Below are 284,900 nucleotides of genomic sequence, written 5' to 3'. Positions count from 1 at the left end.
ATAATATTGCATCCGCCGATCACAACCTAACCAACGCAACGATTGCCACCTCAACATGCTTCACCTCAGACTATGTCCAGAGACTTCACGTGTGGAATGACAACCCTTCAGCTTCATTACTCGGGTGAGACCTTTCCTTTTATAGTACACTCTAATTTCATCTCAGGTGGTTCACTTTCTAACAAACTCCCATAACCTAGATATACACCAGTTTCTGTGAGAGAGAGCATATGTTCACACGTATCCATAAACTACTGCAAAATATATACCTGAAAGCAGAAGTACACTAGAGTTTGCAGTGAGTACCTCCCTAACACTTCCTCTCCACTATTCCAAGCTTTGGGTCCATGATTGCTCAACAATTTGTTTGGCTTCCTATGTTAACTCTCTTTTCAATCACCAGGTTCCAGATGCCACCAGGATGCTGGCCAGGCTTCCCTGGATTGAAGACCCCACCCATGTGTCCTGGAGCTCAGCTTCCCCAGAGACACACCCTACTAGGGAAAGAGAGAGGCAGAATGGGAGTATGGACCGACCAGTCAACGCCCATGTTCAGTGGAGAAGCAATTACAGAAGCCAGACCTTCTACCTTCTGCATGCTCCCAGAGGGATAGAGAATGGGAAAGCTATCAGGGGAGGGGGTGGGTTATGGAGATTGGGTGGTGGGAATTGTGCGGAGTTGTACCCCTCCTACCTTATGGTTTTGTTAATTAATCCTTTCTTAAAGAAAAAAAAAAAAGAAAAATCAATAAACATCTCAAAAAAAAAAAAGAAAGTGCTTCCGTGGGGGTGGGAGACAGCTCGTTCGGTAAAGTGCCTATTTTACCAGATGTGAAGAGGGGATTCAAGTCCTCAGCGACCACGTGGACGCACCATGCAAAAGGGAAGCTTCACATGTGGTAGAGCAGTGTCACAGCCTGGCCAAGCCACCCGCTCACCTCTCCCGAGGGCTCCTGGCAGCTACACCACCAGCCCTGAAGACAGTCACCTCAAGTCACACACCGTGCTGGCATGTGAAAGGCTTCACTTCACTTAGTTCTTACAACTGGGGTCCTGTGAGGCAGGACCCACAGACATTCCTATTTTATAAGTGACCTACTATTATTATTAAATTTCTTTATTTTTTTTAAAGAATTTATTCATTTATTCATGAGAAAGACAGGAGAGAGAGAAAGAACCAGACATCACTCTGGTACATGTGCTGCCAGGGATTGAACTCAGGACCTCATGCTTGAAAGTCCAATGCTTTATCCGCGCCACCTCCCAGACCACTTTAATTTCTTTATTTAGCATAGTCTGGGGTACAGCAAAATAGAAATTTTTCATAATGATAGCAGATAGCATGGTATCTATGGTAGCTCAGTGGATAAATTGTCGGACCCTCAAGCACAAGGGTCTGAGTTGGATCCCCAGCACTACATGCACCAGAGTGATGCTCTGGCTCTCACTCTCAAATAAATAAACCTTTTATTATTTTTTTTTCTTTTATTGCCACCAGGTTTATGAGTGGGGCTTAGTGCCTGAATAAAGAACCCACCTCTCCTGGCAGCCATTTTTTCTTTTTAATATCTATTTTTAATTTGATACGACAGAGAGAAATTGAGAGTGGTTGCATGGGGCCCAGGTGGTGGCGCAGCGGGTTAAGTACACATGGTGCAAAGTGCAAGAACCAGTGTAAGGACCCTGGTTCGAGCCCCTGGCTTCTCACCTGCAGGGAGGTTGCTTCACAAGCAGTGAAGCAGGTCTGCAGGTGTCTGTCTTTCTTTCCCCCTCTCCCCCTCTCTGTCTTCCCTCCTCTCTCCATTTCTCTCTGTCCTGTCCAAGAGCAATGACCACAATAACAATGACAATGACAACAACAACAAAATGGAAAAAATGGCCTTCAGAAGGAGTGGGTTTGTATTGCAGGCACTGAGCCCCAGCAATAACCCTGAAGGCAAAAAAAAAAAAGAGAGAGAGAAAGAAAGAAATTGAGAATGGTGGGGTAGATAGGGAGAGAGACGAGAGACACCTGCAGAGTTGCTACACTGCTCATGAAGCTCCCCCACCCTGTAGGTGGGAAGTGGGGACTCAAACCTGGGTACTTGAACATGATAACAGGTATGCTCAACTGGGTATGTCACCGCCTGGCCCCCTTTAAACATGTTTTTAAATAATAACAGTAACAGGCCAGGAAATAGCTTGCCCAGCAGAACATACACTTTACCACTCATGCTCAAAGACCTGAGAGTTTGAGCTCCTGAAGGCCACATGGAAGGAGCTGCACGTGAACGGTGTCCCTCCTTGTCTCTCATCCTCACTGAAAATAATAAAGGAGAGTTCAACAGAAATAGTGAAATCAAGCAGGTGTCCCATCAGTAATCCTGGCAGCAAAAGAATAAAATGAAAAAGACAAATCTCCTTTTGGTAAAATCTGTGTCTCCTAATTTTACATTGCTGTAACTTTTATTGGCTATATTCTATAATTTATTATACCTCACCATTTTTTTTTTTTTTGTCTCCAGGGTTATTGCTGGACTCAGTGCCTGCACTATGAATCCACAGTTCCTGGAGGCCATTTTTTGACCCTTTTGTTGCCCTTGTTACCCTTTTTGTTGTCATTATCACTGTTGTCATTGCTGTTGTTGCTGGATAGGACAGAGAGAAATCAAGAGAGGAGGAGAGACAAAGGGGGAAGAGAAAGACAGACACCTGCAGACCTGCTTCACCGCCTGTGAAGCGACTCCTCTGCAGGTGGGGAGCCAGGGGCTGGAACCAGGGGCTGGAACCAGGATCCGTACGCCGGTCCTTGCTCTGAACCTGCTACGCTACCGCCCCCACCCCACCTCACCATTTTATTTAAGGCACCTCACAATGTTTCAAGCAGCTGTGCTTAAGTTTATGTTGTGTTTGTCCCTGCAGTCTCAGCTGAGCACCAAAACCCAGAGGTAGTGACTTGCTCCAGGACCTGACCTGTCTGCAAAGCGGCAGAGCTGGCACGGCAGCCGCAACCCCCAGGACCAGCCCCACGACAGCAAATCAACAAGACGGTCATGGCAGGTGAGGCCTGGCCTGCCTGGGCCCTCAGAGGGAGGCCTGCACGCAAGTGAGTACCTTCAGCTGGCAGCACACGGTGGCTCTGCAGTACTGCATCCAGTCCAGCACGGCCACCGCCCCCAGGCCCAGGCTCAGCAGCACACTGAGGTCGTCCACCAGCAGCACCGGGCACCTCCATGCAGCTTCCCCGTCATCCCCGGGAGTCAGGGCCGTCCGCACAAACTCATACAGAGGCTGCAGGTTGCCAGCCTTGGCTTCCCTGGGACACAAAGTAAAGACACCAGAGGGCTTATTCTCTATCAGTGTCGTGCTGGTAGTGAACAACATCACAGCAGAGGCCTGCAGGGAGGCTAAAACCACAGCTGTCGACCACAGTCCTGAAGACCGAGGCGTCACAGTCTGACTGCAGAGACACTCCTCGGGGCCTACCACATGCCAGAAACCTAGGGTGGGGAGCGCACAAAGATGACAGTTCTGGGTTCCTTTTGTTTTTTTAATATATATTTATTTACTCATTCCCTTTTGTTGCCCTTGTTGTTGTCGTTGTTGGATAGGACAGAGAGAAATCAAGAGAGGAGGGGAGACAGAGGGAGAGAGAAAGGAAGACACCTGCAGACCTGCTTCACCGCCTGTGAGGTGACTCCCCTGCAGGTGGGGAGCCAGGGGCTCGAACCGGGATCCTTACGCTGGTCCCTGTGCTTTGCACCACATGCGCTTAACCCGTTGCGTTACCACCCGACTCCCGCTGAGTTCTGGATTCTTAAGAGATACGAGTCTCAGAGAAGAGTATGAGGCACCTGAAGATGAGTTGGGTTGGGGATACAAAGAAGCCTTTCCAGGAGGCCGTAGCTGGGTAGAAAAAGCAAAACAGGAATCTAGGTGTCTTAGTGGTGCAGAGAAACAGCCTTAAATACCTATGTATGTACTAGATTCAACTTGTTTGTTTAAAAATATTATCATCATCATTATTTTATTCTTACCAGAGCACTGTTCGGCTCTGGCTAATGGCAGTGTGGGGGACTGAATCTGGGACTTTGGAATCTCAGGCATGAGAGTCTGTTTGCACAACCATTATGCAGTCTCCCCGACCCTGTGTTTATTATTTATTATATATATTTTGTTAATTATATTATTAATACTATATGTTAATATTATGAAATGTCGAATATATTTAATTTCTGAAATAAAGACGTAAATATAAAATGAATAAAATTTAAAAGTAGAAACAGCGGGGGGCCAGGTGGTAATGAATCTGGTTAAGTGCACATATTACAGTGTGTAAGGACCCAGGTTCAAGTCCCTGGTCCCCACCTGTGGGGAATAGCTTCAGGAGTGGTGAAGCAGGGCTGTAGGTGTCTCTTTCCCTCTCTGGCCTCCTCTCAATTTCTCTGTCTCTATCCAATAAGAATAACAAGGAGGAGAAACAAACTGTCTCTAAGACTTTGTGAGGACTACGGTGGCTAGCACTGGGAGGGTGGGGACACAGAGCTCTGGTGGTGGGTGAGGTGTGGAGCTATTTCCTGTAACCCCAAGTCTTGTAACCTACTATTGATCACACACATGCAAATTACATATACATACATGCATGTCAATGGGAGACAGCCGAAGAGAGAGAACCAGACCATCATACTGGCACACACGATGCCGGAGACTGAACACAGGGCTTTATGCTTGAGAGTCTGACACCTTGTGCTCTGTGCCGCCTCCCAGGCCACTCACTCTGTTTCTGACTCGAGCTAGGCCAGTCACCTGGTCCCCCCAGTGCTGTGCACAGCAGCAGCCTGCCATCATGTCAGGTGGGGGCTCATAAAGCCCAGGAGTGCAGGGTCTGGCAGGTGCCACACTAGAACTGGGCCCCATGAGCAACGCGGCAACTCCCCACAACCTGGGCTGAGGGGCCACAGCCCCATCAGTCAGATGGAGCCATCAGGTTCGACGATGTTAGATCCATCTGCGAGGGCACACACAGGGCGGGCAGGTACCGAGCTCTGTTACCCACACTGCCACCAACCACTGCATGCGGCAGTCAGAGAGACAGGTCGTAGGAAAAGGGCCAGTGTGGAGTCCTCCCTGGTGGGGGAAGCCAGCAGCGGGCATCTGCACAGAGCTGTCTGTCTGTGACTGGCACTCAGCAGAGACAGGAATCGAGACAATCAATTTCACGATACCACACTAGCCGCTGGCCGCTTTTATCTCATGGGCCAATACTGACTACTGTTCACGGTTTGCAGGACACATGGTCTCTGTGGTCTGCACTGCTGAACCCTGCTCGGAGCAGGCACACATCCTCTGGTGACAGTTAGTCATGGGCTGGCTCCTGAGTTGGCTCTAGCCTAGCACTAACTGGAGAGAAGGAATCACATAGCAACCCTGGGGGCTGAGAGACAGAGAGAGGACAAGTGTGCGCTGTGTGTGTAGGGCGTGCAGTCTGCCTGTCACGTGGAGGGCACTTTTAGCCCCAGCACCACAAGGGAATGCCATGGCACCAAGGGAAGCCCCGCGCTGTGGCATCTTTCTCTCTCTCTCTTTCTCTCCCTCTCTGAAAGTCCAAGAATGGTGAAATGGCACACGTACGAGCCTTTGGCTCCCAAACATGCACACACAGACACAGCTACACACACACCTCCCCACCTGGCTTGGCTCTACCAGGTTTGCACATCTGGGCTGTGCTGCAGGCTGACTGACCTGAGAAACTGCAGAGGGTGTGGTTCCTCCGGAGTCTGGAAGAAGACCTCCACCGAGGACTTGAGACCCTCAAGAAACACGAGCTGTCCCCGGTCCCGCGCTGCGGTCAGGCTGACACCCTAAACACAACAAAGAGTGACCGTGCGTGGCAGGGGAACCCCCACCTGAGCAGCAAGACCCTGACCCGCGAGGGTGCACACGGCGCACTGGACGGTGGGTGCTGCCCACTGCTCAGGCCTAAGTCTCCCCGCCACAGCCCATTCTGTTTCAGATATGTGCTGACAACTGTCATACTACTTACTTGTTACCTTTATTTGCAGCCAGGGCTTTGCTGGGGCTTCACATCTGCACAATCCCTCTGCCCTCAGCAGAGACAATTTTTCCCCCAGATAGATGCTGAGAGATAGGGAGAGAGCAGAAGAAAAGACACCACAGCACCACTACACCATCGGTGAAGCTCCCTGCCATGTTGCTCCCAGACAATACCCAGGGGTGTGTACTCTACCCAGATGAGCTATCTCTTGGCCCCTGCAATCGTCACATTATTTAAAAACATACATGCTTGGGGCGAGGTGGTGGCACACATACACACTGCTATAGGCAAGAACCCAGGTTCAAGTCTCCACCACGGGGCGGGGGGTGGGGGAGCTTCAATAGTGGCCAAGCAGGGCTGCAGGTGTCACTCGCTCTATCTCTCCCTCAACTCTCAATTTCTCTCTGTCCTATCAAATTACAAAAAAAAAAAAACCCACAACTTTTAAATAAAAGGGAAAATGGTGGCTAGGAGCAGTGGATCTGCCGTGCAGGCATCAAGCCCCCAGAAATAAGCCTGGTGGCAATAAAGGCACTTTTGTTTGTCTACTCAATTTTCTAGGGTCCTAGGTCTTGTGATATACAATAGTACTGTGCGTTTCCTTTCTTCTATTTTTGTCACCACCAGCAGTTCACCATTCTGGAGCAACTTTTTCAGATAGAAAGAGAAAGACAGGGCCAGGCGGGGGCACACATTACCATGCATAAAGACTCGGTCCAGGCTCCCGCACCCACCTGCAGGGCGGAAGCAGGTCTGGGGAGGGGAGGGAAAGGTGAAGAAAGGGGGGGAGTCAGACAGGCAGCAACCAGAGAAATGGCTCAGCTGATAGAGCACTGGGCTTGCAAGTCTGAGGTTCCTGGTTCAATTCCCAATACTCACTTGGGCTTCCTTCTCTTCACAGTGGTGAAGCAGTGCTACAAGTATCTCTCTCTCTTTCTCTCTATCTCTCCCTTCCTTCCTCTTAATTTCTCTGCCCCCATTTAAAAAAAAAATTTAAAAAGGAAGGAAAGAAAAGGACTGTAATCGAAGGGCTAACAACAGAGAAAGTTTACAGTTATCCAAAAAAGCATTTCATGTCTGAGGTTCTGAGCTCCACCAGCATCACCATAAGCAATAGGGAATGCAGCCCAGGGTCTGGGAGGTAGCTCAGTGGGTAGAGCAGACACTACACCACACTCAAGGACTTGAGCTCATGCCTTCCACCGCCACATGGAAGCATCACACAGGGGAAAGCGTCACAAGTGGCAGGGTAGTGCTACAGTGTCTCTCTCTCTCTCTCTCTCTCTCTCTCCCTGTCAGGTCACTGGTAATGGTCCAGACTAGAGCAGGGTCTCACCAGCCTTTTGTCCATCTTATTCTGCCTACTGCATCTGAGGAGATCGGGGCAAGCGAGAATAAGGCAAGAGCTAGTGGCAAAAGTGTCTCTCCCTACCTTTGGGTCCCAACCCAAACTCCGGTAAACATGATGGGAGGCACCCAGCCTGGTAGCAGACCAAGCGTGACCTTGAAGCCAAACGGGTCAAGATCAAAGCCCAGAGTGAGAAAGAGGAAACGTATCCAGTTCATAATCAGCGGGTGGGAATCGACTGATGTGCATCAGATCTGATCAATAAAGCAGGAAGAGTGTTGCCTTGGCTCCGCAGGTCACAGCCTGAGGATCGCCGTGCTTTCCAGAGTCCTGCCTCTGCTGACCCTCTGCTGACCCACACGGGGAAGCCACACACTCAGGATCTCATAACACAGACGAAGAGTATTTATCATGGCTGGGGAGGTGGCTCAGTGGGCAGAGTGCAGGGTTTGCATGTGTGAGGCCCTGGGTTCAAACCCCAGCACTGTCTAAGCACAGCTCTTTCAGGCTTGTACTTATTTCAGGCTTGTACAATAAGTAGGAGACGGTGCAGCGGGCATGTTGTGGGACTCACAGGCTTGAGGCTCAGAGCTTGATCCGCACAGAGCCTTGTGCGTGGTACGGGGAGCACCTGCCACTTCCTTCATCCTTCCTTTGCTAAGCTCTCCACCCTCACAGGGCAGTTCCATCTCAGACCACGCTCACACACGTGTGGCGCACTCTCACACACACACACACACACACACACACACACACACTCAGGTAAGCTACCTCCCAGTCCCAAATAAACATGAGAAAACTATTAAGATATTTACCAGTTTCTGTGCCACGATATTGTAATGACTGAAGGACTGGATGAGGGCCACAAAGCAGACTTTACAGTTAGCTGGAAAACAAAGCAAATGCGTTTCAAAACCACTCCTGCGTGCAACTAATGTCAGGTCTCCCACAGCCCTAAGAACAAAAGCTCTGAACCAGGTTTAGAGGTGCAAAGGCCTTGCAAGACAACATACCCACTTTGAGTCTCAGATGCACTTTTTCATATCCGGTTTAACTTTTTTATTTATGAAAGAGGGAGAGGGAGAAAGACTCAGGATAACATTCTGGCATATGTGATGCCGGGGATCAAACTTGGGACTCCTGCTTGAGAGTGTCACTCCAGGTGGTGGCGGGCCTTGCAGAGCACACACATCACACTGCACCAAGGACCCAGGCTCAGGCTTCCTGTCTCCCCTGCGGCAGGGAAGCTTCATGTGTCATGAAGCAGTGCTGTAGGTGTCTTTCTCTCCCTCCCCTCAAATTTGTCATACCCAAAATAACTAAAATGTAAACGTGGTATAGTGGGGAGGGGGATAATGTTTGACCTGCCGTACCACCTCCCAGTGCACTTTCTTTCTTTCCCAGCTTGGCCCCCATCCTTTGGGGATGTAGTTTCCCTTTCTTTTTTTTTTTTTTTCTTCCCTCCAGGGTTATTGCTGGGGCTCAGTGCCTGCATCATGAATCCACCGCTCCTGGAGGCCATTTTTTCTCCCTTTTTGTCGCCCTTGTTGTTGTAGCCTCGTTGTGGTTATAATTATTGCCATTGTTGATGTTGTTCGTTGTTGGATAGGACAGAGAGAAATGGAGAGAGGAGGGGAAGACAGAGAGGGGGAGAGAAAGACAGACACCTGCAGACCTGCTTCACCGCCTGGGAAGCGACTCCCCTGCAGGTGGGGAGCCAGGGCTCGAACTAGGATCCTTACGCTGGTCCCTGCGCTTTGCGCCACCTGCGCTTAACCGCCCGACCCCCATACTTTCCCTTTCTTTTCAGTTCTCTTCTCTTCCCCTGAATTTACCCAATAAGCCAGTTGTACCTCATTTCGCTGACTCTGAGATGTGCTTCTGTTAGCTGTAGCACTAGGTACCTCATTTTATTCTAGTTAAATAAATTGGATTAAGACAATAAAAAAATAAACTGTACAGTTTTCCCAAATTGTGTTTTTCTGGTACTAGTATATATAAACACTTTTATTTTTTATTTTCTTTTTTTCTGGTTGTTTTTCTTTTCTTTTAAAAATATTTATTTATTCCCTTTTGTTGCTTTTGTTGTTTTATTGTTGTAGTTACTGATGTCGTCATTGTTGGATAGGACAGAGAGAAATGGAGAGAGGAGGGGAAGACACAGAGGGGGAGAGAAAGACAGACACCTGCAGACCTGCTTCACCGCCTGTGAAGCGACTCCCCAGCAGGTGGGGAGCTGGGGGCTTGAACCGGGATCCTTATGCTGGACCTTGCACTTTGCATCACCTGTACTTAACCCGCTGCGCTACTGCCCGACTCCCACTTTTTTCTTTATTCTTTATTTCTTTCTTGCTGTTTTATTGCCACTAGAACTAGAGTCACTACTGGGGCTTGGTGCCTACACCGTGAATTTGCTGCTCCCAGTGGCTTTTTTTCTTTAAATTTAATTTTTTTTACAGGACAGAGAGAAACTGAGAGGTGAGGGGAGAGGAGATAGGCAGAAAGAGACACCTGCAGCACTGCTTCACTGCTCATGAGGCTTCTCCCCTACAGGTGGGGCTGGGGATTAAACTCAGGTCCTTGTGCAGAGTAACACGGAGGCACAAGATTCTTCTCAGGATGTGTGTGAAGCCAGCGTCTCACACCTGTCTGATATCACTGCTCCCAGAGTGCTTCTTCATTCAGATGGGGCCAGAAAGAGACCACAGCATAAGCTTCCCGGGCGCTGTGCCACACCCATGTGGGTTAGGGCTTGCACCTGGGTCCCATGCATGGCAAGGCTCCTACCCTACCCAGTGAGCTCTCTCTCTAGCCCACTGATGACGATGATGATTTTTACCAGAGCACTGTTCATCTCTGGCTCATGGTGGTGCAGGGGACTGAACCAGGGATTTCAGAGTCTGAGGCATGAGAGTCTCTTTGCATAACCATTATGCTATCTACCCCTTCCCTCCATTAATTTTTGTATATCCAAAAGTATATTGAGGAAGCACAAAGATGCAGTAGGCATCCTACTGGGCATATTGATACTATTAAAGACTCTCTTGCTCACCCTATGTTGGAAATCACAGCATCTCAAAACAGACAGGAACTAACTTTCTTTCTTTCTTTCTTTCTTTCTTTCAAGATTTTATTTATTTATGAGAAAGACAAAAGGAGAGAGAAAGAACCAGATATCACTCTGGCACATGTGCTGCCAGGGATTGAACTCGGGACCTCATGCTTGAGAGACCAAGGCTTTATCACTGTGCCACCTCCCAAACCACTGGCAGTAACTTTCAAAGCTGTAAATCACTGGAACTGATGAGTGCTAAGGGCCTCCTCAGCACCCTGGTCTGGCTCAGCAAGTGTCAAAAACAATCTGAGTAGTTTTTCAGTTGGCTATTTTCGTCCACAGGGATACTGTAGAGGACATGCTGTTTTTCTTCCTTTCTTTAACCAGAGCACTGCTCAGCTCTGACTTATTGTGGTGCAGGGCACTGAACTTGAGACTCTAGAGCCTCAGGCATGAGAATATCTTTGCATAACCATTATGCTATCTACTCCCACAACTTCCCTGTGTTCTTTAGAAAGCATCTTTGGGGGGTGGGGGTGGGGGACTTGGCAGATGGTAGTATACCTGGTAGAGTGCACATGTCACAATGTGCAAGGACTCAGGTTCAAGACCCGAGGCCCCGCCTGCAGGGGGAAAGTTTTGTAAGCGGTGAAGCAGCACTGTAGGTTTCTGTCTCTCTCCCCCTTCCCTCTAGATTTCTGGCTATCTCTATCCAATAAATAAAGATTTAAAAAAAGATTCACAGAAAGAAAGAAGGAAAGAGGGAGTCGGGTGGTAGCACAGCAGGTTAAGCGCACGTGGCGCAAAGCGCAAGGACTGGTGTAAGGGTCCCAGTTCGAGCCCCCAGCTCCCCACCTGCAGGGGAGTCGATTCACAGGCGGTGAAGCAGGTCTGCAGGTATCTATCTTTCTCTCCCCCTCTCTGCCTTCCCCCCTCTTCATTCCTCCCTCCATTTCTCTCTGTTCTATCCAACAACAACGGCACCAATAACAACAACAATAATAACTACAACAATAAAACAACAATAGCAACAAAAGGAAATAAACATTAAAAAAAGGGAGGGAGTCGGGCGGTGGCACAGTGGGTTAAGCACACGTGGCGCAATGCGCAGGACTGGTTTAAGGATCCTGGTTCGAGGCCCCGGCTCCCCACCTGCTGGGGAGTCGCTTCACAGGCGGTGAAGCAGGTCTGCAGGTGTCTGTCTTTCTCTCCCCCTCTCTGTCTTCCCCTCCTCTCTCCATTTCTCTCTGTCCTATCTAACAACAACAACATCAACAATAACAACTACAACAACAATGAAAAACAACAAGGGCAACAAAAAAAATAAATTAATTAAGTGTAAAAAAACTAAAAAAAAAAGAAATTACTTCTTAAAAAAAAAAGAAGAAGAAAGGAAAGAAAGAGAGAGACACAGAAAGAAAGAGAGAAAGAAGGAGTCTATTGGGAGGGCAACATCTCAATGGGTCATGTGCCCAGAGACCTCAAGACATGCATGCAAGAATTGAGGAGTAACTAGATCAGGAGGCTACACATTATTGGGGGGGGGGGGGGCAAGGGACGACTAAGACACACATACAGTGAGCGCATGGCACTCCTCGGCTAAGACACACATACATACAGTGAGTGCATGGCACTCCTCGGCTAAGACACACATACAGTGAGCGCATGGCACTCCTCGGCTAAGACACACATACAGTGAGCGCATGGCACTCCTCGGCAGAGCAGGAACAACAAGACAGTCCAGTAACCTCTGACCTAAATGAATAGTCACTGGCCACCCAAATACCAATTAACCAGTTGATTAATATTATCCCCACTACTTTCTCAAATGGGTTCTTTCTCTCTTTTTTAAAAATTATTTATTATCTTTATTTATTTATTGGATTGAGACAGCCAGAAATCAAGAGGGGGTGCAGGGGCAGATAGCATAATGGTTCTGCAAAGAGACTCATGCCAGAGGCTCCAAAATCTCAGGTTCAATCTCCCACACCACCATAAGCCAGAGCTGAGCAGTGCCCTGGTAAAAAAGAAAGAAAAGAAAAGAAAAGAAAAGAAAAGAAAAGAAAAGAAAAGAAAAGAAAAGAAAAGAAAAGACAAAGAGTGGTTTGTGGTTTAGGGGGTGGTGCAGTGGATAAAGCATTGAGCTTTCCAGTGTGAGGTCCTGAGTTCAATCCCCAGCAGCACATGTGCCACAGTGATGATTCTCTCTCTCTTCCTTTCTCTCTCTATCATTTTTCATGAATAAATAAATTAAATATTTTGAAAAAGAAAGGAAAATGAAATTGAGATGGGAAGGGGGAGATAGAGAGAGATACCTGCAGCACTATCTCACCACCACTGGTGGGAACCGGGGGCTTGAACCCATGTCCTTACACTGTAACACGTGCACTCAACCAGGTGCCCCACCACGTGCCCCCCTTTCCTTCTTCCCCTCCCCACACCTTAAGTTTCCTCTCCAGACCATCAGCAGGCCCCATACCTCTGAGGTAGAAGGAGAGAAAGTGATGTACAAGGAAACTGCCATCAGTCCTGGCATCACAGAGTAGAGTCAATCTCCCCTGAAAATTAAAAGGAACAGGAAAAGTTGAGTTACACTCCCTAGAGAGGTCAGCTGAATGTATTTACACACCCAAACCCAAACACTTCAAGAGTATATTTTTTATTTATTTTCTCCCCCATATGACTTAGGACAACAGAGTACATTTTTTAAAGAATTATTTATGTCTTGAACAGAGGAGATAGGGTAACAGTTATAAAAAAAAATTAAAAAAAAAGACTTTAAAGCCTGAGGCACCAAAGATTCCAACATCACAAGTCAGAGCTGAGAAGTACTGAAAAAAAAATTTTTAATTTTTTTTCAGTTTTAAAATACATTCTTTCCCCCCCCTTTGGCTTTAACATTTTTTATTAGTGATCTACAAAATCATAACATAATAGGGATCTAATTCCACACTGTTCCCACCAGCAGAGCTCTGCACTCCCATTCCCTCCACTGGAAACTGCAGTGGTTCTCCCTAAGTCACAGATATGGGGTACTGTTTCTATAAATATATATATATATATATGTGTGTGTGTGTGTGTGTGTGTGTGTGTGTGTGTGTGTATTTGCCCTTTTTTAATATGGTCCTGCCTTCTCTTTCTTTCTAAATCACACCTATACCTATTTCTACTTAAAAATTTTTAAAGGATTTACTTATTTATTTGTTTTCCCTTTTGTTGCCCTTGTTTTTCATCGTTGTTGTGGTTATTATTGTTGTTATTGATGTCATCATTGTTAGACAGAACAGAGAGAAATGGAGAGAGGAGGGGAAGACGGAGAGGGGGAGAGAAAGACAGACACCTGCAGACCTGCTTCACCGCCTGGGAAGCGACTCCCCTGCAGGTGGGGAGCCGGGGGCTCGAACCGGGACCCTTACTCCCGCCCTTGCGCGAAAGGAAAACACGTTTGCAGTAGCCCTGACTACTTTCTTCAGGCAGAGCCCCGCAAAGACCTTCAAAGATGGTGTCGGAGGTGCCTGACTTCCCTGCTCCCACCATCTCGGGGTCTTTGTCCGCAACAGAAGGTCAGGAGCGAGCGGTGTCAGGCTGCGCGCCGCTGTGGCCTTCCCCGCGCTATCAGACTTGGGATTTTCCCTCCAGTGCTGCCGTTTCCTTTTCTCTCTCTCCTTCTCTTCTCTCCCTTCCTTCTTTCCATTCTTCCTTTCCTTCCCTTTCTTTGAGCCAGGCCAGCACATGTGTGATTTCACCACCCCAGGCTGCTCCCCCCCGCCCGCCCCCCGGCCAGGCAGAGAGAGGAAGCGCCACGCCACACCACCTCCCGGGAGTTCAAACCTGGGAACAGGAGTGACAAGAAAGAAGCCTGCACTGCGAGCTCTCTCTCTGATGCCGCCCAGTTCTCTGTGGCGCTGGGGCTGCTGCTGTCACTCCGGGCCGCTGCCCTAGTGTCGATGCTCTTCCCTCCCTCGGCCCTGGCAGACAACTGTGGAGAGACCTCAAGGAGCGGATCCGGCAGCCGGCGCCATGCAGAGGATGGGCCAGAGCGGCTGGGCAACCGAGACACCCTCCCTCCAGCACTCTATCTGCTGACAGCCCCTGCGAAGGTTTCACCAGCACAGCAGCGGCAAGGCTCCTTCACCACTCCATTAGGAAAACGGACGTTACAAAATAAGCCAAATACTTTCCTGGGTGAATTTTTTTTTTTTCTTTTCCCTCCAGGGTTATCACTGGGGCTCAGTGCCTGCACTGGAGGCCATTTTCCCCACTGCTTTTTGTTGTTGCCCTTGTTGTATTTATTGTTATTGTTGTCATGGCTGTTGTTGGATAGGACAGGGAGAAATGGAGAGAGGAGGGGAAGACAGAGATGGGGAGAGAAAGACAGACACCTGCAGACCTGCTTCACCGCCTGGGAAGTGACTCCCCTGCAGGCGGGGAGCTGGGGGCTCGAACTGGGATCCTTGTGCCACGTGCGCTTAACCCGCTGCGCTACCTACCGCCCGACTCCCCTCCTTGGTGAAATTTTAAGGTAGCCCAGGATGTGAGAAAGAGGACGGAGGAGACAGAATGGCAGGACTGGTGTCACGGTCACTGCACCTGCCTGGATGCTTCAGGGCCAAAGGGAGATGAACCAACGGTTAGTCCAGGGAGGTGACCGTGGATCAAGTTTTGGACTCTCAAGCATGAGGTCCTTGAGATCAGTCCCTGGCATCACATGTAGCAGAGTGAGGTCTGGTTCTCACTCATGCTCATTTTTTCTCTCTGTCTACATACACACACACACACACACACACACACACACACATACACACACACACACACATACACACACACACATACACACACACACACACACATACACACACACACATACACACACACACACACACACACACATACACACACACACATACACACACACACACACACACACATACACACACACACACACACACACACACACACACGAGCACTGCTCAGCTCTGGCTTAGGGTGATACTGGGGATTGAACCTGGAACCTTTGGTGCCTCAGTCAGGAAAGACTTTCAGCATAAGCATTATAGTGTTTCTCCAGCCGAATACATGAATAGTTTTTAAAAAGAAAGGAGACAAAGCTAGTGGGCTCAACTCTCCGGCCTCAGGACCGCACGTGACCCAGTGAGCTGGCACCCGGGGACACCCACGTGCCCACTCTGGCTCCTGGGTCCTTAAAGGGCACATGTGGCCTCCGCGGAATGAATATGGGGTCAGGAGAGGGCGTACCTGGTCAAGCGCTCACATGACAGCGCACAAGGCCCCGGGTTCAAGCCCCTGGTCCCCACCTGCAGGGGGGAAAGCTTCACAAGTGAAGCAGGGCTGCAGGTGTCTCTGTCTCTCTCCCTATCTCCCCCTCTCTATTTGTCTCTATCCAATAATAAATATGAGATAAATACATCTAGAAGGGGAAAAATACATGTTTTAAAAAATGCGACTGGGCCGCCCCGAGAACTACAATTCCCAGGAGCCCGCGGGCCCGTGACGTCACACGCGCGTTGCGCGCGTTTCACCACGGCTGTGGCCTTCCGCCGAGCTCCCGGAACCCGCCCGCTGCCCGGCCAGGCGACATCTTACCTGCTCCGCCTTGTCAGGAGCGGTGTTGAGAAGGTTGTTGAGTTCCGGGAACATTCTGAGATCAGGGAACAAGGGCCCGGGCCCGGATGGAGACGTGCTAGAGACAACGGAAGCTGAGGAGCAACACAACTCCAGTGCGCGCGAAAAGGAAGCACGCGCAAAGTCAGCCGACGGCAGCCAATCAGGCCGCGCCGGCGCCGCAAGCATGCGCAGACCAACCGAACTGTAGCCAATCAGGCCGCGCCGGCGCCGGAACGCATGCGCAGAACACCCGCGGAGATTGGAAATGGGCGGCCACGATTGTAGCCTTCCGTCCAACCAGAGCCCGAGATTTCAACCCCTCGCGAGATCTCTCCCTCCCCTCCCCCTCACTGTGCTCCGCCGGGCGCCCTGGCAGTACACGTGTGCGCGGAGCCGCCGGGCTGCGGGTCTCCGTCCGGAGCAGCAACAGCCGGTGTAGTGCTCGAGTTTCCACCGAGAAGATTCGGGTTCGAACTTCCGACCCCCACCTACATGGGGCAGTGGTGGAGCAGGGCTGCAGGTGTCTCTCTTTGCCAGGGGTAGTGGATAAGGTGTTTAAATATTTCTTATTTATTTATTGTGGTATAGAGACAGAGACATTGAGAGGGCAGGAGGAGAGAGACAGAGACACCTGCGGCCCTGCTTCACTTGTGAAGCTTTCCCCCTGCAGGTGGGGACCAGGGGCTTGAACCCGGGGCCTTGTGCGCTGTCATGTGAGCGCTTGACCAGGTGCGCCCCGCCTGGCCCCTTAATTTTTTTTTTTTTCACCAGAGCACTGTTCAAACTCTGGCTTATGGCAGTGTGGGGGATTGAACCTGGGACTTGAGAGCTTCAGGCATGAAAGTCTCTTTCCATAAGCATTATGCGATACCCCCACCCGACCCCTAAATTTTTTTAAAAAATATTTGTTTGAGCAGGTGGCGCAAAGCACAAGGACCGGCGTGAGGATCCCGGTTCGAACCCCGGCTCCCCACCTGCAGGGGCGTCGCTTCACAGGCGGTGAAGCAGGTCTGCAGGTGTCTGTCTTTCTCTCCCCCTCTCTGTCTTCCCCTCCTCTCTCCATGTCTCTCTGTCCTATCCAACAACGACAATAATAATAACTACAACAAGGGCAATAAAAGGGAATAAATAATTTTTTTTTTAAAAAAAGGGCGTCGCTTCACAGGCAGTGAAGCAGGTCTGCAGGTGTCTTTCTCTCTCTCTCTCTCTCTGTCTTCCCCTCCTCTCTCCATTTCTCTCTGTCCTATCCAACAACGAACGACATCAACAATAACAATAATAACCACAACAAGGCTACAACAACAACAAGGGCAGCAGAAGGGTGAAAATGGCCTCCAGGAGCAGTGGATTCATGGTGCAGGCACTGAGCCCAGCAATAACCCTGGAGGGGAAGAAAAAAAAAAGTGTGCATGTGTGTGTGTGTGTGTGTGTGCGTGCGTGTGCATGCGTGTGCGTGTGTGCGCGCGCTGCACCAAAGTCAAGGACTCTGGTGTGGGGAGGGGAGGGTTCAGGTCCTGGAACAGGATGGCAGAGGAGGACCTAGTGGGGGTTGTATTGTTCTGTGGAAAACTGGGAGATGTCATGAATGTACAAGCTATTTACCGTTGACTGTAAAGCATTAATTCCCCCAAGTAATAAAGCGGTTGTATAACAATATATATGGCCACCAGTGTTACTGATGAGGCCTGGTGTTTGCTTGCAGTGATCCCTGTTTTTAAGGGACAGAGAGAAACGGATAAGGGGGAGAGCAGACATCTGCGTCCTGCTGCCACTGGCAAAGCTCCCCCTGCAGGTGGGGACTAGAGGCTTAAGCCCAGACCCTGCAGTGTATTCGCTCATCACGGTGCCCTGATCCGACCCCTCGGCGTTTGCTCTCTTATATTTAAATGATTTCCTCCAGGTTTGCTTGGCTGCTTCAAGAGAAATAGCCCAGAGTTAAGAGTGAGCCCCCAACACTGAAACCAGGTTTGGGTAGTCCCGTAGGCATCCAGCAGAGGGCAGCAAACGCCATCTAAAGCTGCCGGTCACCAAGCCCCTCGGGTTCTTAACCTGCATTGGCAGGCATTCAGTTAGACCTGGTCTCATCCTGACATGCCGAGGGGTTAAAATCTGCAGCGTGGGGTCAGGTGGTGGTGCGCCTGGTTAAGCTCACACACTACAGTGCACAAGGACCCGGGTTCAAGCCCCTGGCCCCCACCTGTGTGTGTGGGGGGAATTGCACTAGTGCAGTAGGGCTGCATCTCCCACTCCCCTCTCAATTGCTGTCTTTATGTAATAAATTAATCTTTTAAAAATCTGTAGCTTGTGGGAGTTGGGCGGTAGTGCAGCGGGTTAAACGCACGTAGCGCAAAGGATCCTGGTTTGAGCCCCCAGCTCCCCACCTGCAGGGGCGTCGCTTCACAGGTGGTGAAGCAGGTCTGCAGGTTGCCAGGCTGGCGTGAGGGTGTTTCTTTCTGGGCGAGCTCTCTGGGTTGGAGAGAACTCGAACGGAGCCAACCTGGGCTGCTGCTTACTCAGCGACCGGGAGAGAGACCAGGAACTCGTGGCGGATTAGGATCGCAATGTGTCTTTACTGATCAGAGGCAACGCTTTTATAGGAAAAGGACATGGCTAGGAAAGGGGGTGGAGAAAAGGAAAGCAGGAAGATAGCTTCCATAGCAGCTGTTGTGAAGGTTTTAACGGGTGGGATTAATTAATACCCTGCAGGCAGGGCAGGTCTCAGGAAAAACAATGATTATGTAAATAGACCACAGTATCAGCAATGGAGGATGGAGGGGCGGGGGGCTGGCTTAAGGCCCAACAGTAGGTGTCTGTCTTTCTCTCCCCCTCTCCATTTCTCTCTGTCCTATCTAACAACAATGACATCAATAACAACAGTAACTACAACAACCATAAAAACCAACAAGGGCAACAAAAAGGAAAATTAATTAATTAATTAAAATTAAAAAATCTTCCTCAGCAGCCTCTCCTCCCCACTGCCCCTGTCCCAGCCCACACTTAGTTCCTGTCATCCCTGCCTCTCCCCTGAGGAAGCCCCGTGTGGACTCCACACTGCAGTCCTGCTATGCTTCTCCCTCCCTGGAAATCACACCATGCCCCCTGCATGGCTCTCCTGGAGCGCAGAGGTGAAGCCAGACTCTCCCATCTGGCCCCTGCTGCTCTGAGTTCTGATGACCGCTTGTTCCCACCTCTTGCTGCTTCTGGAGGCCTCAGTGGTAACCACTCTCAGCATCTTTGTGCTTTCGGTCTGTCTGCTGGACACTTCCTCCCCCAGTCCAGGGAGATCACATCTCCAGCACTGTTTGAACTACCTCCATTCTTAGCTCCAGATTGGTGTGGCCAAGAACTCAGGGTTCCTTCTATTGCAGTTACCAGTTAGAGGACTACCTTTTTTTTTTTTTTTTTTGACACCTGCAGACCTGCTTCACTGCCTGTGAAGCGACCCTCCTGCAGGTGGGGAGCCAGGGGCTCGAACCGGGACCTTTACTCCGGTCCTTGCGCTTTGTGCCATGTGCACTTCACCGCTGTGCTACCATCCGACTCCCGGAGGACTATCTTCTTGAGAGGGGCGAGGAAACCAACATTTCTCACTGTCCCCAGTGTGTCCCCTGCTGAAGCCACATTCTGAGTGTGTGACTGTGGGGGTGGCTCTTGCAGGCTGCCCAGGATGCACTCAGCTTGGGCTGTCACTGAGAAAACCAGGACCCTGGCTCTGGAGGCGGAGAGAAGGCCGGCAGCGCTGAAGCCACAGCCCCCTCCATGCCATGACATGCAACTCCTAGAGCACACAGAGGCCACTCAGATGCATCCTGAGAGGCCACTGCTCAGATTTTGCTGGGGCAAGGAGAAGGCAGAGAGCTCCAAATTTCTTCCCAAAAGAATTGATCTCATCTGCAACAGAGTTTGAAGTTCACATCATAGGAAGTTCTCCAAACAGTGGTTGTGGTGGTGTTGGCTACTTTAGCAGAAGAGCGAGAGAAGCAGGAAACGCTACAACTAAGGAGAGTTAACCTGGGGTCAGGGCAGGTCTCGACCTGATTTAAGAGCTGTCCCTGCAAAGGAGTCCGGATTTAACCAGATGATCCGTGAAGTAATTTCCACCCTTGGGGGGATCAAAACTAGCAGCCAGCTAACACGAAGTAGGGCTGCACGGCTGGTTGGACGTCAATAGAGGGAGAGACAGAGAACATTGTGAAATGTGTTGGGCATAGACTTAGGAGTGGCGCAGCTAAGTCATGGTGATCGATGTCTACCTTTCTGAGAAACTGCCAAGCTGTGCTCACCGTGCCTCTACCTTTCATTCATCTATTGCCACTAGGGCTGCCGCTGCTATTGCTGTGGCTCAGTGCCCACGCTATGAACCCACTGCCCCGGTGGCATTCCCCTCCTTTTTTTCTTCTTCTTTGTATTTTATTTCTATTTGACAGGACAGAGACATTTAGAGGGAAGGGGAGATACAGCGGGAGAGAAAAAGCCAGACACCTGCAGACCTGTTTTACCATTTGTGAAGCGGACCCCCTGCAGGTGGGGTGTGCCTATGTCATTTTGTGTTTGTGTGTTTATTATACCAGAGTACTGCTCAGGTCTAACTTATGATGGTGCTGGGGCCTGACCTGACTGGCTATGTTCTCACCAGGACTATCTGAAGTTTCTGGCTCTCCATGTTCTCCACAGCAACACTGTCTTCCATTTATTTATTTATTTATTTATTTATTTAATGGAGCCAGGACCTCACACGTCCATGATTTCACTGCTTCTGGGTCACTTTTTCATTCAGATAGAGGCAGAGAGAGAAAGAAGGATGGAGACATACCACAGAACCAGAGCTGCTCCCCACTCCCCATTGCCACAACAAGTCCCATGCGATGCTGGGGCTCAAACGCAGGCTGCACCTGACAAGACATGCACCCTACCTGGTGAGCTATGTCTTCATCCCAAGACATATATTTTGAGACAGAGAGTTAGTTTAGAGCACCAGTCTGCTTTGGCTTATGTAGTGCTAAGTATCAAAACCAAGGTCCCAGGTATATACTCCACTGACTAAGTCACTTCCCCAGCAGCAAGACAGGACGTCTGCATGGCTGCATTTACAGGAAGCCAGAGCAGGCGAGGGGAGCCACCGGTGGAGGGCTGTCAGCCTCAAGCCTCCTGTAGGACAGAGCCCCTCTCCCTGGTTCACATCCTAAATCCAGCACGAGGCTCCCATCGTGAGTGGGCCTGGACAAGCCATGACCCCTGGCCCTCAGTTGTCCCCCCCTGCAGATGTCTGTGGAGCCAGACTCCTATTCTGACATGCCAGGAGCCCGTGGTTCCCTCAGGAACCTCCACCTCCACTTCCCACCCCGTGCCAGCCTACAGGCCAGGATGTCCCCAAGTTCGGGGGGGGGCTTCTCAGGCAGAGCTGAGTAGGACTTTGTGCCAGGCACCCACCAAGCTCCCTGTGCACCCCCAAATCAGAGTGCAGCACACAAAGGCTCTGACAGTCTCTCCTCACCTTTTTGTATCTCTCTCTGGGGCTTTGCAAGCCAATGAAAATGCCATCGGGAGAATAAAAGCCCCTTGTCCAGAATTCTGAGCCCTAATCCTCTTACGTGTCACCAGCGGAAACTTGGAGTCGGTGGCAGAAGGGATACTCTGACTCTCCTGCCAGCCTGGAGCCTCACAAAGAGTTAGTACCCCAGCCAGCTAAGCACACAGCTGAATGAAATGGCCACTCGGGACTCTGATGACGGAGTGATTAGACTATGGAGCTGGGCAGAGCTGGAAAACCTGGGCGCGTCAGAGCTGTGCGCTGGCTCACTGGGCTGCCCCACGCTGGGAATCTAGACTTTCACTGGCATGACAAGGGAGCCTCAAGTAGTCATGGGGTGTCTCTGACCTCACTGGTGCTTCCAAAAGCATAGACGGGGCCAGCAAGTGACACACCAGGCAGAGTGCACACAATACCGTAGGCAAGTGCCCTGGTTCAAGACCTCAGTCCCTACCTGTACGTGGGGTGGGAGTTCATGTGTGGTGAGGCGGGCCTTTAGGAAGCCAGGGGGCAGACTGGAGTAAGTCTGACTTAAATATTTAGTGAGGAGAGAAAACAAGATGTAAGTGTGATAAAATAAATGCTTTAAAAATTAAAACGGGTGGTCTGGGAGGTGGTGCAGTGGATAAAGCATTGGACTCTCAAGCATGAGGTCCTGAGTTCAATCCCCAGCGGCGCATGTATCAGAGTGATGTCTGGTTCTTTCTCATGAATGAATAAATAAATAAATTCTTTTAAAAATTAAAACAGGGCCCAGAGGTGGCACGGTGAGTAGGGTTCTGAACTTGGAAGCCTGAAGTCCTGAGTTTGCTCCTCAGCATCCCGTATACAATGCTCTCTCTCTCTCCCTCTCGCACCACCGAATCTTGTGTTAATAAAGAAGTAAGACCAGGGACTGGGCAGTGGTGCACCTGGTTGAGTATACATGTTACAGTTCACAAGGACTCAGGTTCAAGCCCCCAACCCCCACCTGCAGGGGGAAAGCTTTGTGAGTGGTGAAGCAGGGCTGCGGGTGTCTCTCTGTCTCTTTTCCTCTCTATCTCCCTCTTCCATCTCTATTTCTGGCTATCTCTATCCAATAAGTAAAGGTGATAATGTTTTAATAGGAAAAATGTACATTAAAAAAATGTGGGGGTCAGGTGGTAGCGCAGCGGGTTAAGTGTACATGGCGCAAAGCACAAGGACCGGCAGAAGGATCCCAGCTCCCCACCTGCAGGGGAGTCGCTGAAGCAGGTCTGCAGGTGTCTACCTTTCTCTCCCCCTCTCTGTCTTCCCCTCTTCTCTCAATTTCTCTCTGGCCTATCCAACAACAAACGACATCGACCACAACAATAATAGCTACAACAAGGCTACAACAACAAGGGCAACAAAAGGGAAAAAAAAAAAAAAAAAGAATGCAAAGGTAAGTCTCAATGGCAATGGGAGGAGGAAAAGAAAAGAAGTCAAACCAGGGTTGCGGCCCACGTGGAGGCTTGTGGCGGGGAGTCTGCAGACCCAGAGCCCTGGTGGTTTATACCTGGGGTGGGTTTATACCTCTGCTTACATGTAATTTTGTAAAGCAGTATTAAATCATTAATAAAATTTTTGAAAAACAGGGCTGGGTGGAGGTGCACCTGACTGAGTGCACATGTCGCAATGCACAAGGCTCAGGTTCAAGCCCCGGTCCCCACCTATGGGGGAGCGTTACAAGCAGTCAGAAAGTGCTGTCAGCCTCTCTCTTCCTCGTTGTCTCCCCTTCCCTCTTAATTTGTCACTATCCAATAAATAAATATTAAAAAGACATGTAAATAAAAAAAGAATACTTTAGTTATTTTGTTTGTTTTTTACCAGGACACTGTTCAGCTCGGGCTTATGGTGGTACAGGGCCTCACAGGACCTCACAGCTTCAGACAGACTTTTTGCAGAACCATTAAGCTATCTCTCCCACCCAAATAAATATAATCTTTCTAATAAATAAATAAATAAATAAAGGGGCCAAGCAGTGGTGCACCTTGTAGAATGCTCAATAACCTGGGTTCAAGTCCTCAGCCTCACCTGCTGGGGGACAGCTTCCCTAGCAGTGAAGCAGTGCTGTAGGTGTCTCTTTTTCTCTTTCCATCTCTCTCTCTCTTTCTTTAATTTTATTTATTATGTTTATTCATGAGAAATGAGAGGAGAGAGAGAAAGAACCAGGTATCACTCTGGTACATGTGCTGCCGGGGAACGAACTAGCGACCTCATGCTTGAGAGTCCAGTGCCTTATCCACTGCACCACCTCTCAGAACACTCTCTCTTTCTTTTCAATTTCTTTCTATCTTACCAAATAAAAGTAAAATAAAATAAAAACGAAGGGGAGGACACAAATGGCCATATATGCACAGAACACCAGAATAATCATGGTGGCATGTTGGATAGTATGCCAGCTCCCCCTGGCTTCTGCTTAACCATATGCCTATATAGGGATAGATTTAATCCCATTCAAAGCTTTGGTCTATTTACATAAATCACTTTTACATTTACATAAAGCACTCCAGGGCATTGGTGGTTCAGTGATAAGATTCTCACCTGCTCTGCCCCCTCCTTGTCACACTCTGATTGTCACCAGTCACTTTTCTCTCCATCCTCTCTGCATCACATCCTGTTTCCATCCTACTTGGCAAGTATATATAAAGACAGCATTGTGAGTTTTACAGTACCTTGAGTTTAGCTTAGCTCCTCTTAGATTGTGCTGCGTCCTGCATGAATAAAGAGATACTGCCTACAGCTCAACCATGAGTCCCTGGTCGTCTGTTACCCGCCCGTGAAGCCAGCCCGGCGAAAACAACCTAGCCCGGCGAAAACAACAGTGGCAGTAAAATAAACGAATAAAAATTTAAATGAACACAGACAAGAAGTAAAATGCAGGACTCGCATGAACCTTAGAAGTGACCGGAAAAGGGGGCTGGGCGTAGCACAGTGGGTTAAGCACACATGGCACAAAGCACACTGACAAGCATAAAGATCCCGGTTGGAGCCCCAGTGAAGCAGGTCTGCAGGTGTCTGTCTTTCTCTCCTCCTCTCTGTCTTCCCCGCCTCTCTCTCTCCATTTCTCTCTGTCCTATCCAACAACAACAGCAGCAATGGCAGTGATCACAATAACAAACAACAAGGGCAACAAAATGGCAGGAGCGGTGGATTCATAGTGCCGGCACCAAGCCCCAGCGATAACCCTGGAGGCAAAAAGAAAGAAATGAATGGAAAAGACTTCAAAGAAGGTTGTGTTTGCGCAGACGCTCTAACTCACTGGTGATCCGGGCCGCTGCTCTGCACAGTGCTTGCCAAGCGCAGCCATCAGGCTGGCCTCGCACCCAGCCCGGTGCAGCATGGAGTCAGGAGCCAGTTAGCTGTTTATACGGAGATCGTCCCAGAGCAGGGCTAGCTACAGGAAGCAACAAGGGGACCTAGCCAGGCAGGAAGGCACAAGCACCGCCTTTACACGAGGAATGTACTTAACGGTCAGATCCTGAATCAGCAGAAAAACTATGATTTGATTTAAATGTTTTGAGACAACTGGCTAGCAATTTGAAGACACAAAGTTAGGGGGGTCGGGTGGTAGAGCAGCGAGCTAAGCGCACGTGGTACAAAGCGCAAAGACCGGCGTAAGGATCCCGGTTCCAGCCCCCGGCTCCCCACCTGCAGGGGAGTCGCTTCACAGGCGGTGAAGCAGGTCTGCAGGTGTCTGTCTTTCTCTCCCCCTCTCTGTCTTCCCCTCCTCTCTCCATTTCTCTCTGTCCTATCCAACAGCAATGACATCAACAACAATAATAACTACAACAATAATGGAAACAACAAGGGCAAAAAAGGAAATAAATAAATAAATCTTTTTTAAAAAAGGAATTTAAAAATATTTACTTTTAAAGAGTTATTTATTTTTAAGTAACTTTTTTTTCAAGATTTTTTTTTTATTTATTAGAAAGGCTATATATACACCAGTTTCTGTGAGAGAGAGAGCATATGTTCACACGTATCCATAAACTACTGCAAAATATATACCTGAAAACAGAAGTACACTAGAGTTTGCAGTGAGTACCCCCCTAACACTTCATCTCCACTATTCCAAGCTTTGGGTCTATGATTGCTCTACAATTTGTTTGGCTTCGTATGTTAACTCTCTTTTCAGTCACCAGGTTCCAGATGTCATCAGGATGCTGGCCAGGCTTCCCTGGACTGAAGACCCCACCAATGTGTCCTGGAGCTCCGCTTCCCCAGAGACCCACCCTACTAGGGAAAGAGAGAGGCAGACTGGGAGTATGGACCGACCAGTCAAAGCCCATGTTCAGCGGGGAAGCAATTACAGAAGCCAGACCTTCCACCTTCTGCAATCCTCAATGACCCTGGGTCCATGCTTCCAGAGGGATAGAGAATGGGAAAGCTATCAGGGGAGGGGGTGGGATATGGAGATTGGGGGGTGGGAATTGTGTGGAATTGTACCCCTCCTACCCTATGGTTTTGTTAATTAATCCTTTCTTAAATAAAAAAAAAAAAAGAAAGAAAGGCATAGGAGAGAGAGAGAGAACCAGACATCATCTGGTACTTGTGTCACCAGGGATCGAACTCAGGACCTTAAGCTTGAGAGTCCAGTGCCTAATCCACTGTGCCACTTCCCGGACCACATTATTAATTTTAATTAGAGAGGTAGAGAGAGAAAAATACAGAGAAAGAGAGACCAGAGCACTGCTCAACTCTGGTTTATGGTGGTGCTGGGGACTGAACCTGGGACTTCAGAGCCTCAAGCATGAAAGTCTTCTGCAGAACCATTATGCTATCTCTCCAGGTCTCTCCTGGGCCCACTCTAATCACGTTTCTGTACCCACTGCTTGCCAGGTGGTGGTCACGTCAAGGTCACCGGAGAGTCCTATCTGGTGAGCCTTCGGCCAAAGCTCAGGATCATCTTTTGACCTGAGAACCAACAGCACTCACACAGCGAGTTGCTTCTCATCACAAGTCCTCACCTGGCTGGCCCCCCACATGGCCGACTGCTTCTCCTCTGTCTCCTTCATACACTCTTCCTCTCTACTCAAATTACTCACCTGGTAAAGTTCAGGACTTAGGCCTGGGGCCCACTGGGGCATAGAATCCTTTGAAAACAATCATCACCAGGGTCAGCAAGACAGCTCACCGGGACAGCTCAGTGGGCCTGCTCTGTCATGTGCACAACCCAGGCTCAAGTCTGGCTCCCTCCACTGTGGAGAAAGCCTCAGTGTTGTGCTGTCTTCCCTCCTGTCTCTCTGTCTTTCTCTTTCTTTTCTTCTTGCTTACAGGCTCATCACTGGGGCTCAGCACCAGCTCTGCTAATCTGTCGCTCCTGGCAGCAACCTTTTTGGTTTTTTTCCCTTCATTTTCCCTTCTTCTTATTCTTTTTTTTAAAAAAAAATTATTTATTCCCTTTTGTTGTCTTTGTTTTATTGTTGTAGATGTTGTTATTGATGTCATTGTTGGATAGGACAGAGAGAAATGGAGAGAGGAGGGGAAGACAGAGAGGGTGAGAGAAAGATAGACACCTGCAGACCTGCTTCACCGCCTGGGAAGCAACTCTCCTGCAGGTGGGGAGCTGGGGGCTCGAACCGGGATCCTTACACCGGTCCTTGGGCTTTGTGCCACCTGCACTTAACACACTGTGCTACCACCCGACTCCCTTTCTCTCTCTCTTTTTCTTCCTCCAGGGTTATCGCTGGGGCTCAGTGCCTGCACCATGAATACACTGCTCCTGGAGAGCCATTTATCCCCCCCCCCTTTTGTTGCCCTTGTTGTAGCCTTGTTGTGGTTATTATTGTTGTTGTTGATGTAGTTCATTGTGGGACAGGACAGAGAAATAGACAGAGGAAGGGAAGACAGAGAGGGAGAGAGAAAGACAGACACCTGCAGACCTGCTTCACCACCTGTGAAGTGACTCCCCTGCAGGTGGGGAGCTGGGGGCTAGAACCAGGATCCTTATGCTGGTCCTTGCGCTTTGCGCCACGTGTGCATCACTGTGCTACCTCCTGACCCCCCTTTTTCTCTTCTTCTCTCTTATTGGATAGGACAGAGAGATATTGAGATGGGAGGGAAATACAAACACACCTGCAGACCTGCTGCACTGCCTGTCTTGTGAAGCGTCCCCACTGCAGGTGAGAAATGGAGACTCGCGCCGGGTCCTTGCACAAGCCCCTGTGCATAGTACTGTGTGTGCTTAACTAGGTGCACCACTGGCCGGCTCTCTGTCTTTCTTCTTCTACCTGAAAAAATTAACTCAAAGTGGTGATGCCCTGGTGATGACCAAAAAAAAAAAAAAAAAGAAGTTATAATGCTTCTTGCCAATGTTAGCAGCTCTCTGCTAGCTATCAGTAAAACAGTCTCCTCTTTCTGCCTCGAAGTGTCGGCCCACCGCTTGTGAAGCGACCGCCCTGCAGGTAGGAAGCCAGAGGCTTGAACCGGGATCCTTATGCCAGTCCTTGTGCTTCGTGTCATGTGCCCTTAACCCACTGTGCTACCGCCTGCCCCCACATTTTTATTCTTATTATTTATTTATTTATTTATTTATTTATCTATCTATCTGGCCTCCAGGGTTATCACTGGGGCTCGGTGCCTGCACAATGAATCCACTGCTCTGGAAGCCATTTTTCCCACTTTGTTGCCCTTGTTGTTTATCTTTGTTGTAGTTATTATTATTGTTGTTATTGCCGGCGTCGTTGTTGGGTAGGACAGAGAGAAATAGAGAGAGGAGGGGAAGACAGAGAGGGGGAGAGAAAGACAGACACCTGCAGACCTGCTTCACCGCCTGTGAAGTGACCCCCTGCAGGTAGGGAGCCGGGGGCTCGAACCGGGTTCCTTATGCCAGTCCTTGCGCTTCGTGCCATGTGCGCTTAAACCCGCTGCGCTATTGCCCCCCTCCCCGTTTTTATTTTTTAAAGGCCATTTTATTTCTAGAGACAAAGTTTAAAATAGTTCTCTCAAGATTTCTCACTGTAGGTAACATTTGTCACACACTGTCACATACCTGATATGTGATATCACAGCACATCACAGACCTGCTGGTTCATTCACATTGAGTTCATTGTCCCACAACACTCATTAATCCCACAAGGATTCATTTTTCCTGGGCTTCGAGGGAAACACTGTGAGGAAGATAACACCACCAAAAGCCAGAGCTGAGCAGTGCTCTGGTAAGTCTGTCTATCTGTCTGTCTATCTATCTATCTATCTATCTATCTATCTATCTATCATCTATCATCTTTCTTTCTTTCTCTCTGTATCTGTCATTAAAATGAACAAATAAAATAAAGCACATTAGATTTAAAGAGACTACTTTCCTGAGAAAACAGAAAGTGAGCACTACTCCCAAAGAATGGAGTTCTGAAATAGAAATGTAAAAAAAAAAAAAAAGAAAGAGGGAGTCGGGCTGTAGCGCAGCGGGCTAAGCGCAGGTGGCGCAAAGCACAAGGACCGGCATAAGGATCCCGGTTCGAACCCCGGCTCCCCACCTGCAGCAGAGTCGCTTCACAGGCGGTGAAGCAGGTCTGCAGGTGTCTGTCTTTCTCTCCCCCTCTCTGTCTTCCCCTCCTCTCTCCATTTCTCTCTGTCCTATCCAACAACAACAACAATAATAACTACAACAATAAAACAACAAGGGCAACAAAAGGGAAAAAATAAATAAAATAAATTTTAAAAAAAGAAAAGAAAAAAAGAAAGAAATAGAAATGTTAAAATGTCCCTCCCTAAAATGTTAATGAAAACATAAAGATTCTATCTAGGTAAAAATATTTGAATGACAAAAAGAGTATTGAGGGGCCGGGGAGCGGCGCACCTGCTTAAGCGCACATAGTAGGGAGCACAGTGAGCTGGGCAAGAAGCCGCTCCCCACCTGCAGGGGGACGTTTCACAAGCAGTGAAGCAGGTCTGCAGGTATCTGTCTTTCTCTCCCCCTTCTTCTCATCCTCTCTCAATTTCTTTCCTTTCCTTTTCTGACTTTCTTTTTTTTAAGATTTTACCTATTTATTAATGAGAAAGAGGAGGAGAGAGAAAGAGCCAGACATCACTCTGGTACATGTGCAGCCAGGGATTGAACTTGAGACCTCTTGCTTGAGAGTTCAATTCTTTATTCATTGTGTCACTTCTTGGACCACTCCTCTCTCAATTTCTCTCTGTCCTTCCAATAAAATGGAAAAAATGGCCACCAGGAGCAATGGATTCACAGTGCCAGCACTGAGCCCCCGTGATAACCCTGGAGGCAAAAAAACAAACAAACAAAATATATATATATATATATGCACACATACTTAGAGATAGAAACATCAGCTTTTTAAAATTGTATTTATTTATTAGACAGAGACACCCGAAAATCAAGATGGAATTCAAGATAGAGAGCGAGAGAGACAGAGAGACACCTGCAGCCCTGCTTCATCACTCATGAAACTTTCCACCTGCAAGTGGGGACCAAGGGCTTGAACTCAGGACCTTGTGCACTGTAATGTGTGCACTTAACTAGGTGAGCCACCAGAAATATCAGTTTTAAGAACTGTAGATGGATGTGAGGGCGATCTGGCTGCGACATCTGTCACCCCATTGATCACCAGGGTTGATTCGGCTGATCTGGCTGGCTAGGCGGGGGTCCCCTTCCTCCCTCACTGCTCTACGTGCATCCCTCCCAAAGCTGCGCGCTCGGTCGAAGAGGACGGCCTTCCCAAAATAGAGACGGACCGGTCTTTGGTCAAGGGTATACGAGTAGCTGCGCTCCCCTGCTAGAACCTCCCCAAACAAGCTCTCGAGAACTGTAGAAATATCTATTAAATATTGCATACTCGCAAGGACCGACTTAAGGATCCTGGTTCGAGCCCCCGGCTCCCCACCTGCAGGGGAGTCGCTTCACATGCGGTGAAGCAGGTCTGCAGGTGTCTGTCTTTCTCTCCTCCTCTCTGTCTTCTCCTCCTCTCTCCATTTCTCTCTATCCTATCCAACAACATCAATAACAACAATAACAACTACAACAACAATAAAAAAGGGCAACAAAAGGGAAAATATATAAACTTCTTTTAAAAAGTCTTAAAATATATAGAATTCAAGACAGTGGATGGCCAGGAGCTAGCTCACCTGGTAGAGCATACACTTCGCCACGCACCACGGCCTGGGCTCAAGCCCCGGACCACCATATGGGAGTATCTTGCTCACAAGCTGTGGAGCAGTGCTGTGCTGTCTCTCTCTGTGTTTGTCATCCACCGTCTCCTGTCCTTTATATAATGGGGGGGGGCAGTGGAATCACACAGGCACAAAGCCCCACAGAAAACCCTGGTGGCAAAACAACAAGAATAATAATTAATAATAAAATGCCACTTGCAGGTGGAGAGCTTCACAGTGATGAAGCAGTGCTGCAAGTGTCTCCCTGCCTCCCCATCCCTCGATTTCTCTGTCTTTATCAAAATTAAAATAATATAATAATAATAATAAAATAAATAAAAGGCGATGTTTAGGTGCTGGGCAATGGTACAGTCAGTTAAGTGTACATAATACTAAGCACAAGGGCTCGCACAAGGACCTGGTTCAAGTCTCCTGTTCCTCACCTGCGGGGGGGAGGGGTGTTATTCACAAAGTGAAGAAGGTCTGCAGGTGGCTCTCTCCCTCTCCCTCTCTATCTCTCTTCCCCTCTCTCTGTCCTGTCAAATAAAGGGTGTGTGTGTGGGGGGAGAATGGCCGCCAAGAGCAGTGGATTCATAGTATAAGCACTGAGCCCCAGCAATAACCCTTGAGGTAAAAAAAAAAAAAAAAAAATATATATATATATATATATATATATATATATTATAATGGAGTCGGGCGTCGGGCGGTAGCGCAGTGGTTTAAGCACAGGTGGCACAAAGCGCAAGGACCAGCGCAAGGATCCCGGTTCAAGCCCCCGGCTCCCCACCTGCAGGGGAGTCAATTCACAGGCAGTGAAGCAGGTCTGCAGGTGTCTGTCTTTCTTTTTTAGCTTTTTTTTTTTTTTTTTTTTTTTACCAGAGCACTGCTCAGCTCTGGTATATGGTGGTACAGCGGTTTGAACCTGGGACTTTGGAGCCTCTGGCTTGAGAGTCTCTTTGCATAACCATTATGCTATCTACCACTGCCCATGGTGTCTGTCTCTCCCCCTCTCAATCTTCCCCTCCTCTCTCCATTACTCTCTGTCCTGTCCAAGAACGACGACATCAGTAACAACAACAATAATAACTAGAACAACAAGAAGACCACAAGGGCAACAAAAGAGAATAAATAAATAAATATTAAAAAATAACATATGTGCAAGACCCAGGTTTGAGCTCCCGATCACCATCTGCAGGGTGTCTGCTTCAGAAGTGGTGAGGCAGGTCTGTAGGTGTCTCTCTTTCTCTCCCTTTCTCTATCTCCCCTTTCGAAAAAAAAAAAAAAAAAAAAAAGGCCACCAGAAGTGGTGGATCCGTGGATCTGTAGTGCGGCACCAAGCCCCAGCCACTGGAAGAAAAAAAAGGTCATGCTTGTGTCCATCTGGGGGCTGCCATGAGGACTGAATGAAATGATGCCGTCACGACCCGGCCTGCCATGTGGCCTGCTGACAGCTCTCACTGCACTTATTAACCACAGTTCAATAAACCGGAGGCATCAAGGTTACTTTGAAGAAATGCCCTGGTCATTCAAGGGTTAAGCAGAAGCCTTCCAAGTGTCCTCACTCAGGCTCTGTCACCTTCCAGTCTACAACCATGCCTGGGATGTCTGCTCAGTGTGCCTCCTCAGGTCAGGGCAGTCGAGCTACTGTGCCATCAGGTGGGCAGCCCTGGGCAGAGGAGGTCAACCTTTCACCCTCCAGGCTCACTCCTCAGTTGTAGGTCACCTAGGAAGGGAAAGCTGGCTGCGTAGACAGCTCACTGCGCTGCTTCCTCTGGCAGTCTGAGCCTGGCATCTTAGACATACCACAGAGGTGGGCATAAGGCTGGAGGTGGGCTGGGAGGACCGTCAGATCTAGGTCAGAGGGAAGGGAGATGCTGAGATGACAGAAACAAAACCGCTGGGCGCCCAGCCTGCGGTTGGACCCTGAGCCAGTTGAAGCTGGGCGGAGGGGGGTAGGCCATGTGAGCCCAGTCACATCCCCTAGTGCTGTCCTGGCAGCCCGCCCCTAAATCCTTGCTAATGAGCTCAGAATGTCAATTAGCAACCCCGGAAACAGTGCGTGAGCCAAGGCACCACAATTTCAAAGCATAGTTCCAGGTTCCTGCTCCCCAGCTTCCCCCTCTACCATTAGCTGGCTGTCAGCACCACAAAGCCTGCACCCTGAGACCAGAAAACCCAGAGGGGCGACCTGACGCTGGCACACTCAGCGAACGTGCAGATGGTGGAGGGCAGAGCGTCAGCTCCTGCATGTTTCTAGAGGTAGAGCTGCGAAACTGAGTTTTCATCCCTCGGCAGCACATGGACCACCTGAAGAAACCAACCTGAACATTTATCTTCCTCAAAGACTCTAGGGGCTGCCTGACAGCACCTCAGGATGGTACAGCCAGGATGTCTGATGCTGCCAGAAGAACGAGGCCATCAGCCCTGGCCAAGAAGAGCCCTGACTCCTCTCATAGGTTATCATGTCCTTGGGGCCAAAAATGTTCTTAGCAACAAGGGCAACAGAATGGGGGAAATGTGGGGCCGGGCGGTAGCGCAGCAGGTTGGGCGCTGAGCTAAAGATCCCAGTTTGGGCCCTGGCTCCCCATGCTGCAGGGGAGTCACTTCACAGGCGGTGAAGCAGGTCTGCAGGTGTCTGTCTTTCTCTCCCCTCTTCTGTCTTCTTTATCAATTTCTCTCTGTTCTGTCCAACAGTGACAACAACAATATTAACAACAACAACGATAGACAACAAGGACAACAAAAGGGAAAAAATGGCCTCCAGGAGCAGTGGATTGGCACCGAGCCCCAGTGATAACCCTGGAGGCAAAACAACAACAACAATAACAAAAAGAATGGGGGGAAATGGCCTCCAGGAGCAGTGGATTCATAGTGCAGGCACTGAGCCCCAGCCATCACCCTGGAGGCAACAAGAACAAAAAAAGTGCCTTATTCAGAGATTGTATTTCCCCCTTTCAAGTCACACTTGGTGCCTGGCACCCCAGACTGTCTTGCCCATGTGGCCTTAAACCTGCTTCCCTGCCCTCTTCCTTGGGGAGCTGGGAGGCCAGCTGGCATGAACAAAACTGGGACATGTGTTCTCAGGATGTTTCCTTTCCTTTCCTTTCCTTTTCTTTTACCTTCTCCTTCCTTCCCTCCTTTCTTTTTAAGGTTCTATTTATTACTGGTACATGTGCTGCCAGGGATTGAACTCGGGACCTCATGCTTGTGAGTCTGATGCTTTATCCGCTGTGCCACCTCCTGGACCGCTCCATGTGTGTTTCTGAACTAAGTCAATTTGAAGGTGAAGCCAGGGGTGCAAGGGGAGGGGACGAGGCAGGGTAGCACAATTCTGGAACAGAATTTTTGAGCCCAAAATTCCACACTCAACTTAGCCTCCCTCCCAGGCTGTTGGGAAGGTTAGTGCAGAGTTTTGCCTACTGAAGCTCTCACTTGAATCACGACTTGTAAATTTTCAGACATGGAATGTTTAGTCAGGAGACGAGAAGGTGGCGATGCACCCGGTTGAGAGCACACATTACCATGTGCAAGGACCACAGTTCAAGCTCTGGGTCTCTCCCTGCAGGGGGGAAGCTTCAGGAGCAGCAAAGCAGTGCCACAGGTGTCTCTGTCTCCCTTGCTCTATACCCCACTCCCTACTTAATTTCTCTCAGTTCTCTGTTTAAAATATTTTGTTAATTTTATTGAGAGACACACAGAGAGACAGAGACAGAGACCAGAGCACTGCTCAACTCTGGCTTATGGTGGGGCTGGGGGTCAAACCTGGGGCCTCAGAGCCTCAGGCATGAGAGTCTTTTGCCTAACCATTATGCTGTGTCCCCAGGCCCCATCTCTCAGTTCTATCAAATAAAATAAAAAGGAAAAAAAATGGCCACCAGGAGCAAAACACGGAGGCACCAAGCCCCACCAATAACCCTGGTGGCAATAAAAATGAAATAATAAAACATAAAGGAGAAAAGAAGGCTCAGTATTTTGATTGTTTTTTTGAGTCCGAAAAGGCCATTGAAGAGAAAGAGAAACTTATTAATTCATTCTAACATCCCAGAGAGTAGAACAGGGACTGAGTGAGGGAGTAAGTCTCAATAGAAACAGGAGCCACTTAACAAGAAGGTGGGGAAATGGGAGGGCCAGAAAGAGAGATCCAGGGCCATGCGAGATGGAGAGAGAGCCTCTTGCCAAGTGAAAGTCATCTGACCTGGGCCTGAGATCTCTAGGAGTTTCTAGAGGTGACTGGAACCTGAGCGATGAGACATGACAGCTAATGATTAAACATTTCTCTGATGTGAGAGTCTCTCTGAGCCAGAATGGCAAAAGGCATGTTATCACCTCCTCAATGGCCAGACCTCCCAAGGTCCTGCTATCACACCTCTGAAAACACTGGGTGGGGGAGACAGCATAATGGTTAAACAAAAAGACTTTCAGGCCTGAGGCACCAAAGGTTCAGTCCAAAGCACCATAAGCATAAGCCTGAGTTAAGCACTGCTATAGTAAAGAAAGAGGGCTGAGGTGGTCAGGGAGGTGGCACCGTGGATGTGGATCCGGCGTTGGACGGGGCTTGGATAGGGGATGAGGTCCTGAGTTCATCAATCCCCAGCAGCACACGTACCAGAGTGACGTCTGGTTCTTTCTCTCTCAATGATCATTTCTCATGAATCGATAAATAAAATCTTAAAAAAAAAAAAAGAAAGAAAGAGGGAGTTAGGCGGTAGTGCAGTGGGTTAAGTGCACATGGCGCAAAGCGCAAGGACCGGCGTGAGGATCCCAGTTCAAGCCCCCGGCTCCCCACCTGCAGGGGAGTCACTTCACAGGCAGTGAAACAGGTCTGCAGGTGTCTGTCTTTCTCTCCCCCTCTCTGTCTTCCCCTCTGCTCTCCATTTCTCTGTCCTATCCAACAACAACAACATCAATAATAACTACAACAATGAAAAAAAAAGGGCAACAAAAAGAAATTTAAAAAAAAAGAAAGAAAGAAAGAAAGGAAGGAAGGAAGAAAGAAAGAAAGGAAGGGGGTTGAGGAGACAGCATAATGGTTAGGTGAAAAGATTTTCATGCTGAGGCACCAAAGGTCTCCAGTTCAGTCCCCAGCACCACCATAAACCAGAGCTGAGCAGTGCTCTGGTCTCTCTCTTATTAAAAAATTTTAAGTTGAAAGAAAGACCAGAAGGTGGTGCAGTGCTTAAAGCATTGGACTCTCAAGTATGAGGTCCCGAGTTCAGTCCCTGGCAGCACATGTACCAGAGTCTCTCTCTCCTCCTATCTTTCTCATTAATAAGTAAATAAAATCTTAAAATAATAAAGAAGGAAAGAAATACAAAAGAGAAAAGAAAAAACAACAACAACAAAGCAACTAGTCTTCACTTTCCAGGAAGGGCAAATGGAGGCCCAGAGTAGGGAGGCAACAGCACAGCTCTGCAGCCCAGCTCCCAATGGGCTTCAGCAGGTACCGGGTGGGTGGGGGTGACGGTTCTCACTGCAAACAGCTTCATGGGTGCCAGGAGCCACAGTCCTGAGTCAGGTGCTTGGCAGGGTCTGGACAGCCATAGGAGCTGGAGAGAGATGTTTTTTCCCTTCTTGTGGGAACTCATTCCAGTTGCCAACAGAGCCACGTCACTTGGGCTTAGTGGCAGTTACTCCGGGCAACATTGTTTGGCCTGGTTGTGGTCCATAGCAGGGACCGTCTATCCGCGGGTTTCTGGTACTCTGTCTGGGGAACAAGGACAAGCTTCTGCCCTGGCTGGCTGCAGAGCCAGTGGGACCGGCGAGCATGCTGTCCTCCTCGAGTGGGCAAGGCAGCAGCCAGCGTCAAGACAAGAGAGAAGCAGGATCTGCCACCTCCCCAGGGAGACCCAATTAGGGCAGCGAGCAGTTCCCAGAGAGGGCCTGGCCCAGCCTCAAAGCGGCCGCGTGGGCCCGCAGCAGCGGGCCGTGTGATTAACGATGGCAGCTCGGCCGCCCACTGGGCCTGGCCTCAGGAACCTCAAGTGAACACATGCAGGGCCAAGGGGGAAGCGGGCCAGCTCCCTTTCTTCTACAGGGAAGGCATGAGAAGGAGCCAGTGTTCAAGCACCCAGCAACAAGAGGGCAGAGACAATCAAAGGGCCACTGGGCCCTCTGCAAATATTGCTGCTGGGGGCCCCACAATGGTGTGTCACCAGGATACAGAAATGGGCTCACTCCACAGGTTCCCATCAACATTCCCGGAGAAAGCTTTAGTCCAATCCTGGGCTCAGGCCAGGGATGTGAATAAAAAACTGCCCTGTTCTCAGGAAACTAATCATTCATTCGTTCATTCGTTCATTCATTCATTCATTCATTCATATTCCTCCATTCAACAAAGACTGTCATCTACCTATCTACCTCTTGCCTGGTACCACATAGCAAACAGTTAGGATCCTGGCTCTCAAAAATCTATATTCTATGGAAGTCAGACAGGGAAAAAAGTAACTAGCCAACTGTGGAAACTTAGAAATGCAACTCAGTGACTCAACCCATGCAGCTTCACTTCTGCTGGGATAGCCTGAGGGTGCTTCTTCCTGAGCAAGTGCTCTCTGGGTTGTAGAGAACATGACTGGAGCCAACCTAGGCTGCTGCATGGGAGAGGGATCAGGAACTCGTGCCGGGCTAGTGTCACAGGAGAGAGACTCTGAGACTCATGGAGCCGGAAGGCAACCCCATGTGTGTTTAATCAGAAGAGCAGCTGTATTTATACTCGCCAAGAAGGAAATAGTAGGGTGGAAAACAGGGTGTGACGTAGAGAGGGTGGAGCTAAAAGAGAGCAAACTAGTGGTGGAAAACAGGGTGTGACTAGGAGAGGGGGCGGAGCAAAAAGAGTGCGAACCAGTGGGATTAAACCAGTGCCCTGCAGGCAGGGTGGTTCTCAGGTAAAACAGTGATTATGTAAATAGACCACAGTGTTAAGCAGGGGGGAGCTGGCGTACTGCCCAACACACTTCCTCCTCTGAAAAGTGCAAGAAATAACAGTAGCTATTGTCAGAAGAAATACATGGACTCATACTTGTCAAACAGCTCAAACTGTATCTGGCTTATAAGGCATACTATATCAATGTTAAATGAAAGCTCAGTGTCCAGAAGTGATAGATGTTCTTAGGACTCTAGTGAGTAGGCCAGGAGGTGTGTGTACAGGGGCCTTGGAGAAGGCAAAAGCTGAAATGCTTTTGGCTTCAGGTACCAAGAAACCTAGAGACTGGGCAGCTTCAGAACTGCTCGTTCAGGTGCTCCCTGGGTTCTGTGACCTTCCCATTTCTCTCAGGCCAGTCATCCTCATTATCTCAAGGTAGACACTGCAGTGTCAGGCGTTGCACACATTTTACGCTACGGACTTGTTCACTAAACAGATTGTCTCCTCCTGGAGATAGGAAATTTTCCTCAGAAATTCTTCCAGTAAATTTCCCGCCACACTTCATTTACCAGAGTAGTAGCATCACATCACATGCTCAATCTTTTTTTTTTTTTTTAATATTTATTCCCTATTTTTTGCCCTTGTTGTTTTTATTATTGTTGTTGTTATTGATGTCATCGTTGTTGGATAGGACAGAGAGAAATGGAGAGAAGAGGGGAAGACAGAGAGGGGGAGAGAAAGATAGACACCTGCAGACCTGCTTCACCACCTGTGAAATGACTCCCCTGCAGGTGGGGAGCCAGGGGCTCAAACTGGGATCCTGATGCCAGTCCCTACACTTTGCGCCACGTGCACTTAACCCGCTGTGCTACTGCCCGACTCCCAATCTTTTTTTTTTTTAATCACCAGGTCTTCACTGCTCAAGTTTGATTTTTTTTTTAATTTTTTTTTATTATTATTATCTTTATTTATTGGATAGAGACAGTCAGAAATCAAGAGGGTAGGGCAGATAGAGAGGGAGAGAGACAGAGAGACACCTGCAGCCCTGCTTCACCACTTGCAAAGCTTTCCATCTGCAGGTGGGGACCGGGGGCTCAAACCCGGGTCCTTGTGCACTGCAACATGTGCGCTCAACGAGGTGCGCCACCACCCGGCCCCTAGTTTGATTTTTTTAGATAGAAAGAAGAAAAAAAATAAGAGGAAGACAAAGAAGGAGGAGGAGGAGGAGAAGAAGAATGGGAAAAAAAAGCTAGAGAGAGATGGAGACTATAGCAGCAGTGTCCCTTAGTGTGGTGGAGTCCTGACTGGAATCTGGCTCACCTCTTAGCAAAGCAAGTGCCTGCCCAGGTGATCAATCTTGCCAGCCCTACATGCCCAGTCTTAAAGGCAAGTACTAGCAAATGGACAGAGTCACCTTGTTTGGTAAGCCAGCTATGAAGCACACAATCTCTTAGAAAAGGCATGGTGATAAAAAGAGGGCCTCAAGTTCAGCCTCAAGCATGAGGTCTCAAGTTTAATCCCTGATATTGCCAGAATGATGTTCTGAGGGGACTGAATGGTGGAGGGAGCCTAGGCAGTGGTGCGCTCTGTAGAGTGCATATTTTTCCAGGTGCAAGGACCTTGGTTCAAGCCCCAGGTCCCCACCTGCGGGGGGGAAGCTTCATAAAAGTTGAACTAGTGCTGCAGGTCTCTCCCTCTCTTATTTTCCTTCTCTCTCTCTCTGCCATCAAACAATACAGAAAGAGAGAGAGAGATAGAGAAAATATGGCCACTGGGATCAGTGGATTCACGGTGCAGTCACTAATCCCCAGCAACAAGCCTGGTGGCAAAAAGCAAAGAAACCAACAGACAACCAACAGATTCTCTCTTCTCCCTTCTCTCTCATAAATAAACAAATCTTTAAAAAAAGGAAAGAGCTGAGCTGTACAACATGGACACCAACAAACCCCCAAGTGGGTGTATAAATTTAAATTAGGTAAAATTAAACACAATTTAAAATTCAGTTTCTCAGTAGTATTAGTTATATCTTGAATATTTAGTAGATGCTTGTAGCTGGTAGTTACTACATTGGGAAAGCAGAAATACAGAACATTTTAATTCATTACAGAATGGAAAATTGGTCAGAATAGTTCTAGAGAAAACAGTAAATGAATAGGAAAAGAGTGAACAGCTTTCAAATGAATAGTGGCAAAACAGAATGATAAATAATTTCTTGTTCTGTAAGCTGGGTAATTGTAATGAGTAAAAATTTTAAGATCAAATTTAAGAGAGCATTCAAAGGAAATTTTTAAAAAAGATTTAATTAGGTATTTGATAGAAGTCTAGAGTGTTTTGATGCAAAACATTAAAACTAGACATTGGAAAGAGCAATATACGATATAGTGATATGTGCTCCCCAGGGAAGTCCATGGATGGTGGAGCAGTGTCTTAATGTCTTTCCCTTTCTGTCTCCCTCTTTGTCTTCTAAAAATATAGAATGAGGATGGGGAGACAGAATACCTTTTATACAAAAGGCTTTCATGCCATGTCGGGAAATTGTGAGGATGTGGTAGAGCCTGAGCAGTGTGTCTTTCCTGTCAGTCTCTCTCTCTACAGAGAGGTTGAGCAAGAAGGGGCAGGAGTAACGCCAAAGGTGTGCCCCATCTTATCAGACTCCCTGCCTCACAAAGCACCCTGCATTCCTGATACTATGGCCATTAGATAAAAAGAAATGGAGATATGTCGGGAAATTGTGAGGAGCCTCACAAAGCACCCTGCATTTTTCTGCCTCCAGGAGCCTGGCATTCCTTAAAACATTAAGCCAGCTCCCCCTGCTCCACCCTGCATTCCTGATACTACGGCCTATCTACATAATCATTGTTTTGCCTGAAAGATCCCCACCCATTCCATTCCTTCCATCTATCTTCTTTCTACCCTCAAGACCCTCCCTGCCTCCAGGGTATTATTAATCCCACCAGTTAAAACCCTCGCAACAGTTGCTAAGGAAGTCCCTACCTTTCCAGCCCCTCTTGCCTTTCTCCGCCCCTTTCCTAACCATTTCCGTTCCCAACTTGCCACTTCCGGGTCTTCCCTTTAAAATCCTTGGCTTTCTGATCAATAAATATATTGCATTGCCTCGCCGCCACATGCTTCGTTCCTGAGTCATCTCCCTCACGTCGCTTGAGTGAGTAGCAGCCCAGGCTGGCTCTGGTTGAGTTCTCTCCAACCCAGAGAGTACACACCTGGGAAGAGGCAACCCCACGCTAGCCTGGCAACACTACAGATGCCTGACCTCCACATATTCAGAGAGATACCACAGTGACATTGCCACAGACTTATATGCCTGTGGCTCTGAGGTTCCAGGTTCAACCTCTGGCACTACTATAAAGCAGAGTTGAGCAGTGGTCTGGTAAAAATTCATAAAGTTAATAAAAATATAGACTGAAAACCAGGCTGAGGAAGCAGCTCAGTGGTGTCACACTTGTGTAAGGCTATGAATACATTACCAGCAACACACACAGAAAGGATAACAAGAAAAAAAAAAAGCACATAGTAGAAGTGGAAGGTTTAAATCCAAATTTACCAATAACATTTTTGAATAGACACAGAGACACTGAGAGGGAAGAGGAGAAAGAGAAAGAGACACATACAGGGTTTGGGAGATTGCATAAAAAGTGCAAAAAATTAAAAAACAAACAAATACTTGTCAACCAATGGATGGATAAACAAAATATGATAGAGCCATACAATAGAATAACATGTGGTCAAAACAATAAAAGAATGCAGTACTGACAAAAGGTACAGCATGGATATGGACCTTGAAAGCATGCTAAGTCAAAGGAGTGACGAGTGTGAAGAGAGCTGACCTTTGTCTAGCCGTGCGCACAGCCTGGGTCAAAGCCACAGCACCACAGGTACTGCTGTGGGGTCTCTAGCTCTATCTGAAATAATAATAAAAAAAAGAATGTGGGGTCGGGCGGTAGCGCAGCGGGTTAAGCAGAGGTGGCGAAAAGCACAAGGACCAGAGTAAGGATCCCAGTTCGAGCCCCCGGCTCCCCACCTGCAGGGGAGTCGCTTCACAGGTGGTGAAGCAGGTCTGCAGGTGTGTTGTTATCACCGGGCTATGTTGTTTTCGCCAGGCTGGCTTCACGGGCGGGTAACAGACGACCAGGGACTCATGGTTGAGCTGTAGGCAGTATCTCTTTATTCATGCAGGACACAGCCCAATCTAAGCCGAGCTAAGCTAAACTCAAGGTACCGTCAAACTCACAATGCTGTCTTTATATATATTTGCAAAGTAGGGTGGAAACAGGATGTGACATAGAGAGGGTGGAGAGAAAAGTGACTGGTGAAAATCAGAGTGTGACAAGGAGGGGGCGGAGCAGGCGAGAATCCTATCACTGAACCACCAATGCCCTGGAGGGAGGGTGGTGCTTGTTAACAGTGGTTATGTAAATAGAATAGTGTTAAGCAGGGGGGATTTAAACCAAATGAAACAGAAGGGGTCTCATGCATACCAACAATTCCCCCTTTCTTTTTAACTAATGGTCATAGTATCAGGATTGTGGGGTGAACAGAAACCTATATCATACAGGCGTTTTCAAAAGAACTGGCATAAGACATGGAAAACAAAATAGGCGAGCAGCAGTAACCAGTGTGATGCCAAGGGGAACGTTTCTTGCCTCAAAGGGCAAGGCCTAGCAGGCGAAAGGACATTTCTTGCCTCTGGGAGCGCTTCATGCCTCTGGGGGCATCTCTTGCCTCAAAGGGCATTTCCTGCCTCTGTGGGCATCTCTTGCCTTTTGGGGCGCTTCATGCCTCTGTGGGCATAACCTAATAAGGAGGGGGAGTTTTCTGCCTCTGTGGCAGAGCCTGCAGGCAAGGGGACATGGTCTATAAAGTCTCAAGGCAATTGGCTGAAGTTAGTCTTTGAGAAACACAGCAGCGTGTACCAGTAAGTCCAATGGAGGTGTCAGTCCAAAGTAGCTGACCACAGAAGAAAATGCCAGAGGATGAAACGCTGCACGTCTGTCTCGATGGGGAATGTCAGCCAACAGAATTCTGCTTTTCTGTAGAGAGTGAGCTTTGGAGTCTGAATCTGTTTCTTCAGGTCATGCCAGGTCACATCATTGGTTTCCGGGGGTGTGTTGTAGTCATTCCATCTTGTGGGCGATGTCAGAGAACAGGGGTCCAAATGGATTTCTGGGAATTCCATTTGAGTAGATGCTTTTTCATGTGAAGACTGACAGCTGAAATTCACTTACTTGTCAAACAAAACTTGTAGCAGATTAGAAGTTTACTATAATTGATAACTCCATTATAATTGGAAGTCCTTTCTAGTATGATTTTAAGGTTGTTTAAACAGTTTAAACTCAATAAAATGTGGAAAGGTAAACAGAAGAACCACGGTAGAAGCCTCAGGCATGAGAATAATTAACATAATCATTACACTATCTGCCCCACCCATAACTCATACCGTTTCAGGATTAAACGTTTCAGATTTATGCCAAGACGTAAAAACAGAAATCAAGGGAGGAAAAAACAATTTTTTTATTGTTTCTGGATGTCTCTAGAAATCATGGCTGCGTCCAGCATTTTTTTTTAAGTCAAAGTCATACAAAAATTCAGTCATTCAAATCCTTCTCTTATGAAACACAACTTGAACCAGATTATCAAGATCTCACCATGTAGTATTAAGAGTCCCTGGAGGGCGTCCTAGTCCAAAAAGCTCCTCGAAATTCCATTTAGGGTGCTTCTGACTGTTCCTGCTAGATTGCTTCAGGCACCCATTTTTAAAAGCGTCTTCCCATCGATGAAAGAATCCAATCAGGAGAGTAGAACTAACCACGTGTCTCCATTCTTGGGGACTGCCAGGGTACTGGAGAACACTCCTCAAATTAGAGTAGTCCTTCTCAGTGGGAAACATGTGAGAAGAAGTCCAGAAACTACCAGTGGAAATCCCCATGCATATCCCAAGGTCTACGACAGTCATAAAGAACCAAATTGTGGCCCAGAGCAAAATGTAGTCCTTTTCCTCAGGAAACATGGGAGAGGGAATCCAGAAAGTCCAAGGAGAAATCTCCATGCATCTCCCAAGCTCTATGATCCCGGTCATAAGAAACCAAAGTTCCTGGTCAGGGAACCGAAGTGTGGCCCAGAGTAAAATGTTCCAGAGACAGAGAAACTGTCTCATAATGAAACAGTAGAGGCTTTGGCAAACCTCTTCATAAGTAGAAGACCATAGTGCATAGGTAGGCAAAGTCTTCAGTTATCTGGGAGTTGCGCAGGTCCAGCCCCACGCTGGGCGCCATATGTTGTTTTCGCCGGGCTATGTTGTTTTCGCCAGGCTGGCTTCACGGGTGGGTAACAGACGACCAGGGACTCATGGTTAAGCTGTAGGCAGTATATCTTTATTCATGCAGGACACAGCCCAATCTAAGCCGAGCTAAGCTAAACTCAAGGTACCGTCAAACTCACAATGCTGTCTTTATATATATTTGCAAAGTAGGGTGGAAACAGGATGTGACATAGAGAGGGTGGAGAGAAAAGTGACTGGTGAAAATCAGAGTGTGACAAGGAGGGGGCGGAGCAGGCGAGAATCCTATCACTGAACCACCAATGCCCTGGAGGGAGGGTGGTGCTTGTTAACAGTGGTTATGTAAATAGAATAGTGTTAAGCAGGGGGGATTTAAACCAAATGAAACAGAAGGGGTCTCATGCATACCAACACAGGTGTCTGTCTTTCTCTCCCCCTCTATCTTCTCCTCCTCTCTCCATTTCTCTCTGTCCTATCCAACAATAAAGGACATCAACAATGACAATAATAATGACAACAAGGGCAACAAAAAAGGGGGGAAAATGGCCTCCAGGAGCAGTGGATTCATGGTGCAGGCACTGAACCCCAGCAATAACCCTGGAGTCCAAAACAAAAAACAGAATTGTGGCCCCAGAAACTACACCGTGGACAAAGTAAAGGGCTCTCAGGCGTGAGCTCCCAAGTTCTGGTGCTCCAAACTGCATGTGTAAGAGTCCTCTTTGGGTCCCCTCTCTGTCTATCCCTCTTTCTTTTAAATAAATAAAGATCTTTTGAAAATGAATGGAAAAGTTTATCTGGCCCAAGCAATTACAAACAACAAACAAACAAGAAATAAAACAAAGGAGTTTGTCATACCCCCCCACCCCTCATATCATATGAATCATTCATATGAAAGGACCAGGACAAGTCAATCATAGACAGGAAGTCAGTGAATGGTTGCTTGGGACTGGTGGGCAAGAAAAAGGGGCTTGCATGGGGCTTCTTCTGGGAATAATTAAAATGATTTTGAAATTGATTGTAGTTTTTTTAAATTGATCGGAGTTGTCTGTGCGACTCTGCCACTACATTAAAAATCACTGTGTCAGCATGGCAAGGGGCTCCCCTGGGAAGTGCCTGCTTTGCCACGTGCACCATCCAGTTTTGGACCTGGACTCTGTCACCCCGAGGGAAGCCTGGGAGCTATAGAGCCTTTTTCTCTCCCCCTCTGTGTCTCTTTCAATCTGAAAGTCTGCCCAGAGTGGTGAAGCCCCACCAGTGAAAAGCAAACCAGTGTATTGTCAAAGGTCTAAATGTACCCGACAGTAAATTCTTTCCTGTGCATTTCAAACCCGAGACCTCATGGGAGGTATAAGAGGACCGAGGAAAGCTCTGGTGCTGTGGCATCTGTCTGCTTGCCTGTCTTTCTCTCTCTCTCTCTCTCTCTTCTTCTCTCTCTCTTCTTTCCTTTCTTCCTTCCTTTCTTTCTTTCTTTTTTTCTCTCTTTCTTTCTTTCTTTTTTTTTTACCAGAGCACTGCTTAGCTCTGGCTTAGGGTGGTACAGGAGATTGAACCTGGGACTTTGGAGCCTCAGGCAGTAGACTCTCTACCCCTGCCCCTCTCCCCCTTTAAAATTTTTTTTTTAATATTTATTTATTTTCCCTTTTGTTGTCCTTGTTTTTTGTTGTTGTTGTAGCTAATATTGTTGTTGTTATTTATATGTTGTTATTAGATAGGGCAGAGAGAAATGGAGAGAGGAGGGGAGGCAGAGAGGGGGAGAGAAAGACAGACACCTGCAGACCTGCTTCACTGCCTGTGAAGTGACTCCCCTGCAGGTGGGGAGCCGGGGGCTCGAACTGGGATCCTTACTCTGGTCCTTGCGCTTTGTGCCACCTGTGCTTAACCCACTACGCCACCACCCGACTCCCTCCCCCTCTCATTTTAACCAGAGCACTGATCAGCTCTGGCCTATGATGGTGTGGGGGATTGAACCTGGGACTTCAGGCATCAAAGCCTCTTTGCATAACCATTATGCTATCTACCCTTGCCCTTGCCCATCTCTCTCTGAATGTAAAGGCAGTGCTATCATGGTAAAGCAGGCCTTGCATGGATGAGACCTGGGCTCTGCAAAAACAAACAAGAATAAAAACTAGCCCAGGGTTGGGGACATATGGTATCACCAGTAGAGTAACAAAACACTTTCATGCCTGTGCTACCTGGTCTGTTCCATGGCATTACCTGAGCGCATCAGGAACATCATTAATGCTGGCCAAGTGCTCTGCTGTCTCTCCTCTCTCTCTCTCTCCTCCAAGTATTTCGTCTTTTAAAAAATGAACTGGGGGAGTCGGGCGGTAGTGCAGCGGGTTAAGCACACGTGGTGCAAAGCCAAGGACCGGAGTAAGGATCCGGGTTCAAGCCCCCAGCTCCCCACCTGCAGGGGAGTCACTTCATAGGCAGTGAAGCATGTCTGCAGGTATCTTTTCTCCTCCTCTCTGTCTTTCCCTCCTCTCTCCATTTCTCTCTGTCCTATCTAACAACAACGACAACAATAATACTACAACATAAAACAAGGGCAATGGATAAAGTAGTGAACTCTCAAACCTGAAGTCCTGAGTTCAATTCCCGGCAGCACATGTACCAGAGTGGTGTCTGGTTCTTTCTCTCTCTCCTCCTATTTCTCTCATTAATAAATAAATAAAATATTTTTTTAAAGTAAACAAAACAAAAAAGACAACCTTTAAATAAAAAATAACAAAACTTAGCACAGCTATATACAAGATACTGGGTACTGTACAGCAAACCCTAACAAAAGGACTTTTCAAAGTTAACCCAATTACTAATTAATGTGATGATAACATTAACTATCGATTGTCTTTTTGAACCCTAAGACAGCAGGAACCTCACATCTCCACTATAGAGCCTCTACTTCCCCCAGTCCTGGAACCCTTGGATAGGGCCCACTTTCCCGTATGCCTCTCCCAATCCATATCAAATAATATTGCATCCGCCGATCACAACCTAACCAACGCAACGATTGCCACCTCAACATGCTTCAGCTCAGACTGTGTCCAGAGACTTCACATGTGGAATGACAACCCTTCAGCTTCATTACTTGGGTGAGACCTTTCCTTTCATAGTACACTCTAATTCCATCCCAGGTGGTTCACTTTCTAACAAAGTCCCAAAACCTAGATATACACCAGTTTCTGTGAGAGAGAGCATATGTTCACATGTATCCGTAAACTACTGCAAAATATATACCTGAAAGCAGAAGTACACTAGAGTTTGCAGTGAGTACCTCCCTAACACTTCCTCTCCACTACTCCAAGCTTTGGGTCCATGATTGCTTAACAATTTGTTTGGCTTCGTATGTTAACTCTCTTTTCATCTTTTCAGTCACCAGGTTCCAGATGTCATCAGGACGCCGGCCAGGCTTCCCTGGACTGAAGACCCCACCAATGTGTCCTGGAGCTCAGCTTCCCCAGAGACCCACCCTCCTAGGAAAAGAGAGAGGCAGACTGGGAGTATGGACCGACCAGTCAACGTCCATGTTCAGCGGGGAAGCAATTACAAAAGCCAGACCTTCTACCTTCTGCAAACCACAACGACCCTGGGTCCATGCTCCCAGAGGGATAGAGAGTGGGAAAGCTATCAGGAGAGGGGGTGGGATATGGAGATTGGGTGGTGGGAACTGTGTGGAGTTGTACCCCTCCAACCCTATGGTTTGGTTAATTAATCCTTTCTTAAATACAAAAGAAAAAAAACTAACAGAACTGAGAATCAGAGAGACAGGTCGGTCAGTCTGCTCGAGAGACAGGTCGGTCCGTCTGCTCGAGAGACAGGTCGGTCGGTCTGCTCGAGCACCAGACTGGCAGGTCTTATTCCACAAAAGACACCACATGTGCCTGAGCTCAATGATGCTACCATCTCTTCCTCTCATGAGAAGAAATGACAAATCCTTAAAAATAGACAAAGGACAGCTGTGCGGGGTTGGGGCTGGGAGGTGCGCTCGGTAGGGCACGCCCAGTATCCTGCACACTCTGAGGTTTGAGTAACAACAAACTGTGAAGCTCATGGATGGTGCAAGTGTCATGCTCTCCCCCTCTCCGTCTCTTTCTCCTTTTATTTTCTTTTCCTTTTAATGTTAGTTACTTGTTTACTCTTAGAGACAGAAAGAAATTGAGAGGGAAGAGGAAGACAGAGAGGGAGAGAGACAGAGAGACACCTGCAGCCCTGCTTCACCACTTGTGAAGTTTTCCTTCTGCAGGTGGGGCCCAGGGGCTTGAACCGGGTCCTTGTGTACGTGATGTGTGCGCTTAACCAGGTGTGCCACCGCCTGGCCACCTCTTTCTCCTTTTCTGTCTCTCTTAAGCTGAAACAAGAAGAATGAGAAACCCAGCTCAGGAGCAGTGGAGAGACTAGGAAGTGGCGCATCAGGTTGAGTGCATGTGTCACCATACGCAAGGACCCGGGTTCAAACCCCTGGTCCCCACCCGCAGGGGGAAAGCTTCATGAGTGGTGAAGCGGATCTGCAGGTGCCTCTCTCTCTTACTCTTACTTTCTCTATCTTCCCCTCTGCTCTTGATTTCTGGTTTTTGTTTTTTTTGGCCCCCAGGGTTACCACTGGGGCTCGGTGCCATCACTATAAACCACTGCCTCCCAATGGCCATCTTTCCTTTTCTTTCCTTTTTTTGTTTCATTGGATAGAGACAAAGAGAAATTGAGAGAGGAGGGGAAAATAGAGAGGGAGAGAGAAAGACACCTGCAGACCTGTTTTACCGCTTGTGAAGTGTCCCGCCTGCATGTGGGGTGTGGGGGAGGGCTTGACTCAAGTCCTTGCACAGGTCCTTGTCCTTAGTACTACGTGTGCCTTACCTGGTGCACCACCACCCAGTCTCCTTGATTTCTCTATCTAATAAGTGAATAAATGAAGTGTTTTAAAAAAGTAATAGAAGGGGAGTCGGGCGGTGGCGCAGTGGGTTAAGCGCACATGGCGCAAAGCGCAGGGACCGGCGTAAGGATCCCGGTTCGAGCCCCCGGCTCCCCACCTGCAGGGGAGTCGCTTCACGGGCGGTGAAGCAGGTCTGCAGGTGTCTGTCTTTCTCTCCCCTCTCTCTCTGTCTTCCCCTCCTCTCTCCATTTCTCTCTGTCCTATCCAACAACAAAGCAACGTCAACAATGGCAATAATAACCGCAACGAGGCTGCAACAACTAGGGCAACAAAAAGGGGGAAAAATGGCCTCCAGAAGCGGTGGATTCATGGTGCAGGCACCGAGCCCAGCAATAACCCTGGAGGAAAAAAAAAAAAAAGTAATAGAAGAATCATGTATACACAAAATTCTGGCAACAGAAAAAAAAATTCTTAGTAAAGCAAAACAGAGAAAAGTTTATAGTCCTAATTTGTCTATATTCAATGAAGAAAGACTGAAAAATAACAAGTCAAGGATTCATATATAGACTAGCACAAGAACAGCAAAATTAACCCAAAATTTAAATAATGGGAATAATTAATAGCAAAGGAAATAATGAGATAGAAAACAAATATAGGGAGTCGGGCAGTAGCACAGCAGGTTAAGTGCACATGGCGCAAAAGTGCAAGGACAGGCTTAAGGATCCCGGTTCAAGCCCCCGGCTCCCTACCTGTAGGGGGTCACTTCCCAGGCGGTGAAGCAGGTCTGCAGGTGTCTTGTCTTTCTCTCCTCCTCTCTGTCCTCCCCTCCTCTCTCCATTTCTCTCTGTCCTATCCAAGAACGCCGACATGAATAACAACAATAATAACTACAACAATAAAACAACAAGGGCAACAAAAGGGAATAAAAAAATATATATGGGGTGGGGGCAGTCACAGAACCTTGGTGGTAGGATATAGTGTGAAACTATACCCCTGATATCTTATAGCTTTGCAAATCATTATTAAATCACTCATAAAAATAATATTTAAAGTATTATTATTATTATTTGCCTCCAGGGTTACTGCTGGGGCTCGGTGCCAGCACTACAAATCAACTGCTCCCAGTGGCTATTTTTTCCTTTTTTTCTTCTTTTATTGAATAGGACAGAGAGAAAATGGGGGGGGAGATAGAGAGAAAGAGAAACACCTTGCAGACCCATTTCAGTGCTTCTCAAGTGACTCTGCTGCAGTTGGGGAGTGTGGCTCAAACCCTGATCCTGGTGCTTAAGCGGTGCACCACTGCATGGCCTGCTAAAAATAACATTTGTAGGGAGTCGGGCAGTAGCACAGTGGGTTAAGTGCTCGTGGCGTGAAGCGCAAGGACCGGCATAAGGATCCCGGTTCGAGTCCCCGGCTCCCCACCTGCAGGGGAGTCGCTTCACACGTGGTGAAGCAGGTCTGCAGGTGTCTGTCTTTCTCTCCCTCTCTCTGTCTTCCCCTCATCTCTCCATTTCTCTCTGTCCTATCCAATGAAAACAACAAAATAATAATAATAATAACCACAACAATGATAAAAAATCAACAAGGGCAACAAAAGGGGAAAAAATGGTCTCCAGGAGCAGTGGATTCGTGGTGCAGGCACCGAGTCCTGGCAATAACCCTGGAGGCAAAATAATAATAATAATAATAAAAACATTTGTAAAACAAACACACAACAGACATAGACAACAAAAAAAGTCAAGAAACTGATAATTTGAAAGGACTAAGACAATGAGAGGAACTAATTAAGAAAAAGGAGGCTCACAGCCAGTACTCAGGATATAAGGAGACAACTGGAAGTTCTGTAGACTCTAAGTTTGCAAGAGGACAACAATGACAACAATGCCATGCACACAATTGTCACTTTAGATGAGATGCACATGGCTCTAAGGAAAATAAGGCTTATCAAAAGTGACACAGAAATATCAAACCTTTATAATCTGCTGACTGCTAAGAAAGTCAAGTCTACCATTAGGAAAACTCCAGGCCCAGATGGCCTCACCAGTATGTTCTACCAAACCTTCAAGGAGGAAATGAGGCCAGTACTACACACTCTTGCAGAGAATAGAAAAAGACGGTACCGAATCCGTTCTCTGATGCTGACATAACCGTGCTACCAAATGCTTTAACTAAGATAGTGCCAGGGAGGAAAGCTGCAGACCACTCTCACTCACGAATGCATATGCAAAAAAAAAAAAATCTAAAAATACACGTTAGCAAATTTAGCCTAGCAATAAACTGAAAGGTTAATGCATTACTCTAAGTTATATTTATCCTAAAATTGCTAGATTGGTTTAACATTTGAGAAAAATTAATGTAATTTTATGTATTAAGAGATTAAAAGAGGAAAGTTACGATTCCCTCAATAGATGAAGAAAGGTTGTTTTTTTTTTAATTTCTTTATTGGGGAATTAATGTTTTATGTCCGACAGTAAATACAGTAGTTTGTACATGCATAACATTTCCCAGTTTTCCACATAACAATACAACCCCCACAAGGTCCTCTGTCATCCTTCTTGGACCTGTACTCTCCCCCTCCACCCACCCCAGAGTCTTTTACTTTGGTGCAATATGCCAATTCCAGTTCAGGTTCTACTTGTGTTTTCTCTTCTGATCTTGTTGAAGAGAGGTTTTTGATAAAATGTGACATCCATCCAATGTGCAAGCTCTTAGAAAACTATAGATGGAAGGAAACTTCTTTAATTTGATGAACAATATCTGAAACAAGTCTATAGCAAACATTATTTTTGTGTGTTGCTGGATTCTTCTCCATGTGCTTCACAGTGGAGCCACATCTCTGGTCCAGTTTCGTGTGTGTGTGTGTGTGTGTGTGTGTGTGTTCGCGCGTGTGCATGTGTGTGTGCGTATTTTACCAGAGCACTGCTCAGCTCTGGCTTGTGCTGGTGCTGAGGACTGAACCTGGGGCCTCAGAGCCTAGGGAGTAAATGTCATTTTGCATCCCCATTGTACTGTCTCCCCACTCTAATTTCAGTATTTTTGTTTTTATGAGATATGCTAAAGCTCGCCACCATCCAGTGTTCCATTAGCCTCTGTTTGCTGCTGTCATGTGATGCTGAGGGTTCTTCCTTTATTTTTTTTTTTTGGGGGGGCCTTGGGTTTCAAGGCAAGGTCGCCACAAGCTTGATCACTTAATCATATCCTCCCCCCCCACCCTGCCACGCCACCAAGTCTTAGGGTTTGGGTTTTGTTGCTATATAATTTCTCCAGGGGCAGGCTGCAGGTGAGGCCTGAGGTGATGAATGTCTCTGCATTCCTGCTTCTGTCAGGCCTGTATGGCTGAACCTCAAAGGAGGAGGGTCTGTCTCTTCAGGCTTTTTACCATTGAACTGTTGTTGCTTGTGGGTCAGAGGGAGCCCTTCTCTGGGGGTCGCTGCACAGGTACTGAGCTTCAAGGCGGGCCTGCACTCTGCCTTCATGGGCTAGTTCACACTCGACGCCTCCTTCTGTGCTTTCACTGTGCTGCTCTCCTCCTGGGTTCTTCCAGGGACACAGCTAATCGATCTGCCCCTGATGGTGTCTGTCACCCTTTGGGATCCAGTTAATCTGGCCACCTTGTGAACTCCGCTTCTTGCTGGGCTTAAGCAGCTGTTACTGCAAAGGTCATATGACTCTTTTACTGCTGTTAGGGCACATGTGATGCGATGCCATGCTCCCATATGACACTTAGCACACTAGCCCATGAGTTTATGACCATAAAAGAAGACCAATACATTTTTTTATATTTATTTTCCCTTTTGTTGCCCTTGTTTTTATTGTTGTTGTAGTTATTTGTTGTTGTCATTGATGTTGTCGTCATTAGCTAGGACAGAGAGAAATGGAGAGAGGAAGGGAAGACAGAGAGGGACAGAGAGAGAGACACCTGCAGACCTGCTTCACTGCCTGTGAAGCGACTCCCCTGCAGGTGGGGAGCCGGAGGCTCAAACCGGGATCCTTATGCCAGTCCTTGTGCTTTGTGCCACCTGCGCTTAACCCACTGCGCTACCGCTGGACTCCCTAAGACCAATAAATTTAACTGCAGGGGCAGGTGGTGGTGCACCTGGTTGAGCGCACATGTTACAATGCACAAGGACCCCAATTCAAATCACCAGTCCCCACTGGCAGGGGGAAAGCTTCACAAGTGGTGAAGCAGGGCTTTAGGTGTCTCTCTGTCTCTCTCACTATCTCTCCCTTCCTCTCATCTTCTCGCTGTTTCCATCCAATAAATAAGTAAAGATTTTTTTAAAAAAGAATATGAGTTGGGCCAAGTGGTCATGCACCTGACTGAATGCATATGCTACAGTGCACAAGGACCCAGGTTCAAGCCCCCAGTCCTCACTTGCAGGTGGAAAGCTTCACAAGTGGTTAAGCAGGGCTGCCAATGTCTGCCTGTCTGACTCTTCCTCTCTTTTAAAATATTTTATTTATTTGTGAAGAAGATAGGCAGGGGAGTCGGGCGGTGGCGCAGCGGGTTAGGCGCACGTGGCGCAAATCGCCAGGACCTGCGTAAGGATCCCAGTTCGAGCCCCCGGCTCCCCACCTGCAGGGGAGTCGCTTCACAAGCGGTGAAGCAGGTCTGCAGGTGTCTGTCTTTCTCTCTTCCTCTCTGTCTTCCCCTCCTCTCTCCATTTCTCTCTGTCCTATCCAACAACAACGACATTAATAACCACAACAATGTTAAACAACAAGGGCAACAAAAAGGAAAATAAATAAATAAATAAATAAATAATTAAAAAATAAAAAAAGAAGATAGGCAGAGAGAAAGAGAATCAGCACATCATATACGCTGCCAGGGATTGAACTTGGGACCTGATTGAAGGTCCTGTACTTTATCCACTGCGCCACCTCCTGCACCACTTTTTTTTTTCTGCCTCCAGGGTTATTGTTGAGACCCTGTGCCAGCACTATGAATCCACTGCTCCTGAAGGCTATTTTTCCCATTTTTGTTGCCCTTGTTGTGGTTGTTATTGTTATTGTTCTTATAGTTGTTGTTATTGGACAGGACAGAGAGAAATAGAGAGAGGAGGGGAAAAGAGAGGGGGAGAGAATAATAGACAACTGCAGGGAGTCAGGTGGTAGCGCAGCGGGTTAAGCACACATGGCAAAGCACAAGGACCGGAGTAAGGATCCCAGTTTGAGCCCCCGGACCCCCACCTGCAGGGGGGAGCCTTCACAGGTAGTGAAGCAGGTCTGCAGGTGTCTGTCTTTCTCTCCCCCTCTCTGTCTTCCCCTCCTCTCTCCATGTCTCTCTGTCCTATCTAACAACAATGACATCAGTAACAACAGCAATAATAACTACAACAAAAAACAAGGGTAACAAAAAAGGAATACATAAATATTAAAAAAAAAAAGCTATCTGTAGACCTGCTTCACTGCTTGTGAAGCGACCCCCCTGCAGGTGGGGAGCTGGGGGCTCAAATTACATTTGGCTTTTTTATTTCATTTTTATCCCCCCCCCAAAGCCTTGCTCAGCTCTGGCTTATGGTGGTGCGGGGGACTGAACCTGGGACCTGAGAGTGTGTTTGCAGAGCCTTCATGCTACCTACCCCACCTGCATCGTGGCTGTAGGAGGCACTGTGCTGGTCTGGGCTGGCTTCTTTTTTAGGGTCTCTCTCTGGCGGGGTGGTCTCCAGGGGAAAGGTAACGGACTGGTTCTTTCTCGCTCACGACAGGGGTGACATGAAGTAAAAGACACCAGGGAGCTCCTCACGTGTTCAGGACTCAGAACTCAGAGCTCATTTATTAGCAAGGTGGACATGAGTTAAATAGAAAACCAAACGAAGGGAAGATTACTGAAATATGTCAGAAATTACAGGTTTCTTAATGGTTGGCATACCCCTAAGGTAGGGGGCTGGTATGACAGGAATTGATGAGATACAAGACAGTTATTCTCCATGACACAAGCAACTTAATTATCCAAAGGTATTTGAGAGAAGCATAGGGGTTAAACCCGTAGGGTGAGATAGAGAGAAGATGGATATCAAAAGGCCATATAGTTTGGAATTTCTCTTTTCTGGGGTCTGAGGTGTGTGATGAAGTGTGTGATAAGGTGTGTTCTTCTGTGATCAGAAGGTGACTTTGAATAAGTGAATCTGCGGCCATGTGGCCTGCAGTTAATGGAGGGAAGTACTGGGGTATCTGTGGGCCTGAGAGTCAAGAAGGAAAGAACCAAGTCTGAGTTTCCCCCCTTATGCTCACCTCGGTTGAGAGAGACTTACCAAGAGGTTATCTTCTCAGACCTCCATCCAAAGATGGGGGTGGTTCTATCAGGCTTATACATGGTCCCAACACTTCTTCATACTTCAGGTGAGAAACAGAGACAGAGGAAGAAAGGGGGCCACACCAAGGTGCTGAAGCGTCCCCAGTGAGGTGAGGCCGGGCTCGAGCAGCGGTCCTTGCAGGAAAGCTTCCCGCTGGCCCCATGGTTGCCTGTTCCTCAACAAGAAAGACACAGGATGGGTCACGGAAAAAGCTACAGGAGAAAGCATAACGAAGGCACCAGCGGAACCACTCATCTGAAAGCGCTCTGGGGCCGCAGGGAGGTGTGTGAGGCGCTAGGCACTACCTGGGCACACGTGCAGGCTGACAGGCCCGCTCTGCCAGTGGAGCACTCTGGCAGGAAGGACGGCCGGCCCAGATAGACATCACTCTCTCCTATTCCAGCACTTGAGCCGTTCTCGGTCACAGACTTGTGGAATTAGCTGGTAGCTCTATCCATCAGGCCTCCTTTGAACCGTTTCCCTTCAGATGGGCCTTTCTTGTCAGCACTGGGAAGGTGGGTCACAGCCAAGGGGTCTGATCTGCAATGCGAACAAGCTCTACACCTAGATGGGACTGAGAATTTAAAACCTGCTTTCATCTACAACCCCTCTCATTGTTTTTGAAGTTTTCTTTTATTTATTTGTTTTTGGATAGAGACAGAGAGAGAAGAGGGAGATAGAGAGGAAGAGAGACAGAGGGACACCTGCAGATCTGCTTCACTGACTGTGAAGCAACTCCCCTGGAGGTGGGGAGCCTGGGGCTCGAACCTGGATCCTAACGGGTCCTTGCGCTTTGCGCCACATGCATTTAACCCACTGTGCTACCGCCCGACTCCCCCCTACAGTCTCTCTTATTGGGCCTTGTGAAAGAAGCCAGCAGTGCCACTAGAGATTCCTCCCCTAATTTGGAGTCTGGGAAAGTCCTGATCAGAACCATGTTAGTCCCAGTAAGGGCCAGGGTAGGAAACTATAATATTCACAGGCTACAACCCAACACCCCCATATGTAGTCTTATATAAAACAAGGGCCGATTGTACTACATGCCACACAGTCTCCATTAAAAAATTTTGTGTGTGTGTGTGACCACATAAGTGCTCTGTTAAAAAAAAAAGTGTGTTAAAAAAAAAGTGTGTGGGGGGGGGAAGAGATAAAGTCAAAGAGTATTAAGTAGTCCTTTTTTATGTTCAAAGATTTTTAAAAATCTTATTTATTACTGGATAGATACAGAGAGAAATTGAGAGGGGAAGGAGAGACAGATAGAGAAAGAGACAGAGAGACACCTGCAGCCCGCCTTCACCACTCGTGAAGTTTTATCCCTGTATGTGGAGACCAGGGGCTTGAACCTGGGTCCTTGCACATTGTAATGTGAGCACTTAATCAGGTGCATCACTCCTTGGTCCCTGTTCAAGGATTTATTATTGCTATAGTTTATACCTATTACTAAATGACTTGCATTTCTCTGAAAGACAACTAGCAGATAGTTTAGCTCATATGTGCAATATAAAGAACTGAAACACATGAACTTAAAAAAAAAGTTGGGAGTCGTGCGGTAGCTCAGTGGGTTAAACTCAGGTGGCGCAAAGTGCAAGGACCAGCTAAAGGATCCCGGTTCGAGTTCCCAGGTCTGCAGGTGTCTGTCTTTCTCTCCCCTGTCTTCCCCTCCACTCTCCATTTCTCTCTGTCCTATCCAACAATAACAATAATAACTATAACAATAAAACAAGTAGGGCAACAAAAGATAATAAATAAATAAATAAATAAATAAATAAAATATTTAGAAAAAAAAGTCACCAAATTGTCTCTAAGACTTTGTGAAGGGAGTCGGGCTGTAGTGCGGCGGGTTAAGCGCACGTGGCGCAAAGCGCAAAGACCGGTGTAAGGATCCCGGTTCGAGACCTGGCTCCCCACCTGCAGGGGAGTCGCTTCACAGGCGGTGAAGCAGGTCTGCAGGTGTCTTTCTCTTCCCCTCTCTGTCTTCCCCGCTTCTGTTGTTTTCGACGGGTTATGTTGTTTTCGCCGGGCTGGCTTCACAGGCGGGTAACAGACACGACCGGGGACTCATGGTTGAGCTGTAGGCAGTATCTCTTTATTCATGCAGGACGCAGCACAATCTATACCAAGCTAAGCTAAACTCAAGGTAAAGTACTGTAAAACTCACAATGCTGTCTTTATATATACTTGCCATGTAAGGTGGAAACAGGATGTGACATAGAGAGGGTGGAGAGAAAAGTGACTGGTGAAAATCAGAGTGTGACAAAGAGGGGGCAGATTAGGCGAGAATCCTATCACTGAACCACAAATGCCCTGGAGGGAGGGTGGAACTTGTTAACAGTGGTTATGTAAATAGAATGAAGTGGTTATGTAAATAGAATAGTGTTAAGCAGGGGGGATTTAAACCAAATGAAACAGAAGGGGTCTCATGCATACCAACAGCTTCCATTTCTCTTTGTGCTATCCAACAACGATGACAATAATAATAACTACAACAATAAAACAAGTGCAACAAAAGGGAATAAATAAAATAAATATTAAAAAAATAAATAAAAGACTTTGTGAAAACTTTGGGTGGGGAATGGTTAGTGTGGAGCTATACCATGTAATCTTATGAACTTGTAAGCCATTATTAAATCACTAATAGAAATACATTTGAAAATAAAAGGCAAAGGCGGCCTGCGCTCATGACCCTGCTGGATTAATGGCATCTGGGTCAGAGTCGCAAGCTGCAAACACAGGACTTCTGTTGTTAGCAGAAGGAGCTGAGGTGAATGACCCAAATTTCCCACTAAGGACAACCAAAAGGTGGCATAAACATCTGGGACACAGCAACGAGCTAGCAAGATAGCAGAGTCCAGGTAGGCGAGTCTGGCTTCCAAGGTCACTTCTCTGGAGGTCGTTTGTCTATTGGGAAGACTTGACTATGAGAACAGGTTGTGTTTCTGAAAGTCTTGCAGGAGGACTCAGAGGGGAAGGAGACTGGAGTACAGGGCCCAGCAAAGGTGGGACAAGGGAGAAACTGTTTGGGCTGTGACCCCAGGGATAAGGATAAACCCAAAGCAATGCAGCCCTTGCACAGCTCTGTGACCGGCGTCAGTGGGAGAAACTGTTGGGGCTGTGACCCCAGGGATAAGGATAAACCCAAAGCAATGCAGCCCTTGCACAGCTCTGTGACCGGCGTCAGTGGCCCAGAAAATCTGTGACCTTGCATCTGGAATAGTATGAACCCAGAATTCTAGCTCCCCCCACCCTGGGTACCTGACATAATCAAATAAAATTTTTTAATAAACTAAATTTAAAATACAATGCCTGGGACAAAATAAAAATTTAGTAGGTACATACAAAGAAATCAGGGAGAAACAGAAAAGATTTGGTAACAGAAACAGACATCTAAGGATTCCTTCTAGTTACTGGAAGCAATACAGATAGAATACAGGCAAAAAGTCGTGGAAAATGCTCTCAGGGAAGCCAGGCTATGGCATACTGGGTTAAACGCACATAGTATAGTTTGAAGTGCAAGGATCCCGACTGGAGCCCTGGGCTTCCCACCTGCAGGGCGGTCACTTTGCAAGTGGTGAAGCAAGCTCCTCCCTGTCTTCCCTTCCTCTCTTGATTACTCTCTGTCCTATCCAAAAAATAAAATAAAATAAAAATGTCTGCAGGAGCAGTAGATTTGTAGTGCCGGCACTGAGCCCCAGCAATAAACCCAGAGGCCAAAAAAAAAAAAGTTCTCTGTAATTCTGGCTGCTTGAACTCTGTTCTGTCCTCACTTGTCGCCTGGACTGCTATGACCCGTCTTGTCTGCCTTCACCATGGCGGTGTCCTCTTAGCTCGGCTCTGGGTCAGTGGCTCTTTTCTAATTTGTGCTAAATCGCCCTTTCCCGTTTCATCACCCAGTACCACTCCCTCATGTGTATCCTCTCTGTCTCTAAAGCCTTATCTGTATCATTCTCAAAAATGCCTCCTTGTCTTTCAAAGTTCAAGTTCAACCTTCTCTCCTTGAAACCTTTCTGAACCCTTTTATCTCTCACAGTGTTTTTAACCTATTTCTTCCTTTCTTTGCCTCCAGGGTTATTGCCGTGCACCATAAATCCACTGCTCCTGGAGACAATTTTTACCATTTTGTTGCCATTGTTGTTGTTTTGTTATTGCTGTTGTTGTTGTCAGATAGGACAGAGAAATTAAGAGAGGAGGGGAAGACAGAAAAGGGGAGAGAAAGAGAAGAAAGAGAAAGCAGACCCGCTTTACCACTTGTGAAGCGACTCCACCTGCAGGAGGGGAGCCGGGGGCTGGAACCAGGATCCTTAAGCTGGTCCTTGTGCTTTGTCATATGTGCTTAACCCGCTGCGCTACTGCCAGGCCCCCATATTTCTTTCTTCATTGAATAGAGACAGAGGGGAGCCAGGTGGTGGTGCACCTGGTTAAGTATAGTACTAAGTGCAAGGACCTGCGCAAGGATCCAGGTTTGAACCCCCAACTCCCCACCTGCAGGGAGACACTTCACAAACAGTAAAGCAGGTCTTCTCTTGCCTCCAGGGTTATCACTGGGGCTTGGTGCTGGCACTAGGAATCCACTGCTAATCCAGCGGGTCCTTTCGCTTTGTACTATGTGCACTTAACCCAGTGTGCAACCACCCACCTCCCTTGTCTCTCTCCCTCTATATCTCCCCTCCTCTCCCAATTTCTCTGTCATAGCCAAAAAAAAAAAAAAAAAAAAAAAAAGGCTGCTGAGAGGGAATCAGGTGGTAGAGTGGTAGCGCAGCGGGTTAAGCACACGTGGCGCAAAGCGCAGGCACCGGCACAAGGATCCTGGTTTGAGCCCCCCGCTCCCCACCTGCAGGGGAGTCGCTTCACAGGTGATGAAGCAGGTCTGTAGGTGTCTGTCTTTCTCTCCCCCTCTCTGTCTTCCCCTCCTCTCTCCAGTTCTCTCTGTCCTATCCAACAACAACTACAACAATAAAACAAGGGCAACAAAAGGGAATAAATACTTAAATAAATTAAAAAAAAAAAGGCTGCTGGGAGCAGCACCGAGCCCCAGCGATAACCCTGGAGGCAAAAAGAAAAAGTGAGAGAGATATAAAGAGGGGAGAGACAGCACAGCATCAGTGTACTGTTCATGAAATCTCCGCGTGTTTCGGGAGCCTAAACCTAGATTCTCGTGAACGCCAGAATCTGTGCTCTATTGGGTCTCCTGGCTCCCCCAGCAACTTCTGGAAGTTAGGGTCTTAGTCATCTGGAGTTACTGGTCCCATGCTGCCTGGTTGTGTACATGTTGAATAAATGTTTACTTCATCTATATTCATTTATTGGATAGAGACAGACAGAAATCGAAGGGAAGGGGGAGGGAGAGAGTGATCTGGGAGGTGATGCAGTGGATGAAGCGCTGGACTCTGAAGCAGGTCCCTAGTTCAATCCCCAGCAGCACATGTACCAGAGTGAGGTCTGGTTCTTTCACTCTCCTAGCTTTCTCATTAATAATATAAATAGAATATTTTTATATTTATTTATTCCCTTTTGTTGCCGTGGTTATTTTATTGTTGTAGTTATTGATGTTGTCGTTGTTGGATAGGACAGAGAAAAATGGAGAGGAGGGGAAGACAGAGAGGGGGAGAGAAAAAGAGAGACACCTGCAGACCTGCTTCACCGCTTTGTGAAGTGACTCCCTTGCAGGCTGAGAGCAGGGGCTTGAACCCAGATCCTACGCCAGTTCTTGCGCTTTGCATTACCTGTGCTTAATGCGCTGTGCTACTGCCTGACTCCCAAATAAATAAAATCTTCGGGGAGAGAGAGAGAGAGAGAGACCTGCAGTCCTGCTCCACCACTCACTAAGTTTTCCCCCTTCAGGTTGGGACAAACTCTGGTCTTTGCACATTATAACATGTGCACTCAACCAGGTGCACCACCACTGGACCCACAAATGTTTTATGAAAGAATCAATGAATATTCTTGATAATAGACACTAGCAAGTTGTTTGGGCCTGACTGTCCTCTCCCACACTCACACAATTCCCAAGTCATATGCTGAAGCGCAACACCTAGTGTGATGCTGGCTGAGGCTACTACAGGGGTTGGTCAAGGTTAAATGAGCTCAGTGGAGTGGGGCCTAATCCAAACAACTTGGTGTCCTTATAAGAGAGGCAGCGGGGGGGGGGGGGGGATACTTGGTTGTGTGCACACATCACCATGCCAAAGAACTCAAGTCCCTGGACCCTATCTGCAGGGGGGAAGCTGTCTCTGTTTCTCATTCTTCCTCTCCCCTCTTCAGTTTCTCTGTCCTATCAAATAAAATTAACAAAAGAGAGAGCAGAGATTTTCTCCTACTATTTGCGCAGAAAAGGCCATATGAGGACACAAGCAAGATGGCTATTTGCAGAACAAGAAAGGCGGCTTCAACAGAAACCAACCCTTTCAGTACCTTGATCTTAAATTTCTAGCTTCTAGAACTGTAGAAATAAAATTAGGAGGCCAGGTGGTGGTGCACCTGTTACCATGTTCAAGGACCCGAGTTCAAATCCTGTCTCCACCTGCAGGGGAAAAACTTCTTGAAGGTAGAGCAGGACTGCAGATTTCTGGCTCTCTCTTTTTATTTTTACCAGAGCACTGCTCAGCTCTGGCTTATAGTGGTGTGGGGGATTGAACTTGGGACTTTGGACCCTCAGGCACAAAAGTCTCTTTGCATCACCATTATACTATCTACTCCCACCTGTCTCTCTTCCTCTCCATTTCCCCCTTCCTTCTCAATTTATGGCTCTGGCTATCCAATAAATAAATAAAGCCAGTAAAAAATTTTTTTAAATATTTATTTTATTTATTTATTCCCTTTTGCTGCCCTTGTTTTATTGTTGTAGTTATTATTGTTGTTGTTGTTGTTGGGTAGGACAGAGAGAAATGGAGAGAGGAGGGGAAGACAGAGAGGAGGAGAGAAAGATAAGACACCTGCAGACCTGCTTCACCGCCTGTGAAGCGACTCCCCTGCAGGTGGGGTAGTAAAAAATTTTTAAGAAAGATCTTTTTAGAAAGCAAGTCACAGTGGCCAAGAGCTTGGCGCAGTGGCTAGAGAGCAGGACCCGCCTGCCTGAGGCCCCGTGTCTAACTCCCAGCACCGCCCTGGTACCTACTGCATGTGCTGCATGGCACGTTGGGTTCTCTCATCAACTGGGTAAAATAAACCTCAAGAATAGTTTGTTTTGGGAGTCGGGCGGTAGCACAGCAGGTCGAGTACACATGGCGCAAAGCGCAAAGACCAGCATAAGGATCCCGGTTCGAGCCCCCGGCTCCCCAATTGCAGGGGAGTCGCTTCACAGGCGGTGAAGCAAGTCTGCAGGTGTCTGTCTTTCTCTCCCCCCCTTTTTTTTCTCTCCCCCTCTACATTTCTCTGTCCTATCCAACAACAATGATGACATCAATAATAATAATGATTATAACAGTAAAACAAGGGCAACGAAAAGGAATAAATAAATATTAAAAAAAAAAGAATAGTTTGTTTTTTCTTCCAGGGTTATTGCTGGAGCTTGGTGCCTACATTACGAATCCACTGCTTCTGGAGGCCATTTTTGTTGCCCTTGTTATTGTTGTTATAGCTTTTATTGTTGTTGGATAGGAAAGAGAGAAATGGGAGAGAGGAGGGGAAGACAGAGAGGGGGAGAGGAAGACAGACACCTGCAGACCTGCTTCACTGTTTGTGAAGCAACTCCCCTGCAGGTGGGGAGCCAGGGGCTCGAACCAGGATCTTTATGCCGGTCCTTGCGCTTTGTACTATGTGTGCTTAACCCGCTGTGCCCCCCTAAAACAGTTTCTATTTTATTTTTAAATATTTTATTTATTTTCCTTTATTGTTGCCCTTGTTGTTTTTATCATTGTTGTTATTGATGTTGTTTCTATTATTAATGCCACCCTGTCTGTGGTTTTTGTTTTGGCAGACTGAGCTAACAGACCATCTCTAGGATTTCAAATGTTTAAATATACATTTTCAATAAAGGTGATAATCCAATTCAACTGACAAGGATGATGATATTAGCAATCATATTAGGAAAAAGACAGCTTTTTAAAAAGTTTTATTTCAAGAACTTTTTTTTTTACTGGTATTTCAAAAAAAGGTGGGTCAAAGTACAAAAAAAAAGTCAGTTGAATAACAGCATAGGTTTAGAAATCACAGAGGCAGAAGCAATGTACAGATAGCACAGACAAAACCCAGTGTATGCAATTCTGTTCAGGTTCTCCACTTACTTAGTACTTTTTCTTCCTGTACAGAGAACATCAAAGCATGCCATGAGACCGAGAAGGAAAGAGTTTAACAAATGGTTACAAGAAATAGACTCTGTACAAGAGGAGATAATGCTTCTTCCCCACCCCACCCCTCTCCACCCCACCCACCCCACCCCTCCTCTCTTCTTGCTCTGTTCTATTTAGGTTAAGTTATTCTGAAGACAGTTCACCTCCAGGTCAGCCTGGTCACCTTTGCCACCCTCAAGTTTGGGTGACATGGAGTTCTGGATGTTAAATGGTTCCTCCTCTTTCAGGCAGGACTTGAGGACTTCCTGGATTTTGTGGGGAGCACTTGGATCATCCTGGAACAGGAAAACAGGTGAGAAAGAGACAAGAAGGAGACAGTGGGGAGAGGGATCAAACAAGCTCAGGCAGGTCGGACTCAAAGAAGCGTGAGTAGAAAAAAGAAAGGTAGAGACCAGGTGGTGGTGCACCTGGTTGAGCACACGTTACAGTGAGCAAGGACCCCGTTCAAGCCCCTGGTGCCCACCTGCAGGGGGAAAGCTTCATGGGTGGTGAAGCAGGACTGCAGGTGTCTGTCTCTCACGCTCTCTATCTCTCCATTCCCTCTCAATTTCTGACTGTCTCTATCCAATAAATAAATAAAGACAATAATTAAAAAACTTAAAAAAAAGAAAGGTTTGCTCTTAAGTCTCGAATGAAACCAAAGTAAGTCAGCAGCGGCAGCAGCGGCACTGTAGGAAAGTCGTTACATAGATGAAATCGTGAAGGGCAGTTACTTCTCTTTCACTGAGATCGGGATGAAATGGTCTTTTTTCAAGGTCTGACACCGTGTGTACTGGTGTAGTGCTCTGGCTTATCTAGCTCTCCTTCTCTCCACCCCGTGAAACTTTCTCGTAGGAAATAAAATCAGTGTTCAAAAAATACAGTAAATCAAGGGCTTTTCCTTGCCCAATTCTGGATGGGTCCAGCCACATGCTGCACCAGATGACATATGCTTTTGGGTCACCGCCCATTTCTGACTGCTTCAGTGCCCTCTGCTTGTCCACGTCTAAGCTTGTAGACTACAGGAAGCCTGCTGAAGGGCCTCAGAATTCTGCAGCCAGGGAACTCGGACAGCTACTCAATTCCCCTTTAGGACCAGCAGGGGAATTTCACCCACTGTGACTCAGCGGGGCTCATTTCTCTCTGTGGTGCCCCACAGCTACTGCAGGTGCTGAGAAGTCTGTTGATCAAAATCATGAGTAAGGTAGAGAATGTCCCCGGGCCAACTAGCTCAGACTTTTCTTGCTTTAACCACTTTAAAAATCCAAGGTGGTCATCACAGTTAGGACCAGGGCCTTCCTTCTCCAAAAGCTCCAGTGCCCCTCACCTCTATGTCTGACTTCTAATACCTCTAGGTCATGGTCATGACTGGTTAGAAAGAAAGAAGCCGGGGGTGGGGTGTCTGGCGGTAGCGCAGTGGGCTAAGCGCACGTGGTGTAATTGCAAGGACCGGTGTAAGGATCCCGGTTGGTTTGAGCCCCGGCTCCCCACCTGCAGGGGAGTCGCTTCACAAGCGGTGAAGCAGGTCTGCAGGTGTCTCTCTTTCTCTCCCCCTCCTCTCTCCATTTCTCTCTGTCCTATACAGCGACATCAATAACAACAACAATAATAGCTACAACAATAAAACAACAACTGTATTAAAAGGGAAAATAAATAAAAAATATTAAAAAAAAAAAAGAAAGAAAGAAGGGAGCTGTCTGATGGCGCACCTAGTTAAGAACATACATTACCATGCACAAAGATCTGGGCTGAGCCCTCACTCCTCACCTGCAGGGGGGAATGCTTCATAATTGGTAAAGCAGGTCTGCAGATGTCTATCTTTCTCTCTCCCTGTCTACTTCCTCCGCCCCTCTCAATTCCTCTCTGTCTTGTCAAGTAAAATAGAAGGGTAAGGGTAGATAGCATAATGGTTATGCAAAGAGACTCTCATGCCTGAGGCTCCAAAGTCTCAGGTTCAATCTCCCACACCACCATAAACCAGAGCTGAGTAGTGCTCTGGTTAAAAAAAAAATTTTATAAAAAGAAAGAAAGGAAGGGGGTCCAGTCTTAGTGTTATTCAAAAGCAATGTGCACACAGAAACCACTGTCACCTGCTCCTTGTGCCCGACCTCACATAGCCCTTTTCTGGAAAACCAGCTTAGATAATGAAAAGTCTCTATCCATGGAAACACGATTTCCAGGCAACTGGGGAACATATATTCCTCATTTTAACTGAGAAAAGGACAGGAGATCAGGGAGGCGATCCCATGCTAGAGCAGAAGCAGTGCGTGTACGAGGCCCTGGGTCAATCCCTGTCATCACAAAACAAGACAAAAACCAGTCATCCATCAAAAATGGCAGAGCCCTGCTCTGCCCCTCTCCTTCCCCGCCACACCAGCAACAAAATAAAGAGTAAGAGGAAATGAACTTTATATAGTACTGAGGCAGGTTTCAGGCAAAGGAGTTACAGACACTTGATACTTTCTATCACCATGTGGGAAGATAGTAATAATAACAGTAATAAATGATTAATAAAGGGTGGCGGAGACAGCACAGTAGTTATGCAAACAGTAGTTATTCAAAGACTCTCAGGCCTGAGGCTCCAAAGTCCCAGCTTCAATCCCCCCATCACCATAAGCCAGAGCAGTGCCCTGGGGATGGAGAAGAGAAAAGAAGAGAAGAGAAGAGGAGAGGAGAGGAGAGGAGAGGAGAGGAGAGGAGAGGAGAGGAGAGGAGAGGAGAGAAGAGAAAAGAAAAGAAAGAAAGAGAGACTCCTTCTGGGACAATGGATGGGAGAAGAACACTCTAACAGCAAGGAACCCAGTACCCAAGCAGTGCTGCAGGACAAGTTAAGCCATCCAGACAGACAGAACAGGTGAGAGCACCTGCACCTTGGTGCAACTGTCTTGACCCAAGTGTTTCTCCTGCAGAACTCGGCCCTATTCAGCTGACCAGCTCTGATCGGCTTTGATCTGGTGGCAGTCCTTCATCACGAGGGAGCTGTACCTGCAGCTGGCAAAAGCCCTGGAAACTACTATGCGGCCACTGCCAGGGTCCACCCCAGGTGCGGGGAGGGCTTTCAGCCCAGGGCAGACTGGGTTCAGGCCGGGGCGCCTATGTGGCCGGGTACGAGCCTCGATCAGAAGGTTGGGGCAGCAGGGCTTTACCAAATCACAGAGGCTGAGACGGCAAGAAGAAAAGAGCCCTGAGGCTGTGTGATGAAATCCTAGCAATCACTGAACCCTCAAAGGTCTGTCAAAGTCTAGGTGGCCCAAAGTGATGCCCAAGACATCCTGCTGACGGCACAGCTGTGAGAGCTGACAGCAGCCCTGGTGTTCAGGCAGCTTGCCTGCGCATTTCAGGTGACCTCACTCACCCGAGGACCTGGAAGGTGTCCAGCTTCCCACAGACAGTCCATTCCTCCTAGATAATCTGCAAACCCCCGCAGCTGCAGGAGTCCCCCTTTCCTTCCCTTGGTCCCTTCTAAGACTGGCTGCTTAGCATACAACAGCCACTGACTCACCAACAGAGAACTGCCAGCCAGGAGGGGCCAGGCCAGGGGCAGCACATGCCAGGCGAATCATGCCACCGACATAACAACAACTGCCCCTGCTCCCATGCCCCCCTCGCCCATCAAAGCAATATTATTTTTGTTAGAATTTTTTTCAGAGTATGATTGGTAGAGATTTTAGGCACTGGGTAGGAAAATTACCCCCCTAATCTACTTTCCTTTTATTTTTTCTACCAAGGTTATCCCTAAGGCTCCACATAAATCCACTGATCCTGCTGGTCAACCCCACCCCTTTTCCCTCCCATGGCTCCACAGCCCATGAAGCTTTCCCCATGCTAGTGCTCCTCTGTGGTGGCCAGGGGCTTGAACACAGAACCTCATGCAGGGCAAAGTGTGTGCGCTATGGGGTGAACCATCTCCTGCCTGATGCCCCCCCCCCCCCCGACTAGCAGAGAATTAGCCTTTCAGTAAGATAATTATAACTCTCTAAAACTTTGGAGACACCAGTACCAAAAAGGAAAGTTAAGGGCTGAAGATGAGGGGTGGGGAGAGAACAGCCTGGCTGGATGACTCTTGACTGCTTTCCTGCTTTTTCCACTTTCATCTTGATGCCACTGTCACATGGATGCAATCAGTATGGTGGCCACAGCAATAAGCAGGGCTTCATTTCAAAATAACATGGCGACTGCCACTACAAGATCCCGAGTTTGACCAAGTCTGACCTGGGTTAAGTGGAGAAGATCAAGATGAAGACACAGAAATTACCAGTTTATTCCCTGCTGGGCAGGAGAGTCATGCCTGCACTCAGCGCTGTGCCGGAGGGGTCCCTCAGGGCACAAGCAGAAGAGATGGCTGGTGGGGATGGCTTTCAGATCCAAGAGTCGGGAGGGAGGCAGCTCTCTGGGTAGAGTGCGTATTTTACCGTGCCCAAGGACACCTGCTTGGTTGGGTGTGAGTTCCTGGCCTCCATTTGGAGGAGCCGTGCAAAGGGGGAGCCTTGTGAGCCGGGAAGCAATGTGAGAGTGCTTCTCCTCCTGCTGCCTCTCTCACTTGTATTTCATCTGCTATCTAAAAAAAAGAAAAGTCCCTGGGAGCAGTGGCACCATGCAGGCACAGAGCCCAGGGAAGCCCTAGCAGGTAAACAAAGATCCAAGAAGAATCAGAAACAGCAGTCACTTCCCTGAGGGGTGCTCCAAGCGCTGCCCAGACCACCTCTCAGCTCTTCCCAGGGACACCCTGCTTGCGTCCCTGCCAAGGCTCGCTCTATTCTGAAATCAACACAGGGGTAGCTTTCCCAGACAGATGCCTTGTTTCCACAGTGCTGGATCAGCCCAGAACAGGGAGCCTTTGTTTGGCTCATTCAATCACACACTTTAAGGAAGCTAAGGAACTGGGTGAGGACACACACTTTACATGTGTAAGGCCCTGGGTTCAATCCCTGACAGCAGATAGGAGCACCATGGCCCCAGGGGGGGTGCTCTACAGGTTGTAAAGTAGTGCTGTGGCTTCTCTCTTCTTTAAAATAAAAACGAGAAAATCAGCCTAGGAATAGAGGAATTGCAAGTATGAAGCTCCAGCACTGCAAAGTAACTAAAGAAATAAAAATAAAGAAGTGGGAGTCGGGCGGTAGCGCAGCAGGTTAAACGCACGTCTCTTCTTTTTCTGAGTCTATCTCTCTCTCTCAATGGAAAAAAAAATTAGGGGGGCTGGGTGGTGTTGCACCTGGTTGAGTGCACATGTTACAATGCACAAGGACTAGGGTTTAAGCCCCAGTCCGCACCTACAGCGGCAAAGTTTCACAAGCAGTGAAGCAGAGCTGCAGGTGTCCCTCTTCCTCTCTCCTTTATTTATTTATTTTGTAAGCCTAATCACAGAAGACTACTAAGCACTTTTACTTTGAGGTATATAGTTGCCCCTATATTATTACTATTATTATTTTTATTTGTTTTTATTTTATTTCATTTTACCAGAACACTGCTCAGTTCTAGTTTATGGTGGTGCTGGATTTTGAATCTGGGACTTCAGACTCTCAGGCATGAAAGTCTTTTGCATTACTATTTCTATCTTCCCAAGTCCCCCCAAATTATTTTTCATTGTAAAATCTTAAAACAAACATAACATGTTTTATTTATCTTAATGAGAGTGATACAGAGAGGAAGACAAATATAGAAAGAGCAGAGCATTGCTCAGCTCTGGTTTATGGTTCCTCTCTGTTTTATTAAAAAATTTTTTTAAGATTTTTGTTTATCTATTAGAAAGGCAGGAGGAGAGAGAGAACCAGACATCACTCTGGTACATGTACAGCAGGGGATTAAACTTGGGATCTCATGCTTGACAGTCCAGTGCTTTATCCACTGCACCACCTCCCTACCTCCCAGACCACACCTCCTTCCCTCTCTATCACCATATTTCCTCCCTATTTCTGTCTCTAGCCAAAAATAAATATTAAGATATACCAAAAAAAATTTTTAAAAAAAGAGGAAACTTAACAAAAAAGAGGCTTGGGAGGCTGCATGCATGTAAGCGTCCCTGAGGCCATTTCTTGGCACCACATTATTAAAGAGAAAGAAAAAAACCTCTGCTAAGTTTACCTGGAGGCCATTTTTACCATTTTGTTGTCCTTGTTGTTGCTATTGTTGCTAGATAGGACAGAGAGAAATGGAGAGAAGAGGGGAAGACAGGGGGAGAGAAAGACAGACACCTGCAGACTTGCTTCACCGCTTGTGAAGCGACCCCCCTGCAGGTGGGGAACTGGAGGCTCAAACCACGTTCCCTATGCCGGTCCAGTCTGTTCGCTTCGTGCCATGTGCACTTAACTGCTCCGCTACCCGTGACTAATTTAAATGGGTCCTTTTAGTTCTGTTGTACCAGACCATAGTTTTCTTTTCTTTTAAGAATTTATTCATGAGAAAGATAGGAGAGAAAGAACCAGACATCACTCTGGTACATGTGCTGCCGGGGATCAAACTCAGGACCTCTTGGTTGAGAGTCCAATGCTTTATCCACTGCGCCACCTCCCAGACCACAGACCACAGTTTTCCTTTGGCGGGGGAGGGCTTGGTGAACAAAGTAGTATTTGTTATTGTCTTCAGTCCCTTTCCCCACTGTTAAGTAGACAAAGGTCAAGGCCTGTGCTGTTCACCAGGGTAGCCATAGCCGCATTTCAAGATCTCTCGAGCCATGGCTGCTGTAATGCAAAGTACAGATAGAGAGCATTTCTTGCTCTAGACTGTGAGACCAAGCCCTATGAGCCGAGACCCCACTATTGCAAATAACTTCAAAATTTGCTCTAAGGGGCCAGGTGGTGGTGCATCTGGTTAAGCACACAAGCTACCATGTGCAAGGACCCAGGTTCAGGCCCCTGGTCCCCACCTGCAGGGGGAAAGCGTTGTGAGTGGTAAATCAATGTTGCAGGTGTCTCTCTGTCTCTCTCCATCACCTCTGTTCTCTTGATTTCTGGCTGTCTCTATCCAATAAATAAAGATTATTTTAAAAAAAGAAAAAGAAAACCTTTAAAAAAAAAACCTGCTCTTAAGCCCCACTTTTCTGAGCAAAGTGTCTTAGTTTAGCTCCCTGTCTGCTGAGTGACGCACCTGACGTGAGGGCTGGAGTCTGTGTCACATGCAGAGTTTTGGGATTTGAATGTCACATGATTTGGTACTTGGACAGTTTTTTTTCTTCTTTAGTTCTAAAATTCTTTCTGGCAGCAGCCATTATTTTACCAGCTAGTATTTTCCCAGAGAACCCCGTGGGCCTTTAGAAAACAGTATACTGGGATCTTTTGATGGATTTCTATGTGCCATCCACCAAAGAAAGGACATATATGATTTTACCAGCATTTTATGCTCATCTCAGACCTTATCAATTTATGGAAGCCTAACAAACTTTAGGGTTTTCAAACAGTTTCAAGAGCACCATTTCCTACCTATCCCAGAGGTTTTTTTCATCCATCCCAAATTGCAAACACCATTCATTAGCTTTGGTGAACACCAGCAAATTCCCTAGCAGTAAGAGCAGAGTCTTTCTCCTTGATATGGAAAGTTGAAAGTCAAAGATCTACTTGTAAAACTTAGATAAAGGAAAAAAAAAAAAAAAAAGTCATCCTAGAAATATATTTCTACTACTTGCAAGTGATGCACCATTAAGTTCTTTTTTTTTCTTTTTTTTTGCCTCCAGGGTTATTGCTAGGGCTTGGTGCCTGCACTAGGAATCCACTGCTCCTGACTAGAAGCCATTTTTCCCATTTTGTTGCCCTTGTTGTTATTATTACTGTTGTTATTGCTGTTGTTGTTGGATAGGACAGAGAGAAGTTGAGAGAGGGGGAGAGAAAGATAAGACACCTGTAGACCTGCTTCACCGCCAGTGAATTGAAGCTCCTGCAGATGGTAAGCACGGGGTTTGAACCAGGATTCTTACACCATTCCTTGTGCATCGTGCTATGTGTGCTTAACCTGCTGTGCTACTGCCAACCTGCCTAATTCCCACTTCTACTGTCCCAACTGGTGCCACTCCAGAGCTCTGAGCAGTGGCTCCACATGCTGAAACAGACCACAGAGAGTAGACTGAATCATGCAAAAGGGGCCATGTGAAGAAGCCAAGTTACCTGACACATAACTTTATCATAGTGAGTCAAGGTACAGGCATGGGGGGAGGAGGTACAGGGAGTGTCGCAAAGTTTCCTTACATTTGGGTGAGAGCCCTCAGCAATGGTGGAGAGGGAGAAGTTATCGTTGTGGAGCTCAGATGGGGTCCGGAATTTGCTAGTTAGGACAGAAAAAAAGAGGGAAAAATATAAATGAAATGATCACAACAAAAAAACCTACAAAAGTTATCATGGGTCAAATTTTTTTTTTTTTTATCCAACAAAGACCATAGACTGTAGTAAGATGCACAATTATTTGCCAGCTGTACCATCAAGAAAGAGATTGCAATATTTAAACTAGGATTCAGTATCATCTTATCACCTAGCATTTTTTGCTATATACTTAAAGTAGCTCATTTAGCCCTTTTAAAAGTTTCGTTTATTTATTTATTGGATAGAGGCAGAGAGAAATTGAGAGAGAATGGGGAGACAGAGAGGGGGAGAGAGAGACACTTGCAGCACTGCTTCACTGCTTTTGAAGCTTTTCCCCTGAAGGTGGGGCTGGGGGCTTGAACATGGGTCCGTGAGCATGGTAACGTGTGCTCAACCAGGTGCGCCACCACTCAGTGCCCATTCATTTAGTCTTTAGATAAAGAATCAAAAAATGGTATGAACAGCCATACCCACACTGACTCAAGCCAGGCAACTACAACTAAAACATAACTGCCACCTGGCTAACAGTAGTTACGAGGTGTCAGCGACTGCAAGATACAACCCAACTTCAGAAATGTTAATATGTTGGGGGAAAAAAGATGCATCTTCGAATCAATACACTGCAGCAGTGTCTGCAGTGCAGTGGGCACATACAGTGTTAGCAGAGCAGTAACTAGGCTTGGGGAAGGACGTCCACAGAGAGAAATGAGGGAGAGGTAGCATTTGAACCAAGGGGTGAGAGAGCCATGCTCTGCACTAAATGTAGTCAGCTGGAGGACGAGGGGCTGGAACGAGGCTCTGCCCCTGGCCACAGCTCTTACCTCTCCAGTCCCTGACAGTTGCTCCTTCTCTCCCTCACCCTGATTACACAGCCTACACAGGAGCCAAGGGTCCTAGTTCGTGATCACATGCACAGATACAGCCGTGCCTCAGTGCACAAGCACAATGGAAGGGCCCCTTCAGCCACCCACCAGATAGCTGAAAGGCTGCCAGAAGCTGCGACATCTGCACATCTGCATATTGCCGGAGTCTACCCAGCAAAGGAGCAACAGATGGTGTTTTGTCCTTTTCCCAGGACCCAGGAAAACCCTTCAGCCACATTCTCCAGAGGTAGCGGCAGGTCAGGGGAGGAGTCAATGGGGCGACAGGCTGAAAGGGAGCTGGGGCTGTTCTGCATAAGTTCTCTCTCCGTCTCAGGGAGGCTGGACTCCAGTCTCTTCTTCTGTTTGTGACTCCTGACACTCTGTAAGGTGTTTCACTTAGCTTAGTGATCAGTGGTTCTCTCACCGCATGTGAGGTCACATTCAAGTGTCCATGGATTTAAAGGGTAAATGCTGACTTTCACATACACACAGCTGTCATTGCTCTGATAAGGAAAGAAGTGAAATGAGACTCTCTATTCCCAGAAGGCCAGAGAAATCCAGTTAATTAGCAAGCTAACTGCAAGTTCTCTTTCCTCCAAATTCTAGTTAAGAGAAGTGAAAAGGATTGCCTTAGATTCCTTGCACTTCTGTCTAGACGAAGGACTGGCCGGCTTCGAAAAGCAATGCTGAGGTCAGGTGGTGGGACACCTGGTTGAGCCCACACATCACCATATACAAGGACCCAGGTTCAATTCCCTTGTCCCCACCTACAAGGAAGAAACTTTTGCGAGTGGTGAAGCAGTGCTGTAGGTGTTTCTCCTCTCTCCCTGCCTCCCTTCCCCCCCCCCAATTTCATTCTGTACCATTAAACAAAATAAATATTAAAAACAAAGCAAGAAAAGCAATGCTCTGCTGTGTTAAACCCTTTCTTCTCAGCATTCGCTGAGCTGATGCTGAGTGACAGCAGGTCTGAGGGAGGGTGGAGTTACTTCCTGCAGATGTGTAAGTGTCTCATGTAGGTTACTGGCTGTCAAAGACCCTGGAAGCAGTCAGATGGCGGTGGGAACTAGGCACAGCAACTCACTGGGGGAACTAGAGCAGAAATCGCTCTACTGTTCTTGGGGTGGGTGTGGAGCGGGGCTCAGTGCAGTGTGCCACAGGGCCTCAGTCCCAGCACACCCTGTGTAGCATGGATAAGCCTGGATGAAACTCTCATATGAAAAAACCACAACTAAGGGCTCAGAGCAAGGGCCAGACCCTCATGCAACATCCCTGGGCTAGAGGGAGGGGTGCCGCGGCAGGGCCAGAGTGAAGGCTGTGCAACACACTCACTTGGTCCTGCGCAGCTTGGTGTTCTCCGTCTTAAGCAGATACAGCTTCTTGGCAAAGAACACCGTCATCATGAAGAGTAGGAGCAGGACGAGGGCTGCCGAGCCCACAGCCACGCACATCACCTGGAAGTCGGTGATGATGGACTCACAGCGCATGCCCTTGTGCCAGATGTAGTCCTGCGTGTTGCACCTGCAGAAGAGACAAGGTGGGGTGGAGGCAATGGGCGGGCTGCCGTGGACACGGCCAGCATGACGGTCAAGAGCTGGGGTGCCCCCAACCTGTGCATAACCCCATTTGACAACCAATGATGAAGCGGACCTCTGAGGCCCATGACATGAATGAAGCATTTAGGGGGGGTGAGACTGAGTGAGCAGGTCTACCACTCGGCTGCTAAGTGACCAGCAAGGGCACCCTGGCTTTCTACCTCACAAGACCGAGCAAGACAATCAAGAAGGTTCTCTTGGGCCCCTCTCTGCTCTGGGCTTTGGGTAAAAGAAACATGAAAAGCAAGATTAGTAGCAGCTCTGGCTGTAATGTGGTAGGGTCTGTTTTATACACAGAAGTCTGACGGTTTTGCAATCCCATCTAGTTCACATGGCCAATCAGACACTGAAAAATAAGGCAGCAAGAAACAAGGACAAGCACAAAGATGGAGATAAATAAATAAATAAATAAATATACACACATTCTCCTCCTACCTCGGTAGCCCTCAAAGTCCTGCTCCTAAGGCTTCCTGTCCTAGCACCATGAGAACTGTCATGAAAGCATAGTGAGAATCAACCCTCTCGGTGGGTTTTAGTCCTTTTGTTGAGTGACTTTCTCCTGCCCTTGGGGGACATTCCCAGGCTCCAACTCTTCCAATGACATTGCTGTTTCCATGGGAACCAGGCTGCTTCAAAGAGGAAAGATGTGGAAGGATACAGAGGCAGGCAAAGGAGGATGTGACCCTCAGGGCAAAGAACAGACAAGAGAAAGGGGTCCAGAAGTGGGGGAAGTGCGTCAGAGAACTGGCTACCCCACACCCAGAGAGGATGGACCCACACGGCTAACAGAGGATCCTTTCTTTTTCTGATTGACCCTCTGCGGTCAAAGGACGCTATCTGTCTGGGGACACTGGGGGAAGCGAATCCCTCTAGCCCACTGTTTTAGAGAAGTCTGCCACAGCTCTCTCGTTTCCCTGCAGTGGGTCAGGGTGACAAAGACAAAGGCAACTGCAGTCTGCAACTAGAGGCTCGGCAGTCTCCTGTGAGCGGAATGCAAAGCAGTTTTCCAGCAGGAAGAGGAGTCTTTTTTGGGCGGCCCTGTGAGATCCTTGGGGGAACCAGAGATTTGTGGAGAAGCCTTCCCAAGGCAGTGTGACCTCATGGTTCCAAGGTTGGCACGGCCACGTGGCTAACCTCGTCACTCAGGAAGCCTGAGAGCCCCAGGAGGTTTGGGGGATCTCTTTTTATCTTTTGCTTTTTAAATGGTTATTTATGTATGATAACAGAGAAAAGAGAATATGAGGAGGGCGAGAGAGAAGAAGAACTAGAGCACTGCTCAGCTCTGGCATTAGGTGGTCCCAGGGGCTGACTCCAGGGACTGACCAGGCAAGCTGGTGCTCTTCTAATAGGCTGAGCTATCTCTCTGGTTCTCCGGGGGGCCTCTCCCAGCTCTCCACAAGCAGCAGGTTCTTTTTCCAGTCATTGTACTGGGAGAAATAATGGCTTACAGAATAGGGGATGACACGTAGGTGGGGGCCCCATATTTCACACTCTGGTGGGGAAGCTTACTTTAGGATAAAAGACCATGATTTTGTAGAGATTGATTGCCACAGCTTCCAGGGGGGCTGGGCAGTGACACAGAGGGTTAAGCTCACATAGTACAAAGCGCATGGACCTGCGCAAGGATGACGGTTCGAGGCCCCGGCTCCCCACCTGCAGGGGGGTTGCTTCACAAGTGGTGAAGTAGGCCTGCACCTATCTGTCTCTCCCTCTGTCTGTCTTCTCCCTCCTCTCTCCATTTCTCTCTGTCCTATGCAGCAACAACAACAAAAGAAAAAAGATGGCCACCAGAAGCAGTGGATTCATGGTACAGGCACCGAGACCTATCGATAACTCTGGAAGCAAAAAACAGACAAACAACAACAAAAAAACCCACTACAGCCCCTACCCTAAAGTTTGAAGTAAAATTACAGGCTCCCCTAGTGTTTCTGGTAGCCCTTAACTAAACGGCATATCTTTTAAAGATATTTTTATTTATTTATTGGGTAGAGACATAAATTCAGAGAGGAGAAGGAAAAACACCCACAGCACTGCTTCACCACTGACAAAAGCTTCTCTGCAGACTGGGATGGGGACTTGAACACAGATCTTGTGGCACACTGTGCTCAACCCTGTGTGTCACCACTCAGCCTCCCAAACATGTCTTCTCATTATATGTGTGTGTGTGTGTGTGTATGTATATATATATACATACACACACACATACATACATATATACATAATACAAAATACATACATACATATATATATATATATATGTATGTATTTTTTTCCTCCAGGGTTATTGCTGGGGCTCAGTGCCTGCACTACGAATCCACTGCTCCTGGGGGCCATCTTCCCCATTTTGTTGCCCTTGTGGTTATTGTTACTGTTGCCAATGATGTTGTTGTTGTTGTATAGGACAGAGAGAAATGGAGAGAGGAGGGGAGACAGAGAAGGGGAGAGAAAGACAGACACCTGCAGACCTGCTTCACTGCTTGTGAAGCGACTCCCCTGCAGGTGGGGAGCCAGGGGTTCGAACCGGAATCCTTGAACGTTGCACCACATGCACTTAACCCGCTGTGCTACCGCCCGACTCAACTTAAATTTTTTTTTAAAGATTTTATTTATTTCTTAATGAGAAAGATAGGAGGAGAGAGAAAGAGGCAGATTTCACTCTGGTACATGTGCTGCCAGGGGTTGAACTCAGGACCTCATGCTTGAAAGTCTAATGCTTTATCCACTGCGCCACCTCCTGGGCCACTTAAAAAAATGTTTTTTTAATCTTTATTTATTGGATAGAAACAGTCAGACATCAAGAGGGAAGTAGGATAGATAGATAGGTAGAGATACCCACAGCACTGTTTCACCACTCGAAAAACTTTCCCCCTGCAGGTGGGGACCTGAGACTCCAACTGGGGTCCTTGTGCATGTACTTAACCATGTGCGCCACCATCCGGCCCCTATCTTGTCATTATGATTTCTTTTTTTTTTTTTTTTTAAATCACCACCAGGGTTATCGATGGGGCTCTGTGCTGGCACTACGAATCCACCAATCCTGGTGGCCATTTTTTACTTTACTTTTTTTTTTCCCCTTTCTATTAGATAGGACAGAGAAAAATTGAGAGGATGGGGAGACAGAGAAAGATAGATACCTGCAGACCTGCTTCACCACTTGTGAAGTGGACCTCCCTTCAGGTGGGGAGTTAAGGGCTCAAACCTGGGTCCTCGAGCTTGGTAAGATGTATGCTTAAGGGGGGGGGCACCACCGCCTGGTACCCCTCATTATGAGTTCTTGCTCACGGTTCCTTTTTTTGGCAACAGCTAGACAATTCCCATCAAAATGGAAAGGAAACACGCTATACGAGCACCCTTAGAGCCACGATCACTTGCAGAAAAGAACTTCAAAGGAAGGAACTAGAACTTAATTTTTAAAAAAATATTTATTCCCCTGGGGAATGTTATGCATGTACAAACTATTGTACTTACTGTTGAATGTAAAACATTAATTCCCCAATTAAAAAAAAATAAAACAATTAAAAAATATTTATTCCCTTTTGTTGTCCTTGTTTTTTTTTATCATTGTTGTGGTTATTATTGTTGTTGTTATTGATGTCGCTGCTGTTAGGACAGAGAGAAATGGAGAGAGGAGCAGAGACAGAGAAGGGGAGAGAAAGACAGACACCTGCAGACCTGCTTCACTGCCTGTGAAGTGACTCCCCTGCAGGTGGGGAGCCGGGGCATGAAACCAGGATCCTTACGCCAGGTACGCTCAACCCACTGTGCTACCGCCCAACTCCCTAGAACTTAAATTTTAAAGCACATTTCATACTTTTTGGGGGTGGAGGGAGTGTAGGTATGTCACTGTCCTGGCAAAAGAGCAAAAGAGCAAAAGAGCAAGACCTACAGAATTTAAATTCTTCACACACCTCCAAAGAGATCAAGAAGCAGACTTACACGAGACACCAGATTCCAGACACGTCCCTCTCAGACCAATGGAGACGAGCTCCAGAGGAACCTACCTGGAGGCTCTGGCCACTTCTAAGGCTTGTAAAGGAGTCTGAGCACTTGTGTGCGACCCTGGAAACATCTGGTCTGGACAGCTCAAGAAAGACAAACCCCGAAGAGGAAGGGGACAGAAACTCGTCCTCAGGGTTGAGAACGCCCAGCAGCTCTCCAGAGCGGGAGACTCGGCCTAGGCTGGCAGTCAGGTTTCCTTCCGGGCCTCACCCCGACTTACAGCCAGGATCAGCTCTGCCGACTAAGTCCTGTGGCTGGTGCAGCTCGAGGCCCCCCTCCACCCTTCACTGCCACCGTACCCCGCTCTCTCCTGCTTTCCCCCACCAAAAAAAAAAAAAAGGGGGGGGAACTCCCAAGCCAACAAGGGTCTCCTCCCAAAGCCCAGAGAGAAGTCCCTGTGTGGCCTCTGCATTTCAGGGGTTTGGTAAAGGTCACGACACTTAAGAGGAAACAAATTGTTTCTGAGGGATGAATCCTAGTGATGAAATCACAGGAATTAGGAAAGTTTTTTTTTTAAGTATTTTGTCTTTTTATTTATTTATTTTCCCTTTTGTTGCCCTTTTTTTTTTTATTGTTGTTGTAGTTATTATTGTTCTTGTTACTGATGTCATCATTGTTGGATAGGACAGAGAGAAATGGAGAGAGGAGGGGAAGACAGGGGGAGAGAAAGACAGACACCTGCAGACCTGCTTCCCCGCCCGTGAAGCGACTCCCCTGCAGGTGGGGAGCCGGGGGCTCGAACCGGGATCCTCACGCCGGTCCCTGCGCTTCGCGCCACCTGCGCTTAACTCTCTTTGCTACCACCCGACCCCCATCATTTTTTAAAATATTTTTTCTCTTTTTTTTAAATTTTTTAAAATATTAACTTATTCCCTTTTGTTGTCCTTGTTTTATTGTTGTAGTCATTACTGATGTCGTTGTTGTTGGACAGGACAGAGAGACATGGAGAGAGGAGGGGAAGACAGAGAGGGGGAGAGACAGACAGACACCTGCAGACCTGCTTCCCCGCCCGTGAAGCGACTCCCCTGCAGGCGGGGAGCCGGGGGCTCGAACCGGGATCCTCACGCCGGTCCCTGCGCCTCGCGCCACCTGCGCTTAACCCGCTGCGCCAGCGCCCGGCCCCCGTTTACTTATTTCACTTCATTTTCACCAGAGCACCGCTCAGCTCTGGTATACATACGGTGGTGCGGGGGGTTGAACCTGGGACCTCAGAGCCGCGGGCCCGAGGGCCTCCCGCACAACCACCACGCTCTGTTCTGAGGGCCTGGGAAGCCGTGAGCCTCTCAGAAGCTGCGCCTCCTGTCCCGCGCCCCCTGACCCGCTCAGGTGTCCTCCCTCTCCCTCTCCCTCTCCCTCTCGTCCTCTGTAAATCTTTCCCCCGTTGTCTTCACCGCCGGAAACCCACAAGGCAGGAGGAGCGAGCGAGAGAGGCCCCCGCAGCCCTGCTCCGCCACCCCTGAGGCGGCCGCCCCTGAGGCGGCGGGGCTCGAACCCGCCGCGGCTCACCTGCAGAAGGCCCCGACGCGGTCCACCAGGTAGCACTGGCCGCCGTTGTGGCAGTAGCTGGGGAAGAGGTCGCACAGCGAGCGGCAGGAGCCGTTGTGCCTCACGAAGCCGTGGCGGCACTCGGTGCCGTTGTTCTCGCCGGGGCCCGGCTCTGGCGGCCGCGGCCTGAGGGCCGAGCTGCTCCCGGGGCGCGGGGGTCGGTCGGTCGGCTCGGCCGTGGGCGCCCGCTCGTCTCCCGGGTCCCCGCCGGCCGCCGCGTCCCTGTCCTCGGCGTCCCTGTCCTCGGCGTCGTCCAGGTCGTCGTAGAAGGACGTGGTGGGGTAGAAGTCGGACTCGTCGAAGGGCGTGAAGTCGTCGTACAGGTCCAGCAGGCTCCAGGACGGCGTCTCCCCGCCCGCCAAGTCCCCCGGCTCGGCCCCTCCGAAATAGTCCGTGTCCGCCACGTCGTCGTCGTCGTCGTCGTCGGGCGCGGGCTCCGGGCTGCCCCGCAGCGGGGACGTGGGCTCCGACGCCGCGGGCTCCGGGCTGCTGCCCTCCGGGTGCGGCCACACCCCCGACGGGCTCTCCCTGGGGCCCGCGGTCGCGGAAGCTGGCGCTCCGGCTTGTGTCACCTCAGGGGTGGCGGCGGGCACGGAGGGCCGCGCGGTGGCCGGAAGGGCCCGGGCGTCCCCGCTGCCTGCTTCCGCCGTCACCCCTGCCGGGCCCGCGCCGTCGGCCTCCAGCCAGGCGCTGTCCGTGACGGCCGCCGACGCTTCCAGGGCCTCCTCGGCGCCCTCCCCCGGGCCCGGCGCGGCCCACGCGGCCCGGTCTTCCCCGGCGGCCGGCGGGCTGGCCTGCTCCCGCGAGCTGTTGGCGCGCGGCTCCCACGCCGGGACGCTCTTCCCCGGCTCCTCGGCCTCGGCCTCGACGGCGCTGCCCGCCTCGCGCGCTGGGGGCGGGAGGGGCGGGGCGTCAACGAAAGGGGCGGGGCGTCGAGGGAGAGGGGCGGGGCGGCGGGGAAGGGCGGGGCTTCGGGAGCACGCGCGGGACCGCCCCGCCAAGCCCCGCCCCTCCCAACGCCCACCGGGGAGCACGCGGCGTCCACACGACCCCGCCCCCCAGGGGACCCGCAGTCGAACCCCCGCGGCCGCGGGTTCCAGCCCGCCGCCGTCCCGCTGGCAGAAGCCAGTTCTGCTCCAGGGCCCGCCCTGAAGTCGCACCCGAAGGGCCCCGCCCCACCCGCGCGCTCGGCTTGGAACCCGCGGCCCCGGCTCGCCAGCACCTGCAGGCCCCGCCCCCAAGTGGCACCCCGGCCCGCGCCCCCTGCCCGCACCCCGGCCCCGGCCTCCGCGAAGGCCCCTCTCCCAGCGCCCCGGCCCGCCCCGCCCCCTCGCCGCCGCTCGCGGACTCGAACCCCAGGCCGGCGCGCTCCCGGCCGGGGTGGGGCGCCGCTCGCGGTCGGTACCTACCCGGCGCGGCGCGGGCGACGAGGACCAGGACCAGGGCGGCCCCCAGCAGCAGCAGCGGCGGCGGCCCCCGGCCCGGGCTCCCGCCCCCGCCCCCGGCTCGGCCCATGGCGCGGCGCCCCGACCGCCGTCCGCGGTCTGTCCGGCTGTCTGCGCCCTCGGCTCGCCGGCCGCCGCGTCCCCCGCCCGAGCTGCCCCGTGTCAGCGCGCTCTGGGCAGCGCGAGCAGCCGCATGCCGCCGCCGCCGGCCCCGCGCCCCGCGCCCCGCGCCCCCCGCCTCCCGCGCCGCGCGCGGCACCGCCCCCGGCCCGCCCCACCCGCCGCACGTAGCGCTGACGCCCGGCCGGCCGGGCCGCTGCACGACAGACAGACCCCAGGCTCGTAGCCCCAGACACACGGACGTGGCGTCGTGCGCGCTGCTGCACAGGCTCGAGCCGACAGGTGCCGCCCTCCGCGTGCAGCTCCCGCCCCGCCCCCGGCTGCGCAGGGAGGCACCGCAGGCTCCGCGATGGGGGGACAGACACCGCAGGCTCCGCGATGGGGGGACAGACACCGCAGGCTCCGCGATGGGGGGACAGACACCGCAGGCTCCGCGATGGGGGGACAGACACCGCAGGCTCCGCGATGGGGGGACAGACACCGCAGGCTCCGCGATGGGGGGACAGACACCGCAGGCTCCGCGATGGGGGGACAGACACCGCAGGCTCCGCGATGGGGGACAGACACCGCAGGCTCCGCGATGGGGGACAGACACCGCAGGCTCCGCGATGGGGGGACAGACACCGCAGGCTCCGCGATGGGGGACAGACACCGCAGGCTCGGCGATGGGGGGACAGACACCGCAGGCTCCGCTATGGGGGACAGATATCGCGGTCTCTGTGACGGGGGGGGGGGCGGTAGACACCGCAGATTCAGCGATGGGGGGGCGGACACCGTAAGCGAGGGCTGAGCCCAGACGCCCGCAGGCTCGGGGCGGGGCGGGGCGCGGGGCGCCAGGTGAGTCCCGCGTTCAGGGCGGGGCCCCGGGAGGTCTGCAGGCTCGTGGAGGGCGGGGCAGCGCGGGGCAGGGGGCGCAGCTCACCACCCAGACTAAGCGGATCAGACCTAAGCCGTCTGCCGCCCAAACCCAGACTAACAGCCAGACCAGCAGACGCGTCCGCGGGGCAGGAGGCCGGGGGGCGAGCTTCCGATGCGGGCTCCCGCCTCAGCTGCAGGCGACCTGGGCACCCTTGGTCCCTGGGCTACTGGGCCACGGACACGCCGGGCGCTAGCTGCCTGTGCTGGCCCACGTCTGCATCGCACTGCGGCCAAGGTGATGCACCCCAGCCCTGTTGTTGGGGAGGCAGGGCCGTGACCTAGTTCCCTATTTTGTGCCAGCTGCCCACCTCCTGATCTGTTACTGACACGGATTATAACATTCAGGGTCACAGCGGGAGAAGGGAACTAATCCTTTCCTGTTCCTAGGGAACCATACGATAGGCTGCCAAAGGGAGATCCTATCTCCTACTAATCAGTAGCAGGAGTCTCTAGACAGCGGCGTTGCTTAGTTCACTCGCACTTTCTTTCCTTTTTCTTATTCCCTTTTATTGCCCTTGTTTTACTGTTGATGTCGTTGTTGGATAGCACAGAGAGATATGGAGGAGGGGAAGACAGACAGACACCTGCAGACCTGCTTCACCGCCTGTGAAGCGACTCCCCTGCAGGTGGGGAGCCCGGGCTCGAACCAGGATTCTTACACCGGTCTTTGCGCCAAGGGCGCTTAACCCGCGGCGCTATCGACCGACTCGCCATGCTTTTTTCTAACAGGGTGTGGATGGAAGTCTTTCATTCACCCCTTTATTGAAGTGGCTCAACCCTAAAACAACACCCAGAGCACAATGGCAAAGTGCAGTTCCATTGGCGTCTTTACCTCTAAAAATATAAAATAAGAATGGGGAGGCAGCTCATTGGTAGGAACATGCATGAGGCTCAGGGTTTGCTACCCAAGACCACGTAGAAAAAATTAAGCTCTACCTACTGCACTCGGCTTTTCTAGTTTCGTTTCTTTGTCTCCAGGGTTATCACTGGGGCTCAGAGAGAGTGCTTGCGCCGCCGCAAAGAGACAGCAGAGTTCTGTTTGGTGATTAGTTTGTCTTAGTTTATGAATCTGTCGTTCCTGAATAAAGAAATACAGCTTCCCTGCCCAGCCGTTGTCTCTGCGTCTCTGTTACCTGCCTGTGAAGCTAGACCAGCCAGCAAGAGCCGACGAAATTTTAACAACAGGGCTCGGTGCCTGCACTATGAATCCACTGCTCCTGGAGGCCTTTTTATCCCATTTTGTTGCCCCAAGCCTGTTTCACTGCTTGTGAAGTGACTCCTCCGCAGGGGGGAGCCAGGAGCTCCAACCAGGATGGGATCCTTAAGCCAGTCCTTGTGCTTTGCACCATGTGCACTTAACCCGCTGCGCTGCCACCCGACCCCCACTTTAGTATGTTTTTCTTTTTAATATTTACTTTTTAAAATTATCTTTACTTATTGGATAGAGACAGCCAGAAATTAAGAGGGAAGGGGGAGATAGAGAGGGAGAGAGTCAGAGGGACACCTGCAACCTTGCTTCACCACTCATGAAGCGTGCCCCCTGCAGGTGGGGACCAGGGACTTGAACCTGGGTCCTTGTGCACTGTAACTTGTGAATTAAACCAGGTGCACCACCACCCGGCCCCTTTAGTATGTTTTCTTACACATTTTAAATATATTCTTTTAAATTCAATTCTGATTAAGTACAAGTACGAATATACTGAATTTATGTTCTTCAACGTTCTCCCATCTCACCACTTTGTTCATCTGGAGATTTTAAATCAACTGCTGCTATTCAGTTTCATTCCGACCCTTTCCAGCAGTTTCAGAAATGAGTGTAGAATGCCTGACTAGGTGGGCACCGCCTCAGTCAGACAGGTGAGAACTTACCCAGTGCAGTGTGAAAACCACGGGGGATTGAACCTGCGACTTTGGAGGCTCAGGCATGAGAGTCTCTTTGCATAACCACTATGCTAGCTACCCCTACTCCCCCCCCCCTTCTACTAAGGCTATTGCTAGGGCTCTCTGCCTGCTTGCACAATTCCATCATGCTCAGTGAATTTTTTTTTTAATTTGGTGTTATTTTGTGGTTTTTAAAAAAATCTTTATTTGATAGAGACAGGCAGAAATTGAGAGGAAGGGGGAGACAGAGAGATACCTGCACACTACTTCACCACTTATGAAGCTTTCCCCCTGCAGGTGGGGGCCAGGGGCTTGAACCCGGGTCCTTGTGCACTGTAACCTGTACACTCAACCAGGTGTGCCAGCACCGCCCCCCCCCCCTTTTTTATAGAGTAGAGGCAGAAGACAAACACCATGGCACCACTCTGCAGCTTCTAGGTGCTATGTGCGGCCTTGCCTTCTCTCGCTAGCCAAGCAAAGCTAGTGTTCGGGATTTGCCAGGACACTGCTTGAGTACTTCCTTCCATCTTGCTTTACTGTCATCGGGGAAATAAATAGTAGGCAGGGTGCGTTTAGCTGTACGTTCCTTAAACATCACGAAGTTGATCAGTTTAGTCAGGAAGTACTGAGTCAAGGAACACTGACTGCTCATCAAGACCAGGTGGGGCCGATCCTTTAGATTCTTCATATGACATATGAAGAAACTGATGCATGAATGTAGACACTGGGACCAGAATCCACAAATGATGTTCTGTTTTATTCACTGAAAAAGGGGAGGATCAGATCTTCTTCATCAATTTATTCTAATCTCCCCAAACTCCCTCACTTTATTTTCCCAAAATAACATGAGAAATACATTTGTACAAAAACCACGTAATTTGCACCCCTCCCAACCCCCTACCCTGGTGACTGGATTACAGGAATATAGGGAAACCAGACCAAATACAATAAAAACCCAAAAAAACAAAAAAACAGAACAAAACAAAACAAAACAAAACCACCACGATTTTAGGTAATCTGCAGTATTACCAGCATAGTGACAATATTTCCTTCTGGATCTTCTGAATTTGAAAGAGATCACATTGAAGACCTGATGTTACCAGGGATGTCAGTATAAATTAGAATTCAGTCTTCCTTTTAAAACTCCAGTGGAAAAGAAAAGTATTTTGGAACAAGTTTCCTTTGGGAAAGATTGGCAGAGAACAGGGAAAAGCTTGGCCACTGTCAAAAGGCACCAGTCTTCCTGGAGGCAAATGCATTTGGAACTAAACTCCAAAAGGAACAAACTCTCTCTTCCATCCCAAGAGTCCAGAGCACATATGAATGGAATACGGTCTCGTTTCCGGTGCTCTGGGGTCAACCAGTATCTCCTGGTTAGAGGCAACACCTGAGGGTTTGAAAGGTTTGTCTTAACTGTGGTTTTATTTTGTGTGTTCTGATATGGGGGGGGGGGGGGAACTATGATGTTTTACAAATGTCCCTAGACCCTCTCTTATGTAAAGCTTTATAGAATCCATAGAAAAAAGGATCCAAGCAATATCCCACCTTGCATTCTAAATCATGAAACTGCCACTTGAATGTGCAATAGAGGCCAGGGGCTTTGGAAATTAAGCTCCATCAAACACACCCACAGAGGACGAGAGAAGGTCATCAAGCAAAGCAAGAACTTTTAAGTCATTCAGTGCCAACAGGTATAGAAATGGGTTCATATTAAGGCATCTTTGTGTCTCTCCCTCTGGAGTGGCCTCCTATTTAGCATGACACCTGGACACCCCAGAGCCTGATGCTGACTGCCAAGTGAGTCTGCTGGCACTCACAGCACTACGTGGACAGCCCTGTGACAGATGGAATGTGAGATCTCAGGAAGGAAGAGAAAGTACAAGAGGTTGCTGGTCCTGCCCTACACTGCCCAATTCCACTCCATAGCTAAAGTACCGCTTCATTCAGTTCTTTACCCTGGCTGCTGCACGAGGTAGTTTGGGGACTTGAAGCCCTAGCCAACTAATCTCACCATGATGTTCCATGAGCTAAAATGTTCAGGATTAACTTTCTTTTCTTTTCTTTTTTTTTGGTCTTTATAAGGCTATTTTAAGGGGGGGAGGTGTATACAAAGCAGTGTCTAGTGGGGTAAATGTCTCCTAGCTAGTGGATGCCTCTCAAAGTCCCAACCCAAAGCTTACACTGCCCTCAGGACAACAAAACACCCACACGAATATAATAAAACCATCTGCATAGAAAACCAGAACCAGTGGGTCCGGGCAGGAAAAGGATCTGTCCAGCGCTTGTGCTCTCCCCGCCCATCAAAGGGGCAAATTCTGCCAGGCAGGTGCAGGCAGGTGCAGGCCCTCACTGTGCTCACTAGGGATCAAAACAAAGAAAACCAAAAACCAGTGGGGTCTCTTTCCGTATCCGTTAACTCCGCTGTGTCTACAAGTGGCAAAATTCTCACGAGACTTCACCGTCAGCACCATTCTTTGCTCAGGTAAGCTTAAGTAAGGTCACTTGTAATGCCTCAAGGTTTGTCTCCTCTGGCTACCCTCTCTGCCCATCACTATTTTTGGTTCTTTTAACAGGGTGCTCCCTGTTAAAGCAAAAAATGACAAAAGGGAACAAAAATAAAGATAATGATTATAGAGTATTACCTATGGAAGCATAAGACAAAGTAAAAAACTGGGAGAGCCAAGATAATAGAGATAGAGAATAATAACATTGACAGGACCTGCAGGCAAAACGCCAGAACCCCAGTCTGAGGATGGGGAGGTCATGGCCCACTGTCACCACAGGCATCCCCTTGAGTGTTGGCTGAGGACCAACAGGAGTTGACAAGTATGAAGGGGGCAAGAGGAACGGGGAGACCGGGGACACTTGGGGCTGTGAAAACAAAAATCCTGCAAGAAACCCAAGGAAGCTGAGGAACAAGTCTTGCCATTCCCACTCCAGCAGGCGGTACTGGGTGTGGATGGGCCCTGCGTCTTCCGGGCTAAGGGGCAGCAGAGACTGGCGGGCCTGAAGCAGGAGGCGGAGGGAGCCCATCTGCAGGCGGCGGTGGCGGCTGTGGCTGCGGCTGCGGCGGCTGCGGCTGCGGCGGAGGGGGATCTGCAAACACATTCAAGAGTGACTCATCACTGCTGGAAACACATGCGTTGAGAAAGAGCCTATTCAGAGAAAAAAGACACAGGAAGTGACTTTTTGAATGGCAGGCAACCAGTGCAACCTGTGACAGACACTCTTCCCTTTGTGGTCAGCATGGAGCAGATTCTGCCTCCGCCCAGCCAGAAGTCAAAGGAGAGCAAGGTATTGGAATTTGTCGCCGTTCCAAGGCCCAGCCCTTCCAAGAATCACTCCAGACCTTTTCAGAACTTAGTTACATTTTGATTTTATTGTATCTTAATGGTTCTCTGCTAATAATACTTCAATTAAATGCAGTCTCCTTTCTGGATAAGTCCCGTGTCTTTTTCTCTTTAATCTCATAGCACCCAGCCTAGCTGGGCACAAAACAGACCATCAGTGAATTCTTGCTCATTATCTGTTTCTACCAGGGCCAGAGCGCTTCACTTGAGGCAGCTTCTGACAAGCTGGACATTCCTGGGATGCCCCATAGCTCCTGAACTGTAGTCCTTGGATTTTTGGCCAAAACTAGGTCAAGTCCTGAAGGGAACAATTAGTATGAGTGTCCGGGGCTCTTTCTTTTTGCAACTTGATCTGCTTTAGTGTATAAAGGAACTCTAGAGATCATTTAACCCAGGTTTAAAAAAAAAAATCTTTCAACTCTGAAGAAATGAAATCATATGAAAAAAAGTATAACCTCGTTGGCCAGTCAGTTCACCCATTGTTCCTTCCAGAAGGTTTCCACCCAAACCCCTAAGGTGGGTCAAAGTATTCTGAAGTCCACTAAATATAGGGCTTTATGTCATCTTTCAAAAGGTGACAGACTAAGACCTGAAGCAAAGAACCAACGAAACAAGTACCCTAAAGCCAGGTCAGAACTTGTAGGGTATTAGCTCTGTAGAGGGAAGGGCAGGCTGGTCAAGTCCTCCTCTGAGAGACTAGGTCACCTGTACGTTGACTATGGAAAGCCGTAAAGCAAGAGCATCTGGTGGAATATGCTGCTTTGAGCCAACTTTTTCAAAAGAAAACGAGAATCAGGGAAAAAGAGAAAGGCACTGTAGCACGTAGGTTTTGTTTTCTGCAGACTGGGCAAGAATTTTGCTTCTTTTTTGTGATTCTGTGGACTCGTGGATGCACAATTCTATTAGTCTTGCTTGGGCTTTTCCATTCTTTATGGGAGGGAGGGAGGGGAGAGAGAGAGTGAGGGAGAGAAAGAATATGAATGAATTTTGAACATGAGAAGCAGAGTATCACTGTGGCACATGCAATGCCTAGGACCAAACTCAGAACTTTATGTTGAAAGTTCAGTGGCCCGGGAGGTGGCACAGTGGATAAAGCATCGGACTCTCAAGCATGAAGTCCTGAGTTCAATCCCCAGCAGCACATGTACCAGGGTGATGCCTGGTTCTTTCTCTCTCCTATGTTTCAATAAATAAAATCTTTAAAAAAAAAAAAAAAGAGGGAGTTGGGCGGTAGCGCAGTGGGTTAAGCATAGGTGGCACAAAGCGCAGGGACCGGCATAAGGATCCTGGTTCGAGCCCCCGGCTCCCCACCTGCAGGGGAGTCACTTCACAGGCGGTGAAGCAGGTCTGCAGGTGTCTGTCTTTCTCTCCCCCATCTTCTCCCTCTCTCTCCATTTCTCTCTGTCCTATCCAACAACAACGACAACAATAATAACTAAAACAATAAAACAACAAGGGCAACAAAAGGGAATAAATAAATATTTAAAAACATAGAAAAGAGAAGAGAAACGGCGTGTTATTTGGGGCTGGGAAGCGGCACGCTTGGTTAAGTGACACGTTACCGTGTGTAAGGACCCAGGTTCAAAGCCCTGCTCCCCACCCTCTACCTCCCCCACCCCTCTCAAATCCTCTCAAACTATCAAATAAAAGCAAATAAAGGAAAACAAGAGCTCCAGGGAGGCCATGGATTTGTCAGGCAGACACAAAGCCCCACTGACAACACTGGAAGCAATTAAAAAAATATATTTATTTATGAGAGGGGGACAATGAGATAACCAGAGCGTCACTCCAGTACATGCAATTCTGGGGACTGAAACTGGGACTTTAGAATGGGTACATAGCATAATGGTTATGCAAAGAGAGACTCATGCCTGAGTCCCAAAATCCCAGGTTCAATCCTATCCCCTCCACCACCATAAACCAGAGCTGAGTAGTGCTCTAGTTAAAAAAAAAAAATAAAGGAGGGAGTCGAGCGGTAGCACAGCGGGTTAACCACTCGTGGCGCAAAGCGCAAGGACCAGAGTAAGTAACCCAGTTCAAGTCCCTGGATCCCCAAATGCAAGGGAGTTGCTTCATAGGTGGTGAGGCAGGTCTGCAGGTGTCTTTCTCTCCCCCCCCCATCTCCCCCTCCTCTCTCCGTCCTATCCAACAAAGATGACAGTAATAACTACAACAATAAAATAACAAGGGCAACAAAAGGGAATAAATAAATAAATATTAAAAAATTAAAATAAAAGAAAGGAATTGAGACCTTATGCTTAGGAGTACAGCGCTTAATTCTTGCATCGCTTAATTCTTGCATCGCCTCCTGGGCTGCAGTATAAATCAGCTTTTAAATGAACACGTGGAACAGATGTGCCTTGGAACCTGGTCACTACTGGCTACACTTTGAATTTTTTCCACCTAGAAGGCAGATTGTAGGAAATGGCAGGCCAGGCCATCGTCGGCTGAACGACCTAGCTTTGCATATGCTGTCAGACACCACTCAGTAGTGTCTGTGCCTTCTCAAGTCTGCTGGCAGCACACAGTCCTTTTCAACACAGCCCAACAGTGTAAGCAGCCACTACCAATATATTAGAAGGGCCGCCAGATCTTCTCTGCTATTCAGTTCCTATCTTTATACCTGTCATTCTCAACCCCGTATCTGTAAAGGCTCCTGGAGGGGGGGGGGTCAATGAAATAGCTTGCTTGGATAGTGCCCTGCTTTGCCATGTGCACAACACCAGTTCGAGCCCGGCCCCACCACACCGGCAGAAGCTTCAATCGTCTCCCACTCTCTCCCTATCTCTATGAAAAGACAAAGAAAGGCCCCTTTTCGGGAAAATAATACCCAGTAGGCTCGATGTAGCTACCAAACTAGACAGCACTAAATGTGAATGAGAGAGGGTTGCCCCACAGATCTTGGAGGTTAGTCTATGTCACGAAGGCTATAGCACATGAACCCAGGGGGCTGGGACCACTGGGCGCCTTCCTATCAGCATGCTAAAAGCTCTGGCCAGGTACAGAGCCAAAGCAATTGTCACAGGGTGCCGGGTTCTGAACCTGTGACCAGAGAGTAAAGCCTTGCTTTCAACTTACACCCTGCTCCCACCCCATCATGCTACTTACACATGCCATTAGGTGCTGCAAGAGGCACCCGGGGTCCCAAGATGTTTCCTGGTATTGGCGGCATACCAGGGGGGGCAGGGCCACTCCCAGAGGAGTGGATGTTGGCAGCAACGGTAGGAATCATCCGACCTGGCATGGGCTGCCCAGGCATCATGGAACCTGGGCCTGGCATCTGACCTATAGAGAGAGATTTAAATTACTCAGACAAGTGTACAAGGAAGAACGAGACCCTCTAGGGGCTGGGTGACGGCGGCACAGCTGGTAAAGCACATCTACAGCATGTTCAAGCAGCCTCGCCTGCGGGGGAGCTTCACGAGTGATGGCACTTCCGCCTTTCCCTCTCTCAAAAGAAAAAGGGGCCGGGGAGGGAGAGAGAAGTTATTTATTAGAGAAACCAGAGCACCGTTCTGCTCTGGTATACACAGTGCTGCGGACTAAGCCTCCTACCTGGCTGTGACAAGGGCTTTTACAGCACAGTAGGAAGATCGTAGCTCAGGCCAGAGTAAGCATCACAGGAAGTGAGAGGTTCTTGCTCACTACTGTGAAGTCACCACTCTAATACCCAGCATACTGCAGCAGCCATAGAGGGTCACAGGGAGAAAATAAATAAAACACGAAAATACTTCCACTGTCCAGTTTTACACTGGGGATAGGGAACTTATAGTGAAAATTTGCTGTAGAGAGCCAGGTAGTAAATACTTTTCAGATCAATCATTCAATTATGATAGAATGGGGGTTGCCAGGGATGATGTGTAATAATATGTAAGGCTGTGTCCCAATAAATGTTTACTGTTATTATTCATTTTTTCAATTTTCCCTTTTGTTGTCCTTGTTGTAGTTATTGCTGTTGTTACTGATGTCGTTATTGTTAGGTAGGATAAAGAGAAATAGAGCGAGGAGGGGAAGACAGAGAGGGGGAGAGAAAGATAAGACACCTGCAGGCCTGCTTCACCACCTGTGAAGCGATTCCCTGCAGGTGGGGAGCCGGGGGTTCAAACTATTGTTAATATTAAACAGATGACAACACCTGTTATTTTCCATCAGTTCTTATTCAACAAGAAGAAATCTGGACAAATGAAACCAAAAATACACAGGAGCCTCAGAATTTACGAAACAAAAACAAAGGGGAGGTCTGAATAATATCTATGAAGCCAGGCCTTTCTTTCCCCAGTGGAGAAAGGAGAAAGGGACATGGCTTCAGAACAGCAGTGCCAAAGGATAGCCAGCACAAGTCTGACCTACATACAAGCTTCTTTTTTTCTTTTAACAGCAGGCACTGAAGTCTGGAAAATGGAAAGGTTTGCTAAAATTAGTTTCAGCCTAGTGGAAAAACCCCTCGCATACTCTCGGGTTTATCAGATCCTTCTCTAAAGTGTAATGTTCATCATGTCTAATGGGCAATTATTTAAGGATTTTATTTTTATCCATGGGGAGGGAAAGGCAGCTGGGGAAAGAATACCAACAAGGAAGGGGAACCTGGGAATCTCTTTCAGCATATCTCGACTGTTTCTATCTCAAGCATATTCTCTGGCTGTGTCCCCAAGAGGACGGAAATAACACAGTGAGGGTCAAGTGAGGGAAAGCCTGGGTTCCTCAAAGATTGCTTCTCCCAGAGCTGTTTCCGGGAGCTGCCCACGACAGACGCTCTTTGTTGAGGACCAGGCGCCCACTGTTCTTTGTCAGGGTAACCTACTACTCCGGAAAGTGGAAAGTGGCACGGCAGCCTTGTCATCACATGACACCAGCAGGACCAAAAGCATCACAGATAATAAAAATTGGCTTATGTTTTCATTAGAACTTTTTAATCTATGGCTAAGCCCAGGGGTGGGTTGGAGAATGACTGCTTTTAATCCTTTCCCGATTTGCTATTTTCCATGGGTAGAATTATGTGAGAGGAAGACAGGGGGAGAGAGAGGGGGAGGGGGAGATTAAAAACTGTGTGTCTATAGTCTGGGACTATAAATAACCAATATTACCAAATAATGAAGAATGTTAAAGTTTTATCATTCAAATTTCTAACTTGTCTGGGGGGTGGTTGGTGGTACACCTGGTTGAATATACATGTTACAATGCTTAAGAACCTGGGTTCAAGCCCTGGTCCCCCCCTGCAAGGGGGAAAGCTTTACAAGTGGTAAAGCAGGGCTACAGGTGTGTCTCTTTCACACCCTCCCTATCTCCCCCTTTACTTGATTTCTCTATTTAATGTATTTTAGGAAAATATGTTAAAAAGTTCTAACATGTCTGAGTTCAACCTAGTCAGACTAATTCTAATTCTGGTTTTCTTAGGCACTTAACTTTTCGTTTTTTTGCTAGCCGGGCTATTGCTGGGGCTTGGTGCCGGCAGTGTGAATACACTGTTCCTGGTATCCATTTTTTCTTTTTCTTTTTTCTATTTTCTTCTTTCTTTCTGTTATACTTGATAGGACAAAGAGAAATCAAGAGGGAAGGGAGATAGGAAGAGAAAAAGATAAGACACCTGCAGACCTGCTTCACCACTTGTGAAGTGGTGCGGGTGGGGGTGGGGAAGGGGCTCAAACCCAGGCCCTAGTGCCCAGTGATATGTGTGCTAAACTGCGTCATCGACTGACCCTGGTCCTTAATTGTCTTATACTGAAAATAAGGGAAGAACACAAAGACATGTAGCTTTCCCGGCTTTTTATATGCACAGAGGCTTTCCTAATGCAAGCAAGTAACCACATAACCAGAAGGCATGCTTACAAGAGTGCAAGACCAGAGGAGCGCAGCGGGTTAAGCACATGTGGCGCAAAGCGCAAGGACCAGCTTAAGGATCCTGGTTCGAGCCCCTGGCTCCCCACCTGCTGGGGAGTCGCTTCACAGGTGGTAGAGCAGGTCTGCAGGTGTCTTATCTTTCTCTCCCCCTCTCTGTCTTCCCTTCCCCTCCTCTCTCCACTCCCCCCCCCCTTTTTTTAACCAGAGCACTGTTCAGCTCTGGTTTATGGTGGTGCAGGGGATTGAACCTGGGACTTCGGAGCCTCAGCATGAGTCTTCTGCAATCTACTCCCACCAACTGCCCCCTCCCCCCCAGAAAAAAAGACTGCATTTACTTACTAACGAGAAAGATAGGAGAGAAAAGGACCAGAGATCACTCTGGTACATGTACTGCTGGGGACTGAACTTATGCTTGAGTCTCCACTGCGCCATCTCCTGGATCACTCACTGGGCTTTTATTAGGATGTAGTCATTTGCTTTTGATTCAACTCATTGATAATCTTCCTGGAAACTTGTGTCGGACCCTAGTGTTCTTTATAAGCAGAATGTAAGGAAATTGGAGATACCCTCCTTTCTTAATTAAACAGCATACCCAAGAAGCAATATACACGCCCAGACGTCTGCCCTTCTCTCCATATGTGCAAGTCTCAAATGCCTCAGCTCAGAGTGTGGTCAACAGACACCATGCACATGGCTCTAGAAGTTCAGGAGGGTCAGGAGATAGCTCACCCCATGGGACACCACGTGGGTGCGCTCTGGCCATGGCTCCCATGGAAGCTCCATGGACAGAGGAACAGTTACACCTGTCTGTCTCTCTATATAGGAACAAAACCTACCAAAAGTCGAAATGACCTGCTAACTGGAAGTAAGATGAAACAAGTAAGAGCTATGGGGGAGTGGTGGCTGAAATTCATGCCTCACAGCATGTGAGAGGTGTCAGGTCTGGTGGCTGAAATTCATGCCTCACAGCATGTGAGAGGTGTCAGGTTTGTTTTCTGGCACAAGGGAGCACAACAGGCCACACCAAGTCAGGCCCCCGGATGGTGATGGCGCTCTTTGGTGTCTTTCCCATTCTAATATAGAGTCTGAATATTGGGCCACCGAGGAAGTTTAGTAGTACCGATTATGTGGGAGGCTCTGGATTCATTCATTTGAACTCAGGAGTTAAAAGGGGGATAATGTTAGCATCAAAAGAAAAATGAATAGTGGCTGGAGAGGTAATTTAGCGGTAGAGCACAGGTCATACATGACTGACGTTGCAGGCTTCAATTCTGGCATTGTTACTTGGCAGAGCAGAGCTCTGGACCCTGTGAACAATCAGTTGTACCAGAACCACTGACTAGTCTTCTCTCTCTCCCTCTGTCTCTTTCTCTCTCTCACACACACAGCAAAAACAAGCTCATTGGTCACCCTTGGAGACAGGTAGAAGTAGGGGGAGGTGTGGTTGATGAATGGTAATAATTCATTATTTGGGTAAATGATAAAGAGAATAAAATGTTTTATTTATATATAACCTTTACCGGGAGGATTTATTTTCAGGATAACTAAATAACTTGTAAAGAAAGTTTGCTTTTTTTTTTTTTTTTTTTTTTAAATCTGGAGAATTCTGTAATGGATGAATCACTCTAATAATACCAGGAACACTGACCAATCTTAATGTTTCAAAGACAGTCAAGGTATATTAACAGAAAACACCACGTCCCAAGGGAACCTGAGTCTGATACTGTCCACAACAATCCTCTGGTTCATGGGAGGTATGTGGGAGGGAAGGAGGCCACAGCCAGCCTAGCCAGGAGCCAGATATGTGTAAAAGCACCGCGTGCCTTGCATCATCTAGCACATGTGCAGGGGATTTCCTTAAGGGACCGGAGGGACGGCTCACTGGATGAGTTGTGTGCCGAGTTCTGTGTGTGGGGAACCCTGCTACTGTGCTCTCCTCCTCTGTGTCTGAATTAAATCAAGTGGCCCAGGAACTGTGAAACAGCACATGGGAGAGGCCCAGCCCCCCTACACACACAACCCTCCCCCACTAGTGAGCTGTTAATAGATTAGCAGCTAAGAACATTAGGAAATGCAGTGTGGAGAGATTGTTTGCATTCTGATTAAAAAAAAAAAATTAAGTGCTCAAAGACAATTGATGCCATGAATATGGTGTTGGTTAGGTGTAATAATAGATTAGATTATAATAGATTAGATTCCCAACTGATACTGGCACAGGAGGTACCACAGTGGGTACAGCAGTGGACTCAGTGTATGAGGTCCTGAGTTCAATTCCTGGCATCATGTATACCAGAGTAATGTTCTGGTTCTTCTTCTCTCGTAAACAAAACAAACTAACAAAAAAATTCCCACTGGCTAGAGATAGATTTTGGAGTCTTATCTATACTGAATAGTGAGATGGAATTGATAAAATAACTATTTTGAAACAACAGGTATACAGATTATTATATTATTCTCTTTTGTTGACAGGTAAAAATTCCCATAGAAGGCAAAAATGACAGAAAGGCGGTGTTGAAGAATCATGAGAAATGTGTATAAATTAACCAAACAAAACACATGTAGAATGCAGTAAAAAATACTCAAGGAACTAGGAGGTGTAGTGTCCATTAATATGCTAAGAAAAAAAAAAAAAGCAAAAAGGCGCTCTCTCGCCTGCCCCCCCCCCCCAGGTGGGCCTGCCAACATGTGAGTAAGGGCTCTCGGGCTCGCTTGCTCTCGGCTGTTGTGTACTCAAACATGTGGGAGTGTTCTCAATTTTCCTAAATAAAGATTAAAATTCCTGAAGGAAAAGAAAAGGCTAGAAGGACTATGTAAAGAAGACTTTGGAAAGAGAACACAAAACAGTATACTGTATGGTGAAAACTAACATTAGATTTCCAGTGTCTACAATTTCCTAGATGCCAAGTGCACTGTGGTCAGCCTCTCTGTCCCGAGCCTCAGGGAGCAGAGCCTTACCTGGTGGGGGTGGGTGAGGGGGTGGCATCTGGTGGTGCATCAGAGGGTAGGGAGGGGGCTGCTGATGAGGCATCATGCCCGGGTGCCCCGCTGCTCCGAGTGGCGCCATGCCGGGGCCCCCTGCGTGCTGGTGTGCCTGCTGTGGGTTCTGCCCGTGCTGCTGCTGCTCCATTTGCTGTCGAGCTCGCAATTCCGCGTATTTCAGCTGCTCCATGTGGAAGTTCTGGCGTTCAGTAAGCAACTGCTGTCGCTGCTGTTCTAACTGTCAGAAATGGGAAGGGAGCGAGAATGACACCAGGAATGGCTCTTCGGATTAGATGACACACAGAACCTGATGCCTGAACTTCCTACTTCATCATCACAGTTTCATGGCCACCACACATCCCACATGATCCACAGGGAGAGAAAAGGCAGGATCTAATGAGTTTGGACACTTATCCCCAAGGCCAAGATATTCCCTACATTGAGTAAAAGGTCTGTCTTTCCTTAGAAACAAACTAATGGGGTTACTGTTCTCTTGCCTCATTCAGAACTTTCTTCTGTGGCAGTGTGAGGAACTGAACTCAGAGCTTCATTCAAGGCAAAGCCTGGCTCTAGTGGGTGAGCTATCTATAAGCCAATCTCTCCCTCCACTAGATAAGTTTAGCCTGTCCCTTTAATTCCTCATGTAAATAATTACAGTTCACTAAATTTCCCAGGGGCTCTCTTCTTAGAGGTAATGTTAGTTACTAATTTAGAATGTGATACCAGAGTTAAATGCTCTGATATTATTCCCTAATCATTAAGCTTCCGCCTACAGGACGGGACTAGGGGCTTGACCCCAGATCCTTGTGCACTGTAACATGTGCACTCCATCTGGCTAGGTGTGCTACCGCCTGACCCCCAGAGTTCAATTCTCTGTACGAGAGGATGTGGACTTACTTGCAAAGACATGTATTTTTCCATGTGGCAAACTGGCAGTATCAATGTAAATTTTAGCTTTCAAGTATCAAAATTATACTGGGTGACAAATTCACAGTATACTTTAGATGTCTAAATAAAAATTTTCATGAACTTGGTTTGAAGAATACAAATATTTCAATATACAAGATCATCCTTCTGGGACCCAAATTAAAATGAGAAATGTTATTTTAAGTGCCAGAAAATTTAGAAACCATATGTCTGACCATAATCCAGAAAATGTAGTCCACCGTATCTGTCATGAAAATTAATTTTGGGTGGGGGTAGATAGCATACTGATTCTGCAAAGTGATTCTCATGCCTGAGGCTCTAAAGTTCTGGGTTCAGTCCCTTGCACCACCATAAGCAGGAGCTGAGCAGTGCTCTGGCAAAAAGAAAATAATTTAATTTGGGAGTCAGGCAGTAGCACAGCGGGTTAAGCGCAGGTGGCGCAAAGTGCAAGGACCGGCAGCCTAAGGACCCTGGTTCGAGCCCTTGGCTCCCCACCTGCAGGGGAATTGCTTCACAGGCGGTGAAGCAGGTCTGTAGGCGTCTTACTCTTCCCGTCTTCCCCTCCTCTCTCCATTTCTCTCTGTCCTATCTAACAAGGACATTAGTAATAATAACAACAGCAATAACAACAAAAAAGGGCAACAAAAGGGAAAATAAATAAATATAAAAAATATTTTCAAAAGAGTGATTTAATTTAATTTAGGGATATAAAAGAAAATTAATTTGAACATGAAAGAAAATCAAAACAGACTCTCTTGAAGTAGTATAAAGACCCCTGGGAAGCAGACAGTACGAAGCTCAAGGATCCTGGTTTGGGCCCCCAGATCCCTACCTGAAGGTGGCTCGCTTCAAAAGCGGTGAAGCAGGTCTGCAGGTATCTCTCTCTCTCTCTCCTTCTCTGTGCGCCCCTCCTCTCTCTCTGTCCTATCCAATTAAATAAATAAATAAAAAGGCCTCCAGGAGCAGTGGACTTTTAGTGCAGGCACCAAGCCCCAGTGATAACCCTGGAGGTGAAACAAAACAAAAGCACAGAGCACTAGGTAGGCAACTAGCAATGATGGCTCACCCTGGAGCACAAACTTTTCTGTGTGTGAGGATCCAGGTTTGAGTTTAGCCCTCAGTAACAAATGGGAGCACCACGAATGGGGAGTTTATGAGCTGAGAAGCAGTACTATACTGGGTCATCTACCTCCCAACTCCTTATGGATTTTTTATGGGGGTACTTAAAATGTTACATCATGGCTCTCCCAATATATCTGTTAGATAGGACGGATTCAAAGACCCAGAGAAAACTTTAACAATTCAGGTTTCAGGACGAGTCATTTCTGTAGAGAAATAGGATGTGCTATTTTTACCAAAACAAAATGAAAGATGCATGAGAACCAGTCTAAAATTTGGAGATTTCTATGGATCTTAGAGAACAACATCACAGGTTATCAAATTTAATACAGAGAATGTTTCCATGAAGCGGTTTTGGAAGACTATGGACACAGCACAAAGAGAAAAGAGGTGCAAAGAAAGAGAGTTAGAATGCAAGGTGAGGCTTTGATCTTGAGGATTCAATGGCTTGCAGAGTAGTATCTCCTGAGATCCTGTGATGAACATTTGTGTCAGAGGTTGAGGGTAGCAAGAAATGTTTCAGTCTTAACAGAAGGAGGGCCTGAAGAGGACAAACATCCCCCACTCGTTTAATCTCTCTCTCTGGATGAGAATTTAGCTGCAAGACTTAAACAGCAAGAGACTTGTCTGGAAGTCTAACTCATCAAAAAGACTAATCAGTAACATGTTGAAAGGGCAGAATGATCTACAAAGCAGGTGGGGGTGGCCCGGGGAGGTTGTGTAGTGAATAAAGCATTAGATGCACCAGCACGAGGCCCGAGCAGCCCACATGCAAGAGTAGTTAGTACTCGGCTTCTCAAACCTGCCCATTAGCAAATGAATAAATCTTAAAGAACAGAAAATGAAGGAAAAAAACCAGAAAAGAAAAATAAGAGGCAGTATAGGGCATTGAATTTTAAAGCATGAGGTCCAAGTTTAAGGCCTGGCAGCTTGTTATGCCAGAGTAACAGCTGATACCCCCAACCAATAAACAAACTCAAGAAACAAAGAAAAAAATCATTTTACTCCCCCCCATTCTTTATTGGGGTGAATTAACAGTTTACAGCTGACAATAAATACAGTTGCTGGTCAATGTGTCACACTTCTCAGGTTTCCACAAAATCCTCTGATGCTCACCCCCCCCCCCCAACACACACAGCGCAAGCCCAGGTTCTTCACGTTCCAGGACTGAATACCGCTCCCGCCCCCAGGGTCCTTTACTTTGGTGCAGTACACCAACCTATTAGGTTCTTGGTTTTACTTCTTTTTGTTCCTTTTCCTTTTCTTTCTTTATTGCCACCAGGGCGACTGCTGGGGTGTGGTGCTGTCACTAGTAACTCACTGCTTCTGGCAGCCATTACTGACCCCCTCCTCTTGTGTCTCCTGTGTACTACACCTGGTAGGATAACGAGTGACTGAGGAGGGACCTGCTGGTGAAGGGTCCTTCTTACGGGGGACGGACGGGGCTGCTACCTGGGTCCTTGTACCTGGCAACATGTATGCTCAACTGGTGCACTGCTGCCCCACCCCTGGGATTGGTTTTTCATAGTCTTTCTAATTTTTTTTTAAAAATTTACTTATTTTCCTTTTTTGTTGCCCTTGTTTTTATCATTGTTGTGGTTATTATTATTGTTGTTATTGATGTTGTTGCCGGATAGGACAGAGAGAAATGGAGAAAGGAGAAGAAGACAGAGGGGGAGACAAAGCTAGACACCTACAGACCAGGTTTACCACTTGTGAAGTGACTCCCCTGCAGGTGGAGAGCCAGGGGCTTGAACCAGGATCCTTACGCATGGTCCTTTTTGCACCATGTGCGCTTAACCACTGCTCTACAGCCCGACCCCCTCTAGGAAATATTTTACTTTGCAGCAGTTAAGACTTAAAAGAAGTTACCAGAAAAGGACTTCCTACCTATATTCATGTTGACTTGATTGGTCTAGAAAGCTTAGCTCAGGTTCTGTAGTTATGTATGAGTTAGGAGTTCTGATGGAATTAGGGGTCGGGTAGTGGCATACTAGGTTAAGTGCATGTATTATGCACAAGGACCGAGGTTCAGGACCCCAGTCCCCACCAGAAGGGAACGAGCTTCATAAGCACCGAAGCAATGCTGCAAGGTGTCTCTGTCTAGCTCTCTCTCCATCCCTCTCAATGTCTATCAAGTGAAACACATTTTTTAAAATGATGGATTTAGGTCAAGATCTGTTTTATAAAAAATCTGAACTTTATCCCTTTTAACTGCTGGGGCTTGGTGCAGGCACTACAAATTCATCACTCCCAGTGGTCATTGTTGTTTTTTCCTAGTGTTATTGTAAAAAAATCTATTTATTTACTGTATAAAGCTTTCTCCTTGTAGGTGGGGACCTGAGGGGGGGGGTTTGAACCCAGGTCCTTGTGCATTTAATGTGTGCTCAACCAGGTGTGCCACCACCCAGCCGCCCCTCTTTTTTTTTTTTTAACAGGACAGAGAGAAATTGATAAGAGATGGGAAGACAGAGAGGGAGAGAGAAAGATAGGCACCTGTAGACCTGCTTCACCGCCTATGAAGTAACCCCCCTGCAGGTGAGGTGGGGGCTGCAACCTGGGCCCGCATGCATGGCAGTATATGCACTTATATACTTGTATACCAGGTGTGCTGCCCCAGCCCCATGAATCTGAACCATTACTGAAGGGAAATTCTGAGTTTGAGAAGTTTTAGTCCGTTTTCTACAGTTCAGTCTTTCTGTGGGAGAGGAGCGCCGGGAGAAAGCCCACCTGCTAGAATATCTGATGAGCAAATGGGAGGGAAAGGCAGCAGGGGTTGTGTAGAATAGAACTTCGGCATCTCCCGTCTAGTAAGATCACAAAAACAAATGAACAACACTTCATCTGGGAGCAATGTGAGACTCTAGCATGAAATAATATAAAAAGGAACCACACATGGCCCGGGAGGTGGCGCTGTGAATAAAGCATTGGATTCTCAACCATGAGGTCCTGAGTTTGATCCCCGGCAGCACATGTACCAGAGTGATGGCTGGTTCTTTCTCTCCTCCTATCTTTCTCATAAAAAAATAAATTCTTAAAAAAAAAAAAAGAGTATCTTTGCATAACCATTATTTAAAAAAAAATGGTACCACAGGCTAGAAGCTGAAGGAAGAGGTGCTGGGCTCTCAAGCAGGAGGTTCAGTTTGATTCCCACCACGTGTCACAGTGATGCTTTGGTTCTCTCTCATATTGATGAAATTAATTTTTCAAACTATATTAACCTTAGAAAGGAAAGGGGGTTGGGGGGTAGTTCAACGGGTTGAACTATGGGGATCCCGATTCAGCCCCCACCCCCTTCCCGGCTCCCCACCTGCAGGGGAGTCACTTCACAAGCAGTGGAGCAGGTCTGCAGGTGTCTGTCTTTCTCTCCCGCCCCCCTCGTCCGTCTTCCCCTCCTCTCTCCATTTTTCTGTTCTATCCAACAACAACGACATCAATAGCAACGATAATAATAACCACAACAATGATAAAAAAAAAAACAACCAGGGTAACAAAGAGGGAAAAGATGGCCTCCAGGAGCAGTGGATTCATGGTGTAGGCACCGAGCCCAGTGATAACCCTGGAGGCAGAAAAAAAGAGAGAGAGAGAGAGAGAGAGAGAGAGGAAGGAAGGAAGGGAGGGAGGGAGGGAGGGAGGGAGGGAGGGAGGAAGGAAGGAAGGAAGGGAGGGGAAAAAAAAATCATGGTCCAAGAGGTGGTGCAGTAGTAGATAAAGCACTAGACTCTCAAGTATGAGGTCCTGAGTTCTATCCCTGGCAACACATGTACCAGAGTGATATCTGGTTCTTACTCTTTCTCCTCCTATCATTCTTAATAAATAAATAAAATCTTAAAAACAATAATTCAAACAAACAATAAAAGAACAACTATTACTAAGATAGGAGGACCAACTGGGGAGGAAAACCTGGGTTGTTTCCCTGTCCATAAATGAAAAACTGCCCTGTCTTCCTTGCTTACTAATTAACTCCATTTTCCCCTGAGGTGCACTCATTATTTCAAAGGATTAATTAACCACGAGAAAGAACTGTGAGAAGTGACCAAGCACACAGATCTGAGAAAACCCAGTTTGAGCTCTGAGATTCTTTCCACAAGGGTTATTGCTGGGGCTGAGGGCCGACGTGACTCCACCACTCCTAGTGGTCATTCCCCTCCCCCCTTGTTTCTCTGATAGAGGGAGACAACTACAGCACTGCCCACTGTTTATCAAGTTCGCCCTGCAGGTGGGGACAGGGGCATGAACCAGTCTTGAAGCATATGCAATCTCTCAGGTGTCCTAGCTGAAGTTCTAATGAGCCATCATCTCTGTCAGAGAACAGGTTTTGTCATGAGAGCAAGGCCCAGATAGCAGGCTACCAGTTGTCTCTAAGAGAACCATTTCTTTTTTTTTTTTTTTTGCCTCCAGGGTTATTGCTGGGGCTCAGTGCCTGCACTATGAATCCACTGCTCCTGGAGGCCATCCCCCCCCCGCCCCCCCCCCCCGTTTTGTTCCCGTTGTTGTAGCCTTGCTGTGATTATTGTTGTCGTCGATGTCACTCGTTGCTGGATAGGACAGAGAGAAATGGGAGAGGGGCAGAAAAGGGAGAAAGACAGACACTTGCAGACCTGCTTCACCACTTGTTGCCCTTGTTTTATTGTTGTAGTTACTTTTGTTGTTGGGTAAGACAGAGAAATGGAGAGAGGAGGGAAGACAGAGAGGGGGAGAGAAAGACAGACACCTGCAGACCTGCTTCACTACCTGTGAAGCGACTCCCCTCTGCAGGTGGGGAGCCAGGGGCTTGAACCAGGATCCCTATGTAGTCCTTGCGCTTTGTGCCATGTGCGCTCAACCTGCTGCGCTACCACCCGACCCCCAAGAGAACCATTTCTACGCCGAGTCACATACAATAGAACAAAGAGCATGTCCTGGCCACAGTATGCCAATGTACCTCTCCTGCTGAGGGCACCTTAGTGTTCACTTAATCCAGCTAAGAACTGTTACTTATTGTTATTTCTTTTAACCTGATCACTGCTTATTTCTGGCTTATGGTGGTGCTGGGGATTGCCATTGGGACTTCAGAGTCTCAGGCAAGAAAGCTTTTGGCATAACCATTATGCTACTGCTCTGAAAACTGAATAGACTTTCGTAGCCATCAGAAAGAATGTGCGCTGTAAACCATAGAGGAGAGCCTGACGGCAGAGAGTAAATTTAAATCTGCTTAACTAATGACCCAGTGATTCTGTATCTGGCAAAGTCTTTGAAAACTGCACAATGTCTATGTACAGACTGTCATCACAGTATGACTAAGTTTATAGTCATGTCTTAGATACAGAGTAAAGCGTAAGTTTTCACAGTATCTATAAAATAATGCCAGTGATAAAAGAAATCTTTGTGCCCATATATGAACATATGCAAACCGAAAATGTTCTAGTAGACACCAAACCATTAATACTGATTAGTCCTAGGACTGAAATTGAGGGAAAGAAAGAATCCTTAATTTACTCAGATAAGCTATTATTTGGGGGGGGGGGAGAACTTGGATCACGGTCTGTAATAAAACAGACCTTCCCCCTCCCTTCCTTTCCATTCTGCTGGACTGTGTACAGTCCCATAGCTAAAGTGAACAGTGTGAGTGTCACTAATGGAAAAGGGTGTTAGTGAATCGCTCACTCTCTCACAGCTCTCGGGAAGCCGGCTTTAAACAAAGCTGCTGCAGACCTGCTCTGAGACACATCCCTCCCTCCCCTCCTGCACTGTGTGCGGATGAAGCAGCCGAATCAGGCGGAACCTGAACACAACAGCACTTTTCTACATCGAGACGACAAGCAGACACAGCTGCAAATGCAGCTGAAGTTCACACAAAGCTCGGCTCCCACAGCATTTGCATAAAGCAGGAAGGAGGGGTGGGAAACACTGAAAGACAGCGGGGATCACAAGAACCCAAGTCGTCTGCCAAGGATTGAAAGCTGAGACTCGAAGCCTCTAATTAATTGGTTTCAGAAATAAAATTATGATGGTGGTCCGGGAGGTGGCGCAGTGGATAAAGCATCGGACTCTCAAGCATGAGGTCCTGAGTTCAATCCCCGGCAGCACATGGACCAGAGTGACGTCTGGTTCTTTCTCTCTCTCCTCCTATCTTTCTATTAATAAATAAATAAAATCCTTTAAAAAAAAAAAGAAATAAAATGATGAACTATGAAAAGTTTGTTGTTAGTGACCAGGCATGTACTTAAGAAAAAGCAAATAGGGGTCGGGCGGTAGCGAAGCGGGCTAAGTCCACATGGCATAAAGGGCAGCGGGCTAAGTGCACATGGCATAAAGGGCAAGGACTGGCTCGTTTAGATGTGCCAACATCTCATCCTTTCTCTGACTCCATCCATGGAATGCACCCATTTTTGTTTTTGTTGCTCTCATCTGGTGTGTGTGAGTGTGTGTGAGTGTGTGTGTGCGTGAGTGTGTGTGTGTGTGAGTGTGCGTGTGTGTGCGTGTGAGTGTGTGTGCGCGCGCGCGCGTGTGTGTGCGTGTGTGTGGGGGGGTTCATACATGGATGGCATATGTTCTTATCAGCTGAGTCACTTCTCAGGTCCCTATATCTATATTTATTTTTTAAAAAATATTTATTTATTCCCTTTTATTGCCCTTGTTTTATTGTTGTTGTTATTGATGTTGGATAGGACAGAGAGAAATGGACTGGGCTACTGCCCGACCCCCTATTTATACATTTTAAAAATATTTTATTTATTAATGAGAGGAATAGGAGGAGATCGAGAGAGAAAAAGTCAAACATCACTCTGGTACATGTGCTGCCAGAGACGAAGTCAGGACCTCATGCTTGAGAGTCTCGTGCTTTATCCACTGTGCCACCTCCCAGGCCACAATTCCTGTATTTTAATTATTGAAGAGATGAGTCAATGTTGTCATTAAGAGGAGAAAGAAAGCTCTTACCTGATCCTTCAAACCTTAGACTATTTTGGGAATCTATTGCTACATAACAAAATCAACTGTGCAATTAAAAATCATGCCGGGAGTCGGACAGTAGTGCAGCAGATTAAGCTCGCGTGGCACAAAGCCCAAGGACTAATGTAAGGATCCTGGTTCGAGCCCCTGGCTCCCCACCTAAGGGGACATCATCAACAACAATAATAACAACAACAACAACAAAAAAAAGGACAGCAAAAGGGAAAATAAATTTTTTAAAAATCTCTTTGCATAAAATTTATCCTATCAGGGGCTGGGTGGTAGCACAGTAGCTTAAACACAAATGGAGCAAAGCACAAGGACTGGTTTAAGGATCCCAGCTCCCCACCTGCAGGGGAGGCGCTTCACAAGCGATGAAGCAGGTCTGCAGGTGTCAATCTTTCTCTCCCTGTCTTCTCGTTCCTCTCTCAAGTTCTGTCGTATCCAACAACGACAGCAATAACAACAATCATAAACAACAAGGGCAACAAAAGGGGAAATGTAGCCTCCAGGAGCAGTGGATTCAAAAACAACAAAACCTCCAAAAGTTCCGCACTTACAGCTTCCTTTTCTCTATCCATAATAGTCTCCAGCTCTTCAAAGTGTCGAAGTTTAATCTCCAGCTTCTTCATTTGTGTCTCAACCAACAGAGCAACCAGAGACTTGATCTTTCTCTCTTCCACGGCAGCCAGGTGCTATGGGCAAAAGATCAAATCATTACTATTATTTAAAGACTTTTATTTATTTATTAATGAGAAAAACAGGAGAGAGAGAAAGAACCCGACATCACTCTGGTACATGTGTTGCCATGGATTGCATTCAGGACATCATGCTTAAGAGTCCAATGCTTTATCCACTGCGCAACCTCCCAGACCACGAAGATCAAATTATTTGAACATTTGTGCAAAGGACAGTAAAAATATTGAAATTGTATTCAATGTGGAAAATGAATAATGTCAAGATACACCCTGGTGTATTATTAAATGCATTTAACTAAATAAATGTATTTAAGTTGAGAATAGATGTTTATAAATTTCTGTGCTATACCTTTTAGAAAATTAACAAAAACTCCTCCACAGTAGCTCCCTTCAAAAACTCTATCAAAGAGAGACAATTAGAAGCTGGATACTGTAAGAGTTCCAAACAAATGACCCAGGAGGTAGCAAACAGAATAAAGTATTAGATTCAAGAATAGGTCTAATCTATGACAACATGCACTCCTCTCATTAATAATTACACTTTCCATGACTTTTCTATCTTTCTTGTTTTTTCTTTACAAGAGTACAGCTCAACCCTGGCTTAGGGCAGTGCAGGGGAATGGAATCTGAGACTTTGGAGCCTCAGGCATGAGAGTCTCTTTGCAGAGCCATTATGCTATCTACCCCTGCCCTTAATAAATACATTTTTAAAAGAAGAGCAAAAAGCAACGTAAATCCAAATGTAAGTTCATTATGGCAAAGATCAAGAAAGTTTTTAAAGCATCTAGAGAAAAACAAAGAGAATAAGCTTTTGAACTAGGGCTATAGAACTGTTATTATCTGAGGAGATGGAGGTAGAGAAGAGAGGGGTGAAGAAGACCCAGTGGATTTTGGTGGTGAAAAAGTAGCATTTGGGTGAGAACCTACTTCAGGAGGTGGCACAGGGCACAAAGCATTGGATCACAGAATATAAAGTCTGGAGTTCAATCCTTTACACCACAAGTTATCAGTCACGTTTTGGTACTCTCTTGTTAATAAACAAACACATTTTTTTAAAAAGAGAAATTGAGGGCCGTAGAGAGATCATAGTGGTTATGAAAAAGACTTCTGGGAGCTGGGCGGTGGCGCAGCAGATTAAGCGCACATGGCAGAAAGCAGCACATGGCAGAAAGCGCGTGGACAGGCATCAGGATCCCAGTTCGAGCCCCCGGATCCTCACCTACAGGGGAGTTGCAGGTGGTGAAGCAGGTCTGCAGGTATCTTTCTCTAACCCCCTCTGTCTTCCACTCCTCTCTCGATTTCTATCATATCCAACATACTTAAAAAAATTAAGACTTTGGGGCCAGGCGGTGGCACACCTGGTTAAGGTCTCACATTACAGCACACAGTCTCAGGTTCACCAGCCTCTGGTCCCTACCTACAGGGGGAAAGTTTTATGAGTGGTGAAGCAGGGCTGTAGGTCTCTCTCTCCCTCCCTCTCCTCTCAATTTCTCTCGATCAAATAGTAAATAAAATACTTTTTTAAAAAATGAAAACTTTTCAGGTCCAGGCGGTGGCGCACCTGGTTGAGCGCACACATTACAGTGCACAAGAACCCAGGTTCAGGCCCCTGGCTCCCCACCTGCAGGGGGAAAGTTTCATGAGTGATGAAGCAGGGCTGCAGGTGTCTCTCTGTCTCTTTATCTCCCTCTCCCCTTTCAATTTCTCTATCTCTCATAATAAATAAATAATAAAAAAATTAATAGAGGCAAGAACTCCTCCACCTCCAGCATAAGAAGTATTGGTATTTGGATCTTGAGTGCGAACAGGAGAAAACCACTTACTAATGCATAGTAAACTGGGGTTTCCAAGCCTCATCTTTTAACATTTTTTTTCTTTTATTTTTATTTATTTTATAAAGGTAGCGAGAAACTGAGAGGAAAGGGGATATGTAGAGACAGAGAGGTACCTACAGCCCTGCTTCACCATTTGTTAAACTTTCCCCCTGCAGATGGGGACTGGGTGTTTGAACCCGGTCCTTGTGCACTGTAACATGTGCGCTCAACCAGGTGCACCACCACCTGGCCCCCTAAACCTCAGGTCTTAACATTTCCTCTTTAAGCTATTACTGAAAACACACAACTGCAACTAATCGTTTGCATTTGTAAAAGGGAAATGAAGTAGGTTTCTGAATTTTTCTTACTAAATCTTAACAGTGAATTTGTTACCATGTAATTTTTTTTCTCCCTTACAGTTCTAGATATAGAGGAAGCCTTCTTCCTTGTTATTCAACTGCTTCAGCCATCCATATATTCTACTGGTAGGGGAAAAAAACCCAACCATCTGATCTGAAGAGGGAAAGTCATTGCTTAGAATAGCGTACTTCCTGCTAACACGATTCTTGAGAAATTTGGATAAACTCATGGATATGGAGACAGACATGTTCCATGTTAGTTAAGCAGAAGGAAAAAGGCTCTGAAGACGATTCTGACCTACCAGTGCCTTGAAACCTCTAAAGCCGAGAAAGCACACTGGGGAGTGCAAAGGCAACACACGCAGAGATAAGAGAGTGTGAACCATTCTGTAGACGTGTTTTCAATAGATGTCAATAGAAAGCACAAGGGAAAGCTTCCTGCCCCCCCAATCAGAATGTTAATTCACAACTGAGATTTCACACACTATTTTCAAAAATGGGCCTCTGTGGGAAATTAAGGTCTCAGGGGAAATGATAGAAAACACTTATAACGTAATAAAGAACTTTTTCAAATGTTTTTTTTTTTAATTTTCTAAATCATCTTGATTTATTGCATAGACAGCCAAAATTCGAGAGGAAAGAGGGAGATAGAGAAGAGAGACAGACAGACACCCAGAGTCCTATTTCACCATTTGCAAAGCATTTCCCCTGCAGGTGGGGGCACTGAGCACTATAATGTGCACTGAGCCAAGTGCAAAAAACCCACAACCCCAAATTAGTTTTCTTTTGATTAGGATCACCAAACTAAGTCCAGAGATGTAGGGCTTGGTGTTTGTTCTAAAAAATAAACCAGAAGGGCGGGATAGATGGCATAATGGTGATGGAAACAAGACTCTTGAGCCTAAGGCTCCAAAGTCGCAAGTTCAATCCCCCCCCACCAACATAAGCCAGAGCTGAGGAGTGCTCTGGTTAAAATAAATAAATAAATAAATAAATAACTAAATAAGGAGTCAAGGGGTGAGTCACAGTAGAGAACATAGCTTATCATGTACAAGGCCCCAAGGCGGAGCCCTCAGCTACCACAAAGGAGCAGTTTTGAGATGTCTCTATCTCAGAAGTAGTGGTGGTGGTGGGAGTAACAGTAGTAGTATTAGTAATAATAGAAAAGGAAGAACTAGCAGGAGAAATAATACTAGTTGGGGGTAAAAAAATCATTTCATAGGGGCCAGGTGGTAGTGCAGCGAGTTAAGTACACATGGCAGAAAGCACAAGGACAGGCATATGGATCCCAGTTCCAGCTCCCAGGTCCCCACCTGCAGGGGAATCGCTTCACAAGTGGTGAAGCAGGTCTGCAGGTGTCTTTCACTCCACCCCCCCTTAATCTCTCTGTTTTACCCAGCAACAACAGCAGCTATGACAACAATAATAACCACAACAAGGGCAACAAAATGGAAAAATAGCCTCCAGGAGTAGTGGATTTGTAGCGCTGGCACCAAGCCCCAGTGATAACCCTGGAGGGAAAAAAAATCATTTCACAGGGGCTGGGCACCGGCACCTGGATTAAGAGCACAGAGTATGAAGCGCAGGGGCTGGGCACCGGCACCGGGATTAAGAGCACATAGTGTAAAGTGCAAGGACCTGCCCAGGGTCCCTGCTTGAGCCCCCAGTTCCCAACCTACATGGGGGTCGCTTCAAAAGCAGTGAAGCAGATCTGCAGGTTAACTCTCTGTCCTAGCGAATTAAAAAATGGAAAATATGGCCACCAGGAGCAGTGGATTCGTATTACAGGCACTGAACCCTGGAGGCAAATAATAGTAATAATAATAATAATAATACAGCTTCAAATAGTCATCCAGGCAGTAATTCACTTAAAGAAGCTTGTATGCAAATGTGTAAAAGCAGGATAAAGGGGGTCGGGCAGTAGAACAACGGGTTAAGAGCTCCCCGCCTGCAGGGGTGTCTGTCTTTCTCTTCCCCTCTGCCTTTTCTCTTCTCTCCATTTCTCTCTGTCCTATCCAACAACGAAGACATCATCATCAACAACAACAATAACCACAACAACAATAAAACAACAAGGGCAACAAAAGGGAAAATAAATACAAAAAAATAGTAGGACAAAGATGTGTATTTTAAGAGTGTATAAGTATAAACTGGAAAATGAGTCTAGTGTGAGGACTTTTTTTTTTTCTGCCTCCAGGGTTACTGCTGGGGCTCCGTGCCTACACCATGAATCCACTGCTGACCTGTTTTAACAAACTGACAATTGTGATTATAAAAACCTTCTAAAATAAGCTAAAGAGAAAGTGCCAATCCTTCATGTACATTCCAGAATTTAACAATGATACATTTCGTCTGGGAATGAACCAAAAACTATATGGAGTGTGGGAGGAAATACCTTAAAAAGAAAGAAGCTAAGTACCAAAGTTGGTTGCATTTTAGTTGAGAAGACCTTCCTAGCAAAGGACGGTTTCTACTTGCTAGAATAGGTGTAACTTCTGTTGCCCTAGAAGGATACATACAGGCCTATCTGAAGGCAAAACAAACTGAACAAACTGTTTGTTTGTTTCTCCTCCTTTAAATTCTCCACGTCACAAAGTAAAAAAAGATACGACACTGATGATCACTACTTGACGAAGCTATTAATTTCAATTCATACTTATCAGTTATAGACTTGTAACAAAAATGTACAATGAAAATCTTCCTGTCCTAAGAAAAAATTTCAAATAAAGGGAGAAAACCATGTGGTATTTCCAAGGGTTTGTAAAGATCTTATAGAATGAATTTCCAATTGCAGAATAAGCTCACTTTGTCACCTTAGGGTATGTGGACATGAAGTAGGTACTAGAATACATCTGACGTAAATATTTGTTTATGGGGAAACGAATTATTGATCTTTATAATCTGGGAAGAAATAATTCCCACTGCTGCAAAGAGGAGATTTGGCTCTAGTTTAATCCAGGCAGTAATTCTGCGCTTCCATTTAGACCTGAACAGGTGAATGGGCGGAAAACAGGCACATTCTATCATATCCAGGCGAGGATTCGTTTTTCTTTCACATAACCACACATCGCTCCATCAGGCACATCAATTCATAGCTTGCTGGGAGGTATAATAATAAAAATATAATTAACAATAATTAAGAATTTATGGGGCCAGAGCGTGGTGCGCCTGGTTAAGTGCTCACATTCCAGTGCACAAAGACCCAGGTTCAAAACCCTTGGTCACCAATGCAGGGAAGCTTCATGCACTGTGGAGCAGGACTGCAGGTGTCTCTGTCTCTCTCCCTCTCCCACCTCAATTAACAATAAATTAAGATTCAAAAAATTTTAAAAAAAGAATTTATGCTTAGTGAACAAGGTGAAGGATAATTAACCACTGGAAGGTTCAGTTCATACATGGAATATAGAGAACTGAATCACATGAACTTACAAAGTGACAGGGAAAAGGAGCCAATCGATCCCTAAGATTCTGAGAGAACTCTGGAGGTGGAATGGAGAGAAGGGTGCAGAACTTTATCAGTGGGTGTGGAACTATACCCGTTATCTTATATTTTTGTAAGTCACTGATAAAAATTTAATAATAAAAAATGAATTTGCTACTGAAAAAACCCTCATAAAAGCAGCATAGGGACAAGTCAAAAACATGCCCAGACTTTGTTTTGGAGTTAGAGCTGGAACCTCTCATTACCATTCTATGTCAGAGTTTGGCAAGCAATTAAAATGTAGCAAGGAAAACTCTTAATAACAAAGCTGTTTATAGACACAGAAGAATAAAAAGAGAATGAAAGAAAACTTAGCATAGAAAAGTTGAACTAATTACAGTAATTTAAGTGAATTCCTTATCCCTTAATTACCATGTAGTACAAAAAAGATTAATCTGTGCTGTGAAATGTGTCAGCTACAGCTGTAAGCAGCAACGCACAGTTAGTATGTGCTACAGAATGCTGCTTTCACAAAACACCGGGTAACATAGGTGTTTTCAGAATCAAGAACTAAGTTCCCAATTCCTAAAAATAAGAGTCTGTACTGAAGGGCTGGATGACGGTTGGGTAAAAAGCAGGCCTTGTCGTGACATATCCTTGGCTCAATCCCCATGGACCACACCATGGAAGGGACCGAGCGAACTCAGAGAAGGTGGCACTACTTTGTTGAGCCATGAGAGTAACTTTGGGGTTGGTGCCTGCAGGAGGACTCCACTGTTCCAGAGGTCTTTCTTTTTTCATAGAATTAGAGACAGAAAAAAAAGGAGAGGGGAAAGACGGTGGTGATGGTGGGGGAGATGGAGAGAGAAAGAGAGAGAGAGAGAGAGAGAGAGAGAGGGAGAGGCATAGGCGGAGACCCCTGCAGCACTGCTCCACTGCTGGCGAGGCTTCTTCCAGGTCTCGCTAGTGTGATTACACGCGCTCTACTGGGCGAGCCACCACCTGGCCCCTACCACAGCTTTTATACAGAGCTGCAAGAATTGCTCGCTCTGGTGCTGGACATCAAACCCAGAGCCTCACACATGAGCGGCACACACTCCATCTGAGAGCACCATGCAGCGGCAGCTGGTTGAGTGCGTGCCTTAGAAACACACAAGGACTTGGGAATGAGCCCCCCCCCCCCATGGAGAAAGCTTCACGAGCAGTCAAACAGGTCTGCAGATAAATTTTTCTATTTCCTCCTACCTTCTCAATTTCTATCTGTCCAATCAAATAATAAAAAGAAGAAAAGAAAAAGTGACTGCTAGGAATGGTGGATTTGTTATGTAGGCACCGAGCCCCAGCAAAACCCTGGTGGCAATTAACAAAAAAAGTAGGGGGTAGGGGTAGATAGCATTAACGGTTATGCCAAGAAGCTCTCATGCCTGAGGCTCTGAAGTCCTGGGTTCAAGCCCCGTGGCACCACCATCAGCCAGAGCTGAGCTGAGTGCTCTAGTAAAAGAAGAAAAAGAAATTTAAAAAAACCCAAAACAAACATTAACCTGAGAGATACAGGTGAGCTATTATCAAAGCACTGTGCCCATTTTTATGGTCTCGAAGACTCTTTTACATACTATACTATTCCAATTACCTGATGTACAAGTAACAGAAAGAAATTATCACCCATGGATTTAGGAGACAGCTAGCAATCACTTACAGGGAGGCATGCTGTGCCTCATACGGCACGTGTCTGAGAGGTGGCACAGTGATTAAACGTGTATAAAACGTGGGACCTTTATGCATGAGTCCCATATTCAGTTGCTAGCTTCAGATGAGCCAGAGTGATGATCTGGTTCCCTCATAAATAAATAAATCAATTCTTGAAAGTAAAAGAGGAGGCATAGGCACAAGAAGACAAAACCAGGAAACATTTGGAAGGAAAGCACTGTTCTGTTTCTTGATATGGAACCTATTTGTAAGCACAAAGTTGGGCAGAGTGTTTAAAATTTTGTTAAGCTGGATACTGAGGTATCTACTCACTTAAAAATTAAATTAAAAATTAAACAACAGTGGTCTGGGAGGTGAGACAGTAGCTGTAGTGCTGGACTTCCGAGCAGGAGGTCCTGAGTTCAACTGCTGGCATCACATGTACCACAGCAGTGTTCTTTCTCTTACAAACAATTAAAATCTTCCTAACAATAGGATGACAGTACATCAAACCACAGTCGACTATGTGGACTGAAGCAGTCAGCAACAGTAGCGGCTAGCTGCTCGGGGGAGTCAGCACTGGGGCACAGGTATGGTGCTCAAGGGCAGAGCGAGCAGAACAGTCAGCTGGCTTCTATGAGTGCAAATGTTCAGACTGGGCAGGCGACTGACAAATGAAGAACAGAGAAAGCGACAAGTGGGCTTGGCCTCAAGCATAAAATGTGAAAGTTATTTTTCTATATACTCAGTGATCACTCAACAATTCCTAGAGCAGCTGGGGGATGACAAGAGATAAGGAATGCTGAAAGAACTATTCAGACTAGGAGGTATTTTTGAAACAGATTGGCAGATATGAACAAAGGAACACAAGCGACTGTAGTAGGTATGTGAATTGGTTAAGTGCAACCGTGACTTCTAAACACCTTTTATCTACTCCTCAGTGTCTACACCTGTCAGATGGGGAGGCCTCTCTAAAGGATCATTTATGATTTGAACTGATTCATGTATGGTCGACTCTAAACCATGCTTGTTAGATCACGTTCTTGGAGACGCAGTTGACAGCAAGTGAATAGCACGGGTGACTTCTTAGACACTCACACACCACAGCACCGGGTAACCTCCCACTTGGTGCTGGGAGTGGCCACCCTCCCGGCACAGCAGGAGGTCTACACAAAGCTCTCTTTAAGACACTGAAAAGAAACCAGTTTTATGGGTAAAATGAAGGGAAAGGGGGGGAAAATCTCTCTCTCTCTCTCTTTTAAATATCATGCACTGGTGCCTGAAATGTTAAATTAACAAAATGTAGGGAAAATATCATTCTCTCTTTTTTCTTTGAAGGATGCTGTTAAGCCAATACTGTGTTATATACAGAGAACTACACCCCCAGAAAAGCTGGCAAATCTGAGAAGAAACTATTTTAAGTTCTCCCTTTTCCTTTCAGTAAGAGCAGGATAAAGTATTTCTACAAGGAAACACATTTTTATCTTAAAAATCACAATTACTGCCATCTGGTTTAAATTACTGGAACAACTGTCAAAGATATGTCCGTGCAAACGAATGAGGGGTTATCTAAACGCTGCCTGCAGTCTCCAGTCTTCAAAAGGCTGAGTGACACAATGAGTGTGTGGAAAGCAATCCCCCTGCAGTCAATTCTACAGTTTCTACCGTCCAACTCCTTCCTGAAGAATTCTTAACCTAGAACTGCCGTTTAAGAGGAGTCACCCCTGGTGTAAAGATGGTCTCCCAGGACCATAAGCCAGTGGGGCATCCACAGCTGGAGAGAGGAGCATGGAAGAGCAGCCAGCGGCAAACCTTGGCTTTGGTCGCAGCGGAGGCGAGAGCAGCTGCTGCAGCCGTGGCTACGTTGCCTTCAGAGATGTCATGCTCTACTTTCTTCTTCCCGACACCGTCTTCTTTGTCTTTACTGGCGTCGGCGAGTTCCTTGTTCTCTTCAGTCTCCTTTTCTTCTAAAATGACAGCAACAGTAATATGAATAAGACTAACAAGAGAGCAGAAAGCATTCTGAGCCCGTTCCATTTCCTGCTCAGGACCCCAGGCTGCGTGCCCAGCGAGGCGTTGCCTGAGCAGCAAATGGCTTCCCTCTGACCGAGAAACAGACCTTCGAGAAACAGACCTTCGATCAACCAGCTAGATAAATATAAAATAGATCTATACAACTACAACCTGTGTCTCACAGAGGCATTTTCCTAGTGATAGATTTACATATGCCAAGTAAAAGCATTTTCTCCAGTTACCGGATTTGGTGTCCTCACTGACTTCGCTGTCCTGTTCTTTTTCACTGGTTTTTTCATTTTCTCCATCCTGTGCTTTATCATTTTCATCCATTTCATTTTCTACTTTGTTTTCTGCCTGAAAGTGATACGAACAGGACAGGGAGTTAACAAATTGGCTCTTTTACAAATGATCTTATCTTAGAAAAACAAATCCACTACTCCCGGTGGCCATTTCTCCCCTCCTCCATTTTATTCGATAGGACAGACTGAAATTGAGAGGAAAGGGGGGAGGACGGGGGGGAGAGAGAAAGACACCTGCAGACCAGACCTGCTTCAACACTTGTGAACCATCCCCCCTGTATGTGGGGAGTAGGGTTTGAAACCAGGTCCTTGCAAAGAGTACTGTGCACTTAGAAATGTGCGATATATCCCCATATTTTATGATTTTCTTTTGTCAAAGGACAGGATCCAAACCCTATAGGTCCCATATTCCTAAGAACCACAACTGCATACTCGCGTCCCCAACTATGCCCAATATATGAACAAAAGTAAGGGTTAAGAAGTAGATAAACTCAGCGAGAATAGATGGCATAATAGTTATGCAAAGAGACTCTCATATGCCTCAGGCTCCAAAGTCCCAGGTTCAATCCCCCACAAAGCCATAAGCCAGAGCTGAGCAGTGCTTTGGTAAATGAAATTTTAAAAATTAAAAAAGTAAGTAGGTAAATATTCACTGAACCAATAAAATATCTTTCATCAAGTTTTGTGAGAATTATAACATAAACAAAAAAAGGCAAAAGGCCAAGCACGTATGTAGTCCCTGGAGAGGAATTCAAAAAGATCAGAGTAAATCTGGGACTGGCAAAATAGCTCACTTGAATAGCGTGCTGCTTTGCATGAGCATTAACCAGTTTCAGGCCTGTTCCCACTGTGCTGAAGGAAATTTAGTGCTATGATCTCTGTCCCTCCCCCTCCCTCCCCATCTCCATCTTGAAAAAGCAAAAACTGGGAGTAAGTCTGAAGTGACAGTTATGGCAGGGATGCTCACAGAGGGTTTCCCATCATAGCAAATTCAAGACCAACTACCTTTTCAGGCTGCTGACCATCTGTATCTGTTTCCATTTTTTCTTCTTCAGCTCCTTCTAAAAGCAAAAGAGTAACAGCAAGTGACATAATATGAAGCAAACAGTAAACCCATAATCACACAGCTGGATGGTGAGCATCCAAAATGCAACCATTCACAGCAGGAGCACAATAAAGTCTGACATAAACCATACTATCTATAAAGGTTCTAAAACAGAACAAAATAACCCATGGGGTGAGAAGTCTGGAGACTGCTGAAGCAAGGGAGGGGTGGCAGGCAGACAGCAGAACACTGGGTTGGGGAAACGGGTGTTAAAAAGTAACTAAGCAGGGGTTGGGTGTAGCGCAGCGGGTTAAGGAACGTGGCACAAAGCCCAAGGACGGGTGTGGGAATCCCGCTTTGAGCCCCAGGCTCCCCACCTGCAGGGGAGTTGCATCACAGTCGGTGAAACAGGTCTGCAGGTGTCTATCTTTCTCTCCCCCTCTCTTGGTTTCCTTCTGTCCTATCCAACAACAAGAATAATAACCACAACAAAGCTACAACAACAAGGGCAACAAAAGGGGATGGCCTCCAGGAGCAGTGCAGGCACTGAGCCCCAGCAATAACCCTGGAGGCAAAAAAAAAAGAAGGTAATTAAGCTCTCACTAAGGGGTTTCATTGTAATTTATGTGTAAAAGTTAAGGGCTGAGGGAGATAGCATAATGGTTGTGCAAAGAGACTCTAATGCCTGAGGCTCCAAAGTCCCAGGTTCAATCCCTAACCACCATCAGCCAGAGCTAATTAGTGGTCTGGTTGGGAGGAGGGGGGGTGGGGAGAAAAGTTGAAAGTTAAGAAAAAGAGCAGAAAAATTTTTTTTCCTTCCTCCATGGCTATTGCTGGGGCTTGGTGTTACCAATTTGAATCCACTGCTCCTGGTGGCAATTTTTTTCCATTTAAAAAATTTTTCATTATAGGACAGGACAGACAGACATTGAGAGAGGAGAGGAAGAGAGAGAGAAGAGAAAGACAGACACCTGCAGACCTCCTTAACTGCTTGTGAACTGAATGACACACACACACACACACACACACACACACACACCAGGCAGGTGGGGAGCTGGGGGCTTGAACTGGGATCCTTGCACTTCATACTATGTACATTTAACCCAGTGTGCTAAGGCTCTGCCCCAAAGAAAGAAATACTTTACAAACAATAAGCATATATTTATTTTGATTCAGGAAATGCAGAAAGAATGTTGAACTAGATATTCACTGAAGCTCAGTATCACCATATTCATCACTGGAAACCAACAATAAGCAGAACATGCACATAGGAGACGCGGGAGACACACAGAGAACATGGCTATCTCAGGAAGGACTGGGGAATTATTTCTTATTTATTTACTGATTATCAGATAAAGACAGAGAGAAATTGAGGGAGGAGGGGGAGACAGAGAGGATGGGAGGGAGAGAGACAGAGAGACACTTGCAGCCCTGCTTCATCACTTGTGAAGCTTTCCCCCTATAGGTGGGGAGCAGGGGCTTGAACCTAGGTACTTGCGCACTGTAATGTGTACGCTCAACCAGGTGTGCCACTGCCTGGCCCTGCCTGTGAAACCACTCCCCTGCAGATGGGGAGCCCAGGGCTTGAACTGGGGTTCTTATGCCGGTCCTTGCACTTTGCATCACATGGGCTTAACCAGCTGTCCTACCAAGCGACTCCTCTAATTTAGCTTTCCAATCCTGATCTCAACTCTAACACCATCTTCCCAGACAATATTCTTAGTTTACGTCCATGTTAGCTATTAGGTTCAGGAGGTTCAGGCAAAAATTACATGGGCCCCTTGGACATACCTAAAATAGACTTCCTAGCTTCTTCCTACCTGAAGACCCCTAACCTCAACTGTTCTAGTCCTAACTCTGTATTCCTGTTTATTAAGCAACTTGTCCTGCTTTGTATCTTATAGCCTTGCAATCACCACTATGATTCCATTCTGACTTCCTTGGAAAGAGGACCTCACCAATGAGTCCTGGAACCTCACCTCCCCTGAGCTCTAACCCACTAGGGAAAGACAGAAACAGGCTGGGGGTACGGATCCACCTGCCAACATCCATGTCCAGTGGAGAAGCAATTACAGAAGCTACACCGTGTGCATCCCATAAAGATCTTTGGTCTGTACTCTCAGAGGGATAAAGAAAAGGGAACCTTCCCATGGAGGAGATGGGACATGAAACTCTATAGTGGTGGGAACTAGAGGGGAGATAGACACCTTCACGGTTCGAGCCCCCGGCTTCCCACCTGCAGGAGAGTCGATTCATAGGCGGTGAAGCAGGTCTGCAGGTGTCTGTCTTTCTCTCCCCTTTCTGTCTTCCCCTCCTCTCTCCATTTCTCTATGTACTACACAACAATGATGACATCAATAATAACTACAATAATAAAACAACAAAGGCAACATGAGGGAATAAAATAAATTTAAAAAAAGAAAAGAAAGACACCTACAGACCTACTTTGCCACTTGTGAAGAAACTGCCCTGTAGGTGGAGAGCTGGGGATTCAAACCCTGTCATTGTGAGGGTCCTTGAGCTTACTACTCTGTACGCTTAACCTAGTGTGCCACCACCCAGCCCTACCGTTATTTCTTTTACTTGGGAAAAGAACTTCTCCCTGACTTAAATGTGTGATGCTAACCACATCCACAGAGTCTTAAATAATGTTGAGAGTGAATAAAACAGTTCACAACTTAACTAAAAGAGCATAAAACATAAATAGAACAAATACCAAAGATAGAAAGGAGCAGTCAAGCCTGGTGACCCGAAGTGATGCTGCACAGCCCAGCCACTCACTCAACTCTGCCACATGGCACCATAACACAGGCCATAACAGCAGTGTGATAATCCAAAGGGAGCATGAAAAGAGATTAGAGCTATAGTGATATACAAATATCTAATTTTGCTAAACATAAACAGGAGAGCTCACGGTGCCATCCTGTTAACAGTTCAAGGCTGGACTATGAGGAAAATGGTCCAGTCAGAACAGCAATTTTGTTTAGCTTCTGTGTGAATAACAATTTATAAAAATTTATAAAGAAGAGGGCCGGGCGGTGGCGCAGTGGGTTAAGCGCACGCGACGCAAAGCGCAGGGACCGGCGTGAGGATCCCAGTTCGAGCCCCCGGCTCCCCACCTGCAGGGGAGTCGCTTCTCAGGCGGTGAAGCAGGTCTGCAGGTGTCTGTCTTTCTCTCCTCCTCTCTGTCTTCCCCTCCTCTCTCCATTTCTCTCTGTCCTATCCAACAACAATGACAACAATAATAACTACAACAATAAAACAACAAGGGCAACAAAAGGGAATAAATAAATAAAATATTAAAAAAAAAAAAAAAAAAAAAAAAGAAAATTCAAGCCTCTGTTCCCCACCCGCAGGGGGAAACTCCACAAGCGGCTAAGCAGGCCCGCAGGTGTCTCTCTCCCTCTGCCATGCCCCCTTCCCTCTCAATCTCTCTGTCCTATTTAAAAAAAAAAAGGACAGTAAATTCATAGTGCCAGCACCGAGCCTCTTAGATAACTCTGGTGTCAATTTTTAAAAACCTGGGACCATTGGGAGTGGGGTGGTGGTGTAGCGGGTTAAGCGCACATGGTGCAAAGCACAAGGACCCAGCTTAAAGATCCTGGTTCGAGCCCCCGGCTCCCCACCTGCAGGGGAGTCGCTTCACAGGCGGTGAAGCGGGTCTGCAGGTGTCTGTCTTTCTCTCCCCCTTTGTCTTCCCCTCCTCTCTCCATTTCTCTCTGTCCTATCCAACAATGATTACATCATCAACAATAATAATAACTCAACAATAAAACAAGGGCAACAAAAGGGAATAAATAAAATTTAAAAATCTGGGATTAATACACATGGCCTAAGTAATTCCTAAGAGAATTCTCTCAGTAAGTGGAAATAGAAGATATTTAAGAATTCATCTATCTTTACTTTTATGTCACTAAATACTCTCCCCAATCAAAAACTACAATGTTAGATAACTCTGTAACAACAACAAAATCAAGCTTATATTTCGTAAGGAAACAATAAATTTCCTCCATTGCAACTGACCTTTGTTAAAACACAAGTTGCATAACACAGTAAGTGGAAGAAAAAAATACGATGATCCTACCACCCACGTTATCTTGATACAGAATACTCAACCACCCATTTATAGAAATCTTGATCAAGAACACCCCACAGTATTTCATTTCATGAGACAGAAAACTATCCTGTCAACTAAAGTATGAAATTTAAGTCCATGATGAAAAAGCAGAAACAGGCTGGGGAGTATGGACTGTTCTGCCAACACCCAGGTCCAGTGAAGAAGCAATTACAGAAGTCAGAACTCCCACATTCTGCACCCCATAAAGAATTTTATTTCAAACTCTTAGAGGGGTAAATGTTAGGGGAAGATAAACAGAGGGCTCTGAACTCCAATTCTATCAGGACCTGGAGAGAATGAGGGAAGGAGCAAAAGAAGGGGGAAAAAAAGAATGAGGGAAGGAGACGAAAGAAGGGGAAAAAGAATGATACTCAAAAGTAGTAGGCATGACACAGAAAGGAAGACAGTACCATAGGAAAAATGGGGCAGTATATATAAACAGTTACAAAAATGATATTCCAACAATGAAGAACAACATCAACAAAAACAATAATAACCACAACAAGGCTACAACAACAAGGGCAACAAAAGGGGGAAAAATGGCCTCCAGGAGCGGTGATTCATGGTGCAGGCACTGAGCCCAGCAATAACCCGAGGAAAAAAATAAAATTGAAAAAAAAAAAAAAAAAAGGAAAAGTATCCTTATCTGTAGTCTTTGGAGAACAAATGCAGTTTCCAATAGAGGGAATGCGGACAAAGAATTCTGGTGGTAGGAAAGGTGCAGAATTATACCCATTATCTTATAATTTTATGACAATATTAAATCACTAATAAAAAGTTATGAAAAAACATGAAATTTAAGGGCAAATTAGGTGTTTTTGTTTTCTGTGCCCTTCTTGGAAGGGGTTCCCTTTATAAGGCGCACTGTTGACTACCTACTACAATTTCGTTTGGCCAGTTCCTAACAAGTATCATGTGCTATTTACTAATTTATTATTTTTTTAATTGTTGTTGCAGTTATTATTGTTGTTATTGATGTCGTCATTGCTGGATAGCACATAAAGAAATGGAGAGAGGAGGAAAGTCAGAGGGGAGAAGAAAGACACCTGCGGACCTGCTTCACCGCCTGTGAATCAACTCCCCTGCAGGGGCTCAAACCAGGATCCTTAGGCCAGCCTTTGTGCTTCGTGCTACATGAACTTAACCCGCTACATTACCACCCGAACCCTGTTAGAAACAGAACTCACATGAACCATAATGGTCAGTAATAGTGCTAAGACCCTGCTCACAGTCATTCAGAAAATCCTTACTCTACTGAGATTTACCCCTGATCCTTTTTAAATGTAAAATTACTGGGGTCAGCTGGTGTTGCACCTGGTTAAGTGCACACATCACAGCGCACAAGGACCCAGGTTAAAGCCCCTGGTCCCTACCCGCAGGGGAAGTTTCATGGTGAAGTAGTACTGCAGGTGTCTCTGTCTCTTTCTCTTCTATCAATTTCTCTGACTCTACAATAATAAATAAGGGAGTGGGGTGGTAGCGCAGCGGGTTAAGCACATGTGGCACAAAGCACAAGGACCGGAGTAAGGATTCCAGTTTGAGCCCCTGCCTCCCCACCTGCAGGGGAGTCGCTTCACAGGTGGTGAAGCAGGTCTGCAGGTGTCTGTCTTTCTCTCCCCCTCTGTCCTCCCTCTCCTCTCTCCATTTCTCTAGCGATAACCCCGGTGGCAATCAAACTGATGAGGGGGGAGAGAGAGAGAGAGAGAAAGACCTCCCCCCACACACACCCTGTGGAGTGCATATGTGTGAACTCAAAGAGGAGAAGAACACTGAGAGGGAGAAAGACACCTGCAGACCTGCTTAACCACTCAACACGCACTGCCCTGCACTCAACCAAATGTGCCACCACCTAAGCCCTTCCTGTTTCATTCTTAACCTCCTAATAAAAAAATAACCTTATAAAAAAATAAAAGTGTCTTAAAATTATCTTCTCATGTGGTACCAAGTGCAAGGACCGGCGTACACCCGGCTTCCCACCTGCAGGGGAGTCACTTCACAGGCGGTGAAGCAGGTTTGCAGGTGTCTGTCTTTCTCTCCCCGTCTTCCCCTCCTCTCTCCATTTCTCTCTGTCCTATCCAACAACGACATCAATAACAACAACAATAATAACTACAACAATAAAATAAGGGCAACAAAAGGAGAAATAAATATTTTACAAAATTTTAAATAAAATAAAATTACTCAAATCCTGTTAAAACAGGTAGTGAAAATATACTTTATTTCAGAAAAGTTACCTGACAGTTTACATCCAGGTACTAATAACAAATTCTACTTAAAGCCAAAGAATCATCTCATGTACTTTCCAGTAGCAGTTTGAGCCAAGGCTGGAATACTTCAAAAACCGGAGTTCACATATATGTGATTCAAGGGTAGAGTATAAGTGTGTGTATAGGATAGACTGTGAGTGTGTGTGTGTGTATGTGTGTGTATGCATGCGCGTTTACTTCCTTTGTTTTAAATTTAAGTGAAGTGTGTGTGTGTGTGTGTGTGTGTGTGTTTACTACCTTTGTTTTAAATTTAAGTGAACTCATAGTTGCTAAATTCACAACCTGGGTCTTGACCAATAATGCTCTACTATATTATCTACTGAAATTTATTAAGAGATGTATGAATGTGTTGGTGCACACGGTTGAACTCATGTTATAATACATGGCGAAACCAGTAACAACTACAACAACAATAAAACAACAAAGGCAACAAAAGGGAAAACAAAAATAGAAAAGAAGAAAAAAAAAAAAGACAAACAGGCTGGGGGTATGGATATAACTGCCAATGTCCATGTCCAGCAGAGAAGCAATAACAGAGCTCCCATATTATGCAAGCTATAAAGCATCTTGGTTCATACTTCCAGACAGGTAAATGTTAGGGTAGGATGACTAGAGGGCTCCGAACTCCCAATTTCATCACTATCCGGAGAGAGATAAGGGAAGGAAAAAAGGGGAGGGGCGCCCTTAGAAGTAGGTGTGACTTAGAAGGAAGAGAAGGCAGGAATATAGAAAAAAATTGGCAAATAAATAAACATAGACAGTTGTAATAAAAGGAATAGTCACCCCATGTCTGTGACATTGAGAGGACAAATGCAATTTCAATGAAGGTAACAGGGACACAGAACTTTGGTAGCAGGAAAATTGTGGAATTATAACCTTGGTATCTTATAATTAGTTTAAGTTACTAATAAAAAAATCTTTTTAAAAAGAAAACATTGTCACCATCTCAGAAAGTAACTCCCTATATTTTGGCTACTATCTCCCTTTACCCCCATGCACCCTAGCTCTCGGTGAATTTATTTATTTACTGGATAAAGAGATAAATTGAGAGGGAAGGTGGGAAACACCAAGGAAGAGAAGACTGAGCTCGGAGAAACGAGATGCTGGTGACTGAACGTGGGGCCCCATGTGTTCAAGTCTAATACTTTATCCTCTGAGCAATCTCCCAGGACTCCAAGACAATTCTTTACTATAAACAAAAGGATTATTACCAAACCCCTGTAAACCAGAGCTGAGCCTTGAACTAGTAGGAGGAAAGGGGGAGGCCGGCCAAGACAGGCCAGGTGACAGTTGATCCACGCAAGTGCACAATTTACCACAGAGAGACAGAAGAAGAAACAAAGACAGCACAGCACTGCTTCACTGCTGTGAGCTTCCCTGTGCAGGTGACTCACACATAACAGCCAGGGGCTGGACTCCTGGGCGCAGAAGTGTGTGCTGTGCCAGCAGGTGGGCAGCTGGTATCCCATTACATACAACACTCTGCTGAGTCATTCTTCAACAAATAGACAATTGGACTATTTACACTTTTGCTATTTTCGATGAACATAGGACTTTACATTTTATACACTTAAGTTTCAAAAATAATTTTTAACTATTCCTATTTGGGAAACTGTGGTTTGGGGACATGAGATTAATTACTTGGGAGGGTGCCTGCTTCTTGAAACAGTCATTATGTCAAATCGACGGGGAAACCAACGTTTACTGACACTGCCCTGTCTCGCAGGGACTTACCAGGTCTCTCTGGCTCCTCGGGCCCAGTGCCGGCAATGCAGCTGCTCTCCAGGCCGTATGTGGGATCTACCTTCCCAGAGGCGCGTGCTGCTTCCTGCACCTTCTTGACATGAGCTTCAACAAGTTCCAGTGGCACTTCTTCCCGAACCCGAGAAAACTCCTCTGTAGAAAAATTAAAAGATGATTTCACAGATATTTGCTTCCACGTATAGCACTGAAAAACCTAACACCGAAGTGAGGATTCCAGTTCGAGACCCCAGCTCCCCAACTGCAGGGGAGTCACTTCACAGGCGGTGAGGCAGGTCTGCAGTTGTCTATCTTTCTCTTCCCGTCTTCCCCTCCTCTCTCCATTTCACTTGTCTTAGCCAACAATGACATCAATAACAACAATAACTACAACAATAAAACAAGGAAAACAAGATAATAAATATATATTTAAAAAATAGTAATACATGTAACGTGTTAAATCTAACTATAATGTGATATATTACTCTATAACAAAAAATTGTTAAGGGGCTGGGTGGTAGCAAACCTCGTTGAGGACACATTACAATGTGTAAGGATCCAGGTTCGATACCCGTCCCCACCTGCAGGTATCTCTTGTCTCTCTCCCCCACTACCTCCCCCTTCCTCTCCATTTCTGTCTCTAACCAATAAATAAAGATAATAAAAAGAGAAAAAAAAAAATCAATGTTAAAAGCTGATGACATTTAAATGAGATGACCTGAAGGAGAGCACACGCCTATCTCTACGTGAGTTGCTGGAAAGGTGGTTTAGGAAAGCTCATACCCAAAGCAGCTTTTGCTGCAGCAGAGGCCACACGAGGGTCTACCACAGAAGCCAGAAAAGCCACGGTGCTCATGACGGGATTTCCAGACTGACTGAAGGGGACGGGCTGGTAAGCCAGGGGCCCAAGGGAGGCGTCTGAATTCTCAAGGTATGGGTCCTCAATGGGAAGTCTCAAAAAATGGAGGATACATTCGTCCTGAGTACGACTTCCAACATGTTCTGAAACTTTATTCCAATCATCCTTGTACATCTCCAGGGCCTAAAATAGAAAAAAGTAGGAGCTTTAATATCAGGGTGAATGCAAGATATATGTGACAACATCAAAAGCCCATAATGGTTTAGATCTTTAATTAGTGCTTATAGTGTACATTAAGAAATAGAGGGAGGGGAGTCGGGCTGTAGCGCAGCGGATTAAGCGCAGGTGGCGCTAAGCACAAGGACCCGCATAAGGATCCTGGTTCAAGCCCTGGCTCCCCACCTGCAGGGGTGTCGTTTCACAAGCGGTGAAACAGGTCTTGCAGGTGTCTGTCTTTCTCTCCCTCTCTCTGTCGTCCCCCTCCCCTCTCCATTTCTCTCTGTCCTATCCAACAACAATGACAACAATAATAACTACAACAATAAAACTACAAGGGCAACAAAAGGGAATAAATAAATAAAAATAAATATAAAAAATTAAAAAAAAAAAAGAGGGGGCCAGGCGAAGGTGAAATGGTTTAAGCGCACATAATACCAAACACAAGGATCCCGGTCTGAGCCCCCCCACCCCCACCAGCAGGGGGTCGCTCCATAAGTGGTGAAGCATATCTGTGTCTAACCTTTTCTCTCTCTAAATCACCCTCCCCTCTCAATTCCTCTCTGTTCTATACTATAAAATGGAAAGGGGGGGCGGGGGCTAGGTAGTATAATGGATGTGCAGATTGTCACACCTAAGGCTTTGAAGTCTCAGGTTCAATCCCCTGCACCACCAAAAACCAGAGCTGATCAGTGCTCTAGTTAAAAAGAAAAAAAGAAATAGAAAGACATCAAGAGACACAAATCTCTACACTGGTAACTTGTAGCATAATGGTTATGCAAATACACTCTCATGCCTGAGCCTCTGAAGTCCCAGGTTCAATCCCCCACACCACCATATAAGGTAGCGCTCACCAGTGCTGGGTGGGTGGGTGGGGTGTAAATTTGGTTGCTTGACTGGAGATAGACCAAAAAATGATGCCAAACCTAGTGTGTTCTACAGAAGAACCTCTATGATTTTGGAGAGATAAATGAAGCAGAACAGAAAAGAGGTGTGAGAAATCAAGCAGAGATAACTCTCCATTTGGATCTCATTCTGAGTCCTGAAAACCATGTGCACCTGTGAAGCTTCGACTGTGCACAGGGCTCTGCTGCAGCAGTTGGATGCTGAAGTCAGACCCCCATAAAAAGCAAAGTGTGCACTCTACTCATTAGCCGACCCCATGGTCACTGTGCCCCAAACATGACAAAACAACCAAACATAAGCAAATAAAAAACCTGCAACACAGCATACAAAAGCCACACTCTGACAAGAGACTACATCAAATAAGGTTTTTACTCCAAATAATGCTTTAAATTTCTCAACTGCAGAAAATCTGGCTGATAAACTTGAAGCAATTAAATATGTATTATTATTATTTATTTTATTTTATTTATTCCCTTTTGTTGCCCTTGTTTTATTGCTGTAGTTATTGTTGTTATTGATGTCACTGTTGTTGGATAGGACAGAGAGAAATGGAGAGAGGAGGGGAAGACAGAGAGGAGGAGAGAAAGACACCTGCAGACCTGCTTCACCGCCTGTGAAGCGACTCCCCTGCAGGTGGGGAGCCGGGGTTCGAACCGGGATCCTTATGCCGGTCCTTGTGCTTTGCGCCACCTGCGCTTAACCCGCTGCACTACAGCCCGACTCCCATGTATTATTTTTTACCCTGACTTTGTGTTAAGCTTGTGATTATCGACAAATAAACTGTTAATAGAAGGTGTTAGTTATAAACAACACCACTGGGAAATCTTATTTCTCTTTCTGTAAGTATTCAATACAAAGGTTAAAAGGAACTTCAACAACTGTACAGGATACACCTGTCTAAGAGAAAATGCTCTTTTGTCTACAGATAGTGTGGTTTTTCTCTTATTTGTTATGAATAAACAGTGAGTGAGTCATGCAGACCTCACTCTGAATTTCTTACCTATTAATCTTAACTACAGGAGACAGAAAATTCTATGTATCCATGTGCAATCAGTGCAGGTATGGACAGTGCATAAGCCAAGTCTACCTAGCAAGCTGAAGACAGAAACGTAGCACTCATCAGACGAGCAGTAAGGAGGCCCGCCAAAACTTACCTCCAGGAGCAGAAGAGTCTCCTGTTCAGTCCATTCTCTTCCAGCACTAGCACCTTTACTCTGAAGAAACAAAGGCAGAAATCATGACCTAAAGTAAAGGCTGAATATGGATCTCAGTGTTTAATGCAAAGCAAAAAAATTGAACACACTTAAGCAATCTAATCTCCCAACAAAAGGCTGGCTTATTTCAAAGATTTCCTGCAGTCAGGCAAGGATGCATGAGCTTGTAGCTAATATTTCTATTACTGTATTATTTAGAAATATCTTTTGAGGGGGTCTGGCGGTGGTGCAGTAGGTTAAGCGCACAAGAGAAAGGAATGGTACAAGGATCCTGGTTCTCTCTCTCTCCATCTGTCTTCCCCATCTCTCTCGATTTCTCTCAGTCCTATCCAACAACAACGATATCAATAATAACAACAGCAATAAAACAACAAAAGCAAGAAAAGGGAATAAATATTAAAATATTTTTAAATAAATAAAATCTTTTTTAAAACAAAAGGAAAGAAAAGAAACGAAAAGGAAGAAGAAAGGAAAGGAAAGGAAAGGAAAGGAAAGGAAAGGAAAGGAAAGGAAAGGAAAGGAAAGGAAAGGAAAGGAAAGGAAAGGAAAGGAAAGGAAAGGAAAGGAAAGGAAAGGAAAGGATAGGATAGGATAGGATAGGATAGGATGGGATAGGATGGGATAGGATGAGATGGGCCAGGTGGTGGCGCACTAGTTGAGTGCACGTTATAATGTGCAAGGATCCGAGTTTAAGTCCCCAATTCTCAAATACAGGAAGTTTTGGAAGTGTTGAAGCGAGGCTGAAGGCTTCTGTCTCTCAGTCTCTATCAGGCCCACCTCTTAGATTTTCAGCTGTTTCTAACCAATAAATAATTAAAAAAAAAAAAAAAAAGCCACCAGGAGTGGTGGATCCGTCATGCAGGTACTGCAGCCCAGTGATAATCCTGGTGGCAACAAGGAAGAAAATACAAGTACAGTGATTGCTTTCCTAATTGCTATCCTGAGGGTAAGGGAAAATGACTACTGGGGCCAGAGTATTCATAGCAATAGCACTGAGCTCTAGCGGTAACACTGGTGGCAATCAAACTAATGGGGGAGACAGTGAAGACCCCCCCACACACACCCAGTGACCGGGTGGCGGTGCACCCAGTGGAGTGCATATGTGTGAACTCAAAGAGGCGAAGAACACTAAGAGGAGAAAGAACACTGAGAGGGAGAAAGACACCTGCAGACCTGCTCAACCACTCAACACGCACTGCCCTGCAGCTCAGTACAGAGACTGGACCCCAGATCTTTGCAATCCTGGGAATTTCTACTGGTCGGATAATTCCAGGTCACCACTTTTCTCCTTAGCATTAAAAATGTTGAGGGGCTGAGTGATGGCGCACCTGGTTGAGCTCACACATTACGGTGCAAGGACCCAGGTTCAAGTCCCTGGTCCCCACCTGTAACGTGGAAGCTTCCCAAATGGTAAAACAGAGCTATGGGTGTCTCTCAACTTCCCTCTGTCCAAAACAAGTAAATAAAAAAAACTCTTTAGAAAATGAAAGACCAGGCGGTGGCGCCCTTGCTTGAGCACGCTCACCACAGTGCGCGAGACCTGGGTTCAAGCCCATAGTCCCACCTGCAGGGGAAAGCTTCACCACAGTGCGCGAGACCCGGGTTCAAGGCCGTGTTCCCACCTGCAGGGGAAAGCTTCACCACAGTGCACGAGGCCCGGGTTCAAGCCCATAGTCCCACCTGCAGGGGAAAGCTTCACCACAGTGCGCGAGGCCCGGGTTCAAGCCCGTGTTCCCACCTGCAGGGGAAAGCTTCACCACAGTGCGCGAGGCCCAGGTTCAAGCCCGTAGTCCCACCTGCAGGGGAAAGCTTCACCACAGTGCGCGAGGCCCGGGTTCAAGCCCGTGTTCCCACCTGCAGGGGAAAGCTTCACCACAGTGCGCGAGGCCCGGGTTCAAGCCCGTAGTCCCACCTGCAGGGGAAAGCTTCACCACAGTGCGCGAGGCCCGGGTTCAAGCCCGTGTTCCCACCTGCAGGGGAAAGCTTCACCACAGTGCGCGAGGCCCGGGTTCAAGCCCGTAGTCCCACCTGCAGGGGAAAGCTTCACCACAGTGCGCGAGGCCCGGGTTCAAGCCCGTGTTCCCACCTGCAGGAGAAAGCTTCACCACAGTGCGCGAGGCCCGGGTTCAAGCCCGTAGTCCCACCTGCAGGGGAAAGCTTCACAAGTGGTAAAGCAGGGCTGCAGGTGTCTCTCTGTCTCGCTCTATCACCCCCTTCTCTCTCAATTTCTGGATATCTTTAATACATAGAGATAATAATATTTAAAAAAAAAAAAAAGGCAAAGAAAGAAAATGTTGAAATATTTCCTTCAAATTTATCAAAACAGTGAAAAAGAGGAGCCAGGATATAACCCTGGAGGCAAAAAAAAATCATCAGGTTTAAAGAGAAAGCTGTATTTCTCACAGGAGATAAGTCAAATTATGTTATACACTGAAAATTGTAGGGACAGTGACGTTTAATTAGAGGGGTGGGGTAGACAGCACAATGGTTATACAGAGACTCTCATGCTTGAGGCTCCAAAGTCACAGGATCAGTCCCCGACACCACAATCAGCTAGAGCTGAACAGTGCTCTGGTAAAAGAAAAAAAGAAGTATTACTAGAGAGTAGTCCACGTGTGCCTAGAATAGAATCCTTACCTTTGCTAAGGTTTTCTTAGAGTATATGTCAGTACGCAGACCAAAGTTTTGTAAATCTATTGGTTTTTCCTTGTTCTTCTCGGGAAAATTTAACATTTGCTGAGCCGCAGGGACCTATTAATCATAAAGGGATAAAAGCATTAATATCTAGACAGCAGGGAGTGGAGGGGCACTAAGAAGACTAAGAAGTGTGAATCAGAATGGAAGTTGTGGTGGGTGCGCTGGTCCCTTTTGTGTCAGAGCTCTGCAGGGCTGTCTAGCAAGAGCTAAGAAGAGAGCCATCACTACACCTGTCTCGCAAGACCTCCAGGCTATTAGCTACTCAGACACCAGCAGCACATCTCCCCTGCAACCTGCAGCCCCCATGAAAAACAATGTGTTAGAATGGAGTAACTAACACCCCTCCTGCTATCCCACTGAAACAGATGTTCCTGCAGTCTCCACCCACTCTGTAGCTAATGAACATTTGCCTAGCTCTGTAGGAAAATAGGGAAATATAAAGATTAGATTTATAATATGCCAGGAGTCCAGCGGTAGCGCAGCGGGTTAAGTGCAGGTTCAATTCCCCGGCTCCCCACCCCAGGGAGTCACTTCACAGGCGGTGAAGCAGGTGTCTGTCTCTCTCCCACTCTCTTGTCTTCTCCTCCTCTCTCCATTTCTCTCTGTCCTATTCAATAATGATGACATCAATAACAACAAAAGTAACTACAACAATAAAACAAAGGCGACAAAAGGGAAAGATTTAAAATATTCGAGCTAAATGGTTCACACAGGTCATTTGAAACATTTTTGTCTACTTGCAATGTTAGGAAGGAAAAACAATTTAGTGTGACCTCCTTGATTATTAATGCCTATCCTTACAGAAGTGATGAAGGGAAGCAGAAGTTTTAAGATTTCACCAGTAACTCTACAAGATGAAGCCTAACTTCAGAACTACTGAGGGAACATTATCTTAAACACTATATCCAGGGAATCAGGCAGGTAGCGCAGCAGGTTAAGCACATGTGGTGCAAAGCACAAGTGTCGTATGCTTTACATTGGCTTGTTCTAGCTCTCCCCCTCCAAGAGAATTGGATGAGTCCTGTTAATTTCGCGGGCCTGCTTGGCCCCGCCCCAAGGGACCCTGGGAGAGGGTTCCGGAGTCCGAGAGTTCCTGAGTTCCCCAGTGACAGAGTTCCTGAGTTCGAGAGAAAAGAGAGTTCCTGAGTTCGAGAGTTTCAGGGTTACAGAGTAAGAGAGAGTTCCAGTGTGCCAGAGTTTCAGAGGGTTCCCGAGTACGAGAGTTCATGAGTTCGAGAGTAAGGGAGAGGGTTCCTGAGTTCGAGAGTGCCAGAGTTCCTGAGTTCCTGAGTTCGAGAGTTTCAGGGTTACAGAGTAAGAGAGAGTGCCAGAGAGACAGAGTTCCTGAGTTCGAGAGAAAAGAGAGTTCCTGAGTTCGAGAGTTTCAGGGTTACAGAGTAAGAGAGAGTGCCAGAGAGACAGAGTTCCTGGGTTCCTGAGTTCCAGAGTAGAAGAGAGAGTGCTTGCGCCGCCGCAAAGAGACAGCAGAGTTCTGTTTGGTGATTAGTTTGTCTTAGTTTGTGAATCGTTGTTCCTGAATAAAGAAATACAGCTGCCCTGCCCAGCCGTGTGTCTGGTCGTCTCTGTTACCCGCCCGTGAAGCTAGCCCGGCCAGCCAGAGCCTTCCCGAAATTTTAACAACACACAAGGACCAGCATAAGGATCTCGGTTCGAGCCCCGGCTCCCCACCTGCAGGGGAGTCGCTTCACTGGCGTTGAAGCAGGTCTGCAGGTGTCTGTCTTTCTCTCCCCCTCTGTCTTCCCCTCCTCTCTCCACTTCTCTGTCCTATCCAACAACGACGACATCAATCGAAACAATAACTACAACAATTAAAAAAAAAAAAAAAACAAGGGCAACAAAAGGGAAAATACATATAAAAAAATTTAAAAGGGGGTTGGGCGGTATCACAGCAGGGTAAGCGCACGTGGTGCAAAGTGCAGGGACTGACACAGGCATCCTGGTTCGAGCCTCGCTCCCTACCTGTAGGGGAGTCGCTGTAGGGGAAACAAAGAGGGGAGAGAAAGACAGTCGCCTGCAGACCTGCTTCACTTCCTGTGAAGTGACTCCCCTGTAGGTGGGGAGCCAGGGGCTCGAACCAGGATCCTTACACCAGGTCCTTGCGCTTCGTGCCAAGTGTACTTAACCTGCCACACTACCGCCGGACTCCTTGGCCCTCTCCTAAGTGAAACATGTGGCCCAGAAGAGTAGAATCATGCAGTAGAATCAGGCTTTGATTCCAAGATAAAACGTGTGTGGAAGTTGTGGGGGTTGTATTGTTATGTGGAAAACTGAGAAATATTATGCATGTACTAACTATAGTATTCACTGGGGAGTGTAAAATATTAATCCCTCCAGTAAAGGGGAAAAAAATACAAAAAAAAAGTTACCTGGAGCTTGAAGCCCTTTACCAATATACTGTTCAACAATCAGCTTTATTATATCAAATGCAAAGACCGACAAGAGATAAAATAACACCCACACCATGACAATGCCATGGTAATTCTGGGTCTGGATCCAGTCATGTGGTCACTATCTGGCAGCATTGTTACCTGAGGTGATCTCAGGTGGAGAGGCACAAGCCCAGACGGGGTATCAGCTAGTACATTGAAGTGAGGAGTGGGTGGAGGCCCCATTGCCATGGGTCGACTTTCTGGATCCACTTGGTAATTGACGAGCCCCCACTGCTCTAGGAAGGCGTGGACCCTTAAGAATAAAGAATGAAATGTTAGAACCTAGATACTGTACCTCTGCTTTTCGGCAAGTATCATCATATCATCACATCATAGCAAGTAAACATGTTCTGCACATGCTAGGAACCACTGTGGAAGCTAACAAATTCAGTTTACTCTGTGGGAAATTGTCTAAAAATTCAGAGCAAGAACAATAATATTATACCCCAAAATGCAGAAGAGAACTTAACTTTTAACTACAGAAAAAATAAATGCTCAATTAGGTCTTAGAGAAACAACTTACAGACCAAACTCACAGGAGATAGAGACAGAATGTGAATTTTGTCCCTAGACAAAATCTAGAGAACTGCACTTACACACTCACTACACCAACTTAATCTGGTTATCTTATGACTTCACTCTAAAATGTGTAAATTGTAAAAGCTAGGAGACGAGAAATGATAATGTAATAAGAGGGCTTAGACATACATTAACAGCAACAAAAAAATGTAGTTTAATGAAACCAGCACAATAAAATTAAGAAATGTTACCTCATCACAGCACATACATCTCCAGTCAAGTTTCTCCGACAGGCAGTGCTGGTTAAATACTCTTGGGGGTTTAGGCGATAAGTATCAATCATGAAATTTCGATATGCCAAGTATCTAAAAAGCAGTAGTAAAATTTACAAGTGGACAAACATGCTTTGAGAAACAATAGTTTGTGTGATCTGGAAGGTAACACAGTTGGTTAAACAGCTGGACTCCAAGCACAAGGTTCCCAGTTTGATCACTGACACTGTCATGCACCAGTGATGACTGTCTTCTCTTTCCCACTCTCTCTCTCCTAAACAAAAGGAGGTACCACACGGGAAGACAGCACTTGATATAGAAGGACAGTGCTGTCTCTCTCTCCTTCCCCCGTGTCTATCTAAATGTTTTAGTTATTTGCTTTTGTCATGAGGGTTACTGTTGCAGCCTAGTGCCCACATAGTCTGCCCACCATATTTAGGTGGCTGTTTTCTTCATCTTCATTTATTTTTCCTTTGCCTGCAGGGTTATCACTGGGCTTCGGTGCCTGCTCTGCAAATCCACTGCTCCTGGAGGCTATTTTCCCCCTTTTCTTGCTCTTGTTGTTATTATTTTTATTTTTTCCTAGCAGGCAGTGATAGTGTGCTATGCGTGATATGCATGATAGTGTGTTCCTTAACAGGGGCACCATCATTAACTTCTAAGAAAAAAAAAAATTTAAGTCCCCCAGGAACAGTGGCATCCCACTAGAGGAAAGCATGCGCGTGTGCGCGCGCACACGCACACACACACACACACACACACACACACACACACACACACACACCAGGAAATGAGAGATAAAATTCTCTGGGTGGGATAGACAGCATAATATTTATATAGAGATTCTCATAACTGAGGCTACAAAGACCCAGGTTTAATACCCCGTGTACCACCAGAAGCCAGAGCTGATTAGTGCTCTGGTATATAAAAAAAAAAAAAAAAAAAAAAAAAAATCTCCCCTGGATTATTATACATAACCAGAGATAATCCAAACATATGTACCCCAAAAGTGGGAAATGGGCTTGAGAGCTAACATACAAAGTAGAACACACACATATTCAAAGGCTCCGAGACTGGGCTAAAGCTCCCAGGTCTACACCCGCACGGGGAAAGGCTTCCGGAGCGCTCAGGAGAGCAGTGCTGTCTTTGCTCCTCTTTTTCCTCCTCCCTCCATCTCTAACAATCTATGAAAGAAAAATGGGGCGGGGGGGAACTAGCTGCTGGGTACACTGAAGCTGCTTTGCAGGTAACAAGTCCCAGTAATCACCCTGAGGGTTGGGGGAGGGGAAACCACTGTGGGAAGCAGACACACTCGCAATTGGCCTTCATGGATTTGCCCATTACTCACTCAAACATTTAGGGGAAAAGCCGACACCCGTAAACTTCCAGGTTTATAAAGAAAAGAACTGCACTGGGTGCTGCAACTGAATATAATCAACACTGTTCAAAATGACTGCTGAACTCCATCGTGTGCTTTCAAAATGGATTGCCTCACTGGCGCAAGCAATTCTAAGCACTGCCTTCCTTACAGTATTTCACAGCATCAGTTACACATTTCTACTCCACTTACATTTCTGGGGTCTTGGATTTGTTTTTCCCATTGAAAAACTCAGGAAGAGCACGCCTCTCAATCACGTGAATACTTGGGGGTAAAAAAGAGAAGCAAAGTCTCAATATATGATCCAGAGATAGCAATTTTCAAAAACCAGTAATTATAAAAACTGTTTTCTGAGAATTCAGACTTGCTGCCTGCTGCATACAGCACCAGGAGTACCAAGCATGCAGCTTGGTGCTTTGTTCCCTGTGCTGTTTCGCTAGTTCCCTCTCTCCTACCACCACTCTCGGCCAGTGCTGCGCCCGAGGCCCTGCGTATTATAATTGTCCAGGGCAATTTCCATTTCACTTTTAATGGTTTGTTTTTTAAATTTATCTTTATTATTGGATAGAGACGGAGACAAATCAAGAGGGATGAGGAAGATAAGAGAGGGAGAGACACGAGAGAGACACCTGCAGCCCTGCTTTACCACTCGCGAAGCCTAAACTCAGGTCCGTGTACATGGTAACATGCACTAAGCAGGTGTGCCACAGCCCCCCCTACCGAGACTACTTTTATAGAGCACGCGGGAGACTCCACATGACCTAATGTTTGCTCAGAGCTAGTATTCCCATGAGCAGGCCCTGGGCGTCCTTGTAAAATACTACTCTTAGAACTCTTAAGAGTCCATCTATTTGTCCAGTCCTCAGAAACTAAAGGTTTACTTGGCCAGGCATGAGTCCCTGGGACTGGTGGGAGCAGGATGCATGACCTCAAGCAAAGCCTTCTGAATGGTGAAGCTGTGCTATGTGTTTCTCCCTATTCTATTTCCATCTTCAGTTTTAAGGGGGGAAATTTATGGTAGCAGAAGTGCAAGGACTTACGCAGAAGGAGCTGGTGCCCCCAAGAATTCCCTGCCAACAATAAACATATCCACGAATTCTAACACTTAGATAAATGACATGAAACATGATAGCAGCTCAAAAGCTCTCTAGAGACATGTAATTATGATAAAGTAACATACTATACAAATGAAACAACTATATATCTAGCACAAACATTTGACAGTGATTCCCTTTTGGCATTTCAGTTTCTCAGTTACACTCTACAACTCAATATATACTGGCTACATGGTTAAGAATAGAATTGAAGGGGAGTGGGGCTGTAGTGCAGCGGGTTAAGCACATATGGCACAAAGCGCAAGGACTGGCATAAGGATCCCGGTTCGAACCCCGGGCTCCCCACCTGCAGGGGAGTCGCTTCACAGGCGGTGAAGCAGGTCTGCAGAGGTGCCTCTCTCTCCCCCTCTCTGGCTTCCCCTCCGCTCTCCATTTCCCTCTGTCCTAGCCAACAATCTACAGCAGTCAAACAACAAGGGCAACAAAAGGGAATAAATAATAAATAAAAAAAAAAAAAAAAAAAGATCTGAAGACTTAACTCAAAGTACTCATAATTGCTGACATTTTTAATGGCTTGAACTAACAAATACCATATATTACTTTTTAAAATAATTTTTCCTTCTTCACCCCTTTGTTGCCCTTGTTTTATTGTTGTTGTTATTGATGTTTTCATTGTTGTATAGGACAGAGAGAAATGGAGAGAGGAGGGGAAGACAGAGAGGAGGAGAGAAAGATAGACATCTACAGACCTGCTTCACCACTTGTGAAGCGACTCCCCTGCAGGTGGGGAGCTGGGGGCTCTAACGGGAATCCTTACACTGGACCTTGCGCTTTGTGTCACATGTACTTAACCCGCTGCGCTACAGCCGGACTCCCCAAATACTATATATAACTTAGCACTAAATTTCTTTTTTTTTTTTAAATCTTTATTTATTTATTTATTTTGAATAGAGACAGAGAGAAATTGTGAGGGGAGGGGAAATAGTGCATGAGAGAGAAAGAGAGACACCTGCAGCCCTGCTTCACCACTCATGAAGCTTTCCCCCTGCAGGTGGGGACCAGGGGCTTGAACCCAGATCCTTGTGCACTGTAATGTGTGTGCTTAACCTGGTGTGCCACCGCTTGGCCCCAGCACCAAATTTCTAGGAGGATTTTTTTTTTTTGGCTCCTGGGTTATCGCTGAGGCTTGGTGCCTGCACTACAAATCCATTGCTCCAAGAGGCAATTTTTTCTCGTTTCTGTTAACATTGTTGTTATTGCTGTCATTGTTGCTGGATAGGACAGAGAGAAAATGAAAGAGTTGGGAAAGACAGAGGGGGAGAGAAAGATAGACACCTGCAGACCTGCTTCACTGTCTGTGAAGCGACTCCCCTGCAGGTGGGGAGCCACTCCGTGCACTTCACACCATGTGCACTTAAGCCACTGCACTAGCACCAGGACCCCAGGAGGACAGTTTCTATAATGAATTATAGAAATAAGTAGATGTAATGGTCAGATATATGTACAGCTTTGCAAGTTTTACTATAAAAAGCATCATGTATATACACATACACACAACTTTCTAAGACCTTTTAGCTAAAAAGTATAATGTAGGATAATAGTATTTTGTTGTTGTTGTTCAATAGGATAGAGAAACAGAGAAGAGGGGAGACAGAGAGGAGAAGAGAAAGATAGACACCTGCAGACCTGTTTCACCACTTGTGAAGCGACTCCCCTGCAGGTGGGGAGCCGGGGGCTCAAACCGGGATCCTTACGCTGGTCCTTGCCCTTTGCTCCACATGCGCTTAAGCCACTGCACTAGCGTCCAACTCCCAGGATAATAGTTATTTGTAACCATGATAGATATGGGGTAAATGAAAGGGAAAATATAAGAGGTCCGTTTTCTTCATCACTTTTCCATATTAGGATTTATCTGTGCAAAGTCTTCTAATGTTAAAATATTTCATATTCAGTGAGGTTAAACCATTAAATAAAGTGTTTAAATATAGCCTTAAAGTTCTGAAATGTCATAAGCTTCAATTAATTTATACATATATTCAACATACTAGATACTCAACTTAATTCATTTCCTGTACTACTATTTTAAAGATCGCCTTAAGCACAAGCCCCCGGTTACCACCTGCAGGCGGAATGCTTCACTAGTGCTGAAGCAGCACTGCCGGTGTCTCCACATCACTCTTCCCCTCTCTCTCTCTCCCTCTATTCCACCCAATAAAATAAATAAAAAATTTAATATATATAGTTTATAAGTGGGGGGCATTCAAAGTCAAAACAAAAGCACTTTCCATCTTCCCTTCCCTGTGCACCATGACTTACTGTCATGCCAAATGATTTCAAGGAAAGTAAGTCCACTCCTGAGTAGTAAGTTCACTCACCAATTATAATCAAACCAAGATGCATAACTAGGAATAATAATATGGTTGGTTTGCTCTGTCACATTATCTTCTCCAGGATCAACTGAACGACTCTGATCACCTTTGGCAGAATCTTCTTCCTCCTATAGAAGTCAAAGTTCAAAAGAGTTTAAAACCACCAGGTAAAAAATAAGAACAAAAAAGTGCAATTTAAAGGAATATGAAAAGAAAATGCAAGTCTTTCATTTTGTGTGAGTACGTTCACAAACTGATTACCTAAGAGTCTTTATTACGCCCAATTATGGTAGAATAATCAAGACAGTAAATGTCTCATAAGAGCAAATAAATTAAACAAAAAAAAAATGCACTTTCTACAGTAAGAAATTCAAACTCATAAGCTAAGACTGATTTCATTAATACCCTGTTCCTCTCTGGCACAGTCTGACCTATTTGGGACCACAAATCTAAAATCCTCAGGTTACAACTGGCCTCACTACACTGAAGGAAGCTTCAGCACTATAGTCTCTTTCACTTTTTCTCTGCACTCTTATTCTATCTTTAACAAAACATCTGGAACTAGACAAGGATGTATAATGTTACCACTATTATTCAACATCGTTTGCAAGGACTCACCAGTTGCAGTAAGGCAAGAAAATAAAATACCTTTAAGTGAAATCTATCAGTGGAGGTTAAGGCTCTTTAAAATGGAAATTGCAAAACACTGTTAAAATGGAGAATGACACAAATAACTAGAAGAACAAGCCTTGCTCAAGGACTGAAAAAACGACCATTATTAAAATGGTCTTGCTAACAAAAGCAATTCGCAGATATAATGCAACCCCTAACAACCCAATGAGGAAGCTCGTGCTATATCTGGACGACTCAATTCTGGGCCAGGGTTTCATGGGTGTGGCAATGGTTGCAAATACGGCCACACTGCATTTTCACGGGGAAAAACCTAATGACAGTCTTCAAGGAAATTCCGAACATATGCAAATGATCCTTGGACACATACATACACGCACACCTTCTGTTTATAACACAAAGCAACTGTGATAAAAACATGGTATTAGAATAAAAATGGACAGTTAAGCCAGTGGAACAAAATCAAAAGTCTAAAAATAAAGCCACCTAAAATATGAGAAGATCTTTCAATGTGGTACTGGAAAACCTGCGGTCAAATGGAAAAAAGAAAAAGCTATCACACTAGATCAGCAGGGAAAAAAAGCTACCACATTAGATCAGTAGTTATCATCATGACCCAAAGAGCTGTATTAGACCGCAGACTATGAAAGAGGAAAAGATTGATAAAGCACTTCAGAACCTCAGTATCAAAGATACAGTGGGAGACTCAACCCCATAAACAAGACAAACCAAAGACTACACAAATTAGACTACACCAAACAAAAAGTCTACAGATCAATACATATATAGTTATTGTTACCAAAAAAGCAAAAACAGGACGGGGGTAGAAGGGGAGAAAGTTAGAATTGTGAGAACATTGAGCTCTGCTGGTGGGTACAGCATGAAATTATTCCTGTAATGTTGTACAGCACTAAATGTTTTTTAAAATTATGAAACTTTTTTAAATGACTTGAAAGTTTAAATTCTAACTTTAACAAAACAATCCCAAATTTTGTCCTATAAAAAAGGTAAAGTGGGACAGAAGTTTCCTTAAGATCCAATGAATAGAGAAAAAAATGAATTTATGGAAACACCATAGAGAATGACTATCTCTATATGGAAACTAAATAGTAATGTGTTAATGTTGATAAAAAAGAGAAGCTAACAAGAAATATCCTCGGAGCAGTTAGGTTTCTGATGAATAATATAGGTTTTGAAATTCATTTCCTTCTATTCCAGAAAATCCGGGTGACAGACTCTCCTTAATGAGTGCCTGCGGGCCTGCTGATGGAAATGGCCTCTTTCACCACTGTTTCCACAGCCGCCATGTGTACAGTGTGCCCTCGCTAGGCCATGCACAGAACTGTCCATTCCCTCCTCTATCTAAAAAATCCTGCTTTCTGATGGGGGGGGGTAGCATTGGGACTGCTAGCAAGAGGTGTCACTACATCTGCACTCTCCTACACATTACTGCATTTTCAGACACGGCCTGGAAAAACACGGTGGTTGTGATTATTATGTTGTGAATGAGGAGATGATAATGAAAGGAGACGTTATAGCACAGTGGGCAGTGATCTAGCTCAGCAGGCAGGGCACACAGCTTACCAAACAGGTGGCTTCTTTTGAACTCCACGACGGGTAGCACCAAGGCTCAAGGATGGTGGAGCAGTGCTTTGGTGCCTGGCTGTACATATCTTGTGCTCACCTTTTTCTCACTCTCTCAGGATATACAGAAGTAAAAGTTAAAAACAGTAACAGGTCTCCAGGTAGAGCGAAAACGTCTCTGTATGCAAGTGCCTGGACTGGAGCCCCAAAGACGTGTGAGTGCCAAAAGTCATGAGCAATGTTGGGTGTCACTCCCGCCTGCACCCTCTGGTGCAATGGAATCAAGAAGATCTGAAGCCCAAGTGAATAAAAAGTAAGTAAATAGTAAAAGTTATGTTGTGTAAGGCAGGCCATATGGGAGTGTTCCGTCTGCAAAGGGCCTTGGTTCATTTCCTAGTGTCAAGTACAGAAAAGGGGGTGGAGAGATAAGGAAATGGGAGCCAGGATGAACACTTTTAGAAACTAAAACGGCAAGAAGAGACTAAAACAGTTGTGTTCCCTATTTATGATAGTTATAGTGGAAATAATGCAATGTAGTCAGGTAACATTAAGGAGAAATTTGACTGACAAAAACTCTTCAAAGTTATAAAGAATATTTCTAATAATACTAACTGTTCTAAAAGTCATGATGTATTTTTTTCTATGTAAAAATGTGCCATGACTTCCCCGACACCCCAACACAAAGGATTTGCAGAGCGGGGACTGCAGCAGACCTAGGGACGCATTACCTTTCCTCCTGTTGGGACTGTCTCTTCATCCTGCTCATCTACAAAATAAAAACATGTATTTTAAAAAACAAATGCTGTTTGGATTGTGTGGAAATATTAACGTTTAAATAGTTGATACTGGATAGAGAAAAGGAAAGAAATGCAGCACTATAATAATAAAATACATCCCAGGTAATTGGACATAGAAGTAGACAGGTGAACAGAAGTCTAAATAACAGGAGTTAATAAAACTTCAAGTAACAGGGAATAATTAGTTACTGCTCGAACTAATAAAGTCTTACTGTTTGCATGACAGGTTTTGTGAACCAACACAATGGTAACACAGTAGTTTTTCATTCCTGAGGCTTCTAAGTCCCAGGTTCAACTACTGGCAAAACCATAAGCCAAAGTACACTAGTGCTCTTAAAAAAGACGGGAGGCTAGGTTAAGTAGAGATATTGTGGGTCCAAAATACTGTGTGTGTGTGTGTGTGTGTGTGTGTGTGTGTGTGTTCGTTCTGCTCTAAGTCTAGGTTAAGCAGAGATATTGTGGGTCTAAAATACAGAGAGAGAGAAACAGAGAGAGAAAGAGTGTTCTGTTCTCCTAAGGATAGGTTAAGTATAGATATTGTGGTTCCAAAATACAGTGTGTGTGTGTGTGTGTGTGTGTGTGTGTGTGTGTGTGTGTGTGTGTGTGTGTGTGTTCGTTCTGTTCTCCTAAGGCTAGGTTAAGTTGAGATAAGGTGGGTCCAAAATACACTGAGCAAACAACAGGTAATAGCCAGTCCAAAGAGACAAAATCCATGGACTAGATGAATACCACCTGAGGAAATGGATTCTAAATGAGGGCTCTGCCTACGAAAAAACAAAACCCAAGAACAAACCCACCAATAATTTAACTTAGGCAGCTAACCTACAGTGCTGTCTAGCAGAGAACAGATAGAAGTTATGACCAAAATGTCTATACTGTTGTAAAAGAAAACTCTTCTCTGAAAATGAAACTTTTAAACTAAAACATGAGAATGAAAAAATAGTGTTTATCCAGGGAAAGGCAGCAGATGGGTTTCAGGTGGGGATGGAGATGACAGCTTCACAAAGCCAAATATCTCTCTGAGTAGGAACAAAGGCTGAGAGATAAGGAACGCATCTTAGTAGTGACACAGACCTAGGCCTGTGCGAACAGTTAATAGTTATGTTTTTGGAAATGTACAGGTCTGTACAAGAAATAAAATCAGCTAAATATGGTTGATGGAGAAGGCAAAATGTGCAGAGTAGCACCTAGAAAGATACTCGTGCAGCACATAAACTCATGCACACTGCTGCTTGGTATTTGAGATACAGACAAATATGGGCCAACAGAAGATAAGATTTAGTGTAGTGTAAGTTTTAGTACAAACTACTAACAAAACTTATATAGTTGTACATAAAAATATTTTTCCAAGTGACAAGCAGAAAGAAATCTGGATATGGCTATGAAAACGTTTTTCCTGCACACTACATCTCAGTAAATGATGGCTAACTAAATCATTCAATTTTAACTTGAAATATCTCTATGAAGGTTACAATGGAGTGTCCAAGGAGTAATAGTGCTGCACACGTAAGAGATGGTGTGTGTGTCCCTGTTGTACTGAGCGCTGTCCATCTGCCAGGACTGGCTTCAATTTAACTACTGCAGATGATCACAAGACTAATTACTTCATGTTTAAAAGGACATTGGGGGAGTCAGGCAGTATTGCAGTGGGTTAAGCGCAACGGGCGCAAAGCACAAGGACCGGCATAAGGATCCCGGTTCAAGCCTCCAGATTTGCAGGGGAGTCATTCCACATGCAAGTGGACCAGGTCTGCAGGTGTCTATCTTTCTCTCCCCCTCTGTCTTTCCCTCCTCTCTCAATTTCTCTGTCCTATCCAACAACAACATCAATAACAACAACAGTAACTACAACAACAATAAAAAGCAAGGGCAACAAAAGGGAAAATAAGTAAATATAAAAAATAAATAAAAAAAAGGGCAATGGTCTATTCCTCCAAAACTATTGACTGACTTTTCAGATTATATAATTAAAAATACATATAACATGGGAGTCCGGCAGTAGCGCAGCCGGTTAAGCGCACGTGGCGCAAAGCTCAAGGACCGGCTTAAAGACGCCGGTTCGAGCCCCCAGCTCCCCATCTGCAGAGGAGTCGCTTCACAGGCAGTGAAGCAGGTCTGCAGGTGTCCATCTTTCTCTCCCCCTGTCTCCCCTCCTCTCTCCATTTCTCTCTGTCCTATCCAACAACAACAGCATTAATAACAACAATAATAACCACAACAATAAAACAACAAGTGCAACAAAAGGGAATAAAAAAAGATTAAAAATAATAATAATAAAATAAATATAACAGAAGTAAAAATATACTTTAAAATATTGAGTAGCCAGGAGGCCACACAGAGGACAACGGAGTGGAGTTTGGAGCAAGCAGCCCCAGGCCTGAGCATCAGCGTCGTCATGTATGTCACAGTGAGACTCTGTTTCTGTCATTTCTCTCCATGAAAAATGAAGCTTGGGGAGTCGGGCGGTAGTGCAGTGGGTTAAGCCCAAGGACTGACATAAGGATCCCGGTTCGAGTCCCGGCTCCCCACCTGCAGGGGAGTTGCTTCACAGGTGGTGAAGCAGGTCTACAGGTGTCTTTCTCTCCTCCTCTCTGTTTTCCCTTCCTCTCTCCATTTCTCTCTGTCTGATCCAACAACGAAGACAGCAATAACAACAATAAAAAAAAAAAGGGCAACAAAAGGGAATAAATAGATAAATATTTGAAAAAAAAGAATTTTTTTTTTTTTAAATGAAGCCTTGAAGAACACGCAAACCACTTCCAGGTGCTAACATTCCTTTTTGCTGTCACTTTATTGAGAACATCAACTGAAAAGCTTTTTTAAGTAGTTCTTGCATTCTAAGTCTTTGATCAGTAGGTGTCAGGAAAAAATTCAAAATACAGAAAATGTAAATTATTACTCAAATCATATACTGTTGGCTATAAAAGAATGAAAATATTCTTGGTTTTCTATTTTTCTGAACCAATGTCAATGTTCTCTGCATTACGAAAAGAAAATTGTAAGCTTCAACATTCAACATGATCTATGTAAGACCAGAAAAATGCTCATTCATTCTAAAATCCCGAACATCAAGCCTAAACATTAACATATAATGAAAAATCACATTCCAGTTTTGATTTTATATGTGCGAAGAGTGATCCACATACAGTTCATAGTAACAAAACAAACAAAACAAAAAAAAACTTGAAAACTGCCTGTCCTTTAAAAAGTGAAACAAGTATATACTTTCCTGTTTTCTACTTCCTAGCACCTCATCTAATGATTAAATTTGTAAAAATGTACTCTTGGGTGGGGGAGACAGTATAATAACTATGCAAAGAGAGGCTCATGCCTGAGGCTCTAAGATCCCAGGTTCAATCCCCAACACAACCATAAACTGGAGTGGATCAGTGCTCTGGTTTCAAAAAATAAAGTAAAAAGAAAAGAAATTACTATGAACAGTAGATATGCATTCTTTAACTTCAATGTCTAAGTGATGCTGTGATTCTCAATTCACTTTAAATTTTGCTTAGCTTACACAATATTGACAATTTGCTTAGCTTACCAAGAACTGACAGAAAATATTGATCAGAAAAGGTCATATATTCACGAAAGAAAGGACATACAGGTATTCTGGTTTTTACCTAGATCTGCTACAGTTCCTCCTTTGACAGGTGTATTTTCACTATCTTTCTTTGGGTTCACTAAAAAGGAAAAAAATTTATGAGAAAAATTCAACATGCTATTAAGAGAGGAAAGCATGTTATAATTCTAAGAATACAAAGACCTCTTTGTAGCTCCCGCACCATATGATACACACATGTTAAACTTGAAATTAAAGTTGAAAAGCGGTAACACTTATAATAAACTATATCCTAGTACTAATTACAAAAATACCAACTTTTTTTTTTCCCCATTACAAAAGTAAATTTAGAAACACACAAATAATGGCTAAGTGCAGGTGTTACCAAGCACAAGGACCCAATCAGAGACCTGGGTGCCCAGCTGCTGTGAAAGCTTCACTAGCAGGTGTTTTTGTTTGTTTGTCTCAGTTTTTTCCTTTTGTTGTCCTTGTTGGCTTCTATTGCTGTTGTAGTAATTATCTGTTGTTGTTATTGATGTTGTCGTTGTTGGATAGGACAGAAAGTAATGGAGAGAGATGGGGAAGACAGAGAGGGGGAGAGAAAGACAGACACCTGCAGACCTGCTTTACCATTTGTGAAGCGACTCCCCTGCAGGTGGGGACCCAGGGCCTCAAACTAGGATCCTTACACCTGCTTTGCCCCGTTTGTTTTTTGTATCTGGTTGCTGGGGTTCAGTCTGGCAGTATAAGTCCACAGAAAATGGCCAGCAGCCATTTTTATCCTAATATTTTCTATTAGATGGGACAGAGAAATTGACAGAGGACAGGGAAAGACAGAGACAGACTTGCTTCACTCATGAAAGCTGGGCAGTGGGGGGCTTGAACCTAGGTCCCTGGGCTTCATATATATGTGCTTATCTGGTTTCTCTACCGCCAGCTCCCTGCAGGTGTCTATCTAACCCATGTCTCAATTTCTCTGTTCTATCAAATAAAATAAAATAAGGTTAAAAAATTTTAATGACCCCCACACTTATGGACATCTAATCTTTGACAAAGGGGCTCAGACTATTAAATGGGAAAAGCAGAGTCTCTTCAACAAATGGTGTTGGAAACAATGGGTTGAAACATGCAGAAGAATGAAACTGAACCACTGTATTTCACCAAATACAAAAGTAAATTCCAAGTGGATCAAGGACTTGCATGTTAGACCACAAACTATCAGATACTTAGAGGAAAATATTGGCAGAACTCTTTTCCGCATACATTTTAAAGACTTCTTCAATGAAATGAATCCAATTACAAAGAAGACTAAGGCAAGTATAAACCTATGGGACTACATCAAATTAAAAAGCTTCTCTACAGCAAAAAAAACCACTACCCAAACAAGTCCGCAGTCATTTCTCTTTCCTTCTCCCTTTCTCTCCCCCTCCAATCTCAATTTCTATCTGTCCTAGCTAAAGGAAGGGGTGGAGGATGAACAGGAGGGGCAGGGGTGAGGGGCAGAAAAGAGGCAAAGAAAGAACCGGGAAACACAAGAAGGGTTGAATCATCATCATCAGGTGGAGGGATTGCGCATGAGGGATCTCTGCCTACCATCCCCGACCTAAGGATCAGAACACGAACCGTTTTTTGGAAGCACTACTTCTTCTATGTTGGGCACAGGAGTTGGGTCTTCCATGTCCTTGGTCAGATCTTCTTGTTCATCTTCTTCTTTCTGATTTCTGCGTTTACCATAAAGACCAGCTTGGCTAAAACACACATGGTAGGTAAAATAAATACAACACTGGTTATAGCTACAGGAATTAGACTCTTTCAAAGACTTTATCATCACTATTGATGGAATCTATGCTTAAGATAACCCGAATCAAACCCAAATCAGATAAGTCCTTTATTGACCTTTAATCAGTCAGAAGGAAAGTCACCAGAGTTCACAGGCGTAGTCAGTGAGCACAGCAAGCATCAAGAGCAGAGCTGTCTATCTTTCTGTCAGGCACAAAGGGTCTGACAACAAGGGCAACAAAAGGGAAAAAATGGCCTCCAGGAGCAGTCGATTCATGGTGCAGGTACTGAGCCCAGCAATAACCCTGGAGGCAAAACAAAACAAACAAACAAAAAAACCTTTCAGGATGGGGCTGGGCAGTGCTGCACCTGGCTGAGCACAGGTTACAAGGCTCAAGGATCTGGGTTCAAGCCCCTAGTCCCCTGCAAGGGAAAAGATTCACAAGTGGTAAAGCCAGTCTGTGCCTCCTCCTTCTCTTCCCCCTTGCTCTCAATTTCTGTCTCTAAAAAATAAATAAATAAAATTTAAAAATAATATTCAGGTTTGCAAAAATGATTGGCCATGAAAAATGGTTATGCAGAAAAAAAGACTTTCACATAGGCTCTGACACACATGCATTCCAGGTTTAAGTGAGTCCCATAAAGTACAAGACTTCAGTGCTGTGGTATCTTACCTTCTACCCCACTGTCTCTGTGTTTCTTTTCTATTGAAAAAGTAAGTTCAGAGGACTGAACTATCAGAGGCAATAAAGAAATATAAAAGGGGGAGTCGGGCTGTAGCACAGCGGGTTAAGTGCATGTGGCGCTAAGCACAAGGACCGGCATAAGGATCCCGGTTCGAACCCTGGCTCCCCACCTGCAGGGGAGTCGCTTCACAGGCGGTGAAGCAGGTCTGCAGGTGTCTGTCTTTCTCTCCTCCTCTCTGTCTTCCCCTCCTCTCTCCATTTCTCTCTGTCCTATCCAACAACGACAACAACAATAATAACTACAACAATAAAACAACAAGGGCAACAAAAGGGAATAAATAAATAAAATAAATATTTAAAAAAAACCTTTCTAACTATGAAAGTTCTATGAGACAGTTATAACATCTACAAAAGTAAATTGTAGACATTTTGAACTAGAAAACCCTAAAATTATCAAGTAACTACACAATAAGGCAGTTTTGGAAGATAACACACTTGCATACACTGGGGTAGGGGGAAACTGGGAGAAGAGGAAGGGAGAGTCATGGGGAAGGAGGAAGAAGAGAAATAAGAGGAGGAGAATCAATGGAGTCGTGCTGTGGCACCGATCCTCTCTCTCCTTTTTTTTTAAATCACTTTTCCTCTCTGTTCCTCTTATGTGGGAAGGGGAAGGGGAGGGGGAGAGGAGGGGGAGGGGAGAAGAGGGGGAGGGGGGGAGGAGAAAGAAGGCAGGGAAAGAGGGGAAGAAGATAGAGGGGGTGGGAGAAAAGCAGAGCAGAGCACGGGGTTGAAAGGAGAGTCAGCTGAAGTTCAGGAAACAGTGCAGCCTCCTAGGGATAAGCCCGGGAGCGAAATAAAGGGAAAAAATCCAAAGAGTTCATGTCTTCTTTGAGGCATATTGACACATCTAAGATAAGCAGTGAAAAACAGGACGATGGCGACAATGGAGAATATCATTTCTTAGACATTTCTCAGTATCTACTTAGGCACCAAAGCACGAGCATTCAGGGTGCCACTGCAGGAAAATGCAGAAACCTGCAGGCACGGGACAGTCACAACAGAGGTTTCCCACCACGTGAGAGCTTCCTCTGATGAAGGACAGACATCTGAAAACCTGAGAGTTTGCACTCATCAGCACGCTTACCCTTTCTTTCCGCTCTTCTTCCGAGATTCTGTGGGTGTGGGAGGTGGAGGGGAAGGTGAATGTTTTCTCTTTCTAACATTAGCTGATGCTTTTCTATCTCTTCTTTCTGGACTTCGAACTGGCTAGGGATAAGTAAATGAAAATAAGTATCAGACAACTCCTTAGAAGCTAAAAGGCATTGTCCAGAGACGCATTTTGCCGACAGTGGCAAACTCGTTGCTCAGAGCATACTGCCAGGAATCCTGGACCAAGAACACTGACGCTGCAAATGAAACGGAAACATCAGAACCAACGGAAATGTCAGCACATCCGCAGCACGAGACTGTTACCGGGGACTCGGGGGCAGCACAGCGTTTAAGCGCACGTGGCACAAAGCGGTAGGGCCAGCATAAGGATCCCAATTCGAGCCCCGGGATCCCCACCTACAGTGGACATCACAAACTGAAAACAGAGACGCGGCAGCAACAGCGGTGCGCCTGGTTGAGCGCACATGTTACAGTGCGCAAGAAGCCAGTTTCAAGGCTCCGGTACACACCTGCAAGGGCCAAATCTTGGAGAGCGGTGAAGCAGGGCTACAGGTGTCTCTCCTTCTCTCGCTCTCCTTTCACTCTGAATTTTTGACTATCACTATCCATAAATAAAGATAATAAAAAAGAAAAATCCCTTGAAGCTAGAGCCCAGTGATACAACTTTGTAAGGCACTACAAAATCATTAGTAAAATTATATTGAATTAAAAAGAAACAGATATAAAAATGCATTCTTAAAATAAATTTAAGAAATTATGTCTGCTTGTCACAGAAATTATACCAAATACTAAAATCCAAAACGAGAACCAAGGAGACAAGGAGATGTAACAATACAGTCAATGTCGTACTGTGTAAAGCCCTGGGTCCACATTCTGGCAACACACAGAAACCTGACTAACAGAGCAATGGATGGACTAAGGATCCCAGTTCAAGCCCCCGGCTCCCCACCTGCTGGGGAGTCGCTTCCCAGGTGGTGAAGCAGGTCTGCAGGTGTCTGTCTTTCTCGTCCCCTCTCTGTCTTCGCCTCCTCTCTCCATTTCTCTCTGTCCTATCCAACAACAACAATAACTACAACAACAATAAAAAACAAGGGCAACAAAAAGGAAAATAAATATAAAAAAAAGAAAGAAAGAAAGAAACCAGACTAACAGAAACAGTGAGTATGAGAACAGTGCTGGGGGCTTGTTCTCTCTCCCTCCCTCCCACCCACCCCCCCCCCCCCACACACACACACACACGCACGCCATTAAGAAACACTATCTGCTTCCCCAGAGACCCACCCTACTAGGGAAAGACAGAGGCAGGCTGGGAGTATGGACCGACCAGTCAACGCCCATGTTCAGCGGGGAAGCAATTACAGAAGCCAGACCTTCCACCTTCTGCATCCCACAGTGACCCTGGGTCCATGCTCCCAGAGGGCTAGAGAATAGGAAAGCTGTCAGGGGAGGGGGTGGGATATGGAGATTGGGTGGCGGGAATTGTGTGGAGTTGTACCCCTCCTATCCTATGGTTTTGTTAATGTCTCCTTTCTTAAATAAAAAATAAATTTTTTAAAAAAGAAACACTATCTTGGGAGTCGGGCAGTAGCACAATGTTTTAAGTGCAGGTGGCCAAAGCACATGGACCAGCGGAAGGATCCCAGTTCGAGGCCTGACTTTCCACCTGCAGGGAAGTCGCTTCACTGCAGGTGTCTGTCTTTCTCTCCCCCTTTCTGGCTCCCCCTCCTCTCTCCATTTCTCTCTGTTCTATCCATCAACAACGACAAGTATAACAATAAAACAAGAGCAACAAAAGGAGAGTAAGTAAATAAATAAATAAATAACAACAATAACCACAATGAAAACAAGGGCAACAAAAATGGAAAATGAATAAATATAAAAATATGCATATTAAAAACAAAGAAACACTGGGAGTCGGGCGGCGGCGCGGCGGGTTAAGCGCAGGTGGCGCAAAGCGCAGGGACCAGCTTAAGGATCCTGGTTCGAGCCCCCGGCTCCCCACCTGCTGGGGAGTCGCTTCACAGGCGGTGAAGCAGGTCTGCAGGTGTCTGTCTTTCTCTCCCCCTCTCTGTCTTCCCCTCCTCTCTCCATGTCTCTCTGTCCTATCCAACAACAATGACATCAATAATAACTACAACAATAAAACAAGGGCTAAAAAAGGGAATAAATATTCGGATTCAAGCCCCTGGTCCCCAACCTGCAGGGGGAAAGCTTCACGAGTGGTGAAGCAGGACTGCAGGTGTCTCTCTGTCTCTCTCCATCTCTATCTTCCCTTCCCCTCAATTTCTTTCTATCCAGTAATAAAGTTTTAAAAAAAGAATTAAAAATATTAAAAAGAAAAAGAAACACTATCTTGAGTATTCCCAGTAAACTGTACCCACAAGCATATCGAATGGTAGGCTGCTACATGAAAGATATTTAACAAGAGCTGCCATAAATGTAGCACTAAGTCAGCCAGTCTTGCTCAGTCCCCGGTCAGCCTCTACTGACCCCATGTCATGAATTCTGAGCCAAAGGCAGACACCTCTCACAGTTTTCAATGTCAAGTTCTCTCACCTCAATAAAAGGCAAAATGTGCAAACTTTGGAGCTTTTGTTTTGCAGCAACCATTCTTTCCCATTAACAAGACGTCTCGGAACTACTGAGGCATCAGTGAAGTGGCTCACTTGAATAGTGAGCTGTTTTGCCATGTGTGCAACTCAGGTTCAACCCAGACCCCACCACACTGAGGAAGCTTTGGTGCCGTGGTCTCTTTCGCTAACACTCTGCCTTCTGTCTGTACCTCAGAAGACGGCAAGAACAGTAGACAAGTTCTGTTGAAAAAACTGACATTATTGCATGGTGGTAATGGTTAAAAAAATTAAAGCGCAGGGAGTCGGGCAGTAGCACAGCGGGTGAAATGCAGGTGGTGCAAAGTGCAAGGATCAGGGTAAGGATCCTGGATCAAGCCACCCCCTAGCTCCCCACCTGCAGGGGGGTCACTTCACCAGTGGTGAAGCAGGTCTGCAGGTGTCTGTCTTTCTCTCCCCTTCTCTGTCTTCCCCTCCTCTCTCCATTTCTCTCTGTCCTATCCAACAACGATGACATCAAGAGCAACAACAACAATAACTACAATAACAATGAAAAACAAGGGCAACAAAAGGGAAAATAAATAAATAAATATAAAAAATTAAAGTGTAAATAGAGAACAAAATCACCTCTACCACTATCGCACTGCTCAGACTCTGAAGCCCGAAAGACACCTGTGACCCGCAGTTCCCGACACGGCTATTGCAGTGACTTTCATTCTGATGAACCTTGTTAGGCACGACAGTCTATTCATGAAAATGTAATCTATTCATATTGAGGAAAAATGAAATAAAAGTGGAAATGGGGACTGGGTGGTGGTGTACCTGGTTGAGTGCACATGCTGCATGCTCAAGAACCCAGGTTCTTGCATGGGGAAAGCTTTGCAGGTGGTAAAGCAGTATAGCAGGTATCTCTCTGTCTCTCTTTTTTTAAAGATTTTATTTACTGGGAGATAGCATAATGGTTATGCAAAGAGATTCTCATGCCTGAGGCTCCAACGTCCTAGGTTTAATACCCCACAGCACTCTGGTAATATATGTGTGTGTGTGTGTGTGTGTGTGTGTGTGTGTGTGTGTGTGTGTATTTATTAATGAGAAAGGAGCGCAAAGAGAAAGAACCGAATATCACTCTGATACATGTGCTGCTGGGAATGGGAACTCAGGACCTCATCTTTGAGAATTCAACACTTTAGCCACTGTGCCACCTCCCGGGCCTCTCTCTCTCTCTCTGTCTTCTCTATTGCACCCTTCCCTCTCAATTTCTGGCCAATGAATAAGTAAATAAAAATTTAAAAGAAAGAGGAGAGAAATGTTACCAAACCAAAATACCTCTTCATTCTTTATTGAAACGCGCTGACGAAAACTAACAGGCTTCCTGTTCTCATCCACCTCGTAGTCCTCCTCATTCATCCATTCATTGAAAACATCAGTGTCCAAAATCCATTTTGCATGAACCTAAAAACACATAAAAGGATTATCTATATAAACTAAAAATCACAACAAGGAGTTAAAGTTTTTAAAAAGTATTAAACAGGGACTCGGGCGGTAGCGCAGAGGGTTAAGCACACATGGTGCAAAGCACAAGGACCAGCAGGAGGATCCTGGTTCAAGTCCCAGATCCCCACCTGCAGGGGAGTTGCTTCACAGGCAGTGAAGCAGGTCTTCAGGTGTCTCTCTTTCTCTCCCTGTCTTCCCCTCCTCTATTTCTCTGTCCTATCCAACAACAGCAATAACTACAACAATAATAAAAATACATAGGCAAGGGCTATTTCTTTTTTCTTTTTTAAATTTTTTTTATATTTATTTTATTTATTTATTCCCTTTTGTTGCCCTTTTTGTTTTATTGTTGTAGTTATTATTGTTGTTGTCGTTGTTGGATAGGACAGAGAGAAATGGAGAGAGGAGGGGAAGACAGAGAGGAGGAGAGAAAGATAGACACCTGCAGACCTGCTTCATCGCCTGTGAAGCGACTCCCCTGCAGGTGGGGAGCCGGGGTTCAAACCGGGATCCTTATGCTGGTCCTTGTGCTTTGCGCCACCTGCGCTTAACCCGCTGCACTACAGCCCGACTCCCAAGGGCTATTTCTATAAGGACTCTATAACTAACTGTTTTGCAAATTTAAAAATGGGCCTGGGAGGCAGTTAAGCAATTAGAGCACATGTTGACCATGACTATGGTCTTAAGCTTGCTCCTGGGGAAAATTAACAACACCTAAGAAAGCATCAACAAAACTGCATGAGCGACAATGCCACGCTTTGAAGTCTCTTTCAAAAATAAAAATAAAAATGTGTGTGGAGGTATTTGCATAGGTAAGTTTAGTCTTCTGCACCACATAGGGGGGAAAAGCAACAAAATTTAAAAATAACATCAGAGGTGGGGGCCGGGTGGTGGAACACCTGGTTGAGCGCATGTATTACAAGGCGAAAGGACCCAGGTTCAAGCCCCCGGCCCCCACCTGCAGGGGGAAAGTTTTACAAGTGGTAGGGCAGGGCTGCAGGTGTCTCTCTGTCTCTCCCTCTCTATCACCCCCTCCCCTCTTGATTTCTGTCTCTATCCAATAAATAAAAATAATAGTAAATTAAAAAATAAAATAAAATAAAAATATATCGGGAGTCGGGCCGTAGCGCAGCGCAGGTGGCGCAAAGCACAAGGACCAGCATAAGGATCCCGGTTCGAGCCCCCGGCTTCCCACCTGCAGGGGAGTCGCTTCACAGGCGGTGAAGCAGGTCTGCAGGTGTCTGTCTTTCTCTCCCCCTCTCTGTCTTCCCCTCCTCTCTCCATTTCTCTCTGTCCTATCCAACAACGACGACATCAATAACTACAACAATAAAAAAAACAAGGGCAACAAAAGGGAATAAATAAAATAAAATAAAAAATTTAAATATATATATATCATCAGAGGCTATGGGAGCACTGTGTGTGTCTATTTTTGAGGTAAAAGAAGCTAAAGAGACACAGACAGAATTCTGTACTAGAGAGAAAAATACTAGGGAAAAAAGCATTATTGGATCAAGTACCATAACAAAATGAGTGGTACTGTACCAATACAAACTTTACTGAACTCGGTAATTACACTGTGTGTGAGTACAGCTCATTCTGAGGAAAAAGACAGGATATATACTTTCTTATTTCTTATTTCAGATGTTTTAGAAGCAGGTGCAAAATTCCAGCACACAATAATAAAACGGAATAAAAGCGAGGGAAGGAGGAAAAGAGACAAAAGGAGGAGGAGGGTGGGGTAGAGCACAGTGGATATGCAAAGAGACTCTCAAGCGGAGTCCCACCTTCCATCTCCATCACCACCATAAGCCAGAGCTAATTAAGGACTCGGGTTGAAAAAAGAAAAAAGAAAGAGGGAGCAAAAAAGGAAAGAAGAGGGGAAGAAAGGGGACAGGGAGGGGATAGGAGGGGGAGGGAGGGAAAAGGGGGCGGGGATAAGGGGGGGGAGGGAAAAGGAAAGGAGGAGGGAGGGAGGGGAGGGGAGGGGAGGGGAGGGGAGGGGAGGGGAGGGGAGGGGGCAGGGAGAAGGAAGGAGAAAAGGAAAAGGAAAGAGAAGAACATGACAAACCAATGCAGTGTGTGATCCTGAACTGCATTATTTAACAATGAAAAAAACACAAAGCCAGAGAGAGCAATACAAATGATCTCACTTACAGGTGGAACTTAAGAACACCAGGGTGGTCGGGGCAAAGCTTTGGACTCTCAAGCATGAGGTCCGAGTTCGATCCCCAGCAGCCCCAGCAGCACATGTGCCAGAGTGATGTCTGGTTCTTTCTCTCTCCTCCTATCTTTCTCAGAAATACAAAAATAAAAAAAAGTGGTCCGGGAGGTGGTGCAGTGGATAAAGCATTGGACTCTCAAGCATGAGGTGCTGAGTTCCGTCCCCGGCAGCACATGTGCCAGTGACGTCTGGTTCTTGCTGTCTCTCCTCCTTTCTCATTAATAAATAAAATATATACTTTTTTAATTTAAAAAAAAAAAAAAAAAAACACTAGTTGTGGGAGCCGGGCAGGAGTGCAGCTGGTTGAGCGCACACCAAACACTGGTATAAGGATCCCAGTTGGAGCTCCTGGCTCACCACCTGCAGATGATGAAGTACAATTGATGAAGCAGGTCTGCGGGTGTCTATCTTTTCCTCACCCTCTGTCTTCCCCTCCTCTTTCCACTTCTCTATGTCCTATCCAAAAAAAAACAATAATATTGGCCCAGCAATAATCCTGGATGCAAAAAAAAAAAAAAAAGAATTCTGGGGAAAGGATGGAAGGGACGGGATGAAGGAACATTAGGGTCCTGTTGTGTCCCCCAAGCAACAATCAAGGAAAGACGTTGTTAAAAACAATATGTAGTAAAGACAATGTGTTAAAGACCATACTGTAAACCATTAAGCACCAATAAGATTAATTTAAAAAAAAAAATTTAAGGTGGGGTTAGATAGCATAAAGGTTATGCAGAGAGACTCTCATGCCGGAGGCTCCAAAGTCCCAGGTTCAATTCCCTGTCCCACCATAAGACAGATCTGAGCAATGCCCTGGTAAAAACCAGAAAAGAAAAAGAAAGAACTTAGTCAAGATTTGGACAACTGCTGATGCGGTAATAGAGTAGCTATTAACTTCCTGTAACTCAGTGTCAGAGCCTATGCTTCACGGGTATGAGTCCCCGGAGTCAAAAGGCAGCATGCTTGCCACCGAGAAACAAAACAAACAAGCAAACAACACTTAGGCTCCTGGAATAATTAACAGGGGAATCTAGAGGAGCGCAAACAAGGGATGAGTCATTCACATGATGCACTACATTATTTCTAGTATTTCACAACTGAAAAAGTAAAGTCAATGCATGAATTCCTAACATCATAATGAAACTATTAACGAAGTATGTATGTAATAGAAAGTCTGGCAAGAAACCAAGCTTCCAAATAAAATCAATGCCAGTCAGACTCCTCTCCCTGAACCACTATGGTATTTGCCAACGGGATCTATTCAACGTCACTGCTCACGTTTTGCATAAGATCTAGATGCAATAGGCTATCAGCACTCGGGATCTTCGATAAACATTATTGTGGAAAACCCTCAAGCAAATATCATATAATATAAAATATAAAGTCATGGGGAGTCGGGCGGTAGCTCAGCAGGTTAAGCGAACGTAGTGCAAAGTGCAAGGACAGGCTTAAGGATCCCAGTCCGAGCCCCTGTCTCCCCACCTGCAGGGGAGTCGCTTCACAAGTGATGAGGCAGGTCTGCAGGAGTCTGTCTTTCTCTCCCCGTCTTCCCCTCCTCTCTCCATTTCTCTCTGTCCTATCCAACAACGATGACATCGATAACAACAACAACAAGAAAAATAATAATAATAAGGGCAACAAAAGGAAATAAATTTTAAAAAAGAAATTAAAAAAATATTAAGCCGGGGGGTGGTGTTGGACCCATAAGTATGAGGTCCAGAGTTTGATCCCTGCCATCAACTGTGCCAGAGTGATGTTCTGGTTCTCTGTCCTCATCAATCAATAAATATATCCTTTACAGGCAGTCCTGAGATCTCAACACAGACATGATGGGCCTAGACCTCATTGTTACTGGTCATTTCTCTCTTTTTAGAATCTTATTTATTTATTATTGGATAGAGACAGAAATTGAGAGGGGAGTAAATCCCTCTCTCCATTGTTACCGGTCATTTCTATCAGGAACAACACAATAGACCCCTTTGTGGGCCCCCATAGGACCTTGCCCCCAACATGGATCAATAATGGTAGAGAATGCTGCATCCTCTGAAAGGAGGCTGGACAACATACTCTATGCCACACTTGAGGAAGATGGGGCCTGATATTGGAGCAGCTTGGAATGTTCCTATTCATGACCACAAAATCTGAGCTCAGATCTATAGGGATGCAGAGGTCACATAGGCTCCTAAGCTGAATATGGGCCCCAGATCAAATCAAATTGATGGGTTTATAGTCAACAATATTTATACACCTTTCCCTTATTTGGGAGCTACTCTCTTAACTGATTCAACTCTGGTCATTTTTCCAGCCATAACATCATCTCCCCAGATGATAACTTGTATCCACCTGCATATCAGATTTCAGGCTCAGAGGGGAAAAAAAAACTAGTATAGCCACACGCCCTTTGAAATATAACTAAAATATGCCTATTAGCTATCTACAAAATGGAGGGGTCCCCAACTCTTCATCTGCACTATTCCAGCCTTTAGGTCCATGACTGGTCAACAATTTGTTTGGCTTTGTATGTTAACTCTATTTTCAACCACTAGGTTCCAGATGCTAGCAAGATGTCAACCAGACTTCCCTGGACAGAGGACCCCACCAATGTGTCCTGGAGCTCTGCTTCCTCAGAGCCCTTCCCCATTAGGGAAAGAGAAAGACAGGCTGGGAGTGTGGATCCACCTGTCAAGGCTCAAGTTCAGTGGAGAAGCGATTGCAGAAGCCAGACCTTCGGCCTTCTGCATCCCACAATGACCTTGGGTCCATACTCCCAGAGGGATAAAGAAAAGAGGAAAACTATCAGGGGAGGGGATGGAATATAGAGTTCTGGTGGTGGGAATTGTGTGAAATTGTACCCTTCTTATTCTATGGTTTAGGCAATCTTTCCTTTTTATAAATAAAAAATTTTAAAAATAAGTTTATCCTTTAAATAAAAATAACTTAAAAAGTCTTAAGGGATTTTTCACCTTCCATGGCTTTTCTGGAATTGGTGGATCTTCAATTTCTGCATCAACATCATTACTATGGACCCAAGTATCATAGCTACAAAAGAAATTAAAAAGTAAATTAGAACTCAAATTCATTAACTAAAAAGACTTTCATGAAAAGAGCGACACAGTGTCTGTAGAATTGTGTGGGTATGACACCAATATCCTACTGCGGGAATGATGGGTCCTTTGTTTGGTTTTTTTTAAGTATTTATTTATGTATTCTCTTTTGTTGTCCTTGTTGCTTTATTGTTGTCGTTGTTCTTGTCGTTGTCGTTGGGAAAGAGAGAAGAGAGAGGAGGAAAGAAAGATTAACACCAGCAGACCTGCTTCATTACTTTGGCAGCGACTCCCCTGCAGGTGGGAGCCAGGGACTCGAACCAGCATCCTTACGCTGGTCCTTGTGCTTTGCGCCACATGCGCTTAACCCACTGCGCTACCACAGGGAGTTCCCTGATGGGTACACTGGTCTCCATCTCTCTTGTTCTCTCTGTCCCATTCTTGAAAATATGTCTATTTTATTTGGGGGCAGAGGGAGAATGGCAGACAAAAACAATGCTTACATCTGGCTGCTGCTCTGAGCCCTGAGCCACAGGAGGCAGGGTCGTGCTCATGCTTCTCTTTCACGCTCATCTAAAACGCACACACGTGCCCCATATGGAATAACATCTGACAGGAGAGAGTGGAAACTGAGCAGGGGCATCTTCACTTTGGTGGGCACAAGAAAATTCTTTTTTTTTTTTAAAGTACTTTTTAGATGTTTTTAATCTTTATTTATTTGACAGAGACAGCCATAAATTGAGAGGAAGGGGGAGATTGAGAGAGAAGGAGACAGAGAGATACCTGCAGCACTGCTTCACCACTTGTGAAACTTTCCTCTTACAGGTTGGGATCGGGGGCTCGAACCCTGGTCCTTGAACACTATAACATGTGTGCTCAACATGGCCCCTCAAGAAAATTCTTTAGCAGCCTTGGAGGTGGTGCAGTGGATAAAATGTAGACCGCTTAAGTGTGCAATTCTGAGTTGAGTCCTGGCATCACCATGCCAAAGTGATGCTCTGGTTCTCCCTCTATAATGTCAATAAATAAATCTTGAGAGGGAGAGGAAGGGATCTCTTTAATGAATAAAACAGTGCAATGAACTCAGACAGCTCAGTAGGTAAGATACCTGCTTCACAGGTTCCGGCCCCAGCATCACGGGATGTTCTCGGTGTCCCAGAAAGAAAAGCAGTCCTACAAAGGTGCAACTGTGCGTGTGTGAGCCCTTCTTCCCAAGCAGATAAAGAGTCACGATATCATGCCAAGAGGAACTGTGGTATCTCACGTTACCTCTCCTCTTTAAATTTTTATTATATTTATTCATTTATTCATTGTATAGAGACAGCCAGAAATTAGAAGGGAAGGGATTGAAAGAGAGGGAGAGAGATGGCCAGGCGGCAGTGCCCTGGATTAAGCGCACATAGTACAAGAGAGAGAGACAGAGACGCCCACAACCCTGTTCCCCACTCACAAAGCGTTCTCCTTGCAGGTGGGGGCCTAGAGTCAAACCTGGGTCCTGGCAAATGATAACATGCGATCAACCAGCTGCGCCACCTCCAGCCCACCACCCACTACCCACATTCTCTGGCTGCCCTCTTCAATCCCCAAGCCACAGTTGTCTGATGAACTGTCACTAGAATTATGCAGAGCCCTGATATGCAGACATACATGTGTAAACGTGTGTAAATGCCTATGTGTTTGTGTGTGTGTGTGTTTGTGTGTGTGTGTGTGTATGTATATATATATATACATATACATATACATATACATATACATATATATATATATATATGAAGAACATGTTTGGGATCTACTTGTAATAATAATGGAAAAGTCAGAAGTGAATGTGGTGACAACATCCTGATTGCAACCAGCAAGGTAGCTCACCTAGACAGCAACCTGCTATGCCATCCACACAGCCCAGGTTCACACTAGACTCCACTGCAACGGGGAGGGTTTGCCCCATGGTGTCTGTCCTTGTGTCTCTATTTTTTATGAAAACATCGCCTCTGAGGCCTTGTGGTAGAGCATCTGGCTGAGCGCACCTCACCATGAATGGGCAGGGGTTCAAGCCCTCGGTTCCCACCTACAGCAGGGAAGCTTGAAGTGGGTGAAGTGGTTCTGGGGTGTCTGTCTTTCTCTCCCTCCCGCTCTAGTCCATTGTTCTCAACTTCTGTCCCATGGCGGGAGGGGGAGAAACCGCCTAGAAAACTGAATTCACCATGCAGGGACTAGACCCCGTGCACTGTTGACTGGGGGTTCGAGCCTCCAATTCCAACCTATAACGGGAAAGGAGCACTGCAAGTGTTTCTCTTTCCTTCCCTATCTAACTTGCACTCTGGTCTCTACCTAAACTAAGTAATATTTTTAAAAAGTAAAAGAAAGAATGAGAATGTGAGCTCTGAACAGTGAAGTTCCAGTGGATATATTAAAAAAAAAAAAAAAAAAATACTGGGGGTCAGGCAGTAGTGCAGCAGGTTAAGCACAGGTGGTGCCAAGCCCAAGGACCATGTGAGGATCCTGGTTCGAGCCCCGGGCTCTCCACCTACAGCGGGGTCGCCTCACAAGTGGTGAAGCAGGTCTGCAGGTGTCTCTTTCTCTCTCCCCGTCTTCCCCTCCTCTCTCAGTTTCTCTCTGTCCTATCCAACAACGATGACATCACTAACAACAACAATAACTACAACAGTAAAACAACAAGGTCAACAAAGGGGGGGGATAGCCTCTGGGAGCACTGGATTTGTAGTGCAGGCACTGAGCCCCAGTAATAACCCTGGAGGCAAAAAAAAAAAACCCTGATCTGACATGAAAAATACACAATGAAGAGTCAGCTGTGTGTCCGTCATCTTCGTTGGCATTCTGTGTGTGTCCATCATCTCCCCCCACCTCCCGCAGCGCTGCTCAGTTCTGGCTTCTAACAGTGCTGGGGATTGAGCTACTATGCTATCTCCTCTGAACAGCAGCAAAACAAACATCTAAGTAACTCTATTAAAGGTTTAAAGCACAAAGTACATGGAATGTCATCCCTACTCCTAAGTGTTATTTTATGCATAAAATTAAGTAAAAAAAAAAAATCTAGCGCCAGAGATCAAGCTCACTCGGCAGGCGTGTGTGTGACTTGCCAAGGCTGAATGCTGGCATCAGAGGAGGCTCCAGTGAGGCTGTGTCTCCCTCTATATGTCTTTCTCTCTATGCATGAAAAAAGCAACTAAGAACTGCAAAATACTGCATATACAAATAGGAAAGATAGTTATTTTTACTAACTTCTAATTCTACTATCTCTTGTTTTTATTTTTATTAGTGTCAGCATGGTTGACGTGGCTGAACTACAGGGTTATAGCTTCATATCAAAGGCAAAGAGTTCTGTGCAGCTCCTGACTCTGCCCCCAACGCTAACCACCACGGCTCTGTCTTAGAGAAAGTTTCATCACTATTGTTAGTTAGTGTTTATACCATTGTTCATTCCTGTATTCCCTTCACACTAAAACATACTAAAAATATTCCCTCATACTAAAGCCTAAGGGCTGGGAAAAAGCTCAGCTGGGAAGACTGAGGAGCCAGCACAGGCCCCACCACACAGGAGAACTTCTCCGCTGTGCTGTCTTTTCCTCTCCCTGTTTTCATCTGAAGAAGCGGTTGGGTAAAGTGGGGGTGGTTTGTTTTTTGTTTTTTCTCCAGGATATTGCAGAGGCTCGGTGTCTGAACTATGAATCCACTGCTCCTGGAGGCTATTCTTCATTTTTCACTGGGTAGGACAGAGAAATTGAGAGGGGACGAAAAGATAGAGAAGGGGAGACAGACACATAGACAGACATCTGTAGACCTGCCCCACCACTTGTGAAGCAACCCCCTGAAGATGGGGAGGCGGGGCTCGAACGGGGATACCTATGTGGGTCCTTATGCTTTGAACTTAACCCGCTGTGTCATTGTCTGGCCCATGGGGTGTGGATTTGTTCTGATTTTATTTATTCTTTAATACAAGACAGACAGACAGAGACAGTGAGAGAGAGAGAGAGAGAGAGGGGGGGGGGAGAGACACCAGAGCATCACTTTATATATGCAGGCTGGGAGTGGAACTTGGGACTCATGCTTCCAAAATCAGTGCCCTGCTCACTTCACCACCTCCGAGAACCAGGGTGGGGATTTGAGAGATAAAGTAATTTCATCTTGGGAGTCGGGCTGTAGTGCAGCAGGTTAAGCGCAGGTGGCGCAAAGCGCAAGGACTGAAGGAAAGATCCTGGTTCGAGCCGCCGGCTCCCCACCTGCAGGAGGGGTCACTTCACAGGTGGTGAAGCAGGTCTGCAGGTGTCTATCTTTCTCTCCCCGTCTTCCTCTCCTCTCTCCATTTCTCTCTGTCCTATCCAACAATGACGACAACAATAACAATAACAACAACAACAACAACAAAACAAGGGCAACAAAAGGGAATAAATAAAATGAATTTTTTTTAAATCCTGAAAAAAAAATACATTAAAAAACATAATAATAATTTCCTCTTATTTCTTAAAGGAAACAAAAGTTAATAGTAAAGAAAACTGTGGTCCGGGAGGTGGCACAGTGGTAAAGCTTTAGACTCTCAAGCATGAGGTCCCGAGTTCGATCCCCGGCAGCACATGTGCCAGAGTGATGTTCAGTTCTTTCTCTCTCCTCCAATCTTTCTCATAAATAAATAAAATCTTTAAAAAAAAAAAAAAAAGTTGCTCAACAATTTGTTTGGCTTCGTATGTTAACTCTCTTTTCAGCCACCAGGTTCCAGATGCCATCAGGATGCCGGCCAGACTTCCCTGGACTGAAGACCCCCACCAACGTGTCCTGGAGCTCCGCTTCCCCAGAGACACACCCTACTAGGGAAAGAGTGAGGCAGACTGGGAGTATGGACTAACCCGTCAACGTCCATGTTCAGCGGGGAAGCAATTACAGAAGCCAGACCTTCCACCTTCTGCATCCCACAATGACCCTGGGCCATGCTCCCAAAGGGATAGAGAATGGGAAAGCTGTCAGGGGAGGGGATGGGATATGGTGACTGGGTGGTGGGAATTGTGTGGAGTTGTACCCTTCCTATCCTATGGTTTTGTTAATTTATCCTTTCTTAAATAAAAAATAAATTTAAAAAAATAGTAAAGAAAACAAAATAGTGGGGGAGAAAATTCATTCCTTGAAGGAAACATTTAAACAAATGGTTGAATATTATACTGGAGGACTGCTTTGGCAAAAGCAGAGACATACTTTTAAGATTTTCGTGTGATGTCATGGAATACCACAGCTAAAGAAATAATCCGTAAGTCTTTAGAAGATAGAGTAATAGTTAAAGCAAAACAAGAGCGTGTGACTGTTCACACAGTCTAACTGCATATAAACTGCTCTGGTTTGCATCAGTAAGGAACTTCATAAAGGTCTCATGGCAGACAAACATTACCTGTCTGGGTAAAGTCCCCAGTGCACTAACACCTGCTTGTCTTTCCTCATCACTGGTCTCAACCATTCTTCTGAAAGTAAAAAGAAAAAACTTTAGTCAACTAACAGGACAAATGAATAAGCTATCATTTAAACATAACTTACTTTTTGGTTGGTGAATAACTTAAAAGAAGAAGTGTTGTCCTAATTAACATTATCAATTAAGGAGAAAGTTTTCACCCTGTGTGGTCATACTAAATTATTGGCACATTATCCATCCTTACTAACAAAAGCATCTGTTCACTGCAGCAAAACCTCTCTGCATGAAGCAGCCTCCTCCTCGCCAGTTACACTCAAAGCAGCATTCAGTGTCTCACGACTGCCTCCTTCTCCAGGCACCAAGTTCTGTATTATTATACACATCCATAAAAGCATAATCAGCCATTTCTTTATAAAAATTTCAGCAACTTCATCCCCCAAATTCGTTTTCTCTGGTATCCTATATTCCTCAAAGTTCTGTATCAAACCTTTTAGAAAATATTATTTTATTTATGACCTCATACCTAATACAGTCCTCCCAATTAAGACTACAGACAAGTTAATCACTTAAGGTAGGTATTTTAATTCCAAGTTCCTTACCAAATTATGTAAAATTTATATGATCAGATAACTCTTATTAGCCTAAATCAGCCTCTCAGCACTTGTTATGGTTTACTTTTTTAATCTATATTTATTTATTCCCTTTTGTTGCCCTTGTTGTTTTATTGTTCTAGTTATTGCTGTTGTTGTCGATGTCGTTGTTGTTGGATAAGACAGAGAGAAATGGAGAGAGGAGGGGACGACAGAGAGGGGGAGAGAAAGACAGACACCTGCAGACCTGCTTCACCTCCTGTGAAGCGACTCCCCTACAGGTGGGGAAACGGGGGCTCGAACTGGGATCCTTACACAAGTCCTTGCACTTAACCCGCGGTGCTACCGCCTGACTCCCTATGGTTTACTTTTTTTTTTTTTCTCTAGGGCTATTGCTGGGGATTGGTGCCTGCACTACAAAAACCCACTGCTCCTGGAGGCCATTTTCTTCCCCATTTTGTTGCCCTTGTTGTTACTACTGTTGGATAGGACAGAGAGAAATCGAGAGAGATGAGGAAGACAGAGAGGGGGAGAGAAAGACAGACAGAAAGAAAGACCTGCAGACCTGCTTCACCGCCTGTCCTATCCAACAACATCAATAATAACTTTAACAATAAAACAAGGAAAACAAAAGGAAATATTTAAAATATAGTTACAATGAATTCTTTAGTTTCTTTTATGTTTTTGAGATGCTGGTGGATGAGACTGCTATTATGTAGGCACCCATCTGAAGCAACGCATGTCATAAACCCAGCACAGGGACTCACTGAAAGTCAGCATTTCGAACCAATTATACTAGACTAATCCCTACAGTGTGCGGAACTGCTGTCTTCAATAATACAATGCAATGGTCAAATGTAAACACTATCTCATGATGACTAGAAACTATGTAGTAAACTATGTGGCATTCAAAAGCAAAACTAACATGAATAATCACTAAGTATCTAAATTTATCAACTACAGATCAAATGCCGGGAGAGGCGATTTTCTGAGAAAGTTCATAACCTAAGTGTTTTGGTTCGGTTTGGTTTTTTGGTCTTCTCCCTGGTTATTGCTGGGACTCGGTGCCTGCACATGAATCCACTGCCCCTTTTGTGGCTCTTGTTGTATATCGTTGTGATTGTTACTGTTATCATTGCTGTCACTGTTGTTGGAGATAGGACAGAGAGAAATGGAGAGAGGAGGGGAAAAGAAACAGGGGTAGAGAAAAGACAGCACCTGTAGACCTGCTTCATCGCTTGTGAAGCGACATCCCTGCAGGTGGAGACCAGGGGCCTCAAACCGGGACCTTAAGCTGGAGTTTGCGCTTTGTGCCATGTGCACTTAACTGGCTGCGCTACCACCCGACAACCATAACCTAAGGTTGTTTTGTTTTAATATTTATTTTATTTATTCCCTTTTGTTGCCCTTGTTTTTTTTTTATTGTTGTTGTTATTGATGTCGTTGTTGTTGGATAGGACAGAGAGAAATGGAGAGAGGAGGGGAAGACAGAGAGGAGGAGAGAAAGACAGAAACCTGCAGACCTGCTTCACCACCTGTGAAGCGACTCCCCTGCAGGTGGGGAGCTGGGGTTCGAACCGGGAACCGGGATCCTTACGCTGGTCCTTGTGCTTTGCGCCACCTGCGCTTAACCCGCGGCGCTACAGCCCGACTCCCCATAACCTAAGGTTTTTATGCTTCATTAGAGAAGCAGTTAGCCAGAAACAGAATTTGTACTGCAACGGACAAACCTGTCAACCACCTCCATCTAGTGGAAACTAGATGCTATTACTTAAAAGAATGAAGTTGAGGGAGCACAGCGGGGTAAGAGCAACCTGGCGCAAAGCACAAGGACCGGCACAAAGATCCCAGTTCAAGCCCCCGGCTCCCCACCTGCAGGAGTCGCTTCACAAGTGGTGAAGCAGGTCTGCAGGTGTCTATCTTTCTCTCCCTTCTGTCTTCCCCTCCTCTCTCCATTTCTCTCTGTCCTATCCAACAACAACATCAATAACAACAATAATAATTACAACAATAAAACAGCAAGGGCAACAAAAGGGAATAAAAAAAAACTTACAAAATAAAAATAAAAGAATGAAGTGGAGAAACAACCAATTTGAGGCATAGTGCACTATCACACATTAATAAAGTATACTGAAGGACTAAACCTGTGACTGTTACAGTCACAGTTTTACATTTTCAGCAATAAAAGCTATTTTGGAAAGAACTTAGTAAGAAAACTAAAATTGGGTCTATGCAGTAGACACCAGGTAGACTAACTACATGCCAAGTTTTCAAGCACAAAGAACCAGGTTCGAGTCCCTGTCCCTACCTACAGGGGAAGAAGTTCATGAGCAGTGAAGTTTCTTTCTCAGCCACCTTCCCCACTCAATTTCTCTCTGACCCTATCAAAAAGGAAAGTGGGGGTAGGCAGGAGCAGTGTATTCATTGTATAAGCACCAAGCCCCAGTGATAACCCCAATGTCAATGAAAAAATTTATTTAATGAAAAGAAAATTAAACTATTAGAAGATAAGCGTAAAAATTGAGGACCTTGGGAGTCGGGCTGTAGCGCAGCGGGTTAAGCGCAGGTGGCGCAAAGCACAAGGACCGGCATGAGGATCCCGGTTCGAACCCCGGCTCCCCACCTGCAGGGGAGTCGCTTCACAGGCGGTGAAGCAGGTCTGCAGGTGTCTGTCTCTCTCTCCTCCTCTCTGTCTTCCCCTCCTCTCTCCATTTCTCTCTGTCCTATCCAACAACGACAACAACAATAACTACAACAATAAAACAACAAGGGCAACAAAAGGGAATAAATAAAATAAATATTTTTTAAAAAAAAGAAAAAAACTTTTTTAAAAAATTGAGGACCTCAGATTAGGAATGACTACTGCTTTTGGTGATTTTGTTTGTTTCTTTGATTGATAGGACAGGGAGAAATGGAATGCGGAGAGGAAGGGAAGATAGTGCAACACTAGTTCAGCACACATAAAAGCTTTTCCCCTATAGGTGGGGAGCAGGATCATGGTAACATGTGCACTTAAACAGATGTGCCACCACATGATCACTAGGAATGATTTATCAGGTATGACACGAAACAGGCAAGTAGAACAAGAAACAAAGTCTAAACTCTTACCTGAGAGAACCAGAACATCACTGATGGCTGGGATAGCTCAGAATCAGGACTATGTGCTTAAGAAGTTTTCTTTTTTAAAACCAGAGCTCTGCTCAGCTCTGGCTAATGGTGGTACGGGGGACTGAAACTGGGACTTCAGAGCCTCAGGCATGAGCGTCATTTTGCTATCAACCCCCATCCCCCCCCTCAAAAATTCTCTATCCACCTCCCAGGGCACTTTATTATTTATTTGTTGTTTGCTTGTTTGCTTGCTTTTGCCAGAGCATTATTCAGCTCTGGTTTTATAGTGGTACTGGGGATTGAACCTGGGACCCTTGGTACCTCAGGCATAACCATTATACTACATTCACAGACCCATGTAACAGTTTTTAACATTGGTAGAATCTCTACTGGTGGTCACCTCCAACTCTGGACATTATTTCTAGAAACAGAATTTTGAAACAATCATAAAGACATGTCTTAAAATGGAGAGGCATTGGGGAGTCGGGCAATGGCGCAGTGGGTTAAGCGCATGTGGCGCAAAGCGCAGGGACCAGCGTAAGGATCCCGGTTCGAGCCCCCAGCTCCCGACCTGCAGGGGAGTCGCTTCACAGGCGGTGGAGCAGGTCTGCAGATGTCTGTCTTTCTCTCCCCCCCTCTGTTTTCCCCTCCTCTCTCCATTTCTCTCTGTCCTATCAATTATGACATTAATAACAACAATAACTACAACAATGAAACATCAAGGACAATAGAGAATAAATAAATATATTTTTTAAATATTCTGAAACGTGGTCCGGAAGGTGGCGCAGTGATAAAGCTTTGAACTCTTAATCATGCGGTTCTTGAGTTCAATCCCTGGCAGCACATGTGCCAAGAGTGATGTCTGGTTCTTTCTCTCTCCTATCTTCTCATTAATAAATAAATAAAATCTTAATTTTTTTATTTGAAAAAAAGTAAAATAATAAAATAATTTCTAATACTACTACTATTGCATGTTTTCTAATTTATATATGTTCATCAATGAGATTCATTTTGCAGATACTTTTCCAATTTAGGAAAGAAGTCTGAACCAGTGATCTTGTTTTTGAGTCTTCCTCCTTCCCTAACAGACATGTTTAGATATATGAACTTCGGGTGGGGACAGAGAGTTTTAACTGCATCCAACAGAGTCTAGTGGCTTTGTACACTGTTGTGCATTCCAAAATTATTCAGTTTCAGAGATTTTCTACCTCCATCGTAATTTTTCAGGTCTGTCAGTAGATTATCTGGCAATTATTTAATATTCAAGTACAAAAAACTTCTCTGGCTGTCTTTTTTCCACTGGTGCTCAGCATAACTACACTGGTCAGAAAAATGTATTGTCAATAGTTAGCAATAAAAGTCTGAAATAATCTCTTTTTTAAAAAAAATATTTTTAATATTTATTTATTCCCTTTGTTGCTTTATTGTTGTAGTTATTCATGTCGTTGGATAGGACAGAGAAATGGAGAGAGGAAAGGAAGACAGAGAGAGGGAGAGAAAGAAAGACACCTGCAGACCTGCTTCACAGCTTGTTATGGGACTCCCCTGCAGGTGGGGAGCCGGGGCTTGAACAGGGATCCTTACGAAGGTCCTTGCTCTTGTGCCAACTGAGCTTAACTCACTGTACTACCACCCAACTCCTAACAATTTGCTTTCTTCTAAATGTCCCACACAGGTATAATACTGTGCTTGTCAGAAATCTTCTTTCCTATTTTCTAGAAAAGATCGACTTGTCCTAATTAGTTATGTCAATTCAGTTTCCCAAATTTCAAATGACCATTCTATGAATACAAAGCTAGTTGCCATAGTTACAAAAGCCACCCTTCCACCAACATAACCTTCAGGATAGCAGAGCTGAAAATCAGAATACAAACCAGTATAACTCATCAAACTCCTATATTAAGGGGTCATGCATGCTTAGATACCAAGGAAGTTGGTATTCTCTGGAAATATTCTTCTATTTGAGAATGCCTCAGTACTCAAAACATAGCAAACATTAACAAAGTTAACGAGTATGGGGGCTGGGTGGTGGAGGACCTGGTTGAGTGCACATATTACAATGTGCAAGGACCCAGGTTCAAGCCCCTGGTCCCCACCTGCAGGGGGAAACTTTGCAAGTGGTAGAAGCAGGGCTGCAGGTGTCTCTCTGTTCCTCTCCCTCTCTATCTTCCTCTTGGCTTCTGGCTCTCTCTATCCAATAAATAAAGATGATAAATTTAAAAAAAAAATTACAAAGTTAACAAGTATGGCACTGCCTAGACTTAAAACCTAAATAACAATAATCAACAAAGAAACAAGTCTAGGGCGGGGTAGATAGCATAATGGTTATACTAAGAGACTGTCATGCCCGAGGTTCCAGAGTTCCAGGTTCAATCCCCGGCACCACCAAAAGCCACAGCTGAGCAGTGCTCTGGTAAATAAACAAGTCTAATGAGCGGACTACTGAACATCCCAGAATTAGCATGTTCAGCTCAATTCAGAAAAATGGAAATTTAAATAACCTCTGAAATTTATTTAAAAGATGTTTTTGAAATAATATTTAAGCCTCTCTGGAGAAATAATTTATTACCAACAGTGCTATCACTGGGACAAATTGTGATGGACTACGAATCCACTGCTCCTGGTGTCCTCTATAAAGGACAAAGAGAAACTGAGATAGGGGAGGGAGAGAGGGAGAGGGAGAGAGAGACACCTACAGAACTGCTTCTGCCCTGCAGGTGGGGACTACAGGCTTTAACCCGGGTCCTTGCTCATGGTTAAAATGTGTGTTCTACTCAGTGTACCAGCACCTGGAAGCTCTCCTGAAATAATTCAAAAATCTACTGAAGTACTAATTTATTAGCTCAAAAGCAAAACCAACTTACCATCCTCTTGGGAGGAAGGATATGGGTAAACATGGTGGGAAGCTTTAGACTTCTCATCAGTAAACGTTCCCTGAAAAACAAATAAACAAAATGTACTTGGGGAGTCAATTCCCTGGGCATAAGAAATGAAAATAAGAGTAAACAAATGAGATGACATGAAACTAAAAAACTTCTACACATCAAAAAGCAAAATATATAAGGATAACCAGGCAATCCAGTAAACAGAAGATGTCTGCACTTCACAATCTCTGGCAATATTTGAGCAATACTGTTCGGTCGAATCTACAAGGGATATCAACATCTTGGCAAGCAAAACAGGTCACGTGAGCAGTGCACTGTGTCTCAGGTTCGAGAGCCCAGCTATCACCACACGGAGGGAGGCTTCAGTGTAGTGGTGTCTTGGTCTGTCTGAACAGTCAGCCTAGGGTAGTGTAGCAGCAATGAAAAGAGAGCAGCAACAGAGCTAAACTGACAGTTCGTATTAAATGCCCTGAGGGGAAAAGTTTGATGCCAGCACTAATCTATGCTAGAGCTGAGGACTACTCTGGTGACTCCTGAAACGAATAAATGAGTTCTAGGCGAGCAAATGAATGAATTCTAGGCAAGCAAATTAGCTTTGCCAAGTATGCAGCCCAGGTTCAAGCCCAGCCTTCTCCACTGAAGGAGCTTTGGTGCTGTGTTATTCATTCGCACATACTGTCTGCCAGTCTTATTGTTAAAAAAGAAAATCTATTAAAACTAATGAAGATCACATGAGAGGTATGGAATATATTGAGTCACAAAATTCACATTCAAAGGGATTCCAAATGGAAAAGAACAGGAAGCCACCCCCCACCCCATCGCCAACGGGGATCCACCTGAGACTGCACTGCTCCCAGCAGACCAAGTTTTCTCTTCAATCCCAAATAAAAACAAAGAAGAAAGAGGAAGGAAAGAGGCATCAAAGCACTGTGGCAGCACTGTGGCAGCACGCATGGAGATGCTCTGTGCGTAGTGTTCCTTGTGCACTGTAGATACATGGGGGCGACAGCATAGTGGCTGTGCAGACTCTCACGCCTGAGGCTCCAGACTCCCAGGTTCAAGACCCTGCACCACCATAAACCAGAGCTGAGCAGTGCTCTGGGGTCTCTCCATGTCTCTCTCTCTCTGCATAGTATCAAAAATAATTTTTTTAAAGTAAAATGCATACTTAACTGAGTGGGTTATCTCTCCTTACCTCAGGAATAAAATTCTCATTTGAAAAAATAGCTGACAACTTCCTCAAAGGCTACAGACATCCAGATACAGGAAGCTAAAAGATTTTGAATAGATAAAAAATATCTTGAAGAGGTGGGAAATTTTACCTACAAAACATAACCTTATAAACCAACTTAGCATCCTTCGTATGTGTGTTTAAAAGGGGGGAAGGGAAAGTCAGGGGGTAGAAATACTCTGGTTACAAAAAAATTTAAAAAAAGAGATGCCCAAAAAGCCAAAGTTTATGTATTGCAGGCCTATACAAAACTCAGTCTTACAGTTGACATTTACAGGAAGTTTACTTGTACACAATATGTACATTACCTGATGGCGTTTGATGATATCTTTCAATTTGTTAGTCAACTTCAGATCAATGTCTGGAATGAGGTAGATGTTGGGTCTAGTCAGACAATTACTCTGAGGAAAAAAGAACATACTATGAAATTCTTTTGGTTTTGAAATAATGTCACATTGTTTCTTCATAACCCTAATGGCAGAAGTCAAGATTCAAAGGGCCAGGAGGCCAGGCAGTGGTGCACCTGGTTAACTGAACACATTACAGTGCACAAGGATGTAGGTTCATGTCCCTGTCCCCACCTATAGAGTGAAAGCTTCACAAGTAGTGAAACAGGGCAGTAGGTGTTTGTCTCTCTCCTTTTCTCTTTCCCTCCCTTCTCAATTTCTCTCTATCCAACAGTAAATAAACAAATAAATAAAAAAAGGGCCAAGAAGTAGCTCATTCAACACAGCGCACTCGAATCCCACAAAGAAGACTCTACAGCCTGGTCCTGAGCCATGCGGAGGCTCACAGATAGTACTGGGGAGCTGTGCAGTGATAACTCTCCTGTGTCTCTCTTTTCCCTGCTCTCCATCAAAGACATAGGATGACTGAGACTGAGTCAAGGAGCCGAGCAGTGGTACAACCAGTAGAATGCGTGTTACCATGTGCAAAGAGCAATGAATTAGTCATGCAGGCCCACCGATAACACTGAGAGGAATCAAAATGAAATTGAGGGAGGGATAACAATAAATATTTTAGGGAGTTGGGTGGTAGCTTAGGGGTTAAGCGCATGTGGCACAAAGCACAAGGACCGGCCTAAGGAGCCCGGTTCGAGCCCCCAACTCCCCACCTGCAGGGGAGTCGCTTCACAGGCGGTGAAGCAGGTCTGCAGGTGTCTTTCTCTCCCCCTCTATCTTCCCCTCTTCTCTCCATTTCTCTGTCCTATCCAACAATGATGACATCATCAACAATAATAATAGTAACTACAACAATAAAACAAGGGCAACAAAAGGGAATAAATATAAAAAATATATATTTTAAATAATTTTTCATGAAAAAATTAATTCATTCTGTGACACCTTGGTGATAACAGGAAGGAAGGAAGGAAGGAAGGAAGGAATGAATGAATGGAGGGAGGTAAGGTGGGAGAAGGAGGCTTTGTGCCACCTGCGTGTAACCCTCTGCACTACTGCCCGACCCCTCGAGACTCTTAAAAGCCTGACTGGAGGGAGTCGGGCGGTGGCGCAGTGGGTTAAGCGCACATGGCGCAGAGCGCAGGGACCGGCATGAGGATCCCGGTTCAAGCCCCCGGCTCCCCACCTGCAGGGGAGTCGCTTCACGGGCGGTGAAGCAGGTCTGCAGGTGTCTATCTTTCTCTCCCCTCTCTCTCTGTCTTCCCCTCCTCTCTCCATTTCTCTCTGTCCTATCCAACAACAAAGCAACATCAACAATGGCAATAATAACCGCAGCAAGGCTGCAACAACTAGGGCAATAAAAAAGGGGAAAAATGGCCTCCAGGAGCGGTGGATTCATGGTGCAGGCACCGAGCCCAGCAATAACCCTGGAGGAAAAAAAAAAAAAAGCCTGGCTGGAGTAGCGTGATTACATAAGCCCAAGGTCCCAATGAGAAAAAGAAAAAAAGAAAAAAAAGAAAGAAAAGAGACATCACATATTATTTGATACAGAGGGTTCAGATGAATATACTTTATAAGTTTTGGTCATGCTGTATAGCTAATTCCCCTGTACACACTCCCCATAAGTTAAGAAAACAAGATATGAACGATTCTGCTTTTGATATTTTGACAATCTAATAAAGCCAATCTGAGAAATCATAGCACATAAAGAACAAAAATTAACAATGAAATTTCTGAATTACCTACCTGCACCAATGTTTTTTCAATATTCATGAACATTTCAACATTCCGGTCCATTCGGGATGGATTTTGTAGGTCAAACCTCCGCCTAAAACAGAAGAGGATCAGTAATCACAGGTCTCCGACAACAGTGACGGCTTAGTTTAAGCTTTCAAAAGGTTTGGAATCAAAACAACACTCTAGGAAACGTAGTGGGAAGATTCCAAAGTGGAGCAGTAATACTGTGATACCTTCTGTCTTCCTCTTAAAAGCAAAGCAGGGAGTCGGGCTGTAGTGCAGCGGGTTAAACACAGGTGGCGCAAAGTGCAAGGACCAGCGTAAGGATCCCAGTTCGAGCCCCCGGCTCCCCACCTGCAGGGGAGTCGCTTCACAAGTGGTGAAGCAGGTCTGCAGGTGTCTATCTTTCTCTCCCTCTCTCTGTCTTCCCCCATCTCTCACCATTTCTCTCTGTCCTATTCAACAACAACGACCACAACAACAATAACTACAACAAGAAAACAACAAGGGCAACAAAAGGGGATAAATAAATAAATATTAAAAAAAAAAAGCAAAGCAAGCGGGAGTCGGGCGGTAGCGCAGCGAGTTAAGCACACATGGCACAAAGCGCAAGGACCTGCATCAGGATCCCAGTTCAAGCCCCCACTCCCCAACTGCAGGGGAGTCGCTTCACAGGTGGTGAAGCAGGTCTGCAGGTGTCTTATCTTTCTCTCCCCCCACATTTCGCCCTCCCCTCTAGATTTCTCTCTGTCATATCCAACAAGGACGACATCAATAACAACAACAATAAAACAATAAGGGCAACAAAAGGGAATAATTTTTTTTTTTAAAAAAAGGGCAACAAAAATAGGAAAAATAGCCTCTTGGAGCAGTGGATTTGTAGTGCAGGCACCGAGCCCCAGCAATAGATAACCCTAAAGGCAAAATAAATAAATAAATAATAAAAAGCAAACAGCAAAAACCCCAGCAGTCGAAATAGCTCCCTGGGATAGTGCACTCCTCTGCTGTGTGGGGAGCAGCTACGAGCCCAATGTCTCGGTGCTTTGCCTTATTTTGCTGTCCCACCCCACCCCACCCCACCCCACCCCACACTACGTCTGTTTCTGGAAAGAAAAGCTCACCTGGTAGCTGGCGTGTAGCTGCATTGAGCCCAGCACCACCAAGTACTAGGCCACCAGAAAATGAAGTGTGATGGCATCTCTCTCTCTAGTTCTGTTCCCATGTTTACTCATATACAGAGAAAGTAAAAAGGATAAAAAACACTGGCCCCAGAGCAATGACATCACATGTGCAAAGCTCATGCACAAACACGGACTACAGAGACAAGGCGGCACACAGCAGTTGTGCACTGAGCTTTCACAGGAAGGGCCCAGGTTCAATTCCCTACCGCACCAAAAGCCTGAACAGAGGAGTGCTGTCTGTCTCTCCTATCTCCTTCTCAGTATCTTTCTCGCTGTGGATAAACATTTAAAGATACATACAGATCTTTAAAATATGTACATAAGAAAATAACAAAAAAAGAGATTGTAAACCGAGTGACTATCATATTATAGTTGACAGTCTTCCACTGGTTCTCACAGCACGAAGAACATAGTTATCTACTCCTACAGAAAGGGTCACTCCAGGAGCTGGAAGGTAGCTACGTGGTTTGGAATGTGCCACGCCATGAACAAGGCTCGTTGGGCGATAGTGCAGTGGGTTAAGCGCAGGTGGCACAAAGTGCAAGTACTGGCATAAGGATCCCAATTCGAGCCCCCGGCTCTCCACCTGCAGGGGAGTCGCTTCAAAGACAGTAAAGCAGGTCTGCAGGTGTCTACCTTTCTCTCCTCCTGTCTTCCCCTCCTCTCTCCATTTCTCTCTGTCCTATCCAACAACGACATCAATAACAACAACTACAACAATAAAAAAAAAAAAAAGCTTCTGCACAGCAAAAGAAACCACTACCCAAACCAACAGACCCCTCACAGAATGGGAGATCTTTACATGCCATACATCAGAGAAGAGTTTAATAACCAACATATATAAAGAGCATGCCATACTCATCAAGAAGAAAACAAATAACCCCATACAAAAATGAGGCTAGGTCATGGACAGAATATTCACAAAAGAAGAGTTCCCAACGGCTGAAAAACACATGAAAAGGTGCTCCAAGTCTTTGATTGTCAGAGAAATGCAAATAAAGACAACAATGAGATACCACTTCACTCCTGTGAGAACGTCATACATCAGAAAAGGTAACAGCAGCAAATGCTGGAGAGGTTGTGGAGACAAAGGAACCCTCCTGCCCTGCTGGTGGGAATGTCAATGGGTCCAATCTCTGTAGAACAGTCTGGAGAACTCTCAGAAGGCTAGAAATGGACCTACCCTATGACCCTGCAATTCCTCTCCTGGGGATAGATCCTAAGGAACCCAACACACCCATCCATAACGATCTGTGTGCACATATGTTCTTAGCAGCACAATTTGTAATAGCCAAAACCTGGAAGCCACCCAGGTGTCCAACAACAAAAGTTGTGTCCACAACTGAGCAAGTTGTGGTATATACACAGTGGAATACTACTCAGCTATTAAAAATAGTGATTATACCATTTCCAGCCTATCTTGGATGGAGCTTGAAAAAATCATGTTAAGTGAAATAAATCAGAAACAGAAGGATAAATATGGGATAATCTCACTCTCAGGCAGAAGTTGAAAAACAAGATCAGAAAAGAAAACACAAGTAGAACCTGAACTGGAATTGGCATATTGCACCAAAGTAAAAGACTCTGGGGTGGGTGGGTGGGGTGAGAGTATAGGTCCAAGAAGGATGACAGAGGACCTAGTGGGGGTTGTACTGTTATATGGAAAACTGGAGAAAGTTATGCATGTACAAACTACCGTATTTACTGTCGAATGTAAAACTAATTCCCCAATAAAGAAATTAAAAAGAAAAAAAGAGCTCTCCTATAAATAGATGTACAATAGATATAGGCAAAACATCACTAAAAGGTATGTAGAATTTAACTAAAAACTGGGGGGGGGGGTAGACTGGTTGAGAGCACACAGATAGTGTGCAGGGGTTCAATCCTCAGGCCCCATCTGAAGGGGGAAAAAACTTCAAAAGCAGTGAAGCAGAGCTGCAAATGTCTACTTCTCTCTCCCTATTTCCCACTTTCCCTCTCAATTTCTGTCTCTATCCAAATTAAATAAAAATAGTCAAAAAAAAAACAAACAAAGACAGTGGATAAGTGCTGCACTCCCAAGCATGAAGTCAAATTTGATTCCCAGCACCACGTGTACCAGAGTGACATCCTGGTTCTCCCTCTTTATTTTTTTAATATATTTTTAATATTTTATTTATTTAGTAATGAGAGGGATAGGAGGAGAGGAAGAAAGAACCAGGTATCACACTGGTACATGTGCTGCTGAGGATTGAAACTCAGGACCCACATACTTGACAGTCCAACACTTTATCCTCTGTGCCACCTCCTGGACCACTGCCCTGCTTCTCTGTCTCTCATCAATTAATAAATAATAATAAAACCTTCCACAAACTTTGTCCTCATTATTGGCTCTTCCCAACGAATTACTTTTTTGTTTTGTTTTCTAGTATTGCCCAGGACTCACATGTATGATTCCCTAACTCCCAGTTAAGTTTTTCATTCAGAGAGATGGACAAGCAGAAAGGGGGAGAGAAAACGCCAATGCCCTCACAGCACTCCCCATCGGATGCAGAGGCTCCGACCTGGGCCACAACCAAGACAAGCCAGGCATACTATTAGGTGAGCTACTTTTATGATTCCGGCTTAACTTTTATAGTGAACTTACTACAGCAATCACAAAATTATTATAAACTGTATTAGCAACAACTGAAACTACCAACCTCAAGTCCGTAAGATCCGTCCACCTGTCAGGCTTCGCAGGAATAAGTAAGCCCTTGGGGGTCAGGCGGTAGCGCAGCAGGTTAAGCACAGGCAGTGCAAAGAGACCGGCAAAAGGATCCCGGTTCAAGCCCCCGGCTCCCCACTTAAGAGGGTCATTTCACAAGGGGTGAAGCAGGTCTGCAGGTGTCTGTCTTTCTCTTTCCCTTTCTGTCCTCCCTTCCTCTCTCAATTTCTGTCCTATCAAACAACAACAATAATAAAAACAACAACAATAAACAAAAGAAGAAAAGGGAAAAATGGCTTCCAGGAGCAGTGGATTCGAGTGCATGCACTGAGCCTCAGCAATAACCCTGGAGGCAAAAAATTAAATACATAAATAATTTTTTTTAAGTAAGCCCTCTACTAAACCAATAACCCAGTAAATCATCCCACAAACACTCATTAGTAGCCCCCTTTTTTTTTTTTTGCCTCCAGGTTTATCGCTAGGGCTCAGTGCCTACACTACAAATTCACAGCTCCTAGAGGTGTCCCGTTCCCACCCCCATCCATGGCTCGGTGCCTACACTCCAAATCCACTTCTCCTGGAGGCTTTTTCCCCCTTTTGTTGCCCTTGTTGTTTTATTGTAGTTATTACTGTTGTTATTGATGTTGACGTTGTTGGCTAGGACAGAGAAATGGAGAGAGGAGGGGAAGACAGAGGAGAGAAAGACAGACACCTGCAGACTAGCTTCACTACCAACAGGTGGGATGTCAGGGGCTCGAACCCAGATCCTTCAGCCAGTCCTTGGGCTTCATCGCCATGTGCGCTTAACCCACCTCACCACCGCCCGGCCCTGTTATTAGTCTTAGCAGCTGAACTTCACATATTAAGGCAAAAGTCCCTGAAAAAAAGAAAGTGTCAAGAGAAACAGAGAGAGCAACGGGAAAAAGAAAAATGAGGCCAGGGGTAGAGAGCACGATGGTTACACACAGACTCTCAAGGCTGAGGCAGAGCAGGCCTGTCTGGGTCCCCGTCCTAAGAGGGGAAGCTTTGTGGCAAAGCAGGGCTGCGGCTGTCTCTCTCTCTCTCTCTCTCTCTCCCCCTCTCTACCACTCCCTTCCCTCTCACTCTATCTCCCTCTCTACCACTCCCTTCCCTCTCAATTTCTGGCTGTCTCTATCCAATAATAATAATAATAATAAAAAAGGTTTGAAAAAAGATAAAGATCTTTGGTTATTTTTTTTAATTTCTTTATTGGGGAATTATGTTTTAAATTCAACAGTAAATACAATAGTTTGTACATGCACATGCATAACATTTCCCAGTTTTACATATAACAATACAACCCCCACAAGGTCCTCTGTCATCCTTCTTGGACCTGTATTCTCCCCACCCACCCACCCCAGAGTCTTTGACTTTGGTGCAATACAGACCCTTGGTTTTTTTATTTCTAGGTACAAAGCAAAAGAGTGGCTCTAGATTGAAACCAAAGCAAAGCAAATCACCATAACGAACTTACAGAATTCTCAGACACCAAGACAAAGAAGAGAGGCTTAATGAGAAATAATACAAATGTGTATAAAAACTTACCACCCCTGCTCATTTTTATACTTGTAAGCAGCCCCAAGAATGTGACACAAGGTGCCTCCGGCTTTGAAATCCATGAAACATTTTGCCTGAAAATAATATAAAATTAAAAGTACTGATGAAATGAATCATGTCTAAATTCTAAGTTTTATACATTTAGAAATAGAAGTAGCTGGGAATCGGGTGGTAGGGCAGCAGGTTAAGCACAGGTGGCACAAAGTGCAAGGACCAGCATAAGGATCCTAGTTCGAGCCCCCGGCTCCCCACCTGCAGGGGAGTCGCTTCACAGGCGGTCAGCAGGTCTGTATGTATCTTTCTCTCCCCCTCTCAATTTCTCTCTGTCATATCCAACAATGAACGACATCAAGAACAAAAATAATAAGCACAACAAGGGTAACGAAAGGGGGAAAAAATGGCCTCCAGTAGCAGTGAATTCATGGTGCAGGCACTGAGCCCCCCAAAAAAGAAACAGAAATAGCTACGCATTGTCAGCTACGCTTCCTTAGATACTCTTTAGGAACACACTGAGTTCTGATTTTAGAAAAAAGGTTATACTACAAGGGGCCAGATGGTGACCCACCTGGTTGAGAACACAGAACACACTTTATAGTGAAGGACCTGGGTTCAAACCCCTAGTCCCCACCTGCAGAGGAAATTTCACGTGAGCTTCAGAGGAAGTTGAAACACAGAAGTTTGGGGATAGATAGCATAATGGTTATGCAACAGACTCTCATGCCTGAAGCTCCAATGTCCCAGGTTCAATACCCTGCACCACCATAAGCCACAGCTGAGCAGTGGTCTGTTTAAAATAAATAAGAACCACAAAAGCTTCAGACCTGCAAGTGTCTCCCCACCACCACTTTCTTTTTCTTTTTCTTTTTTTTTCTCACCACTTTCTCTAAATCCCCTCACTTCCCTCTTAATTTCTGTTTCTGTGGTGTTTTTTGTTTATGTTTCTAGGGATATTGCTGGGGCTCAGTGCTTGCACTACGAACCCACTACTCCCATAGCTTTTTTTCAATTTTTTGGACAAGACAGAGAAATGGAGGAGGGGAAGACAGAAAAGGGGAGAGAAAGATAGACACCTGCAGACCTGCTTCACCTCCTGTGAATCGACTCCCCTGCAGGTGGGGAGCAGGGGCTCGAACCAGGATCCTTAAGCCGGTCCTTGCGCTTTGCACCATGTGCACTCAACCTGCTGCGCTACCGCCCGACCCCCTTTTTTTTAATATTTTTTAAGGGGAAAAAAAAAAGGCCACCAAGAACAGTAGATACATCATGCAGACACTGAGGCCCAGCAATAACCCTGGTAGCAAAAAAAGGAAGAAAAAAAAAAAAAAAAGGCAGATATATGACCACAAGTTCTGCTACTTCTAGTTAACTAAGTTGAAGCTCTAAACCTGCTTCTGAATACATGAATAGTCTCATCTATTTATAACTCTCACAAGACTGCTGAGATCAGTGGAGCCTAGAAAAGATAAGCTTGGCAGCCCAGGAGCAAGCGCAGTGCAGAAAGCATTAGACTCTCTATCTAGCAAGAGAACTTGAGTGCTGAGACAGGGCAGCAAGTTTCTCTGTCTCCCTACCTCTCTACCTCCCCCTAACCTCTCAATTTATGGCTGTCTCTATCCAATAAATAAATAAACAAAGATAATTTTTAAAAGTACTTGATCATTCACTCAACAAGTACTTATAAAAAAAAAGAATAGAAATTAATTTTATACATTTCCAGAGATAAGAGTCCAGAACAACTCTCCTGCACATGCAGTGCAGGTGACCAAACCCGGGAGCTCATACTTACAGGTTACCAATTCTATCACTGGGTGGGGGTAGATATCATAATAGTTATGCAAAGAGACTCTCATGCCTGCGGCTCCAAAGTCCCAGATTCAATCCCCCCGCACCACAATAAGCCAGAGCTGTGCAGTGCTCTAGTGTTTCTCTCTCTATTATCTCTCTCAAAAATAAAATACTGGGAGTCGGGCTGTAGCGCAGCGGGCTAAGCGCAGGTGGCGCAAAGCACAAGGACCGGCATAAGGATCCCAGTTCGAACCCCGGCTCCCCACCTGCAGGGGAGTCACTTCACAGGCGGTGAAGCAGGTCTGCAGGTGTCTGTCTTTCTCTCCTCCTCTCTGTCTTCCCCTCCCTCTCTCCATTTCTCTCTGTCCTATCCAACAACAACAACAATAATAATAACTACAACAATAAAACAACAAGGGCAACAAAAGGGAATAAATAAATAAAATAAATATAAAAAAGATTAAAAAAATAAATTAAATAAAATACTTAAAAAAAAATTCTATCACTGTAACTTTCCAAGACCTCCGCATGGAGAATTAATAACAATGGGCTGGGAGATAGTATAATGGTTATGCAAAAGACTCTCATGTCTATAGCTCCAAAGTTCCAGGTTCAATCCTAGGTAACCACTATAAACCAGTGCTGAGCAGTGCTCAGGGGTATGTGTATGTGTGTGTCTCATTAAAATAAATACATATATGTGTGTGTGTGTGTATATGCATGTATATACATATATAAATACAGTATCTGTAGCTCCTTGAACAACACAGTGAAAATAAAAGCAAATTTAAGACTACAAAATGGACAGCTAGAGGGGGCCGGGCAGTGGTGTATCAGCTTAAGTGCACATAGTATAAAGCACAAAGATCCTGGTTCAAACCCCTGACAACCCACCTGCAAGGGGGTCGTTTCACAAGTGATAAAGCAAGTCTGCAGGTTTCTCTGCCTCTCTCCCTATCTCCCACTCCCCTCTCAATTTCTCTCTGTCCTACCCAAAAAAACTGAAGAAAAAAAGTTACAGGAACTGTGGATAGTGCAGGCACTGAGCCCCAATGATAACCCTGGAGATAAAATAAAAACTTAAAAAAAAAAAAAGCAGAGCTGGGCGGTAGCGCAGCGGGTTAAGCATACATTGCGCAAAGTGCAAGGGCAGGCGTAAGGATGCCGGTTCAAGCCCCAACTCCCCACCTATGGGGGTCACTTTTCAAGCAATGAAGCAGGACTACAGGTCCTCTCTCCTCCTCCTCTCTGTCTTTCCCACCTCTCTGCATTTCTCTCTTTCCTATCCAACAACAGCTATAACAACAATAACAATGACAACAGTAACAACTACAACAAGTGCAACAAGGTCAACAAAATGGGAAAAATGGCCTGCAGGAGCAGTGGATTTGTAGTGCAAGACACCAAGCCCCAGAGATAACCCTGGAGGCAAAAAAAAAAAAAATCAAAACAAAACAAAACACAAGAACAAGTGCTTAGGGAGGTGGCACAACAGAAAAGGCACTAGCAATACCTCAAGCATGACGCCCAAGTCCAATTCTCTTATTTTTCAGGCTTTATTCCCTTTGTTGCCCTTGTTTTGTTGCTGTAGTTATTACTGTTGTTGTGATTGGCTAGGACAGAGAAATGGAGAGAGGAGGGGAAGACAGAGAGGGAGAGAAAGACAGACACCTGCAGACCTGCTTCACCACTTGTGAAGCGACTCCCCTGCAGGTGGGGAGCTGGGGGCTCGAACCTGGATCCTTGAGCTAGTCCTTGCGCTTTGCGCCACCTGCCGCTCAACTCCCCCCAATTTTTTTTTGAATATTTTCATTATGCTTTCTCCCCAGCCCTCCAGATTTTCTTTAAGATTATTTACTAAAAGGGCCGGTGGTAGCACACTGGGTTAAACGCACATAGTACGAATCATAAGGACCCATCCAAGGATCCTGGTTTGATCCCCCGGTTTCACACCTGCAGGTGTCTATCTTTCTCTCCCCTATTGGTCTTCCCCACCTCTCTCAATTTTTCTCTGTCCTATCAAAAAAAGAAAAAAAAAAAAAAAAGCCACAGGATCAGTGGATTCATAGTGCAGACACTGAGCCCCAGCTATAACCCTGGAGGCAAAAAAAAAAAAAAAAATTACTGGTTTTTCAGAAAAGTTAGTATGTATTTTTTTCATGTTTTTCTATGCAAAAATGCATCATGACTTTTCTAATGACCAATATTTGTTTTTGACACCATGGGTATCACCAGGGCTTAATGCCTGCATGACTACTCTGCCCTACTTCTGGCATCCTTTTTTCTTTCTTTTTCTGACAGAGACAGAAATAGAGAGTGGGAGGGGAAAAAAGAAAAAAAGCTATCTGCAACACTGCTCCAATGCTGGCGAAGCTGCTCTCCACAGCAGGTGGGTGCTGGGGGCTTGACCTCTCATCCTTGCCGCTGGGAACATGTGCTCTACCGGGTGGATTACGGCCTTGTCCCAGGGCTTATTAATGAGGGGGCTAAGTGGAAGGATCTGGGATTGAGCCCCTGCGCTCAACGGGGGCTGGGGGGTTATGAGTATTGATGCAAGTACTGCAGGTGCTTCGCTGTCTTTCTTCCTATCTCCACCTACTCTCTCAAAGTCTGTACTATTAAAAAATAAAGGAAGCAGACGTCTATCTGCATCCCATACTCCCAGAACAGAGAGGTAAGAAATAGCGCAGCTTCCAGCAGGGTGGAGCATGGGCTATGGCACTCTGGTGGTGGGAGCTGTGTGGAATTGTACCCCGCGGATGAACTAGCCCTCCTGTATAGTGCACAGATTTGCCGTGTGCTCAGCCCCCACTGCGTTGAAGGAATTGGACCCGTTATCTTAGAATCTTGCTAGTCATGATCAGATCACGAATAAATGGAAGGGAGGGGAATGGTAAAGTGGTGGCCGGGTGGAGGGGTAGAATTATTCTGTAGGCACCAAGCCCCAGTGATAACCCTGAAGGCAACTGGGGAAAAAAAATAAGGGAGGGGGACCCGGATGGTAGCACAGTGGGTTAAGTGAGCAAAGCGCAAGGACTGGTGAAAGGATCATGGTTCGAGCCCCGCCTCCCCACCGGCAGGGGAGTCGCTTCACAAGTGGTGAATAAAGATAAACACCTTCAGTCATGTTTCACCACTTGTGAAGCAAGCATCCCCCATGCAGTGGGGGGTAGGATCTGAACGTAAGTCCTTGCATACGATAATGTGTTCACGCAACAGGGTGGCCTCGGCTCTGAACGTGGGTCCTTGCATACGATAATGTGTTCATGCAACAGGGTGGCCTCGGCCTGGGCCCCTCTGGTGAAATATCTGTATCCGTGCCTCCAAATGACTCCACTCTGAGTCCACCAGACAGCAAGCTATTTTCCCATTTTACTGACAGAAACTGAAGGAGAAAAGGAGGTGGAAGAGAAGAGGCCTGTAACACTGGTCTCCCACTTGGGGAACCTTCCCTAGCCCCCCATTCAATGAAGATGACTCAAGCTCCTTGGGAATTCTGTGAAACAGAATCTAAAGAACTGCCTAGTCATCAGCATTATTCTGTTTATTTTATTTAACTTATTAACGGAAGTAAAGCGGTAAGGAGAGGACGAAGCAGCAGTGTGTCACTGTGGCACATGCTTCACCCCCTGCACCAGCTCTCAGCTCAAAGCAGTATCATTCTATTGCTCGAGTTCTACTGAGGGAAATCATTTGCTGTTCATCCTACTGGCCAGCAGCAGTCAAGGACAGAGTCATAAGCTACATCCAAGAGTACGACAAGTCATGGCGCTGTGTCATGTTAAACTGATGTACTTACAGGGAGCTTGGTGAAAGCTGGGTTAGTGACATGCTTCCCAAAGGCATCTTCCTGGAACTGAAGCAGCTGCACCACCAGACCAGCCAGTGTTTTGTTGGTAGGAGCATCCGCATGAACATACTGCAAAACAGACAGACAGGAGTTCAAACTCTAGGACACACGCACACCTCGCAAACGATGGCATGGCGGCTGATTTACAGATGTCTGAGATGATCTCTGAACAGACAGACAAAGTGCTGGGAGCAGGAGGTAAAAGAAAACTTGCCGCAGGCAGGGGAGAGAGCATAATGGTTCCACAAACAGACTCTCGTGCCTGAGGTTCCCAAGTCCCAGGCTCAAGCCCCCACTACCACCAGTCAGAGCTAAGCAAGGTTCTGTCACATGGCTTCTTGCCTCTTTAGTTAACAAATTTAGAAAATGAGAATAAAAAAAAAAAGTTTTGATCAGGAAGCCAAAACCATTTAATCACACTTGCACTTAAATTAGATGCTGGCGGGCGTAACGATCCCAGTTTGGAGCCCCCAGCTCCCCACCTGCAGGGGAGTCGCTTCACAGGCGGTGAAGCAGGTCTGCAGGTGTCTTTCTCTCCCCTCTCTGTCTTCCCCTCCTCTCTCCATTTATCTCTGTCCTATCCAACAACGATGACATCAATAACAACAACAACAGCAATAAAAAACAAGGGCAACAAAAGGGAAAATTATATATATATATATATATATATATATATTTTTTTTTTTTTTATTAGATGCTGTGGTCCAGGAGGTGGCACACTGGATAAAGCACTGGGCTTTCAAGTATGAGGTGTGAGTTCAGTCCCTGTCAGCACATGTATCAGTGATGTCTGGTTCTTTCTCTCTCTCCTCCTATCTTTTTAATTAATAAAAATATTTTTAACAAAATTAGATGCTGACGGTCTGGGTATCCAACTTGAGCTTGATGCTCTCCTGTGATGAGAACTACTCAGCAGTGCTTTTGTGCACAGATTAAGAGCAAGTGATTGAGGACAAGAGAGCATACTGCTGCTTTCAAAATAAGAGAAATCCGTGGTCCGGGAGGTGGCAAGGTGATAAAGCTTTGAACTCTCAAGCATGAGGTCCCAAGTTTGATCCCCGGCAGCACATGTGCCAGAGTGATGTCTGATTCTTTCTCTCTCCTCCTGTCTTTCTCATAAATAAATAAATAAATAAAATCTTTTTAGAAAGTAAGAGAAAGCCTTTGACACACCTATCATCAAAAGGTGGTATCCTTGGAGCTGGGTGGTTAAACACAAGGACCTGGGGTTCAAACCGCTTCCTAAGTGAAGCAGGAATGCAGCTGGCTCTCTGTCTCTGCCTATCTCCACCTCTCCTCTCAACTTCTGTCTATCCAATTATAAAGAAATAAATAGAACGACTAAAAAAAGACAAGAAAATCTTTATCAAAATCATGAACCAGGTAGCAGTGGTCAGAAAACATGAAGCCCTGGGGACAGGGTGGTAGTGCAGCGGGTTAAGTGTACATGGCGAAAAGCGCAAGGACCGGCCTATGGAGGTTCCTGGTTCAGTCCCTAGCACCACAGGTTCTAGTGTGAGCTCTGGCTTCCTTCTCCCCTCTTTGTCTCATGGGAAACACTCAAATGTAATCAACAAAATAAATCTTTAAAAAAGTACTGCTGGGAGTCGGGCGGTAGCGCAGCGGGTTAAGCGCAGGTGGCGCAAAGCACAAGCACCAGCATAAGGATCCCGGTTCGAACCCTGGCTCCCCACCTGCAGGGGAGTCGCTTCACAGGCGGTGAAGCAGGTCTGCAGGTGTCTGTCTTTCTCTCCTACTCTCTGTCTTCCCCTCCTCTCTCCATTTCTCTCTGTCCTATCCAACAACAATAACTACAACAATAAAAAAAAAAAAGGGCAACAAAAAGGGAATAAATAAATAAATAATAAAATATTAAACACACACACTTTCACAAGTGAACTGTGAGTCTGCAAGACAGCACTCTGCTGTCTCTCCCATTCTCTACCTCAGCGGCAGGGAATATCCTGCGAAAGGGCTGCACTCACCCCAGGTCTAGCCCTGCTAAGGAAACCACAGGCAGGACTCAAAATTCAATAAATCTAGCTTTTTATTTTTTTATAGTTTTTTAAAAATTTTATTATTAGGTAGAGACAGAAATTTAAAGGGAGGGGGACATAAAGAGGAAAAGAGACAGAGACACCTGCAGCCCTGCTTCTCCACTTGTGAAGGTTTTCTCTGCAGGTGGGGACCAGGGGCTTGAACCTGGGTCCTTGCGTACTTCGGTGTGCATTTAACCAGGTGCGCCACCACCTGGCCCCTGAGCTTTTTTCCATAGCATTGTTAGCTTTTAAGTTGATAACACTGTATGACTTGCAAATGAAATGATGCTATAAATATTCAAATGGCCCTTGGCAGAAAAAAAAAGGTTCCCCACTCCTGATGAAAAAGTGGGCTGGAGGGGTCAGGGGGTGGTGCAGCAGGTTAAGCACACAAAATGTGAAGCACAAGGACCAGCTCAAAGATCCTGCCTGGTTCAAACCCCCGGCTCCCCACCCGCAGGGGGACACTTCCGCAGGCGGTGAAGCAGGTCTCCAAGTGTTTATCTTTCTCTCTCCCTCGCTTTCCTTTTTTGCCTCCAGGGTTATCGCGGGGGCTCTATCCCTGCACTACGAATCCACCGCTCCTGGAGGCCTTTTTTTCCATTTTTGTTGCCCGCTATTGCTATTACTGTTGCCACTGCTGTCACTGTTGTTGGATAGGAAAGAGAGATGGGGAAGAGGGGAAGATAGACAACTGCTGGTCCTTGCACTTTGTGCTATGTGCGCTTAACCGCCCGCCCCCCCAATTTCTCTGTCTCACGGTCCTTGCACTTTGTGCTATGTGCGCTTAACCGCCCGCCCCCCCAATTTCTCTGTCTCACGGTCCTTGCACTTTGTGCTATGTGCGCTTAACCGCCCGCCCCCCCCAATTTCTCTGTCTCACGGTCCTTGCACTTTGTGCTATGTGCGCTTAACCGCCCGCCCCCCCCAATTTCTCTGTCTCACGGTCCTTGCACTTTGTGCTATGTGCGCTTAACCGCCCGCCCCCCCAATTTCTCTGTCTCACGGTCCTTGCACTTTGTGCTATGTGCGCTTAACCGCCCGCCCCCCCAATTTCTCTGTCTCACGGTCCTTGCACTTTGTGCTATGTGCGCTTAACCGCCCGCCCCCCCAATTTCTCTGTCTCACGGTCCTTGCACTTTGTGCTATGTGCGCTTAACCGCCCGCCCCCCCAATTTCTCTGTCTCACGGTCCTTGCACTTTGTGCTATGTGCGCTTAACCGCCCGCCCCCCCAATTTCTCTGTCTCACGGTCCTTGCACTTTGTGCTATGTGCGCTTAACCGCCCGCCCCCCCCCAATTTCTCTGTCTTACGGTCCTTGCACTTTGTGCTATGTGCGCTTAACCGCCCGCCCCCCCCAATTTCTCTGTCTTACGGTCCTTGCACTTTGTGCTATGTGCGCTTAACCGCCCGCCCCCCCAATTTCTCTTACGGTCCTTGCACTTTGTGCTATGTGCGCTTAACCGCCCGCCCCCCCAATTTCTCTGTCTTACGGTCCTTGCACTTTGTGCTATGTGCGCTTAACCGCCCGCCCCCCCCCCAATTTCTCTGTCTTACGGTCCTTGCACTTTGTGCTATGTGCGCTTAACCGCCCGCCCCCCCCCAATTTCTCTGTCTTACGGTCCTTGCACTTTGTGCTATGTGCGCTTAACCGCCCGCCCCCCCCAATTTCTCTGTCTTACGGTCCTTGCACTTTGTGCTATGTGCGCTTAACCGCCCGCCCCCCCAATTTCTCTGTCTTACGGTCCTTGCACTTTGTGCTATGTGCGCTTAACCGCCCGCCCCCCCCCAATTTCTCTGTCTTACGGTCCTTGCACTTTGTGCTATGTGCGCTTAACCGCCCGCCCCCCCCCCTCAATTTCTCTGTCTTACGGTCCTTGCACTTTGTGCTATGTGCGCTTAACCGCCCGCCCCCCCCCCAATTTCTCTGTCTTACCCCCCCCAAAAAAAAATAGCTACAGGAGCCCAGGAAGCAAAAACAAAAAAAAGAAAAGAAAAAAAATGGCCTGGAACAGTGGAATCGTGCATAAAGGAGACTCAGGTTCCATGAAAATGAAAATTCCAGGGGGCTTGGTGTTGGCACACCTGGTCAGACACACATTACAATACACAAGGAACCGAGGCCCCACTCCTTAGCCGCAAGAGGGTAGCAAATGCTGCAAGGGCTAGTCTCTCTTGCTCTGTATATCTCCTCCCTCCGTCTTATCAAATAACAGGGGGAAATGGCCACTGGGAGCAGTGCGTTTTTTGCGCAGGCTCTGAGCCCTAGCAATAACCCTGGTGGCAACAAACCAAAGTAATTAAAAGGTGGCCAGGTGGTGGGTGCACCTGGCTGACTAAACATTACACCATGTAAGGACCCGGGTTTGAGCCCTTGGTCCCCGCCTGCAGGGGGAAAGCTTCCTGAGTGGTGAAGCAGGGCTGCAGGGGTCTGTCTGTCTCTCTCCCTCTCTATCTTCCCTACCCTCTCAATTTCTGGCTGTCTCTATCCAATAAATATAATTTTAAAATAAAGGTTTTTAAAAAATGAAAGTTTCACTGGGGCCAATGAGACACTTCACCTGGAAAGGCATCAGGTTTTTGTGACCCTGGTCCAAACCGCTTCAAGCTTCCAGTGCACCAGATAGAAGCATTGACACTGGGAGTCGGGCGGTAGCGCAGCAGGTTAAGCACACATGGCGCAAGGACCCACATAAGCATCCTGGTTCGAGCCCCTGGCTCCCCACCTGCAGGGGAGTTGTTTCATAAGTGATGAAGCAGGTCTGCAGGTGTCTCTCTTTCTCTGTCCCTCTCTGTCTTCCCCTCCTCTCTCCATTTCTCTGTCCTAGTCAACAACGATGACATCAGTAACAACAATAAAAACAAGGGCAACAAAGAGGGAATAAATATTTAAAAAAATAAAATTAAAATTAAATTAAAAAAAAAAAAGCAGACACTGGAAAGCTTCAGTGCTGTGGTGTCATTCCACAGTCTGAAAACCTGACCAGAATTGGGGGGATCACACATGTGCAAGGTCCCAGCTCCACAAGAAAATGGCAGTGTGCCGGCACAAGTCCTCAATGTACGAGCACTAACACCGAAAGCATTAACAGCAAAGGAACCCTGTCACCTTTGGGGGGGAGGGTCTGTTCTTCAAAGTGAACTTGCAGACCCACGCACACACACAAAATAGTTAGTGAAGCAGAGAACTATGCACCTCTATCTGAAGCTGAGAAAGTTCTGGTTATCAGGCCTAAAGGAGATTCTATTCTGATTTTTCTTTAATATTTATTTATTCCCTTTTGCTGCCCTTATGTTTTTTTTTTAATTTCTTTATTGGGGAATTAATGTTTTACATTCAACAGTAAATACAATAGTTTGTACATGCATAACATTCCCGTTTCCTATACAACAATACAACCCTCACTAGGTCCTCTATGCTGCCCTTGTTTATTGTTATAGTAATTATTGTTGTCATCATTGTTGGATAGGACAGAGAGAAATGGAGAGAGGAGGTGAAGAGAGAAAGAGGGAGAGAAAGGCAGACACCTGCAGACCTGCTTCACCACCTGTGAAGCGACTCCCCTGCAGATGGGGAGCCGGGGGCTCAAACCAGGAAGCTTACTGGTCCTTGCGCTTGGCGCCATGTGCACTTAACACGCTGCACTAGCGCCCAACTCCCTCTATTCTGATTCTTAGTCGGTCCAATAAACATTCTGGCTTGATAAAATCCTGAGGAGTCAAACCCAGCTTTTTTTCCCTCCAAACTTGACTGCCATTAAGGCCTCAGGAACACTATGAGTCTCAATACTTTTTCATTCAAACTAACAGTAATTTCCTCACTCAGACCTCATAAATTATCTCAATCTAAAGTTGTATTCTTTTTAAATTTTTTAATATTTAATTATTCCCTTTTGTTTCCCTTGTTTTATTGTTGTAGTTATTGTTGTCATTGTTGGATAGGACAGAGAGAAATGGTGAGAGGAGGGGAAGACAGAGAGGGGGAGAGAAAGACAGACACCTGCAGACCTGCTTCACCACCTGGGAAGCGACTCCTCTGCAGGTGGGGAGCCAGGGCTCAAACCAAGATCCTTATGCAGGTCTTTGCGCTTTGCACCACATGCACATAACCTGCTGCGCTACTGCCCAACTCCCTAAAGTTGTATTCTTAAAACTAGGTACAAGTCGTGGTCCGGGAGGTGGCACAGTGAGAAGGCTCTGGACTCTCAAACATGAGGTCCCGAGTTCGATTCCCAGCAGCACATGTGCCAGAGTGATGTCTGGTTCTTTCTCCTATCTTTCTCATTAATAAAAATCTTTAAAAAAAAAAACAAACTAGGTACCAGTAGAGCAATACAGAATTTGGGGAGGCAGAAATAAGGATATTTTGCCTTTTCCCATTCTCCTATGATACCCCAATAATTTTTTTTTTCTTTATTGGGGGGACTAATGGTTTACAATCAACAGTAAAATACAGCAATATGTACACAGGTACTTTTCAGTTTTCCACCTAGCAGTTCAACCCCCTCTAGGTCCTCCTCTGCCATCATGTTCCAGGAGCTAAGCCTCCCTTCTTTTAACCAGAGCACTGCCTGGCTCTGGCTTACTGACTGAATGAGGCATGGAAGTCTACTTGTTGCCTACATGGCTACTATTCTATCTTCCTGGGTCAGGAATATCCTCTTGATTGCCCTTCTCTGGGCAAGGAAAAATCTAGGTCCTATAGACAACTGTCGGGTAAATCATTACAAGGAAAACAGAGAGAATATATATTCATTTATTTTCACATGGGGAAGAGGAATCTAGATGGGTGACCTGGGAGGCAGCGCCGTAAATGAAGTATTGGATGCCCATGCATGAAGACACAACCAAGCTCAATGTATGAGCACTAATGTGTGCTAGTGATGGCCTGGTTCTCCTCCCTCTGTCTCTCTAAAACAGAGTCCGGGACTGGGCGGTGGTGCAGCTGGTTAAGCCTATGTATTACAATCCGCAAGAACCCAGGTTCAAGCTCCCTGTCCCCGCCTGCAAGGGAAAAACTTTGCAAGTTGTGAACTAGTGCTGCAGGTGTCTCTCCCTCTGTATCTTCCCCTTCCCTCTTGATTTCTGGTTGTCTCTATCAAAGAAATAGAAAATAAATAAAATATGATTAAAAAATTAAAAAGAATGAATCCAGGGCCTAGGCAGTGCCACACCAGGTGAAGCCCAGATTACAGGGTGCAAAGCCCAAGTCCCCACCTGCAGGAGGGAGCCTTCAGGTGAAGCAGTGTTGCAGGTGTGTGAATTTTTTTTTTCTGCCTCCAGTCCATGGGGCCTGATGCCGGCATAATTCACCACACTTGGCAGGCATTTTTCCCATTCTGTTTTTCTTCTACTGCATTCAGTAGGAGGGAAATTGAGAGGAGCAATAAAGAGGGAGAGAGACACCTCCCAGACCTACTTCACAGCTGCTGAAGCACCCCAGCTGCAAGTGGGTACAAGGGCTTGAACCTGAGTCCTTGCATTTTGTAGTATGTGCGCTTAACTGGCTGCTCCACCGCCCAGCTCCTCTCTCTCCTTTTCTGACTCCAGAGCCTTTTCCCTCAGTCTCTACATTAAAAAAAAAAAAAAAAAAAAAAAGGAGTCGGGCGGTAGCGCAGCAGGTTAAGGGCATGTGGCGTGAAGCATAGGGACCAGCATAAGGATCCGGTTTGAGCCCCCGGCTCCCCACCTGCAGGGGAGTCACTTCACAGGTGGTGAAGCAGGTCTGCAGGTGTCTGTCTTTCTCTCCCCCGTCTTCCCCTCCTCTCACCATTTCTCTCTGTCCTATCTAACAATGATGACAACAATAATAACTACAACAATAAAAACAAGGGCAACAAAAGGGAAAATAATTTTTTTTTAAATTAAAGTTATTTAAAAATAACAATAAGATAAAAATTAGATACATTAAATTTAAACCCAAAGCATTGGCTCAAGGGCACATGACCAGAAAATCTCATGCACTAAGGAACAGGCCCCTAGAGTCAACAGGCCAGACACGATCCTTGCCCCAGTGCTATGGTTCAGCACAGAAAGGCTGTTCCATAATTTGAGGGGCAGGAGGAAGTATTCTGGGCTGTCTGCTTCATTACACCTTCTAAAGAATCATTCATAGGGCCGGGTGGTGCACCTGGTTGAACGCACACATCACAATGTTCAAAGACCCGGGTTCAAGCCCTGGGCCTCCACTTGCAGGGTTCAGGTATCTCTCCCTATCTTCCCTTCCCTCTCAATTTCTATCTCTATCGAGTAATAAACTTTCTGTTTAGAAAAGGGGTCATTTCATACTGACCAGTGGAATAGAATTGAGAGCCCAGAAATGAGGGCCCACACCTATGGACATCTCATCTTTGACAAAGGGGCCCAGACTATTCAATGGGGAAAGCAGAGTCTCTTCAACAAATGGTGTTGGAAACAATGGGTTGAAACATGCAGAAGAATAAAACTGAACCACTGTATTTCACCAAATACAAAAGTAAATTCCAAGTGGATCAAGGACTTGGATGTTAGACCACAAACTATCAAATACTTAGAGGAAAATATTGGCAGAACTCTTTTCCGCATAAATTTTAAAGACATCTTCAATGAAACGAATCCAATTACAAAGAAGACTAAGGCAAGTATAAACCTATGGGACTACATCAAATTAAAAAGCTTCTGCACAGCAAAAGAAACCACTACCCAAACCAAGAGACCCCTCACAGAATGGGAGATCTTTACATGTCATACATCAGACCAGAGTTTAATAACCAACATATATAAAGAGCTTGCCAAACTCAACAACAAGACAACAAATAACCCCATCCAAAAATAGGGGGAGGACATGGACAGAATATTCACCACAGAAGAGATCCAAAAGGCTAAGAAACACATGAAAAAATGCTCCAAGTCTCTGATTGTCAGAGAAATGCAAATAAAACAGTGAGATACCACTTCACTCCTGTGAGAATGTCACACATCAGAAAAGGGAACAGCAGGGGGTCGTGTGGTTGGAGCCCCCGGCTCCCCACCTGCAGGGGAGTCTCTTCACGGGCGGTGAAGCAGGTCTGCAGGTGTCTGTCTTTCTCTCCCCTCTGTCTTCCCCAACTCTTTCCATTTCTCTCTGTCCTATCCAACAACGAAGGACGTCAACAATAACAATAATAATCACAACAAGGCTAAACAATAAGGGCAACAAAAGGGGGAAAAAATGGCCTCCAGGAGTAGTGGATTCATGGTGCAGGCACTGAGCCCCAGCAATAGCCCTGGAGGAAAAAAAAAAAAAAAAGAAAAGGTCACAGCAGCAAATGCTGGAGAGGGTGTGGGGTCAAAGGAACCCTCCTGCACTGCTGGTGGGAATGTCAATGGGTCCAACCTCTGTGGAGAACAGTCTGGAGAACTCTCAGAAGGCTAGAAATGGACCTATCCTATGACCCTGCAATTCCCCTCCTGGGGATATATCCTAAGGAACCCAACACATCCATCCAAAAAGATCTGTGTACACATATGTTCTTGGCAGCACAATTTATAATAGCCAAAACCTGGAAGCAACCCAGGTGTCCAACAAAAGATGAGTGGCTGAGCAAATTGTGGTCTATATACACAATGGAATACTACTCAGCTGTAAAAAATGGTGACTTCACTGTTTTCAGCCGATCTTGGATGGACCTTGAAAAATTCGTGTTAAGTGAAATAAGTCAGAAACAGAAGGATGAATAGGGGATGATCTCACTCTCAGGCAGAAGTTGAAAAACAAGATCAGAAAAGAAAACACAAGTAGAACCTGAAATGGAATTGGCATATTGCACCCAAGTAAAAGACTCTGGGGTGGGTGGGTGGGGAGAATACAGGTCCATGAAAGATGATAAATGACATAGTGGGGGTTGTATTGTTAAATGGGAAACTGGGGAATGTTATGCATGTACAAACTATTATATTTACTGTTGGAATGTAAAACATTAATTCCCCAATAAAGAAATAAATTTAAAAAAAAAAAAAAAAAGAAAAACAAGATCAGAAAAGAAAACAGAAGAAGAACCTGAACTGGAATTGGCTTATTGCACCATAGTAAAAGACTCTGGGGTAGGTGGGTGGGGAGAATACAGATCCAAGAAGGATGACATTAATTCCCCAATAAAGAAATTTAAAAAGAAAAAAAAGTATGTTGCAACAGACTGAGTACAGAAGATGAGAAACCACCTGCTTTTTATTAAGTCAAGGCATAAAAAGATTTGCAGGGAGCCAGGCGGTAGTGGCGCGAAGCGCAAGGACCTGCATGAGGATCCTGGTTCGAGTCCCCGGCTCCCCACCTGCAGGGAAGTCACTTCACAGGCAGTGAAGCAGGTCTGCAGGTGTCTGTCTTTCTCTCCCCCTCTCTGTCCTATCCAACAACGACAACATCAGTAACAACAATAGTAACTACAACAAAAAGCCAACAAGGGCAACAAAAGGGAAAATAAAATTACAAAAAAAAAATTTTTAAAGATTCGCAAAAATATAAAATGTATCACTATTTTTACAGTATTTGGCTTTGAAAAAGTTACTTTTCATAAAGTTTTTTATTTACATTAAAACAATGAATTTATTATATTATACTATCTTTAAATGTGTTAATAAAGTTTCCATTTTCTTTTTTTTTTTTTTGTCTTCCCACTTCATTCCCAGTGAGCTTCTCCCTAACCTGAACTGTGACTGTTTTGTCTGCTCCTCCTCCATTTTCATTTCTAACATAAAAAAGGGGGTCATTCATTCACACTGAGAGGGGAAGTTAGAAATAAGTTGTTACAAACAAGGGCTTCAAGGCACAAGTTCAAAACCACCAGCTCAGCTCGGAAGCTCACGTCGCAGAGGCTTTAAAGGCAGGCGGCAGGGTGAGCGACGGCGAGAGGAGCGAGCGAGCGGTGCGTGCAAAGCAGAGGGCGCCTCGCAGCAGAGGACCGACCGGGAAGCTACCCAGCGCCCGGGGCTGCGCAGTTTGGAACCGCCCAGCTCGCAACCGCCCGCAGCTGTGAACAAAAGGCGGCTTCCTTCCCGCCGGCTGGACGCGGGGCGGCAGGGACCCCGGGGCGCGGGGCGGCAGGGACTCGGGGGCGCGGGGCGGCAGGGACCCCGGGACGCGGGGACGCAGGGACCTCGGGGCGCGGGGCGGCAGGGACCTCGGGGGCGCGGGGCGGCAGGGACCCCGGGGTGCGGGGAGGCAGGGACCTCGGGGGCGCGGGGCGGCAGGGACCTCGGGGGCGCGGGGCGGCAGGGACCTCGGGGGCGCGGGGCGGCAGGGACCCCGGGGCGCGGGGCGGCAGGGACCCCGGGGACGCAGGGAGCTCGGGGTGCGGGGCGGCAGGGACCCCGGGGCGCGGGGCCGCAGGGACTCCGGGGCGCGGGGCGGCAGGGACCTCGGGGCGCGGGGCGGCAGGGACCCCGGGGACGCGGGGACGCAGGGAGCTCGGGGTGCGGGGCGGCAGGGACCTCGGGGCGCGGGGCGGCAGGGACCTCGGGGGCGCGGGGCGGCAGGGACCCCGGGGCGGCAGGGAGCTCGGGGTGCGGGGCGGCAGGGACCTCGGGGCGCGGGGCGGCAGGGACCTCGGGGGCGCGGGGCGGCAGGGACCCCGGGGCGGCAGGGAGCTCGGGGTGCGGGGCGGCAGGGAGCTCGGGGTGCGGGGCGGCAGGGGGCGCGGGGCGGCAGGGACCCCGGGGCGGCAGGGACCTCGGGGGCGCGGGGCAGCAGGGACCCCGGGGACGCGGGGAGCTCGGGGACGCGGAATACCAGCGGAGCGGGGGTACTTGGGGGTAGCGGAGGACGTGAGCGCCGCAGCCCGGGGAGCAGACGAGCCGGGTGGGGCTGCCAGACGGCCGCAGTCCCGGGCCGCGGGCCCGCCCGCCGAGCGCGAGTACGGGGGGGGGGTGGCGGGGGGGCGTGACGGCCGCACCCGGGGGCGCGGACCCTCGGCCGGGCGAGGCGGGGCAGGGGTGCCGGAGGGGGGGCGTGACGGCCGCGGCCGCCTTTGTTGTCCCTCGTGGCGTGGGGGAGGGGCGGCCCGCGAAGCCCGCCGCCGCCGCCCGTCGCGCGGCCCCCGTCTCCCGGCCCCCGGCCCGGCCCCGGCGCGCGGACCCACCTTCTTGTAGTGCTTGCCCAGCCAGACCCGCACCGAGTCCAGCTGGGACACCGTCTCCGGGCTCTCCCAGAACTTGCCGGCCGGGCCCCCGTCTTTCCGCCGATACACAGCCAGACCCGCCGCCGCCGCCGCCGCCGCGCCGCCCGCACCCGCGGCTCCCGCGGCCGCCCCGGGCCCGCCGCCACCCGCCGCCGCGGCCATCGTCGCCGTCCGTCGTTCCCACAGCACAGCCCGCCACGGCCCTCGCGGCGCTCCCCGTTCGCACCCGCGCGCGCGCACGGACGCCACTACCGCCTCCCGGCCCCGCCCGGCCAACCCCCTTCCGGCGCGCGGCCCGGACCCGCCCCTCCCGGACCCGCGCACCAACCGACGGGGCACGCGCGGACGCATGCGCGGCGCTCGCGCAGGGCGGGGCTTGGAGGTCACCTCTAGCCCACTTTCCCAGCCCGCCAGGGCAGGCGAGGTGCCCTCTGCGTCCCCTCTGGCTTCGGCTTCAGCTCTACTGCTCCCCGCCTGGGTCACGGCGTTCAGCAAATTCTGTCTGCTGGGACGCCAGGGGTCCTTGCCCCAGGGCTCTTCCTCTCTGTCCTGCAAGCTTTCAAATTCGAATTCACAACTTAAAGCCATTTCAAAAAAAAGGATTTACACACACACACACACACACACACACGATCGATTTACATATATAGTCAAAACATATCTGTGATCTTAGGAGAAATACTCCAGTTTCCGCTGGAGGCGGGTGGGGGGACAAGGAAATCTGGTGGTGGTATCTTTGAGTTTTGTAAATCACAAATCAAGAAGGAGGAAGAAAACGAGGAGACTAAGGAGAAGAAGAGAAAAAAAAAAAAACAGGAAAGTGATCCCTGGACTATGCCACGTCACCACTCCCTGACACTTTTGTGATTTTCATATAAGTTGACCACTAAGAAACTTGTGTGTTCTCTAGAGTTCCAGAGAACAAGGACCGGTAAGGAACCCGGTTCAAGCCCGGTCCCCACCTGCATGGGAGTCGCTTCACAGGCGGTGAAGCAGGTCTGCAGGTGTCTGTCTTTCTCTCCCCCTCTCTGTCTTCCCCTCCTCTCTCCATTTCTCTGCCCTATCCAACAACATCAATAACTACAACAATAAAACAAGGGCAACAAAAGGAAATAAATAAAAATAATTTAAAAAAAATTTTTTTAATATGTCATGTAGTCCAGGAGGTGGCACAGTGGATAAAGCATTGGACTCTCAAGCATGAGGTCCTGAGTTCCATCCCTGGCAACACATGTACCAGAATTATGTCTCTGGTTCTTTCTCTCTCTCCTATCATTTCTCATGAATAAATAAATAAAATCTTTTTAAAAAAACAAAAACTGGTTTGTTTGTTTGTTTTTTTTAAACCTGGGGACCCAAACCTAGGTCCTTGGGCACTGTAACTTGTGAGCTCAACCAGGTGCACCACCACCCAGCCCCTGTCATGACTTTTTCTATGTTCAGTAAATACTCAAGAAAGAATAAGTGGCCTACAGAGAGCCAGAAAGATGACTTATTTTAAAGATTTTATTTACTTATGAGAAAGATAGGAGGAGAGAGAAAGAACCAGACATCACTCTGGCACATGTGCTGCCGGGGATCGAACTCGGGACCTCATGCTTGAGAGTCCAAAGCTTTACCACCTCCCGGACCATGAAAGATTTTAATATTAACAAATTGCAACTGATTCTTCTTCTAGCGTTTGCCCTTCTTCCGTAGCCAGTCAACAGCGTCAGGTTGAGCCTGATGTCTGCTTGTTGCTGGCTTTGAAAGTGACTGGGATCCATGTGGATTCAGTCGGCTAGGAAGGATCGTCAGTTTCCCCAATAAATGGGTACTCACGGGATGCACCACGAGAAGGTCGATCCAATGCATCCTGATAATCTTGAAGTTCTGAGCATGACACTGTATGACCCCAGGAAAACAGGTGACTAGCTGCTTGTGAGTTCTTGAAATTAACTTTTCAAAAATATTTATTTAAGGTGGGAGTAGATAGCTTAATGGTTATGCAAAGAGACTCTCATGCCTGAGATTCCAAAGTCCCAGGTTCAATCCCCTGCACCACCACAAGCCAGAGCTGAGCAGTGCTCTGATTAGAAAAAAAAAAATAGTTATCGGATAGAAACAGAAATAAAGAAGGGGAGATCGAGAAAGAGAAAGGGACACCTGCAGCCCTGTTTCATCACATGCTAACTCCCCCCCCAACCCCGCAGGTGAAGAAAATTTTAATTTTTTAAATTATCTTTATTTATTGGATAGAGAAAGCCAGAAATTGAGAGGGAATTGGGGTGCTAGAGAAGGAGAGAGACAGAGAGACACCTGCAGCCCGGCTTCGCCATTCATGAAACTTTCTCATCATCTCTCTCTCTCCCAATAAATAAATCTTGAAGGAGAAGAGTGGGGCGGAGGGGGGGGGGGTCCTAGTAGAATGCACAATACCATATCCTAGGACCAGGGTTCAAGGTCCTGATCCCCAACTGCAGGATGAAGGAGTGCTGAAGCTACTCCCCCACCTTTTGTGAGAGTGCTCTCTCTCTCTCTCCCTCTCTTCTTCTCTCCCTCTCTTCTCTTTGATTCTTTCCCTCAAAAAAAAAAAAAAAAGAGTGTACCCACCTGCAGGGTGGTCTTCTCACAGGTGGTGAAGCAGGTTTGCGGGTGTCTGTCTTTTTCTCCCCTTCTCTGTCTTCCCCTCCTCTCTCCATTTCTCTCTGTCCTATCCAACAACGATGAGAGCAATAAGAACAGCAATAACAACAACAATGATAACAAGGGCAACAAAATGGAAAAAATGGCCTCCAGGAGCAGTGGATTTGTAGTACAGGCACTGAGCCCCAGCAATAACCCTGAAGGCAAAATAATAATAATAATGTAAGATAAGAGGGGCCAGGCAGTGGCACGCCTGGTTGAACGCACACATTACAAGCCCCTGGTCCCCACCTGCAGAGGAAAAGCTACACAAGTGGTGAAGCAGGGCTGCAGGTGTCTCTGTCACTCTCCCTCTCTATCTCCCCTCCCCTACTTTATTTTTTTACTATTTTATTTATTCAATAATGAGAAAGATAAGAGGAGAGAGAGAAAGAACTAGACATCACTCTTGGTACATGTGCTGCCAGGGATTGAACTCAGAACTTCATGCTTGAGAGTCCAATACTTTATCCACTGCAGCACCTCCCGGACCACTCCCCTACTTTCTCTCTGTCTCTATCCAATAATAAAATAAATGATAAAATACATATTTTTTAAAAAAATATTTATTTTATTTATTTATTCCCTTTTGTTGCCCTTGTTGTTTTATTGTTGTAGTTATTATTGTTGTTGTCGTTGTTGGATAGGACAGAGAGAAATGGAGAGAGGAGGGGAAGACAGAGAGGGGGAGAGAAAGACAGACGCCTGCAGACCTGCTTCACCGCCTGTGAAGCGACTCCCCTGCAGGTGGGGAGCCGGGGTTCGAACAAAATACATATTTTTTAAAAAGCAAGGAAAGTGGGCCCTCTGGAATATACCTAAACTAGACCTACTAGCTTGTTCCAAAACGAAACCCCTAATTTTCATCTGTAGTATTCTTGCCTTTAGGTTCATGATTAGTCAACAATTTGTTCTGCATTATATCTTGACTCTTTTTCAGCCACCAGGTTCCAGATGATACCATGATGCTGGCCTGACTTCCCTAGGCAGACGACCCCACCAATGTATCCTAGAGCCCCACCGCCCCAGACTCCTGCCCCACTAGGGAAAGAGAGAGACAGGCTGGCAGTATGAATCGACCTGTCAACGCCGATGTTAAGCGAAGCAATTACAAACGCCAGACTTTCCACCTTCTGCACACCAGAATGATCTTGGGTCCATACTCCCAGAGGGATAAAGAATAGGAAAGCCCCCAGCTCCCCACCTGCAGGGGAGTCACTTCGCAAGAGGTGAAGTAGGTGTGAAGGTGTCTGTCTTTCTCTCCCCCTCTGTCTTCCCCTCCTCCCTCCATTTCTCTCTGTGCTATCCAACAACGGCATCAATAACGACAGCAATAAAACAAGGGCAACAAAAGGGAATAAATAAAATTAAAACTCAGGCATGAAAATCTTTTGTACAACCATGTTATCTCCCTACTTCACTAAGATCATTTGTGTGTGTGTTGCTGCCAGGACTATCATTAGAGCTCTGTACCTGTAGAATTCCTCCGGTTTTGGTTGACTCTTATTTTAAAATAAATTTAATTTTTTTAAAGATTTTACTTATTTATACATAAAGAATGATAGGCAGAGAGAGAGAGAAAGAACCAGATGTTTCTACCCAGGTGTGCCACCACCCTGGCCTCCTGTATTTTTCTTTTCATGAAAACTGCTCTCAAAGTCTTGAAGATGATACCACAGAACTGCCCAATTCTGGCTTATGGTAGTATGTCAGGGGCCAAGAGTCAGGCCAAAGGGCTAAGGGGAATGGTCCAGGAGAGGTGAGGGGAGGTCCTAGTAAGTGAAAAAAAAAGTATAGGGAGCCAGAGTAAGGGGGGAGAGAGGCTGAGGGAATGCTAGTTCTACTTCTGCTTGCTAGCTTCAGCCTTTATTGCTGTTCCACAGCCTTTATACCTTCCACCAATCAATCAGCATCAGGAGCAAGGGGCTAGCATCGCATCAGTGAGTGTAGCCAGCAAAACATGCGCTGTGAGACAAGGCTCTCCCAAGCTCACAGTCAGGGCATTGTCCTTTCCTGGTATGGAATTAGATTGAACCTGCTATCTCTGGTGTCTCAGGCATAAAAGCCTTTTTTATTTTTATAGAGATAGGTAGAAAGGCAGAGAGAGAGAGAGAGAGAGAGAGAGAAAGACCACAGCAGAGAAGCTTCTTTCAACACAATGGGCACGGGTTCAACCCTGGATCATGCATGTGGCAAAGCACCGCTATCCAAGTGAGCTATTTCACCAGCCCAAGTCTTTAAATATGTTACAGTGCTCAAGGACCCAGGTTCAAGCCTCCAGTCCCCACTTATGGGGGGAGTTTAGAGAGTGGAGAAGTAGTGCTACAGGTGTGCTTCTGTCTCTCCCTCTCTAGCACCCCCTTTCTCTCTCAGTTTCTGTCTTTATAAAATAAATATTTTAAAAATTAAAAAAGAGTGGTCCGGGAGGTGGTGCAGTGGCTAAGGCACTAGACTCTCAAGCATGAGGTCCCGAGTTCGATCCCCGGCAGCACACATACCAGAGTGATGGCTGGTTCTTTCTCTCTCCTATCTTTCTCATGAATGAATAAATAAATAAATAAATAAATAAATAAATAAATAAATAATTTTTTAAAATTAAAAAAGAAAGAAAGAACAATGTAAAAAAATCACTGATAAAACTGGAAAGGGGGGGAGTCCAGCAGTAGCGCAGCGGCTTAAGCGCACGTGGCGCAAAGCGCAAGAACCAGCATAAGGATCCCAGTTCGAGCCCCCGGCTCCCCACCTGCAGGGGAGTCGCTTCACAGGCGGTGAAGCAGGTCTGCAGGTGTCTGTCTGTCTCTCCCCCTCTTTGTCTTCCCCTCCTCTCTCCATTTCTCTCTGTCCTAGCCAACAACAACAATAATAATAACTACAACAACAATAAAAAACAACGGCAATAAAAGGGAAAATAAATATTTAAAAAATCAATAACAACAACAACAATAATGACAAGAATAAAAAACAGTAAGGGTGGGAATAAGGCAGTAGCGCAGCGGGTTAAGCGCAGGTGGCGCAAAGCGCAGGGACCGGCATAAGGATCCTGGTTCAAGCCCCCGGCTCCCCACCTGCAGGGGAGTCCCTTCACAGGAGGTGAAGCAGGTCTGCAGGTGTCTGTCTTTCTCTCCCTCTCTGTCTTCCCCTTCTTTCTCCAATTCTCTTTGTCCTATCCAACAACAACGACATCGATAACAACAACAATAACTACAACAATAAAACAACAATGAACAATAAAACAACAAGGGCAACAAAAGGGAAAATAACTAAAAAATATATTAAAAAACAATAAGGGCAACAAAAGGGAATCAATAAATAAATATTTTTTTTAAAATGGAAAGAGGGGCTAGGGAGATAGGATGATAGTTATGCAAAAATACTTTCAGGCTTGAGGCACTAAGGGTCCCAGGTTCAATGTCTAGCACTGAGCACTGCTCTTGTAAACCAGGAATCCAAGAACAAAAGTTGAGACACACAGGCTGCAGGAAAAGTTAATTGGTGCTGATCCAGAATCAGCTCATGCTGAAAGTTCTGGGTGTCAAATATCAGCACTTTCTTTCTTTTTAAAAAATATTTATTTTCCCTTTTGTTGCCCTTGTTTTTTTATTGTTGTTGTAGTTATTATTGTTGTTGTTACTGATGTCATTGTTGTTGGATAGGACAGAGAGAAATGGAGAGAGGAGGGGAAGGCAGAGGGGGAGAGAGAAAGACAGACACCTGCAGACCTGCTTCACCGCCTGTGAAGCGACTCCCCTGCAGGTGGGGAGCCGGGGGCTTGAACCGGGATCCTTATGCTGGTCCTTTGCGCTTTGCGCCGCACGTGCTTAACCCGCTGCTCCACCGCCCGACTTCCCTTTTTTAATACATATATATTTTTTACATTTATTTATTTATTTCCTTTTGTTTCCCTTGCTGTTTTTATTGTTGTAGTTATTATTGTTGTTGTCTTTGTTGGATAGGACAGAGAGAAATGGAGAGAGGAGGGGAAGACAGAGAGGGGAAGAGAAGGATAGACACCTGCAGACCTGCTTCACCACCTGTGAGGCGATCCCCCTGCAGGTGGGGAGCGGGGGGGGGGGGGGGGGGGGGGAGGGTTCGAACCAGAATCTTTACGCCGGTCCCTGCGCTTTGTGCCACCTGTGCCTAACCTGCTGAGTTTCTTTCTTTTTAAATTTTTTTGTAAGATTTGGGTGTTTTTTAAATCTTATTACTTTTATTTATTTATTGGATAAAGACAGTCAGAAATTGAGAGGAAAGGGGGAAGATAGGGAGGAAGAGAGACAGACACATGCAGCCCTGCTTCACCACTTGCAAAGCTTTCCCTCTGCAGGTGGGGACTGGGGGCTTGAATCTGGATCCTTGTGAATTGTAACATGTGTGCTCAACCAGGTGAGCCATCACCTGGCCCTAGCAGTTTCTTTCTTTTATTTTTTTTAAAGATTTTATTTATTTCTGAGAAAGACAGGAGGAGAGAGAAAGAACCAGACATCACTCTGGCACATGTGCTGCCGGGGATCGAACTCGGGACCTCATGCTTGAGAGTCCAAAGCTTTACCACTGCTCCACCTCCCAGACCACAGAGGTTTCTTTCTTATAGTGAAAGAGTCCACAAAGGAAGGTTAGCTAATGGTTCACAGTTGGGCTTACGCAGGCGGACCCTGAGGTGGGCAGAGGTAGTAGAAGACTTACTGCTCTCAGGGCTGCCCAAACACCAGAAGATGGAGGGGGGTTAAGCTCGGAATTTAGAGACACCCTAAAATCTACTACAAATATTTGTGATTAATTTTTATATACTACTTCACTCTGGTCTTCACAGTCTCTCTTCACCTTCAAAAATAAAAACAAACAAACTGGGAAGGATTTATAGTTCCTTGAATGCTATTTTTTTTTTTTTGCCTCCAGGGTTATTGCTGGGGCTCAGTGCCTGCCCCATGAATCCACTGCTCCTGGAGGCCACTTTTTCCCCCTTTTGTTGCCCTTGTTTATAGTTGTTGTTGCTACTGCTGTCGTTGTTGTTGGATAGGACAGAGAGAGGAGGGGAAGACAGAAAGGGGAAGAGAAAGACAGACAACTGCAGACCTGCTTCATCGCTTGTGAAGCGACTTCCCTGCAGGTGGGAAGCCGGGGGCTTGAACTGGAATCCTTAACGTCAGTCCTTGTGCTTTGCACCATGTGTGCTTAACCCACAGCGCCACCGCCCAGCTCCCCATGCTATTTTAACCATCGCTGTTAATTAATAAAAGACCAAACAACATGCAGACTTTTTCGTTTTTATATACTGATATCAAGTATTGAGCGCACTCTTGGGCAAATGTCCTACACTGGGCCATCTCCCCCATGTTATTATTGTTATTTGCCTCCACGGTTATCGCTTGGGCTCAGTGCCAACACTACTGAGTTCACTGCTCCTGGAGGCCATTTCCCCATTTTTTACTGGATAGGACAGAGAGACATTGAGAGAGGAGGGGCAGATAGAGAGGAAGAGAGATAGACACCTGCTGACCTGCTTCAGTGCTTGTGAAGCGTCCCTGCTGCAGGTAGGGAGCAGTACTTGAACCCGGATCCTTGTGCCTCATACTATGTGTGCTTAACCAGGTGTGCCACCGCCTGGCCTGGCTCCTTATTATTTGTCATTGCTTGGGCTCCTCCACTCCTGGCAGATTTTTCTCAGACAGAGATCAAGAGAGAGAGGGAAAGACAGACTTGTATTGAAGCCCCAGAAATGAGAGAGAAAGAAAACAGGTTTACTGCTGTCTGTGGTGCAGAACATAATGCACTGGACTTGCCAGCATTTGCTTCTGGGTCTCCAGTTCTACTTTTTTTTTCTTTTTTTTTTTACTAGAGCACTGCTCAGTTCTGCTTATGGTGGTGTGGGGGATTGTGGCCCTGCCCCGAAGGAACCCCGCCAGAGTTAAAGAGTTCCACAGTTGGAGAGTTGAAGAGTTCCAGAGTTGCAGAGAGAGAGTGCTTGCGCCGTGGCAAAGAGGCAGCAGAGTCCTGTTTGGTGATTAGTTTGTCTTAGTTTATGAATCGTTGTTCCTGAATAAAGAAATACAGCTTCCCTGCCCAGCCGTATGTCTCTGGTCGTCTCTGTTACCTTCCAGTGAAGCTAGCCCAGCCCGCTAGAGGCCTCCGAATTTTAACAACAAACTTGGGATTTTGGAGCCTCTTTGCATAACTATTATGCTATCTACTCCTGTCCTCCAGTTCTTTTTTTTTTTCTTCTTTGTTGCCCTTGTTGTTGTACTTATTATTGTTGTTGTTATTGATGTTGTCATTGTTGGATAGGACAGAGAGAAATGGAGAGAGGAAGGGAAGACAGAGAGGGGGAGAGAAAGACAGACACCTGCAGACTTGCTTCACTGCCTATGAAGCGACTCCCCTGCAGATGGCCACGTGCACTTAACCCGCTGCACTACCTCTGGACGCACCCTGCACTCCAGTTCTACCTCTAAGGCTCACAATCTTGGCTGACTATCTGGTCACACAGAACCTATAGTTACTACATGTTTTTAATTTACTCTTTTTTGTATTTTTTAATATTTTGCCACCAGGGTTATTGCTGGGGCTTGGTGCCTGCACTACGAATCCACTACTCCTGGAGGCCATTTTTTTCCCTTTTGTTGCCCTTGTTGTTTATCATTGCTGTTATTACTGTTGTTAAAGGATAGGACAGAGAGAAATGGAGAGAGGAAAGGAAGACAGAGAGGAGGAGAGACAGAGACACCTGCAGCCCTGCTTTACCGCCTGTGAAGAGACCTCCCCCTGCATATGGGGAGCTGGGGGCTCAAACCAGGATCCTTTTGCCGGTCCTTGCGCTTTGTGCCATCTGCGCTTAACCCACTGCGCTGCCGCTGGCCCCCATTTACTATGTTTTAGGATCTGCTCTGAGTTTCACCTGCGAGTCTCCCTTACATGGTTCTTTCTGGCATTGCTATCCAGGGCTAACTTCTCTGAACCCCTTCAGCACTTTGTACCTCGATTTCAGCAGGTTTTTTCCTATTCTCCTTTCTCCTCCCTCCCTTCCTTTCTTCCTTCCTTCTTTCCGGGTGGTGGCACACCTGGTTAAGTGCACATAGCACTACAGGGCAAGGATGGATATGTGCAAGGACCCTGGCTTGAGCCCCCAGCTTGGCTCCCCACCTGCATCGGGACACTTCATGAGCAGTGAAGCAGGGTTGCAGGTGTCTTTCTCTCTTTCTCTCTCTTCTATGTTGTTGGGCAGTACTCCGGCTTCCCCCTGCTTATCCCTGTGGTCTATTTACATAACCAGTTACCTAGGAACCGCCCTGCCTGCAGGCATTGGTTTAATCCCCACTGGTTCATGATGTCTTTTTGCTCCGCCCCCCCCTCTCGTAGTCACCCTGATTTCCACCAGTCTCTTTTCACTTCACCCTCTCTACGTCACATCCTGTTTCCACCCTACTTGGCGAGTATATATACAGCTGCTCTTCTGTTTTAACACACTGGGAATTGCCTTCCAACTCCTGGAGTCCCAATCTCTCTCCTGCGAAGCTAGCCCGGCAATAAAGATTGAACTGGGTCTCACTCAGCCATGAGTCCCTGGTTGTCTGTCTGTCTCCCGCCCATGAAGCTAGACTGGCAACTGGTGCCTGAACAGGGACTGGCACTCTGTCTCCCCCCATCTCAATTTCTCACTGTCCTTTCTTTCTTTAAAAATTTTTTAAATTATCTTTCTTTATTGGATAGAGACAGCCAGAAATCAAGAGGGGAGGAGATAGAGATGGAGAGAGAGAGATGCCCGCAGCCCTGCTTCACCACTCGTGAAGCTTCCCCCTGCTGCAGGTGGGGCTTCAGAAACACAGGAACATCGCCGTACTGCAGCCCACCACCCCAGGCAAGGCTCCTGCTGCCCCTCCAGCTCTCAGCAAGATTCTGATTCATTTTCTCACTGTCCTATTAAAAAACAAAAAAGGCCACCAGAAGTAGTGGATCTGAAGTGCAGGTATCAAGCCCCAGTGACTAGAGGCAAAAAAGAAAAAGGAAAAAAGATTTTATTTTATTTTTTGCCTCCAGGGTTATTGCTAGGTGCTGACACTGTGAATCCACTGCTCCTGGAGGCTATTTTATTTATTTATTAATTCCCTTTTTGTTGCCCTTGTTTTTATTTTTATAGTTATTATTGTTATTGATGTCATTGTTGTTGGATAGGACAGAGAGAAATGGAGAGAGGAGGGAAGACAGAGGGGGAGAGAGAGATAGACACCTGAAGACTTGCTTCAGCGCTTGTGAAGTGACTCCCCTGCAGGTGGGGAGCCGGGGACTCAAACCGGGATCCTTATGCTGGTCCTTGTGCTTTGTGCCACCTGTGTTTAACCTGCTGTGCTACCGCCCGACTCCACTGGAGGCTATTTTTTTCTCCCCATTTTTGTTGCCTTTGTTGTTATTATTGTTATTGTTGTTATTAATGCCATTGTTGCTGTTGTATAAGATAGAGAGAAATGTAGAGAGGAGGGGAAGACAGAGAGGAGGAGAGAAAGACAGATACCTGCAGACCTGCTTCACTGCTTGTGAAGCGACTCCCCTGCAGGTGGGGAGCCAGGGGCTCGAACCGGGATCCTTATGCTGGTCCTTGTGCTTTGTGCCACCTGTGCTTAACCCGCTGCACTACTACCCAACCACCGATTTTATTTATTTATTAACGAGCAAGCTAGGAGGAAAGACAAAGAACCGGACATCACTCTGGCACAGGAGCTGCCTGGGATCTCATGAGTGGGGGTCGCTCGTATTCCACCACTGAGACTGATGCACCAACCTCCCCTTACAGATCTGTGCTTCTATCTCAGCATTTAGCACACACACTCTCTCTTTTTAGAATCTTATTTATTTATTATTGGATAGAGACAGAAATTGAGAGGGGAGTAAATCCCTCTCTCCATTGTTACCGGTCATTTCTATCAGGAACAACACAATAGGCCCCTTTGTGGGCCCCCATAGGACCTTGCCCTCAACATGGATCAACAATGGTAGAGAATGTTCCATCCTCTGAAGGGAGGCTGGACAACATACTCTATGCTACACCTGAGGAAGATGAGTCAATACTGGGGCAGCTTGGAATGTTCCTGCTCATGAACACAGAATGTGAGCTCAGATCTACAGGGATGCAGAGGTCACACAGGCTCCTAAGCTGAATATGGGCCCCAGATCACATCAAATCGATGGGGTTTACAGTCAACAATAATTATATACCTTTCCCATATTTGAGAGTTACTCTTTTCCCTGATCCAGCTTTCTGGTCCTTTTTGCAGCCATGACATCATCTGCCCAGACATAACTTGGGCCCACCTGCATATCTAATGTTAGGTTCAGAAAAAAAAAAAAAAAATGATAGGGAGTCGGGCAGTAGCACAGCGGGTTAAGCACACGTGGCACAAAGCACAAGGACCGGCCTGGCCTGAAGATCCCGGTTCGAGCCCCCGGCTCCCCACCTGCAGGGGAGTCGCTTCACAGGCGGTGAAGCAGGTCTGCAGGTGTCTAACTTTCTCTCCCCCTCTGTCTTCCCCTCCTCTCTCCATTTCTCTCTGTCCTATCCAACAATGACAACATTAATAATGACTACAACAATAAAACAAGGACAACAAAAGGGAATAAGTAAATAAATATAAAAAAAATTTAAAAAAAAGAAAAATATTTTTAAAAAATGATGGGGGTCGGGTGGTAGCAAAGAGAGTTAAGTGCAGGTGGCGCAAATCACAAGGACCGGCAGAAGGATCCCAGTTTGAGCCCCTGGCTCCCCACCTGCAGGGAAGTCGCTTTACAGGCCATGAAGCAGGTATGCAGGTGTCTTTCTCTCCCCCTCTCTGTCTTCCCCTCCTCTCTCCATTTCTCTCTGTTCTATCCAACAATGAATGACTTCAACAACAATGATAACCACAACAAGGCTACAACAAGGGCACAAAAAGGGGTGCAGTGGATTCATGGTGCAGGCACTGAGCCCCAGCAATAACCCTGGAGGCAAAAAAATGAGTATAGTCATGGGCCATTTGGAATATAACTAACATAGGCCTACTAACTATCTACAAAACAGAGACCCCCCCCACCCCCAAACCTTCATCTGCATTATTCCAGCCTTTAGGTTCATGATTAGTCAACAATTTGTTCTGCATTATATCTTAACTGTTTTTCAGCCACCAGGTTCCAGATGCTACCATGATGCCAACTGGACTTCCCTGGGCAGATGACCCCACCAATGTGTCCTGGAACTCTGCTTCCCCAGAGCCCTGCCCTACTAGGGAAAGAGAGAGACAGGCTGGGAGTATGGATCAAACTGCCAACGGCTATGTTCAGCGAGGAAGCAATTACAGAAGCCAGACCTTCCACCTTCTGCATCCCACAACAACCTTGGGTCCATACTCCCAGTGGGATAAAGACTAGGAAAGCTGTGGTCCGGGAGTTGGCACAGTGGTAAAGCATTGGATTCTCAAGCATGAGGTTCCGAGTTCAATCCCTGGCAGTTCCTGTGCCAGAGTGATGTCTGGTTCTTTCTCTCTCCTACTATCTTTCTCATTAATAAATAAACAAATTCTAAAAAAAAAAAAAAAAAAAAAAGAAGAATAGGAAAGCTATCAGGGGATGGGGATAGGATACGGAGTTCTGGTGGTGGGAATTGTATGGAGTTGTACCCCTCTTATCCTGTGGTTTCTGTCAGTGTTTCCTCTTTATAAATAAAAACTTTAAAAAAATCAAAGAAATTGAAAGGGGAGGGGGAGACAGGGAGAGAGACACCTGCAGCCCTGCTTTACCACTCATGAAGCTTTCCTCCTGCAGGTGGGGACCAGGGGCTCAAACCTGGCGCCTTGTTTACTGTAGTGTGTGCACTTAACCAGGTGCGCCACAGCCTGGACCCTCACTTTCTCTTTACCTCACACAATGCTTCTATCTTCTCTATTCTAAATGCGTTGGAGGTACTGTTACCTTCCTGCTGGACGGCATCCGTTATATAGTTCACTGCAGTACCAGTGCAAAGGTCTTTCCCAACACTCATTTCCATCCTTGTAATAGACTATCATTATTTGAGCGCATTACTGGATGCTGAGCAGGTAATCAATTTACAGTGAGTGAGTGAATACCACTTCATGCCCTTCCTGTCTCTGTTTACAGTTCAAGGAACCCATACATACTTGTTGCATCTATTTGGGCAAAATGACAGGATATGGTAATTACTCCTGGATCATGAAAGGCCAAAAATGTTAAAATGTATAATCCGAAGTGTTTCCAGTTGTGAAATCCTGAGCTAGCCTCAGAGTTTCTTCTGTAGAAGTCGGGATTCTTCACTGCTCACAGAAGGGCTTCACCTAGGGCTGGGGAGACAGCTTAATGGTCATGCAAACAATTTCTACACCTGAGGCTGAGTACCCAGGTTCAATCCCCAACAGCACCATAAACCAGTTCAACAAGTATAGGCCACCAAGCTAAAGAACCTGGAAGGAATGGGAGAATTCCTGGAAACATATACCCTTCCAAAACTGAACCAGGAAGAACTTCAGAACTTAAGTGGACCAATCACAGGCAGATAAATCAAAACAGTTATTAAGAACCTCTCAACAGGGAGTCGGGCTGTAGCGCAGCGGGTTAAGCACAGGTGGCGCAAAGCACAAGGACCGGCATAAGGATCCCGGTTCGAACCCCGGCTCCCCACCTGCAGGGAAGTCGCTTCACAGGCGGTGAAGCAGGTCTGCAGGTGTCTATCTTTCTCTCCTCCTCTCTGTCTTCCCCTCCTCTCTCCATTTCTCTCTGTCCTATCCAACAACGACAACAACAATAATAACTACAATAATAAAACAACAAGGGCTACAAAAGGGAATAAATAAATAAAATAAATATTTAAAAAAAAAAAAAAAAAGAACCTCTCAACAATAAAAGTCTAGGGCCAGATGGCTTTACAAATGAATTCTACAAAACATTATTCAGGAAACAGTTGATCCCTCTACTTTTTTTTTTTAATTTCTTTATTGGGGATTAATGTTTTACATTCAACAGTAAATACAATAGTTTGTACATGCATAACATTCCCCAGTTTCCCATATAACAATACAAACCCCACTAGGTCCTCTGTCATCCTTCTTGGACCTGTATTCTCCCCACCCACCCACCCCAGAGTCTTTTACTTTGGTGCGATAAGCCAATTCCAGTTCAGGTTCTACTTGTTTTTTTTTTTTTTTTTTTTAATGTTTTACATTCAACAGTAAGTACAATAGTTTGTACATGCATAACATTCCCCAGTTTCCCATATAACAATAAACCCCCACTAGGTCCTCTGAATCCTTCTTGGACCTGTATTCTCCCCACCCACCCACCCCTGAGTTTTTTACTTCGGTGTACTATGCCAACTCCATTTCAGGTTCTACTTGTGTTTTCTTTCCTGATCCTGTTTTTCAACTTCGGCCTGAGAGTGAGATCATCCCATATTCATCCTTCTGTTTCTGACTTATTTCACTCAACATGATTTTTTCAAGGTCCATCCAAGATTGGCTGAAAACGGTGAAGTCACCATTTTTTACAGTTGAGTAGTATTCCATTGTGTATATACATCACAACTTGCTCAGCGAGTCATCTGTTGTTGGACACCTGGGTTGCTTCTAGGTTTTGGCTATTACAAATTGTGCTGCCAAGAACATATGTGTACACAGATCTTTTTGGATGTGTGTGTTGGGTTCCTTAGGATCTATCCCCAGGAGAGGAATTGCAGGATCATAGGGTAGGTCCATTCCTAGCCTTCTGAGAGTTCTCCAGACTCTTTTCCACAGAGGTTGGACCAATTGACATTCCCACCAGCAGTGAAGGAGGGTTCGTTTGACCCCACACCCTCTCCAGCATTTGCTGCTGTTACCTTTTCTGATGTATGACATTCTCACAGGAGTGAAGTGGTATCTCATTGTTGTCTTGATTTGCATTTCTCTGACAATCAGAGACTTGGAGCATTTTTTCATGTGTTTCTCGGCCTTTTGGATCTCTTCTGTGATGAATATTCTGTCCATGTCCTCCCCCATGTTTGGATGGAGTTATTTGTTGTCTTGTTGTTGAGTTTGGCAAGCTCTTTATATATGTTGGTTATTAAACTCTGGTCTGATGTATGACATGTAAAGATCTTCTCCCATTCTGTGAGGGGTCTCTTGGTTTGGGTAGTGGTTTCTTTTTCTGTGAAGAAGCTTTTTAATTTGATGTAGTCCCATAGGTTTATACTTGCCTTAGTCTTATTTGTAATTGGATTTGTTTCATTGAAGATGTCTTTGAAATTTATGCGGAAAAGAGTTCTGCCAATATTTTCCTCTAAGTATCTGATAGTTTGTGGTCTAACATCCAAGTCCTTGATCCACTTGGAATTTACTTTTGTATTTGGTGAAATACAGTGGTTCAGTTTCATTTTTCTGCATGTTTCAACCCATTGTTTCTAACACCATTTGTTGAAGAGACTCTGCTTTTCCCATATAATAGTCTGGGCCCCTTTGTCAAAGATTAGATGTCAGTTTCTCTACTTTTAAAGCTCTTCCGAAAGATTGGAAACACAGGAACACTCCCTTCCACCTTCTTTTTTTTTTTTTTTTTTTCAGGATTTAAAAAAATATTTATTTTATTTATTTATTCCCTTTTGTTGCCCTTGTATTTTTTTTTGTTGTTGTTGTTATTGTTGTCGTCATTGTTGGATGGGACAGAGAGAAATGGAGAGAGGAGAGGAAGACAGAGAGGGGGAGAGAAAGATAGACACCTGCAGACCTACTTCACCACCTGTGAAGTGACCCCCCAGCAGGTGGGGAGCCAGAGGCTCGAAGAACTGGGATCCTTCCTTTGGTCTTTGCGCTTTGCGCCACCTGCGCTTAACCGGCTGCACTACAGCCCGACTCCCTCCCTCCCACCTTCTATGAAGCCAGCTATGAAGCTATGAAGCTATGAAGCCCTGATACCAAAAGCAGACAGGGACACACACAAAAAAGGAAAACTACAGACCAAAAGCTCTGATGAACAGAGATGCCAAAATATTAAACAAGATCCTAGCCGGGAGTCGGGCGGTAGCGCAGTGGGTTAAGCGCAGGTAGCGCAAAGCCAAGGACCGGTGTAAGGATCCCGGTTTGAGCCCCCCAGCTCTCCAGCTGCAGGTGATGTTGTTTCACAAGCGGTGAAGCAGGTCTGCAGGTGTCTGTCTTTCTCTCCCCGTCTCTGTCTTCCCTTCAAACTATAACAACAAAACAACAATGGCAACAAAAGGGAATATACATATATGATCCTAGCCAACCTGATATAGCAGTATAGCCAAAAGATTGTCCATCACGACCAAGTGGGATTTCTCCCAGGAATGCAAGGCTGGTTCAGTATACATAAGTCAATCAATGTCATTCACCACATCAATAAAAGTAAAACCAAAAACCACATGATAATCTCAATAGATGCAGAGAAAGCTTTCAACAAAATCCAAAACACTACTGTAGTGAACATGTAACCATAGCAACCATAGTGCACCTGCATAGTGTGATAAGACAGAGACACAGGTATAAGTAGGATAAGAAGTACTCTAATGTCGTGGTCCCGAAGGTGGTGCAGTGATAAAGCTTTGGACTCTCAAGCATGAGGTCCCGAGTTTGATCCCTGGCAGTATGTGTACCAGAGTGATGTCTGGTTCTTTCTCTCTCCTCCTATCTCATACATAAATAAAATCTTAAAAAAAAAAGTACTCTAATGTCAACCCAAACCTGATTGGCCAATGGTGATGTATCCTTAAAACCAGAGGCAAGTTAGTATGTATAGAGGCTCAGAAACCAGCTACTGACCGCGATGCTGCCGGTGGTGCTAGAGACTGAAGCACACGTGGCCAGGCTAAGTAGCTGCTTCCCCAGCTTCCAGAGACCCTCGTTCATCTGGTCGCGCCAGCGGATGAAGGACCTCCAGCTGGACAACACGGGGCTGGTGACCACGTCGTGAGCCTTACCTGGGAACGGCTACTGAGTAAGGAGAGGGATCGGGGTGACTGTGTGTTGTGTGAATTGTGTGACCCTGCTCTGGCATCTAAACAAGCAAAGAATTATTGCTTAACCCCGACACACTCTCCAGAGTGAGTCCTTACTCTTACACTTTGCTCACGACAACTACAAAAAGAAAAAAATGAAAAAAAAAAAAAAAACAGTTCAGCAGTGCTCTGGTAAAACCAAAGCAAACACAAAGATGAGCTCCACCTGGCCACACACAAGGCTACACCCCAAGCAAGTGCCACCCTTTCTCTAACACAGGGATGGGGAAGTTTTTCTGTTGTTTTTTCCCTTGCCAAGTGCCACTCGTACAAACTTTTAACACCATTTGAGGGCCATACAACATTGTCAGTTAAAACATTAGCATTCAGTGGCATCACAGAACTTCGGTGGTGGGTAGGCTATTTCCAGGCGGAAACTGCTAAGAGGCAGAGTGAGGAAGAGAAACCACGGCACCAAGCTTCCTTCAGTGCACTTGGCTTAGGGTTCAAATCTGGGTCCGGAACACACTGCAAAGCGGTGGACCGTCCCAGTGAGTAAGTAAATCTTTTTTTTTTTTCTTTTTCTTTTTCTTATTTCACCAGAGCACTGCTCAGTTCTGACTTCTTGTGATGCAGGGGATTGAACTTGTGACTTCGGAGCCTCAGGCATGACAGTCTGTTTGTATAACCATTATGCTATCTATCCCTGCCCAGTAAGTAAATCTTTTTTTTTTTTTTTTTGTAAGTAAATCTTAACAGAAGCACTTTGAAAGCAGTCTGGGAGGCAGCCCAGTGATAAAGCTTTGAATTCCCAACATGTCATGCGAATACCCCATATTCTAGAGTGCTGCTCTGCTCCTCCTGTAGTAAATAAGCAAATTTTTTCTACACACACACACACACACAATATATATATATATATATATATATATATATATATATATATATATATATATATCATATATAAATGTATACTTTTTTTACTAGAGCCCTGCTCAGCTCTGGCTTATGGTGGTGCAGGCGACTGAACCCGGGCCTTTGGAGCCTCGGGCATGAGAGTCTCTTTGCAGAGCCATATGCTGTGCACCCCACCCTCTTTTTTCTTTTTTAATGTTTTTATTATTGGATAGAGACCGAATTTGAGAGCGGAAAGAAAGACAGGGAGAGAGACAGAGCGAGACACCTGCAGCCCTGCTTCTCCACTCGCGAGACTTCCCCCTCCTGCAGGTGGGGCCCGGGGGCTCGAACCCCGGTCCGGATGCACCGTGATGTGCGAGCGCCTAGCCAGGTGCGCCACCGCCTGGCCCCCAATACATGTTTTTTCATCTTGTATTTACTACTGAGATCATGGAAGAGGAGGGAGAGAGAAGCAGACGCCCCGCTCCACCCCGTGGCACACGTGCAGCCAGCCGGGGATCGAACCCGAGACCGCCATCCAGACAGACAGAAGGACGCGGACGGAGCCCTGCAGGGACCCCCCCCCCCCCAGCCCGTTTCCGGCCGCGAGGGGGCGCAGCGGGCGCGCGAGGCCTCGAGCCCGGGGCTCCCGCAGGGTCTGAGGCCCCGCGCCCGCGACCCCGCCGGAAGTCCCGCCCGGCTCGGCGCCAGCGTCACCCGCGGGTTGGTGGCCGGCGGCGCGCGGCCCGTCGACCGCCCGGAGACGCGCGCGCGGGGGAAGGCGGGGTGGGCGGGGCCGAGGAGCGGCGGGCGGGACTTCCTCCCCGGGACCCGGAAGAGGCCGCGCGCCCGCTGCTGGGAGTTGTAGTCCGCCGTGGCTGGGGGGGGCCGCGGCTCATGCGCGGTGCACCGAGGCTTGTTTCACATCTGTAACAACAGGTGAATTGGGCTTTGTATTTTCCCTCTCCGTGCCCCCTCGAGGAGCTCGGCGGGGCCGGGGGTGGTCGGCGCGAGGAGGGGCTCGGGATCTGCCGTCGGCTCGGCGGGGAGCGGGGCGGAGGAGCGGGCGGGCCCGCGGAGCAGGCCGGGCATCCTAGGCCTCGCGGGGCAGCCGGCCGGGCCGAGCGGGGCAGCCGGGGCCTCGGCCTGCCGTTGCCATGGAGCCGGGCGGAGGCGGGGGCCGGGCGGCCGCCGGGGCGGGCCGGGGTGGCAGGGGCGCGACGGGGCCGCGGGAGCCGCTCGCTGGGCGCCGGGGATGCTCGGCCGCCGAGCCTGGGCCCCGAGCAAGCCCGGGAAAGCCCGCAGACCTTTGTCTGCCTCGCTGGCCGCCGGGGCCGCGCATCCCTCGGGAGGCCTGCTGCAGCCCGCCGCCCCGCCCCGCCCCGCCTGGCCTGGCCCCGCCGCGCTTTGCACCGACCTGTCACTGGGGAAGCCGCGGGGCGCGGTGTTCTTTGTGTGCCGCTGGTGCCCGGGCCCGTCTGCAGGGGAAGACCCAGTGCATGTCAGCTCCTTTGTTTGCAGCGAGCCCGAGGCCCCAGAGTCCTCGGCAACCCCCAGCCCCGGAGCGAGCCGTCTACATGCTGTCTGCCTGGTCCTCAGTGTGACAACACTGAAACACTGATCATCTGATCATCTTCATTGTGTGTGTGGGTTTTTTTTTTTTTTTTGGTTTGGTTTTGTTTTTTGCAAGGCAGGGGTTGGGTTGTCCCACTCCGCAAGCGCTGCAGATGGCCAGTTGCACACTCTCACTTCGGTTTTGGTTGCAACTTAACTGACCAGAGTGAAGCGAGACGTGCTCTCATGGCTTCCCTTGCAGCTTTTTTATTATTATACTTATTATTTTTGGAGATTATCCGTCCCATTGTCATTGCGGGTCTTCAGCCCATCCTGTAGTTAACACGTACGGCTTGGATTCTTGGAGTTCCCAGAAGTGAGAACTTTTTTTTCCTGACATAGTATCCGGACTCTGTGGTAGTGCTCTCTGTTTGTTTACTCAAGGTGGAGGAAAGACGTCCTTTGCTGCAGTTTCTTCTTGTGAGGCCCTGCACCTGCAGAACACATTTCCTCTCTAATGTTTTCTGCAGCCGTGGGCCAAAGTGTATCAGTTGAATCCTTTTCGCACCATTCAATCTTTGAAGATGGCAATAGAAAATGTTATTTCAAAGAATGAACCCGGGATAGCCAGGCAACAGTGTGATGGCCTGGTAACAAGAAAAGTAGTGGAGAGCTTTTGGAGCCCAGTACCTAACTGCAGAGTTCCGTTGTATGGCCTAGTTGTAAAACTCTCTGGAAAAATCTGTTCATGTCCTTCTCTGAAAAAGATAATTCCTACCTCACTGGATAGTTGCATAGATTAAATGGGATAAAGTCTATGGGGAGTACTCTGTAAATTACAAGAGTGGTATTCAAAATATGGCTATTTTCCCAATTTGAGAAAGTTTAAAGTTATCAATAGCTTCCCATTATAGTCATTATGGGAACCAAACTCAAGACTGAAGCAGAGTTTGATCTGGGATTAGGAGAATGCTTTCAGGATAACAAACCCTTCTTTTTAAAACAATTTCTTAAAAATGTTTATTATTTATTGAATAGAAATCAAGAGGGTAGGGGATAATCGAGAGGGATGGGAATAATGGAGAGGGAGAGAGGCAGACACCTGCAGCACTGCTTCACCGCTGGCTAAGCTTTCCCCCTGCAGGTGGGGATGGGAACTCAAACCCAGATCCTTGAGTTTATAATGTGTGCTCAGCCAGGGCTGCCTCCACCTGGCCCCCCCTTTTTTTTTTTTTATTGCCACCAGTTATCCCTAGGGCTTGGTGCCAGCACTAAGAATCCACCCCTCCTGGTGGCCATTAAAAAATTTTTTTTCTTCTAGTTAATTTGACAGGATAGAGAGAAATTGAGAGGGGAGGGGAGGTAGAAAGAAAGACAGACACATGTAGACCTGCTTCACCACTTGTGAAGTGGACCCTTTGCAGGTGGGGAGCAGGAGCTTGAACCCAGGTCTTTGCACTTGGTGATGATATGTGTGCTTAACCAGGTGTGCCACAGCCCAACCCTTCTTCTTTTTGAAAATATTTACTTAGGACAGAGATAGATATTGAGGAGGGTGGGAGAGATAGGAAGAAAGAAAGACACCCACAGCATTATTTCACTGCTTGTGAAGCTTGCCTCCCTGCAGGTAGAGGCCAGGGGCTTGAACCTGGGTCCTATTGCATTGTAACTTGCACACTCTACTGGGTGTGCCACTGTCCATTCCCCAACAAGTCCTTTATCATGACATCCCTTTTATTTTATTTTTAAAAAATATTTATTTATTTCCTTTTGTTGCCCTTGTTTTTCATCATTGTAGTTATTATTGTTGTTATTGATGCCATTGTTGTTGGATAGGACAGAGAGAAACAGAGAGAGGAGGGGAAGACAGAGTGGGGAGAGAAAGTTAGACACCTGCAGACCTGCTTCACTGTCTGTGAAGTGACTCCCCTGCAGGTGGGGAACTGGGGGCTCGAACCGGGATCCTTAGGCTGATCCTTGTGCTTTGCGCCACGTGCGCTTAACCCGCTGCGCTACTGCCCAACTCCCATGACATCCCTTTTTAGGTATCTTATAGGTGCTGATGAAGGACAATTCACAGATGGGGAGATAGCATAAAGGTTATGCAAACAGATTCTCATACCTGAGTCTCTTAAGATCCCAGGTTCAATCAACAGTACCACCATTAACCAAAGCTGAGCTGTGTTCTGGTAAGTAAAAGAAACCAAAAAACAGCTCACAGTAGTTTGTCTAGAGTGGGTCATGGCATGTCTTTGGATCCAAAATGTGTTCACTAATCAAACTTGTCCTTGTTGTTAATGTTAATAAGTGAGTTTCAATGATCCAGAGCGCCTTCCTTTTCCTGCAATGGCCATCACTTTAGTGACCCAGCATTCTGCTTCCCAGGAGGAGGCCCAGCCTCGTGATGAGGAATAGCAAGGAGAGAATTCAGCTTCAGTTCAAAAGCCTGCAGAATCGGAGACCGTCTCTGCTCTTGTAAGGTAAGTTGACTTAGCCACACACACAGAATAGTGGAGGACGTTGTATTTAGCCACACTATATATATATATATATATATTATATTTATTTTCCCTTTTGTTGCCTTTGTTGTTTTTTTTATTGTTGTAGTTATTATTGTTGTTGTTGTCATCGTTGTTGGATAAGACAGAGAGAAATGGAAAGAGGAGGAGAAAACAGAGAAGGGGAGAGAGATAGATAGACACCTGCAGATCTGCTTCACTGCTTGTGAAGTGACTCCCCTGCAGGTGGGGAGCCGGGGGCTCAAACCCAGATCCTTAGTCGGGTCCTTGGGCTTTGCACCATGTGCGCTTAACCCACTGCGCTACCGCCTGACTCCCACTATTTTTTTTTTTTTTTAAATATTTATTTTATTTATTTATTCCCTTTTTGTTGCCCTTGTTGTTTTATTGTTGTAGTTATTATTGTTGTTGTCGTCGTTGTTGCACAGGACAGAGAGAAATGGAGAGAGGAGGGGAAGACAGAGAGGAGGAGAGAAAGACAGACACCTGCAGACCTGCTTCACCGCCTGTGAAGTGACTCCCCTGCAGGTGGGGAGCCGGGGGCTCGAACTGGGATCCTTATGCCGGTCCTTGTGCTTTGCGCCACCTGCGCTTAACCCGCTGCGCTACAGCCCGACTCCCCCCACTATTTTTTTAAAAATATTTATTTTATTTATTTATTCTCTTTTGTTGCCCTTGTTGTTTTATTGTTGTAGTTATTATCGTTGTTGGATAGGACAGAGAGAAATGGAGAGGAGGGGAAGACAGAGAGGAGGAGAGAAAGATAGACACCTGCAGACCTGCTTCACTGCCTGTGAAGCGACTCCCCTGCAGGTGGGGAGCCAGGGTTCGAACCGGGACCCTTATGCCGGTCCTTGTGCTTTGCGCCACCTGCGCTTAACCCACTGCGCTACAGCCCAACTCCCCCACTATTTTTTAAAAATATTTATTGATTCCCTTTTGTTGCCCTTGTTTTATTGTTGTAGTTATTATTGATGTCGTTGTTGGATAGGACAGAGAGAAATGGAGAGGGGGGGGAAGACAGAGGGGGAGAGAAAGACAGACACCTGCAGACCTGCTTCACTTCATGTGAAGCGACTCCCCTGCAGGTGGGGAGCCGGGGGCTTGAACTGGGATCCCTGTGCTGGTCCTTGCGCTTCGTGCCATGTGCGCTTAACCCGCTGCACTACCGCCCGATCCCCAAAGTGTTGTTTCTTAAAAGTCATGACTTGGTGCTGTAGATTTTATAGTATTCTGGCTTTCTCAAATTCTTACTTTTTCTTTTAATTTGACTAGAAGGAGTCTACAGATCGTAACTTCTTAAAGCAAATTGTAGAACTGTTGATACTGTTTTGAAGTTTTCTCTCTGAGCTACCTTATCCTATGGGCTCCGGCATTCCTGGCAGAGGAGGCCATCAGGGCAGACCTGCTAGGGACCTGAGATTCGGCCCCAGGTCAGTTCTCCACCTCCCACCCTCCCACAGTTTGAGAAACAAGAGGAATTACAATCAGGAGCAGCGGTGTAGGACCCACTAGTCTTCAAAGAATGTGTGGCATCTGATTTGCTAAAATGTTGGATAGTTGTTTTTAAACTAAGGCCACATGAAGTTAACTATGTCTAACTCAGGAATACCACATTATTAAAGTCATCTATAAGTCTGAGTTAGAAAAAATGTAACAAAATTATTGAATCAGATAGGTTACTTGCATTTTTTTAAACCCTAGGCATATGCCTCAGTACTAATGAGCAAAATGCAAAAAATTTTTGGCCAGCAGTTGAACTTTAACATAATTTTGCTATTTCATATTCTGTCATGAAAAAATTTTATATATATATTATTTAATTATTTGTTATAAAGGTACAGAGAGTGGTCTGGGAGGTGGTACAGTAGATAAAGCATTGGACTCTCAAGCAGGAGGTCCTGAGTTTGATTCCTGGCAGCACGTGTACCAGAGTGATGTCTGGTTCTTTCTCTCTCTCCTCCTATCTTTCTCATTAATAAATAAAAAATATATTTAAAGGAAAAGAAAAGAAAGGTACAGAGAAGGAGTTGGGCGGTAGTGCAGTGGATTAAGCGCAGGTGGCACAAAGTGCAAGGACTGGTTTGGAGTAAGGATCCCAGTTCGAGTCCCCTGTCCCCCACCGGCAGGGGAGTCGCTTCACAGGCGGTGAAGCAGGACTGCAGGTGTCTGTCTTTCTCTCCCCCTCTCTGTCTTCCCCTCCTCTCTCCATTTCTCTCTGTCCTATCCAACAATAACGACATCAGTAACAACAACAATAATAACTACAACAATAAAACAACAAGAGCAATAAAAGGGGATAAATAAATATTTAAAATAAAAAAAAAAGGTAAAGAGAGAGAATATGAACCAGACATCACTCTGGTACATCACTCTGGAATTGAACTTGGTACCTCATGCATGAGAGTCTAACACTTTACCCACTGCCCCTCCTCCTGGGCCATGCATAAAAAGCTTTTTACTTTGACTATTTAGGTATTCCTGACAATGTCAGCCAAGTCTCATTCCTGGGCACTTGACTAGGTTTTATGAAAATGAAGTCAGTCTAGTTTGTTTGTAACATAGTTGTCAGTCCTATTTCCTGATGCTACATGAGAAAAGGGATCCATGTAGAATTTCATTTCTTCCGGGGAGTCGGGCTGTAGCGCAGTGGGTTAAGCGCAGGTGGCGCAAAGCACAAGGACCGGCATAAGGATCCCAGTTCGAACCCCGGCTCCCCACCTGCAGGGGAGTCGTTTCACAGGCGGTGAAGCAGGTCTGCAGGTGTCTTTCTCTCCTCCTCTCTGTCTTCCCCTCTTCTCTCCATTTCTCTATGTCCTATCCAACAATGACAACAACAATAATAACTACAACAATAAAACAACAAGGGTAACAAAAGGGAATAAATAAATAAAATAAATATTTTTAAAAAATTGAAAAAAAAAAGTATTTCATTTCTTCCTAGAAGTCCCAGGAAAACAGCAAATGTTCTAATAAGGTGAGAATTTACATTTCTAAGGATAAAATAAATCTCCTTCTACTTAGCAGAGCGCTGGGAGTTTAAAACAGAGAGAAGGGGGTCAGCCAGTAGCGCTGTGGGTTAAGTGCACATGATCTGAAGCGCAAGGACCGGTGTAAGGATCCCGGTTCGAGCCCCCGGCTCCCCACCTGCCGGGGAGTCGCTTCATAGGTGGTGAAGCAGGTCTGCAGGTGTCTATCTTTCTCTCCCCCTCTCTGTCTTCCCCTCCTCTCTCCATTTCTCTCTGTCCATCCAACAACAATGACATCAATAACAGCAACAATAATAACCACAACAAAGGTAAAACCACAAGGACAACAAAAGGGAAAATAAATATTTTAAAAACAGAGAGAAAAAGAAGGGGCTTAATTAGAAAGAAACAAGGACGCTTAATTTCTCTCGAGGGTCGATGGTTCCTCTGCCCTTAGGAGTGGGAACAGCAGTGAGGCATGTTCCTGAACACCTGGGTTTTCTTGTCCTCTGGACACTACTCCTGGTGTTATTTAAGGTTCTCTAGAGGTTGTGTGACCAGGACCATTAATCATTTCTTCTTGGCCCTTTTTCCTAGGATTCCGCCTTTCCCTCCTGGCCAGAAATGTTCAGCCTGGATTCATTCAGAAAAGGTAAGAACAGGCTGTGCTTGTTATCTTGTGCATCCTTCTCTTACTCCCTCACTCACTCCTTTACTCTCTCCAGTGGGCAGCTCTGAGAAGTGAAGTGCTCACCATTGAATGACTGAATGATCCTTGGGAATTCCCTCCATCCATCCATCCATCCCTCCCTCTTTCTTTCTTTCTTTCTTTCTTTCTTTCTTTCTTTCTTTCTTTCTTTCTTTCTTTCTTTTCTGCTTAGTCCTTTGAATATATTTGCTATTTGCTATTCCTCCTCTCTCCAAATGTCTATCCCCTTACAGAAAACCTACCTGTCTATCCCCTTACAGAAAACCTACCTGTCTATCCCCTTACAGAAAACCTACCTGTCTATCCCCTTACAGAAAACCTACCTGTTTTTTTTTAAGTTTTACTTTCTTTTTTCATTTTCAAATTTTTTTTTTAATTTAATTTTATTTATTACACGTTAAAGACAGAGTTCCTTTTAATATTTATTTATTGAGGAGCAGAGAGAACCAGAGCATCACAGGGGTGGGGTGGGGTGGTTAAGCACCTTGTTGAGCACACATGTTATGATGCTCAAGGATCTGGATTCAAGCCCCCAGTCCCTATTTTTGGGGGGTAGCTTACAAGTGGTGAAGAAGGTTTACAAGTGTCTCTCTGTCTCTCTTCCTCCCTCTTTCCCTCTTGACTCTAAATTGAAGTTTGTCCTACCAAATAAAGTTAAAAAAGAGAGAGTGAGAACACACCAGAGCATCACTATGCTGAACCCAGAGGCTGAACCCAACACCTCATCTTGAGAGCCCAGTGCTTTATCTGTTGCAGCTCCTCCCCAGCCACATGAAAGAATGAGTTTCACTTGGGGGGTGGGGGGTGGGAAGAGATAGATAAAGAGAAAAAAAAAAATCATCATTTTGGTATATGCAGTGCTGAGAATTGAACTGGAACCCTAGGCATGTAAGTTCAGTGCTTTCCCAGTTGAGCTCTCTCTCCAGCTGCTCTTACTTCGGTTTCCTCATTTTATGGGACAGGACAGAGGAATTGAGAGGGAAGGAGGAGACAAGGAGAGAGGCAGAGACACATACAGCACTGTTTTACTGCTTAGGAAGCTTCCTCCCTCACAGGTGGGGACAGGGGCCTTAAACTCTGCATGGTCCTTGTGCATGGTAATGTGTGCATCCCTACCTATTTTCCTTAATATTTATTTTATTTATTTTGTACAAGATTGAGGTGAGTTATCTACTAGCCTCTGCTTACCTGCTTTTCCTTCTTTGCTTCTCTCTTCTCCCTCCTCTCCCTCCTCCTCTCTTTTTATGATTTATTTATGAGTAGGAGAGAGAGAACCAGAGCATCAGTCCAGCACCTGTAACACCAGGGATCAAACTCATGCTTGAGGGTCCCAAAGTCAATCCACTGTGCCACCTCCTGGGTTTCCTTAACTACTTCTTAGGCCAGTGTCTGTTCCACCTCATTTCTTCCATGACCTTCCTTGATCATGTCAACAAAATGAAGTCTATTCTGACTTTCTTAAACACAATATCTACATTTTGTGCTTAATCTATTCAGGATTAAAAGATATGTCACAGGGAGTCTGGCGCTAGTGCAGCAGGTTAAGCGCACGTGGCGCAAAGCGCAAGGACCAGCGCAAGGATCCCGGTTCAAGCCCCGGGCTCCCCACCTGCAGGGGAGTCACTTCACAGGTGGTGAAGCAGATCTATGGGTGTCTGTCTTTCTCTCCCCCTCTCTGTCTTCCCCTCCTCTCTCCATTTCTCTCTGTCCTATCCAATAACAACATCAATAACAACAACAATAAAAGAACAAGGGCAACAAAAGGGAATTAAAAAAAATGTTAAATCATTGGGGTCAAGTGGTAGCACACTGGGTTAAGCACACGTGGTGCAAAGCACAACGACCAGCATACAGATCCGGGTTTGAGCCCCCGGCTCCTCACCTGCAGGGGCGTCGCTTCACAAGCAGTGAAGCAAGTCTACAGGTGTCTTTCTCTCCTCCTCTCTGACTTCCCTTTCTCTCTCGATTTCTCTCTGTCCTATCTAACAATAACAGCAATAACAACAATAAGAACAAAATGGAAAAAATGGCCTTCAGGATCAGTGGATTCATAGTGCAGGTACTGAGCCCCAGTGATAACCCTGGAGACAAAAAGAAAAAAAAAGTTCCATCACACTTTGTCATGTGTGAGGACCCCGTTTTGAGACCCTGAGCCATACTTGGGAGCACCTAGCAAAGGAGAATATTCACTGTTGCAGCAATGACATCTCCTCCTCTCTTCCCCTTTTTCTCTCTCTCATCCTCTGTCAGAATTGTGCAGGCATGAAATCCCAACAATAACACTGGCAGCAAATGGCAACAACTCCAGTCCAAGTTAGGAGTGAGGAGTTTGCATGAGCACCGACGGAGGGGGCTCTACTCCAGGGCAGCACTAAGGCCGCTGTCACAGGAAGAGATGGAGCTGTTGCCACTTCATGTCCCGGAGAGCTTTGTGTGTCTTAGAAAGGGGCATGGCTTTTCTCCTTTAGAAAATAGAAACTCACCACAACAAGCCTACAACAAGGCGGCAAAAGGGGGGAAGAAAATAGAAATTCGGCGTAAAGATCCCGGTTCGAGCCCCCGGCTCCCCACCTGCAGGGAGTCGCTTCACAAGCGGGTGAAGCAGGTCTGCAGGTGTCTGTCTTTCTCTCCCCCCTCTATCTTCCCCTCCTCCCTCCATTTCTCTCTGTCCTATGCAGCAATGACAACATCAATAACAACAATAACAACAAAATAAAAAAGGCAACAAAAGGGAAAATAAATAAATATATAAGAAAAAAGAATAGAAACTAAAAGACATTGCTAGGATTGAGGCACTGTCATTCACTCATGAACTATAAGGTTCCAGTCTGAATATATTTGACAGAAAATGAGAACTTGGGTGGGGGTAGATAGCAGAACGGTTATGCAAAGAGACTCTCATGCCTGAGGCTCCAAAGTCCCAGGTTTAATCCCCCCGCACCACCATCAGCCAGAGCTGAGCAGTGCTGTGGTTAAAAAAAAAATTACAATAAAACAAAACAAAACAAAACAAAACCCCAGAAAATGAGAACTCTTGTAACTGTCTATGAAAGAGATCCTCCCAACCACATCTCTTAAGGTTATTGCTGGAGGCCTGGGAAACCTTGGCCATATGGTGCCCTGTGTAAGTTTTTGAATGGGGTATACCAGTACTCTGAGCAGCTTCTCCCTTTCCTCCTCCTCCTCCTCCTCCTACTTTTTTCTAATTATCTTTATTTATTTATTGGAGTGAGACAGCCAGAAATCTAGAGGGATGAGGGAGGAAGAGGGGGGCCTGGCGATAGCACAGTGGATTAAGCGCACATGGTGCAAAGCGCAAGGACTAGCATAGGGATCCTGGTTTGAGCCCCCTGGCTTCCCCCCTGCAGGGGAGTCACTTTATAAGCGGCGAAACGGATCTGCAGGTGTCTGTCTTTCTCTCCCCCTCTGTCTTCCCCTCCTCTCTCCATTTCTCTCTGTCTTGTCCAACAACAATAACAAGGATAAATAACAAGGGCAACAAAAGGGAAAAAATAGCCTCCAGGAGCAGTGGATTCGTCATGCAGGCACCAAGCCCCAGCAATAACCCTGGAGGAAAAAAATCAAATAAAAATTAAACGGTTCGAGCCCCCGGCTCCCCACCTGCAGGAAGGGGAGTCGCCTCACAGGCGGTGAAGCAGGTCTGCAGGTGTCTGTCTTTCTCTCCCCCTCTCTGTCTTCCCCTCCTCTCTCCATTTCTCCCTGTCCTATCCAATAATGATGACATCAGTAACAACAATAACTTCAACAATAAAAATAATAAAAATAAAAATTAAAATAAAAAAAAGAGAAACGAGGAGTCTGACAGTAGCGCAGCGGGTTAAGCGCAGGTGGTGCAAAGCGCAGGGGCCGCCGTAGGGATCCCGGTTCAAGTGGTGAGGCAGGTCTGCAGGTGTCTGTCTTTCTCCCCCCACCCTGTCTTCCCCTCCTCTCTCCATTTCTCTGTCCTAGCCAACAAGGACGACATCAATAACAACAATAACTACAACAATAAAAAAGGGCAACAAAGGGAAAATGAATTTTTTTTGAAATGTTAAAAAAGAAATGGAGGGAGGGGAGTCGGGCTGTAGCACAGCGGGTTAAGCGCAGGTGGCGCAAAGCACAAGGACCGGCATAAGGACCCCGGTTCGAACCCTGGCTCTCCACCTGCAGGAGGAGTCGCTTCACAGGCGGTGAAGCAGGTCTGTTTTTCTTTCCTTCTCTGTCTTCCCCATCTCTCTCCATTTCTCTTTGTCCTATCCAACAACAACAACAGCAATAGCAACAACAATAACTACAACAATAAAAAAACAATTAGGGCAACATAGGGAATAAATAAATAAAATAGTTAAAAAAGAGAGAGAGAAATGGAGAGATACAGAGAGACACCTGCAGCCCTGCTTTACCACTTGCAAAGCTTTCCCCCTTGCAAAGCTTTCCCCCTGCAGGTGGGGATCAGGGGCTTGAACCCAGGTCCTTGCACATTGTAACGGGTGTGTGTGCACGCTCAACCAGGTGCAACCACCACCCGGCCCCCTGAGCAGCTTCTTCGTGTCCCCTTAGTTGTCTTCAGTTACTTCATCTGTTTTCATGTTGCATGAAAAAATTAATCCCTGTGATTCTAGTTTTTTGTGGCTATTTTTGTCTGAAAAGAGAAACACTGAATTTGAGATTATGTGGACGGCACATTTCAGACTGAAAGTCAAGTGCACATAATTGCCTTGTTTTTGCCTGCTAATCACTGGCTTTGCTGTCTACCCACTTGTGAAAGTGGGATGAAAATAGATTCTCACGTGGTGGAAATGTCTTAACTAATAGCACTGGCTTTGCAAATTGCTCCTTATCAGCCCTTCCATTATTGAACCCTTGACACGATAGGGAGAAGTTGCGGGTGAGAATCTTGGGGCAGAATAAAATTCCTTTTGTCAGGACCTGGCTGTGGTGCCCCAGACTGAGCCACATGTCACAGTGTGCAAGGACCCAGTCCCCGTCTGCGGGGGGAAGCTGGGAAGCTTCACAAGTGGCCAAGCAGTACTGCAGCTCCCCTCCCTCCCCAGCTCTGGTTTATGGTGATGAGGGGTTTGAACCTGGGTCTTTGGAGTCTCAGACACAAGAGTCTTTGAATAACCATTATGCTGTCTACCCTGGTTCTCCTTCTCTCTCAGTTTCTGTCTCTACTCAATGAATAATAAATAAAATATGTTTTTTAAAAAAGAATTCCTCTGTAGCATTCATGTTTCACTTTCTGGTAGGGAATGATTTAAATTTTTTTTTCTTGCCTCAAGGGTTTTTGCTGGGGCTTGATGCCTACAATATGAATCCACTGCTCCTGTGTCCAGCCATTTTTTCCTTTTTTTTTTTTTTTGACAAGACAGAGAGAAATTAAAGGGGAGGGGAGGGGAGAAGAAGGGGAAGATGAGAGGGAGAGAGATAGACACCTGCAGACCTACTTCACTATTTGTGAAGCAACCTCACTACAAGTAGGGAGCAAGGGGCTCGCACCTGTGTCCTTGCACTTGGTGCTATGTGCGGTTAACCCGGTGCGCCACTGCACAGACCGTGATCTCAACAGTGACCTTTTCGGTGTGCAGTGAACTGGAAGCAAAATAAGCCCACTCACTGAAAGCCCTAGCACTCCAGACCCAGATGCCAGGTTCACTTCATAGTCATTGCCCTGCTTCCCAAGGACGCCGAAGCAGGTTCCCGAATGTTTCTTTGCCTCTGTTTCTCAGGATTTTAGTGCGCTGAGTTGTACCTGCCTCCGACTTGTTCTAAGGGTCAGGTGAATTGATACAGGTAAAGAACTTAGAACAAGGACTGGCACTTGGTAAACTCACAACCCATGTTTCTAATTAAGTAGCTTTAGGACATGATACATTCTGAGTTGGGACTTTGTTTCCCATCCAGGTAAGCACTATAGTCTTGCCAACGGCCATTTTATGCTTGAAGCCTCAGGGAAAGACCATTAATAACAACTAATTCGGGCTTGACTATTTTCCGTCAGACAAACCTATCTCTTCATGCATCCTGACTCTAAGGTAAATGCCTCTCCTGGTCTACTGAATGCTAGTACCACTTGTGATTTACTTGGTGACCTGTGGCATTCTGATACATCTAGTCGAATACATACATATATATATATACTTTTTTTTTTTAGAGGGACTTATTTATTTACTTAGTCATTAGAGAGACAGAGGGAGAAAGAATTCCAAAGCATCACGCTGGTCCATGTGTTGCCAGGGGCCAAATTCAGGATTTAATGCTTGAAAGTCTAGTGCCTGTCCCTGCCCCCTATGTTCCTTTTTAGGAGAGCCCCCTCCCCCCCAGGTTGTCTCCGGGGCTCAGTGAGAGACGAAGACTCACCTGCAGCACTTCATCAGTCAAGAACATCCCCTCTGCAGGTGGGGACCAGTAGGGTTTGAACTGGGTCCTTGTGCATAGTGACATGTGCACTCAACTGGGTGCACCACCACCTGGACCCCATCTTGGAAGTTTTTGTGATTTACTTTTCTTTTTTTTTATTGATTAATAATGATCGACAAGACTGTGGGATAAGAGGGGTACAATTCAACACAGTTCCCACCACTAGAGTTCTGCATCCTATCTCCTCCATTGGAAGCTTCCCTATTCTTTTATTTATTTATTTATTTATAATTTTTTTTTTAATATTTATTTTATTTATTCCCTTTTGTTGCCCTTGTTTTATTGTTGTAGTTATTATTGTTGTTGTCGTTGTTGGATAGGACAGAGAGAAATGGAGAGAGGAGGGGAAGACAGAGAGGAGGAGAGAAAGACAGACACCTGCAGACCTGCTTCACCGCCTGTGAAGCGACTCCCCTGCAGGTGGGGAGCCGGGGTTCGAACCGGTATCCTCATGCTGGTCCTTGTGCTTTGCGCCACCTACGCTTAACCCGCTGCGCTACAGCCCGACTCCCGCTTCCCTATTCTTTATCCCTCTGGGAGCATGGACCTAGAATCATTATGGGGTGCGGAGGAGTTTTTATGATTTTTGTTCTTTTTTTTAATTATCATGGGTTTTATTTATTTTTTAAAGAATTTATTTATTTATGAGAAAGATAGGCAGAGAGAGAAAGAACCAGAGATCACTCTGGTACATGTGCTGCTGGGGATTGAACTCAGGACCTCATGGTTGAGAGTCCAGTGCGCCACCTCCCGGGCCACGGTTTTTGTTCTTTTTGATGAGATCATGAGCGTGCTGGAGTGCCATGAGTTTGGAGAGGAAATGCAGCCTGGAATGATGCTTGAGTCCGGCTGAGGTTGAATCTGGCTTCCAGTCACACTAGCTGATTAAGGTATTAGCTCAGTCGGATCTCCTTTCACAGCTCCTCCTCATGGCTATTATGAAGATTAGCAAACGCAACTAGAAAAACCCTTTGACTGTGCTCTGTCTCTATAAACAGTCCCGTAATAAATGTGAGTGGATCTGTTGATCTGTTTGGCTTTTAGCCTCATGGCCAGTGTGCCTGTTGGTGCTGGTAGTGGTGATGCCGTTGACGGGACTTCTATGTTCCAAGCCAACTTTTTTTTTTTTTTTTTTTTTGTCTCCAGGGTTATTGCTGGGGCTCGGTGTCTGCACTACGAATCCACTGCTCCTGGAGACCATTTCTCCCATTTTGCTGCCCTTGTTGTTGAATAGGACAGAGAGAAATCAAGAAAGGAAGGGAAGATAGGAGAGAAAGATAGACACCTGCAGACCTGCTTTAGCACCTGTGAAGCGACTCCCCTGCAGGTGGGGAGCGGGTGGGGGGGCTTGAACCGGGATCCTCACGCCGGTCCCTGTGCTTTGCGCCACCTGCGCCTAACCTGCTGTACACTGCCCCAGTCTCCTCCTCTTTTTTCTTTTTAATGTTTTTATTTATTATTGGATAAAAACAGAGAGGAATTAAGATGGGAGAAGGAGACAGGGAGAGAGACAGACACCTGCAGCCTTGCTCCCCCACTTTTGAGGCTTTCCCCCTGCACGTGGGGGACCAGGGGCTTTTACCCTGCAAACTTGTGCACTGCAATGGTGTGCTTAACCAGGTGCGCCACCGCCTGCCCCCTCCCCTTTTTTCCTTCAGATAGGAGAAGAGCGAGGGGCTGAGAGATGGCTCACCTGACAGTGCACATTTCACTGTGCATCAGGACCTAGGCCTTAGCACTAGCCCCGGTCTGGGAACACCAGCCCAGGGAAAAGGGCAAGGCTCCCGAGCAGTGAGACAGTCACTAGCCCCAGTCTGGGAACACCAGCCCAGGGAAAAGGGCCAGGCTCCCGAGCAGTGAGACAGTCACTAGCCCCAGTCTGGGAACACCAGCCCAGGGCCAGGGCCAGGCTCCCGAGCAGTGAGACAGTCACTAGCCCCAGTCTGGGAACACCAGCCCAGGGCCAGGGCCAGGCTCCCGAGCAGTGAGACAGTCACTAGCCCCAGTCTGGGAACACCAGCCCAGGGCCAGGGCCAGGCTCCCGAGCAGTGAGACAGTCACTAGCCCCAGTCTGGGAATACCAGCCCAGGGAAAAGGGCCAGGCTCCCGAGCAGTGAGACAGTCACTAGCCCCAGTCTGGGAACACCAGCCCAGGGCCAGGGCCAGGCTCCCGAGCAGTGAGACAGTTACTAGCCCCAGTCTGGGAACACCAGCCCAGGGCCAGGGCCAGGCTCCCGAGCAGTGAGACAGTCACTAGCCCCAGTCTGGGAACACCAGCCCAGGGAAAAGGGCCAGGCTCCCGAGCAGTGAGACAGTCACTAGCCCCAGTCTGGGAACACCAGCCCAGGGAAAAGGGCCAGGCTCCCGAGCAGTGAGACAGTCACTAGCCCCAGTCTGGGAACACCAGCCCAGGGAAAAGGGCCAGGCTCCCGAGCAGTGAGACAGTCACTAGCCCCAGTCTGGGAACACCAGCCCAGGGAAAAGGGCCAGGCTCCCGAGCAGTGAGACAGTCACTAGCCCCAGTCTGGGAACACCAGCCCAGGGAAAAGGGCCAGGCTCCCGAGCAGTGAGACAGTCACTAGCCCCAGTCTGGGAACACCAACCCAGGGCCAGGGCCAGGCTCCCGAGCAGTGAGACAGTCACTAGCCCCAGTCTGGGAACACCAGCCCAGGGAAAAGGGCCAGGCTCCCGAGCAGTGAGACAGTCACTAGCCCCAGTCTGGGAACACCAGCCCAGGGAAAAGGGCCAGGCTCCCGAGCAGTGAGACAGTCACTAGCCCCAGTCTGGGAACACCAGCCCAGGGCCAGGGCCAGGCTCCCGAGCAGTGAGACAGTCACTAGCCCCAGTCTGGGAACACCAACCCAGGGCCAGGGCCAGGCTCCCGAGCAGTGAGACAGTCACTAGCCCCAGTCTGGGAACACCAGCCCAGGGAAAAGGGCCAGGCTCCCGAGCAGTGAGACAGTCACTAGCCCCAGTCTGGGAACACCAGCCCAGGGAAAAGGGCCAGGCTCCCGAGCAGTGAGACAGTCACTAGCCCCAGTCTGGGAACACCAGCCCAGGGAAAAGGGCCAGGCTCCCGAGCAGTGAGACAGTCACTAGCCCCAGTCTGGGAACACCAGCCCAGGGCCAGGGCCAGGCTCCCGAGCAGTGAGACAGTCACTAGCCCCAGTCTGGGAACACCAGCCCAGGGAAAAGGGCCAGGCTCCCGAGCAGTGAGACAGTCACTAGCCCCAGTCTGGGAACACCAGCCCAGGGAAAAGGGCCAGGCTCCCGAGCAGTGAGACAGTCACTAGCCCCAGTCTGGGAACACCAGCCCAGGGAAAAGGGCCAGGCTCCCGAGCAGTGAGACAGTCACTAGCCCCAGTCTGGGAACACCAGCCCAGGGAAAAGGGCCAGGCTCCCGAGCAGTGAGACAGTCACTAGCCCCAGTCTGGGAACACCAGCCCAGGGCCAGGGCCAGGCTCCCGAGCAGTGAGACAGCCACTAGCCCCAGTCTGGGAACACCAGCCCAGGGAAAAGGGCAAGGCTCCCGAGCAGTGAGACAGTCACTAGCCCCAGTCTGGGAACACCAGCCCAGGGCCAGGGCCAGGCTCCCGAGCAGTGAGACAGTCACTAGCCCCAGTCTGGGAACACCAGCCCAGGGAAAAGGGCCAGGCTCCCGAGCAGTGAGACAGTCACTAGCCCCAGTCTGGGAACACCAGCCCAGGGAAAAGGGCCAGGCTCCCGAGCAGTGAGACAGTCACTAGCCCCAGTCTGGGAACACCAGCCCAGGGAAAAGGGCCAGGCTCCCGAGCAGTGAGACAGTCACTAGCCCCAGTCTGGGAACACCAGCCCAGGGCCAGGGCCAGGCTCCCGAGCAGTGAGACAGTCACTAGCCCCAGTCTGGGAACACCAGCCCAGGGAAAAGGGCCAGGCTCCCGAGCAGTGAGACAGTCACTAGCCCCAGTCTGGGAACACCAGCCCAGGGAAAAGGGCCAGGCTCCCGAGCAGTGAGACAGTCACTAGCCCCAGTCTGGGAACACCAGCCCAGGGAAAAGGGCCAGGCTCCCGAGCAGTGAGACAGTCACTAGCCCCAGTCTGGGAACACCAGCCCAGGGAAAAGGGCCAGGCTCCCGAGCAGTGAGACAGTCACTAGCCCCAGTCTGGGAACACCAGCCCAGGGAAAAGGGCCAGGCTCCCGAGCAGTGAGACAGTCACTAGCCCCAGTCTGGGAACACCAGCCCAGGGAAAAGGGCCAGGCTCCCGAGCAGTGAGACAGTCACTAGCCCCAGTCTGGGAACACCAGCCCAGGGCCAGGGCCAGGCTCCCGAGCAGTGAGACAGCCACTAGCCCCAGTCTGGGAACACCAGCCCAGGGAAAAGGGCAAGGCTCCCGAGCAGTGAGACAGTCACTAGCCCCAGTCTGGGAACACCAGCCCAGGGCCAGGGCCAGGCTCCCGAGCAGTGAGACAGCCACTAGCCCCAGTCTGGGAACACCAGCCCAGGGAAAAGGGCCAGGCTCCCGAGCAGTGAGACAGTCACTAGCCCCAGTCTGGGAACACCAGCCCAGGGAAAAGGGCCAGGCTCCCGAGCAGTGAGACAGTCACTAGCCCCAGTCTGGGAACACCAGCCCAGGGCCAGGGCCAGGCTCCCGAGCAGTGAGACAGTCACTAGCCCCAGTCTGGGAACACCAGCCCAGGGCCAGGGCCAGGCTCCCGAGCAGTGAGACAGTCACTAGCCCCAGTCTGGGAACACCAGCCCAGGGAAAAGGGCCAGGCTCCCGAGCAGTGAGACAGTCACTAGCCCCAGTCTGGGAACACCAGCCCAGGGAAAAGGGCCAGGCTCCCGAGCAGTGAGACAGTCACTAGCCCCAGTCTGGGAACACCAGCCCAGGGAAAAGGGCCAGGCTCCCGAGCAGTGAGACAGTCACTAGCCCCAGTCTGGGAACACCAGCCCAGGGCCAGGGCCAGGCTCCCGAGCAGTGAGACAGTTACTAGCCCCAGTCTGGGAACACCAGCCCAGGGCCAGGGCCAGGCTCCCGAGCAGTGAGACAGTCACTAGCCCCAGTCTGGGAACACCAGCCCAGGGAAAAGGGCCAGGCTCCCGAGCAGTGAGACAGTCACTAGCCCCAGTCTGGGAACACCAGCCCAGGGAAAAGGGCCAGGCTCCCGAGCAGTGAGACAGTCACTAGCCCCAGTCTGGGAACACCAGCCCAGGGAAAAGGGCCAGGCTCCCGAGCAGTGAGACAGTCACTAGCCCCAGTCTGGGAACACCAGCCCAGGGAAAAGGGCCAGGCTCCCGAGCAGTGAGACAGTCACTAGCCCCAGTCTGGGAACACCAGCCCAGGGAAAAGGGCCAGGCTCCCGAGCAGTGAGACAGTCACTAGCCCCAGTCTGGGAACACCAGCCCAGGGCCAGGGCCAGGCTCCCGAGCAGTGAGACAGCCACTAGCCCCAGTCTGGGAACACCAGCCCAGGGAAAAGGGCAAGGCTCCCGAGCAGTGAGACAGTCACTAGCCCCAGTCTGGGAACACCAGCCCAGGGCCAGGGCCAGGCTCCCGAGCAGTGAGACAGTCACTAGCCCCAGTCTGGGAACACCAGCCCAGGGCCAGGGCCAGGCTCCCGAGCAGTGAGACAGTGCTGTGATGCCTCTTTTCCTTTCCTGTCTGTCTTTCACCTGCTACCTCGAGGAGTGGCGAAATTGTGCAGGCAAGAAGCTTTAGTGAAGCTAAAGGTGGTGGAGGGCAGGGGGACGGGAGAAGGAAGTAAAGGAGAGTAAAGGTACTCTCATGCCTGAGGCTTTCAAGTCCCAGGTGATCCAGTGCCCACACCACCAGAGTCGAGTCGTGCTCTGGTAAGTTAAAAAAAAAAAAGGAAAGGAAGGAAGACACCGTGTCCCTGGAGCCTCCTTTTGTGCAGTAGAGCTGGGCTTGAACCTGGTCCTGTGTGTGCCAAAGCAGATGCGTTATCCAGGGGAGTGGTCTTGCTGGCCCTGGTCACCAGTGTTTTGCTGGCGAGTCACAGCCCGGATCACTATCTGATGTTCTGTGGAGCTGCGTGACTGAGATCCTGACAGTGAAGACAGCTACATTTCAGAGAACCGTCTCGGGACTCGGGGCTGTATAGTCTCAATGGGAAGGGCCATTTCATAGTCATGCTGGTAATGACCGTACCAGTCCCCTGCAGTATTGTGGGCAGTGGCCCACTGGGATTATGGCCACCATCTTTCCTATTATGTGATTCAGCAAAGCTGCCAGTACCTCTCCAATAAAATGTCACGTGCCTGGTAAACTGAGGCAACACACCTCCAACATTATGACTGGGCTCGGACACAACGGCCACTGCTACCTAGCAAGATGCTCTGGACCATTCAGACAGGCGCTTCTCTGTGGGAAGTGATCAAAGAGGGCTGACAAAATAGCCCGCTTGGGCAGTGTGCTGCCTGCCACATGTGGGATTCAGAGGCAAGCCAGACTCCCACAGCACCAAAGGAGGCTTTGTGCCATAGTCTGCTTTTACTCTCTGCTCTGTCTCTATCTAATAAAACAAAATGAAATAAAGTAATAAAATAAATGAAAATTACAATGGACCAAGAGTGTCTCAATGGGAACAGCCCTCTGTGGCAGCTGCCGAGCCAGTCAGTACATGTGCAGGTGACACTGAGCTGCAGAGCTGCCGGTGAGGAGGCCGGAGCATGGGGGAGGGTGACCTGAGGGCCAGTCCTGCTCCCAGCACTTGAACAGAAAGTCAGAAACGCAGCTGTTGCAGTCTAGGAGGTGAGACTAGGAGACTAAGTGCCTAGAACTTGAGATTTATCTGTATCGGAGCATTGCTTTGTTCCGGCTTGTGGTGGGGCCGGGGATTGAACCTAGGCGGTTTGGTCCTTCAGGCATGAAAGTCTGTGTAACCGTTACCTCCCAGCCCTGAATTTGGGATTTACATTCAGGAAGGACTGAGTTTGATCTGGCATCGTATGTGCTAGAGTGGCACTCTGGTTCTTCCCTTTCTCCTTTATATATATATATATATATTTTTTTTTCTTCAAAAAATAACTGAAACATTAGACTGGTGAAATAGGTGTCTAGGATACAGTGCCGAGCAGTCCTTAGTTCTCAATTTGGGATGGCAATCATTAATTAAAAAAGATTATGACCCAGGGAGATAGCATAATGTTTCTGCAAAAGATTTTCATGCTTATTGCACCAAAACAGAGGAGTCTGGGGAAGGTGGAGTAGGGGAGGAGTCGAAAGGACTTGGGCATCCTGATGTAGGGTGGTGGGGCAGGACCATAGTTGGGAATCAGGCCGACACCTATGGCAAGGAGGTGAGAAATTGTAACGATGTGTCAACAATCATACTGTAAACCCTTAACTCCTCAACTCCCCAATAAAATGATTTGATGAGGAAGAAGGAACGGCTTAAGGCTTGAGACTCTGAGGTCCCAGGCTCAATCCCTGACACTACCATAAACCAGAGATTAGCAGTGCTCTGGTTTCATATATTTATGAGAGAGAGAAGGGGAGAAGAGAATGAACCAGAGTATCACTCTGGCCTATTTGAGACAGTGAAATTAGAGCCTCATGCTTGAGAGTCCAGTGCTTTGCCCACTGGGCTACGTCTTGGTCCACAGGCAATCATGAACTTTTATGAATAGGGAAGACAACTGTTAAGTGTCAATCTTTTAGCTTCAGGGAAAATGCTAACAGTCAGTAAGTCCTTGTTTGGTTCTTAGAGGGAAAGAATTTGACATCTATGACTATGCCATACTGAATGCATCTGATTTCATCTGATCTTTCAAACTGAGTAGTCTGCCCAGGAGTTGACCCAATAACTGAAATGATGGACATGACCCTGGCATTGCATGTGCTGAAGTGATGCTCTGGTTCTCTCTCTCCTCTTTATCATAATTAATTTTTTCCTCAGTCATTTCTGGGGATTTACTACTTCAGGCCAACTTTAAAAAAGATTTTTCAGGAGTCGAGCAGTAGTGCAGCGTGTTAAGTGCAGGTGACGCAAAGCGCAAGAACCGGCATAAGGATCCGGGTTCGAGCCCCCGGTTCCCTACATGCAGCAGAGTCGCTTCACAGGCGGTGAAACATGTCTGCAGATGTTTATCTTTCTCTCCCCCCTCTTGTCTTCCCTCTCTCCATTTCTCTCTGTCCTATCCAACAATGGCGACATCAATAACAATAACAATAATAACTACAACAAGGGCAACAAAGGGGCATAAAAAAAAAAGATTTTCCCCCTGGTAGAAAGTACAAGACAGAGAGACAGAGACCACTTCCCCAAACTTCCTCAGTGCACTGGGGACTGGGCAGAGCAGTGCACTGTGCAAGTGAGTGGTTTTACTCTTTCAGTAAATAAAAGAAATTAAGCAGGGTCAGGTCTGGATAGCACCTGGATGGGAGAATATTTAAGATCTGATGAGTGAGGAGGTGGGAATCTGGCGGTTATCAAAAGCGGAAGGCAGAAATGGAAACCTAGGGGGATTTGCGTGGCCCCTTGTCTGCCCTGTCTCATCCTTGCAACTCACAACCACAGTGCAGATGTTAGACAGGTGCCTGAGAGACCAGGGAGGCTCTGAAGTCTTCTGTGAGAGCTAAGAAAGGCTCTCAAGGCTAAGATGTCCTTCCTTTCTCTGGCACTGTGGTGTTTTTTTTTTTTTTTTTTTTTTTGCCTCCAGAGTGATTGCTGGGGCTCAGTGCCTGCACCATGAACCCACTGCTCCTAGAGGCCATTTCCCCCCCTTTTGTTGCCCTTGTTGTTGTAGCCTTGTTGTGGTTATTATTGTTGTTGATGCCGTTTGTTAGGACAGAGAGAAATGGAGAGACGAGGGGAAGACGGGGAGAGAAAGACAGGCACCTGCAGACCTGCTTCACCACCTGTGAAGCGACATCCCTGCAGGTGGGGAGCCAGGAGCTCGAACTGGGATCCTTACGTTGGTCCTTGTGCTTTGCACCACGTGCCCTTAACCCGCTGTGCTACTGCCTGACCCCCCAGGTTTTGTTTCTTTAGCACTTAAGAATGGCTGTGGCTGCAGATAACATCAGCAGCCCTTCGGCCCCGAGCTCCTCACAGATTCTCTGGGTGAGTCAGTCCAGGAGGCTGTAACTGTGAGGGGTGAGAATGTGTCGTCCTGACACCCTCTCTCTTTCTACAGATCGGGCCCAGCACAGGCTGCGTCAGTGCAAACTTCCCCCACCCCGCCTGCCGCCCATGTGTGTCAACCCTGCCCCTGGAGGGACCATCTCTCGAGGTAAGGGTGGAGTCGTACCTCCAACATAGCTTGGGCTAAAGCCTAGGAGGTGGGTGGCATCAGGAGGCCGGGTGCTTTCCAGAGAGCCTAGGGCCTTTGGAGGACAAGTGAGGAGGGTGGGATTAGCAAAGCTTTTGGAGCCCTCAGGGAGAGACTCTTTAGGAAGGCTCTGCGTTATTTCACAATCCTTGGTCACAGACTTGGACCGTCTGGTCTCACGGGGCCTCCTTGACTTTGTGACCAGGGGGAAAGCCTGGGCTCACTCTTGAGTACGCAGCACCAGTGTGGGGAGTCTTTGGGGTTTGACTCTTCTAGTCAATATCTGACTCAGAGTGCAGGTGCTTTTAGCATGGTCAGTCAGCTCATGGCATTCCGTCTTGAAGGCTTTCGGGACACCAAGCAAAGCACTTTCCTTTTCCACTACCTCAAAGCACTTTACTGACAATAAAACCTTCCTTTCAGTTCATCTGGCAAGATATGTCTCTCTCCTTTCATTGGAGATGATGTTAAAGCACCCATAAAAATTATAGCTCACGGGGGCCAGGCGGTAGCGCAGTGGGTTAAGCGCACATGGCTTAAAAGTGCAAGGACTGGCGTAAGGATACCAGTTCAAGCCCCCGGCTCCACCTGCAGGGGGGGTCACTTCACAGGCGGTGAAGCAGGCCTGCAGGTGTCTATCTTTCTCTCCCCCTGTCTTCCCCTCCTCTCACGATTTCTCTCTGTCCTATCCAACAACAATGACAGCGATAACAACAATAATAATAGCAACAACAATAAAACAAAAGGTGAAAAAAATAGCCTCCACTATGACAGCAGTAACAATAATAATAACAACAACAATAAAACAAGGGCAACAAAAGGTGAAAAAATAGCCTCCAGGAGCAGTGGATTCATTGTAGGTGCTAAGCCCCAGTGATAACCCTGGAGGCCAAAGAAAAAAAATATAGCTCATGTTGGGGAGATAACATAATTATTTTAAAAACTTTCATTCCTGAAGCTCCAAGATCCCACCTTTAATCCCCACACTCTCCTAAGCCAGTTTTATTTTACTGAGCAATGGTCTAGGGGAAAATGCAGAAAAGAACAGAACTTGACTCAAATCCCCACAAGTACCCAGATGGGTCAGTCACAGGACTCAGGGCAGGCTCTGCTTCTGAGCACCTCCACTCCCTTCACAGCTCAGGCCTGTTTTGGGGCTTAGATCTGCTCTCCTGTGGCCCTCGGCTTGTCCTGCCCGCTAGCCGCCTCGGCCCCGCTGGCTGCCTGTGCGTACCCTCCTCCAGCTGCCTGTGCGTACCCCTCCTCCAGCTGCAGAGCAGAAACCCCCCCGTATTTGAGGTGCTAGAGTTTCTTTCACTGTAGCAGCACAGTGAGCCAGCGTCTGTAAAGTGCTTTAAGGGGCAAGAGGTCAGGAAGGGGCCCGGGAGGCTGAGCTCAGTGCTGCGGCCCTCGGTTATTTTTCTGCCACAGACAACAACATAGGAACCACTCAGCCCCTCTGGCCCTTTGACTTAGGTTTACAAAGAAAAATGCCACCCCCCTCTGTTGCCAAAACAAGAGTTGATTGCCCCTTTTTTTTTTTTTTTTCCCTTTCTTAAAATGCCCTGTAACTCGAAAAGGCTGAAGGTTAACATTTCCAACATGGCAGGTGAGTGGCTCTGAGAGTGTCAGATGCGCTTTGGCTAAACGTAAGGATGGTTAGTTGGGATTGTCCAGGTAGCGTGGGCAGGCAGTGCCTCCTGAGCACAGGCAGAGGAAGCTGCTTTCTGGGCCCCACGTGCTCTCCCTCAAAGGAGCACAGACCCCTGCGCATGGCAGCCGGCTCCCCGTCTGAGTCTGCCTTCCTGCTCTCTCTCGACCTAGCCAGAAAGGGCTCTTGCCTCTGTGTCTTCAGCATGGACACAGCAGACCTCTTGGCCCTACTTGACTAGTGGGCCTTCCTGCCATGCTCTTAGATTTCCCAGAGACTCTGCTTTTGCCTCTGCCTTTGAGAATGAAGTGTATGTGTGTGTGTGTGTGTGGGGGGGGGGGCTGACAGGCGCCTCACACGGTAGAGTTTATGTTTTGCCATTCCTGAGGACTTGGGTTTGAGCCGTGAACCACCACAAGGCAGCACCTGCAGAGGGAAATCTTCATGAGTGGTGGCCCAGTGCTGCAGTATCTTTTCTTCTCTGTTTCTCTCTCTCTCTCTCTCTCTCTCTCACCCTCTATCTAGAGGAAAGGGAAACAAAAAGGCCGCCTGGAGCAGTGGAGCTGTGTAGGTACTGAGCACTAGCAGTAACTCTGTTGGGAAATAAATAAAGAGTGTGTGGCAGAAACAGTCTCTTCTCTGTTCAAACATGGAAGACAGTATTGAGCAGAGTGACCCTCGAACCCTTGAGCAGGTGACAGCGTCCGTCAGAGTCACACTGAGAATCAGACAGCACTGCCACCTCTCCCAGTCTGGCCCCTCCTCCCACCATCAGCCTCTTACAGAAAGGCTTCCTTCAAGGTGAAGGGTGAAGAAATGAAGAGGCTCACTTTTTTTTTTTTTGGATTTCTTTATTTATTTAATTCCTTTTGTTGCCCTTATTTTTTTATTGTTGTAGTTATTATTATTGTTGTTGTTGGATAGGACAGAGGGAAATGGAGAGAGAGGAAGGGAAGACAGAGGGGGAGAGAAAGACAGACACCTGCAGACCTGCTTCACCACTGTGAAGCGACTCCCCTGCAGGTGGGGAGCCGGGGGCTCGAACCGGGATCCTTACGCCGGTCCTTTGCGCTTAACCTGCTGCGCTACCGCCCGACTCCCCAAGAGGTTCGGTTCTAAGCCTTCCCCACCTACATGCATTTGACGTTTAGGAGCACTCAGAAGCGACCTGGCATGGCACTGCGAGCAGGGTCCTAGGGGCCACAGAGCACGTCTTTCTTGTCCATCCCACATCCTGCTGTGTCTTCTCTGAGGGTCTTGTGGCCTTACCTATGTGACTGGGAAGCTGTGAGGATGGTATGATGGTCAGATCGGCCACCCAGCCCTGCCCCCGTAACCTTTCTGCTGTCACTCGTCAAGAGATGGCGGACCATTTCACCTGCCCGTAAGATCTCTGACTATAGTGAAGTTGACAGAGTGTTTGCTGAGACCTGAGTGCATTGAGTTTTTTTTTTTTTTTTTTTTTTTTTACCAGAGCAAAAAGTGCAAGGAGGTTAAGCGCAGGTGGCGCCAAGCACAAGGGCCTGTGTGAGGATCCTGGTTCAAGCTCCTGGCTCCCCACCTGCATGCAGGGGAGTTGTTTCACAGGCGGTGAAGCAGGTCTGCAGGTGTCTATCTTTCTCTCCCCTCTGTCTTCCCCTCCTCTCTCCATTTCTCTCTGTCCTATCCAACAACAACTACAACAATAAAACAAGGGCAACAAAAGGGAATAAATAAATAAATATTTTTTTAAAAAAGTGCAAGGAGAGGGAGTCGGGTGGTAGCACAGCGGGTTAAGCACATGTGGCGCAAAGCGCAAGGACCGGTGGAAGGATCCTGGTTCGAGCCCCCGGCTCCCCGCCTGCAGGGGAGTCGCTTCACAGGCGGTGAAGCAGGTCTGCAGGTGTCTGTCTTTCTCTCCCCCTCTGCTTCCCCTCCCCTCTCCATTTCTCTCTGTCCTATCCAACGACGACAAAAGGGAATAAATAAATAAATATTAAAATAAAATAAAATAGACAGCTAGTAGTTAGTAGACTGGCCCAAGTGTTGCCCTCATTTTATAAGAGATGATGGTTTGTGGAGGTGAAGCATTTGCTCAAGGTGACGTCAGCTGCTAAAGTCCGATGAAGGAAATGAAACAGGAGAAGGGAACCTGGGAACCGGTCAGGCAGTTAGTCCGCGACCAGCCTTACTTTACATCCCCTTTGGAAGCACATGCATGAAACTCTAAGTGCTTCTTACTGTACTGTATTGAGAACTTTCTTTTTAAAAATTAAAAAAAATACTTATTTTCCCTTTTGTTACCCTTGTTATTTTTATTGTTATAGTTATTGTTGTAGTTATTCTTATTGTCGTCGTTGTTGGACGGGACAGAGAGAAATGGAGAGAGGAGGGGAAGACAGAGAGGGGGAGAGAAAGACAGACACCTGCAGACCTGCTTCACCGCCTGTGAAGCGACTCCCCTGCAGGTGGGGAGCCGGGGGCTCGAACCGGGATCCTCACGCCGGTCCCTGCGCTTCATGCCATGTGCGCTTAACCTGCTGCGTTACAGCCCGACTCCCCAGGACTTTCTTTTTATATAAAGATTTTATTTACTTGTTAGTGAGAGAGAGAGAGGAAGGGAGATAGTGGAGGGGGAGGGAGAGAGAGAATGATAGAGAAAGAGAACCAGACATCACTCTGGTACATGTGCTGCCGGGGATTGAACTCTGGACCTCATGCTTGAAAGTCCGATGCTTTATCCACTTTGTAAAGCATTGAGGTGACCCCAGCCTGTTTTCCACATGGGGTCTTTTGTGTTTAGGTGTTTGTTTCCTTTGACTTTCAAATGCCATCATTTTCTTTTCTTTCTTTTTTAACTTTTTGCCTCCAGGGTTATCGCTGGCGCTTAGTGCCTGCACTACGAATCTCCTGTCCCTGGTAGACATTATTTCCATTTTATTAGATAGGACAGAGAGAGATTGAAAGGCATGGGGAGAGAGGGGGAGACAGAGAGACACCTGCTTCACCGTTTGTGAATCGACCCCCTTGCAGTTTGGGACCCTTATGTGGGTCCTTGCGCTTTGCACCATGTGCGCTTACCCCTCTAGGCTACCACCCGACCCCCCAGACACCATAATTGTCAAAGTTTGACTTCAACCACTGCTGCCACTACCAGATTTGTTAAGCTTCTGGATTCTTTGGGGGGAGTTTGAGCTGCCAACAGACTTTGAAAACTACTCCTGAGGCTGGGTGGATGCTTTAGCTCTTGGCAAATTAAAGTGTCTTTGGGGCAGATTCAAAGCCCTGGTAGAACCGTGTTTGATGATGAAGCCTTGCCATCCCAGTCTGGACGATCTGTTTAAGGCTGTGGTGTCTACTTGTGAGGTCAGACCTTGGCTGCCAAGACTATCTTCCCTTTTACAGTTTTGTTGGTAAAAACTCACTGAGGAGCAAAAGCTTTCCCACCCTACTGTGAGTCTGTCTCTGGTATCTGTCTCTTACTAAGACTTAGGAGGGCAGGGACTTATTATTATTATTATTATTATTATTTATGGTGGTGCAGGGTTGATCCTGGGACCTTGGAGCCTTGGGCATGAAAGTCTGTTTGCATAGTTATGCTGTCTACCCCCGCTGGGAATTTTCTTTATTCGATAGAGACAGGCATCAAGAGGGGAGGAAGAGACAGGAAGAGAGAGGTACCTGCAGCCCTGCTTCACTGCTTGTGAAGCTTTCTCCCTGTAGGTGGGGGCAAGGGCTTGAACCCCGTCTTTGAACATTGTATCACATACGCACTACCAGTTGTGGGACTGCCTGGCCCTAGGGCAGGGAATTTCCTTTTTTCCTTTCTCTTGTCTTTCTTTTTGTAAACTAGAGCTCTGGCTTATGGTAATGCCTGGGAATTGAACCTGGGACCTTGGAGCCTCAGGCATGACAGTCTTTTGGATAACCATTATGCTGTCTCCCCATCCTGGGAGTCTTCTACTAGAACATTATAAAAAATCACTTTCCAAAATTTTCTACTTTATCCTAACCGTTATCATACCAAATGAGTTAAGTTTGTCCTAATTTTTCCAGTCGATGCCATCGCCCAAGGCTCACAGCTGGCAGGTGGAGTCTGAACCTCCGAGCTCCAGTAACAGGCCCTGGCTCGGAGCCCCTGCTGCCCCTGCCCATCTGCAGAGAGTGCTGGAGCAGGGCGCAGGTGGGGGGGAGAGACAGACCGACAGACAGACAGACAGACAGACAGACAGACAGACAGGCAGGCAGACAGGCAGGCAGGCAGGCAGGCAGGCAGGCAGACAGACAGGCAGACAGACAGACAGGCAGACAGGCAGGCAGGCAGGCAGACAGGCAGGCAGACAGGCAGACAGACAGGCAGGCAGACAGACAGGCAGACAGGCAGGCAGGCAGACAGGCAGACAGGCAGACAGACAGACAGACAGACAGGCAGACAGACAGGCAGACAGACAGGCAGACAGGCAGACAGACAGACAGGCAGGCAGACAGGCAGACAGGCAGGCAGGCAGGCAGGCAGACAGACAGGCAGACAGGCAGACAGGCAGGCAGGCAGGCAGGCAGGCAGGCAGGCAGGCAGGCAGGCAGGCAGACAGGCAGACAGGCAGACAGACAGACAGGCAGGCAGACAGACAGACAGACAGGCAGACAGACATGCCTGCTGGTAGCAGTGGGTCGCCACTACTGGCACCGAACCCCAGGGATAACCCTGGTGGCAGTTACGAAAAAAGGCGGCAGGCCCTGGGGTCGGCTCCAGCAGTGGCTCTCCGGGTCTTCAGAGTCGGCCACCCGGTGCCTTTCGGGCGTTGCTTAGCGCGCCCGTCCGCGTCCGCGTGCGGGTCCCTCCGGGCGCACCCGGAGCTGTGGCTCCCCCCGTGGGGCCTCCGGGCGGGGTTCGCTGCAGAGGCTCCCTCGCCAGCGCCAAGTGCGCGGGAGGTGCGGGCTGGGTGGGGAGCGGTGGGGCGGGGGCGCGGGGCCGGGGCGCGTCTGGGGTCCCGCGCGTCCCGCGGGTCCGCCGGCCGGCAGGGGGCGCCCGTTCCCGCCGCCCGCCCGTGCCCGCCGCCCGCCCGTTCCCGCACCGCCCTCGCTCAGGCCTGGGGCTCCGGCGCGGGGGCTCGCGGGAGCGCGATGGCGGCGGCCAGGAGGCTCATGGCGCTGGCGGCCGGCGTCTCCCCGCGTCTGCGGCCGGCGGGTTCCCGCGCCACCGGGCGGCACGGACGCTCGCGCGGGCTGTCGTCGGGCTGCTCCCGCCCCGACCGCGTCAGCGAGGCCGCGGAGGTCGAGGCGCCCGGGGAGGGCGATGGCGGCGGCATGGTGAACGGTGGGCGGTTTGTCCGGGCGGGAGGCTGCGGGCATTTCTCGCGGAGACCGGGCAGAGAGGGGCGCGGCGCCGCGCCCGCCTGTCGGGGGCCTGTCCCGGGGGCCGCCCGGGGGTCTGTCCGGGGGTCTGTCCGAGTTCTGCCCGGGGGCCTGTCCGGGGGTCGGTCTGGATGTCTGTTCAGGGGTCTGTCCGGGTTCTGTCCGGGGGTCTGTCTGGGGGTCTGTCCGGGTTCTGCCCGGGGGTCTGTCCGGGGGTCTGTCCGGGGTCTGTCCAGGGGTCTGTCCGGGTTCTGTCCGGGGTCTGTCCGGGGTCTGTCCGGGGTCTGTCCGGGGGTCTGTCTGGGGGTCTGTCCGGGGTCTGTCCGGGGGTCTGTCTGGGGGTCTGTCCGGGGTCTGTCCGGGGGTCTGTCTGGGGGTCTGTCCGGGGTCTGTCCGGGGGTCTGTCTGGGGCCACCACGGGCCGCCTCACACTCGGGCCCGTGCGCTGTGTGCGCGGCCTCCTGCCCAGAGCCTCGGGCGCGAGCTCTCGGTGGCTCTGCCCTCGCCCGCGGCTCCCTGCGCGTGTGGCGGCCGTCTGGCTGCCGGGTGCGTGTGTGTGTGTGTGCGGGGGGCGTGTGTGCGCGCGGGGGGCGTGTGTGCGTGCGGGGGTGCGTGTGTGTGTGTGCGGGGTGTGTGTGTGTGTGTGCGGGGTGTGTGTGTGTGGGGTGTGTGTGTGTGTGCGGGGTGTGCGTGTGTGTGCGGGGTGCGCGTGTGTGTGCGGGGTGCGTGTGTGTGTGCGGGGTGCGTGTGTGTGTGGGGTGCGTGTGTGTGCGGGGTGCGTGTGTGTGTGTGCGGGGGGGGGCGTGTGTGTGTGCGGGGGGCGTGTGTGTGCGCGGGGTGCGTGTGTGTGTGCGGGGTGTGTGTGTGTGCGGGGTGTGTGTGCGGGGTGTGTGTGTGCGGGGTGTGTGTGTGCGGGGTGTGTGTGTGCGGGGTGCGTGTGTGTGTGCGGGATGTGTGTGTGTGTGTGCGGGGGGCGTGTGTGCGCGCGGGGGGCGTGTGTGTGTGCGGGGGTGCGTGTGTGCGCGGGGTGCGTGTGTGTGTGTGTGTGCGGGGTGTGTGTGTGTGTGCGGGGTGTGTGTGTGCGGGGTGTGTGTGTGTGTGGGGTGTGTGTGTGTGCGGGGTGTGCGTGTGTGTGCGGGGTGCGCGTGTGTGTGCGGGGTGCGTGTGTGTGTGCGGGGTGCGTGTGTGTGTGGGGTGCGTGTGTGTGCGGGGTGCGTGTGTGTGCGGGGTGCGTGTGTGTGTGCGGGGTGCGTGTGTGTGTGGGGTGCGTGTGTGTGCGGGGTGCGTGTGTGTGTGCGGGGGTGTGTGTGCGCGCGGGGTGTGTGTGTGCGGGGTGCGTGTGTGTGTGTGCGGGGTGCGTGTGTGTGTGCGGGGTGCGTGTGTGTGCGGGGTGCGTGTGTGTGCGGGGTGCGTGTGTGCGCGGAGTGTGTGTGTGTGTGCGGGGGCGTGTGTGCGCGCGGGGTGTGTGTGTGTGTGCGGGGGGTGCGTGTGTGTATGCGGGGTGTGTGTGTGTGTGCGGGGTGCGTGTGTGTGCGGGGTGTGTGTGTGCGCGGGGTGCGTGTGTGTGCGCGGGGTGCGTGTGTGTGCGCGGGGTGCGTGTGTGTGCGGGGTGCGTGTGTGTGCGCGGGGTGCGTGTGTGTGCGCGGGGTGCGTGTGTGTGCGCGGGGTGCGTGTGTGTGCGCGGGGTGCGTGTGTGTGCGCGGGGTGCGTGTGTGTGCGCGCGGGGTGCGTGTGTGTGCGCGGGGTGCGTGTGTGTGGGGGGTGCGTGTGTGGGGGGGTGCGTGTGTGTGTGCGGGGGGTGTGTGTGCGGGGGGCGTGTGTGTGTGTGGCGTGTGTGTGTGTGCGGGGTGCGTGTGCGTGCGCGGGGTGCCTGTGTGTGCGCGGGGTGCCTGTGCGCGCGCGGGGTGTGTGTGTGCGGGGTCTGTGTTTGTGTGCGGGGTGCGTGTGTGTGTGCGGGATGTGTGTGTGTGTGTGCGGGGTGCGTGTGTGTGTGCGGTGTGCGTGTGTGTGCGGGGTGCGTGTGTGTGCGGGGTGCGTGTGTGTGCGGGGTGCGTGTGTGCGCGGAGTGTGTGTGTGCGGGGGGCGTGTGTGCGCGCGGGGTGTGTGTGTGTGTGTGTGCGGGGGGTGCGTGTGTGTGTGCGGGGTGTGTGTGCGGGGGGGGTGTGCGGGGCGTGTGTGTGCGGGGGAGGCGTGTGGGGGTGTGTGCGGCGTGTGGGGGGGTGTGCACGCGACTCCGGGGCCTTGGGTGCGCAGCCTGGGCCTGTGGGGGCGCCTGTGGCCCCGTAACTCGCGCTCTTGTCCCCCTAGCTTCTAGGGACCTATTGAAAGAATTCCCACAGCCCAAAAACCTCCTCAACAGCGTGATTGGAAGAGCCCTCGGCATCTCGCACGCGAAGGACAAGCTGGTCTACGTGCACACGAATGGCCCCAAGAAAAAGGTAACTGGGCGCCGGCTGCCCTGTCTCCCGACTCCTTCGTCAAGGGCCGGTGAACGGAAAAGCCCGCAGCCGGCGCCACTGGAAGGCGAGCTTGGCTCCGGGAAGGAGGGCGCTCGGCCGCCCGAGACCGGCCGCCCTGGCGCCTGTGCAGGCTCAGGCTGATGGGGAGGCTGTGCAGAAGCCCCTGTGGGGAGGCGGTCTGAGGGGATCGCTGCTCTGCGCAGCCCCAGACTCTGAAGCCCCCAGCCAGTCCCGGTGGGGTGAGGACAGGAGGTAAGACGTTGGGGTGTTTCTTCACTGGGGGGAAGCAGAACCACCCAAGAGGGACCAACGGCTGGAGGGCGGGAGAGCGAGCAGGCTTGCGCTTTCAGCTCTGCCTGAGGCTCGCCATGGGCGGCAAGGGGCCCGACTCTGCTCTCTTCCCCAGAAAGTGACCCTTCACATAAAGTGGCCCAAGAGCGTGGAGGTGGAAGGCTATGGCAGCAAGAAGATCGACGCCGAGCGACAGGCTGCGGCTGCCGCCTGCCAGCTGTTCAAGGTGACCCTCCAGCCCTCCCCCTCCGGTGCTTGCTGTGGGTTTCAGAAACTCAGCAGCGCCAGCGCGCGCGCGCGGGGTGGCTCACTGGTAGGACGCGCACTTGCCTCCGCGCAGGAACCCACCCGGCTTTGTGCCTCTGGCACAGCCGCTGCAGGGGCTGGACCTGGGACCGAGGGGCCTCAGGCAGGAGAGTCTGTGTAACCAGTACGCTGTCTACCCACCCGCCTCCCGCCTCCCGCCTGTTTCTGTTGACCCTCTCCTTTCGCCTCCTTTCTAGCTTTCCCGAATACTGCTCAGCTCTGGCTTATGCCGGCACAGGAGATTGAATCTGGGACTTGTCCTCCCATGTTTCAGTCATCGGAAATGAGGTTAGGGAAATAAAAGTCTGGGAGCAGTGGACTGTCAAAATTGCAAAGGCTGGGTAGCAGCGACAAACTCCGGTGTGAGCCGAGCGTGTAACCGCTCAGACAGCAGTGTCAGAGCCTCCCCTTGGCCCTCCTCCCGCTGTAGAAGCTGTCTGTGCTCTGCCTGGCATTCTCTCCATTCCAGTCCCGTATTTCAGCCATTTGCCTCCTGGCTTTCACTGCCGCGCAGTAGTGGAAGGACTGAACCGGAGCAGTGCTCGGCTTCCCGGGCTTCTCAGTCGGTGCTGTGCTTGAGTATACGGTGGCTTTGGCACTACCCGTCCTCGCTTCAGCTTTTCTGTTGCGCTTGATTCTCCTCCTCGGATCACATGCTTTAAGTACCTTTTCTCTGCTTCTCCATTGGAAAATTTGATGTCTCCTAGGTCCAGCCACCACCTCTTTTTATTTTATTTTTTATTTAAAGAGAGAGAGAGAGAAACACCAAAGCTTCCTTCAGTGCCGTGGGGGCTGGGCTTCAGTCTGGATTGTGCATGTGGCAAAGTGAGTCAGTTCCAGGGTCCCAGTGTAATTAGTGTCTCAGGAGTAATTAGTGTCTACCTCGGGGCTGAGTTTACACGCTACGGGACAGTTGGCAATGGTTGGAGACTGTTGTCCTCAGATCTGGGGGAACACACGGGCTCTTCTAAATCCTAGTACACACAGAACAGCCCCCCACAGCAGAGAACTACCTGGCTCAAGGTGTTGTATCATGGGGGAGGACTTTCTCTCCCTGGGTGTTTGAAGGCAATTTAAACATAGCTTATGTGGAAGGCCACGGAGATACCACTTGTCCAGCACAGAGAACTTGCACGGTCCCAGGTTTGATAGCTACACAGTGAATGCTTTGATAAAAGTTTTTTTTTTTTTAATTTTCCTTTTTGTTGCCTTTTTTAAAAAAATTGTTGTAGTTATTGTTATTGATGTCGTTGTCGTTAGATAGGACAGAGAGAAAATGGAGAGAGGAGGGGAAGACAGGGGGAGAGAAAGACAGACACCTGCTGACCTGCTTCACTGCCTGTGAAGTGACTCCCCTGCAGGTGGGGAGCCAGGGGCTCGAACCAGGATCTTTATGCTTTGTGCCTTGTGTGCTTAACCCGCTGTGCTACCGTTTGACTCCCCAGTTTTTTTTCTTTAAACCTGTTGAGTTTGTAGCAAGTCCCCACCTTCCTCCTATCCCCTCTGTTACCTGTCTATAGTTAGACCTTTTTAAAGAAATATTTAGGGAGTCGGGCGGTGGCGCAGTGGGTTAAGCGCATGTGGCGCAAAGCGCAGGGACCGGCGTAAGGATCCCGGTTCGAGCCCCCGGCTCCCCACCTGCAGGGGAGTCGCTTCACGGGCGGTGAAGCAGGTCTGCAGGTGTCTGTCTTTCTCTCCCCCTCTCTGTCTTCCCCTCCTCTCTCCATTTCTCTCTGTCCTATCCAACAACAAAGCAACGTCAACAATGGCAATAATAACCGCAACGAGGCTGCAACAACCGGGCAACAAAAAGGGGGAAAAATGGCCTCCAGGAGCGGTGGATTCATGGTGCAGGCACCGAGCCCGGCAATAACCCTGGAGGAGAAAAAAAAAAAAGAAATATTTATTCCCTTTTGTTGCCCTTGTTTTATTGTTGTAGTTATTATTGTTGTCTTAGTTGTTGGATAGGACAGAGAGAAATGGAGAGAGGAGGGGAAGACAAGGGGAGAGAAAGACAGACACCTGCAGACCTGCTTCCCCACCTGTGAAGCGACTCCCTTGCAGATGGGGGACAGGGGGCTTGAACTGGGATCCTTACGCTGGTTCTTGCACTTGGCGCCACCTGCACTTAACCCGCTGCGCTACCACCCGACTCCTGAGCTCGTCTTTCTTTTTTTTTTTTTAATATTTATTTATTCCTTTTTGTTGCCCTTGTTTTACTGTTGTAATTATTATTGTTGTTGATGATGTCGTTTTGATGTTGGTGAGAGAAATGGAGAGAGGAGGGGAAGACAGAGGGGGAGAGAAAGACAGACACCTGCAGACCTGCTTCACCACTTGTGAAGTGACTCTCCCCTGCAGGTGGGGAGCCGGGGGCTTGAACCCGTATCCTTATGCCACCAGAGCTTTTCTTTTTAATTTCACATGAGGTTGCTCTCTAGTGTTGACATCTCAAGCATAAGGTCTCGAGTTTGATTCCCGGTATTGGATGTACTAGAGTGGCGCTCAAGGTCTCACTCTCCCCCTCATAAATAAATAAATTTTAAAAAATTTCACAAGATAGTTTGATGTAACAACGAGAAAAAGAATATTACTAGAGATTGATTCAAGAACCAAAGATACTCAAGTCCTGTTCTCTACCAGCTTGAGCTGTTTCCCTGGCTGCTAGTTAAAATGCTTTATATATTTGTGCCAGAACGCACAGAATACAAACATGATTCTCAACATTTTAAAGTGTAGCTTGGTGAGATCCAGTCATGCCGTGCCACTGGTCTCCAGAACTTTTCTTCTTAGAGAACAGGAGCTCTGTCCCGGTGATGATAGCCAGGCAGGGCAAAGGCTCCAGGTAGAACACACTTGATGCTGCCCTGGGTTGAGTCCTGGTCTCGAGTGGGTTCCGTGGATGGTGGAACCGTGCTGTGGTGCCTCCACCACCTGCCTGCCTGTCTCCTCTTTCTCGGAGGAATGAGAATTGAGGTGAAAGTGCTTGGGGCTGTTTAAGAGAGATCCTCAGTCACCTCCCCCAGCCCCAGCAGCCTCCGTTCTCCCTTGTGTTTTTATGATTTGGATGTGTGTGTGTGTGTGTGTGTGTGTGTGTGTGTGTGTGTTTTAAATGACGAGAGCTACAGAGACAGGCCCGAGCATTGCTGAGGTCTGGCTTCTGGTGGCGCAGGGGCTTGACTCTGGGACCTCAGAGCCACAGCCTCGAAGTCCTTTTGCGTAAGCACTAAGCTCTCTCCCCAACCCCTAAGTACTCACATACATGAAGTCATGGCAGCACTGCCTGCTTAGCATGTTCTCAGGACGCATCTGTGCTGTGCCATGTGTTAGAAGAAAACCCTCCTTCCCTGCTGCTGCCGCCTTCTCCCCTGAGTCAGCGTGTCTGCCTTCGTCCGTCCCCACTGCTGGCGTCTACTCTGGGAGGGAAGCCTGCTCTTGCTCATCTGTCAGTTACCACTTTTCTCCAGGGGATATTGGAAAGGCTGACCAGTTGGAGGAGAAGGAAGGAAGGGAGAGTTGATAAAGAAGCATGAGCCCGTGAGGGATTTGCTTAGGGGCACTGGGGTGGACGGACTTTATGGAGAGAATAGCAGCAGCGAGGAGAGGCTTTCGGCAATTACCCAGCAGGACGTGAGGGGCTAGTTGGGATGAAGGCTGTAAGACCTGCCGCCTGGGGGACCCAAAGGAAGGGGTGCGGTGCTCGTCTTCGGTAGGAACACATACAAGCTCCTCACCGAGCCGTGATGAGAAGCCTGGGGCCTGGATGGGCTTCCCCCAGACCTCCTCTCCCCTTGTTGTGAACCCATATATCTGGCCCATACATGCCTCACGAGACCCTCCAGACTTTGGGGTTATGTTTTCATGCATACATATATGCTAAATATTTCCTAATTGCTGTGTTCATTTAAGCTCCCTGGATCACTTTGTTTTACTTGTCTATTTTTTTGTATTTATTTATTCCCTTTTGTTGCCCTTGTTGTTTTATTGTTGTGGTTATTGATGTTGTCATTATTGGATAGGACAGAGAGAAATGGAGAGAGGAGGGGAAGACAAAGAGGGGGAGAGAAAGACAGACACCTGCAGACCTGCTTCACTGCCTGTGAAGCGACTCCCCTGCAGGTGGGGAGCCGGGGGCTTGAACCAGGATCCTTATGCCGGTCCTTGGCGCTTCGCGCCACCTGTGTTTAACCCGCTGCGCTACTGCCTGACTCCCCTACTTATCTATTTTTAGAAGTCAGCAGACTGACTTCTCTTTATTTTATTGGGTAGAGACAGAATTGAGAGGAGAGGAGAAGATGGAGAGGAAGAGAAACACCTGTAGTATTGCTTCACCACTTGTGAAGTTTTTTCCCTGCGAGACTTGAGGGCTTGAACCCACGTCCTTATGCACAGTGACGTGTGCTCTACCGAGCGTTCCCCTGCCCAACCACCCTGGATCACTTTGTGAGTGTATGTAATTCTTCACCATCCTGTGGGTTTTTTTCCTTTCCTCCCCCAATAGCTGTAAGAATTCGCCTTGATACAGTCATCTTTAAAGCTATTTTATTTGCTTTTTTTTCCCCCTTTTGTTGCCCTTGTTTTATTGTTGTTGTAATTACTGTTGTTACTGATGTTGTCGTTGGATAGGACAAAGAAACAGAGAGAGGAGGGGAAGACGGGGAGAGAAAGACAGACACCTGCAGACCTGCTTCACTGCCTGTGAAGCGACTCCCCTGCGGGTTGGGAGCTGGGGGTTCGAACAGAATCCTTACGCTGGTCCTTGCGCTTTGCGCCATGTGCGCCTAACCCGCTGCGCTACTGCCCGGCCCCAAAAGCTAAACATTTTAAATTTACCTCCCTTCCACCATATATATGATTTACTTACTCATGAGAGCATCACTCTGGCACCTACAATGCCAGGAATTGAACTTGGGACCTCTTGCTTAAGAGTTCAGTGCAGTATCCATTGTGCCACCTCCCAGGCTGCAGAGCTAGACATTTTAAGTGTCTTCTATGTTCAGTTCTAGACAAGGGGCTGAGGTGTTAGGTCAGAAAGCATGACTCCTGCACATGAAGGACTTCTGGTATAGATAGGCTTGTTGGCAAACTGAGGCATTAGGATGGTATGAACCCTCCATCACGCTTTCCCCACCAGGGCTGGGGTCTTCTGGGCCCCCGGAATGAGCTGTTCGATGCGGCTAAATACCGTGTGCTAGCCGATCGCTTTGGCTCTCCGGCTGACAGCTGGTGGCGTCCAGAACCCAACATGCCACCCACTTCCTGGCGGCAGCTGAATCCTGAGAGCATCCGCCCCGGGGCACCTGGGGGCCTGTCCCGCTCCTTGGGCCGAGAGGAAGAGGAAGATGAGGAGGAAGAGCTCGAAGAGGGGACCATTGATGTCACTGACTTCCTGTCCATGACCCAGCAGGACTCTCACACCCCACTCAGGGACTCAAGGTACAGCTAGAGGTTGGGAGTACAAGGAAGTTGGTTGCTCCTTGATGTATGTGGGGATTGGAATGTATTTCCAGGGAGCCTCCCTTGAAATGGGTCTCAGCAGCCTGTCCCGTTCCTGCTGGCGTGGCTGCTCAGTTTTCAGAGAGCCAGGTGTGGTCTTGCGCTGTGTGCTTGGGATTTTGCCAGAGGCTACTCTGCCTGTCTCCCACCCTCTGCTCTGTTCTGTGTTTGGGGGAACGGAGGGAGCAGCAGCCGTAATGTCTGCCAGGCTCACAGGTCAAGCAGAGATGACCAGCTTGTCATCTTTCTCACGCTTCCTGGCTGCTGGCTGCAGTAGTGCAGTTTCTGGCCCGCTAGTTCTCAGCCTGAGGTGACGTTAACTCAGGAAGAGGTGAAGCTTTCTCATGTTGACTTTCTGCACTCCCAGGGGAGGCTCCTTTGAAATGACAGATGACGACAGTGCTGTCAGGGCTCTGACCCAGTTCCCACTCCCCAAGAACCTTCTGGCCAAGGTGATTCAGATCGCAACGTCGTCCTCCACGGCAAAAGTGAGTTGGGTCATTTTCAAGTGTGCGTGGGTGGGGAGGTGACTCGGTTTTATAGTCGTTCCCAGGGCAAGGCGAGGCCGGAGGGAACCGTAGCTGTGTGGCAGGGCCAAGGGTGTCTGGTGAACGGCAGGCACAGACTGAAGTGAAACGCGGCTGGGGCCAAGAACTGGGCTGGGCTCTTAGGAGAAGCCGGTCCCGTGTGGGCCGCTGGCTTGCTACGGCGTAAATCTGACCTCTGCTGCAGCGCAGCGGGTCTGGGTGAAAAGAGCTGTTTTCCAGCTCCCAAGCCTTTTTGCCGCCACTCCCCCTCCCCCCCGCTTAGTGTTTTAGGCCGTGCTGACGGCTTCATTCCATAGCCGTCTGCAAACCCATTTACTTTCAAAGTGCTGGGAGAGGCAGTGGGCTTGGAAGGCAGCTGGAGGCATTGCCCAGACGCCCACCTGGTGTTTCTGTGATGCGCTCGAGAGAGAAGCCGTCCAGGATCGAGCTGCGGGCTGTGGGCACCTGCTGCTCTGCCCAGCACTTCTGGGTGACACCTGTTGAGGTGGCAGTCATGCCATCTGGTTTCTGGGCATTTTGGGTGTGACACAGTTGTCTCTATCCTCTGCCTTTTCCTAACAGTCTCTCCCCCTATGTAGAACCTCATGCAGTTCCACACCGCGGGCACCAAGACCAAGCTGGCCACTCTCACCTTGCTCTGGCCCTGCCCCATGACCTTTGTCGCCAAAGGACGCCGCAAGGCAGAGGCTGAGAATAAGGCGGCAGCCTTGGCCTGCAAGAAACTGAAGGTGAGCCAGGGGCCTGGCCTGGGTGCGCGAGAGATGCCTTAGGCTCTGGGCTGCTTTGGTGAGTTGGTACATTTCCCCAGAAATCGTAATCCACCTGATCTGGCTTTGTACCTGGCTTGTGGCTGATCCTCAGGACTGTTGACCTGAAGCCGAAGGAGGCAAACTCACCATTCTGAGTGACGAAGCTGGAGGGTGACACTGTGTCTGGGGAGAGCTCAGCCTAGACTAGGCCGGTTTGGTCGTACGGCACTTACCTGGGACAAAGCCTAAGAGGAGGTGGCCAGGGTGAAGGGGAAGGGTGGCCTTCCACGAAGAGACTTGGCAGTCAGCTGACATGCCAGTCCTGGGAGGGGACCATTAGCAGCTGTGTGCAGCAGAGCTGGTTAGTCGCATCAGACTAGGTAAACTTGTCAACTTGGACACGGTGCCTCTGGGGACCTGGTGGTAGTCACGGACCTGGTAAGATGCTCATTACAGTGTTTAAAAGACCTGGGTTTGGGAGTCGGGCGGTAGCGCAGTGGGTTAAGCGCAGGTGGCGTGAAGCGCGAGGACTGGTGTAAGGGTCTCGGTTCGAGCCCCCAGCTCCCCACCTGCAGGGGAGTCGCTTCACAGGTGGTGAAGCAGGTCTGCAGGTGTCTGTCTTTCTCTCCCCCTCTCTGTCTTCCCCTCCTCTCTCCATTTCTCTCAGTCCTATCCAACAACAACGGCATTAATAACAATAATAACTACAACAATAAAAAAAACGGGCAACAAAAGGGAAAATAAATATTTAAAAAATTAAAAAAAAAAAAAAGACCTGGGTTTGGGCTTCTGGTTCCCACCTCCAGGGAGGACGTTTCACAAATGGTGAAGTAGGTCCTCTGCTGTCTCTGTCCCTTTTTGCTTTCCCCTTCCCTCTCAATTTCTTTGTCCTATCCAATTTCGGGGGGGGGGGTGCACTCTGCTTTCAGCAGATTGGCATCTCGCATAATCCAAGGATCCCATAGATCCTTGTCCTAGAGGCCTGCCAGGGTAGTTCCTTGAAGGAAGTGTTTGATGAGAACCCAGACATTACAGGAACATAGTGCTAGGGGAGAATGACTGATTTTATACACTTACTGAGGTGTTGGGATTCCGTGCTTTCTCTGTTGAGGTTTTATTTACTACACGAGAGAATTTCTTATGAAGCAGAGACAGACAGCTGAGAATAGTACTTTGGTGAAGAGGTCAAACTGGGAACTGCAGGCATGCCAACCTGAGGCTTTGCCAGTTAAGCTGCTTGCCCTGTTACATTTATTGATTGTTTTTTTGTTTCCAGGGTTATTGCTGGGGCTCAGTGCCTACACTACAAATTCACTGCTCCCAGAGGCCATTTTTCCCATTTTGTTGTCCTTGTTGTAGTTATCGTTGTCATTGCTGTTGTTGGATAGGACAGAGAGTTATATGAGAGAGGAGGGGAAGACAAAGGGAGGGAGGGAGAGAGAGAGAGAGAGAGAGAGAGAGAGACACCTGCAGACCTGCTTCACCACCTGTGAAGTGACCCTCCCCCCCCCCCCCCCGCAGGTGGGGAGCCGAGGGCTCGAACCGGGATCTTATGTGCGCCATGTGCGCTTAACCTGCTGTGCTACCGCCTGACCTCCGCCCTGTCACACTTAACCTGTTTTCACCACACACCCACCCCAGAGCACTACTCAGCTCTAGTCTGTGTTGTGCCAGAGGTTGAACCTGGGACCTCGGCAACTCGGACATACACGCCTGGCGCTCTGCTGCTCTGTCTTGCTGGCCCCCGCAGCTTGTTTCAACAGGCTGCAGGCAGCAGATTGCATTGTGTGGCAGGGTCACAGATGGGACTGGGGCCATGAAGAGACAGGCTGTGGCATGGCAGCTGGCCTGTCAGGTTGCAGGAGTGGCATAGCCTTCAGTAAGGCAGAGGGGCCTGTGGTGTTTGTGGTGCTGGTAAGCGTAGACCAGCTGTCCTTGAAGCCCACGGCGGGATTTGAAAGGGTCAGATAGAAGTGCTAACAGGGACGCCAAATGCTTGAGGAGAGGTTCTCGAGGGCACCCTCCAGAGCGGAGCAGGTGTGGGGCCAAGCAGACACACCAAGTCTTGCCTTTTGGGAATTTACTTTTTTTTCTGTACCACCTATGCTGAAAACCAAAAATCTGAGATTGTCCTGCTGCTTCTCTCTGGAGCTTCCGAGCCTTTCTGGACTGGGTCTGGAGAGGCTGAGCCGTCCTGTCCCCCCTGCAGAGTCTGGGCCTGGTGGACCGGAACAACGAGCCGCTCACCCACGCCATGTACAACCTGGCCTCCTTGCGTGAACTGGGTGAGACCCAGCGCCGGCCTTGTACTATCCAGGTGCCCGAGCCCATCCTCCGCAAGATAGAGACCTTCCTGAACCATGTAAGCTAACCTCCCCGTGTGCCCATAGTTCCCCACTCCCCTTTGCCAGCCCCCCTTGGAGCAGGCAGTACTCGCCCCACCCATCTGAGGACAGGGCCAGAGTACACTGAGCAGCCCAGTCTGGGCCCACAAGGGTCCGAGGGCAGTCACAGGACTGTAGAGGGAGCTTTCTGTGAGCGTGGAAGAAGGCATTTATTTCATCATCTTGCTTGACTCTCCACCCCCCAGTACCCTGTGGACAGCTCATGGATCTCCCCAGAGCCCCGGCTGCAGAGTGATGACATTTTGCCCCTGGGCAAGGACTCCGGGCCCCTGAGTGACCCCATCACAGGCAAGCCCTACGTGCCCCTGTTGGAAGCAGAGGAGATGCGTCTGAGCCAGAGCCTGCTGGAGACATGGCGGCGGCGAGGGCCGGTGTGGCAGGAGGTCCCCCAGCTCCCCGTGGACCCGCATCGGGACACCATCCTCAGTGCCATCGAGCAGCACCCGGTGGTGGTCATCTCTGGGGACACGGGCTGTGGGAAGACCACACGCATACCCCAGCTGCTGCTGGAGCGCTACGTGACTGAGGGCCGCGGTGCCCGCTGTAACGTGATTATCACTCAGCCGCGCCGCATCTCCGCCGTGTCTGTGGCTCAGCGTGTCAGCCACGAGCTCGGTCCTTCACTGCGCCGGAACGTGGGCTTCCAGGTGCGGCTGGAAAGCAAGCCCCCGGCCCGCGGCGGGGCCCTGCTCTTCTGCACCGTGGGCATCCTGCTCCGCAAGCTGCAGAGCAACCCCAGCCTGGAGGGCGTCAGCCACGTCATCGTGGACGAGGTGCACGAGCGGGACGTGAACACAGACTTCCTGCTCATCCTGCTCAAGGGCCTGCAGCGGCTCAACCCGGCCCTGCGGCTGGTGCTCATGAGCGCCACTGGCGACAACGAGCGCTTCTCCCGCTACTTCGGCGGCTGCCCTGTCATCAAGGTTCCTGGTTTCATGTACCCTGTCAAGGAGCACTACCTGGAGGACATCCTGGCCAAGCTGGGCAAGCACCAGTACCCGCATCGGCACCGGCACCACGAGGTATGGGCCCCTCTTCGCCCTCAGGGTTGGTGGCCCGGAGCAAGGACACGTGCCTGGCCGTGTGTGGCTGCCGTGTGTGCCTGCGGGAGTGCCGTGGCACTGGGGGAGCTATGGATGGCCCTCGCGGGGCATGTGCGTGCGGGGGGGGGGGTGCTGGTCTGTCGAGGGCCTCAGCCTGCCTGGGGCAGCGGCCGTGACTGGTTCTCTCCTCGTCCCCCAGTCTGATGACGAGTGTGTACTTGATTTGGACCTTGTGACTGACCTGGTTCTGCACATTGATGCTCGTGGGGAACCAGGTGGGTACCCTGTCCTCTGCCCCGTGCCCACCCTGACCTGCTGCTGGGTGGGCAGCTCCCTTCACAGCTCCCTTCACAGGTGGGATCCTCTGCTTTCTGCCTGGCTGGCAGGAGATCAAAGGCGTCCAGCAGCGCCTCCAGGAGGCTCTGGGCATGCACGAGAGCCAGTATCTCATCCTACCAGGTGAGTCTTGCTCTGACCTGGGGGCTGGCCGCGCTGCTTTTGCGTTAAGATGGAGTGAAGTGGTCCGGGAGGTGGTGCAGTGGATAAAGCATTGGACTCTCAAACATGAGGTCCTGAGTTTGATCCCTGGAAGTACATGCACCAGAGTGATGTCAGGTTCTTTCTCTCTCTCCTCCTCCTATCTTTCTCATAAATAAATATTTAAAAAGAAAAATGGAGTGAAGATCTGGGAGGCTGGAGTAAGAGCAGTGCTGGTCTAACCATCTTTGCTGCCCGCAGTGCACTCTAACATCCCCATGATGGACCAGAAGGCCATATTCCAGCAGCCTCCACTTGGGGTGCGCAAGATTGTCCTGGCCACCAACATCGCAGAGACCTCCATCACCGTGAACGACATCGTGCACGTGGTGGACAGCGGTCTGCACAAGGAGGAACGCTATGACCTCAAAACCAAGGTGGCGCTCGCCTCCCGGCTCCCGGGGAAGAGCCCGAGTCAGAGCTGCAAGGTCCTGCTGTGTCTGCAGGAGCCGCACAGGAGGCTCAGTGTCTGGGGAGCTGTTGGGGGGTGACCTGAGGCTCAGGTTAGGCTGGTGGGGTGTGTGTGTGTACAGAGGAACACTGTGGCCCCTTGCTGCTCACCCGCCCCCTTCCGCAGGTGTCGTGCCTGGAGACGGTATGGGTGTCGCGAGCCAACGTGATCCAGCGCCGAGGCAGGGCAGGCCGCTGCCAGTCGGGCTTTGCCTACCACCTGTTCCCCCGGAGCCGGCTGGAGAAGATGGTCCCTTTCCAAGTGCCGGAGATCCTGCGCACGCCCCTCGAGAACCTGGTGCTGCAAGCCAAAATCCACATGCCTGAGAAGACGGTAGGCGGGGTGGGGCGGGGCGGGGCCGGCCCGGGTGTGTCGGGAACACCTGTCGCCTCTCGGTGGGCTACAGGCTGTCGGTGGGCCGGCTTCTCCACACAGGCAGTGGAATTCCTCTCCAAGGCTGTGGACAGTCCGAACATCAAGGCCGTGGACGAGGCCGTCATCTTGTTGCAGGAGATCGGTGAGTAGGCGGGGCCCGGCCAGGTGGCGGAGTGGCTGGCGGCCAGGCCTGACCCCGAGCCGTTGTAGGAGTGCTGGACCAGCGGGAGTACCTGACCGCCCTGGGGCAGCGGCTGGCGCACATCTCCACGGACCCCCGGCTGGCCAAGGCCATCGTGCTGGCCGCCATCTTCCGCTGCCTGCACCCGCTGCTCGTGGTCGTTTCCTGTCTCACCCGGGACCCCTTCAGCAGCAGCCTGCAGAACCGGGCAGAGGTGGACAAGGTCAGACCCGGCCTGGCCCCGCGGCCCTCGGCTCCCCCTCCGGCCCTCGACCGCCGCCGTCCCGGGTGGCCTCTCGCCTCCGCCGCGTGACCTCGGTCCCCGGCTGTCCCCTCCCAGGTGAAGGCGCTGCTGAGCCAGGACAGCGGCAGCGACCACCTGGCCTTCGTGCGGGCTGTGGCAGGCTGGGAGGAGGTGCTGCGCTGGCAGGACCGCAGCTCGCGGGAGAACTACCTGGAGGAGAACCTGCTGTACGCGCCCAGCCTGCGCTTCATCCACGGTCAGCCGCCCTGCCCGCCCGCCCGCCCGCATCCCGCTGCTGCCTCTCAGTGGCAGTGCGGCTCACCCGGCTTTGCCTCCCAAGGGCTCATCAAGCAGTTCTCAGAGAACATCTACGAGGCCTTCCTGGTGGGGAAGCCTTCGGACTGCACCCTGGCCTCCGCCCAGTGCAACGAGTACAGTGAGGAGGAGGAGCTGGTGAAGGGTGTGCTGATGGCCGGTCTTTACCCCAACCTCATCCAGGTGATGCTTCTGGGACGGGAGCAAACCACCCGGCCCCCTTGCCCACCTCCCACCCCTTCCTTAGTTTATCTTCCCTTCCCCTGCAGGTGAGGCAAGGCAAGGTGACCCGGCAGGGCAAGTTCAAGCCCAACAGTGTCACTTACAGGACCAAATCAGGCAACGTCTTGCTGCACAAGTCGACCATCAACAGGTGGGGTGGGCAGCGCCGGGCGGGGGCTGGGCGGGCCAGACCGGGGGCTTCACCCACCCCTGTTCCCTAGGGAGGCCACACGGCTCCGGAGCCGGTGGCTGACTTACTTCATGGCTGTCAAGTCCAATGGCAGCGTCTTCGTCCGGGACTCATCCCAGGTGCATCCTCTGGCTGTGCTACTGCTCACGGACGGCGATGTCCACATCCGGGGTGGGTATCTGCGGACACCGCTGTCCTCTCCTCGGGACCTTGGGCTCACCTCCACTCCCCGTCTTTTTTTTTTTTTTTTTTTTTAACACCAGGGCCCTGCTCAGCTCTAGAGTTTGGTGGAGTGGGGGATTGAACTTGGGACTGGGAACCAAGGGCATGAATGAGCCTGTCTCCCCATCTTGACCCTCCCACAGATGATGGGCGCCGGGCCACCATATCGCTGAGTGACAGCGATCTGCTGAAGCTGGAGGGTGACTCGCGGACAGTGCGGCTGTTGAGGGAGCTGCGCCGGGCTCTGAGCCGCATGGTGGAGCGGAGCCTGCGCAGCGAACTGGCCGCACTGCCGCCCGGGGTGCAGCAGGAGCACGGGCAGCTGTTGGCCCTGCTGGCAGAACTGCTGCGTGGACCCTGCGGCAGCTTTGACGTGCGGAAGACAGCTGATGACTGAGCCCCCATCTGCTGGGGCTGTGTACAGAGCGCAGATGTTTATTTAAAATAAAGTTCTATTTATCCCTTGTGAGCATTGCTACCCGCTGAGGGTCCTGGTTCAGGCCCTCAGCACTGGAGGTGGTGGGATGGGTGACAGTGGCAAAGACTGGGCAGTCTTCCAGGCAGGAGGGGCTCAGAGCCACTTTCACCCGCTGGGAAAAAGGGACAGGTGCTGTTGACTGGTGTGTACTGGCTCGGGTCAGCTCGGTGGAGCTCACATCCTAGTCAGGCACGTTGGGGGGGCCAGGGCAAGAAGACCCCCTGGACCTCAGCCCTGGGGCTTCAGGTGGCAGGTCAGTGGCGACTGCCTGGGTTCTGCTGAGAAAGCTGCAGGAGAGCTGGGTCCTAGCTTTAAGGAGACAGCTACGGAGTGGGGGATGGGGGCAGCGCAGGTGGGAACGAAGCATCACGAGCAGCCGGTGTGGTGGGACATTCCGAGCTTTATTGAGTCACAACAGGGTCGCAGGTTGACAGGGTGCTGGCTGAGCCACAAGCACGGGGAGTACAGAATGTCCCGCCCCTGAATGGCACCGTAGCCTCTGGTCCCCGCTGGTCAGGGCAGCCTGGGCATCGGGCACGTGGGTGACCAGACCACCTCTAGAATAGTCTGCTGTGTCCAGCTGCAGCTCTGCTCAGGACCCTGGAAGCCCAGAGCCAGTTAAGCTCAGCACCCCTGTGCCCAGATGAGTAGGGCGACTGGCATGGCCCCACTGAGTCTGCCCCACACCCACGTCATTTCCCAGCTCGCTCTCACTGGCAAAATAGTGTTGCTGATACTCTGCAGACCATCTCTGGCTCTGGGGGCATTTTTCCACAAGGCCCCGGCAGTTTGTGTGCCTGGAGTCTAGAAATGGAGCCAACAGACCAGACCTGGAGCCAACCAGGAGTCAGTCTTGCAGCTTGCAAAGGGAAAGGCCCGAGGCACCAAGATGGGCAGCCTCCCGGGGCAAGTCTGCACTGCACAAAGTGCTCTGCCGAGGAGAAGCCCTGGCAGCTCTGAGGCCGTTTCACTACAGACCGTTAATGTTTGAATTCTTTATTAGAAACCATGCAAACTTTAATACAAAAAAATACAAGTGCAATACATTTCTTTTGTCAATAAAATTCCCAGGATCGCTCATCATAGCCACTCCAAGGCCTTGCTGGGAGGCCACTCACCTCCCTCAGTTTCACCTTTCCCCCTCAAATTTCCAGACCTGATTACCCACAATCAACAAGTTCTGGCTCTGTGGTGAACAAGGGATCGGTGTCCTAGACCTGCAGGCCGGCAAAATTTTGACCCCCCTGGTGTTTGGCCTTGGTCTCGTATCTCCCGCCAGATCCCAGGAATGTGATGCGAGCAGCCTCTTGGTTAGAAAAGCAGTGCACACCAAATCCAAAACCACCATCCGCGTCTGCCAGCCCCTAGAGGGCCTCTGCTCAGTAAGCAGACCGTGCTGCCCAGCCACTCGTGCCTACCCCACTTCAACAACCTCCTGGGTGGAGGCTCCAGGGTCTCTCCTCCCTGCTGCCTTTAACACCTACTGAGAACCTTCATTTAGACATGGCTTCAACATGCAAGACTAGTCCACCAATTCTGAAGTTATTCAAAGAAAGAAAGAAAACCAGTGAGCAGTAGCTACTCAGCACTGACCCTGACCAGCATGGGGCAGGGCAGCAAGTGTGCCTCCCCCACCTGGTGGCGGCCAATAGGGGCTGGGGGAGAGGCAGAGGCCCGGTGGGCCCCAGGGATGCAGTCAGCAGCCGTCATCACAGGACATCCACTTCGCTCTTCAGAAGGAGCCAATGCAGAGGCAGGCTACAGCAGTTTCTCTTGGGTTTGGTCCAGAGAACGGAGGTTGGAATCCAGCTCCCTCTCCTTGAGCCACAGAGTCCAGTGAGCCTACCCTCTCCTCTTCCCCACCCGACCATCCCTGGGGAGCAGCGGCGGTGACAGCAGCAAAGCAAGGAGGTGGGCCCAGGGGAGGCTGGGGGAGGGGAGGCGGGCTGCTACTGCCCGGGACAGGTGAGGCAGCAGGGAAGGAAGGCCTAGAGGGAGAGGGCCGCCTAGCACCCAAGCGGTCAAGGGTCTAGTGGGCGGCCCCGGGGGAGGGAGCCAAGGACCCGGGTGCCTGAGCCCAGGCCGCCAGGGAAGTGGGGAGGCCGGGAGACAATGTCGGCCCCGTGGTCGGTGCGGGCCCTGGCGTTTGCCCGGAACGTCAGCCTGTAGGTCTCAATCTGCAGTGACACAGGAGGAGGGGAGGGAGGGGCAACGAAGGAGACAAGAGGGAGACACGGGATGGAAGACGAGACCAGAATGTCATCGTTAGATGCCTGGAAAATAAAAGGTGGTTGCGTTAAAATGTAGCCACACCAGTCAAAAAGCAAAGGCGTTCCAAGGTGGCGGCCAGTGGCAGGGTCCCCGGCTGGCCCTTAGGCCGAGCCCAGCCACTTACTTGTCTCCTGGATCTGGGTGTCCAAGGCCTGGGCCTCCCTTTGGTCACCACCCCCTGACAGGGTGGTGTAGCCACTGAGGCCACTGGCTGAAGCGGGGGCGCCAGCTTCGAGCACTGCCTCAGGGACGGCCAGCTCCTCCCCAGCGGGGGGGCCCGGACACGGAGGGGCCTCGTTGCCACCGCCCTCAGTCTACAATGAAACATGGGGGAGACAGTGCAGGGTCAGCTGGGGAGGGGTGGGATGGGGTGATGGTGGTGGGTTCACACACAGGCCCCGCCCTGCTGTCCCACTCTCACGCTCCTCCTAAACGAGCTCCTGGCTCCTGGCCTGTTCGGACGAGAACTCGGGTTCTAGAACAGGAGGCTGCAGCCTGCTGGTGACACACTGTCAGGGGCTGCTCTGATACCACCCAACAAGGTTCCCAAGGAGAACAGCTCTGACAGCGGGTGTGACAGCCGGTTAGCGCGTGCCCCTCCCCGGTGAGGCCACCTGCCAGTGGCTCTGTGTCCTCTGCAGCACAGGGCTGGGTGCAGACAGTTCTCTCAGCACCTCTCTGGGAGCCTGCCTGCTGGTCAGGCCCAGGGGCCTGTTCTCTCAGGAGAGCGAGGGGAGGAGGGAGGTTTCTTTCCACAGGGGTGAGCTAGGGAGACTTGTGGGGCCTGGCAGGTCTTACAGGAGACAGTGTGAATACAGGAGAGGAGGGAGACCAGAGAGGCTTCTGGGAAGCCACAATGTCTGTGCCCTGAGAGTCACGATGCCGGGCGCTGGCGCACCTGGTTGAGCACACACAGTGCCCAAGGACCCGGGTTTGAGTGGTGAAGCAGAGCTGCAGCTGTCTCTCTCCCTCTCTATCAACCCATCCCCCTTGATTTCTGACTGTCTCTCTCCAGTAAAGAAACAAATACAAAAACGGAAGAAGCCTGACTCCAGGGGAGACGATGTGACCGCAGAAAAGGGCAGCACAGCCTCACTCGCCTAAGCCCCAGGGCCACCCTGAGCAGATGCTCCTCTAGCTTCTTTTATTAATTAGTCATTTTTAATTTTACTTGTTTAAGAATGAAAGGGATAGGAGGGGGAGAGAGACAGAGAGAGAGAAAACTCTGGTACGTGTGCTGCCGGGGACTGAACTCAGGACCTCATGCTTTCTCCACCTCCTGGACCAGATGTGCCCATCTTCTCTGTCATGTGAAACAACCTAGACTGAAATAAATAAATCTACGAAAGAAGGAAAGAAACTAAGACCTAGCTAGGACTCCCACATGCCCAGATGCTAAGACGACAATCAGAACAATGGGGAAGGATGAACGAGCTGCGTGTATGATGGCAGAGCCCTGGCAGCTGACGTCCCCTCCCCCTCCCCCGAGGGACCCCAGCCACCCTTGTACTCGGGCTGCGGGGCACAAGGACCTGTCTGTATTCACCTGCGGGGGCCAGGTTTCATGCGTGAGAAACAGTGCTGCAGGGTTCTTTTCCGTTTTTTCTCGATGTTTTTAGTCACTATTTATTATTGAAGAAAGACAGAAATTGAGAGGGGAGGAGGAAGTAAGAGCGGTGGGGGGAGAGAAAGGTTAGGGGGAGACAGCATAATGGTTATGCAAACAGACTCTCATGCCAGAGGCTCCAAAAGTCCCGGGTTCAATCCCTCACACCACCACAAGCTAGAGCTGAGCAGTGCTCTGGTGTTTCTCTCAGTCTTTCCCCCTATTGCTGCAGGTCTCTCTGCCCCTACCCCTGACTGCTTAATTTCTCTCCGTGTCCAAAACAAGTAAGTCTCCCTAAGGTCCCACTTCCAGAGACAACACGGAACAAAAGGGAGACAGCACCTTGGCACACAAAAGGTCTGACAGTACTGTGGAGGAAGGATGGAGAGGAGGAGAGGCAGAGGGCAGAGGGCAGAGAGGGCACAGCCGGTCCTGAGGATGGGAAGCTGCCGCTCCTGAGCCGGGCTACACCACGCAGCCTCTCCGCTGGCAGCTGGAAATGTTCCTCTGACATTCCGCATGTCCACTCCTCTCTTTCATGAGGTAGAGGGGGGTAAGGTGGGGTGAGGAGAGATCTGCCTTGAGGGGCTCTATGCCCCAGGCCGAGGCCCCCCGGAGAGTACTGACATGGACTCAGGAAGCAGTGAAGGCCAGGAGAGAGTCTGCTCCGGCTGCTGACGGCGGCAGCTGAGGCCCCTTCACTGCTGCCTGGCTCAGGGCTGATGAACCATGGGAACAGCAATGATGTGGTGAAAGAGACGGAGGGCCGGTGACAAGTACCCGCCTGGCCTGCTGGGACCCGGACTCCTGTCACCCCCACCCTCCCAGCGGAGCCCCTTGGGTGACACGACCACTCACTACCTTCACAGCACCTCCCGCAGGCAGGTGGCCCACATTATCGAGGGATCCCACCTTCGCCTGGGCCTTCTCCTTGAAGTTCAACTTCTGACTTTCAATCTTGACATCTCCGCCACCTGGAACCAGAGGAAATGGTCTCTAAGGATGGTAGAGAATTATCCCCGCAGCCAAGAACCTGGAGCGGCAACCCTAATTTGACCAGTAGCTGGCACTACTATAGAAACTGGGGGCTGGGGCTGGGGAGACAGCATAATGGCTATGCAGAAAGACTTGCATGTCTGAGGCTCTGAGGCCCCAGGTTCAGTCTCCAGCACCACCACAAACCGTAACAGGCTCTGGGCTCTGGGGAGAAAGAAGAAACTGGCAATCTGTGGCCTGCTCTTGGTGGTTCAGACAGAAGAGGAGCTACAAGGGGCTCGCTTGCCAAAACAGGACTGCTCTGCTCAGACCTAGCTGGCCGTCTCTCTCTCATCAGTGGGAGTGTCTCTACTGAGGGGCAGAGCTGCAGTCTGCGAGGCTACAGAGTGAATCACGCAGGGGCCAGACAGTGGTGCCCTTGGTTAAGTGCACATTATCGCCACGCGCAAGGATCTGGGTTCAGGCCCACTGCCCACCCACACGGGCTCTGCTTTATGAGTACTGAAGCAGGTCTGCAGGTGTCAAATAGTCTCCCCTTCCCTCTCCATTTCTCTCTGTCCTGTCATATAAAGTAGGAAAAGGACGGAAGGAAGGAAGGAAGGAAGGAAGGAAGGAAAAGAGAGAAAATGGCAGCCAGGAGCAGCAGATTCACAGTGCTGGCACCAAGCCTCAGCAATAACCCTGGTGGCAAAAAACAAAAACCAGAACAAAACAAAATATAAAAAAAAAAAGCCAAAGTGAGTAAGGCATTGTCCTTTCAAGCATGAAGTCCTGAAGTTGATCACTGGCATCACATACACCAGAGGGGCTACGGCCCCAGGCTCAGAGCCTCTAGTTTGGGGGTAACAAGATGCATTTTGCTCTGGCCTCTCAGAAATGTGAGCAGTCCCTCTGACTGGGTGGCCCCACCTCCCCGGAGCTTCACAGGCATCTTCACAGGCATCTTGCAAGAGTCAGGTCCTTGCTTCTGTGTTTCTGGCACTGCTGCTGAAAGAGAAGTGACTTGCCCTATGCATCACTAGCAGGCTAGACACTGACAGCGGTAGGGTAAAGAGGGACCGACTCCGTTCCCCAAACGACACTGCAGTGAAATGAGTTCAGGTCTAAGATAGGAGTGGACTCAGGATCAGAACAGAACCCTCCTGGGTGGCTGGAGGGATGGGAGAAGGCCTGCACGGAGGGCAAGGCTCAGAGCCCACAGCCAGTGTGGGCTTGCTGACAAGGCCAGCAGCCGGGCTTCCCTCACTCTTTCGCTCATCCCGAGAACCTCAAAATCCAGCTTCTTGGGAGTCGGGTGGTAGCGCAGTGGGTTAAGCGCACATGGTGCAAAGCGCAAGGACCTGCATAAGGATCCTGGTTCGAGCCCCCCAGCTCCCACCTGCAGGGGAGTTGTTTCTTTCCCCCTCTGTCTTCCCCTCCTCTCGCCATTTCGCTCTGTCCTATCCAACAACGACAACATCAATAAAAACAACAATAACTATAGCAACAATAAAAAGACAACAAGGGCAACAAAAGGGAAAATAAATTTTTTAAAAAAAGGAAAAAGTATCCAGCTTCTTGTCAAACTCTGCAGGTGCCCTGAGCAAAAACTCAAGGTACAGTTGCTATTGCTATTAGGAGGGGTTTCTCACGAGGGCTCATCAAGGACCAAAATGTTGTAAAGTGTGTGCTTAACCAGGTGCGCCACCACCTGGCAAAATGTTGTGTCTAGAATAGTGACGCTCTGAGTTCAGGGTGTGCAGGCGTGAGGGCAGTGTGGTTCAATCTCTATCGCTAGTAAGTAACAGTCACAGGTGGGAGGCTGTGGAATGACTATGCAGAAGACCTCCGTGCCTGAGGCTCTACCACCATAAGCCAGGGCTGAGCAGTGCACCTCTCATTCAAATAAAATATTAAAGAAATTAAAGTAAAGTAAAGTATCGTAAGTAAATCTTTGGGGAAAAACAGATAGCCCTTTTTGCTGAGGGGCAAGGGGGTTTTCTGTGCCCTCATCCCAACTGTCCATGTCCGCCGCCCTCTGCAGGCTGCCTGCCGCTGCAGCGCTCGCCCACTCAAACACATGCACTTGGAACCAGGACACCGGCTGCAGCGGACACGAAGCAGCGGCGCAGGTGTGGGCAGCATCGCAGCTGTTCAGAGGCCTCTGCTCTGTGGGGACACGGGGCCAATGCTGCCCATGGAAACAGACTGAGTCACCATGGCCCCAGACCCACACCGAGGCCTTTTGCATCTTCTGCTAGAACTGGCGGCTGGTGCGTCACAACTGCAGACCCCCTTCGCTCTGGACTCCGACAGGCCAGCCCCAGCTCGCTCATCTCCCCGGAGACCACCTGGAAGGCCGAGCCAAGGTCTCAGCCTGAAGGCCTCAATCGACAGCACCGAAGGCCCAGCAGGCCCACACGGCCGCCTCTACAAACTGTCTATTCCAGGAGTGCTGGGGTCCCGATGTCCCTACTGGACAACGACTGAGGGCTGTGGTGGCTCCAGGCAACTTCATGGAATGGCAAAGACACAAAGGGTGAACTCCAACGTGGGCGTGGCAGGCGTCCAGGGAGGGAGGAAACAGGCTCTACTCACCAGGCTTGTGCTTGATGTTGGCCTTAGACCCACACTTGGAGGAGACCTTAGAGATGTCCACTTTTTTGTTCTGAATCTGAACCTGAGGAGAAAGCACGAAAGTAACATAGCCTCAGAGAGGGTGTGTGTCAGGGTCAAACCTACGCTTTTTTCTTCTTTTTTTTTAATATTTATTCCCTTTTGTTGCCCTTGTTGTTTTATTGTTGTGGTTATTATTGTTGTCATTGTTGGATAGGACAGAGAGAAATGGAAAGAGATGGGGAAGACAGAGGTGGAGAGAAAGACAGACACCTGCAGACCTGCTTCACCACTGTGAAGCGACTCCCCTGCAGGTGGGGAGCCGGGGGCTCGAACTGGGATCCTTGTGCCGGTCCTTGTGCTTTGCGCCACGTGCACTTAACCCGCTGCGCTACCGCCTGACCCCCTGCTATCAGGGTTAATTTATTTCACATTAGACATAATTTCACATATGGGTTGGGGGAGGACGGACGGACGGACACACACACACACACACACACACAAACACACGCACACACACGCACGCACACATGCGCGCACCACTCAGGTACATGCAACCCCAGAGCTCAAACTAGAAACTCAGGCATTTGCGTCCCACACTCTACCAGCTGAGCTATCTCCCTGGCCTAGCCTTAACTGTTAAAAATTTTTCGGGAGTCAGGCGGTAGCACAGCGGGTTAAGCACAGGCGGCGCAAATTGCAAGGACCAGTGTAAGGATCCTGGTTCGACGCCCCCCTCCCCGGCTCCCCACCTGCAGGGGAGTCGCTTCACAGGTGGTGAAGCAGGTCTGCAGGTGTCTGTCTTTCTCTCCCCCTCTCTGTCTTCCCCTCCTCTCTCCATTTCTCTCTGTCCTATCCAGCAACAATGACAACAATAACAACAATAATAACTACAACAATAAAACAACAAGGGCAACAAAAGGGAAAATAAATAAATATTTAAAAATTTTTTTTCATAGAGCACTGCTCCAGCTCTGGCTTATTGTGGGGGTGTGGTGGGGTGGGCAGGTTGAACCTGGGACTTTGGAGCCTTAGGCATGAGAGTGTCTTTGCATAACCATTATGCTGGGCCCCCCCCCCCCACAGCCTTAGCTTTTGAAAGAAGTGTTGTGAGCTGCACTGTGCCTTGAGCCACTTGTGCTTAACTCACTGACCGCCCAACTCCCAAACCTATGCTTTTTTATGAGTCTTTTTTTATCATGTTCAAGATTGTTTATTTATGCAAGTCCTTATCTCTGGGTCACTCAGCAAAGTGCTAAAAAGAGCCCTTGGGATAAGAAGACAGTAGAGTGCTTTACACAAGACTGTCATGCCTGAGGCTCAAAGGTTCAACCACTGCCCCTACTAGAAGTCAGAATGAGCTGTGCTCTAGTTTAAAAACCTGACAAAGAGGGCTGAGCTGAGAGCACGTTACAATGAACAGCCCAGGTTTTCAAGGCCCCAGTCCACACCTGCAGACGGAATGCTTTCCCAGTGGTAAAGCAGTGTTACAGCTCTCTCTCGCCCTTCCCTCTCGATCTCTGTCTCCATCCAACAAATAACTTGATAAAATTACAAACAACTAACTAAATTTAAAAAGCTCTTAATGTTCCTGGGCCTGCTCGTAGCTTCTAATCCTGTCTGTACTCAGGCAGTCCTTGAACCCTGCCCAGAGATGATCTGACCAGGAACAATGTTCTGACATGCACTTCCCTCACGGCTGACAGCACAGATATACGTACATGATTATACACTTTATTCAACTCATGTTATAAGCCTTTTCCCACCAAAGTTAGGAAATGCAAAGAAAGGCTCACATGGGTAATGATGCTTAAGGTATGGCCTAAATCTAGCCATGTTCCTGACACTGAACACGTGGGGTTACCCCCTCTGATGACACCTGTGCCAGATGCCCAGGACCTCAACTGCCCTGTTACAAGTGCTAAGAGACTCCGATGTGATGCCCGACATTTTCAGAAACGTGACACTGACTCCCCCACCACCTGGACCGTGCGTCTCTCTCTCTCTCTCTCCTCCTCCTCCTCTCTTCTTTTTTTTTTTTCCTCCTCCAGGGTTATTGCTGGGCTCGGTGCCTGCACCATGAATCCCTCGCTCCTGGAGGCCATTTTTTTCCCCCTTTTGTTGCCCTTGTTGTAGCTTCGTTGTGGTTATTATTATTGCCCTTGTTGACGCAATTCGTTGTTGGATAGGACAGAGAGAAATAGAGAGAGGAGGGGAAGACAGAGAGGGGGAGAGAAAGACAGACACCTGCAGACCTGCTTCACCGCCCATGAAGCGACTCCCCTGCAGGTGGGGAGCCGGGGGCTCGAACCGGGATCCTTACGCCGGTCCCTGCGCTTTGCGCCACATGCGCTTAACCCACTGCGCCACCGCCCGACCCCCTCCTCCTCTCTTCTTTTCATAGACCGCCACCAGGGCTGCTGCTGGGGCTCAGTGCTGGGCTACACATCCACTACTCCTAGGGGCCATTTCTTCTTTTCTTTCTCCTTTCTATTTGAGAGAGAAATCGAGAGCAGATGGGAGACAGAGAGGGAGTGAGCTCGAACCTGGGTCCCTGCACATGGTGACACGGGAGCTTAACTAGGTGCACCACCTCCTGGTACAAGGACATTGTTTTTAATTAATTAATTAGTCTCCAGGGTTGTTGCTGGGGCTCAGTGCCTGCACTACGAATCCACTGCTCCTGGGGGCCACTTCCCCCCATTTATTGCCCTTGTTGTTCATCCTAGCTGTTATTATCGTCCTCGTTGTTGGATAGGACAGAGAGAAACTGAAAGAGGATGGGAGATAGAGGGGGGGAGAGAAAGACAGACGCCTGCAGACCTGCTTCACCGCCTGTGAAGCGACTCCCCTGCAGGTGGGGAGCCGGGGGCTCGAACCGGGATCTTTAATCTAATCAGGATCCTTTAAAAATTTTTTTAAATTATCTTTATTTATTGGATAGAGATAGCCAGAAATCAAGAGGGTTGACGAGATAGAGAGAAATAGATACCTGCAGCACTGCTTCACCACTTGCAAAGCCTTCCCTCTATAGGTGGGGACCGGGGGCTCAAACTAGGGTCCTTGAGCACTGTAATGTATGCTCAACCAGGTGTGCCACCATGCGGCCCCCGAACTGGAATCTTTTTTTTATTTAAAGGCAGAGGTTACAGTGTGATTTTTAAATTATTATTTTATTTATTTATTCCCTTTTGTTGCCCTTGTTGTCTTATTGTTGTAGTTATTATTGTTGTTGTCGTCGTTGTTGGATAGGACAGAGAGAAATGGAGAGAGGAGGGGAAGACAGAGAGGAGGAGAGAAAGATAGACACCTGCAGACCTGCCTCACCGCCTGTGAAGCGACTCCCCTGCAGGTGGGGAGCCGGGGTTCGAACCGGGATTCTTATGCCGGTCCTCGTGCTTTGCGCCACCTGCGCTTAACCCGCTGCACTACAGCCCGACTCCCCCAAACTGGGATCTTAAGCCAGTCTTGCACATGTGTGCTTAACCTGATGCACTACCGCCTGGCTCCCCTTTTTAAAATATTTATTTATTTCCTTTTGTTGCCCTTGTTTATTGTTGTTAGTATTGTTATTGTTATTGATGTTGTTGTTGGATAGGACAGAGAGAAATGGAGACAGCAGGGTAAGACAGAGAGGGGGAGAGAAAGACAGACACCTGCAGACCTGCTTCACCGCCTGTGAAGTGACTCCCCTGCAGGTGGGGAGCTGGGGGCTCAAACCGTGATCCTTACGCTGGTCCTTGCGCCACATGCGCTTAACCCGCTGCGTTACGCCTGACTCCCCCTTTTTTATTTCTTTATTGGGAGATTAATGTTTTACAGCTGATAGTAAATACAACAGTTTGTACATGCATAACATTACCCAGTTTTCCACATAACAGTAAAATCCCACTAGGCCCTCTGCCCTCATGTTCCAGGACCTGAACTCTTTTACTTTGGTGCAATACACATGGACACTGAGATTGAATAGTGGTTATGGAAAACATCTTAAAAAAGTTTGATTACTGTGATCCGGGAGGTGGCGCAGTGGATAAAGCATCGGACTCTCAAGCATGAGGTCCTGAGTTCAATCCCTGGCAGCACATGTACCAGAGTGATGACTGGTTCTTTCTCCTCCTATCTTTCTCATTAATAAGTAAATAAAATCTTAAAAAAAAAGTTTTATTACATATGACATAAGAGTCTTACATAATGGGGCGGTGGCACACTGGGTTAAAGCATACACAGTAGGAGTCTTACATGGGAGGAGAGGGACGAGCGAGAGAGGGAGGAGAGAGGGAGAGGGACTAGAGCCGCATTCTGGTACATGCAGTACTGAGGGTCCAACTAAAAAGCTCAAGTACTGCTCTACCAGTCAAGCCAACTCTCTAGTCATGCAAAAAACTTCATGCTTGAAACTTCAAGGTCATAAGCTCAATGTCTAGCACCAACATAAGCCAGAGCTGAGCAGTGCTCTAGACACACACACAGACACACAGACACACAGACAGACACACACACACACACACACACACACACACACACACGGGCTGGAGAGCCACTCTCTTGTGAGTCTCTCTCTCTCTGTATAATGAAGACGCTAGAGAGAGAAGAAGGAAAAGGAAAGGAAGGGAAGACAGTATAATGATCATGCAGAGACTCTCATGCCTGAGGCTCTGAGGTCTCAGATTTAACCCTACACAACACCAGAAAAGGAAGGAAGGAAGGGGCAGTTGCGCGGTAGCGCAGTAGGTTGAGCGCACGTGGCGCAAAGCGCAAACCGGCGTAAGGATCCCCCGGCTCCCACCTGCAGGGGGGTCGCTTCCCAGGCGGTGAAGCAGGTCTGCAGGTGTCTGTCTTTCTCTCCCCCTCCTCTCTCCATTGCTCTCTGTCCTATCTAACACTGACATCAGTAACAACAACAATAAAAAAGGGCAACAAAAAGGAAAAAAAAAAAGAGGCCGGGCGGTGGCGCACCTGGTTGAGCGCACACATTACAGTGCGCAAGGCCCCAGATTCAAGCCCCCGGTCCCCACCTGCAGGGGGAAAGCTTCATGAGTGATGAAGCAGGGCTGCAGGGGTCTCTCTCTCTCTCCCTTTACCTCTTTATCTCCCTCTCCCCTCTCATTTCTCTCTGTTCCTATCCAATAATAAATAGAAAAAAATATTTTAAAAAGAAAGATAGGGAGGCTGGTGGTGGCACACCGGGTTGAGCCGGGGTAGATAGTTTAATGGTTATGCAAAGAGACTCTCTCATACCTGAGGCTCTTTAAGTTCCAGGTTCAATCCCCCATAGCAACATAAACCAGAGCTGAGCACTACTCTGGTAAATAAGCATAACAGTACATAAATAACCATTTGTTGAGTAGCTAGGGAGGTGGCCTGGTGTTAAGAGCTGCTGCTTTGCGTATGCATCAGCCCCAGGCCTGTGCACACCACCCAATAACAGCTCTGCTCCGGCTCACACTTAGAGGCAAAAACAAACTTTAAGGAGCTTAACTGTGCCCCTCACTTGCCAGGGTCCGCTGGCTAAAAGATCCTGGCATGGAGAGCACTGACCTGCAACTACCTTGCCTTTGGTCCCTCCTGGTCACTGGCCGGCACTCAGTGCCTGGCCTGTGAGAGCTAGGCACTTGGTCTCTAGCCTTGAAGGTAAGACTCTCATCCTTCAAAAACTGGTGAAGCCCCCAGTCAGCAGAAGCCATGCTCCTCAGCGTTCTCTGTGGCGCGGCTAAGTAGGGTCCCGCTGGCCAGTGCCACCCTTTGCATCTATTGCAGCTGCCAACAACACTGACAACTGGCCCAGCTCCCCTCACTAGGTGAGGTGGAACTAAAAGTTGGTGCAAAACTCTAAAGTAGGGCCGACTGTGAAAGTAGCCACTGCGTTCCTTTTTGTTATTCTCCTGACTGTGTGTGAACGCGGCATGCTCTGGGTCCTTCTTGTCATTCTGACTGTGTGTGAACGCGGCATGCTCTGGGTCCTTCTTGTCATTCTGACTGTGTGTGAACGCGGCATGCTCTGGGTCTTTCTTGTCATTCTCCTGACTGTGTGTGAACGCGGCATGCTCTGGGTCCTTCTTGTCATTCTGACTGTGTGTGAACGCGGCATGCTCTAGGTCCTTCTTGTCATTCTCCTGACTGTGTGTGAACGCGGCATGCTCTGGGTCCTTTGCAAACTTCCCGTTTGAGAATTACTACGTAGAGGGCTGGCTTCAGGGTTTTCTTTAATAGCCTTCGTTAAGTAGTACGGCATTAATTTTTGCCTTCTTTTGTTTTTACCAGGGCACTGCTCAACTCTGGCGTATGGCGGTGCCAGGGATTGGACCTGGAACCTTGGAACCTCAGACATGAAAGTCACTTTGCGTAATTCTCTCTGTCCTATCCAACAGCAACAGCAACAACAACCAACAAGGGCAACAAGAGGGAAAAAATAGCCTCCAGGAGCAGTGGATTTGAAGTGCAGGCACCAAGCCCCAGTGATAACCCTGGAGGCAAAAAAAAAAAAAAAAATTCCCTCCACAAGTGCAGGTGGGAGCTTGAACCTGGGTCTTTGCACGTGGTAATGTGTGTGCTTAGTAAGACAGACCACTGACCACCTGCCTAATAATTCTTGCCTGAAGTCACATGTAGCTTTAGGAAGACCGCACTGAGTGGTGGGTCAATGGTTATAATCGGAGCTTTTCTACACTGCACAACATATATAGACAGCTTTGTCACTCACACATATGACATGTATGACCTCAGATTCTGTTCACCTTCTATTTATATCCAAAATAAAACCTACCTTTAAATCAAGGTGGAAAGTGCCACCTGTTTACACTCAGGCAAACAACCCAAGAGGAAAAGCTAGCATCATTGCCTCCCTGGTTCCCTCACAGGCTGGATGCTTGTCACCTTGTCAGATACCACTGCTGAGAGAATCACCCTATAGCTGACTCCAGACCAGGCTGGCTACCAAAAGTGGCCATCTGAGTGCAAACGATGTAGTTTCTGCCCGTGCTAGGAAAGGCCACTAGTGAAGGGGTGACTAGAAAGAGGTGAAGTGAGGAGCCATGTGGGCGCTGGGGCTGCAGTCCTCACAGCAGGACCGGGGGGGGGGGCGGGGGGGGGCGGTGGTGGCAGGATCAGTGGAGTTTATAGTCTAGTTCAGAGTCAGGTGAAAGCAATGTGAATGAACCTGAAAGATAGCAGGTGAGGGTGCAGGAAGAGGACTAGGGAGACAGCATATGGTTATGCAGGTTATACTTTCATGCCTGAAGCGCCGAGGCCCCAGGTTCAATCCTCAGCCCCACCATAAACCAAAGCTGAGCAGTGCTCTGGGGGGGAAAATCGAGAAGGCAGGGCAGAGGCTATAGGGGAATGGCTCTATACAGTCCCCGGAGCACACGGATCTCCTCTTACCCACAGGTCACTGCACATGATAAACTCCAGGGATGGCAAAAACAGCAGGCTGAGGAAAAGAGCTGTCTGGATGGGAGAGGGAAGGGTGCAGGGCGAGAAGGAGATGGGCCTAAAAGGAAAAGGAACTAGAAAAAAAATTTTAAAAAGGTGGAGGAAAGCAGAGAGGAAAGAGTGTGGGGAGGGTGGGAGAGAGAAAAAAGAACAGCAGAGAGGATCAGAAAGAAAATGAATGACAAAGAAAAAAGGAAAGGGGGCCAGGGGGAGGTGCACCTGGCTGAGTGCACAGGCAGCGAGCCTCAAGGACCAGGGTTCCCACTCCTGGCCCCACCTGTAGGAGGAGCCATGAAGCAATGCTGTAGGTATCTCTCTCTCTCTCTCTCCCTCTCTACTTGCCCCTCCCTCTCAACTTCTCTTTGTCAAAAAGAAAAGCAGAGAATGAAGGAGGGGATGGCAATCTTCCTGGTCCCATAATAAGCAAAGTTTCAGGACTGGGCTGACTGCGGCACTGAGTACAGACAGCGGCCTGTGGCCGAGGTGTCTGCTGACAAGCAGCAAGACTGCTCTGACCGCACCCTCGCCCATTCACAAGTGGGAGAGAGCCCAGGACTCCCACCCACAGAGGGAAAAAGATGCCAAATGAGAAGCCCTGGTTGTTTTAGGGCTTCCCCACAAACACCTGGTCTAGGTGTAACTGAGCATCGAGTCTCACCTCATGCCATTACACTGTTTCATGAGAAACCCTGGGCCAGGCTGCCATGCTGTCTCCATGGACAGGTGGCCCTTCCCCACTGTGCCCCACAGCGGGCTGTCTCAGACGTCAGCTGTCCATGGTGTATACTTACATTACCACCTCCAGGGACATGCTTAATATTGTCCTTGGAACCACACTTGGACTGAATATGGCTGTAGCTCACTTTTTTGGAGACTATCTGGACCTGGAGTGTTAAAGAACAGGAAAAAAAAAACAAAACAAAATAAACAAACAAACAAACACAAAGGGAGAGGGCTGGTTAGAGCTGACACAGGGTGAACAGTGAGTCCACACATGACCACAATGACTAACAGAATACTGTCAAATCTTGGCCCCCACCTTCGGCAGAACAGCTGCGGAAAAGTCCAGGGGAGGGACTTGAAGGGACAGGAGAGGGATGAAGACATAAACAACACTGGACAGAAACAGATGGCGCAGAAGAGCTACATGGTCGTCGTCACTGCGCCTTGGGGGCTGTCTCGTGGCTTGGATGACCACCCAGCGGCCTGAACCTGGACCCTGACCTCCCCCCAAGACCTGGGGCGCAATGTCCTGTGGCTCTTTCCACTGCAGGCGCCCTGCTTAGCTTGACCAGACCTCACTAGGGGCACTTCCCTCAGATGTGGGTCCTCTAATTACTGCAGCCAGACGCACCCTGGGAAGCAAAGACTGTTCACCAAGGCACCGAGCAGCTGGCCCACAGGGTAGTTCTGACACGAACAGGAAGGAAAGGACAGTGAGGAATAAAAAAGCAAATTGATCAGAGGCTGCCGCATCTGCCATGCAGAGTCTTGGACACCAGGGGGAGCACAGCCCACGGTTTCAGTGGCTTCCGTCTTTCACAGGTAGAACACTGACCTCAGGGCACCCCACAGTATCGGCAAGGATTAGGTCCAGGATAAAAGCTCTTCTTCAGTCTTTCAGATGCCCAGATACATGTCCTGCTCTCTACGCAAAGACTACAGGTTTTATGCAGGGTGGAAATGATGCCCAATTTGGGGGCCATCAGCACCTTTGGACTGTGTAAAATGGCCCTCCCAAAAGAGAACGGAGTCATACGGAAGTGCAGACACTGAAATCCGGAACAAGGAATTTTTTAGACTTTTTCAAGAAAGAATAGTTACCAGCTGTGTTCGGTCTTTGTGTCCTGTGTTTCACAATGAAGTATCCCAAAATGAAGAATTCTCCACAAAGAAACCTACCCTGACAAACTCCAACTCACATACCTCACCATTTTTGCCTTCTTTACAATTTCAGTGATGAACAGTCAACCCTGGTATGAATCAGAGACTGTAAAGACTTCTAGGAATCAACCTGAAGTCACAGTGCAGTCTTCACCAGATAAATTTCTTTCTTTTTTTTAAAATTAAAAAAATTTGTTTATTCCCTTTTGGTGCCCTTGTTGTTTTATTGTTGTTGTTCTTGACGTCGTCGTTGTTGGATAGGACAGAGAGAAATGGAGAGAGATGGGGAAGACGGGAAGAGAAAGACAGACACCTGCAGACCTGCTTCACCGCTTGTGAAACGACTCCCCTGCAGGTGGGAAGCCGGGGGCTTGAACCGGGATCCTTATGCCGGTCCTTGCGCTTTGTGCCACCTGCGTTTAACCCGCTGTGCTACTATCTGACTCCCACCAGATAAATTTCTTTCTTTTTTTTTTTTTTTTCCTCCTCCAGGGTTATTGCTGGGCTCGGTGCCTGCACCATGAATCCACCGCTCCTGGAGGCCATTCCCCCCCCCCCCCTTTTGTTGCCCTTGTAGCTTCGTTGTGGCTATTATTATTGCCCTTGTTGACGCAATTCACTGTTGGATAGGACAGAGAGAAATGGAGAGAGGAGGGGAAGACAGAGAAGGGGAGAGAAAGATAGACACCTGCAGACCTGCTTCACCGCTTGTGAAGCGACTCCCCTGCAGGTGGGGAGCCGGGGGCTCGAACCGGGATCCTTACGCCGGTCCCTGCGCTTTGCGCCACATGCGCTTAACCCACTGCGCCACCGCCCGACCCCCTCCAGATAAATTTCTTTGGTTGACCCTGCTTCTCTGGTAGCCTGCCAGCCAGAGGCCACCTTCCTGTGACAGAGAAGGTAAGAAGGTTACTTCTCCAAACAGGATGGGCCTAGTTATAGAACATGGAGGCAAAGGAAGGTATCTAGAATTTCAGCTTCTCTTTGTCTTCCAGTTAGAAATCAGCAATCTAACTTTTAGCTAAGCAGTACTTGGGAACAAGGAAAAATGGAGTTATCTTCATACCTCCAGCTCAAGAGGAACTTTTTGAGCTCAACCTAAGCGCAGACAATTTGGAATTCCAGAAGATAACTCCTACCAAGCCTGGCACTGTGTGTGTGTTACAAAGGCTTCAGAATAAGGACGTATGAAGGAAGAGACCGGAAGATTTTGACCTACGTTATGCAGCTAAATAAATATTCCCTGAAGGGCAAAAGGGCTTCCAGCTCCATTGATCTTCAGGGCGAGTCTAAAAAAGCTTCTGAGGGCCCAGTCATCCAACACAAAGGAGAGAAAATGGTAGGGAGAAGCGGAAACTAGTGAAGAATAGGAACAAGTAGGAGGAAACTGACTCAGACTAGAAGAAATGCTTGACCATCCTTTACCTTCAGGAGGCAAAGGTCTGAACAGAACTCACTTTCCCAGCAGGTGATTTCTGCGCGCTGGAGTTTAGGCCGGCTGTTTTAGGGGCTGCATTAGGTTCAGGCTTTCGAGTTGTGGCAGCTGCCTCTGTTTTTTTCTCTACCTTGGCCTGGATGGAGATAAAGGGAGGGCAAAATTCAAACAAGGAAAAGAAGAGCCCCGGTTCCATCAAGGGAAGGCCAAGGGGACATGAATCCTGGTGAGGCCACCAGGCAGAAGCAGGTAACCTTGCTCCTAGGAACAAGCACCAATTTCTCAGGTTGACCAAGCAGAGGAGAGGAGTTGCAAGCCCAAACCTTGAGACATAGGAAGAGATCAAGAAATCATTCACAAGAAAAGATAGGAAAGAGGGCTAAGAAAACCAAACCAGGGATTCTCTTCTGAGGGCATGTTGGGGTGAATGTCTACTACTCAAATGTTCTGACACACCCCCAAGCAAGCAGCCTGGGTCGAGGGAGCCACTGCTGAGGACTGGAAGCGTCACAGCCGTCACCAGGAAGGAACAGACAGTAATTTCACCACCAGATAGGGCCATTCAATTTTCTGCACGCTTTACAGCTCAGAGCCCATGAGGAGCACAGAAAGGTGGAGATGGGCGTTAGTGTGGCAGCTGCAGAGACTGGCTGGTTAAGCCAGAGCTACACATGCTCTCCTCAGGAAGGTCCTCACTGCTGACTAAGCCCAGCTTGTCTTCCAACAGTCCCCGCTGTAGAGCCTCTTCCTTCAGTCGTCTAATATCCGGGCTGAAGAAGTAGCCCCCCATAAGTGGACTGGTGCTGGCTGGTTAAGGCCTCGATGCCACTGAAGGAGATGCAATAGCTCAATTCTTCAGAGACCTGAACACTTTCTTTCAGATGGCCTCTGTCCACACCTTTTCTTTCTTTCTCTTAATATTTTTTGAAGATTTTATTTATTTATTTATTAATGAGAAAGATAGGAGGAGAGAGAAAGAACCAGACATCACTCTGGTATTTGTGCTACCAGAGATCGAATTCAGGACCTCATGCTTGAGAGTTTAGTGCTTTATCCACTGCGCCACTGTCCACACCTTTTCCACACATCAAGTCCCCAAGGTTTCTAGCAGCTCATTCTGGACGGATGCAACAGGAAACCCTTTCGAGTCAAGCACAGCGACCTGCATGTAGTAGCTACTGCAGTGTTTAGGAAAGTCAGCGGCTTACAGCAGCAAGCCATGCTGGCCACAAGAGGACGCCTTGCTCTTTTTCAGCACTGCTAGAATCAGAGCACAGGCTGAAATTCATTGACATCAAATCTGAATTCCTGATTGTCCCCCCTTCCCGCCCCCCGTTTTTGGGTCCTTTGATTGGTGTGAGTGCCCGGGTATACCTGTGGCAGTGGCTAGATGTGGCAGCGGGGGAAGCAGGAGGCAAGCATGCAGAAAACCCAAGATCCATGACCTACCCGGCCTCCTCCGGGCTGATGTTTGATGTTTTCTGTAGAGCCAACCTTTGAGCGGACGTTCTTCAGATCAGGGGCAGAAGTATTGGTACTTGGGCGGCTTGGCCTAGGGGCAGAGGAACTGGACTTGGCTGAAATGGGCTTCTTTTCTACGGAAGGAGTCACAGAGGATGACCGGGGAGGCATCGGTGTGGGTTTGGGTCGGCTGGGAGCAACTCCTGCTGGGACAGTGGCCCCCGGGACAGTAGTGCTTTTCTTCACAGAACTGGCGGATGTGTTCTTTGCGCGACTCAAGTCAGCTGCAATTGTAGAAGACAGCACAAGAGTTTAGGGAGAGCAGAGGGAACTTTGGAGCCAAGGAAGAAGTGGAGGCTTGAATTAGGGCTCCACAAGGTGCAGGATGGGGCATCACCTGGCGTAGACTTTGTAGCCATCTTCCTGATGTCTGCAGGCTTCCCCTCAGTCTTGACGGCTGCACAGACACAGACACTTCTTAACAGTGCTGATCCAATCGCGCCTCAGTCATTAACCCACCCCACAATTACTGAATGTCCCTGTGAGTCAGGGATGGCACCAATCCTGGGAACAGTGACGCAAAGTAGGCAGCCATGTAAACACATGACATGGCCTGACAAGAGCAGCCAGTCCAGGGCAAGCACTGCATTTCAGCCCTCCCCCCAATGTATATGAAAAATACAGGGAAACGCAGACAGGAGACAAGAGCATCATCTTATGCAGTGCTGGGGAACAAACCTAGGGTCTCACACATATAAGCTACCTCCCCCGTTCCAGCATTTGATTTTTTCTTACAGTTTTGGAATGACTTTCAGAATGGTTATCAATACATGTGCATGGGACTGAATGACTTATGCCTTATCAGCTATGCATGTGACACAATATGCTATTTGCTGTGTTATCACTAGGAAAGGAGTAATATATTCTCCTTTAAAAATATTTTTATAGGGTGGGGGTAGATAGTATAATGGTTATGCAAAGAGACCCTCATGCCTGAGGCTCCAGAGTCCCAGGTTCTATCCCCTGCACCTCTGTAAAGCAGAGCTGAGCAGTGCTCTGGAGAAAAAGAACAAAAAGAAAAAAAAAATTTTTTTTAAATATTTATTTTCCCTTTTGTTGCCCTTGTTGTTTTTTGTTGTTGTTGTAGTATTGTTGTTGTTACTGATGTCGTCGTTGTTGGACAGGACAGAGAGAAATGGAGAGAGGAGGGGAAGATGGGGGTAGGGGGAGGGAAGAAAGACACCTGCAGACCTGCTTCACTGCTTGTGAAGCAACTTCCCTGCAGGTGGGGAGCCGGGGGCTGAAACCGGGATCATTATGCCGGTCCTTGTGCTTTGCACCACATGTGCTTAACCCGCTGCGCTACCGTCCGACTCCCCAAAAATTTTTACTTACTTATTATTGGATAGAGACAGAGAGAAAGTGAGAGAGGAGAGTAGATAGGGAGGGAAAGAGAGAAATACTTGTAGTCCGGCTTCACTGCTTGTGAAGATACGCTCTTGCAGGTGGGGACCAGGGAGCTTAAACATGGCTCCTTGCACTGTAATGTGTGCACTCAAGCAGGTGTGCCATCACCCGGTCCCAGGGATGATATGTATTTGTAAATATTTATTTATTCCCTTTTGTTTCCCTTGTTTTATTGTTGTAGTTATTATTGATGTCATTGCTGTTGGATAGGACAGAGAGAAATGGAGAGAGGAGGGGAAGACAGAGAGGGAGAGAGAAAGACAGACACCTGCAGACCTGCTTCACAACTTGTGAAGTGACTCCCCTGCAGGTGGGGAGCTGGGAGCTCGAACTGGGATCCTTATGCCGGTCCTTGGACTCTCAAAACATAAGGTCCCAAGTTCAATTTGCAACATCATATTCACCAGACTGATGCTCTAGTCCTCTCTTTATAGGAAATCAAAAATAAACAAATATATTTCTCTGAATATTCATACCTTCTAACCTTATATGGAGATAAAAATTGCCACTTTTTCAAGATATATATATATATATATATTCCCCCCCCCCCCCAGAACATTATTCAGCTCTGGTTTATGATGGGGAATTGAACCTTGGACTTTGGAACCACAGGCATGCGTGTTTCTGTATGACCACTATGCTATCTACTACCCCACCTCCTTGTCACTTTTCAATGTAGCCAGTTAAGCACTGGTGTACCGACAGCAATTCTGTGCGTTGGAGGAGTGACATGTGAGGTGAATCAAGGTCCCATTCTACTCCCACTGATTTCCCACTGAGGGTGGGGTGTAATACACACCAGAGGGCCTCTTAGTCACTGTTGTCGTGGGGCTCCGGCTGCTTGGCCCAGTCGAGGCAAGATTGGTAGCTGCTGTGGCTTTTGGGACAGTTTGGATGCTCTTGGAGCCAGGTCGAGTGGTCGGGGCAGAGGCTGGTTTGGAGGGTGATACCCGCTTCTCAGAAGTTTTTGCCTCTGTAGTAGGCTGGCAAGAGGAAAAACTAGAGTGAGATCTGCAGGTGAGCTATAGTCAAAGGATGGTTCTTTTTTTTATTATTATATTTAAAAAAATATTTATTTATTCCCTTTTGTTGCCCTTGTTTTATTGTAGTTATTGTTGTTATTGATGTCATTGTTGTTGGATAGGACAGACAGAAATAGAGAGAGGAGGGGAAGGCAGAGGTGGGGAGAGAAAGATAGACACCCGCAGACCTGCTTCACCGCTTGTGAAGCAACTCCCCTGCAGGTGGGGAGCCGGGGGCTCGAACTGGGATCCTTACGCTAGTCCTTGCGCTTTGCGCCACATGTGCTTAACCTGCTGCACTACCGCCCGACTCCCCCCCAAAGGATGGTTCAATGGAAACATACTTCCAGAAAGCATGGATAGACAGGTGGGCTGAAGCAGACAGTGACAGTAAATACATAGCTGCTCTAAGATCAAAGCCCTTCAGAAATGTGAGAAACTAGTCAAGTGTCGTGTGGCTTAGGGAGAAAAACTACCTCAGTGCAACCTGGGAGAGAAAGAGTGAGCGGTCCTGAGAAAGTACAGGACAGCACTAATGGTGCCACTCAGGATCCACAGCACTAGACACTAATGTATTGACTCGACCAGAGACTGAATACATAAGCACATACACAAAACATTAATTTGTTTGTAAACGTCAGTCATTCATGGGGCTGGGT

At 47.8% G+C, this 284,900-nt stretch overlaps 5 protein-coding genes across 34 annotated transcripts in view; 1 reads left to right on the top strand and 4 right to left on the bottom strand.

The window, feature by feature from the left end:
- Positions 1-16,351, bottom strand: part of ELP6 (elongator acetyltransferase complex subunit 6) — a 19,035-nt gene extending 2,684 nt beyond the window's left edge. The window contains exons 1-5 of one of the 3 annotated variants that reach the window (XM_060204754.1): positions 16,042-16,351; positions 12,917-12,995; positions 8,198-8,268; positions 5,722-5,840; positions 3,094-3,295 (exon numbers count right to left, since the gene is read on the bottom strand). In XM_060204754.1, coding sequence (XP_060060737.1) covers positions 3,094-3,295; positions 5,722-5,840; positions 8,198-8,268; positions 12,917-12,995; positions 16,042-16,248 — 678 coding nt within the window. In that variant the 5' untranslated portion in view covers positions 16,249-16,351. Of the gene's footprint in view, positions 1-3,093; positions 3,296-5,721; positions 5,841-8,197; positions 8,269-12,916; positions 12,996-16,041 lie in introns of those variants that run through there. The other 2 variants (XM_007533973.3, XM_060204755.1) reach the window with 2 other exon arrangements.
- Positions 16,352-63,049: 46,698 nt separating this feature from the next.
- On the bottom strand, positions 63,050-81,234 carry CSPG5 (chondroitin sulfate proteoglycan 5). Of its 2 annotated transcripts, none has more exons than XM_060204803.1 (5): positions 80,978-81,232; positions 79,530-80,457; positions 73,762-73,950; positions 71,456-71,531; positions 63,050-63,577 (listed from the first exon to the last, which is right to left on the bottom strand). In XM_060204803.1, the coding sequence occupies exons 1-5, from the start codon at positions 81,081-81,083 to the stop codon at positions 63,416-63,418; spliced, it is 1,461 nt and encodes a 486-aa protein (XP_060060786.1). In that variant the 5' UTR covers positions 81,084-81,232; the 3' UTR covers positions 63,050-63,415. The 2 variants fall into 2 exon arrangements, with proteins under 2 accessions (XP_060060786.1, XP_060060787.1); XM_060204804.1 differs by lacking the exon at positions 63,050-63,577 and adding an exon at positions 69,650-69,958 and having other exon boundaries at positions 80,978-81,234.
- A 4,145-nt stretch (positions 81,235-85,379) lies between these two features.
- On the bottom strand, positions 85,380-196,885 carry SMARCC1 (SWI/SNF related, matrix associated, actin dependent regulator of chromatin subfamily c member 1). 2 transcript variants are annotated; one of them, XM_060204793.1, is made up of 28 exons: positions 196,579-196,885; positions 184,398-184,517; positions 178,802-178,887; positions 173,378-173,459; positions 171,542-171,634; positions 169,982-170,051; positions 163,402-163,471; positions 157,929-158,004; positions 152,580-152,705; positions 148,658-148,779; positions 146,672-146,796; positions 145,110-145,169; positions 141,418-141,455; positions 138,482-138,603; positions 135,244-135,315; positions 133,653-133,766; positions 132,982-133,135; positions 130,373-130,486; positions 127,676-127,735; positions 125,324-125,582; positions 124,535-124,696; positions 116,377-116,432; positions 115,312-115,426; positions 114,869-115,023; positions 105,639-105,773; positions 96,076-96,337; positions 90,391-90,567; positions 85,380-87,028 (listed from the first exon to the last, which is right to left on the bottom strand). In XM_060204793.1, exons 1-28 carry the CDS (start codon positions 196,777-196,779, stop codon positions 86,913-86,915), a joined length of 3,342 nt encoding a protein of 1,113 aa, XP_060060776.1. In that variant the 5' UTR covers positions 196,780-196,885; the 3' UTR covers positions 85,380-86,912. The 2 variants fall into 2 exon arrangements, with proteins under 2 accessions (XP_060060776.1, XP_060060777.1); XM_060204794.1 differs by having other exon boundaries at positions 86,949-87,087.
- A 19,069-nt stretch (positions 196,886-215,954) lies between these two features.
- On the top strand, positions 215,955-262,064 carry DHX30 (DExH-box helicase 30). Of its 8 annotated transcripts, XM_060204787.1 has the most exons (24): positions 216,016-216,070; positions 218,731-218,874; positions 219,071-219,165; positions 222,149-222,181; positions 222,771-222,825; positions 238,442-238,537; positions 247,869-247,999; positions 248,427-248,537; positions 253,752-254,053; positions 254,481-254,601; positions 255,240-255,389; positions 257,620-257,772; positions 258,001-258,837; positions 259,058-259,133; positions 259,213-259,317; positions 259,597-259,772; positions 259,973-260,179; positions 260,282-260,363; positions 260,432-260,625; positions 260,743-260,902; positions 260,987-261,144; positions 261,231-261,334; positions 261,405-261,544; positions 261,739-262,064. In XM_060204787.1, the coding sequence occupies exons 5-24, from the start codon at positions 222,798-222,800 to the stop codon at positions 261,990-261,992; spliced, it is 3,585 nt and encodes a 1,194-aa protein (XP_060060770.1). In that variant the 5' UTR covers positions 216,016-216,070; positions 218,731-218,874; positions 219,071-219,165; positions 222,149-222,181; positions 222,771-222,797; the 3' UTR covers positions 261,993-262,064. The 8 variants fall into 8 exon arrangements, with proteins under 8 accessions (XP_060060771.1, XP_060060768.1, XP_060060774.1 ...); XM_060204788.1 differs by lacking the exon at positions 218,731-218,874 and having other exon boundaries at positions 215,955-216,070; XM_060204786.1 differs by lacking the exon at positions 222,149-222,181.
- Positions 262,065-264,041: 1,977 nt separating this feature from the next.
- The window catches only part of MAP4 (microtubule associated protein 4), a 142,446-nt gene continuing 121,587 nt past the window's right edge, over positions 264,042-284,900 (bottom strand). For 2 of the 19 annotated variants that reach the window (XM_060204764.1, XM_060204779.1), the window contains 9 exons: positions 284,019-284,202; positions 282,150-282,209; positions 281,741-282,036; positions 280,314-280,427; positions 277,764-277,856; positions 269,524-269,605; positions 266,812-266,924; positions 264,469-264,658; positions 264,111-264,346 (listed from right to left, as the gene is read on the bottom strand). In XM_060204764.1, coding sequence (XP_060060747.1) covers positions 264,339-264,346; positions 264,469-264,658; positions 266,812-266,924; positions 269,524-269,605; positions 277,764-277,856; positions 280,314-280,427; positions 281,741-282,036; positions 282,150-282,209; positions 284,019-284,202 — 1,140 coding nt within the window. In that variant the 3' untranslated portion in view covers positions 264,111-264,338. Of the gene's footprint in view, positions 264,347-264,430; positions 264,659-266,811; positions 266,925-269,523; positions 269,606-277,763; positions 277,857-280,313; positions 280,428-281,740; positions 282,037-282,149; positions 282,210-284,018; positions 284,203-284,900 lie in introns of those variants that run through there. The other 17 variants (XM_060204773.1, XM_060204770.1, XM_060204763.1 and 14 more) reach the window with 13 other exon arrangements.

This window comes from Erinaceus europaeus, chromosome 12 (assembly GCF_950295315.1).
Source record: "Erinaceus europaeus chromosome 12, mEriEur2.1, whole genome shotgun sequence".
Taxonomy (NCBI): domain Eukaryota; kingdom Metazoa; phylum Chordata; class Mammalia; order Eulipotyphla; family Erinaceidae; genus Erinaceus; species Erinaceus europaeus.
This window is presented reverse-complemented; position numbering and strand designations above follow the sequence as displayed.

Excerpts from the sequence above, each read along its gene's own strand:
- DHX30 (XM_060204784.1), top strand. The coding sequence starts at position 245,331 with ATGGCGGCGGCCAGGAGGCTCATGGCGCTGGCGGCCGGCGTCTCCCCG. Across the intron at positions 258,838-259,057 it reads ATCGGCACCGGCACCACGAG|TCTGATGACGAGTGTGTACT; the intron begins GTATGGGCCCCT and ends CTCGTCCCCCAG. Across the intron at positions 261,545-261,738 it reads CGGCGATGTCCACATCCGGG|ATGATGGGCGCCGGGCCACC; the intron begins GTGGGTATCTGC and ends ACCCTCCCACAG.
- CSPG5 (XM_060204803.1), bottom strand. The coding sequence starts at position 81,083 with ATGGGCCGAGCCGGGGGCGGGGGCGGGAGCCCGGGCCGGGGGCCGCCG. Across the intron at positions 80,458-80,977 it reads CGTCGCCCGCGCCGCGCCGG|CGCGCGAGGCGGGCAGCGCC; the intron begins GTAGGTACCGAC and ends TCCCGCCCCCAG. Across the intron at positions 63,578-71,455 it reads CTGAGGGCTCTCACCCAAAT|GATGATCCAAGTGCTCCCCA; the intron begins GTAAGGAAACTT and ends TTCCTGTTCCAG.
- SMARCC1 (XM_060204793.1), bottom strand. The coding sequence starts at position 196,779 with ATGGCCGCGGCGGCGGGTGGCGGCGGGCCCGGGGCGGCCGCGGGAGCC. Across the intron at positions 138,604-141,417 it reads CAGTCCCAACAGGAGGAAAG|GAGGAAGAAGATTCTGCCAA; the intron begins GTAATGCGTCCC and ends TGACTTCTATAG. Across the intron at positions 133,767-135,243 it reads AAATCCAAGACCCCAGAAAT|ATACTTGGCATATCGAAATT; the intron begins GTAAGTGGAGTA and ends ACTGCTTTTTAG.